The sequence below is a fragment of the Cavia porcellus genome, unplaced genomic scaffold, assembly GCF_034190915.1.
Source record: "Cavia porcellus strain 051 isolate PalLab524CR breed Dunkin Hartley unplaced genomic scaffold, mCavPor4.1 scaffold_17, whole genome shotgun sequence".
Classification (NCBI taxonomy): Eukaryota; Metazoa; Chordata; class Mammalia; order Rodentia; family Caviidae; genus Cavia; species Cavia porcellus.
Window position 1 is genome coordinate 47527864 of NW_026947500.1, and position 243793 is coordinate 47771656.

At 49.4% G+C, this 243793-nt stretch overlaps 13 protein-coding genes, 3 long non-coding RNA genes and 1 pseudogene across 31 annotated transcripts; 8 read left to right on the forward strand and 9 right to left on the reverse strand.

The window, feature by feature from the left end:
- Positions 1–5656: 5656 nt before the first annotated feature.
- Positions 5657–7072, reverse strand: LOC111755316 (cilia- and flagella-associated protein 251-like). Its single transcript, XM_063229263.1, has 3 exons — positions 6438–7072; positions 6226–6361; positions 5657–6144 (listed from the first exon to the last, which is right to left on the reverse strand). Exons 1-3 carry the CDS (start codon positions 6846–6848, stop codon positions 5981–5983), a joined length of 711 nt encoding a protein of 236 aa, XP_063085333.1. The 5' UTR covers positions 6849–7072; the 3' UTR covers positions 5657–5980.
- A 6711-nt stretch (positions 7073–13783) lies between these two features.
- LOC111755315 (golgin subfamily A member 2-like) lies at positions 13784–18588 on the reverse strand. The gene is made up of 9 exons (XM_063229264.1): positions 18472–18588; positions 17249–17302; positions 16858–16936; positions 16162–16478; positions 15789–15902; positions 15080–15304; positions 14926–14998; positions 14660–14739; positions 13784–14146 (listed from the first exon to the last, which is right to left on the reverse strand). Exons 1-9 carry the CDS (start codon positions 18556–18558, stop codon positions 13910–13912), a joined length of 1266 nt encoding a protein of 421 aa, XP_063085334.1. The 5' UTR covers positions 18559–18588; the 3' UTR covers positions 13784–13909.
- An 18427-nt stretch (positions 18589–37015) lies between these two features.
- LOC100733576 (vomeronasal type-2 receptor 116-like) lies at positions 37016–51769 on the reverse strand. The gene is made up of 6 exons (XM_003464255.4): positions 51744–51769; positions 51392–51665; positions 50226–51032; positions 42579–42806; positions 42119–42242; positions 37016–37960 (listed from the first exon to the last, which is right to left on the reverse strand). The coding sequence occupies exons 1-6, from the start codon at positions 51767–51769 to the stop codon at positions 37050–37052; spliced, it is 2370 nt and encodes a 789-aa protein (XP_003464303.3). The 3' UTR covers positions 37016–37049.
- Positions 51770–87162: 35393 nt separating this feature from the next.
- Positions 87163–106161, forward strand: LOC111755311 (vomeronasal type-2 receptor 116-like; annotated as a pseudogene).
- A 4340-nt stretch (positions 106162–110501) lies between these two features.
- Map1s (microtubule associated protein 1S) lies at positions 110502–120102 on the reverse strand. The gene is made up of 7 exons (XM_003464198.5): positions 119955–120102; positions 119225–119326; positions 117962–118044; positions 117204–117344; positions 114477–116676; positions 112333–112565; positions 110502–112012 (listed from the first exon to the last, which is right to left on the reverse strand). The coding sequence occupies exons 1-7, from the start codon at positions 120043–120045 to the stop codon at positions 111857–111859; spliced, it is 3006 nt and encodes a 1001-aa protein (XP_003464246.2). The 5' UTR covers positions 120046–120102; the 3' UTR covers positions 110502–111856.
- Positions 120103–125772: 5670 nt separating this feature from the next.
- Positions 125773–127597, forward strand: LOC106026343 (uncharacterized). Its single transcript, XR_001199959.3, has 2 exons — positions 125773–125851; positions 125968–127597. It is a non-coding gene; the product is annotated as an uncharacterized LOC106026343 (long non-coding RNA).
- Positions 127598–130498: 2901 nt separating this feature from the next.
- Positions 130499–174708, forward strand: Unc13a (unc-13 homolog A). 3 transcript variants are annotated; one of them, XM_063228071.1, is made up of 45 exons: positions 130499–130646; positions 134663–134692; positions 135124–135223; positions 136030–136147; positions 136785–136908; positions 137432–137505; positions 137673–137727; positions 138324–138356; positions 140997–141204; positions 142543–143040; positions 143376–143484; positions 144609–144655; positions 146304–146382; positions 146527–146532; positions 146833–146904; positions 147003–147222; positions 148103–148330; positions 148413–148554; positions 148640–148809; positions 149590–149705; positions 150980–151143; positions 151451–151601; positions 151783–151851; positions 152197–152286; positions 152699–152833; positions 154446–154579; positions 156022–156107; positions 156213–156339; positions 157386–157482; positions 157857–158000; positions 158887–158970; positions 159542–159619; positions 159875–159963; positions 160328–160480; positions 161780–161903; positions 162755–162760; positions 164062–164100; positions 164926–164955; positions 165992–166048; positions 166306–166386; positions 166841–166988; positions 167727–167783; positions 170081–170173; positions 170800–170959; positions 171398–174708. In XM_063228071.1, the coding sequence occupies exons 1-45, from the start codon at positions 130625–130627 to the stop codon at positions 171696–171698; spliced, it is 5148 nt and encodes a 1715-aa protein (XP_063084141.1). In that variant the 5' UTR covers positions 130499–130624; the 3' UTR covers positions 171699–174708. The 3 variants fall into 3 exon arrangements, with proteins under 3 accessions (XP_063084141.1, XP_063084142.1, XP_063084143.1); XM_063228072.1 differs by lacking the exons at positions 146527–146532; positions 162755–162760; positions 167727–167783; XM_063228073.1 differs by lacking the exons at positions 146527–146532; positions 162755–162760; positions 164062–164100; positions 164926–164955; positions 167727–167783.
- Positions 174709–176764: 2056 nt separating this feature from the next.
- Colgalt1 (collagen beta(1-O)galactosyltransferase 1) lies at positions 176765–186474 on the reverse strand. 2 transcript variants are annotated; one of them, XM_003464254.5, is made up of 12 exons: positions 186142–186469; positions 185281–185391; positions 184645–184762; positions 182129–182263; positions 181682–181886; positions 180302–180421; positions 179487–179563; positions 179285–179391; positions 179051–179183; positions 178830–178957; positions 177902–178108; positions 176765–177791 (listed from the first exon to the last, which is right to left on the reverse strand). In XM_003464254.5, exons 1-12 carry the CDS (start codon positions 186414–186416, stop codon positions 177524–177526), a joined length of 1884 nt encoding a protein of 627 aa, XP_003464302.1. In that variant the 5' UTR covers positions 186417–186469; the 3' UTR covers positions 176765–177523. The 2 variants fall into 2 exon arrangements, with proteins under 2 accessions (XP_003464302.1, XP_063084138.1); XM_063228068.1 differs by lacking the exon at positions 176765–177791 and having other exon boundaries at positions 178088–178216; positions 186142–186474.
- Positions 186475–188146: 1672 nt separating this feature from the next.
- Positions 188147–199004, reverse strand: Niban3 (niban apoptosis regulator 3). Of its 2 annotated transcripts, none has more exons than XR_010040257.1 (15): positions 196944–199004; positions 196623–196753; positions 195577–195702; positions 195100–195214; positions 194055–194204; positions 193618–193733; positions 193445–193537; positions 193193–193355; positions 191949–192139; positions 191422–191580; positions 190691–190807; positions 190509–190616; positions 190024–190135; positions 188839–188981; positions 188147–188331 (listed from the first exon to the last, which is right to left on the reverse strand). XR_010040257.1 is itself a non-coding variant. In XM_003464196.5 (15 exons), coding segments are annotated over exons 1-15 (1788 nt in total). In that variant the 5' UTR covers positions 196999–197113; the 3' UTR covers positions 188147–188330. The 2 variants fall into 2 exon arrangements, 1 of the variants encoding a protein (XP_003464244.3); XM_003464196.5 differs by having other exon boundaries at positions 188839–188989; positions 196944–197113.
- On the forward strand, positions 193241–194555 carry LOC111755304 (uncharacterized). The gene is made up of 2 exons (XR_002789875.2): positions 193241–193382; positions 194016–194555. It is a non-coding gene; the product is annotated as an uncharacterized LOC111755304 (long non-coding RNA).
- Positions 199005–199121: 117 nt separating the features above from the next.
- Positions 199122–202895, reverse strand: Pgls (6-phosphogluconolactonase). Its single transcript, XM_003464195.5, has 5 exons — positions 202427–202895; positions 200916–201023; positions 200248–200349; positions 199698–199838; positions 199122–199400 (listed from the first exon to the last, which is right to left on the reverse strand). Exons 1-5 carry the CDS (start codon positions 202712–202714, stop codon positions 199263–199265), a joined length of 777 nt encoding a protein of 258 aa, XP_003464243.3. The 5' UTR covers positions 202715–202895; the 3' UTR covers positions 199122–199262.
- A 2831-nt stretch (positions 202896–205726) lies between these two features.
- Slc27a1 (solute carrier family 27 member 1) lies at positions 205727–224344 on the reverse strand. Of its 12 annotated transcripts, XR_010040256.1 has the most exons (14): positions 223851–224344; positions 222543–222710; positions 214647–215041; positions 214266–214508; positions 214126–214195; positions 213793–213956; positions 213611–213720; positions 210051–210260; positions 209347–209473; positions 209113–209250; positions 208783–208947; positions 208497–208643; positions 206709–206996; positions 205727–206243 (listed from the first exon to the last, which is right to left on the reverse strand). XR_010040256.1 is itself a non-coding variant. In XM_063228060.1 (13 exons), exons 1-13 carry the CDS (start codon positions 224141–224143, stop codon positions 206839–206841), a joined length of 2277 nt encoding a protein of 758 aa, XP_063084130.1. In that variant the 5' UTR covers positions 224144–224344; the 3' UTR covers positions 205727–206838. The 12 variants fall into 12 exon arrangements, 11 of the variants coding, with proteins under 11 accessions (XP_063084130.1, XP_063084128.1, XP_063084127.1 ...); XM_063228060.1 differs by having other exon boundaries at positions 205727–206996; positions 213793–213845; XM_063228058.1 differs by having other exon boundaries at positions 205727–206996; positions 213793–213884.
- LOC134470966 (uncharacterized) lies at positions 208547–211973 on the forward strand. The gene is made up of 2 exons (XR_010040258.1): positions 208547–208677; positions 210729–211973. It is a non-coding gene; the product is annotated as an uncharacterized LOC134470966 (long non-coding RNA).
- Positions 224345–224827: 483 nt separating the features above from the next.
- On the forward strand, positions 224828–225521 carry LOC134470965 (acyl-CoA-binding protein-like). Its single transcript, XM_063228070.1, has one exon. The coding sequence runs from the start codon at positions 225090–225092 to the stop codon at positions 225351–225353; it is 264 nt and encodes an 87-aa protein (XP_063084140.1). The 5' UTR covers positions 224828–225089; the 3' UTR covers positions 225354–225521.
- A 2255-nt stretch (positions 225522–227776) lies between these two features.
- Positions 227777–230813, forward strand: Nxnl1 (nucleoredoxin like 1). The gene is made up of 2 exons (XM_063228069.1): positions 227777–228180; positions 228326–230813. Exons 1-2 carry the CDS (start codon positions 227855–227857, stop codon positions 228660–228662), a joined length of 663 nt encoding a protein of 220 aa, XP_063084139.1. The 5' UTR covers positions 227777–227854; the 3' UTR covers positions 228663–230813.
- Positions 230814–230943: 130 nt separating this feature from the next.
- On the forward strand, positions 230944–237775 carry Tmem221 (transmembrane protein 221). The gene is made up of 3 exons (XM_003464193.4): positions 230944–231789; positions 233035–233120; positions 236773–237775. The coding sequence occupies exons 1-3, from the start codon at positions 231506–231508 to the stop codon at positions 237225–237227; spliced, it is 825 nt and encodes a 274-aa protein (XP_003464241.2). The 5' UTR covers positions 230944–231505; the 3' UTR covers positions 237228–237775.
- A 2757-nt stretch (positions 237776–240532) lies between these two features.
- Mvb12a (multivesicular body subunit 12A) lies at positions 240533–243263 on the reverse strand. Its single transcript, XM_003464253.5, has 9 exons — positions 243082–243263; positions 242915–243013; positions 242730–242826; positions 241710–241836; positions 241452–241571; positions 241277–241383; positions 240966–241027; positions 240786–240842; positions 240533–240698 (listed from the first exon to the last, which is right to left on the reverse strand). Exons 1-9 carry the CDS (start codon positions 243169–243171, stop codon positions 240636–240638), a joined length of 822 nt encoding a protein of 273 aa, XP_003464301.2. The 5' UTR covers positions 243172–243263; the 3' UTR covers positions 240533–240635.
- Between the last annotated feature and the right edge of the window lie 530 nt (positions 243264–243793).

The following is a 243793-nucleotide window of genomic DNA, read 5'->3' on the forward strand; positions in this document are numbered from 1 at the left end:
TGCTCTGCGCTGATGCAGGCCTCAGCCACATGTGGCCATGAGTACCTGGAAATGCAGCTGGTATAACCAAGAGCCCACACCTTGTCTCAGTTCAGCGTCACTGCACATATCAGTAGTTCATGTCTATGGTGAAGCCCCTACTGCGGAGCACAGTGCCATAGTGCTGGCTGCAGATTTTCAGAGAGGACCGCACTGGGCTGCTGCTGCATGAACCTGGGGGAAGCTCAGCACCTCAGGGTGTGGCCTCTCAGAGATCAGGATCACAGGAGATGTTCGCCCCTCAGAGGCACACCCTGTTCCCTATCAGAGCTGGGAAAGACTGGAAGCCACTTCTGAAATCATTTTAATTATTCTTCTCAGTTAGTAAATGTAGAAATGAGACCCAGAGGGGAAATAAAACTCAGGAACAGACTGCCCAAGAACACAGAAAAAATGAATAATCAAGCACCATAACTCAGTTTCCTTACACACTTCATATTTTTTTGTTTCCTTGATGCTTTCTCCCACTCATGACACCTACCTTGGGCCTGCACAGAGGACACAAAGAACTATCATCCGTACATGACCCTTACATGGCCATGCATGTGGCTTCCCGGACAGCAGGCAGGGCTCCACGCTCAGCTCTGCACGGAGTGCTTTGTAGAGAGGGAGTGTGCAGCGCGGGGTGAGCTTCTTCCTGCCTCCTCCCAGTAGCTGAGGCTTCCAGGGAGCTTCCTGAGTGTATCTGTCCATTCCCATTCCTGTGAGGAAATCCTGGGGGAAATCAGCTGGAAGCACAGGTTCCCTTCTGCTCGTGGTTCTGAAGGTTTGGTGCACAACAGGGCAGACCCCTTGCTGGTGACAAGGTGTCATACCATGTTGGAGGGCAGGTGAGGAGTGAACCCTTTCATCTTCTGGCAGCAGGAACACCAAAGAAGGAAGAGGCAAGGCCAGCATCCCATGTCCTCCTCAAGGACACTCCCTTGGCAACGTCAGACCTCAGCTGGGCCGCATGTAAAGGCTCTGCCATGTTGTTGGCACCACGCTTCAGATTCAGCCTCCAGCATGAGGCTGCAGGGGACAGGTGCCAGCTGAGCTCCAGTGCACAGTGTAGAGGGAGGAGGAAGCTGCACCTGGCACCTCCTCTCTGGCCTGTATTGGGGAATCTGTAGGCCAAGTCTCAGGGACCCTAGTTATCCAGGAAAAGGTTTTAGGAGGGGAATGTTCTCTGCATTCCACTGAGAGGCCATTAGGAAAGGGGCAGGTTGCAATATGAGTTTCTCAAGGCAAGAACCCCAGTGCATGGAACAATGAATGAAGAGCTGCAGACATACGAGAAAGAACTGGTGTGGCTGTGGAGAATGTGAGCTGATAGAGACTGAAGGGAAATTGGTTACCGGATGAAGGTAAGCAATGAAGTTTGAGACTCAGAAATGCCATCTGCAGCTGGAATATCACAGAGCGTGTACATGGCCAGCGCTGCACTGGGAAAGAAGCAGAAGACAAGCCAATAAAGAGGCCGCAGGACTTTTACTTTCCTGCAGCTGCAGAAATGGAGAAAGTTTACTATTTTGTATGATTTTTCCTACCTCATAAAGTCATGGGAAAGGCTAGAAAACACATCCAGAGAAGCAAATGCTACCATCTGCGTTTGATAAAAAAGCAAACAGAAGCTGGAGAAATTTGGACCGTTGGCCAGGTTCACACAGAGGAACAAAACTGAGGCCAGAATGGGAGCTATTGACTGTGGGTCCTGGGAGGTTTTGCACCCGCTGCCCCTGACTGAGTGAACAATACGGGCAGTTTCATCCAGGTCTCAAAGGGGAAGGCTCCAGTGTGTAATGTGTGCACAAGTGAGTTGACTCCTCATCCTGTCTTCCTCTCAAGGGAGCTCACAAAGAAAGGGGCAGAACAAGCCAACCACTGGGGCAGGAGGAGCACTCTTCCTCCCCAAGGCCTTGCCCCTTCTCTGATGGTGGAGTCACCTTCACCTAGGTGGGAAGCCATGGCTGATTCCACCACCCTGCATTGCAGGACACCATGCTTTTGATGCTGATCTATATGATGCCGGAGCTCTGCTTGGCTGTGCTCATGTCTGTTCTATGGTGGAAACAGACTCAGTCTGACTTCTGTGGGGTGAGTTTGTGAGTGGAACCACCCTGATCCTCCCTGGTCACCAGGCATGGCAGGTGGAGCCCTTGCCAAAGGTCTCGAGATGGCAGGGGGTGGTGGTTTGGGTGGGGATGGAAGACAGGTGGGCAAGGGAGGCAGATGATGACAGAGGCGCTGACCGGCTGAGCCTCACTGCAGTGGAGAGAGCTCAGCCTGAGCTCAGCTGCCCCCGTCCTCCTGTTCTTCAACCAGAGCAGCGGCTCTGGGAAGTCCCATGTCCTCCCTGGCATCGCTGTGAGTTTGTGCTGGTGCTCAGGGCTCTGGGCCCTGGCTGTCGCCACCCAAGCAGGAGCCCTCACTCCCATAGCACAGTCTCCTTGATAGTGGTGTCTGGGGAGAAGGGACTTGAGAAGCAAGTAGGCTCACTGGGTGTCTTTGGCTCTGCTGCTCTTCCTTTAAAGTTCTTATATTTCTCCAAAAGATACTAACCAAACATTAAATCAAAAAGCATGGAATGTTATCCTACTGCCCTATGAACTCATTGCTTCACTTCTGGAATTAGAAAGCTTTGATTTACCTGAAGGTTTAATCATAGGGTGCAGAATGAATACCAGATCGATGAACAGCAGTTACTAGGTGGATGTGATAATGCCCTGTTCTTGTCTTGGAAGAGCGAAGGATTCTGTATCTAGAGGGTGGAAAAGGGCAGGCATCCAGGCACAGGTTCATGGCAGCCTGAGCTAAGTCAGAAACTCAATGTATTTTCTTTCTTTTTGAGGTTGTTCTCCCTGAATCAGAGAAAAATAATCCCAGCAGGCCCTCCAAAGCACACTCTACCCTTGTAGGTAGGGAGATATTGAGTTTTTAATAATGAAATTGGAAAATATTCAATATAAAGTTAATTTTGGTGATTTTACAGACAACCTACCCTTCAAAAAGTAGCAAACTTTCAGTTCCTTTCTCATCAAGGGTTTTGTTGAATGTGTGCTCAGGGCTGCGGTCTTGGTGTCCCTCTTGCCCTTCAGAGAAGCGGTGTCATGGAAACATGTTAGCTGCACTGAGGGAGGAGCTCAGACCCTCCCAGGAAGCAGCAGAGGGCATTTCAGTGGACCTCAGGGGTGCAAGGATGCAGCTTTGCCCTGACTCCCATCACTGAGCAGGCGTGGACTCAGCTTCCCTGGTGCTCTGACCCCATGGGCGGCTCTAGCTCTCATGCATGCACTGTGTCATTAGTGCAGGGATCCCAGTCCTCACAGCACAGCATCAGGACCTTTCAGAAAAGTAATGAGCTTCATAATAAAGTCTGCAAGTGCTTGCAGATTTCATTGGAGAAGCTAGTTTGATTGTTTTGATAATTTTCCTTCAAGACAGAGCAAATCAATAATGTTAACTGAAATATATATTTGAGGTCTCATCCAAATTTGGTCTCAGCTGCTCAACCAAAATCAGCACACAAAGACTAATCAGGAATATTTACTCTAACACTAACCCTACCATTAAGCTTAGCTACAGCCCCAACACTAACACATTTTCCATTGTGGAGTTGATTTTCCTGTGAACATAGGACTCGCTTGAATCCATTATGTAGGGAAAGCTGGTGCTGTCACATTTTTTGGCTTTTGTATACTAGAAACATGAACTTCATTTTGATTTTGGAAGACATTGCTCAGTACTAATAGTAAGCTGATGAACGAACTTAGTTTTACAAACATTTGTCATTTCATCTGTGTCCTAAATTGTGTTGTTTCTAATAAGAACCCCACTGGAACTTTACTGTGGCACTAAAGATGGATTGCATTAACTTTAGAACTGACAGGCAGCTTAGGAAAGCACACCTCCTGATGTGTCCTTGAAGTGTAACATGGGTGCTATATCAGACACGTGGCCCCATCTTCTCAGGAAAAATCAATCTGCTCTGCCTCCCAGCTGCCATGAAGCAAGCAGCTTTGCCCTTCTGCCATGATGTATCTACTTTAGAGCCAGCCAAACATGGACTGAGTTTCCTGAAACTGTGAGCCACAGAAAACTGTCCTTCAATTGTGGGTGCCAGGTACTGGATCCAGTAAGCAAACCAAAGAACTGGGACTAAAGAAGTAGAGCCCAGTGAGTGACTACATGAGTCCATGCTGTTCAGTTCATCTGGAACAGTTTTGAGGAAGGGATCTGGGGATGTTAACAGCTGTGTGCTAGAGAAGGCCTGCAATGCCATAAGCTAAGTCTAATGGGTGTTTCTGCTGGGAGCTCAGACAGCCAGATTGCTGACAAACTGCAGAGAGTGAAGCCAAGTCTCAGGAGGTTTCAAATAGCAACTTCCTGTGCATGCTACATTCTGGCCAGAAAGAACTTGTCTGCATTTTGCACATGTCCTGAAACCTTCATGTCTTCTTACTTTCCATCTCTGAGACAAAATACTTCACACCTGCAGTTTAGAGGAGGAGGGGTTTCTTTGGGCTCACAGTTCTAGTCTCTGGTGGACTGGCTGCAAGGCAGAAACAGGAGGGAAGAGGGACATGGCCAAGGGAAAGGTGCTCAGGCCACGGTGGCCAGCAACACCCTTCCCAGAAGCCTCACACCCTAAGAGCACATCTACTCCCTGACCTCATCAGTGGACAGGTCCTCTGCAGAGTATGCTTCCTTTCCCATCCAACCAACTTCCACACACAGATTCCGAGGGACATTTCAGGTTAAAAGGTACTACACCCTGCACCTTGTTCCCAGAGTCTCATGTCTATCTCATGAGAATGAACTGAGTTCCTCACTTAGAGTCAAATTGACATGGCATGGGAGTTCCAGGGTTACTGAAGTCCCATAGAGTATTCCTATCAAAAAACAAAAACCACCATTCTTACCACCAAGGAGCAGGGCCACAAATTGAACCTCAAGGAAGAGGGGCAGCAGCCAGCAAGAGGCCAAGCTAAATAGAAGGAACAGGCCCCATGTGCAGACAGAGCCACAACCAGGGCATGAATTGGAAATGCTGCACTGCAGGGCAGGGCAGGCCCCTGAACCTGTCCATCCCCACTGTCAGGTCAGGCTCCGGTCTGAGGCCCATAAGAACAGGCTGCCCTGGGAGCCTCCACGGCAGCCCCCTCACCACAGCCTAGCAGGATGCAGGTGACAAGGCAGGGAGATGTCATCCAGCCCTGTTGGATGAGCTCAAACATGGGCTCTGGCTCAGCCCAATGCGTGCCCTCTGCGGGCAGCATCTGCTCCCTGCCCCTCATCTGATCCTTGCCCTTCCTTGCCAGGAAACTGATAGAATCCATTTATTCCCAGTCAAATGAAAATCAGCATAAATGGGACCAACAGAACCAGGTCACCAGGAACCCATCCTGTCTCCTCCCTCTGTGCTTCAGAACAATAAATAAGTTTTAAAATTCAAACTGTGATAGGGAAAAGAAGAAAGAAGACAAGAAAAATTATAGTGAAGATAATTACGCAGCTAGCTTTTATTTCTTCCTTGAAAACGATGTCTTGTGCTAATATTGTTTAGATGCAATAGCATGCCTACATCCTGTGTTCCAAATAACTACCACGAAGACAACAGCATGCAGGATTTCAAGTATTGTCATGCACCTACTAATGTGTTTTGAAACTCAGTTTCATCTTGTTTTACTCTATAAAAAAGATGTAAAATTTAAAACATTTAAAATTTTTATTGAAATATTTTTCTTGGGGTTTTTTCATTTCTATTGAAATAAATGTACATTGTTTGACATTTTAAAGAATTGTTGGAGTTCAAATATCTTTAGAAAGAAATGAATTGGTGGAGTTTTTCTGACTCCTCTAGACATGGCAGGAAAAGAGTCAGGAGAGGAGGGACAGGGAAGCAGGGACTGAATGGGGGGAAAAGAGGGCACAGAGCATTGGTTCTATGGTTTCCTACTCCTCAGCATTGTTCCAAAACAGAAATCACTGACTCAGGGGTGAAGGCCCAAGCCAGGGCCCTGTGCAGATTCTCATTCTCAAGCAGCTGGGGTTCTGGGGGGCACTCGACCACAGCCTCTTCAATTGGAGGCTGTTCAGTGTGTGCGGGGCTCCCCTCTGCAGGACCTTTGGGAGAGAGCAGCAGGCACTGAGTGTGTGCCCCTTGCCATGCCTGCCCCTGCCCACCCCTCCAAGGCCTGCACTCACCACACTGCTCATCTGAGGCTGCAACATCCTTGGAGTGTGGGGATCCCACAGTGGGCTCCTCACCATGGCTCTGTGCAGTGCCCTGAAACTCGCCCTGACAGGACCTGCAGTCTTCTTGTGGGCAGAGAACCACCTCCTGCAACACAAGCAGCTTTACCCTCAGGGAGAGGGGCTTCTTAGGGACCCAGCCCTAAGGAGACACCCAGACCTACCTGCTCCTCTCCCTTCACTGAGAATAGCTGTGGGATATGTTCATCCTCCTCCTGCTGCTCTTCCTCCTCTACCTCTGGCTCCTCCTCCTCCATTTCTACTTCCTCCTCCCCTTCCAGCTCCTCCTCCTTCTCCTTTTCCTCTCCTTCTTCCTTTTCCTCCACTCCCACTATTTCAACCTCCTCCTCCTCCTCCTGGTTCCAGTACTCCTCATCCTCATCTCCTTTATCGTCCTCCTCTTGTTCATCATCCTCTTCCTTCTCCTGTGTCTTCTGTTCCTCCTCCTCCAGTTGTTCATCCTCCTCCTCCACCTGCTTGTCCTGCTCCTTCTCGTCATCCTCCACTCCTTTGTGCTCCTCCTTCTCCACTTGTTCATTCCCCTCCTCCTCCACGCCGTCCTCCTCCTCCTCCATCTCTTCCTTCTGCTTCTCCTCCTCCTTCACTTGTTCTTTCTCCTCCTCCTGTTGTGTGTCCTCCTCCTCACAATGCCTCACTGTTAGGTTTGTCCCCTGTTTGGGGCAGATCGCAGTGTGCTCTGCTGTGCAAAGGAGAACAATAGTCAGAGGTCACTTGCAAGCCTCCCAAACCCCACACCTTACAACCTCTGCTGCAGGAGCCCTGGCCCAGCTTTGACCGGCGCAGCTCCAATGAAACAGGAGACAGGAGACGCTTTTGTGGACGACAGTTAACTGCTAGTTTATTTACGCGGGCTCTGGTTTATATATTTGGCCGTGACCAATCACAGGCTGCCACAAGGAAGCAGGGCGGGAATGGGACGCAGGCTCCGGCTACTATATCCAGCTGTGGCCAATCAGGAGTTGCCACAGAGTACGGAGTGAGCACGAAGTGCGCACAGGTTGGCTAATTTAAAGAGGGACGTAGCGCATTGCGGAAGCTGGCGTGGTCCTTAGTCCCGGGTGGGGTATGGTATGTTGAGTGCCTGCGCCCAACATCTCCCCCTTTCTTTATAACTGACGCAGGGTCTCCAGAGGTCGGTGCCCCTCGTGAGGTGTCACGCGGCAGTCATGACAGTGCCTCACTACTCGTTGGTGCTCTTTTGGAGGGGGCGGGAGTATTGTTTTATGAGCCCAACCCGCATGCTCACCGACATTGGGACCGGGGTGTCTCCTGGCCAAGGACGACACCCCCTGCGATGCTTTGCTCCACACCTGCATCACAGCATGGCGAGCCATGCTGCCGGGCTTTGACCAGATTCCATGATCAGCAATGCTTGTTTGATACTTTGTCCCTATTCCTTTGTCTGCGAATCCTACAGAGCAGAAGTAGACTGCCGAATGCAGCAAGTGTAGTCATGGTAGCCAGAGCCCCTGTTCCTGCCCATTCCTTTATGAAAGCCAATTGGAGAGTTGGCCCGAGCTGGATCACAGGAAACTCGTCTGAGTCCGCCATAACTGGAACCGGTGCGAACTGGAGTACCTGCATAACAACAGCTGAAAGTGTACTGTTATCCCAACATTATAACATATAACAGGTTGTGGTGGAGCAATTTAGAAAAGTCATTGGCTGCAAGGACCATACGAGATGCAAGAAGGAAGGGAAAAGGAGGCTACTAACCAGGGGAGTTGGCCAAGGTGCCATAGTTAATGGGAGTTGTGGGTATACTTGCTAGGTCTGGCTTGTGAGGCTCCTGTTGATTCCCCTGTTCTGTGGTTGACGTTTCCTCTGGGTCAGGGTCTGGTGGTTTGCAGGGACGTATCAGGCGTTCCGGGACCCAGACAGGTTCGCTGCCTTCTTCCTGCGGGAAGACACAGACCGCCCCTCTCGCCCAACTAAGTACTGGGCTGGGGCCTCTCCACACCCCATGCAGGAGGTCTTTCCAGCGTACCCAACCATGTTTGGGTGCGACAGGGTTGGCATGTAGCTGTGCTGGCGTGGATCCTTGTGGGTTGATGTTTACAAAATTGTAAGTGAAGAGGGCGAGATTTAGTCTGGCCCTAGGTGTCATGCCCTGGGCAATACCCTCCTTTTGTTTAAACAGAATAGACTTGAGGGTTTGATGAGCACGCTCAACTATGCCTTGGCCCTGAGGATTACAGGGGATTCCATGTCTGAGGGACACCTGCATTTTTTGGCAGAAGTCAGAAAATGACTTGCTGGTGTAAGCAGGGCCGTTGTCTGTTTTTAACTGCTTGGGTTGTCCCCAGGCGGCCCATGCCGCCAGGCAATGTTGAATGACATGTCGGGCCTGTTCACCTGTCTCAAGGGAGGCAAACATCACTTGTGAGCAGGTGTCGACAGAGACATGCACATACTTGAGATTTCCAAATTCTGGGATGTGAGTTAACATCCATTTGCCAAATGTGTCCTGGGAGGAGACCACGCGGACAAACGCCACAAGAGGGCGCCACATGACTAGTGACACACGTGGGACATTCTCCCACTATCTGTCTAGCCTGCTCCCGAGTGAGCCGAAACCTATTCTGCAGAGTGCGAGCATTTACATGAAACCGTGTGTGGAACTCTGAGGCCTGCTCTATGGCTGACAGAAGGATGTTAAGGGGGCGAGTAGCTGCGTCGACCATGGCATTCCCGAGAGCTAATGGTCCGGGAAGGGAAGTGTGCGCGCGAATGTGGGCAGCGAAGAATGGTGCAGTCCTGTTTAGAATAAGTGTGCGGAACTCTAGGAAAAGAGCATGGGCTTTAGAGGATTCCCTAATTGGGCCCGAAACTTCCAACACTTGTAAGGCGTTGACAACATAATGTGAGTCAGAGAGCAGATTGAAAAGTTGTGAGTACTGTTTAAACACTTCTATGATGATTTTTAGCTCTGTTAGTTGAGGTTGATCAGGCGCGAATTGGACAGCTACCGGTTGGTGACCTTGCACAAGGTAGGCACCAACGCCTGTTTTTGACCCATCAGTGAATATGGTAAGTGCGTGAGGAATGGGTTTTGATGATGTGAGCTTTGGGAAGATTACTGGGTGTTCTTTCACAAAATGCAAGATGGGGTTATTGGGGTATTGGTTATCTATAGATCCTTCATAGGTGCACCTGAGGATAGTCCAGGAGTTTACACAGGACACCAGTATTTCGATCTGTTGTCGGGTATAGGGAACCTTAATGGAGTGAGGTGGGTGACCGAAGTGTTGCATACATAGTTTAACACCTAGTAGCGCTAGATCTGCCACCATTTCTGGATAATAGCTGATGCTTTTGGCTGGTGACATTCTTGGGTGGATCAACAATAATGGTTGCTGTTGCATAAGTAAAGCAGTGGGTTGAGAAGCAGATTGCAGAATGCACTGCAAAATTTGGACTCCCGGGGCAGCCCTCTGAAGGGTAGCCTTCTGAAGGGCTTGCTCCACTGAGCCAATGGATTCTCGAGCCTCAGGGGTCAGAAGTCTGGGTGACAACAGATTATTATCCCCTTTCAGCAGATCATACAAGGCTTGTAGTTCACTATTGGGTATGTTCAGAAAGGATCTGAGCCAATTGATATCTCCCACGAATTTTTGCAAATCATTAAGTGTTTTTATCTGATCAGTTCTAAGATGTATTTTTTGGGGGGATATATGGTCCGGACGGATAACTGTGCCCAAAAAGGATTGAATTGTACCCTTTTGAATCTTTTCTGGAGCCATGACTAATCCGTGCCACCTTAGGGCTTGTGTCATGGTGATGAATGCTGCATCTAATTCAGCTTGTGACCTATGGGTAAGGAGGATGTCGTCCATATAATGAATACATTTTACATGCGGGTGTTTTTTCTTAATGGGGTCTAAAGCCTTATTCACAAATAACTGACACATGGTGGGACTATTTTTCATTCCTTGGGGTAGAGCTGTCCACTCATATCTCATATCTATGCCCTCTTGGTTTACTGTGGGCAGGGTAAACGCGAATCTGTGGGTGTCCTCTGGATGTAGTGGGATGGAGAAAAAGCAATCTTTAATATCAATGACAATAGTAGGCCAGTCTTGTGGTAGGGCTGTCAATAATGGTAAGCCCCGTTGTACTGGGCCCATTATCTGCATTTGAGCGTTTATGGCTCTTAAATCATGTAGGAGCCGCCATTGGCCTGACCTTTTCTTTATTACAAAAATGGGAGTATTCCAGGGTGACGTTGAGGGTTGGATATGGCCTAACTTTAATTGCTCTTGAATAAGTTTGGATGCGGCTTCTGCTTTGTCTCGTGGTAGGGGCCACTGATTTATCCAAATGGGGTCATTAGAGACCCATGTCAATTTGAGAGGGGCAGAAGCCGAGTCAGTGACCCCCACTAAAAACCCAAACCTTGCCTCTGAGCACGTGGTTGTGCCTGGATGGGGAAAGGCCTTCCTTGCAGGTCTTTGCCTAATCCTTTGCCTGGTTCATACCCTTGATTTTTAAGAATTCTCCTGGCTGTGTGAGAATATTCATTGCACAAGGTCAAGTCTAGGGCAGAGAGCACTTCTCTCCCCCATAGGGTAACTGGAAGCTGGAGAACATAGGGTATGAATTCTCCTGAGTGTCCCTCATTGTCTTCCCATTTAATTATCTGACTACTAATTTTAGGTGCATGAACTGATCCCAAGCCTTGCAGTGTTTGTTGTGCCGTCTGGGTAGGCCAGGTTAGTGGCCAGTCCTTTTCAGCTATAATAGAGCGGTCTGCTCCTGTGTCTAGCAGTCCGGATATTTTTCGCCCATTGAGTGACAACGTTAGCATGGGGCGCTCATCCAATCTAAGAACGAGGGCGGCAAAGGCTGGGTCTGATGATCCAAATCCTCTGTCTCCTCTAATACCAGACAATGATGGATAATCCCCATGACGGCTGGATAACACTAGCATCTGAGCGATGCGGTCTCCTGCCCCTACCACTACTGGGCCTTTAGGAGCCTGCATCATCACCTTTATTTTTCCTGTGTAATCAGAATCTATAACACCCGGTAAGACCTGTATTCCTTTCATGGAGAGGGATGATCAACCAATTATCAACCCTACTGTGCCTTCTGGTAAGGGGCCGGACATATCTGTCTCTATGGCCTGTATCCTCATTTTTGGCGTTAATACGAGTCCAGTGGTGGCACAGAGGTCAAGTCCCCTGAACCCGGAGAGGCTCTCCTCGGTTCTGACCTGCCCATGTTGGCGTCATTGGCAGTGTCTGGTCTACCATATACTCTCTGGCTGGGTAGAATCGGGGGCCCACCCCCCGGGGGGGCCCCCCAATCCCGTTTTTTGGCCTCTCTGTGTTACGGCCCTTACCCGTGAGGGGCAGCCCATTTACATCAAAGGTGGAGCGGCACTCCGCGGCGGAGTGATTTCCCTTTTTACATCTGGGGCACCTTCGGTCTTCAGGAGGGGGGGGTTGTTCTCTTCCGAGTCCCCAAGATGGACAGTCTCTTTTTATGTGTCCCTGTCTGCCGCATTTGAAGCAGCCTTCTTTTGGGCGGGCGCCATTCTGTGGCGCCACTCTGCCTCCCTGACCTTCTTTAGTTAGCTTCATTAGCATGGCCACCAAACCTGAGTTGGTTAATGGCCCCCCGATCTCCCGACAGTGTTTCATCCATTCCTCAAGAGGCCTATTTTTGTATGGACTAATGGCAGAGCGACATTCTTTAGTACATTGCTCAAAAATGAGCTGCTTAATGAGCGGCATGGCTGTCTCAGCATCCCCAAAAATTCTCCCCGCCGCCTCCATCATGCGGGCCACAAAGTCTGAAAAAGGCTCGCTCGGGCCCTGCAAAATTTTTGTCAAGTGGCCCGAGACTTCTCCCCTAGCCGAGACCCGTTTCCATGCTTGTATGGCTATTCTATTTATCTGTGCATACACCTCTTGTGGAAATATCAGCTGGTTATTGAGATACTGCCCTTGTCCTAATAACATATGCGCGTTCCAGGCGGCCTGATTGTTCTGGGCATTAGCTTGGGCCTGTTCTGTGGCAAGTTCAACATTCCAAGCTTTCCAATCAAGATATTGGCCTGGGCTGAGCACTGCCTTGCACAAACTGGCCCAATCAGCAGGTGTCATGGCGTTTCCTGCCATGGCTTCTACTAGGGACAGGGTATACGCCCCGTTAACACCGTACATGGTGCTGGCCTTCTTAAGATGCTTTATCGCCTTCATATCTATAGGCAGGTGGGCTCTGTTTCCCTGAGCATCTACAGCAACCAGAAAAGCCTGGAGAAAATGGCCCAGGCCTCCTGGGTCCTCTCTTTTGACTTGATGCCAAAGGTCTTCCTGGAATGTCCCAGGGGACGTCTGGACCCGTTGCGGACAGCTACATAGCTGATGGCAGGGTCTCCAGTGAGCATGATAATCTGGCGGGTCGGGAGGTAGAGCCGTAGGTCTTATACGGGGCGGCCCTGGGATCCCGTACTCGCTTTCATTGACCCATTTACTCTGAGAAATCCTGCGTTGCAGCTCATTTATGGCCTCAGAGTAAGGCCCTCTCGACTGCGTGTGTGTGACTTCCCCTCTTTTGGTGGTGTCTGCATCCACCATTTTGTATATTTCTTCTTCCTCCCCCTCATTATCTGACGAGTCCTTTGTTTCTCGCCTGTGGCACTGGACTCGAGAGATTGCTTGCGGGAGGATTCTGCCTGATGGTAATCAAGCGCCATGGCGCCAGCCCTTATATGGTCACGACAAGAGGTGTCTGCAAGGCAGCTTCTCACCACTGCCCAAAGGGGTCTGACTCCTGGCTCCAGGAGGCCATTTTCTGCTGCAAAGTCAAGATCTCTCCCTAATTTATCCCAGCTGGGGATGGTAATGGACCCCGTGGGACCAAACCAAGGTGCTACCTTATCGACCTGATCGAGGAAGTTTTGAATTTGTTCTTGTTTCATTCGTAATCCCTTTTCTCTCAGTAAGTCGCTTAAGGCGACTGACAGTGGCTGAGTAGCCGTGTTACCCATGTTAACCAGAATTTCAAGAGTTTCTTTTTATTTTTATTTATTTTTTTCCCTTTTTCCTTTTTTTTTTTTTTTTTTTTTTGTAACAGGGACAGCTTAGTCCCCGCGCCCCTTTATGGCGCCCCCAAAACCTGCCTCTTTACGGCACCGGGAACTCTCTTTACGAGTTCCTCGACCCTTGCGATGCGTCCGCCCAAGGTTGCCCGATAGCCCCCGCTATCCGGCCCTGCAGCCCCCGCTGCCTGTTGCGTAGCCCCCGCTACCAACGTTGAGCAGTTTAACCTGTCAGCCCCCGCCCGCCGAGTAGCCCCCGCTATCGGCGCTTGACGGTTTTACCTGTTGACGCTCTGTTCCATCAGAGAGAGGGTCTCAGCTCTCCTCGTACTGTCGGAGAGAGGGTCTCAGCGCTCGTCTCAGCGCTCCCCGTACGGGCCACCAGTTGACCGGTGCAGCTCCAATGAAACAGGAGACAGGAGACACTTTTGTGGATGACAGTTAACTGCTAGTTTATTTACGTGGGCTCTGGTTTATATATTCGGCCGTGACCAATCACAGGCTGCCACGAGGAAGCAGGGCGGGAATGGGATGCAGGCTCCGGCTACTATATCCAGCTGTGGCCAATCAGGAGTTGCCACAGAGTACGGAGTGAGCACGAAGTGCGCACAGGTTGGCTAATTTAAAGAGGGACGTAGCGCATTGCGGAAGCTGGCGTGGTCCATAGTCCCGGGTGGGGTATGGTATGTTGAGCGCCTGCGCCCAACACAGCTTATCAGTGGTGCTGCAATCACCAGAGAGCAGCATGCGTTGACATTCTAGCTCCTCCACTGGCTCCTTAATCTCTGCCTTTTCCTCTGACACCTGTACAAGAAAGGAAGCAGAGCACCAGAGTCAGGGCTCTGTGGCCACCTGCCCTGCCTGCCCTTCCCAGCCTGGTGGGGCAGCCTCCTCTGAGGCTGCACCATTGTCACATGGTCACCACTGCTCCTAGGAGTTGAAGCCACATCCTCAGCTTTGACCTGGGTCAGGAGTGCCACATAGGCCAAACTCTGGCCTAGCTGCCTCTGAACCTTCAGGTGGCTGAGTGGCTGAGCCCACTGTTTCTGCACAGAAGAGGGACCTTTGTTGACAAATGCCATCTGTGGAGGCAGGGTGTGATTCTGTGGGGGAGCTCTCCACATCACAGGATGCATGGAGCCTCCTTCTGCCACTGGCATCTGATACTCCTAGGGATGGGGCATGACCACTGCTTTCCGGGAAGGTCCAGGGAAATGAGGGCATGGGGAACCCAAAGTATTGGGGTGTCCAAAGGGACCTCAATGGAAGAGGCAGGGAAGGAGACCCAGGGAAGGATCAAAGCAGAGCCCAGCTCACCGCAGCCTTTGAGCCTCTCACTTCTTCAGGACTGGTGCTGTTGGGCTGAGGACTCTCCAGTTTTCTTTCCTCCACCTCCCCTTCATTTCATATTGGGAGCAGTCAGGAGGGAGACAGAGCAGTCCAGGCTCCCCTCCACCGACCTCACCAGGTCCCCCTGGGCCACCACCCTCGGGGAGAGAATGAGCAGCCCTCTGCCATCTCGTCCTCCTCCACTCATTCTCAGAGTGCTCCTCAGCCCATGCAACACTGACACCTCCATTCACCTTCCCCGGGCAGTGCCACAACTCCAGGCGAGGATGTCTGCTGCTTCTGCAGCTTGGAGGCTGACAGGACCTCCTGTAGGTAAGGATGGAAAGTGAGACATCAGAGGCAGCCAGATCCTCCCAGACAGGGGCCCGGCCTCAGCACCTCCATCACCTGGGTGGTCTTCAGGTCTTTGTAAAACCTAACCAGGGCCTTGTGGTCTTCCAGGTCTTTCAGATGTACATTCACCGCTTGTTTAAACGACTGCAGAAGCTGATGTTGCAGAGCGTGTTTTTCAGAGGCCAGGTGTAAACAGTCCTCAGCTCTGTGGCAGAGGATGCCCAGCAGCTGGTGTCTCTGCTGCTGCAGCTCCTGGGCCTCCTGGCTCTTCAGCGCCACCTGCAGGAGACCGAGAAGTGAGGTCAGTCATACCCTGGGGTGTCAGCAGCCTGAGCTTATTAGGGGCTCCTCTGAACCACTGGCCTCCTGTTCACAGTCTCCACTCCTACAACCTCTGTTCTTGAATGTGGACCTCACCACATCTATGGAGAATCAGATGGAGCCATGCCACATGTGTTAAGTGATCTCTAGGCTTCAGTTTGCACCAAGGAGCCTTCCCCTCCTACCCTGTTTCCTCCTAGCAGTAGGATGACTCAGGTTTCTGGCAGGGAAATGACATCAGGACCCGGGAGGACCCCAGAGCCACCTACCTCTACCAGTCAGAGACCAAAGCAAAAGACACACAACTGCTCTGCCAGACACTGCAGGACTCTGGGGTCACTTGTGGTCCAGCTGTGGGAGATCAGTTCTGGCCCCAGCACCTCCCACCCCCATCGGGAGCACCTCTGTCCTAGCCCAGTCCCATGGGGCAGGAGTCACCTACCACTGCCTTGAGCTGCGTGATCTCCTCCTGCAGCTGGCCCAGCTTCCAAGTCACCTCCTTGTTTCTGAGCTGCTCTGAGCTCAGGGAGGTCACTATATTGGTGTTCTCTTCTCTCTACAGAGAATGGTAATCAGTGCCACCAGCACGGGCCGACCTGAGACCCCACCTGGGTGTCTACGGTGCAAGGCAGGACAGATAATCATCCTCTCTCTGCAGGAGAAGCCCCACAGGGTTCTGACTCACAGGACACTTTCACGATTGAGGGGGACAGTGGCCCAATGTGTTGCAGGGGGGAAGGAGCCAGAGGGGTTAGTGTGCTGCTCTGCCTGGAAGGTCCTGGTGGTGAGGAGCCTGGCGAGCAGTGAACACCCACCAGCCCCTGGAAGCTGTCCTGCATCTGGGCCAGCTGCTCCTTTATCAGGCAGTTCTGAAGCCCTAAGGCCTCAATCATCTCCTGCTGCTCCTCCATGTTGTGCACGATGTTCTTGTGCTCTTCTGCCTGCACAGAGCACAGCTCTGCCCTGGTGTCAACCTGCAGAAGGCGCTCCTCCTGCTCCCTCATTTTGTTCCGCAGAGCCAGGTTTTCTTCCTTTAGCTGCCCCAAGGCGCCCTCCAGCTCCTTCTTCACCTTCTGCACCTCCCACAGGAGCTGCTGATGTTCCAGGCATGGCCCTGCTTGGGGCTGCAGGGCTGGGGCACAGGTGACAAAGGAGGTAGGGAAAGGGTCCAGGTCTCTGGGCCCTAACAAGCTCTCAAGGCTCAGCCCCCACTCCAGGCTCCTTGCTTGGGCCTTGGCTTCCTCATGACTGATTCCTCACACCCACATCATGGCCAGGCCTGAAGCCATGTTCCTGTATGGATCCTGGGTGGGGGCTGGCAGGGGCACAATACCCTCTCTGCAAGTGGGGACACTGAGGCTCAGAGATAGGACTAAATTGCCAGCTTCTGGCACAGATGCCCTTCCCTTTACCACTGTGCCCTTGAGTCCACCCTGTCTCCTAGGGCAGTGTAAGCCCCACCCACAGCCTGGGTACCCCGCTCTCCCCAGATCACCCTTGTGCCCACTCACCCACGTGTTTCTCCAGTTCACTCCGCTGGACAGGAGGCTTATCAGCCCTCCTGTCCCGCTCCTCCTTTACCTCATGCACCTGCCCAAGGCACAGGGGACAGTAGATGGAGGGAGGGACTAGTGACCTCAGACCCTTCTATCACCCTAGTCCCCCTTTCCCTTCTCTGGCCCCGAGCTGCAGTGCTCTCTTTGAAACTCTCCCACTGAGCTATAACAGGCCCAGCCCTAAATGCAGAATTCTTAGCACCTGACGTTTTTCTCATCTGCACTCTGACCCTCTACTGCCATTGCAGCCCCATCCTTAGCTGCCTGGCCAGCCATGACACAGCTTCGTGTGGGTGACATTCTCCACCACTGGCTGTCTTAGGTTTTATGCATTTTAAAAACTTACTCTTTTATCCACCAAAAAGCAATCATGCTTCTTCTGTTTTTTGAATTCTCTTAACTGTGGAAAGAAGAGCAATGATACTCACAAAAACAATAAGCCACTTTGTTCACATCCTCCTATAGAACACTCTTATGCACACCACCTGCTTCATGCTGCCAACAGCCCTACAACACACTGTGATGGTCAGTCAGTCAGTAAACACACAAGTTAACATGGCTGAACAGCAGGAAGAAAGAAATGAAAGAAAAGAGAAACTTGTCACTGTGGTGTAGGCCTGTAACCCCAAATACTGGTGATGTTGCAATAGCAGGATAAGAATGAGGGAAACCTGAGGGGATAAAAGTAGTAAAACACTTCCTCAAATAGAAATAATAAAAAATAAAAAGGGCTGAGCATGGAACCCTGTGCTCCCTGGACTTCATCCCTAGACGTAATGGGGGGAAACAGACAGTAACAGGCTGGAGTGCAGCTCAGTAATAGACAGCTTTCTGTACTTTTGAAGGCGGTGGGTCTAATCATCAGTACCACACACAGGAGAGTCAAAGGTAAAGGGGACAATTAGAAAACATTCTGAGTCTCTCTGTAGAGTCAACTCCTGGGGAAAAAGCTCACACAAATCTGATCTACTCTGGTCACCCAGAGAGACTGTCAACCTTTTGAGATCCCTGATGAAAGTTTTATGTTGTCAGTGTCTAAGTTAATGAGCCCAGTGGCCAAAACCTCTATACCCACTCCCATGTTCACATCCCCTTCCAGGGAGAAATCTGTGTCTTCACCAGAGAAACCAGAAGGGGGCTAAAGCTGCTTTAGGGGTCCAAGTGGGAAGATTAAGGGCCAGGTGAGGGTTAGTGATGAGGGCGTCCAATGGAAAGGGTCTTAAGTGCACTCTACTCCTCCCTCTCTGTCCGCAGAATCCTCTGCTCCCCACCCTCCTCTGTGTTCAGACAGCGGAAGGGAAAGAGGACCCCCAATGTAGGGCTCAGGGAGGCAAAGTGTATGAGGGTGGGTAGGAGGCAAGAGCCAAGCCCCAGGTGAGGCCTAAAGGAGTGTCCCCTGGAGGTGGACACATTTGGGCTGGGAGGAGAGGATCTGTAACAGGCCTTGAAGGGGCACCGGAGTGCTGAGGGTCCCTCCACATTTGCTCCCAGGGGGGCACACACTCTGCCAAGAAGTTGTTAGCTGGGGGCTTGCTCTGAGTCCAGGAACTGAGACCCTGTTCGGTTTACCTTTTTTTTGGCCGCAGCCAACTTCTGCCTTCGAATTTCTTCCGGAATAAGAAGACAGGGCGGGGGAAAGGGGTGGGACCACTTCATGACAGTCGCTTCTATCACAGGGAAACTCAAACACACTCCTCTCAGATCCACCAACTACCTACAAAAGGTGTAACCAGGGAAACGCTAAACTCAACCCAGTGGGCGTGGCACCAGACCTCTTGTCCCATTGGCTGAGTAAACTATGACGTCATAAGGGGCCTGGTGAGGCCTCCTCCAGTGGGTGGGGGATGGGTGGAGTGGCACTAAAGCTGCAGACTACTGCTGTTCCAGGCCACCCCAGGGAACTATAACAGCAGGACCTGGGAGGAAGGGAAACTAAGGTAACACAAGTAAAACAGTAAAAGCACACAGAAAGATGTGAGGGTGTCTACTAAGGAAAATCTCACGACACAGCCCCTTTGAAATCACGTAAGTGCCAGGCATGGTGGTGTACAGATGTAATCCCAGTACTCCACAGACTAAGGCAGGAGGATCACCCTGAGTTTGAGGGCACCCTGGAATCCATAGTAGGTTCAAGAGCCTGAACTGCCTATCAAGACCCTATTGCAAAAATTAAAATAGTCACACAAAACAGACTTTGAGGCAAACAGTATTTACTCTCAAAAGGGCCACACACTTGGTAAAAACGTGATCTGCATAAATAAATCTGCATTTGTCTGACCTTTGTCATTTGATGGATTCTTCTCACCTGCCAAATTTAGAGTGTGCTAGGACTTGGATCCTAGAGTTTCCCTGATGATCTCTTAGCTCTTAGTTATCACCTTCAGTTCTGTGACACCAAATGCCAGCTACACAGCAACTCTGAAAGTTGTATCTTCAACCAACAGCCTATTGCAAAATCAAGCTCAGGAAAGCAACAGTCCCTGTGACATTTCCTTTTGCATAGCTAATATTATCTCCAGCCTTCTAGATCCTGAATTAAACCTTTAGTGTCACTCCTAGAACATGTTCTCCTCACAGGCTTTAGCATCTCCTGACTCCACCTTTCCAGTTCTTAGCCCTAAAACCATGGAGGCATCTTGGATGGCCACTTCCTCTCCTATCACATATCCTAGCAGCCAGTCTAGTAACCTTTCTCTTTCTTTATCATGATGTTGAGGATTGAACATGGGGCTTTTGCACTGAGCTGCCAACTGCCTGGATTCTTTCTTTCTGTGGGTTTGTATCTTGCTTCTTGACATTCTATCTTTGACAGAGAGGCAAAATTGGTTTGTATCCACCTCTATTGTCCCCACACTGCTCCATGCTACTGTTACCTGTTCCCTGGGTTGTAGTATTTTCCCTCTCTCCCTGATACCCCTGCTTGTGCCTTGGAGCTCTATGTGTGCTCAGATTCATATCCTCCAAAAAGCTGATGCTAAGATGTGGACAAAAGTACATGGAATTGATTGTGGATACTTTGTGAGAGAAAGTGAGAAGAGAATCAGGAGAGATGGGCATAGCCACCAGACCGACACATGTTTGGATTTCACATGAAGGGGAGAAGGCAGGTTAGGTGAACTTGTTATAGGCTTTTGTGTGCTAACATGTTGAGCAAGGCTCAGGGAGGGAAATTTTTATGGGATTACAAAGAGGGAGCACAGAGTACAGTCCTTGGCTATCTTTGATTGGTTCTTACCATATATATCACAGTGATCAGCCATTTCTAGGAGACAGGAGCAACCAGAAATGCAACAGTCTCCCTTGTCTTTCAGTCATCTGGTGTCTCTAACACAACAAGGCCTGACATTATCGCTATGAGCCTCCCTCATAGCCTAGATGATTTAGCAACATATAACAGTTACAACCATTAATGTAAATGGTCTCAGTGTACCAATTAAAAGAAACAGACTGGAAGAATGGATCAAGAAACAAAATCCAACCATATGCTGTCTATAAGAAACCCAACTAACCAAAAAAGATACTCACAGGCTGAAAGTTAAAGGATGAAAAACAATACTTCATGCAACAGGAACCCAAAAAAAAGCGAGATTAGCAATTCTGTTTGCAGAGAATGTGAACTTTAAATCAATAATGATCAGAAGTGATATAGAAGGTCACTACATACTGGTTAGGGGAAAACTTCAAGAGGAAGAGATAACAATCATAAATATATATGCACCAAATTCCAGAGCACACAGTTATATAAAGCAAGTATTAACAGAAATGAAAAACCAACTTAGCAGTAATGCAATTATAACAGGAGACCTTAACACACCATTGACACCAAGGGACAGATCACCCAGACGGAAATTCAGCAAAAGAAATAACAGAACTGAATCACACTTGTGAACAAATGGACTTGATAGACATATATAGAATGTTCCATTCAACAACATCAGAATACACATTCTTCTCAGCAGTACATGGGTCATTCTCTAAAATAGACCGCATATTAGCTCACAGAACATATTTAAATAAATGAAAAAGTGTTGAAGTTAAATCTTGCATGAAATCAGATCATAGCGCTATGAAATTAGAAATTAATGATAAAAGATACTGCAAAAAATCCCACAAAACATGGAAACTGAATAACATACTCTTGAGTAATCAGTGGGTCACAGGGGAAATTAAAGAAGAAATTAAACCATATCTACAAGCAAATGAAAATACAAATACAATGTACCGGAATCTGTGGGATGCAATGAAAGCTTCCTCAGAGGAAATTTTTTGCACTGAGTTCCCACATCAGGAAAACAGAATGAATACAAGTAAATAACCTAATGCTACACGTCAAATGGCTAGAAAAAGAAGAGCAAGTCAAGCCCAAAGCCAAAAGAAGAGGAAATTATAAAAATCAGAGCAGAAATCAATGCAATCGAAATGAAGAAAACAATCCAAAGAATGAATGAATCAAAGAGTTGGTTCTATGAAAGAATGAATAAAATGGATAAGCCCCTAGCCAACCTTATTTTAAAAGGGAAAAAAAGCTCAAATTCATGCAATAAGAAATGAAAAAGGCAAAATCACTACAGACTGTATAGAAATACAGAAGATCATCAACATTTATTTCAAAAACCTCTATTCCCAAAGGTTTGATAACACAGAAGAAATAGACAGATTCTTAGAAACATATGAAGTACCAAAGGTAGGTCAAGAGGATGTAAAACTGCTGAATAAACCAGTATCAATTAATGAAATTAAAAATGTAATTAAGTCCTTACCTACAAAGAGCCCAGGCCCAGACGGATTCACTGCAGAATTCTACAAGAAATACAAAGAAGACCTAATGCCGACACTCCTCAAACTATTCAATGAAATTGAAAGGGAAGCAATCCTTCCTAAGTCATTCCTGGAAGCAAATATTACTCTAGTACCAAAACCTGAGAAAGACCCAACTAAAAAAGAGAACTACAGGCCAATCTCCCTAATGAACACAGATGCAAAAATCCTCAATAAAATATTGGCAAATAGGATGCAGCAAATCATCAAGAAGATGATACACCATGGTCAAGTGGGATTCATCCCAGGCATGAAGGGATGGTTCAACATACATAAATCAATAAATGTAATACACCGTATCAATAGAGCCAAAAGTAAGAATCACATGATCAGTTCTACAGATGCAGAAAAAAACTTTGATAAGGTCCAACATTCATTTATGCTAAGAACTTTACAGAAAATTGGGATAGATGATCTTGACCTCAATATAATAAAGGCCATCTATGACAAGCCAACAGCCAATATCGTACTAAATGAACAGAATACTAAATGACCAAAAATTGAAGGCCTTTACTCTAAAATCAGGCACAAGATAAAGATGTCGCTTATCACCACTCCTATTTAATATAGTGCTGGAAATACTAGCCAGAGCAATTAGACAAAAGAGAGAAATAAAAAGGGTAAAGATAGGAAAAGAAGATAAATTATCATTGTTTGCAGATGACATGATACACTACATAGAAGAACCCCACAATTCCATTGAAAGACTCTTAGATATAAAAAAATAAATTCAGTAATATAGCTGGATACAAAATGAATGCTCAAAAGTCATTAGCATTCCTATACACTAACAACAAAATTACTGACAGAGAAATAAGAGAAGCCACACCCTTCACACTAGCAACCAAAAAAATGAAGTATTTAGGAATTACTCTCAAGAAAGAAGTGAAAGACCTATACAGGGAAAATTATAATACACAGAAAAAAGAAATTGAAGACAATCTCAGAAAATGGAAAGACATCCCTTGCTCATGGATCTCATGGATAGGAAGAATAAATATTGTGAAAATGGTCATTCTCCCAAAACTATTATACAGATTTGTTGCAATCCCAAATTCCAGAGCACTGAGTTATATAAAACAAGTAATATCAGAAATGAAAAACCAAATTAGCAGTAACACAATTATAACAGGAGATTTTAATACACCATTGACACCAATGGACAGATCAACCAGACAGAAAATCAGCAAAGAAATAAAAGAACTGAATCACACCTGTGAACAAATGGAATTCATAGACATATACAGAGTATTCTGCCCAACAACAACCGAATGCACATTCTTCTCAGCAGTACATGGGTCATTCTCTAAAATGGACCATATATTAACTCACAGAACATATTTAAATAAGTGCAAAAGAGTTAAAAGTATCCCTTGCATGTTATTGGATCATAGCGCTATGAAATTAGAAATTAATGATAAAAGATACTGCAAAAATCCCATAAACACATGGAAACTGAAATAACACACTCTTGAGTAATTAGTGAGTCACAGAGGAAATTAAAGAAGAAATTAAACAATACCTACAAACAAATGAAAACACAAATACAACTTACTGGAATCTGTGGGATGGAAATTTTCCTCAGAGGAAAATTTATTGCACACAAATACAACTTACTGGAATCTGTGGGATGGAAATTTTCCTCAGAGGAAAATTTATTGCACTGAGTTCCCACATCAGGAAAACAGAACAAATACAAATAAATAACCTGATGTTACACCTCAACCATCTACAAAAAGAAGAGCAAGTCAAGCCCAAAGCCAAAAGAAGAGAGGAAATAATAAAAATCAGAGCAGAAATCAATGCAATAGAGACTAAGAAAACAATCCAAAAAATCAATGAATCAAAGAGTTGGTTCTTTGAAAGAATAAATAAAATTGATAAGCCCCCAGCCAACCTTTTTTTAAAAAGGGAAGAAAAAGCTCAAATTCATGCAATAAGGAATGAAAAAGGTGAAATCACTACAGACCCAATAGAAATACAGAAGATCATCAACATCTATTTCAAAAACCTCTGCTCTCAAGGGTTTGATACCACAGAAGAAATAGACAGATTCCTAGAAGCATATGAAGTACCAAAGCTAGATCAAAAAGGTGTAAAACTGCTGAATAACCCAATTTCTATTAATGAAATCAAAAACGTAATTAAGTCCTTACCTACAAAGAAGAGCCCAGGCCCAGACGGATTCACTGCAGAATTCTACAAGAAATACAAAGAAGATCTAATGCCGACACTCCTCAAACTCTTCAATGAAATTGAAAGGGAAGCAATCCTTCCTAAGTCATTCCTGGAAGCAAATATTACTCTAGTACCAAAACCTGAGAAAGACCCAACTAAAAAAGAGAACTACAGGCCAATCTCCCTAATGAACACAGATGCAAAAATCCTTAATAAAATATTGGCAAATAGGATGCAGCAAATCATCAAGAAGATTATACACCATGACCAAGTGGGATTCATCCCAGGTATGCAGCGATGTTCAACACACGTAAATCAATAAATGTAATACACCATATCAATAAAGTCAAAAGTCAGAATCACATGATCATCTCTATAGATGCAGAAAAGCTTTTGACAAGGTACAGCATTCATTTATGATAAGAACCTTGCAGAAAATTGGAATAGCCTCAATATAATAAAGGCCATCTATGACAAACTAACAGCCAGTATCATACTAAATGGCCAAAAATTGAAGGCCTTTACTTTAAAATCAGGCACAAGACAAAGATGTCCTCTGTCACCACTCCTATTTAGTATGGTACTGGAAATTCTAGCCAGAGCAATTAGACAAGAGAGAGAAATAAAAGGCATAAAGATAGGAAAAGAAGAAGTTAAATTATCACTATTTGCAGATGATATGATACTTTACATAGAAGACCCCCAAAACTCCATTGAAAGACTCTTAGATATAATAAATAAAATCAGTAATGTGGCTGGATACAAAATCAATAATTAAAAATCAATAGCATTCCTATACACTAACAACAAAATCACAGAGAGAGAGAGAAATAAGACAAGCCACACCCTTCACACTAGCAACAAAAAAAATGAAATATTTAGGAATTATTCTCACGAAAAAAGTGAAAGGCCTACACAGGGAAAATTATAACATACGGAAAAAAGAAATTGAAGATGATCTCAGAAAATGGAAAGACATCCCTTGCTCATGGATAGGAAGAACAAACATTGTGAAAATGGCCATTCTCCCAAAACTGTTATACAGATTCAATGCAATCCTGATAAAAATACCATCAATATACCTCATAGATCTCAAGAAATCGCTCCTAAAATTCATCTGGAGTGAGAAGAGACCTAGAATAGCAAAGGCAATTCTAAGCAGTAAAGGTAAGGCAGGAGGCATCACAATCCCTGACTTGAAGTTATACTACAAAGCAACCGTAGTAAAATCAACATGGTACTGGAATCAAAACAGAGCCGAAGATCAGTTGAATAGATTATAAGATACAACCATAACTACAAACGCACTCAACCACCTTATCTTTGATAAAGGGGCCAAACATGTTCACTGGAAGAACAACAGTCTCTTTAATAAATGGTGTTGGAAAAACTGGCTCTCCATATGCCGAAAACTAAAACTAGACCCATGCCTATCACCATGTACTAAAATAAAATCTAAATGGATCAAAGACCTAAATATTAAAACAGAAACACTAAATCTATTAGAAGATAAATTGGGTAAAAACCTTGAAGACATAGAGGTAGGTAGAGAATTCATGAACAAGACTCAAACCACACGGGAAATACTTCCCAGAATCAATAACTGGGATCACAGCTTATTAAAAAGTTTCTACACATCAAAAGAAATCTCTAACATAGTGAAAAGAAAACCCACAAACTGGGGAAAAAATCTTAATGCACTGCCCCTAAGACAAAGGACTTCTGTCTAAAACATGTAAAGAATTAAAAAAAAAGTCAGACCCCCAAAATTCAAAGACCCAATCCAAAAATGGGCATCTGAGATGAATACACAATTCTTAGATGAAGAAATACAAATGGCAAATAAATATAAGAAAAAATGTTCATCATTATTAGTCATTAGAGAAATGCAAATTAAAACCGCACTGAGATTCCATCTCACTCCTGAAAGAATGGCCGGGATCAAGAAAACCACCAACAACAAATGCTGGAAAGGCTGTGGGGAAAAAGGAACTCTGCTGCACTGTTGATGGGAGTGTAGACTAGTGCAACCATTGTGGAGGTCAGTCTGGAGATTTCTCAGAAAACTAGGACTGGAAGCCCCATATGACCCAGCTATACCACTTCTAGGCATATTCCCAGAAGAACTGAAAGCATCACACCACAGTGATATATGTGCATCCATGTTTATAGCAGCACAGTTTGTAATAGCCAGATCTTGGAAACAACCTAAGTGTCCATCAACTGAGGAATGGATAAAAAAAAGTTGTGGTATTTTTATACAATGGAGTACTACTCAGCAATAAAGAATGATCACATTGAGACATTTATAAATAAATGGATGCAGCTTGAGATCATACTCATAAATAAAATAAACTCACATGTATAAATACCAAATAGTTTCCCTAGTATAAGAAATGATAAGAATACATAAAAATACATGGTAATCATGAATCCCAGTCACACTGGTTTGAAGCCATGCAATGTTTTCACTCAGTAATTGGAATGCTTCTAATCTGGGTTGTTCTATTTTATTGTCTGTGATACTATGGATAGCTATTTTGAAGAAAATAAGACAGCGTAATAGCTAGTGCTGATTTAATATCATCCTGTTTTGAAGCCTCATCAAGTTGTTGTTCATCTGTTTCCACTGGTTTTAATATGTTGTATCTTATTATATTTTAATATATGTGATACTATAAGCAAAGTTTTTTATAGGCAAGGAGACAATATAGAAACCGATGTTCGGTCTCTGTTAGCTGGTTCTAAATACCCTGCAATACTTTCATTCTCTTGAATGGTTTCACACTGTCTTGATAAGTTTGATGCTATAGTATACAAAGTTAGACTCAAATATTTCAAGGAAAGAGACACTATGGTGACTACTACTAATGTCAGGCTATCTGGTGGTGAAACACAATGATGCTTAAATTGTTCGGTTCTGACCTGTGTTTTTCTATTGATATGTCCTTTTTTATCTCAATCTCCCCCCCCCTTTTTTCCTTTTTTAAAAATTAATTTATTTCTTATTATCTTTTAATTAAGGGAAAACTAAATTAAAAATAGCGGGATATATTATAGTAACTTTTTTGTTTTCGTATTAACCTGATTTGAACCCCTGTATTGTTCTCCACATCTTGTTCTGACTGATTTTATTATATTCTGTTTTGTTTAGTATCAAATTTTAGGGTATAGGCAACCATTTGGAAGGCAACCAGATATTCTATGATGCCCATTATGGTTTGACTATTATCTTCTTTGAAAGTCCTGTAAGGTCTCCAAGTGGGTTTTATTGGTCTTGTTCTGTACTGTTTGTTCAATTCTTTTATACCAGCTGATATAGGCAACTCTTTTTAGGATAACAAGAGGCATAATGGTAACCATTTTTGATCATTTAGTAATCTCTTTTTGCATTATATACTATGTCCATCCTCCTGTTCTGACTCTGTTTTACTTTGTCACATTGGGTTTTGGTTTTTTTGTTTTTTTTTTTTTTTGCTCCATTTTGTTTTGTTTTGTTTTTTCTTTTCCTCTTCAAAGAAAAAGTCATAAGAACTGTGGGAGTAATGGGACCCAAAATGTGTGATTGTTAGCATAAAAAAGAGAGGAAAGAAAGTGATCTAAAGGATATAACTGCAAATTTAAATGTGTAGGATAGAAAACCATATTACTGAGTTTGTGTTGCCATCTTGTTTTGACTGATGTTCCTCTATTCTGTTTTACTTGATAGTACCAGGTTCGAAAGTTTAGGCAACAGCTGTCAAGATAGTGGGATTCATTATGACGCCCGTTCTGGTTTACTATTATCTACTTTTGAAGACCTATAATGTCTCCAATGTTTTGGTTTTGTTGGTTTTGCTCTTTACTGTTTTGTTCAATTTTATTATAACTAATGATATAGGCAATTCTATTAGAGATAGTGGGAGGCATTATGGTAACCATTGTTGATCACCTAGTATTATGCTTTAACATTATCTATTACGTCCACCCTTTTGATTTGACTGACTGTTCTGTTATGTCACATTTGGTTCTACTCTCTTCCAAAAAAAAAGTAATAAGAACTGTAGGAGCAACAAAACCCAAAATGTGTAATTGTCATTGTACAAAAGAGAGGAAAATAAAGTACTCTAAACGATACAACTGCATGTATATTTAAGTGTATAAGATAGATAATGATATTACTGAGTTTTGTTGAATCATGGAACAGAACTGTTTTCAGTCTCACTGTTGGAATGTCCACTTTATAAGCTTTAATTTTGTAACTTGAACAATTATTTCTAAGATGACAAAATGTAATCCATTAACTAGTGATTTCCTACTATTTATTTTTTTCTGTAAATCTGTATAACTTGTACCCTTTCTCTGCTTTTTTTTTCTTTTTCTCCTTAAATAAAATTTTAAAAAAAACTGAGTTTGTGTTGGATCACTGAACAGAACTGTCTGCAATCTCACTGTATTAATGTCCACTTTGTATGCTTTAATTTTGTAACCTGGACAACGGTTTCTGAGATGACAATATGTAATCTATTAACTAGTGAATTCTTACTGTATATTTTTTCTCTTGAAATTCTGTATTATTTGTAGCCTTTTACTGTTTTGTTTTGTTTTGTTTTTCTCTTTAAATAAAAAAATATGTTTGATGCTACAGTATATGGAGTTATACTCAAATGTTTCAAAGAATGAGACAGTATGGTAACTACTGTTATGTTGGGATATCTTGTGAAACACTATGTTGCATAAATTCTTATGTTCTGACCTGTGCTGTTGTGTTATGTCCTCTTTTATCTCAATCTCCTTTTTTTTAATTACTTTTGTGTTTTTATTTTTAATTAAGGGGAAAATAAATAAAAAATAGCAGGATATATTATAGTGACTTTTTTGATTTCCTATTAACTTGATTTGAAACCCTGTATTGCTCTCACCATCTTCTTTTGACTGATTTTACTCTATTTTGTTTTGCTTGATAGTATCAAGTCTGAGGGTATAGGCAACTACTTTGAAAACAGTAAGATTCCCTATGATGCCCAGTCTGGTTTGACTATTATCATCTTTTGAAGTCCTGTAATATCTCCAATGTCTCAGTTTTATTGATTTTGTTCTGTAATGTTTTGTTCCATTTTATTATAACTGATGATATAGGCTATTCTTTTTTAAAATAGCAAGAGGCATTATGGTAGCCATTGTTGATCACCTGGTATTCTGTTTTTACATCATATACTATGTCCATCCTTCTGTTCTAACTAAGTGTTTTGCTTTGTCACATTTGGTATTTTTCTCTTCAAAAAAAGTAATAAGAACTGTGGGAGTAATAAAACCCAAAATGTGTAATTGTTGTTGTAAAACAATCAATTGTTATTGATACACTAAATTTAAAAAAACAGAACCACACATGGAGTAGATCGGGAGGTAGGGCTCACAGAGATGCTATTTATAGGAAATATAATTAACATGAAAAAGTGTACATGGACTGAAAATCAAATATGAGAAAACAATGCTTTATGTGATAGAGAACCAGAGAGAAATAGGGGCAACTAGACCAGTATTTGTGGATAGGTTGGAAAGACAGGCTTTAATAGGTAAAGGAATATAATTAAAGATCAAGTCCCTGAAGTTATACTACAAAGCAACAGTAGTAAAATCAACATGGTATTGGAATCAAAACAGAGCCGAAGATCAGTGGAATAGATTAGAAGATACAACCACAAGTACAAACACACTCAACCACCTTATCTTTGATAAAGGAGCCAAGCAGGTTCACTGGAAGAACGACAGTCTCTTTAATAAATGGTGCTGGAAAAACTGGCTCTCCATTTGCCGAAAACTAAAGCTAGACCCATGTCTATCACCATGTACTAAATTAAAATCTAAATGGATCAAAGATCTGAATATTAAAACAGAAACACTAAATCTATTGGAAGACAAATTAGGTAGAAACCTTGGAGACATAGGAGTAGGTAAAGAATTCATGAACAGGACTCAAACCGCACGGGAAATACTTCCCAGAATCAATAACTGGGACCACTTCTTATTAAAAAGTTTCTGCATGTCAAAAGAAATCTCCAGCATAGTGAAAAGAAAACCCACAAACTGGGAAAAGATTTTAGTGAACTCTCTCTCAGACAAGGGACTCTTGTCTAAAACATATAAAAAATTAAAGAAACTCAGACCTCCAAAATTCAAAGATCCAGTCCAAAAATGGGCATCTGAGATGAATACGCAATTCTCAGATGAAGAAATGCAAATGGCAAATAAATACATGAAAAAATGCTCATCATCATTGGTCATTAGAGAAATGCAAATTAAAACCACACTGAGATACCATCTCACTCCTGAAAGAATGGCCAGGATCAAGAAAACCAACAACAAATGCTGGAGAGGCTGTGGGGAAAAAGGAACTCTCCTGCACTGCTGGTGGGAGTGTAGACTGGTACAGCCTTTGTGGAGATCTGTCTGGAGATTTCTCAAAAAGTTGGGACTGGAAATCCCATTTATTCCAGCTATTCCACTTCTAGGCATATTCCCAGAAGAACTGAAAGCATCATACCACAGTGATATATGTGCACCTATGTTTATAGCAGCACAATTTGTAATCGCCAGATCTTGGAAACAACCCAAGTGTCCATCAACTGAGGAATGGATAAAAAAGTTGTGGTGTTTCTATACAATGGAGTATTATTCAGCTATAAAGAAGGATCACATTGAGATATTTATCAATAAATGGGGGCAGCTTGAGACCATACTCATAAGTGAAATAAATCAATCTCGCATGTGTGAATACCGAATAGTTTCCCTAATGTAAGTAATGATTCAAATATATAAAAATATGTGGTAATCATGATTCCCCATTAGGTGGCCTTGAAGCCTTATAAAGTTTTCACTCATTAATTAGAAAGGCTTTATTCTGGGCTTCTTGATATGGAAATATTTGAAGCTAGAGTATATGAAGTTTTATCCAAATATTTCAAGGAAAGACAGACACTATGGTAACTACTATTAAGTCGGGTTATATGGTGGTGAAGTACTAGGTTGCTGAAACAGTCATGCTTTGACCTGTATTGTTATATTGTTATGTCCTGTTTTATCTCAATCTCCCCCTTATTCTTTTAAAAAAATTATTTAGTCATTTCTTATGTTTGTCTTAATTAAAGAAAAAATTTTAAAAATTAGGATATATAAATAGTAACTCTTTTTGATTTCCTATTAACTTGTTTTGAAGTCCTGTAATACTCCCACAATCTTGTTTTGACTGATTAGACTCTGTTCCATTCTGTATGATAGTATCAAGTTTGAAGATATAGGCAACTACTTTGAAGGCAATAAGATTCACTAAGATGCCCATTCTGGTTTGACTATTGTCTTCTTTGGAAGTCCTGTAATGTTTTCAATGCCTAAGTTTTATTGGTCTTGTTCTCTACTGTTTTGTCCAACTTTATAATATCTAATGAGATAGACAATTCTTTTTAAGGAAACAAGAGACAACGTTGATAACCATTGTTGATAACCTTGTACTCTGTTCTACACCATGTGCTATGTCTATCCTTGGTTTTGACTGACAGCTTTGTTTTGCCATATTTGACTGTATTCTCTCCCCCCCCCAAAAAAAGCAATAAGCACTAAGGAGTAATAAAATCCAAAATGTGTAAATTTTGTTGTAAAAAAGAGAGGGGAAAAAAAGAAAAAAAAAAGAAAAAGAGCTCTAACGGATATAACAGCAAGTGTGTTTAGGGGTGTTAAATAGCTGACTATATCAATGTTTTTGGATCACTGAACACAGCTGTTTGCAGTCTCCCTGTTTGAATGTCCACCTTGTATTCTTTGATACTGTGATTTGAGCAACTATTTTCAAGATGATAATATGTAATCTATTAACAGGTGATTTCTTACTGTTATGTTTTTTTTTGTAGTTCTGTATTACGTGTACCCTTACACCACTTTGTTTTGTTTTTTGTTTTTCTCTTTTTCCTCTTAAATAAAAAAAAATAAAGATCAAGTCCAGGAGAGAGAAGGTTCAGAACCACCTAAGTAAATAACAGATTGCCCTCCCCAATTTAAAGCCAAGGGTCTTGGTCAGACCCAAAAGTGCACGGTGTACCCTGGTGAAGTAAAAGGGGAGCGAGAGTCTTAAAAAAGATGGCAGAAGATATTGTTAATAATGTATCAGGACTTAAAACCCACATTACACGTACCACTCTGCTTAGATAGATTTTATTCTACTCCAGTTTGTCTACTTACATTAGATTTGAGGGCACAGACAGCTATCCCCAAAACATCAGGATAGCATAGTAATCAGCTTAAATTTCCTATTATCTTAATCTGGAACCCTGTATGAATTATACTGTTTTATCATGAATGATCTTAGTTAAATGTGGTTGGTTTGATTGCTATTTGATATTGAAAGATTTTATTCAAAACTGATATGATTGATAGTATCAAGTCTGAGAGTTATAGGCAACTACACTGAAGATGACAAGACTCTATGATACACATTCTGGTTTGATAACTGCCTGTTTTTGAAGTTTTATATTACATACAAAGTGGTGTTTTTATTAATACTGTTATGTACTGATATATTCAACTATACTATGTCTGATATAGCCAATTCTTTTGAAGATAACAAGAGACAATACAGGAACTATGGTAAAACTCCTTGTACAATGGTCTTATATGTCTTTTGTGTTTCATGTGTTTATAGGAATATGTTTTGTGCTGTCTTGCTTTGTTTTGTTTCTCCGTATAATGTAGAAAGGATAGAAATACATGTTAAGACTCATGCATGGGTAGCATGTATAAACAGTTTATGAGAACTGGTCTTATGACACATGATGAAATGAACAGATACTCTGAAGGAAAAGAGACACGAAAGTACCCAGTGCTGATTCTGGAGTGTCATAATGTGAAACCCAACAATAGTATTATTCTTTGTTCAGAGTGATATTAGCCTGCTTGGGTTTGTTCAATCTCAACATAATTGAAGATATGGATAACTGCATGTATGTTTAAGTGTATAGGATTGATAACCATATTTCTAAGTTTTTGTTGGATAGTTGAACAGAACTGGTTGCAGTCTCACTGTTTGAATCCCCACTTTATATGCTCCACTTTAGTATCTTAAATAACTATTTGTAAGAGGACAAGCTGTAATCATCAACTAGTGATTTCTTACTGTTTTTTTTTCTTTGAAAGTATATATTATTTCTACCCGTTTTCTGTTTTGTTTTAGTCTTTCTTTAAATAAAAAAATTTTTTAAATCTTTAAAAAAAAAACAAACAAGACAGACACAGGCAAATCATCTTAATGAATATAGATACAAATGTTTTGTACTTCAACAAAATAGTAGCAAACAGAATGGAGCTAATTATCAAGAATATGACACAACATGAACAAGTGAGATTCATCCCAGGCATGCAAGAATGGTTCAACTTGTGCAAATCAGTAAGTGTAATACACCGTATCAACAGAACTAAAGAAAAAAATCACAATGGATGATCTCAATGGATCCATCTCAATGGATGCCGCAAAAGCTTTTGATAAAGTCCAGCACTCATTTGTGGCAAAAAAAAAAAGAAAGAAAGAAAGAAAGACAAAAAGAAAGAAAGAAAGAAAGAAAGAAAGAAAGAAAGAAAGAAAGAAAGAAAGAAAGAAAGAAAGAAAGAAGAGAAAGAAAAGAAAATAAAAAAGAAAAATCTAGGCTGCAGTCATCACAAGGGGAGAACCACCAGCATCTCCTGAGATCTGCACCATGTTGAAACTTAGGATACTGGGAAACCAAGCAACCAGCCTACCTCCCTACTAAGCAATAGTGAGCCTACTGGTGCACAGGCTGAGAGTCAAACATCCCACTTCACCTGTCCCCCTTTAGCAAATGGGAACCAGAGATCTGAACATCTCTTAGGAGATTGACCATATGCAATATAGCAAATAAAGGGGATTTCCTTCTAACATCTTTCTGAAGGCAAATATTTTTACTACTGTTTTGTTTTATCCTGATTAATGGTACTGTTCTATTCAATATTCTGTTTTGATAAGTTCTATAATGTTTTGTACTTCATTTTATTTTGCTGTACATGGTTGAAAGAACAACTATTGTGAAAATAATGAGATATATTGTGATACCTATTACTGTTATCCCGGTAACCTACTGTGAAGTTCTGTACCAATTTTACTACACTGTCTCAATTGGCTTTGTTCTGTCTTGTTCTGTCATATTTTAAATAAAAAAAAAGAAAAAGAAAAATCTATAGAAACTCATAATGGATGGTCTTTACCTAAATCTGATAAAAGCCATCTATGACAAGCCAACAGCCATCATCATATTAAATGGACAAAAACTGAAGGCTTTCACTTTAAAATCAAGAACAAGACAAAGATGTCCTATGTCACCATTTCTATTCAATATGGTTCTGGAAACATTAGTGAGAGCAATTAGAGAAACAAATAGAAAAACTAAATATAGAAAAGGCAAAAATTAAAGTATCGTTATTCGCAGTTGACATGATACTCTACATAGAAGACCCCTTAAATTCCATGAAAAGACTTCTAGATTTTTTTGGGGTTTTTTGGGTTTTGTTTTTTTTTTTTTGTTTTTTTTTTTTTTTTGTTTTTGTTTTTTTTTTGTACCAGGGATGGAACTCATGACCACACACTTGCAAGGCAGGCGCTTATGCAGCTGAGCTAAATCCTCAGCCCCAAGGCTTCTAGCTTTCATAACCTAATTAGTTCTCACAGCTTGAATACAAAGCGAACACTCAATAATCAATATTGGGCAGGTATTTTGATGAAAATAAGAGACATTATGTGGCCATTATCAATTTCCTATTGTCTGGATTTGAAGGCCCATAAGGTTCTCATTTTTTGTTTTGATTGCTTGTATACTATTTTGTTTTTTATTGACTTATTCTGTGTAAAGATATAGACAACCATTTTAAAAAAACAAGAGACATTATGGTGGCCACATTATGGTTGATTTCCTGTTGTCCTGTTTTGAAATCCAGTGTCATTTGCATTGTTTTGCTCTGATTTGCTTTGTTCTATTTTGTTTTGTTTTGCTTTCGTTTTATTCTCTTTAAAATCAGAAATATAAATTAAATTAAATTAAACAAAAAAAGCATTCAATACTATTCCTGCACACAAACAACAAATTCACTGAGGAGAAATTAGGAAAATAACACCATTAAAAATAGTATCCAAAAAATGGAAATACTTAGGAATCAACTAACAAGGAAAGTAAAAGATCTATATATTGAAAATTATAATATTCTGAAAAAGGAAATTAAAGAGGATAACAGAAAATGCAAAGATATGCTTTGCTCAAGTGTAGAAAGAATTAACAATGTGAAATTGGCTATATCTCCAAAACTGTCATTGAGGTTTAATGCAATTCCAATCAATACGCCACCAGCACACCTCACAGAACTAGAGAAAACATTCCTAAAATTCATTTTGATATGGTAGAAATGTGGTATAGCAAAGGCAGTCTTGGGTACTGAAGAAAATGCAAGAGGCATCACATTTCCCTGATTTGAAATTGTACCGCAAAGTGACTATGATAAAATCAGTATGCTACCAGCAAACAGACTTGGGGATCAGTGTAACAGAATACAAGATGCAGACATAATTACAAACACATTTAGCCTCTGTATCTTTCACAAAGGATTCAGACATGTTCACTGAAACAAACATAGCCTCTTCAATAAATGATGCTGGAAAAACTGGCCCTCTACATGTCAAATACTAAAATTACATCCATATCTATCATGTACTAAACTGAAGTCAAAATGGATCAAAGATCTAAATATTAAAATACAAATACTAAATGTACTGGAAGAGAAGTTAGGAACAAATCTTGAAGATGTGGATATGGGCAGAAAGCTCATGAACAAAACCCAAACTGCACAGGGAGTACTGAAAAAAATCAACAACTTGAATCTCATCTTATTAAAAAGTCTTTGTTCTTCAAAAGAAACCACCAACAGAGTGAAAATACAGCTCACAGAGTGGGGGAAAAGTCTTGATAATTGTACTTGAGATAAAGGACTTCTATCCATAACATACAAATAATTATAAAAACTCACACCCCCAAATTCAAAGGCCCAATCTAAAAATAGGCATCTGACATGAACACACAATTTTCCAATGAAGAAATACAAATGACAAATAAATATATGAAAAAATATTCATCATCATTGGTCATTTGAGGTGTGCAAGTTAAAACAACATTGAAATTCCATTTCACTCCAGAAAAAATTGTTATGACAAAGAGATCAATGAATAACAAATGATGGAGAGGCTTTGGCAAACAGGAACCCCTCTCCACTGTTGGTGGGAGTGTAGACTGGTGCTACTCATGTGGAAATCAGTATGGATATTCCTCAAAAAGCTAGGATTAGAGGTTGTATTTGGCCCAGCTTTTTCTCTCTGGATGTCTTCCCAGAATATTAAAAGCATCATTTCTCAGTGATATATGTGGGCCCATGTTTATAGCACAATTTGTCATAGCTAACTTTTCAAGACAACCCAAATGCCCATCAACTGAAGAAAGTATTTAAAAAGATGTGCTATTTTTATACCACATTATACCAATGGAGAATTACTCAGCCATAAAGAAAGTTCATTTTCAGACTTTCATAGGTAAATTGATACAATTTTGGACCATACTAATAAATGAAATTAATCATACCCCATGTGTAAACATCCTATTGTCTTCCTGCTGTGAGAAACTGACAGTCAATAAGTTCCAAAATGTAAAATAGATATTGTGAAATCTGAAGAAATCATGTAAAAGAAAAAAAGAATTAGGATGGGGAATAGGGGAAAATAATAAAGTAAAAATGGGGAAAAGGGCAACCAAGCTATACCATAGTGTCTCTTATTTCATTGAAAAGGGAGGTTTGTGCTAATACCAGTTGGAGGATTTTTATTCGCATATTTTTACTCTGAGAAACTACTTTGAAAATGATGATATGCAATGTATTAACTATTATTATTCTCCTATTATTTTGTTATGAAATTCTGCCTTACCTTTTTAGTAAAATAACAAAATAGAAATGAAGAAAATGAGAGTTATAGTTATTTATGTAAAACTCATAGTACAATATCTGACTAGAAAAATAAGGTAAAATTTCCTCACACCCTCTATGTATTTTAAGGAAACTATGTTTTAACTTAAAAAATTTTATCTCCTAGAATGTGTTTTATCTCTGAATCCATGTAGCGCATTCTTCTCTGGTCTTAACAAAATGATATAGCACTTAGGGACAAAGATACAACCCAGAAGACCTGCACTGGAGGCCAAGATGGAGAAGACCTCCATGGCCACCATGACTTTCCCCTTGGTGCTGTGATACACAGGAAGGAAGGTGACCCACACACTGCAGAACACCAGCATACTGAACGTCAGGAACTTGGCTTCATTGAAGGTGTCAGGCAGGTTCCTGGCCAGGAAAGCCACAGTGAAGCTGACCAGGGCCAAGGAGCCCAGGTATCCCAGGACACAGTAGAAGGCAGTGATGGAGCCCTTGTTGCACACGATGATGATGTGGCCATGTTCAGTGTGTGCGTCTGTGTCAATGTAGGGTGGATTCGTCCCCATCCAGACTCCACAGAGAGTGAGTTGGATCAGGGAGCAGATGGGGATGACGTAGTTTGGTGCCCCTGATACCAGGAACTGCCTCATCCTTTTGCCTGGAGCAGTGACCTTAAAGGCCAGCACCACAGTAATGGTTTTGGCCAAGACAGTGGAAACAGCCACAGTGAAGACAACTGCGAATGTGGTCTGCTGGAGGATACAGCTGGCTGTGCTGGGACGGCCAATGAAGAGCAAGGTGCAGAGGAAGCAGAAGGTGAGGGAGATGAGCAGGGTGTAGCTGAGAGCCCGGTTGTTGGCCTTGACAATGGGAGTGTCTCGGTGCTTCACAAAGAGCCCAAGAACGACAGCTGTGAGAATGGTGAGACTCAGGGCTGTGCTAACCAGAGCCTTCCCCAGGGTGTCTTTGTAAGCCAGAAAAGTCACAGATTTTTGGAGACACTGGTTTTTCTGATCGTTGGCATACTGATGATCTGGACATTTCACACACTGCTCCATATCTAGTGAGAAAAGAAAATTCACATCAGCCTACATTTAGTATTTCTCTGTTATTCATGACCCTACACCAAGGAGCTCATTGGAGTTGTGAAGCCATATTGTTTTCCTTTATTTGTAAGACACGAGTGAGAAATTTTATATAGGGAATAATTCCCAATTAATTCTCCCCCTCTTCTTTATGATTTAGTGAATGGCAATATTTATTCTCCTCATCTGCCATATTCACAAAAACATTTTTCTGTATTCAAAAGATACTTTTAGAAGGTCTTGTTCTTTCATTTGAACCTCTGTACTTGCCACCTTGCATATGCAGTGATCAATGTGTGACCAATTGTGATAAAGCTACATAACTGAATAAGTTCCAGGAGAATAGTTAAGGCCAGTAGTACTTTATACTGGTAAAATAAGATCTCTTGCCCTACAGAAGACTGTCATTTTTATCACAAGGTGTATTATATTTGGATTTCAATCGGATTGTATCAGTGGGCCAAATTTGGATATTCTAAGATCTTTCCATGATTAAGTCTTTCTATCAATGAACATGCTTATCCAACCATTTATATTTTATCCAACTAGTTTTTTATTATAAAAGCTTTTCTATAGTATATACATAGTTTCTTTCAAAGCCCTTCCAGGAAAATCATTAGATATTTTGTACACTTAAGGTATAATAAATATCAATTTTTAAAATATTACCTGGGAATGGCTTATCAGTAAAGTGTGGATACATGAATATTTGGATTAATTTTATATTCAATTATTACAAATTTATTTTATTGATTTACCTGAATTTTATAATTATACACTACTATCAATGGTAAATAATACTGATTATACCATATCATTTCCTTTCCAGGAAATTTTTGCTTTTATTTCTTTTCCTGACAACATTGCTTCCAATACTGCCAGATTAAAATCATCACAGGGAATATTTTTGTCTCTTTCTTGCTTCAAACACTAAACTAAAAAATTTTTTTGCTTTAGGACCTTTTAAGTCCCATATCCTTAACTAAGACAATTTCTTCTTATTTCTGGTTTACTAGAAAATATTTTCTCATTGTTTATTTATAAATAAGGAAAGGTTTCTGATCTGGTATTTTTCTTCAGTCATTGAGGTCATGCCCACATTCCAAAAAACAATTGTACTGAATTATGTTTCATAATCCAGATTTGATTATTTTGGAGCCTCCTCAAATGTAGATCACAATGTGGGGTAGAATACATACATTTATTTCAAGAATGAATGTGGACTGTGCTCTTTGTTTCTTGTAAGGGCATTGACAGCTCTGGATAGCAAAATTTACCACTTCTAAGAAAATGAATTTTCCCACTTTTTTCTTTTCTCTTCTCTATAGGAATCTGAGTTAGTCAATATTAGTAAGTCCCTGTGTATAAATCAGTAAGACATTAATCATCATAAAGATTGTTAAAATATATATAACCTTAATATTTTTAATAAATATGGTAATAAATATCATGGATAGTTTTTAATTTTTAGATTTATTTTCTGTTAGGACATTTGCAGTACATAATAAATACATATATTGTGGGGAGTTTGAACATATACACAGCACATCTTCATTCTTTTTTCATACCCTCCCACTTTCATCCTTTCTGGTCCCTTCCAATGCTTATCCCTTTTCCCATTTGTAAAAGTTCTATTTCCTACAAAAGGCAAATAAATACATGAAAAAATGTTCATCATCATTGGTCATTAGAGAAATGCAAATTAAAACCACACTGAGATACCATCTCACTCCTGAAAGAATGGCCAGGATCAAGAAAACCAACAACAGCAAATGCTGGAGAGGCTGTGGGGAAAAAGGAACTCTCCTACACTGTTGGTGGGAGTGTAGGCTGGTGCAGCCTTTGTGGAGGTCTGTCTGGAGATTTCTCAAAAAGTTGGGATTGGAAATCCCATTTATTCCAGCTATTCCACTTCTAGGCATATTCCCAGAAGAACTGAAAGCATCATACCACAGTGATGTATGTGCACCTATGTTTATAGCAGCACAATTTGTAATCGCCAGATCTTGGAAACAACCCAAGTGTCCATCAACTGAGGAATGGATAAAAAAAGTTGTGGTGTTTCTATACAATGGAGTATTATTCAGCTATAAAGAAGTATCACATTGAGATATTTATGAATAAATGGGCGCAGCTTGAAACCATACTCATAAGTGAAATAAATCAATCTCGCATGTGTGAATACAGAATAGTTTCCCTAATGTAAGTAATGATTCAAATATATAAAAGTATGTGGTAATCATGATTCCCCATTATGTGGCCTTGAAGCCTTATAAAGTTTTCACTTATTAATTGGAAAGGCTTTATTCTGGGCTTCTTGATATGGAAATATTTGAAGCTATAGTATACGAAGTTATATTCAAATATTTCAAGGAAAAAGACAGACACTATGGTAACTACTATTAAGTCGGGTTATTTGGTGGTGAAGCACTAGGTTGCTGAAACAGTCATGCTTTGACCTGTATTGTTATGTTGTTATGTCCTCTTTTATCTCAATCTCTCCCTTATTCATTAAAAAATTATTTAATTATTTTTTATGGTTTTTTTAATTAAGGGGAAAATTTTAAAAAATTAGCAGGATATATTATAGTAACTTTTTTTGATTTCCTATTAACTTGTTTTGAAGTCCTGTGATACTCCCACTATCTTGTTTTGACTGATTAGACTCTGTTCCATTCTGTATGATAGTATCAAGTTTGAGGGTATAGGCAACTACTTTGAAGGCAATAAGATTCACTAAGATGCCCATTCTGGTTTGACTATTGTCTCCTTTGGAAGTCCTGTAATGTTTACAATGTTTAAGTTTTACTGGTCTTGTTCTCTACTGTTTTGTTCAACTTTATAATACCTAATGAGATAGACAATTCTTTTAAAGGAAACAAGAGACATTATGGTAACCATTGTTGATAACCTTGTACTCTGTTTTTACATCATGTACTATGGCTATCCTTGGTTTTGACTGACAGCTTTGTTTTGCCATATTTGACTTTATTCTCTTCCAAAAAAAAAGTAATAAGAACTATGGAGTAATAAAACCCAAAATGTGTAAATTTTGTTGTAAAAAAGAGAGGGAAAAAAAGTTCTCTAAAAGATACAACTGCAAGTGTGTTTAGGGGTGTTAAATATCTGACCATATTGTTTTTGGTTGGATCACTGAACACAACTGTTTGCAGTCTCTCTGTTTGAATGTCCACTTTGTATGCTTTGATACTGTGACTTGAGCAACTATCTCTAAGATGATAATGTGTAATCTATTAACTGGTGAGTTTGTTACTTTTTTTTTTTTTGGAGTTCTGTATTACTTGTACCCTTACACCACTTTGTTTTGTTTTGTTTTTTCTCTTTTTCCTTTTAAATAAAATTTTTTTAAAAGTTCTATTTCCATTTTTTCTCTTTCTTACCTCTTTTTTCTTCCCTCCTGGCTCCCTTCCTTCATCTTGTGTTCCCTTTTCCACTTGGAAAAAAATTCCCCTACTATTATCAATATTTTATTTTGCTCTCTACTTATATTTTGTATTCCTCACATAAATCATTCAATATTTAAACTTACATGTCTGGATTATTTCAGCTAACATTACAGCCTCCAGGCACACTCATTTAGTTATGAATGCCTGAAGTTTATTTCTTTCAGTAACAGAGTAGAACTCCATTATGTATAAATTCCATATTTTATCCATTTATCTACTAATAAATGGATATCTACACTACAAACTGTAACACTATAAAATAGGTGTGCGTATGTCACTGTAATTTGACAACTTTGTAGCTGAGTCAAATGGAATTTCTAGTTTTGTTTTTTTAAGGAAGCTCTACAGTAGTTGTACTACAATTTTTTTCTTAAGGCTATTTTTGTTTTCCTATAAATTTGTGAATTTCAGTTAAATTTTCACAGATGGATGCAAAGTTATTTATAACATATAAAAGTTTCCTCATGAAATATTTTATTTGTATCAACAGCCATTTTTGGTTGTGGTGTTTTATTGCTTTACAATTTCTCTCTCTTCTGATCAAATGTATTCAAGGTTATCAATAGTTATCAGAATTAACTTTCATGCTTTTGCTTTTCTTTCAAGACTTTCTTTTTCATTGCATGGATAGGAGCAAGGAAATGAGAGGTGGAAAGACACTCTTACCTGTGTTGTTGGTGATCTCATTCTCTGAGCATGTGATACAATCAAAACAGCAGGAAGCCTTTCCCTCCTGAGGGGTTTTCCTAAATCCAGGAGTACAACTCTCAGTGCATACAGAGCGGGGGGTCTGAGGAAAATCAGGTATGCATGAATCACTTCTCATTTCCTTAATGCTTTATAACTAGAGTAATAATCTTAATTTGTATACCTGCATAGCCCAATTACGCGATGAAATACTATGCTTAATGATAAGAAATACATTAATATTTACAAAAACATGGTTCAGTAAATGCTTTTTCTCATTTATAAGAAAAGTGGATAAATAAGAAGGTTTTTTAAATTATAAAGTGAATTCCGTGTCCATAAGTAACCCTTTCCTGACCAGAAATGGAGGCACCAACCCCACAGCAAGGCTTTGGGTGTCCACGTCCCCTGAAGTGCATTAGGACCAACTTCCACATACCTCTGTACTTCCCATCGCCCACTGTATCATCTCGTCAGATAAAGATAGTTTTTGACCATGTGTGACATAAGGGGAAAATTCCCCTACTTTCACCTTAAGTCTAAGACCTTCTGGAAAATTCCAAAAGTTGAGAATGTCAAACTTTGCATTCAGTTTTATTTTCTCTTCCAAATTCATTTGGTCTCCAACAGTGTTGTTAAATTGGATGTTCCTCAGAAAGGAGTGTAGCTGAAAAGACATATCATCCTCTAATGAGGTAGGTTTTAGAAATAAGTCAGAAAACCTAAATGTGGGACAGTTCATAAATGTCTTTAATCTTTCTCTCATAATGGAACCTTAACAGAAGTAAACAATGAAGCAGAAAAGCAAAAGCATATGAAGGATCAAGTATCATAATATTCCTAAAATATCAGCCAGGTTCAAGAAGAAAAATACTCTATCCAATCTAATGCAAACAGACAGTAAATGTGGATTTTTGAAATAAAAGATAAGCTAAACTTTTGAAGTCAAAATTTCCTATTGCCATTTTCTCTATGATTGTTTCCAGATCATTTTCTGCAAGATGAACCTATCAGTACCAAAGCAGGTTGGAGAAATAAATATGAAACTTCATCGATGTATCCACTACATTATTTAGCATGCCTTAGAGAAATACAGAAATTAGTTTTTCCTGTTTTCTTCATTTCTTCCTACTTACTTTAAACACTTCCAAGTAAATTTAATGTTTTTCCTTATTAAAGACATATGGGCAGAGCACTGACATCTTTTAAAACAAAAATTCATGAACACTAAATCAACATTACAGAAAGTACTTCAGGAAATCCTAGATAGAGACAGTGATGTCAACATCAGTAAGAACTGTGAAGAAAGAACACAATGAACTGCAAGGATAGTTAAACAAAAGGGAAAATATAAAGGAATCAGCAGTGGATAAGCAATCTAGTGATAGGATTTGGTAAATACTTTTCAATAACGCTACTCAATATTAATGCTCCTAGCTTCCAATCAGAATACAGTTTGGCAGATTAACTGTTTAAAAATTTAACTATGTGTTGCACACAAGAAACACATCTTGGTCCTTGACCAGGAGCTGTTGCAATTGGCATGAAGGAGTTTGAGCCTGGCTTCTTCTCCCTCCATTGACATGACTAAGGGACCCCAGCTGCACAATAAAACCCTGCCTAGAGCTTCACATGCACAGGCAGGACTAATGTCACAAAAAAGTCCAAAGCAACAGTAAAAACATGAGCCAGCAGATGATAAGATAGGAGAACCAGCTTTGTGCTTTGGTAAAAAGACACCTGAAATAGAAGTGGGCGGGCAGTGACACTATCTTTACATTTGTTTTCACTATTTTTTCTTTCTTTCTCTCCTTACTTTTTTCCTTTTGAAATGGCTGTGGAGAACACCAGGTACAGAATATCCCATAACCCAAACACAGAGGGAAAAATCAGACCCAAATGCAGCACAAATTCACCTGCAATATTGAGTGGAGGACATGTTCTAGGATGACACTTAGATCTCCTATTGTATTGTGGACACTCGAGGAATCTCACTACTTTTATTTTTCTTTACCTGATAGATGTTCCTCTTGATAGTGCACTGTGTTAGTGGTTTTTGTTTGGCTGTTTGTGTTTGGTTTTGGTTTTGTTTTGTTGATATTGTTGTTTGTGTTTTTTCATTTTTCTTTTTCACATTTTCCCTGTTTCGTTTTGCCCTGTTTTTTCTGTATTTTTGTTGTTATTTTGTATGTGTGATTATTCTTGTTTACTTCTGTTTTCCTTTTCTCTTTTTTCTCATCTCTTTTTTCTTCTTTACCTACTCTACTCCACCTTCATTTCCCTTTTGTCCATTATTTATATCTCTAAACATTCCTTTGCATTATGTCACTCACGCTTTTCTTATTTCATCGACTATTTCACATGATTTTCTGAGATTTTCATGGGTTAACCATTGTCTCTTCCCTTTCTGGTTCACTTCAGTACTCCTAAACTTTCTCATCCAATCCATCCCTCTTGTATTCTTCAATAACCCAAAACTTAAATGATCATTCTTTGCCCACCAAACTGGATCCCACTATATTTATAACAAACAGGGGAAACATCTCTGAGGTCTCTTTGGGCTGGAGAAACAAAAAGTCTCCAGAAAGTGATTTCCAGTAATCCTAGAACCCTCACTGAGGCTTATAGGGATTGAAACTCCATGTCCAGTGAATCAAAGTTATGTGGGAAACCCTCATGAGGCCTACAGGAACTGAGAGTCTGCACCTAGTGACCCTCCCACACACCAGAACCACCTAAGAGGTCTGCAGGGACTGGGAATCTGCAACCAGCAGCCTGCAGTCATCTTGGAACTCTTGATGAGGCTTATGGGAACTGGGAGTCCACCCCAATGACTCTCCCACACCCAGGAACCAGAACCAAGGCCACAGACACTGAAAGTGTTCATTCAGACACTCACAGACACCAGCAACATTCAGTGAGATCCACTGCTAGATGAGCCACCAGTGCACAAAACATATCGGCCTTGGCATCCAGCTGATATAGAGGAACACAGGAAAATGCAAAGACACGAGAAGAAAATGCAATCTCAAACTTCCAGCCCATCCAGATCAAGTCCAAGAGATATAGACATGGATTAAATTGGAAATCACATGTCTGAATTTCTGAAATGATAGAAATGGAAGTAAAGAAACAACTCCACAAAGCTTCAAAGGAAATCAGGTCACAAACAATCTTTCAGGTAAAAATAGAAATGATAAACATAATGAAAGTATTGGTGACTATATCCAAAGAAGAAATTGATACAAAAAATATTGGAAGAGCATACAAAACTAATGGAAACATTAAATAAACAATACAGGAAACAATTAGAATACATGAAACATATTTAAAGAGATATTATATTGAAAGCTGGGGAAATGGCATGAATGAAGTTGAAGACAGACTCTCAGATCATGAAGACATTATTGTGGCTAGTGATCATGAACCATCAAGACTCTCCCACAGGTAGCCAGCCAGGGTGGGGAGAAGTAGCATGTAAGGCCCCATCACCATCAGGATTTTCTTGTGTGTAGCCAGTACAAGCCAGGAAAACTAGCCAACAGTGCCAGCCATTCCATTCATGAATGTCTGCAGAAGGCTGCCCCACACCCCACTACCTTCTAGAAAAAAATGGGTTAGTAGAAATTCAGGTGCTTGACTCTTCCCCATATATTGTGGATGGATAGCCAATATGGGAAGTACCTGAGACCCTGCAAGCCACTGATCCAGAGGAACCCAGCAAAAGGTGATTTCTGGCCTCCAGCCCAAACTGAAAAAGTATAGGAAACACAGACATGAAGAAAGTGAATGTCATGCATCTGAAATTTCTGGGATGACGGCAGCTGAAGTAAAGAACTTACATCATGAGACTGCAAAATAAAGTAGATCAGAAATAATAGCGCAGGCAAAAGAAGAAGTGACAAATATAGTAAAAGTGTTACCAAGTATATCTAAAGAAAACACAAATTTAAGAAACAGGATAGGTAAATGAGGGAAACTTCGAATGAATAATATAAAAAAGAATTGTAAGCCGGGAATGGTGGCTCATGCCTATAATCCCAGCACTTGGGAGGCTGAGGCAGGAGGATCGTTGTGAGTTCGAGACCAGCCTAGGCTACAAAGTGAGCTCAAGGTCAGCCTGAACTGCACAGCGAGATACTGTCTCAAAGACAAAAAAAAAAAAAAAAAAAAAAGAATTGTAGTGCATGAAACAGATTCAAAGAGATATCCAGGAAATAAAAATTCCATTGTGAGTTGCCAAAACCATTTGGAAGAAACTGAAGATAGACATTCAGACCTTGTACACAGGATCATAGCCAACAATCAGGAAAGGAAAGGGCTCTTAAAAATAACAAGGAACCAAGCTTGCCTCCATGGTAAGTTACTGCAGTGTGGCCAGCTGTGGCCCCTTCAGGAGGAGAACCACCAGTGACTCCTGAGATCCACACCACGTTGGAACTTAGGACACTGGGAAACCAAGCAACCAGCTCACCTCCATGGTAAGTGGCTGTGGTGTGGCAGGCTGCAGCTACCCCAGGGAAAGAACCACCAGCGTCTCCTGAGATCCACACCATGTTGGAACTTAGGGTGCTGGGAAACCAAGCAACCAGCCTGCCTCCCTACTAAGCAATAGTGAGCCTACTGGTGCAGGGGCTGAGAGTCAAACATCCCACTTCCTCTGCCCTGCTTTAGCAAATAGGAACCAGAGATCTGAACATCTCTTGGGAGGTTGATCATATGCAATATAGCCAATAAGGGGGATTTTCTTCTACTATCTCTTTTTTTTTTTTAGTGAATCCAATACTCTTTATTGAAAACGATTATGAAACCAAAATTCTGATTAGTTGATCATAAATGAATGTCTATAATCTTACTTATCATTTGTATACTTTAATGTCATCCCTTACCCAAAATAGCACTATCAAAAGATAAAAGAAAAAAACATTTAAGACATGTTATAATATGGCTACTTTTCAAATATTTCTCCAAAAATCTGAACTGAATTTGAACTTTAAGTGAATTGCTCTGTAATTCACAGAAGGACATATGGGAAAATGTCTATCTTTATATTTACCATTTGTGTTCTGCTGAGGTTTCATACATTCTATTTAATTGTTTATAAATGAGACCAGAAGTTGACAAAATAATGCCTATTCCAAGTGTTTTCAGGACCTCTTACTGTAACAGTACAAGGTAAAGGAATGCTCATTTTTACTGCTTAAGGAGTCATCTGCATGTGTTCTTATTTTCCCCATTTTACTGCTGGGTTGCTCGTGTTTAAACACACTATGTTCATGAAAACAATGGATGCCTCTTCTGGAACATGATATTTCTATTCACAGTCTCAAATCCTTTTTGCTTTATTAATAGCAATTACCTTGCTTTGAAGTCCTGCATTACATTCACTATTTTGTTTTGATTGCATTTATTCTGTTTTATTTTGTTTGGCTGCATTCTTTTAAAAAGTTTTTAAAAGATTTTTTTCCAAAAGAACAAGGAATCAGGAAATAATAATTCAATAGCAGTACTGTTATGTACTGATATATTCAATTATATTATATCTGATGATATAGAAATTCTATTGAAGATAACAAGAGATAACACAGTAATCACAGTACAACTCCTTGTACAGTGGTTTTATATGTCTTTAGTTTTATGTATCTATAGGAATATGTTTTGTTCTGTCCTGCTTTGTTTTATTTCCACCTCTAATATAGAAAGGATAAAAATACATGTTAAGACACATGCATTCATAGAACCTATAAACAGTTTACAAGAACTGATTTTATGACACATGATAAAATAAACAAATACTTTGAAGGAAAAAAGACAGTACAGTACCCAGGGCTGATCCCAAAGTGTCGTGATGTGAAATTCAGCAATACTATTATTCTTTGTCCAGAGTGATTTTAGTCTGCTTTGGTTTGTATAATCTCAACATAAATGAAGATATGGATAACTGCATATATGTTTAAGTGTATAGGATTGATAATCATAATATAAGTTTTTGTTAGATAATTGAATAGAACTATTTGCAATCTTGCTGTTTGAATTCTTATATGTTCCACTTATATGTTCGACTTTTGTATCTTGAACAATTATTTGTAAGAAGACAATATGTAAACATCAACTAGTGATTTATTACTTTTTTTACTTTTTCTTTGAAAGTATGTATTATATCTACCCATTTACTGTTTTGTTTAGTCTTTCTTTAAATAAAAAAAATATACAAAAATGTTCAACATCACTGGTTATTTGATAAATGCAAATAAAACAATACTGAGGTATCATCTCATTTCATAAATAATAGTTATCATCAAGAAATTAAACAATAACAAATACTGTTGAGGCTGTGGGGAAAAGGGAACCTTCCATTGTTGGTAGAAGTGTAGACAGGTACAACCACTGTAGAAATCAACGTGAAGATTGCTCAATACTAGTGTTAGAGGCTCCATTTGATGCAGCTATTCCCCTTCTGGGTATTTCCCCAGAAGAAGTGAAAACATCATACCACAGCACTACATGTTTGCCCATGTTTACAGCTACAAAATTTGAACAGCGAGATCTTGGAAACAACACAAATGGCTATCAATGAGGAATTTTTATATAATATATAAAATATGTTTACATAATAGAACAGTAGTGAGCCATAGATAAGAATAAACTCTAGGCTTTTTATATGCAGGTGCAATTGGAAACAGTACTCTTAAGTGAAATAAATTAGACTTGCGTATGTAAACACCATATTGTCTTGCTATTGTAAGAAACTGAAAGAGTAAATAAAATCCAAACGTTACAATAGATATAGTAAAAGAAAAGAAACTGCTCATAGGAATATTATATTGTTTGGTCAGTTTTGAAAGCCTATATCTGGTAACCTGAGCAACTATTTTGACGATAACAATATGCAATATAATAACCACTGCTAAATTCCTATTATCTTGGTTTGAAATCCTATATCACTATTTATTATTGTTGTTTTTGTCATCATTTTGCATTTTTTACTGTTTTTTAGCTGTGTTTTGCTTCATGTTTTTTCTGTTTAAAACATATTTAAGCCCACACTTCTCAATCTTATCCCCTACTCCTCTTAAATACAGACAAAACAAGTAAAATCACTAAGTGGAAAAATGTTGCATATAAGTTCCCGGTATAAGCTGGGTTATATTATATAAGTACAGATATTGCTATGACTGTTAAACATATCAGGCAAATGGTTACCACAGTTCGTCAGTTGTTAGGCTGTGCTTGAGCCTATTATATGTACTTAACAGATATCTACAGAGTGTTGCATTTAACAACAAGGTCCATATTTTTCTTAGTAGAACCCAGAACTTTCTCCAAAATAGACCATGTCTCAGACCATAAAACATGCTAAAAATAAATATAAAGGAATTTTTTAAATCCTCATGCATACTATCAGATGATAATACAATGGAACTAAAAATCAACAGCAAAGAAAAATTTAGGAAACTACACAAACACAGGGAAATGAATATATTCTTGAATAGTCAGTGGATCACAGAAGAAACTTAAAAGTTCCTAAAATACAATGGCAAAGGTAGCAACATGTCATAAAGAAAATGTGTTATATACACATTATACAGTGCTACTCAAACATACAGAGGGATAAAGTTGAGTTATCTGTAAGAAAATTGATGAAACTTAAGGCTGTGATATTAGGTGAAATAAACAGCAAAGATTAGACATCACATAGTTTCTCTAATGTTATAGAACCTATATATAAGTAATGGAAAAAAAAGAAAAACAAAAATGAGACAGTAAGAATAAGGGAAGTGTTTTTGAGAAGAGTAAGTGGGTCTGGTGAGATGAGAAGAGGACCAGGGAAGGAGAGGTAGGCAATCTAAGGGAAGAGGGTAAGTAAGAATGATCAAAGTGTTCAAGATGTGCTCCATCTGTGAACCAGTTCTCCAAGATAAATATAACTATTATGTATAACATAGTCAATTAAGAACAATAAAACTAGTAAAGAATCTACTTATTCTAAGATTTCTAAAGTACAGTACTTGCTTAGAGCACATGTAGGTTTTTATAAGAATCTCAAAGAAAGTAGAAACCATCCAGTGGAAGAGAAATTGCATACCTTCCAGGGGGAAATCACTATTTCTTCCACATTTCCCGCTGGTTGTTTTTGTATTTGTTTCAAGAGCATCTCGTGTAGGGCATGGGCCACGGCATACACAGCATTGTATATGTTGTAACTCGCATCACTCATGGCGGGGTCAAAACGATTCACAGGCAGCCACTCCAGAGAGGCGTTGGGTATACAGTTCTCCAGTGCACAGCCAGAGTCAGATAATGAGCACTGGAAATGGGAGTACCAAAACTGCTGTACAAATATGTCTTCTGGGTAAATGGAAGGGTTCACTGTCTGAATAAACTTTTTAAAACCAAAAATCTCCTTGTGGTGATTTGAAAAAATGAAAGTTCCATGGAATGAGTCACGAAGGAAATTTTTCCCAGTCAGGTCAGCCTGCCATTGTGAGTTTGTTACCCAGACTCTCCATGTCCCTAAATGTAACCCTACATTATGGTTTAAGTCATTGACATTCTCAGTATCATGGTAAATGATAATCACATTTACTCCAATGGTGTCCTTGGTCAGGAAGTCATGTAGTTCTGTATTTGCAACATACAACAGAGGATCACTTGTGACTGTTTTTACAAATGCTAAGCAGACTCTGTTCCCATCCATCTCTGCTCTCACATCTGAGAGAAACTGAAGACCCTTTGCACCTGCTGTGACAATCACTCCTACCCAGTTCCAGTTGAAATGAATCACCAGGGAGACCATGCCAAGCGCCAGAGATGTGTCCCTTGAAGCCATTTGATAGAGAGAAGAAAAACGGCCGTATTCACTCAGAACAAGATCGAAAGAGCCAAAAGTCAGCTGCAAAGAAAATTGGAAGCAATGTGAAGAGAGTTTAAGTAATGCACAATGTTAGATCTGAAGGACCTTAACAAGAAGGAGATGCTTTTTCTTCCCATGAATGGGATTATCTCTCTTCCTAAGATCTTTATTTCTTAAATAACTGATCAGAATCAGCTTCAGAATATTTCTCTTTCTCCCTCTCCCTTCTCTCTGATGCAGAAAAAGAAACTTTGAGAAATCTATCAATCTCGATGTGCTCACCCATTACAATTCTATGCTGTGAGTGAATCTTCTTTTACCACTCTCTTTCATCATCTTTAGCAATCTGAGAAGGGCAACAAAGGAAACGTGGTTTTATGTCACGCTTCTCTCCTTACCTGTGGAAACTTGTAGAGCTCCAACAGTGGTCCACTCTGAGCCTCTGTTGCCCATGAGGTTCCTGTGAGCAATGCTACAGACTTGCTGTCTCTGCCACAGGTGTAATTAGGGACTTCATCCTGTCCTGCATGCAACATGAGGACATTCTTCAATATATTCCCATGACTGTGCAGAGAATTATGGGACTCATAGCCCAGAGATATGTTGGGTAAAAGATAAGGATTCCTGTTGATCTCCTCAATGGCAAAAATGAAGGCAAGCATATTTTGGTAGCTGTGGGGCATAAGCCTGAATAGAAAGCATAGAGGTCCTTAGAGAAAAGATTCAATTCTTGATTTTCAGATCTTCTACAATTTCACTATGAACTGAATAACCATATCTCTCCCAGAAATTCTTATGCTGAAAGCCTATTGCTAAATGTTGTGATGGAGAGTTGAATTTTGGAAGATAAGCAGTGCAGGAGAAGTCGTGAAAGTGAGTGTATCATGAATGAGAACAGTGTGCTTTCAAGACACAGTGAGAACTTCATTCTTCCTCCATATGAGGACACACTGAGGTGACAGCCATAAACTAGCAAGCAGTTGTTCGGCTAATCTACTCAGTCTCCACAAGAGCTAACTGTAAATAACTGTTATCTTTGAACATGCAGTTGACAGTACATTTTACACAATAAGCATAGTTAAAACAATATCTGAACTCAAGATAAACACCTGGACAATTTAACCTGTTCCTATAAGTTCTGATTCCTGAAAGATCTTAGATTTTATAACTAAAGGCAGTAACTTAGGTTCTCAGAGGCCCTAACTTTTACTTACATAGAGCAAAACATTTTAATTTACAAAGGAAACTGTTGGAAAGCATATTGTATTTAGATAGGTTTTGTAAATATTCCCTTGTATTAAGAACTTTAAAAATTATACATATTACTATGCCGTTAATGGCTTCATATCACAGCAGTGATATTCACATGAGTGTAAACATCCAGGAGGAGTAAGAAAAATGTTATAGAAAGAGTCTGGTCCACTCAGAAATATGACCTGTGCTGGATGATTCTGTTACAACAGAAGGCATCCACTTAAGTTCCTGAAGGCTCTGTTGCAGGAAATTTACATGCTACCCCTATCAAAATCAGGCCACTCGTACCACTTTAGTGTTTCAGAGCAGAAGGACTGTTGAAAACTGAGGATGTCTGTGTGAAGACGGAAGGACTGGCTGGAATGGAAAGCCTTAAAAAACTAAGAAGCACAGAATTGCACATTTTTAATTTAGTATCTTTTTTTCAGTTCTGGAGTCAAACCCAGGCCATCATACTCAATCTGAAAATCCTCTCACCTCAGCTTCCAAGAGTGTTGTTGTAATGAAAGGTGTATGCCAACACCCTTTAAAAATATTTTTAAATGTCAGTGCACAAATTAATATGTGTGGCAGTGCTTATTGTAAACAGCGCCTGTTCTTTTCCCATGCTTTATATCTTGTTGTCTCCCAGCCAATGGCAAGCACTTGCTTAATAGCTAATTTCAGCAAGAATGTGTCACATAACCTGTTTTTATTTTTAATTAACTTATGTACTAAGTCTTGGTGAACAGCCACATTCAAATTCACATCTTACTATTCCCTTTCGGACTGAGAAGAGGCATTCTTTTGTTATTGAATAACAAATGGAACCCAGCCAGGGTCTCTTGCATTCTAGGCAATTGCTCTAACCCTGCACCATATAACCCCCAGCACAGGATGCAAATTCCTTACTTGTGAGGTATATCTATCTATACCTGGCAGATTAGACTAGATACTTTTACTACTCTATTTTATCAACATGCAATCATTTCTGACAGGACTACTGAAATTCCTCAGTATACTTTCAGATGTATTTCCTATTGGTGTTTGTGCCTCTTAATAATGCTACTTGTCCTCCACATCTTTCTATTCATCTCATCATTGAGTCCTTCATTTTTTAATTTTTTATTTAAATCTATATCTTAAAATATTAAAATATAAAAGCACAGTTAATATTTGTGATAATTTAAGGTTCCATTCATTTATGAAATGAGCAGGCGTTACCCTGTTATCCTTAATCATGCATTTTATATCAAATTTACCTGAAATTAATAAATCTATTATAGATTTATTCTAATTTGTAATTACCCAATAATATCTTTATAGTTACTTTCACATTTTTCCTTTGAATTTTTCCTTCTTTAGTTTGACTTATGTGTCTTTTACAACAAAAGATAGTTAATTTATTGTTTTCGAGGATTTCCAGGAAGATGGCAGAGTAGAGAACAATCTCTTTAAGATTTGGTATCAAAACACTAGTTTTATGTTTGATGTCAAAACAATGTGAGGAAAATAAGAGAAGTGGTCCCAGGACCTAGGAAGAGTCTGATGTGAGACTTGAGGCACTCAGAAAGAGCAAAGAGAGACTTCAATGAATAAGAAGCAGGCAAGTGTCACTTTCCCCCAGATCCTAGATTCATTGCAATGGAAGGAGAGCTTGAAACTATACATAGTGCCTGCTGGAGAGCCCAGAGACCTCCACAGAGAAGGACACCAGTGGAGCAGAGCAGTGGTTGCACTGGACTGCCAGTATTAGAAAGTATTGGCCATATTGGAAAGAAGCCAAAAAGACTTTGGGACTAAGAGTGACTGGTAGCTCCACCTAGTGGCTTCCAGCAGAGTTCAGTTCCTCAGTGGGCACGGGAATGCATCTGGCTTAGTAGATCTGGTTGTAGTCTGGCAAACTGAGGCCACGTGAACTCCACTGGAAATAGGGGTGCTGGTGCATTGGAATTATCCTCTATTCTGCCATAGAGCTACTCTTGGCACAATGAGATTGATCAGTGTGTGATTGGTCTCTGTCTGCCCAGTTTTACCTCTGGCATCAGAGACACACCTTCGAGTAGATATTTTTTATTTTATTTTCTTATTTTATGTTTCATTTTTATTTATTGCTTAATGTTTTGAATATTTTTCTTTTAAAATCAGGAAAAAATAAAACAGAATTTCAAAACGAGAGAGTGGAGAGTAACAGTAATTAACACATTTCATGTTGTTATCTTCAGAGTGGTTATTCAGGGTACAAGTCAAAGGAATGAGATAGTCTCCAAATAATATTAACACAAAATTTTTTAAATGATCTAAGAGAAACTAGCAACATAACTACCTTAACTATCTTGTTTATGTGTTTTTTCCTTTTCCTGTCCCTCCTTTCCCCTTTATCCCATCACAGATTCTCTTCTTTGTTAAACACAGAATACGCATTCTTCTCAACAATACACATTCTTCTCTACAATAGACCATATACTATCCAACAGAACATGCTTACATAAATGCAAAGATTGAAATTAGCCATGCATATTACCTGACAATAGTGCAAAGAAGTCAGAAATTAATGGTAAAAGACAAAGCAAAAGCCTCCATAAACACATGTAAATTAAATTGCACTCCACTGAACAAACCAATGGGTCTCAGAGGAAATTAAAGAAGAAATTAAATACTATCTATAAACATGCAAAAATGCAAATAAAAATTACTGAAATCTATGGGATGCAATGAAAACAGGCCTCAAGGGAAATTTATAGAATGAGCATAAATAAACAACACAATCCTATACCTCAAATATTCAAAAAAGAAGTACAAGTCAAACTCAAAGACTATAGAACAGAGGAGAAATTCACACAATTGAGACTAAGAAAGTAATACAAAGAATTAATGACTCAAAATGTTTGTTCTTTGAAACAATAAATAAAATTTCTAAGCTTCTAGCCAACCTTATCAAAAAGGGAAATAAAAACACCAATTCAAGCAATAAGGAATGAAAATGTTGAAATCACTGCAGACCCTGTGGAAATACAGAAGATCAGCAATACCTATTCCAAAAACCTTTAAGTGCATAGCTTTGATAATGTAAGAGAAATGCACAGATTTCTAGAAACATATGCATTACCAAAGTTGGATCAGGAAGATGTAAAAACTGCTGAATATCACAATTTCAATTAATAAAGTTGAAAATGTAATTAAAACCTTACCAACAAAGAAAAGCCCAGGTCCTGATGGATTCACTGCTGACGTCTACAAGAATTTCAAGGAAGGCTTCATTCCAACACTCCTAAACTCTTCATTGAAATTAAAAGGGAAGCAATTCTCCCTAATTCATTCCTGGTAATAGGTATTACTCTAATACCAAAACCATAAAAAGGTTCAACCCAAAAAGAGAATTACAGGCCAATCTCCCTAATGAACATGGATGCAAAACTCCTCAATAAAGTACTGGCAGAGTGCAGCAAGTCATCAAGACCATGCATTATGACCAAGTAGGGACTCATCCCAGGAGCAGGGATGATTCAACATACACAAGTCAATAAATGTCATACTCCATATCAGTAGAGCCAAAGATAAGAAGCACATAATCATTTCAATAGATGCAGAAAAAACTTTTTGATAAGGTCCAACACTCATTCATGTTAAGAACCCTACAAAAGGGGCTGGGGATTTAGCTCAGCGGCATAAGCGCCTGCCTTGTAAGCAGGCAGTCATGAGTTTGATCCCTGGTACCGATAAAAATGAAAAAAGACCAAAAAAAAAAAAAAAAAAAAAAAAAAAAGAACCCTACAAAATATCAAAAGGGATGGTCTCTACCTTAATTTGATAAAAAGCCATCTATGACAAACCAACAGCCAGTATTATATTAAGTGGTCAAAAACTGAAAGTTTTCACTCTAAAATCAGGAACAAGACAAGGCTGTCCATTATCACCACTCATATTCAATATAATGCTACAAATATTAGCCAGAGCAATTAAACAAGAGAGAAAATAAAAGTAATAAGGACAGGAAAAGAAGTTGTTCAATTATTGCATTATTTGCAGGTGACATGACAGTCTACATAGAAGACTCCCAAAACTCCATTGAAAGACTTCTCAATGTAATATCCAAATTCAGTGATGTAGCTGGGTACAAAGTCAACACTCAAAAATCAATAGCAAGGGGCTGGGGATTTAGCTCAGCGGCATAAGTGCCTGCCTTGCCAGCAGGCAGTCGTGAGTTCGATCTCCGGTACCAATAAAAAGGAAAAAATACTTAAAAAAATCAATATCATTTCTCTACACAAACAACAAAATCACTGAGAAAGAAATAAGAGAAACCACACCCATCACAATAACACCCAAAAAAGTGAAATACTTAGGCATCAGTCTAACAAAGGACATAAAGATCTATTCAGTGAAAATTACAATACTCTGAAATAAGAAATTGAAGATCTCAGAAAATGGAAAACATTCTTTGTTCAAGGATAAGAACAAATATTGTAAAAATGTCCATTCTCAAAAAACTGGTATACACATTTAATACAATTCCAATCAAAATGCAATTAGCATACCTCACAGATCTAGAGAAATCATTCATGAAATTCATCTGGAAGCAGAAGTGACCTAGAATAGCAAAGGTAATTCTGGGCAACAAAGGCAAGGCAGGAAGCACCACAATCTCTGACCTGAAGTTATACTACAAAGCTACTGTGATAAAATCCACATAGTACTGGAGTAAAAACAGACATGAAGATGAATGGATTAGAGTAGAAGATGCAACCACAACTACAAACACACTCAGCCACCTCATCTTTGACAAAAGGGTCAAATATGTTCATTGGAAGAAAGATAGTCTCTTTAATAAGTGGTGCTGGAAAAACTAGCTTTCCATATGCCAAAAACTAAAACTAGACCCATGCCTATCACCATGAACTAAACTAAAGTCAAAATGAATCGAAGTTATAAATATTAAAACAGAAACACTAAATCCACTGGAAGACATAGTAGGTAGAAATCTTGAAGACATAGGGGTAGGCAGAGAGTTCATAAACAAAAATCAAACTGCATACCATATACTTCCCAGAATAAGTAACTAGGGTCTCATTTTACAAAAAACTTTTGCATGTCAAAAGAAATCTCCAACAAAGTGAAAAGTAAAACCTACTAATTGGGAAAAAAAAATCTTAGTCAACTCTCCATTAGACAAAGGACTTTTATCTAGAACATACAAAGAATTTTTCAAAATCAGATCCCCAAAATTCAAAGACCCAATTCAAACATGGACATTTGGGATGAATTCACACTTCTCAGATGAAGGAATACAAATGGAAAGTAAATACATGAAATCATTACTGATCATTAGAGAAACGCAAATTAAAATCACACTGGCCAGGACTAAGAAAGAATAGCCAGGAGTAAGAAAACCATCAATAAAAAATGCTGAAGAAGATATGTGGTAATAGGAACTTTTCTTCACTGTTAGTGGGAGTGTAGATGGTGTAATCATTGTGGAAATCAGTCTGGAGGATCTTCAGAAAGCTGGGATTGGAAATACCATTTGACCCAGGTATTCTGCTTCTGGTCACATTCCTAGAAGAACTGAAAACATCATATCACAGTGATACATGTGCACCTATGTCTATAGAAGCTCAATTTGTAATAGCCAGGTCTTGAAAACAAGCTGGATGCCCATCAACTGAGGAATGAATTTTTAAAATGTGGTATTTTATACAATGGCTAAGATAATTGTATTACTAATTCTACTATTTCAAGGAAATGAACTAGAGTACTCATTATTTGATTAATTTTTCATGCCTATATCCAATAATCTGAGCAAATCTTTTGAAAATAACAGTATGTAATATAACAACCATTGCTAAATTCATGTCATCTTGTCTTAAACTTCTATGTCGTTATTGTTTGGGGGGTTGTGGTTGTTGTTTGTTTTATTTGTTTTGTGTTTTTTATCTTTAAAGTAAAATTTAAAAATAAATTTAATAATACATATACATCATAGTTAAGTTAGTTATACTATTAATTCCTCTTAGTGTTTGAAAAGAAATTTTGTGCTAATATTATTTAGATGATTAAATGCCAATATCTTGTATTCTGAGTAAATAAAGATTAAAATATACAATGTGTTAAACATTTCTACTCTTATCTTGTTCTGAAATTTTGTTTTATTTTTTCTCTTTAAAATAAAAAAAAATCTGCAGCTATTTTGAAGACAGAAAGCATTATGGTAACCATTGTTGATTTTGTATGTGTGGAAGTTCTGTGTCAGTTACACTGGTTTGTTTTGATTGGCTTTATTCTGTTTTGTTTTGCTTGGTTTTACTCTCTTTAAAGTAAAATTTAAAAATTAAGTAACATACAAAATAGAAAAAGAAACCTGCTCATTGATTCCAGCAATCCCACTGTATCACTATGCCCATCCAGATATTCTAACCCATGGTAAAGTTTAAAGAGTTAGCAAAACATTATGATATAAAAAAACTAATGGAAACATAAAAATGTGAAACTGCTGTCAAAAAAACTCTATGCTTCATGATATCTAAAATAATTGTGCGACTTATTGTACTAGTTCATGGAAACGAACAGAGCTAACACTGTCTGATCAATTTTGCATGCCTGTATCTGATAATCTGATCAAAGATAACAATACACAATATAATAATGATTGTTAATTTCCTACCAACTTGCTTTGAAATCTTAAATCATTTTTATTGTTTTGCTTTGATTTTCTCATTTTTTATTCTTTAAAATAACACAAAAAAACACTTGTATGTGACCTTCAAAAATTCCATACATGAATTTTATTTATGTAATGATGATTGACCAAGTATTTATAGATCACCCACAATTGCCAACTTATAAACCTCATGATTTCTATTTTAAGAACACAGAATACCTGTTTATGTAAACTGAGCCATACCTTTAACAACTAAACAAGTTCTCAGTTATAGTAAGTTATTGAATTAGAGTGATCTCTTGAGCAGCCACTGGAATTCAGATTTAGTGACATATTAGATTAAAAAGGCAGCTTTTAAAAATTCAGTTTTTAAAAATCACATGCACACATTTACTACCAAATCATAGTAAACACATATGACAATGTGTGCATCAATAGTCACTCTGGTGAATTGCGCTTAAATCTTAGAGAAAATCAAATCAATGATTAGACAGTACTAGATTGGGACCACATTACCCAAAGGATAATCTGAAATAATCAATAAAAGTGAATTTATATGAATACTCCTACATTATTTCAATGGAGTTATAAAGAATTAAAATTCACAGCACGGAGTGAATCTGAATAGACTTGCTCTACTGGGAAATTCTTAAGTAAAATAAGATAGAATATAAAGAAAAGTTTGTTTTTTTGAGTATAGCTAGCATGACTTTTTTAAGAAAATTTGAGCAAAGAATCATTCTATCATTAAAATTTGATAGTTTAAAAGTACTAGAATTTACTCTGATAAATTTATAAAAATTGACATTGCAATGCATAATTAGCAAGAAAAGACAGGATGATCATTTTTGTCTCTACCTAAAATGTCATGTCTGTTTCCTTAAAAGCATTATATGCAAAAATATTTAATGTAAGCAAAAGTCCAGTAATGCATTTTAAAAATATTTTGCAACTGAATATTTTTCCTAAATATGTAAAATGTTTCTAAAAATTAAAAAGCCTATATGTAATTATATTTTTAAAATGGTGAAAGGAATTCATCAAGTGAAACATACAGATATAATACATACAGATATAATCTGACTTTTAAGAAAAGGCTATAAATATATCTGTCAGATAACCTTTGCACACATTACAAAGAACCATTTTCCATTTAAATGTGAAAAAACAGTTTTCTCCTTCATTTCTGGTAAAATTGTTCACTATTTTATTTCTGGATGATTTTGTGATAATACACACAAAAATATAGATATCTTTGATCCTGGGCATTTTACTTGTCAAACGCCCAGGGAGCATACATCTTGGTATTATAATCCATCTCTGTCAAGGTTCTGTTATCCTCCTACTTATAGAAACATAAAAATTAAATCCAACTAGAAAATTTGGAACATACAAAAACTGATCAAAATAAAGTTATGTTGGTCTGACAAGATATATCATGTAGACAGAAGAATTATGAAGATATTGATGTGTATAGAAACAGATTTTGTTACATGAGAATATCCACTGAGGCAAGACAGAAACATCACAATCCTACTATTGTAGTCTGTTTTCAATTATGTACAGAAATATTTTGGATATTATGAAAGTCACTTTGTAATATTGTGACCTCTGCCTTTATGCAGAGAAAAATATCACAATTATATTTTCAATGTAATGCTCATATAAAGAAAATTATATTGACTCTATATGCAGATTATTTCCTAACATTTTTTTATTCTTCTCATTTGAGGAAAAATTGAGACATTCCCTCTAGCTTCTAAAGGTCTTTTTCCTTACTAGTGATCAGTTATCTGGGAATAAACATCTCTGGATAGCAAGGGTGCCCTTTCAGACACAGTCAGGGTTTGCAGCTCAGCAGTCTGTAGGAGGCTGAGCCCATAGTGATGGTTCCCAGACAAGTGAGGGCACAGCAAAGGACAGGCATAAGAGCAGGCAGCTTCTCTGCTCTCTCATGAAGAAAAACAAACTCTCCTCACCTTCAGAATATCCTTGAGATGTGCCAGCATTCATATCTGATCAGTTCCTCAACCTACCGTCTCTCCAGATGAGGTTTGATGAAGCTCTAATGTCTTTAGCTTGAATCATTACAGGATATAGTAGCCTGAGTCACTCATTAACCTGAAATTTTCCATTAGTAATGTCACACCCAGTAACCTCTGTTACACACTCTCTGACTTTAATATCTCGTTGGCTTGTGCATTACTGACACCAACCGCATTCCCCAAATTCAAAAACCCCATTGTAGCTGTCCCTGCACTGAGGGTTGTGCCCTGATTAAACACAACCTTTCTTACATTTTCAGAAAGTGCCACGTGGGATTGTTTTCCTGTAGTACATATCAGGAGATCCAGAGCACACATCACTGAATCACTCATTGCACAACTGTCAAGTTGTCATGAGCTAAAAACAATAATTAGCGCCAAAATCAGCACCCAAATTTGTACATTAAATGAATGACACTATCAAGCATCATGTTTTTACAAAATTAAGGAAAAATAAGCATATAAGGTGTAGTGACACACATGTTTTTACACAGTTAAATTAATTGCATGAGCCCACACCATTGCAACACCACAAGGCAGAAAACTATCTGAAAACAAAAATGGTAAATGAACACTAAACATGTATGAAGGAATATGAGATAAGTGCAAGAATTTTCTGTACTGTGAAGATGCAGGGGCTGATAAATAGCATTGATGACATAAGTAATTTATGCAACATGAAGGAAAGATTGTTGGACTTTAAGGTCATTTTACTTCTGCTTCATAGTATTAAACTCAATCCAAGTTTCCAATGGCCAGCATTTCACAGTATGCAGTGGAAACTCAAGTGTGAGGGGCTGAGTGAATGATATAGTGAGGTGGAAGGCAGAGTCTCTCAACTTTAAAAAGTAAAAAGGGAGAACTGGAAAGCACAAATAAATTGTGGACATTTTGGTAGAGGTGCAAGTGGAGAGCACATGATAAGAATAAGACCATTGATCTCTGCACACACAGAGAGCTTAGGAATTATCCATCCTGATAGTAAAGCAAGAAATGAAAGAGACACTTACTGCATCACAACAAAGTCCTTGCTAGGCTCCATGTAAGTTGTGCCAGAGAAGTATACACAGAGAAAAAGGGAGAAAAGACCCCCAATCACCACATCTCCATTCTTGTGCACTCTGTTTGTCGTTGCAAAAAGGCAGTCTTCCTTATCTGCGTAACTCACTGAGAGAGGGAGTTGCAAAAGGAGAAAGATAAGAATCAAAGAGAACATCTTACAAACATCTATGCAGGCTTAAGTCTGACTAAAGGTCAAATTGCTGTGTAAGCCAGTAAATATATAAAAATCATATTTATGTGTATGTTATGGTTCATACTGGGACACACATTATGATGATCTTGACCTTTTTCAGTGAAACCTGCTCTATGCCCCAGAAGAATTTTACACAAATTTTCCCCTGAGTCCTACATCTGAGGTCAGGTGAAAAACAAAAGTTTGAAATTATGCTTAAGGATCATCTTCTCCCCTTCAGGCACCATTTCATTGAAGTCCGTGGAGTATGAGTTCCCACTGGCCACCTTCTCTTGCACTGTCTATTTCAAGTCAATAGGTCATTTGGATGGCTGTCACATGGGGTGACAAAAATGGCTCCCAACTGAAAATTAAAAGTTGTGGGTTGAAATCATCTGAAAATCCCACGCTGAGGTACATTTGGGAATTACACTATTCAGATTCAGGAGAGAGAGTTCTACCCTAGCATATGCAGGAATCTACACAGCCACAAAAAAAAATCTGTGGGGTCGGTGCTTATCTGTGTCCTAGTCACAAGATCTAAAACTACAAGTCACATGTCTTCTCCGTTGCATTGAAATTTGTAGTTACACTGAACTTAGAAATTACAAATTAGTGACTCAAGATCCATGCAGAAATAAGTGGCACTTCTGAAGTCTAAATGTCAACTTCCTACTGCTCAGTTCTTTCAAGCATGCTAATTCCATAGTTTAATATAATATGATTCTCCATGTCTACACTGACAGCCTTGAGCTTCTTCGTTATTTATGCTTTTTTAAAAAATAGGACTGTCAGAAATACTTCTCTTTTCTCATCCTAAAGCAAAAGAGCGAAGTTGAGCATTTCTCATCTATTTTGTACCACACAAGTTCTGAGGACGAAGGTCACACAGGACACCTTGGCTACCAAGAGATCATAGGAGCTTTCATTGAAGGGAAACTATTGTACATGATTTTGCAATGGTGGGATACCTGATATTTTGCATTTATCAAAAACTAAATGGCATTCACTAGCAATAGTAAAATCAATTGTAAGTGTGGGCTTTATTTAGCATTGATATATAAATATTCAATTATGAATTGTGACATATAAATGATAGGAAAAATGGTGACATGGAAAAGAAGGTAAAAATATTTTTCCTTGATCATAATAAACTTAAAACTTTAAAATACGAAGTAGCTCAATATAGGAAACATGTTTCTCATGTAACTGACTTTTTGTCACCAACAAGCATCTGAAAGTTAACTAGTGCAAAGAAGAATGTGCTATAAGTGCAAATTACACAGCCAGTTTCAAAAGTCTGTATGAAGAAATGAATGCACAGCATCTCAATAATAATATTAGGTCCACGCCAAAATAATATATGGAGTATATCAGTTGAATATATATGATATATAAAATACATACTATAGCTATATGAAAATTTTGTAATTAAGAGTTCAGAATGGAGAGCTTACTGTGTACTAACATGGACATTACAAAATGTACACACAAAGGTACCACTGAGACATAAGTGAAAGATATGTCTCGCTAATCCCTCTTCTCCAGTTTAGGAGCAGAGTAATATTATGAGATGAACTGTGTCATCTGAAAAGCTAGGTTAAAGCTATGAAAAGCCATGTTAAGGTCCAAAATATTAACTTGTTATGTGACTTATTTGAAAATAGGTTGTCTAGATATGGAGCCACTAGGAGAGGCCCTATTCTGCTCTACCTGTGCAGTTACAGCACAAGGAAAGCACACTGGCCACAGCGATGAAGACCGGAATGGGACCCCTGTGATCCAGGACTGTTTGAGGCTCAACAGGCACCAACAGAAGCCAAGAGCAGACACAACTGAATTACGTGCAGAGCCTCCAAAGAGGCAGGAATCAACTCAAATCTGGATTCCAAACACTTAGGTTTCAGCAGTGTCACAGAGTATCATTCCATTGTTTTAATCCCCCCATTTGCCAGAACTCTGGCAAAGTACCCTAGGAAATTGGGCAGAGCTCATGCAACACAAGCAGCAGAGATCAGAGGCAGAGACCAGGACTAACCCCTTCCCTTCACACAGGGGTAGTTTTGAAAAAAATTAGCCTCTCTCTTCTTCACCTGGGGGCCAGGCTCCAGCTCCCTGTTGGTCCAGTAAGACCAGCAGAGGCAGGGAACCCCGCCCTAGGCCACAGAACTGTTTTTTTCACCTAGGGCCCAGGATCCCCTTCCTGTCAAAATCAGTGAGTAAGGAGGGGGCAGGGAATTCTGTCCCAGCCTGGCTGACCTCTCTACCTCACTTGGAACAAAACATGAAGCTCAAAAATGTAGGAAAATGACAAAAGGAAAGACCAAAATGCAATCTCAAACATCCAGCCCATCCCAAGAAAGCCTAGGAGCCATGTGCATAGAAGAAAATATATGCCACATACCTGAAATACCTGAAATAACAGTTGTTGGGTGCAGGCGCTCAACATACCATACCCCATCCGGGACTAAGGACCACGCCAGCTTCCGCAATGCACTACATCCCTCTCTAAATTAGCCAACCCATGCGCACCTCGTGCTCGCTCCGTATTCGCCCCGTGCCGACTCTGTGGCAATCCCTGATTGGCCACAGCTAGATATAGTAGCCAGAGCCTGCGTCCCATTCCCGCCCTGCTTCCTCGTGGCAGCCTGTGATTGGTCACGGCCAAATATATAAACCAGAGCCCGCGTAAATAAAGCAGCATTTAACTGTCGCCCACAAGAGCGTCTCCTGTCTCATTGGGGGGCTGCGCCGGTCAATAGTAACTGAAATAAAGAAGCAACTCTGGGAAGACTTAAAGGGAATCAAACTAGAAATCATCTCTCAGGTAAAAAAAAGAAATGATAACAGAAATGAAGGAAATGCTAAACACATCTAAAGAAGACACAGTTAAAAAATTTGAGGAGATAAACAAAAAGATAGAATCCCTGGATGAACAATATAAGAAACAAACAGAATATATAAAGCAGATGCAAAGAGATATACAGGAAATCAAAAACTCCATCGAAAGTTGTAAAAACCGCCTCAACCAATGTAAAGATAGAATTTCAGACCTTAAAGACAAGATTGCAGCAGGTGAACAGGAAAGGAAAGATCTTTTTAAAATAACAAGAAATCAGGAAATAATAATTCAACACCTGCAAGATGATGTAAAGAGGAACAACACAAGTTTAATAGGGATAAATTAAAAAGAAGGGAACAACATAAAGGATGTCAAGAGGCTATTTAGAGAAGTACTAGCTGAAAGTTTCCCAAACATGAGATTGGAAACCAATATCAGGCTCAATGAAGCATATAGAATTCCAAATAGCATAACCAAAATAAAACTACACCCAGACATATAGTAATGGCCATCCAGAAATCGAACAAAAGAATAGAATATTAAAATCTGTCAGAGAGAAAAGACAGATCACCTATAAAGGAAAACCTATCAGAATCACAGCAGACTTCTCAGCACAAACAATAAAGTCAAGAAAAACATGGAGCGAAGTACTTCAGATCCCAAAGGAAAATGATTTCCAACCTAGGCTGATGTATACTGCAAAACTGTCCTTCAAAATGGATGGAGAAATAAGATACTTCCATGACAAAGAACAGCTGAAAAACTACATGATCACCAAGACAACCCTGCAAAGAATACTGAAAGACTGCCTAGATGCATCTAGGAAAAAAACACTAACCAAAGCAAACAATTAAACAGAACCAAAAGACAAAGATGCAACAGCAGAAAGATAACATGTCAACAATAAACCAATACATAACAGTTATAACCATTAATGTAAATGGTCTCCATGCACCAATTAAAAGAAACAGACTGGCAGAATGGATCAAGACACAAAATCCAACCATATGTTGTCTACAAGAAACCCATCTAACCCAAAAGGATACCCACAGACTGAAAGTCAAAGGATGGAAAACAATACTTCATGCAACACGAACCCAAAAAAAAGTGGGGGTGGCTATTCTGTTTGCAGACAATGTGAACTTCAAGCCAGTAATGATCAGAAGGGATAAAGAAGGTCACTACATACTGGTTTTCCTTTGGAAAACTCCAAAGGAAGAGATAACTATCTTAAATATATATGCACCAAATCCCAGAGCACCCAGTTATATAAAACAAGTACTAACAGAAATGAAAAACCAAGTTAACAGTGACACATTTCTAACAGGAGATTTTAACACACCATTGACACCAATGGACAGATCAACCAGACAGAAAATCAGCAAAGAAATAAAAGAACTGAATCGCACCTGTGAACAAATGGACTTAATAGACATATACAGAGTATTCCACCCAACAACACCAGAATATACATTGTTCTCAGCAGTGCATGGGTCATTTTCTAAAATAGACCATATATTAATTCACAAAACATATCTAAATAAATGCAAAAGGGTTGAAATCATCCCTTGCATGCTATCGAACCATAGCGCTATGAAATTAGAAATTAATGATAAAAGATACTACAAAATTCCCACAAACACATGCAAACTGAATAACATACACTTGAGTAATCAGTGGGTCACAGAGAAAATCAAAGAAAAAATTAAACACTACCTACAACAAAATGAAACACAAATACAAGTTACTGGAATCTGTGGGATGCAATGAAAGCTGTCCTCAGAGGAAAATTTATTGCACTGACTTCCTACATCAGGAAAACAGAATGAATACAAATAAATAAACTGATGTTACACCTCAAACATCTAGAAAAAGAAGACCAAGTCAAGCCCAAAGCCAAAAGAAGAGAAGAAATTATAAAAATCAGAGCAGAAATCAATACAATAGAGATCAAAAAAATCCAAAAAATCAGTGAATCAAAGAGTTGGTTTTTTGAAACAATAAATAAAATTGATAAGCCCCTAGCCAACCTTACTTTAAAAAAGGGAAGAAAAAGCTTAAATTCATGCAATAAGGAATGAAAGAGATGAAATCACTACAGACCATATAGAAATACAGAAGATCATCAACACCTATTTTGAAAACCTCTACTCTCAAAGGTTTGATAATGCAGAGAAAATAGACAGATTCCTAGAACCATACGAAGTACCAAAGCTAGGTCATGAAGATGTAAAACTGCTAAATAACCCAATTTCTATTAATGAAATCAAAAACATAATTAAATCTTTACCTACAAAGAAGAGCCCAGGCCCAGACGGATTCACTGCAGAATTCTACAAGAAATACAAAGAAGACCTAATACCAACATTCCTCAAACTCTTCAAAGAAATTGAAAGGTAAGCAATCCTTCCTAAATCGTTCCTGGAAGCAAATATTACTCTAGTACCAAAACCTGAGAAGGACCCAACTGAAAAAGAAAACTACAGACCAATCTCCCTAATGAACACAAATGCAAAAATCCTCAATAAATTATTGGCAAATAGGATGCAACAAATCATCAGAAGATCATTCACCATAACCAAGTGGGATTCATGCCAGGCATGCAGGGATGGTTCAATATACATAAATCAATAAATGTAATCCACCATATCAATAGAGCCAAAAGTAAGAATCACATGATCATTTCTATAGATGCAGAAAAAGCTTTTGATAAGGTCCAACATTCATTTATGATAAGAACCTTGCAGAAAATTGGAATAGATGGTCTTTACCTGAATATAATAAAGGCCATCTATGACAAACTAACAGCCAGTATCATACTAAATGGCCAAAAATTGAAGGCCTTTACTTTAAAATCAGGCACAAGACAAGGATGTCCCCTGTCACTGCTCCTATTTAATATAGTACTGGAAATACTGGCCAGAGCAATTAGACAAGAGAGAGAATAAAAGGCGTAAAGATAGGAAAAGAAGAAGTTATCATTATTTGCAGATGACATGATACTCTATATAGAAGATCCCCAAAACTCCATTGAAAGACTCCTAGATATAATAAATAAATTCAGTAATGTAGCTGGATATAAAATCAATATTCAAAAATCAATAGCATTCCTATAACTAACAACAAACTCACAGAGAGAGAGAAATAAGAGAAGCCACACCCTTCACACTAGCAACCAAAAAAATGAAATATTTAGAAATTACTCTCATGAAAGAAGTGAAAGACCTACACAAGGAAAATTACAACAGTACTATATAATACTGAAAAATGAAACTGAAGATGATCTCAGAAAATGGAAAGACATTCCTTGCTCATGGATAGGAAGAATAAATATTGTGAAAATGGCCATTCTCCCAAAACTTTTATACAGATTCAATGCAATCCCGATAAAAATACCATCACCATACCTCAAAGAACTTGAGAAATCACTCCTAAAATTCATCTGCAGTGAGAAGAGACCTAGAATAGCAAGAACAGTTCTAAGCAGCAAAGGCAAGGCAGGAGGTATCACAATTCCTGACTTGAAGTTATACTACAAAGCAACCGTAGTAAAATCAACATGGTACTAGAACCAAAACAGAGCCGAAGGTGAGTGGAATAGATTAGAAGATACAACCACAACTGCAAACACATTCAACCAGCGTATCTTTGATAAAGGGGCCAAACAGGTTCACTGGGAATATGACAGTCTCTTTAATAAATGGTGTTGGAAAAATTGGCTCTCCATATGACGAAAACTAAAGCTAGACCCATGTGTATCACCATGTACTAAAATAAAATCTAAATGGATCAAAGATCTAAATATTAAAACAGAAACACTAAATCTATTGGAAGAAAAATTCGGTAAAAACCTTGAAAACATTGGAGTAGGTAGAGAATTCATGAACACGGCTCAAACTGCACGGGAAATACGTCCTAAAGTCAATAATTGGGATCACCTCTTATTAAAAAGTTTCTGCACATTAAAAGAAATCTCCAGCATTTGAGTTTATCACATAAGAGTGATAAAGAGTATTAAACTCTTTATCACATAACTTTAAGTATGACTTTTAAGTGTATGTGTCTAATTACACATCTTTTTGGTCTGAAGGTAAAGTCAATTTCCTACCAGTGATTCAAGTTTGTCCTTTCTGGCAGAAATGTACTGCACTGTGTTTAAATACTATATTTCTTTTCTTAATATTGTTTTTGAGACAAGCTCTCTGGAATTCAAGTTAGTTGTCAAATCACTGTGTAGCCCAAACTGACCTTGAACTCAGAGCAATCCCTCTGTTTTACCTTCAAAGGTTCTGAATTTTGACCCCTGAGTGGTACGCAGTCGCCTGCACTCTGCCTCAGGAGCCAAAATTGAGGGCAGCGATTTCCATCCCTTGGAGAAGCTTTGGCATGTGGTAGTGCCTTGCTCAGCATCCCACATCACTGAAGGACCCCCAGGAAGGTCTCTCCAGGCCTATTTGGACCCACCCAGTGATACCCGAGTGTCCCACAGCTGCCTGTGGTCTGCCTCATGATTTAAAAGGGGACACAGCAATCACCACACCATGGGGAAGCCTTGGCGTGTCTCTCCAAGACAGGAAGGGCCCCACCCAGAATTCCACATCACCAGAAGATGCACTGGAAGGTTCCTCCTAGCCTCTGGGACACACCCAGAATGGCCAAATGGCCCCAAGCTGCCTGTAGTCCATACCACAAATCAAAAGTGCACACAACAATTTCCACCTGATGGAAACTGTGGCACATCATTCTGTGACTGGTGGCCACACGCAGTACCACACATCTGAGGGCCCATGTGAAGGTCCCAACATGCTTGTTTGGGCCCCTCCCAGTGACCCCCAGTGACCCCTGGGTGGTCCACAGCTGCCTGCCCTCCACCTTAGGAACCCAAAGTATGCACAGTGACTTTCATCTCATGGGAAAGATTTGGAACATCACTGCAAGACTGATAGAGCCCCAAGCAGTGACCCCAAGTGGCTGGGAGCCACTAGATTTGGTCTTTCTAAGGACCTCCACTCAGCTGGGGAAATTCCCTGCAATAAGGATAGATATTCTCAACCCTAGAAATAATGAACACTTTCCCTTTGGCTTCCCTAAGGAAATATAGGAAAATGACAAAATGAAAGAGCAAAATGCAATCTCAATCCTCCAGACCAATCCAAGAATGCTTAGGAAACATGGACATAGAAGAAAATGTAAGCCATAAACCTTAAATTCCTGAAATGATAGCAACTGAAATAAAGAAACAACTCTGGGGGACTATAAAAGAACTCAGTTCAGAAATAATCTCCCAGGTAAAAGAAGAAGTGATAAATGTAGTGAAAGAAATGGTGAACACATCTAAAGAAGACATGGTTAAAGAATTAGAGGAACAATGTAAAAAGATGGAAATCTTGAATGAACAATATAAGAAACAAACAGAACACATGAAACAAATTGAAAGAGATATACAGGAAATCAAAATTTCCATCAAAAGTTGGAAAAATCATGGCAATGATAAATGGAGACAGACTTTCAGACCTTGAAGGCAAGAATGCATCTAGTGTCCAGAAAAGGAAAGATCTTTTAAAAATAACAAAGAACTAGGAAATAAGAATTCAACAGTTGCAAGATGATGCAAAGCAAAGCAACGTAAGATTAGTACGTATAAATGAAAAATAAAGTGACAATGCAAATGATATCAAGAAGCTATTTACAAGAGTAATAGCTAAAAATTTCCCAACCATGAGAATGGAAACTGAGATACAGATAAGTGAAGCATATAGAACTCCAAATATGGGGCTGGGGATTTAGCTCAGCGGCATAAGCACCTGCCTTGCAAGCAGGCAGTCGTGAGTTCAATCCCCGGTACCGATAAAAAGGAAAAAGACAAAAAAAAAAAAAAAAAAGAACTCCAAATATCCATATCAAAAATAAAACTACACCCAAACATACAATAATCAACATCACAGAAATTCAATACAAAAACACAACATAAAAGCTATTCGAGAGTAGAAACAGATCATTTGTAAACAAAAGCCTATCAGAATCCCAAGACTTCTTAGCACAAACAATAAATTCAAGAAGAGCATGGAGTGAAGTATTTCAAATCTAAAAGAAAATTACTTCCAACCCAGAATGATATAACCTGAAAAACTGTCCTTCAAAATGGATGGAGAAACAAGATACTTCCATGACAAGAACAGCTGAAGAACTTCACGAACCACCAAACCTACTCTGCAAAGAATACTGTAAGACATTCTACATAGACATAGGAAAAAAACACTAAGCAAGGCAAATAATTAAGCAGAGTGGGAAAGTAAGGAATCAGAAGCAGCATGACACCATGTCAAAAACAAACCAATATATATCAGCTACAAAGATTATTGTAAATGGCCTCAATTCACACATTAAAGAAACAGGCTGGCAGAATGAACCAAGAAACAACCTCCAATAGTATTTGGTATACAAGAAATACATCTCACCAAAAGGAAATAAATAGACTGAAAGTCAAAGGATGTAAAATAATATTTCATGCAACAGGAATCAAAAAAAGAAAGGGTAGCTGTTCTATTTGAAGCAATGTTAACTTCAAACCAAGAATGATCGAAGGAGATAAAGAAAGTCCCAACATACTAGCTAGTGAAAAACTTCAAGAGGAAGAGATAACAATCTTAAATATATATGCACCAAATTTGGGTGCACCCAACTATACAAAGGAAATATTAAGAGAAATGAAAAATCAAATAAGCAATAGCACAATTATAATGGAATATCTTAACACCCCATTAACACAAAGAGACAGATGGACTAGATCAAAAGCATCAAAGAAATAACAGAACTGAATCACTCTATGAACAAATGGACTTGGTGGGCTTATACAGTGTCCCACACAACAACATGAGAATATCCATTCTTCTCAGCAGCACATGGGACATTTTCTAAAATAGACCATATACCAGACCTCAGAAAATGCCTAAGTAAATGCAAAAGAATTGAAATTTTCCCATGCATCTTATGGGAACACAGTGCCAAAAAACTAGAAATCAATGACAAAAGAAACTGCAAAAACACCACAAACACATTGGAATTGAAAAATACACTCCTGAACAATCAGTCGATCACAGAAGAAATTAAAGAAATAATTATACAATATCCACAGCAAACGAAAATACACATACAACTTACCAGAAACTGTGGGAAGGAATGAAAGCAGTCCTCAGAGGAAAATTTATTGCAGTGAATTCCCATATCAGGAAAATACAACAAACACAAATAAAAAAGATGATGCTACACCTCAAACATCTAGAAAAAGGACAGCCAAGCCAAAAACCTAAAGGAGAGATAAAATTATAAAGATCAGAGCAGAAATCAATGCAAGAGACTAAGAAAACAATACAAAGAATCAATGAATCAAAGAGTTGGTTCTTCAAAAGAATAAATAAAATTAATAACCCCCAGACAACCTTATCTAAAAAAGGAAAGAAAAAACTCAAGTTCATGCAGTATGGAATGAAAAGGGTGAAATCACTACAGACTCTGTGGAAATACAGAAGATCCTCAGTATATATTTCAAAAACCTCTATACTACAAGGCTTGATAACATAGAAGACATAGACAGATTCTTAGAAACATATGAATTGCCAAAGCTGGATCAGGAAGATGTAACATTGCCAAATAACCCAACTTCAGTTATCAAAATTTCAAAGAAATTAAAACCTTACCAACAAAGAAAAGTCCAGATCCAGGTGGATTCATGTAGAATTCTACAAGAAATTCAAAGGAGCATTAATCAGGAAACTCCTCAAACTCTTCAATGAACTTGAAAGGGAAGCAATTCTTCCTAACTCATTCCTGGAAGCAAGTATTATTCTAAAACCAAAACCAGAGAAAAACCCAAACAAAAAAGAGAACTACAAGCCTCTCCCTAATGAACATAGATGCAAAAATTCTCAATAAAATACTAGCAAAAGCAATGCAGCAAATCATCAAGAAGATTACACACAATGCAGTGGGATTCATCCCAGGAAAGCAGGCATGGTTCAATATGCAAATCAATAAATGTAATCCACCATATCAATAGAGTCAAAAATAAGAATCACATGATCATTTCTATAGATGCAGAAAAAGCTTTTGATAAGATCCAACACTCATTCATGATAAGAACCTTACAGAGAATTGTAATAGATTGTCTCAATATGATAAAATTTATGAACAAATATGAAAAAAGCCATCTATGACAAACTAACAGCCAGCATCATATTAAATGGTCAAAAAATGAAAACGTTTACTGTCAACTCAGGAACATAACAAGGATGTCCATAATCATTTCCATATAGTGCTGAAAATACTTGCCACAACACTCAGGTAAGAGAGAAATAGAAGGAGTAAGGACAGGAAAAGTAGAAGTTAAATTATCATTATTTGAAGACAATATGATACTCTACATAGAACATCCACAAAACTCCTTGAAAGATACCTACATATAACTAAATTCAGTAATGCAGCTGGATACAAAGTCAACACTCAAAAGTCAATAGCATCCCTCTACATAAACAACAAACTCACTGAGAGGGAAATAAGAGAGACCACACCCTTTACAATAGCACCCAAAAAATGAAATACTTAGGAATCAATTTAACAAGAGAAGTAAAAGATCTATTCAGAGGAAGTTATACTATCTTTAAAAAAGTAATTGAAGAGGATCTCAGAAAATGGAAAGATATTCCTTATTTATGGATAGAAAGAACAAATTTTGGAAAATGGCCATTCTCCAAAAGTTGGTATACAGATTTAATGCAATTCCAATCAAAGTACCATTAGCATATCCCACAGATCTAGAGAAATCATTCCTAAAATTCATCTGGAACCAGAAAAGACCTAAAATACCAAAGGCAACTCTGGGCAACAAAGGCAAGGCAGGAGGCATCACAATCCCTGACTTCAAGGTATACTACAAAGCTACTATAATAAAATCAGCATGGTACTGAAATAAAAATAGATCTGAAGGTCAATAGAATAGAATAGAAGATACAACGATGAGTACAATCACATTCAGCCATCTTATCTTTGGTAAAGGGGCCAAACACATTCTCTGAAAGTAAGATAGTTTCTTTAATAAGTGGTGCTATAAAAACTGGCTCTCTGTAGACTGAAAACCAAAACTAGACCTATGTTTACCACCATGTACTAAAGTAAAAATGGATGAAATACCTAAACATGAAAGCTGAAACACTAAATCTGTTGGAAGACAAAGTAGGTAGAAAACTTGAAGACATAGGAGAAGGTAGAGAATTCATGAACAAAAATCAAACCACATGGGAAATACTTCCCAGAATCAATAAGTGGGATCTTGTCTTGTTAAAAATTTTTTGCATGTCAAAAGAAATCTCCAACAGAGTAAAAAGGAAACCCATTAATTTTGAAAAAAAATCTTAGGCAACTATCCCTCAGAGAAAATATGTCTGTCTAGAACATATAAAGAATTTTTTAAAAATCAGACTCCCAAATTTCAAAGACCCACTACAAAAATGGGCATCTGAGATGAATACACAGTTTTCAGATGAAGAAATACAAATGACAAATAAATACATGAAAAAAATTCAGCATCATTGGTCATTAGAGAAGTGAAAATTAAAATAGCACTGAATTCCATCTCACTCCAGAAAAAATGGCCAGGATCAAGAAAACTACCAACAACAAATGCTGGAGAGGCTGTGGGGAAAAAGGAACTCTCCTGCACTGTTGGTGGGAGTGCAGACAAGTGTAACCATTGTGGAGGTCAGTCTGGAGTTTCCTCAGAAACCTGGGATTGTAAGTCCCATTTGACCCCAGTATTCTGTTTCTCGTCATTTTCCCAGAACTAAAAACATCATACAACAGTGACATGTGTGTACCCACTTTTATAGCATCACAATTTGTAATAGCTGGATTTTGGATACAAGCTAAATGCCTATCAACTGAGAAATGGATAAAAAAGATGTGGTATTTTTATACAATGGAGTATTACTCAGCTATAAAGGAAGATCATGTTGAGGCTTTTATAGGTAAATTGATGGAACTTGTGATCATACACATAAGTGAAATAAATCAGACTCACATGTGTAAATACTGTATGGTTTCCCTAGTGTAAGAAACTGAAAGAGTAATTACAATCCAAAAGGTACAATAGATATTGTGAAAGGAAAAGAAATTACTCAAAGTGGAAAAATATGGTATCTCAGAGAAAAGGAAGGGAACAGAAAAAAATCTAAATTTGTATAAACACACTTATGATAGTTAACATGATTGTGCTACAAACTCTATAAGTTCTTGGAACAAATCAGTTAACATTCATAGGACTGAAACAATTTTGCATGCTGTGTCTGGTGATCAGAGGAACTCTTGAAGATCACTATGAAGGAAGGAACAAAGATGACAGATAGATAACAGCAGGCTACAGAAGCTCCCTGAGATAGTCAACTTAGATTCCAAAAATAGGGCTGGGATCAAAATGGCGGCTTGCTAGGGGATCGAGCAAAGAGTCTCTCCGGAGAAATCATACTAGAAGCTAGAATATGACAACATGGAGAGGGCCAGACAAATCGATAGCGATTCTTTTTAACCAAGACAGTGCAGCTCGAGGATTTAAAGTCGTGCTGAGACCGTGAATGCTGATAATGGGAGGCTGCAAATTCCACGCCTTTAAATCAACAAACTGACCCGTGGACCCAGCAGGAAAAGCTGTTGCTTTTGGTGACTGTGGGAAACTGACACCCAGGACTCCGGGTAGCAGCCAGGACTGCACCGCTGCACCAGAGCAGATCGTACAAGGCTCTGGAGTTCTAAATCTAAACGGTGCACAGATATCTGACCGTTCCACGCTGTGCCGGGAGTGTACGCTGTGCACCGTTCCGCGCTGTGCCAGGAGTGCGGGAAAGGTGGGCAGCTTGGTGTGCGGTGGACCCGGAATGAGGACCTGCGCCGGACTCTGGTGAGTACTGGGAACCCCGCGGCTGCTGGGGTTGGCCAGAGAACATCTTGGAACTGGACAGGGCCTGCCACCACGGGGAAATCAATAACACAGAGTCTGGCGGCATACATTTTAGTGTTGGGCAGAAACTACAGCTCGGTGACATCACCAGGTCCCCCTGTAGGGAGGGCTGGTGGAAGACATCTTGAAATTTGGCAGAGCCTGATTACGTGCTGGCTTCAGCACCATTCAGAGAACTAGTGGGAGACATCTTGGATTTGGGCAGATCTGCTGTTCTGGTGCTCCTGTCACAGAGAGGTCTGGAAGAGAACAGCTGGGATTTGGACAGAACCCTGTGCCATAGTGACATTAGTCAGCTGCTTCTGGTACAAAGAGAACTGGCAGGAGCTACTGGGGCTAAACCAAGCCTCTGCTTGGGGCCCAAGAAGTGGATACAAAATAGTCACAACTCAGTGACATCCAGAAACTACAGCCTAATTTATGGATTAATGGGCACAGAGGCTAGAGACTAGCCTGTACCACCCCTGCATCCCAGCCTACCCCAGAAAACAGTAAATTGGGGAGGACAGCAAAAACTCAAGTCAGCACGCTTCTGAAAGGCCCTAAGCAATTCGGAGAGGGCCAGAGAACCCCAGGTCAGTCTGAAAGAAACCAGAAACATGACAAGAGATAAAAATAAAAAAAAAAAATCTCCAGCTGCCCAACATGAGAAAAATAAGCCCAGGAGAACTAAACACTGAAGAGAACAAGCACAGTAACCATCCATTGCTCGACACAGCATCAGCCGAAATTAAAAAGTACCTACATAATCTCATAGAGGAATTTAAAGCTGTACTCCTGATCCAAGTGAGGCAAGATATAAAGAGATTAATTAAAGAAATGACAAGCCCCACCCAAGAGAATACAGATGGAAGAACTGAGGAAATCAGAAAAGAAAGAGAAACTTCTGAAGAAGAATTTAAACATAACTTAGAATACATGAAACAGATCCAAAGAGAATATCAGGAAACTAAAAACTCCATTGAACACTGGCAAAATGCCTTGACAGAAACTAAAGACAGCCTTCTGAAACTTGAAGAGAGATTTATGGCATATGATCATGAAATAAAAAGCCTCTTAAAAATAACAAGGAACCAGAAAGAAGCAATTCAAAAACTGGAGGATGACAAAAAGAGTCTCCCTGTTTGAATGTCCACCTTGTATTCTTTGATACTGTGATTTGAGCAACTATTTTCAAGATGATAATATGTAATCTATTAACAGGTGATTTCTTACTGTTATGGTTTTTTTTTTTTGTAGTTCTGTATTACATGTACCCTTACACCGCTTTGTTTTGTTTTGTGCTTTTCTCTTTTTCCTCTTAAAAAAAAAAAAGATACATAACCTAAGAATAAAGAATGTGAGTGAGGAAGCAGGAGCAACCAAAAATGAAATACAAAAAATATTCACAGATATATTAAAGCAAAATTTCCCACGTATAGCAAAAAGAAATGATATCCAGATAAAAGAGGCATACAGAACACGTTACCTACAACCAAAACAGATCTATGCCTAGACATATAATAATCAAGATTCCAGAAATCCACCAAAAGAACAGAATATTAAAAGCAGCCAAAGAAAAGATGTAGATTACCTACAACAGGAAAACTATCAAAATAACAACAGACTTATCAACACAAACTCTTAAGTCAAGAAGGGAGTGGGGAGAAATATTCCAAGTCCTGAAAGAAAAAAATATGCAACCAAAGTTCATATACCCATCAAAACTCTCTCTCAAAATTAATGAAGAAATAAGATACTTTCAAGACAAGGAGGAACTGTGGGAGTTCATGGCCACCAATCCAACCCTACAGAGAGTGCTGAAGGACATTACAGAGAAAGAGAGGAAGAGATACCAGAATTCCAGCAACAGTGGCAGAGAGGCCTCAGTGAATGGGGCACACAATGGAATGAGGGAATAAGGTGGACAAATTATAGCAGAAAAGTGGAGTAGCAGACATGAGGCAGAGATGGTAAGCTATAGTCTTTAGTATAGACAGCTCTGAAACTATATTTTTTTTAAAAAGCAGAGGTCATTGTTAATGGTGTATAACGATTTAAAAGACACAGTAGTCCTAGTGCCATATTTAGTTTGAATTTAATTTGTTCTGGTCTGTCCACTCATGTCAAATTTGAGGGCACAGACCTCTTGAACCAAAAATAGCAGGTTATACCATGGTAACTATCCTTACTTTCCTATTAACTTAAACTGAAATCCTGTATTACTTACATTGTCTTACTATGACTGATCTTAATTGAATCTGAATCATAAGACTATTGGTTGGCCTTGGCTGATTTTATTTGAAATTGGTATGCTTGTTAGCATCAACCCTAAAAGTAGAGGCAACTACTCTGAGCATGACAAGTTGTAAAGGATATCCATACGGGTATTAATTAGTAACAGCTCTCAAATCCTACAATGCTGTCAAAGTTAAGTTTTTATAAAAATAGGTGATAGTATGTTTAACTATAATAAGCCAGTGTTGTGGACAAATCTATTGAAAATAACAAGAGAAAACATAGTAGCTATGGAAGATCATTTATATTGTAGTCTTATATATCTTATCCATTGCATGTTTTTCTAGGAAATTGTTTTGCTGTCTTGCTATGACTTGGTTTTCCCTATAATACAGAGAGGATAGATATATATGTAGAAATTCACACATGGGTTTTTTTTTTTAAATCATTTACGGGAACAGATTATATAATGCAAGATGTAAGGAACAGATACTCTGAGGAAGAGACGCTGAGAAACCCGAGGCTTATTTTGTAGCATTATAATATAAATTCTAACAATCTATTGTTCGCTGATTAGAATGACATCGGACTGGTTTCTTGAGTTCGACTTCAGCATATGTAGAGATGGGGACAGCTATCACAAAGAGAATGAGAGATGCGATGGTAGTTGCTATTGTCTTCCCTAATTTGGAACTTGAGGACCTAAAAAGACTTCATCATCCTGTAATGATTTGATTAGTTCTATAATATGCAATAAGTATATAAAGTGAGTGAAGATAGGGACAACTATTTGTAAGAAACTAGAGACAGTTAGATAATGAAGATCTCCAGTGGACTTGCTTTGAAATCTGTATTTCTTTAAATTGTTTTTTTTAAATGTTCTGTTCTGTTTTGATATGATTAATCTTACCCTCTTTGAGATGTAAAACAAATGTGTAGGACTGATAATCATATTACTGAGCTTTTGTTCGATCATAGAGCAGAATGGTTTGTAGGGTCACTTTTTGAATGTCATTCTAAATACTTTAATTCTATAACCTGAACAGCTATTTCTAAGATGACAATGTGTAACTTATCAACCAGCAATTTCTTACCGTTTGTTTGTCTGTAATTTTGTATTATTTCTACCCTTTTTTTTATCTCCATGTATTTTTTTTTTGTTTCCTTTTCTTTAAATTAAAAAAAAAAAAGATTCCAAAAATAATACAGCATGGGGAGTCCTGAACAGAGGGAGATGGATCCTCCTGACCCAGGAAAAACTAAGCTGAGAGAAATCAATTAAACATGCAGTCCCAGTGTTACTATTGGAACAGCTGAAGGCTCAGTGCTCCCACTGCAGCAGGCGACTTGCCAAGCTGTCCGAAGTCCCACTGCTTCAACTCACTGGAAACCCAGTCACACTGATGTTGGGGGTCAGCGAGCTGAATGGAGAGCTGAGCTAGCAGGGAACCTGCATCAGCATGTGGTAAGTACCAGGAATAAAACCATTCCACAGAAAAAGGGGCAGTGACTTCAGTCAGTTATTCCCTTCCTGAAGGGAATTGGTGGAGTGAGCTTGGCCTGGGTCATGTGAGCTGGCTGAGACCCAATAGGTTATCTGAAATCAATTCCCTACAGTGGTGGTGCATACTAACTCAGTGAAGGCTTCAGCAGGTTGACTAATCCAGAGGGGAGGGGCCAGCATACGCTACCTCTGTTGGCAACTCACTAGCACACTGCAGTGGGAAGGGTCACCTAGCCAGTGTGCTTCAGAAGAATTGTAACCAACAAAGAAACAGGGGCCTCCTGGAAGAAACAAAAAAGATGGGAAGAGGAAGCAACAAGAAAAAGCCTCCAGGTCCCAACCTGGAGAACATGGACCCAGGACAGGTAAATACAAAGGAGAATGAGGACAGCAAACATACAATATCAGCCAATGCACCAGTGGACATAAAGAGGTATCTTTTGGGCCTCATAGATGAGTTCAAAAGGGAAATATTTAGCCAAGTAAAGCAAGATATAAGAAGATTAATAAAAGAGATGCTAAGCACCCTTCAAGCAGACAGAGATGGAAGAAGGGAGGAACTCAAACAAAGGAGAGAACCATTTGATGAAGAATATAAAGAAAATATAGAATACATGAAGCCGATTCAAAGAGATTACCAAGGAATTAAAAACTCTATGGAAAGATGGTGAAACTGCTTGAAAGAAACTAAGGATAGATTATCCAAACTGGAGAACAGATTTGCAATGTGGGAGTATGAAAGGAAAAACTTTTTAAAAAATAATGAGGAAACAAGCAATAACACTACAAAGGCTAGAAGAGGACAAGAGGATCTATAACTTGAGAATAAAGAATGTAAATGAAGAATCAGGGTTACAAACAAAGGAACTACAAAGGGTATTCACAGAAATAATTAAGGAAAACTTCCCAAACATAGGATAAGGAAATGATATTCTGATGTATGAGGCATACAGAACTCCAGCCACCTACAACCAAAACAGAGCTACATCCAGGCATATAATAATCAAGATCCCAGAAATTCAATATAAGAACAGAATGTTAAAGCTGTTAGAGACAAGAAAAAGATAACCCTATAAAGGAAGGCCCATCAGAATAGCAGCAGACTTCTTGACACAAACTATCAAGTCAAGAAGAGCCTGGAGCAAAATATTCCAAGCCCTGAAAGAAAATAACCTCCAGCCCAGATTGATAGACCCTGATAAACTGTCTCTAGAAATTAATGGAGAAACAAGATGCTTCCAAGACAAAGAGGAATTTGGGAAATTCACAACCACCAATCCAAATCTACAGAGAATATTGCAGGGCATTCTAGAGAGAGAGAAAAGTACTAGGATTCCAGGAACAGTGGCAGAGAGGCCTCAATGAATGGAGCAGAAAACAGAATGAAGAAGATAAGCAGACAACTGAGGGCAAAAAAGAGCATAAAAGAAATGAGATGGAAAAGATTGGTTACAACCTCTAATATAGATGGCCTTGATATACTGAATTAAAAAAAGAACCACATGTGGAGTAGATTAGGAGGCAGGGTCCACCGGGATGCTATTCATAGGAAATATAATTAACATGAAAAAGAATACATAGACTGAAAATCAAATATGAGAAAACAATGCTCTATGTGACAGAGAACCAGAGAATAATAGGGACAATTAGACCAGTATTTGTGGATATGTTGGAAATACAGACTTTAATAGGTAAAGGAATACAATTAGACTTGAAGTCCAGGAGACAGAAGTTTTGGAACTACTTAGGTAAATAGCAGGTTTCCCCCCACCCAATTTAAAACCAAGGGTCTTGGTTAGACCCAAAAATGCACAGTGTACTCTGAGGAAGTGAGAGGGGAGGGAGAGTTTTTAAAAAGATGGCAGAATATAGTGTATCAGGATTTAAAACCCACATTACTCACACCACTCTGCTTAGATAGATTTTATTCTTTTGTTTTTGATAGACTTTGTTCCAGTTTGTCTACATGCATTAGATTTGAGGGCACAGACAGCTATTCCCCAAAACATCAGGATATAGCATAGTAATCATCTTAAATTTCCTATTATCTTAATCTGGAACCCTGTATGAATTATACTGTTTTATCACGACTGATCTTAATTAAATCTGATTTATTTGATTGCTGTTTGGTATCCACAGATTTTATTCAAAACTTATATGATTGATAGTATCAAGTCTGAGAGTATAGGCAACTACACAGAAGATGACAAGACTCTACGATACACATTCTGGTTTGATAACTGCCTGTTTTTGAAGATTTATACTATCTACAAAGTTGGGCTTTTACTAATACTGTTATGTACTGATATATTCAATTATACTATGTCTGATGATATAGCCAATTCTATTGAAGATAACAAGAGATAACAGCGACTATGATAGAACTCCTGTACAATGAATGGTATTATATGTCTTTTGTGCTTCATGTGTTTATAGGAATATGTTTTGTTTTGTCTTACTTTGTTTTGTTTCTCCTTCTAATATAGAAATACATGTTAAGACTCATGCATGTGAAGAACCTATAAACAGTTTATGAGAACCTATAAACAGTTTATGAGAACTGATCTTATGACACATGTATTTTCACTTGCTTGAAGATATTGTTTAATTTCTTCTTTAATTTCCTCTGTGACCACTAATGGCTCAGGACTGTATTATTCAATTTCCAGGTGTTTGTGATGATTTTGAAGTTTCTTTTGTCATTAATTTCTAGTTTCATGGCATTATGATCCAATAACATGCATGGGATAATTTCAATTCTTGTGTGCTGTAGTCCAAGGTTCTGGGACAAAGGGTGGGAGCTGAAGATCAACAGCAGTATTAGGTCCAGGAGGTAGGGAGTGTCCCCAAGGGGCCAGCAGATGTCCTGGGTCCAGGCATCCCCTGGGCATGGCCCACAGTCCCAGGGCAGCATCGTGTTCCTCAGTGCCGGTTGGAATCACACCTATTTCCAAGTTTTGAGCAATGATTGAAAGCTTCCTTGGTGCACTGGGAATCACCTGGCCCACTTTTGGCTCCTGGGACAGACTGCTGGCAACTGCTTGCCACTTGGAGCTCACTGGGTGTGTGCCAGTTGGGCCTGCAGGGACTCCATGTGTCTTCTGGTGATTTCAGATGCAGGACATGGTCTTGCTGCCTGGGCACAGAGTTCTAAGGCTTCCCCATGCACTGGAATTCAACCCATGCACAGTCAGGACCTGGGACTGGATTCCAGGCTCTGCTTGCTGCTTGGAGTTCACGGCGTGGCCCAGTTAGGCCTGCCGGTATTTTCCCTGCATCTTAGGGTGATCCCAGGTGGTCTTACCACCTGGGAGCCAAGTTCCTAGGGTTCCCTGTTCACTGGGATTCAACCCAAGTGTGCAGTCAGGGCCCAGGATTGGATTACAGGCCCTGATTGCTGCTTGGAGTTCTCTCTCTCTGACTGCTTTTAAAATTCAAGAGGTTTTCATTGGACATCTGGCAACTGAGCTGCTTTTTTCATCATAATTGTTTTCTGTTCTGGAAGCCTTGCTTACCTGTTGGTTGAGTTCTTTGCTCATGTTTATAAGTTTTTCTATTTTCATTTCTGTAAAAATTTTTAATAATTCTGCCATGTTATCTTCTAGTTTTTCTCTATCTCCAATTAGCTTTATGTTGATCCTCTTAGTGCCTTCTAGTAGCTACTGATTTTTCCTTATTCTCTTATCTTTTGTGTGATTTCTCTGTGTACTTTATGGTAACCTACCACTGTGCACTCAATTTCAAGCACTGTCTTCATATTGCTCATTTCTGCAATTTATGAATTCTAGTTTTTTATTTCTAGTATTTCTGTCTGACACTACTTCATGGATTCTGGGTCTTTGATGAATTTGTCATTTATGTTGTGAACATTTTGGGCAGCTCTTCCAATTTTTTGTTTGCCCCATATCCATATTGATCATATTCAGTTCTAATTTCATGCACTTTTGGAGGAGTGTTTTGTTTTGTTTAGTTTGCTGTTTGTTTTTGTTTTTCTACATTTGTTTCCTCTGTTTGATTTTGTTTGGTTTGGTATTTTGAGACAGGATCTCTATGCAGCTCAGGCTAGCCTTGAACTCACTTTGTAGCCCAGGCTGGTCCTGAACTCATGGCAATTCTCCTGCCTCAGTCTCCTGAATGCTGGCATTGCAGGCATGTGCCACTATGGCCAGCTGTATCATTTCCTTTTTGAACTTGCCGAGCTTCTTCATTTCTTCTCTGAACATTTCATAGAACTCTGCTACCTCATTTGAGCTTGCCTCTCCATCTATGACCCCTAGATCTGCCTTGGAAAACCTGTGAGATGTTGGGGGCATTTTCTTGCCTTGTTTTCACATGTTCCTATATGTATTAAATTTTTTCCTTTGGAGCTGAGGATTGTGGTATAGCACAGGGGAAAGGCTTTAGTTAATAACAAGACTTTTTAGTTAGATTCTTGTCATGATGCATTCACTGTTTTATTTGCCCAAAGATAGTTTTCAATCCTTGAGCTACTTAATAGAAATTATTTGGGTTCTTATACTGTGCTGTAAAGAGGGAATTACTACTTGTTACAATAGCATCTGTAAATTCAACTATACATCACTTGTATGCTTTACCCTGAATTTACACTTAGTCCCTTTGTCTATTCCCTTTATAACCTATACTGTGTTGTTATTAGTAGTCTAATATATAAAGTGAGAAGGAAAGAAAAAAGAGGAGAAGAAGACAAGAGAATGATACACAGAGCACATAATAGTTTAAAACTGGGTAGAAGTTCAGGATATATTAGAGGTCTTTTATATTTCAAATTCAGGGTTAACACTGAGGATTTAGAGAAGATATTTGTGGTGGGGTGGGATATAGGAAGGAGTTGTAATTTGGGATTAGGCATAAATATAAAATTGTCAGAACGTGCTGATATATACCAATCATGTAACTTAAAATTTGCTTAAATAGTTTTGCCCTTTTTTTCAATATCTTGCATGGTGATGTAGGGTTAATAACAAGTAGGCTGTGGTACAATTAATGAGAAAAAAGGAAGAGAGTAGTTGAAAGAAAGGTGAAAAAAGAGGACAGCAAATGAAAGAAGAGACGTAAGATGCTGTGGATATTTTTATCTGCTGTGAAGGGCTGGTGAAGAGGGGCATAAGAGAATATTTGTGGAGGCAGGCAAAAAGAGGGAGGGAAGTATAAGACAGACAAAAGAAAGATGTGGGGTGATAGGAACAAAATAAAATGCTGATAGAAAACCTTGGTTTAAATTCACTAGGTAAAATTACAGTGAGAGTTATCCTAATATGTCCATGAAAGATGCTCCTTCAACTAAAGCACTAAGTATTCTTCCCCATTTCACATAGACAAACACCTACACGTGTCTATAGCAGATAAAAGGAAAACATACACACTGATACCAAAGAAAGCTTTTCAGTCCTATTCAGTAAGAATTCCCTCCTACATTCTCAAATGAAGAAAATGTTACTTGTAGCAGCTGTGGGTGGCTGACACCCAGTACACTCTGGAGGAGGCAGGAGGTCAGATGTGTGCGATGGTGCCTGACCTGGTTCCCCTCCTACAATCTGTACTCTGCCCGTGAGCGAAGGGGATTGGGGGCCCAGAGAGACTCAGACATTCCTCTCACTCCCTAGGCAAGCAGTCCTCTGCTCAGTTCCAGTTGTGCTCCTGGTGGCATGGCTAACTAAATGGTTTTTGCCTCCGTCTCATGAAAACATACCTACATTGGCATGGAGAGAGGTATGCTGTGGATGATCAGAAGCCTAGCCTTCCAATGATTTCCAAAGATTTTTCAAATTATGCTCTTTATAGTCATGATAACCCTTCAGATGATAAAGGCTATTCTTTCGGTACCACTTGGGTTAAGCATCCCATGCAACCGCCCCCCCCCCCGCCGGCTTTAATACTCCTCTAGGGCTGTCCACATATGCCAGTCTCTGTATGAATGTCACAAGGCATCACTATCCATTCTGTGCACTCAGTGCCTTTCAGAACTCAGCAGCTTTGTTGCTGGTGGGAGGTTTCCCATGCAGCCACCAAGTTCTGCTGCATCTGAGTGTCTGGCAGCTGGTAGTACACCCACAGAATTCTTGATGTTTGGGGACACAATGGCGGATTATTTTCACCTCCCCCAGATCACAGCATTCACATCGGTGGCTCACTGAGCCACTGCTCCCCTAGAGTCTGATTCTGGATCCCTAATGGATTCCACACCTTGCTCCTTTCCTAAGGACCCAATGGTCCTGCACAGTCAAAGTTCCTTATAATATGCGGCTTTCAGTTTCTCTGGTGCCCTGTTCTTCACATTTCCATACTTGCCCAGTTCCTCTGCCAGTGACAATGCAGTTGGAACAAGTAGGCCCTGGAGAGAGGCTTCTAGGGCAAGCACCAACCACAGCAGCCCAGCTGCTGCTGCAGAACTCAGCTTCCTGCTCCCGGAGGTTAGATCCTCCCCCAAGATTGCACATTCACCACAGGGCAGCCCAGTTTCCCTTTCTAAATGTGCAAATTCATCTAGTGAGGTTGTCCTTCGGGTTCTCTTCCCACATTTGGATCTTTGCTCATTGCCACCTCGTTTTCCAATACATTGAATTCCAGGTGGACGTCTTGCAAATGTCCCACAAGCATTGCTGCCTCTAGTTGGTCGTGATAGAACTCAATTTAATTTCATTGCTGAGCTAAATATTATCCTCAGCACCAATAGTCATCAAGAGCCTGAGGCTGAGGCAGCAGGATCACCTTGAGTTTGAAGCCATCATGTGCTACATAGTGAGGTCAAGGCCAATCTGAACTATGTAACAAGACTTGTCCCAGAAACCAAAAGATAAATGCCCATCAAGAATAAGAGACACTAGGGGCTGGGGATTTAGCTCAGTGGCATAAGCACCTGCCTTGTAAGCAGGCAGTCGTGAGTTTGATCCCTGGTACCGATAAAAACGAAAAAGACAAAAAAAAAAAAAAAAGAATAAGAGACACTGGTAAACAGTAAATAAAAATAAGTGGAGTTCAGTGCATTGGTTCTAAACCATGTCAATACACGTATTAATTTTAAAAATGTAAAAATTTCCCATAATGTTTTTAAAGGTGGGAAAAGATATATTTCTTTCTCTACCTAAACTATGAAAAGCCCTGTAGTAGATACAATAAATAAATTTTCACATTTAATTCTCCAACCATTCTTGCCAATAAAAGGCTGGATTTGCAGGTTAAGTTTTGTCTACCATCCATCTACATTGTCTATTTCGGTGAGTTTGAATGAAATCTCTTGACACCAACTGACATTTTAGGAACATCATGTTTTAGGTTCCCATGGGCTTCTACTTGGCCAATTTCATTGGATGCCTCTGTAAAGTTCCATTATGAAACAAGGGTTAGAGACATTTATGGTCACTCTCACAGTCACATTTTCTGTCTTTTGTCTTAGAACCACTTCACCAAAGGATGGTGGATCTCTTTCTGCTGCATGCCTTTCTGAAGGATGTCCAGTTTAAAAATCCTGCAGAAGACCAAGTGACTTTGGACAAGAAAGGAAAACTGGAAGCAAAGTATGACACCCTCAACTACTGGAACTTTCCAGAAGGCCTTAGATTTCAGATGAAATAGGAGAGTTCTCCCCCATGTTGCACATGGGCAATTGAGCATCTGAGATGATAAAGTGGGCCACGGCAATTACACAGTATGTGAGAGATGATCACAACGCACCTCAGTAAATGTAAATATAAAAACCTGGCTACGGGTTTAGTACCTTCACCCACAGTAAGGAAATAATTATATATGAACATACAACTCAATGTTTAATGTAAATAATTTTATATACCTATATTTCTGATGAATGGAAAAGACATCTATTAACCACAATTTTTAAATACTCCTTATTAAATCAATATAGCATTTAATCAAATAATTTGGTGTATATAAAGCTCATCACTCTAAATATGAAGGAAGAAGGAAAACTCTCAGAAGTTACTGACACATATCTGATTTTCCGCAGACTCCCAACTCCTTATGCACTGAGAGCTGTCATCCTGGATTCAGGAAATCTGCTCAGAAGGGCAAAGCTTCCTGTTGTTTTGATTGTACCCTTTGCTCAGACAGTGAGATCATCAACAACACAGGTAAGAGTGTTATTTAGGAATAAATTGTCCACCTCTGTTTTATGTACTCATCAACCCATGAAATGAAAAACATAAAAACTTTTAACTTTACACTCGGGAGACAATGCGATATTTATACACATGAGTCTGATTTATTTCACTTATTAGTATGGTCCCAAATTGCATCCACTTGGGCCAGGGATTTAGCTCAGTGATGTAAGTGCCTGCCTGGCAAGCACAAGATGGAGAGTCTGATCCCCAGTAACAAAAAAAAAAAATTGCATCCACAACTACAAATACACTCAACCATCTTATCTTTGATAAAAGGGCCAAACATGTCCACCAGAAGAACGACAGTCTCTCTAATAAATGGTGCTGGAAAAACTGGCTCTCCATATGCCAAAAACTAAAACTAGACCCATGCCTATCAATGTGTACTAAATTAAAATCTAAATGGATCAAAGATCCAAATATTAAAACAGAAATACGAAATCTGTTGGAAGACAAATTAGGTAAAAATCTTGAAGACATAGGGGTAGGTAGAGAATTCATGAACAGGAATAAAACCACATGGGAAATACTTCCTAGAATCAATAACTGGATCACATCTTATTAAAGGGTTTCTACGTGTCAAAAGAAATCTCCAGCATAGCGAAAAGAAAAACCACAAACTGGGAAAAAATCTTAGTGAACTCTCCCTCAGACAAAGGACTTCTGTCTAAAAGAATTTTAAAAAATCAGACCCCAAAATTCAAAGACCCAATCCAAAAATGGGCATCTGAGATGAATACACACTTCCCAGATGAAGAAATACAAATGGAAAATAAATACATGAAAAAATGTTCATCATCATTACTCATTAGAGAAATGCAAATTAAAAACACACTGAGATTCCATCTCACTCCAGAAAGAATGGTCAGGATCAAAAAACCAACAACAACAAATGCTGGAGAGGCTGTGGGGAAAAAGGAACTCTCCTGCACTGTTGGTGGGATTGTAGACTGGTGCAGCCATTGTGGAGGTCAGTCTGGAGATGTCTCAAAAAGCTGGGATTGGAAATCCCATTTGTTCCAGCTGTTCCACTTCTAGGCATATTCCTAGAAGAACTGAAAACATCATACCACAGTGATATATGTGCACCCATGTTTATAGCAGCACAATTTCTAATAGCCAGATCTTGGAAACAACCTAAGTGTCCATCAACTGAGGAATGGATAAAAAGTTGTGGTATTTTGATACAATGGAGTACTATTCAGCTATAAAGAATGATCACATTGAGATATTTATAAATAAATGGGCACAGCTTGAGACTATACTTATAAGCGAAATAAATGAAACTCACATGTATAAATACCGAATAGTTTCCCTAGTGTAAGAAATGATAAAAATACATAAAAGTATGTGGTAATCATGATTCCCCATTATATTGCTTTGAAGCCTTATAATTTTTTCATTCATTAATTGGAATGGCTTTATTCTGGGTTGTTTGATTTTATTGTCTGTGATGGTATGAACAGCTATTTTGAAGAAAACAAGACATCATAATAACTAGTGCTGATTTAATATCATCTTGAAGTCCCATCAAGCTTTTGTTCTTCTGTCTCCATCGGCTTTATCATGTTGTGTCTTATTGGATTTTATTATATGTGATAGTATAAACAAAATTTCTTATAGACAAGGAGATAATATAGAAACCACTGTTCGTTTTCTGTTAGTTGGTGCTAAACACTCTATAATACTTTCATGGTCTTGAATGGTTTTACACTGTCTTGATAAGTCTGATGCTATAGTATACGAAGTTATACTCAAATATTTCAAGGAAAGAAACACTATAGTAACTACTCTTACGTCGGGTTATCTTGTGGTGAAACACTACGTTGCTTAAATTGTTCTGTTCTGTCCTGTGTTGTTATGTTGTTATGTCCTCTTTTATCTTAATCTCCTTTTTCTATTTTTACTTTTTTTTATTTTTACTTTTTTAATAAATAAAAAAAGTTGTGGTATTTTTATACAATGGAGTACTACTCAGCTGTAAAGAATGATCACATTGAGATATTTATAAATAAATGGACGCAACTTGAGACCATACTCATAAGCGAAATAAATCAAACTCACATGTATAAATACCATATAGTCGCCCTAGTGTAAGAAATGTTAAGAATACATAAAAGTTTATGGTAATCATGATCCCCCATTACATTGCTTTGAAGCCTTATAATGTTTCCATTCATTAATTGGAATGGTTTTATCCTGGTTTGTTTGATTTTATTATCTGTTGGTATGAACAGATTTTTATTATCTGGTATGAACAGATATTATATGGTATGAACAGATATTTATTATCTGATGGTATGAACAGCTATTTTGAAGAAAACAAGACATTATAATAGCCAGTACTGATTTAATATCATCTTGTTTTGAAGTCTTACCATACTTTTGTACTTCTGTTTCCATTGGTTCTATCATGTAGTATCTTATTGGATTTTATTATGTGTGGTAGGATAACCAAATTTTTTATGAACAGTGAGATAAAATAATAATTATTATTCATTTTTTATTATTTGGTTCTGAATGCCCTGTAATACTTTCATCCTCTTGAATGGTTATATATGATTTTGTTTTGTTTGATACTATTGTGTATGAAGATATGCTCAACTATTTCAAGGAAAGATACATTATGGTAGCTACTGTTGTATCGGGTTGTCTTGTGGTGAAATACTGTTGTATTGGGTTGTCTTGTGGTGTTGCTTAATTTTGTTCTGTTCTAATCTGCTTTGTTATGTCCTCTTCTATCTTAATCTCTTTAAAATAAAAAATTGCTTTTGTTTAACTATAAAGCTTCAAGTTTATCTTCTTTATACCTGTGTAATACTCCATTATAGAAATACAAAATCTTTTTTATCCATTCCTCAGGTGATGGGCATTGTTTTTGTTTCCAATATTTAGCCATTACAAATTGTGCTGCCATAAACATGGTTTCACATATATCACTGTGACACCATGTTTTCAGTACTTTAGGGAAAATGCTAAGAAGGGAGATAGCTGGAGTGAATGGAGTCTCCAATCCTAGTTTTTTGAGGAATCACTTAAATCCTATAATCCAAACAACTACTTTGAAGATAACATTAGGCAATATATTAACTACTGTTAATTTCCTGTTATATTTTTTGAAGCCTTGGGTGATTTTCATTGTTCTGTTTTGTTTGGGTTTATTCCGTTTTGTCTTGCTTGATTTTATTATATCTGATGGTATAACAAAATCCCTTGTTAGATGTTTTCTCTTCTTTCACTTTCACAATATCTATTGTACATTTTTGGTCCCACAATTCTTTCAGTTTTTTTATACTAGGGAGGCAACACAGTGTCCACACATGTGAATCTGAACCATTTCACCCATGAGCATGATCTCAAGTTGCATCCATTTACCTAGAGGAGCCTCATGATTATCTTTCTTTATAGCTGAATAGCTTTCCATTATATTAAAATGCCATATCTGTCTTATGTATTCTGTGGTTGATGGGCAAGGTGTCCCTGCTTTTTTCTGCTTCCATGTCACATGGAGCATTGTTTTTCTCTCCTTTAACATTCAGTCTATGAATTGACTTTCAAGTTAAATGTTTTTTGTATACTGCATATTGATGGATATTGTTTCTTGATCCATTCTGCCTATGTTTCTTTTTATTGGTGAATCAAGACCATCTACATTAATGGCTACAACTGGCATTCCATGCTTCATCTCTGCCATGCTATCCTCTCGCTATTGGCCCTCCACTTTTCCCCTTACTCAATGGCCTGTCTTTTTGGTCATTCTCCTCTGCTGCTGTTCCTGAAGCCATGGTCATCTTTATCTCTCTCTAGAATATCCTTTAGCACACTCTAGAGTGGTGGTTCCATGATTCCTTCTTTATCTGGAAGCATCCTATTTTTCCATCAACTTTGAAAGATAGTTTTGCAGAGTAGATCAATTTGGGCTGGAAGTTGTTTTCTTTCAGTATGTGAAATATTTTGCTACAAACATGTCTTGACTTGATGGTTTGTGTTGAGAAGTCTGTTATGATTCTGATGGGTTTTCCTTTATAGGTGATCTGTTCCTTTTCTCTAACAGCTTTAATATTCTATTCTTGTGCTGAATTTCTGGGATCTTGATTATTATATATCGGATGTAGATTTACTTTGTTTATGGCTAGTTGGAGTTTATTGCCTCACTTATCTGTGTATCAAGTTCTTTCTCAATGCTTGGGAAGCTTTCTGCTGTTACTTCTGTAAATAATCTTTTTTATGTCATGTGGTGTTTTTTGCTGATATCTATCAGTCTTAAATTATTTTTCCTTGCATTATCCTGCAGCTGTTGTGTTATTTCTTGGTTCCTTATTTTTAAGATATCATTCCTTTCACATCCCTATTTGTGATCCTGTCTTCAAGGCCTGAGAGTCTATTTCAGTTTCTTTTGAGAGGTTTTGCTAGCTTTCAATGCAGTTTTTAATTTCCTGCATAGCTCTTTGAATTGGTTTTATGCATTCCAGTTCTTCCCTGTATTGTTCAAAAGTTCCCTCCTTTTCCAATGCTCCTATTTTTTTTTAAATTTATGTCTTGTTTAGATATGCTCAATACTGCCAGGCATCACCACCAGAAGGTCCTTTCCTATGGGCATGCAGCGCAGGCAGAGAGAGCCAGACAGATCCACCTCTGCCTGCCAGGTGTCACCACCAGAAAGCCTTATCCTGCAGGTGGGCAGTGCCAGCAGAGAGAACTAGCAGATCCACCACCACCTGCAGAGAGCTGCCACCAGAAGGCTCCATCCTGCAGGCAACCACTAGGAGCAGGGACACACAGCCAGATAAGCCCTGTGCATGTAGAGGCCACCTTTGGAAGTCCTTGGTTCCCTCAGACAGCCATCACCCACTAGCAGAATCAAACAAACACACCCCTGTGTATCTGCCACCATTGTGGGAGTCCCTGTGTAGACACACAGGCTGAGAGAAGCAGCCCCACCTCCATGTATCCCTGATCATCAGCAAAGCCACAGTGCAGATGCATAGGTCTGGAAAAGCCTGCTCCATGCCCTGATATCTCCCTGTAAATCTGGAATTAGAGGAACCCAGGTGCCTGTCCTATCTCCCACACTGCATAGGAGCAGCCAACTTTGGAAGTGTCTGGGACTCCACAACCATCTTGTTGTGAGGAACCCAGAAGAATGTCAATATGAAGGAGCAAAAGGCAAACTCAGACCTCCAGCCCACACAGAATAAGTCCCGGAGATACAGTCATGGAAGAAAGTGGAAGTCACATACCTGAAATCTCTGAGAGGAGAGCAACTTAAGTAAGAAAACAACTTCATGAGATTGTAAAAGCAGTCCAATCAGAAATAATGTCTCAGGTAAAAAGAGAAATCATAAACATATTGAAAGAATTTCTCAGCAGGTCTAAAAAAGACATAGAAAAAAAGGAGCATAGGAAAATGGTGGAAATCCTGAATGAATATAAAAAGGAGTTATAATGCATGAAACAGATTTAAAGAGAGATCCAGGAAATTAAAAATTCAACCAAAAGCTGCAAACTGCTTGACAGAGACTAAAGATAAACTTTCAAACCTTGAAGATAGGATTGCAGCTAGTGATTGTGAAAGGAAAGATCTCTTAAAAATGATATGGAATCAGGAAATAACAATTCAACAGCTGCAAGATGATGCAAAGAAGCATAACTTAAGAGTGATAGGTATCTTTGTAGTCCTGTATTACTTGTACCCTTACACCACTTTATTTTGTTTTGTTTTTTCTCTTTTTCCTTTTAAATAAAATTTTAAAAAAAAGAATGATAGGTATCAATGAAGAAGCAGGGGTGAACACAAATGAATTTGAAAGGATATTTACAGAAATAACAGCAGAAATCTTCCCAAGCACCAGGAAAGAACCTGACACACAGATAAGTGAGGCACATGGAACTCCGACTAGCCATAACCAAAATAAATCTACACCCAGACATGTAATAATCAAAAGAACCAAATATTAAAAGCTGCTAGAGAAAAGAAACAGATCCTATAAAGGAAAACCAATCAGAATCACGGCAGACATATCAACATAGACCATCAAGCCAAGAAGAGTTTGGAATGAAGTATTTCAAACCGTAAAAAAAAACAACTTATAACCCAGATTGATCTACCCTGCAAAACTATCTTTCAAAATTGATGGAAAAATAATATATCTTCGTGATAAAGAACAACTGAAAGAATTCATGACAACTAAACCAACTCTACACAGAGTGCTGAAAGATATTCTAGAGAGCGATAAAAATGACCATGTTTCCAGGAACAGCAGCAGAGGGAGATGGCCAACAGGTCAGGCAATTGAATAAAGGAGAAAAATAGAGGGCCAATAACAGGAGGACAGCACGACAAAACAAGCTAACGTATGGTAATTTTAACCATTAATGTAGATGGTCTCAATTCACCAATAAAAGAAACACAGGGAAAGTGGATCAAGGAACAAGGTCAGTTGATAGACTGTATACAAGAAACACATTTAACTGGAAAGGAAATTCATAGACTGAAAATCAAAGGACAGAAAACAATTGTTCCATGTGACAGGAGACCAGAAAATAAAAGCAAGGGTAACTTGCCCATCAACCACAGAATGGAGAAGAAAAGATCTGGTACCTTCATGTAGTGGAAAGCTACCCAACTATAAAGCACAATAAACTTGAGACTCATACCTAAATGGATATACCTGGAGATCATGTTCATGGGCAAAACAGTTTCAACTACTACATATGAACCCTAGCATAAGAAACTGGAGGAGTTAATGGGATCCAAAAAGCAAAATAGTTATTGTAAGAGTGATAAGGGAAAGGTGGTAACTACTGTTAATTTCTTATTGTCTTGTCTTGAACTCTTGCATTGTTTTCAAAATTTTGTTATGCTTGGCTTTGTTCTGTCTTGTTTTGTTAGATTTTACTGTGTCTGATGGTATGGGCAGCTATTTTGGACATAACAGGATGTAGTATGATAATCATGGTTGATTTCTTATTCTCTTGTTTTGAAGTATTATAATGCTTTCATTCATTTGTCCAATTGGTTTTATTCTGTCTTCTTTGATTTTATTATGTGTGATTGTATGTTCAGCTATTTTGAACAAAACAAGACATTATGGCAGCCACTGCTGATTTACTGTCATTAAGAAGTCCTACCATGCTTTTGTTCTTCTGTTTTGATTGGTTCTACCATGCTGTATTTTATTTGATTTTATTATATGTGATGGTATGTCCAGCTTTCTTGAGGAAAATGAGATATTGTAGTAGCCATTTTTCATTTCCTGTTCTCTGGTTTTGAAATCCTTTAATGCTTTCATTCTTTTGAGTGGCTTCATACTATTTTGTTATGTTAGATATTAATGTGTGTGAAGATATAACCAACTATTTCTAAGAAAATAAGACACAGTTTGGAAGCCACTGTTGATGTCCTGTTGTCTTGTTTTAAAGTGCTGTGTTGCATGCATTGTTCTGTTCTGATTTGCTTTGTTCTGTTTTGTTTTGTTTTATTCTCTTTAAAATAAAAAAGGGAAAAAAGATATTCCCAGCAATCCTTTCATTGTTTGTCAGTTCTTCTTTTACATGAGATAGTATTTCTGATCTGATTCCTTTTACAGTCTCGTGAAGTTGTTTCTTTACTTTAGTTAGCATCACTCCAGAAATTCAGGTGTGCAGATTCCAATTTCTTCCATGTCTGTCTCTCTTGGGCTTGCTCTGTTTGGGCTGGAGGCCAGAGATTGCCTTTTGCTTTTTTGTCTGGACATTTTCCTGGTTTCCTCTGGACAGGCCAGTTTTAGGGTCCCAGGCAACTCCTGCATTGGCTACCCATTCATGGTATAGGGGAAGGGGTCTGGCACCTGCTTTTCTCCTAACTTAGGTTCTCAAGGAGGCAGTTGGGCATGAGGTGGACTTCTTCAAACATCCATGGCTTCTTTGAGGTGTAGCTGACTGGTTTTCCTGGCCCACACTGGATATAGGTCCCTGATAGTGGCTATGAAGCTCATGGGAGTGGGGCCTGGCTGCTGCTTCTTCTGGCCTGTGCTGGCTACACGCAGTAGGGTCCCAATGGCTGAACTACACTTTTCATTGATCAGTTTTTTCCCTTTTCTTTTTCTATTCTTTTCTTTTGCCGTGTTGAAGTCAACATAGGGTTATTCCCCCATTGAATGAATCTACTTATCATTTATTTTGTGCTTTTTGGCTAAATTTTTATTTTTATTGGTATATATTTGCAGTTTACATTCCTAGAGAATGAGTCTGTATACCTATCTTAATTTTTCTCCTTCCTCTCCTGCATCTCTTTGTCTCCTTTAGCTTTGGAAAAGATCTCTGTATTTTTTATTATCTGTCTTAAATTTTGGGCTTTGCTTATATTTTGGATTTTTAATATAAGAAACCATGAGCACTTCATCTTGTGTGCCCAGTTTATATCACAGCAATATGGTTTGAAGTTTCATCTACTTTCTTCAAATGACTCAAGTTTATCATTCTTTATGGCAAAGCAACACTCAATTTTATATGAACACTATATTTCTATTATCCATTCATCTACTGATTCATATGTTAGTTAATGGATAATAGGCTAAGATTTAGCCATTATGAATTGGGCTGCTGTAAACTTGAGTATGTATATATCACTGTAATATATTTTCAATTCTTTTGGGACAATATGCAGAAGGGGAATAACTGGGTCGAGTGAAGTTTCTATTTTTAATTTTTGGGGAAATCTCATTAATTGTTCATAGTAGTGTACATTCATACCAATGTAAAAACATTCCTTTTATGTCACACAGCTCCATTTATTTTCTTTGATTTTTTTTAGTCTAATTACTAGGTTGATGCTTTAAGCTGCCTATTGTAAGTTGCTTTGTTACTAGTATTTAGAACCCTAAAGAAATGGCTACTTCTCAGAGGTGTCTTCCAGTTATAGCTGGCTTTGGGATTTTCGGTCTGTTCCAAGATCTTACCTCTTCAATTTGCTGGGGAGGAGAAGTTGCTGCCTGCTTGGCCCAGCCCCTGGTTCTTTGGCGCTGATCCACAGTATGTTCTATGACTTTTAGGCAACATTAGTCTTGGTATACCAGAAAGAACGGCTGGTTGTGTCAGTTTGGCGAGTGTTAAAATCAGCAATAACAATGACATCAAACTCAGTCCCCTCTTGTGCAGTCCTCCATGTCTACTGCTCCCTCCCAAAGCTGCATCTTTCCATGGAGGCATCTGGTGTGGCTAGCAGTCACCATGTGTCCACAGGCTGGAACCACTTCTCTCCTTCAGTGATTCCCAATGAAGAAGGCTCCACCAGCTACATCCTTCTTCTTCACTGAGGTTCCCTTGCTCTCCCTGCGGTGTTCAATTCTTGCTTTAGATTCTTTCTGGGTCCAGGGGTCCCACTTCCCTGCTTCTTCTCTTCCTTTTGTTGCTATATTCCAGTGTCTGGATGGCAAGTCTCAGAGAGGTTCTATCTTTGCGGCTTACCACTCCACCATCTTCCTGGGAGACAATGTACCAACTTCCCGTGATGCATGAACGTTTTCTTAGTTACTTAATCATCACATTGTCTTAGTTACTTTTTGCATTGCTGAGACAAAATATCTGACAACCACTAGTTAAAGGAGAAAAGGTTTTTTCTGGATCATGGTTTGTAGAGATTTCAGTTTCATAGTCAGCTAGACCCCAGGCAGAGTGGCATCACAGAGCAGAAACAGTCCATGGAAGAGCAGGCACAAGGCAGCAAAGTGAAGCTGTAACGTTCCCAACAAGACTACAAGCCTTTTGGATGGTCTTACCCACACCCAGATTAGGCCGTCCCATTATCCACACCCAGAACTATGCTAAACCAATCAGTGGGCTCATTCAGTTACCATATCCTTACTCTGTATTCACACATCTTTAATCCATACTCAAATGCCCTGGATCAAGCCAACTTTTGAAAGCCTATGAGCACATGAGACTTTGGGGCTATATCCAGATATAACCAATAACAAAGTACTGCAAACATCTACAAAAAGGTAAAATCGGAAAATTTTTAAAAGAAGGAGGAGAGCAAGAGAAAGACAGGCATTGTTAATTCAAAATGATTACCTATATAACATTTTTAACTGTGTCTTGAAATATAAAAAGGAAAAATTGGGTTCAAGTAATCCAATGAGGTTCTTGGAGTTGGGCATATAACTAATAGGCTAAGGACAATTTGCATTTCTCACTAGATATGGAGCAAAGTGTGAAGTGTCCAGATCATCAGTATGCCAACATGCAGAGAAACCGCTGCCTGCAAAAGTCTGTGACTTTTCTGGCTTATGAAGATCCCTTGGGGAAGGCTCTGACTAATGCAGTCCTAAACCTCACTATTCTCACAGCTGCTGTTCTGGGGCTCTTTGTGAAGCACCGAGACACTCCCATAGTCGGCTACACCCGGTTCATCTCCCTCACCTTCTGCTTCCTCTGCTCCTTGCTCTCCATTGGCCTTCCCAGCACAGCCAGCTGCATCCTCCAGCACAACACATTCGCAGTTGTCTTCACTGTGGCTGTTTCTACCGTCTTGGCCAAAACCATTACTGTGGATAGGTCTGCAGAGGAGGAGCAGGGCAGATCTGGGGTGCCCTCGCCGGCCTCTCTGCGTGTCTGGAGGACTCTGGATATCTGCGCCCAGACTGCTGGAGTTCCCCCAGGCTTCCAGGTGCAGTGAAGGAGAGAGGTGGGTTTGAGGCTTCCACATCAGCCTCCCCATTCCGGCTTCACTTGGAGACCTGCTGAGCTCCCGATAGGTGGGCTGGCCCACACTACCAGCCTAGCCCAGCCTGTTTAGCTGCCACTCCTGGCCATAGGTCTGCAGAGGAGGAGCTGGGCAGATCTGGGGTGCCCTCACCGGCCTCTCTGCGTATCTGGAGGACTCTGGATATCTGCGCCCAGACTGCTGGAGTTCCCTCAGGCTTCCAGGTGCAGTGAAGGGGAGAGGTGGGTTTGAGGCTTCCACATCAGCCTCCCCATTCCGGCTTCACTTGGAGACCTGCTGAGCTCCTGATAGGTGGGCTGGCCCACACTACCAGCCTAGCCCAGCCTGTTTAGCTGCCGTGCCTGGCCATAGGTCTGCAGAGGAGGAGCTGGGCAGATCTGGGGTGCCCTCACTGGCCTCTCTGCGTGTCTGGAGGACTCTGGATATCTGCGCCCAGACTGCTGGAGTTCCCCCAGGCTTCCAGGTGCAGTGAAGGGGAGAGGTGGGTTTGAGGCTTCCACATCAGCCTCCCCATTCCGGCTTCACTTGGAGACCTGCTGAGCTCCTGATAGGTGGGTTGGCCCACACTACCAGCCTAGCCCAGCCTGTTTAGCTGCTGCGCCTGGCCATAGGTCTGCAGAGGAGGAGCTGGGCAGATCTTGGGTGCCTGCATCGGCCTCTCCATGTGTCTGGAGGACTGTGGATATCTCTGCAACCAGGGAGGGTCCACAGGTTCCTGAAGCACTGCGGCCTGTGGTGAGTACCCTAACCCGGCTGCGATTGAAGAACTGTGGAGCTTCCAAGGGGCAGGTGGGCGCACAGTGTCCCTGAGGCCCAGCTTGTCTGGAACTGCGGAGTTCTGAGCAGGCAGAGGAGGGCCACTGGTTCTGTAGGCCCAATGGCTTGGGGTAGCGTGGCGCCAGAGTCTCAGTAGCTCCAAATATAGAAGGGGATTTTCAACAGATCCTGAGGAAGCTTTCAAATAACACTTGAAACACAGAAATATAGGAAAATGACAAAACGAAAGACCAAATTACAACCTCAAACCTCCAGCCCATCTCAAGAAACCCTAGGAGCAATGTATATAGAAGAAAATATATCCCATCCACCTCATATATCGGACACAATAGCCACTGAAATTGACAAGCAACTCCAGGAAGCTTTAAAGAAATTCAAACTCGAAATAATCTCCCAGATAAAAGAAGAAATGATAAAAGAAATGAAAGAGATTCTAAATATATCTAAAGAAAACACAGATAAAAAATTGGAGGAACTAAACAAAAAGATAGAATCCCTAGACGAGCAATATAAGAAACAAACAGAATACATAATGCAGATGCACAGAGATATACAGGAAATAAAAAACTCCACTGAAAGTTGTAAAAACTGCCTTAATGAAAGTGAAGATAGAATTTCAGACCTTGAAGACAGGATTGCAGCTAGTGAACAGGAAAGGAAAGATCTTTTGAAAATAACAAGGAATCAGGAAACAACAATTCAACAACTGCAAGATGATGCAAAGAAGAATAACATAAGAATGATAGGGATTAATGAAAGAGAGGGAGACAACATGAAGGATGTCAGGAGGATATTTAGAGAAGTAATAGCTGAAAATTTCCCAAGCATGAGATCAGAAACTGACATCAGGATCAGTGAAGCATATAGAACTCCAAACAGTCATAACCAAAATAAAACTACACCCAGACATATAATAATCACCATCCCAGAAATCCAACACAAGAATAGATTATTAAAAGCTGTCAGAGAGAAAAGACAGATCACTTATAAAGGAAAACCTATCAGAATCACAGCAGACTTCTCAGCACAAACGATAAAGTCAAGAAGAGCATGGAGTGAAGTATTCCAGATCCTAAAGCAAAATGATTTCCAACCAAGACTGATATATCCTGCAAAACTATCATTCAAAATAGATGGTGCAATACGATACTTCCATGACAAAGAACAGCTGAAGAACTTCATGAACACCAAACCAACCCTGCAAAAAATATTGAAAGACAGTTTAGATACACAAAGGAAAAAACCACTAAGCAAAGCAAATAATTAAACAGAACAGAAAGATAAAGATGCAACAGCAGAGAGATAACATTCCTACAATTAACCAGCATTTAACAGTAATAACCATTAATGTAAATGGTCTCAATGCACCAATCAAAAGAAACAGACTAGCAGAATGGATCAAGAAACAAAATCCAACCATATGCTGTTTACAGGAAACCCATCTAACCCAGAAAGATACTCACAGACTGAAAGTCAAAGGATGGAAAACAATTCTTCATGCAGCAGGAATCCAAAAAAAGGCAGGAGTAGCCATTCTGTTTGCAGACAACGTGAACTTTAAACCAACAATGACCATAAAGGACAAAGAAGGTCACTACATACTCGTAAGGGGAAAACTCCAAGAGGAAGAGATAACTATCTTAAATATATACGCACCAAACTCCAGAGCACCCAGTTACATAAAACAATTATTAACAGAAATGAAAACTCAAATTATCAGTAACACAATTGTAACAGGAGACCTTAATACACTACTGACACCAAGGGACAGATCAACCAGACAGAAAATGAGCAAAGAAATAACAGAACTGAATCACACCTGTGAACAAATGGGTTTGATAGACATATACAGAATGTTCCACCCAACAACATCAGAATACACATTCTTCTCAGCAGTACATGGATCATTTTCTAAAATAGACCATATATTAGCTCACAGAACATATTTAAGCAAATGCAAAAGAGTTGAAATCATCCCTTGCATATTATCGGATCATAGCGCTCTGAAATTAGAAATTAATGACAAAGGATACTGCAAAAATTCCGCAAACACATGGAAACTAAATAACACACTCTTGAGTAATCAGTGGGTCACAGAAGAAATTAAAGAAGAAATTAAACAATACCTAAAAGAAAATGAAAATGCAGATACAACTTACCGGAATCTGTGGGATGCAATGAAAGCCGTTCTGAGAGGAAAATTTATTGCACTGAGTACCCACATCAGGAAAACAGAACGAATACAAATAAATAACTTGATGCTACACCTCAAACAGCTAGAAAAAGAAGAGCAAGTCAAGCCCAAAGCCAAAAGAAGAGAGGAAATTATAAGAATCAGAGCAGAAATCAATGCAATAGAGACTAAGAAAACAATCCAAAGAATCAACGAATCAAAGAGTTGGTTCTTTGAAAGAATAAATAAAATCGATAAGCCCCTAGCCAACCTTATTTTAAAAAGGAAAGAAAAAGCTCAAATTCATGCAATAAGAAATGAAAAAGGAGAAATCACTACAGACCCAATAGAAATACAGAGGATCATCAACACCTACTTCGAAAACCTCTACTCTCAAAAGTTTGATAACACAGAAGAAATAGACAGATTCTTAGAAGCATATGAAATACCAAAGCTAGATCAAGAGGATATAAAACTGTTGAATAACCCAATCTCTGCTAATGAAATTGAAAATGTAATTGAGTCCTTGCCCACCAAGAAGAGCCCAGGCCCAGATGGATTCACTGCAGAATTCTACAAGAAATATAAAGAAGACCTAATGCTGACACTCCTCAAACTATTCAATGAAATTGAAAGGGAAGCAATCCTTCCTAAGTCATTCCTGGAAGCAAATATTACTCTAGTACCAAAACCTGAGAAAGACCCAACTATAAAAGAGAACTATAGACCGATCTCCCTAATGAACACAGATGCAAAAATCCTCAATAAAATATTGGCAAATAGGATCCAGCAAATCATCAAGAAGATTATACACCATGACCAAGTGGGATTCATCCCAGGAATGCAAGGATGGTTCAACATACGCAAATCAATAAATGTAATCCACCATATCAATAAAGCCAAAAATAAGAATCACATGATCATTTCTATAGATGCAGAAAAAGCCTTCGATAAGGTCCAACACTTATTCATGATAAGAACTTTACAGAAAATTGGAATAAATGGTCTTTACCTCAATATAATAAAGGCCATTTATGACAAACCAACAGCCAGCATCATACTAAATGGCCAAAAATTGAAAGCCTTTACTTTAAAATTGGGCACAAGACAGGGATGTCCTTTATCACCACTCCTATTTAATATAGTACTGGAAGTACTAGCCAGAGCAATTAGGCAAGAAAGAGAAATAAAAGGGGTAAAGATAGGAAAAGAAGAAGTTAAATTATCATTGTTTGCAGATGACATGATACCCTACATAGAAGACCCCCTAAACTCCATTGAAATACTCTTAGATACAATAAATAAATTCAGTAATGTGGCTGGATACAAAATCAATACTCAGAAATCAATAGCATTCCTATACACGAACAACAAAATTACAGAGAGGGAAATAAGAGAAACTGGACTATTTACATTAGCAAGCAAAAAAATGAAATATTTAGGAATTACTCTTACGAAAGAAGTGAAAGACTTATACAGTGAAAATTATAATACACTGAAAAAGGAAATTGAAGATGATCTCAGAAAATGGAAAGACATCCCTTGCTCATGGATAGGAAGAACAAACATTGTGAAAACGGCCATTCTCCCAAAACTGTTATACAGATTCAATGCAATCCCAATAGAAATACCATCAACATACCTTATAGATCTAGAGAAATCACTCCTAAATTTCATCTGGAACCAGAAGAGACCTAGAATCGCAAAGGCAATTCTAAGCAGCAAAGACAAAGCAGGAGGCATCACAATCCCTGACTTGAAGTTATACTACAAAGCAACAGTAGTAAAATCAACATGGTATTGGAATCAAAACAGAGCCGAAGATCAGTGGAATAGATTAGAAGATACAACCACAACTATGAACACACTCAACCACCTTATTTTTGATAAAGGAGCCAAGCAGGTTCACTGGAAGAACGACAGTCTCTTTAATAAATGGTGCTGGAAAAACTGGCTCTCCATTTGCCGAAAACTAAAGCTAGACCCATGTCTATCACCATGTACTAAATTAAAATCTAAATGGGTCAAAGATCTGAATATTAAAACAGAAACACTAAATCTATTGGAAGACAAATTGGGTAGAAACCTTGGAGACATAGGAGTAGGTAGAGAATTCATGAACAGGACTCAAACCGCACGGGAAATACTTCCCAGAATCAATAACTGGGACCACTTCTTATTAAAAAGTTTCTGCATGTCAAAAGAAATCTCCAGCATAGTGAAAAGAAAACCCACAAACTGGGAAAAGATTTTAGTGAACTCTCTCTCAGACAAGGGACTCTTGTCTAAAACATATAAAGAATTAAAGAAACTCAGACCTCCAAAATTCAAAGATCCAATCCAAAAATGGGCATCTGAGATGAATACGCAATTCTCAGATGAAGAAATGCAAATGGCAAATAAATACATGAAAAAATGCTCATCATCATTGGTCATTAGAGAAATGCAAATTAAAACCACACTGAGATACCATCTCACTCCTGAAAGAATGGCCAGGATCAAGAAAACCGACAACAAATGCTGGAGAGGCTGTGGGGAAAAAGGAACTCTCCTGCACTGCTGGTGGGAGTGTAGACTGGTACAGCCTTTGTGGAGATCTGTCTGGAGATTTCTCAAAAGTTGGGACTGGAAATCCCATTTATTCCAGCTATTCCACTTCTAGGCATATTCCCAGAAGAACTGAAAGCATCATACCACAGTGATATATGTGCACCTATGTTTATAGCAGCACAATTTGTAATCGCCAGATCTTGGAAACAACCCAAGTGTCCACCAAATGAGGAATGGATAAAAAAGTGGTGGTATTTCTATACAATGGAGTATTATTCAGCTATAAAGAAGGATCACATTGAGACATTTATCAATAAATGGGCGCAGCTTGAGACCATACTCATTAGTGAAATAAATCAATCTCGCATGTGTGAATACCGAATAGTTTCCCTAATGTAAATAATGATTCAAATATATAAAAATATATGGTAATCATGATTCCCCATTAGGTGGCCTTGAAGCCTTATAAAGTTTTCACTCATTAATTAGAAAGGCTTTATTCTGGGCTTCTTGATATGAAAATATTTGAAGCTAGAGTATATGAAGTTTTATCGAAATATTTCAAGGAAAAAGACACTATGGTAACTACTATTAAGTCAGGTTATATGGTGGTGAAGTACTAGGTTGTTGAAACAGTCATGCTGTGACCTCTATTGTTATATTGTTATGTCCTGTTTTATCTCAATCTCCCTCTTACTGTTTCAAAAAAAATTAGTCATTTCTTATGTTTGTCTTAATTAAAGAAAAAATTCAAAAAAATTAGGATATATAAATAGTAACTCTTTTTGATTTCCTATTAACTTGTTTTGAAGTCCTGTAGTACTCCCACGATCTTGTTTTGACTGATTAGACTCTGTTCCATTCTATATGATAGTATCAAGTTTGAAGACATAGGCAACTACTTTGAAGACAATAAGATTCACTAAGATACCCATTCTGGTTTGACTATTGTCTTCTTTGGAAGTCCTGTAATGTTTACAATGCCTAAGTTTTATTGGTCTTGTTCTCTACTGTTTTGTCCAACTTTATAATATCTAATGAGATAGACAATTCTTTTTAAGGAAACAAGGGACAACGTTGATAACCATTGTTGATAAACTTGTACTCTGTTCTACACCATGTGCTATGTCTATCCTTGGTATTGACTGACAGCTTTGTTTTGCCATATTTGACTGTATTCTTTCCCCCCCCCAAAGAAAGTAATAAGCACTAAGGAGTAATAAAATCCAAGATGTGTAAATTTTGTTGTAAAAAAGAGAGGGAAAAAAAAACAAAAAGAAAAAGAGCTCTAACGGATATAACAGCAAGTATGTTTGGGGGTGTTAAATAGCTGACTTTATCAATGTTTTTGGAACATTGAACACAGCTGTTTGCAGTCTCCCTGTTTGAATGTCCATCTTGTGTTCTTTGATACTGTGATTTGAGGAACTATTTTCAAGAAGATAGTGTGTAATCTACTAGCAGGTGATTTCTTACTGTTATGTTTTTTTTGTTTTGTTTTGTTTTGTTTTGTTTTGTTTGTAGTTCTGTATTGCGTGTACCCTTACGCTGCTTTGGTTTGTTTTGTGTTTTTCTCTTTTTCCTCTTAAATAAAAAAAAAAAACCATTACTGTGGTGCTGGCCTTTAAGGTCACTGCTCCAGGCAGAAGGATGAGGCAGCTGCTGGTATCAGGGGCTCCTAACTACATCATCCCCATCTGCTCCCTGATCCAACTCACCCTCTGTGGAGTCTGGATGGGGACAAATCCACCCATTGACACAGACGCACACACTGAACATGGCCACATCATTGTCGTGTGCAACAAGGGCTCCCTCACTGCCTTCTACTGTGTCCTGGGATACCTGGGTTCCCTGGCCCTGCTCAGCTTCACTGTGGCTTTCCTGGCCAGGAACCGCCTGACACCTTCAATGAAGCCAAGTTCCTGACATTCAGCATGCTGCTGTTCTGCAGTATGTGGGTCACCTTCCTCCCCGAGTGCCACAGCAGCAAGGGGAAGGTGAAGGTGGCCATGGAGGTCTTCTCCATGTTGGCCTCCAGTGCAGGGCTGCTGGGCTGCATCTTTGGCCCCAAGTACTACATTATTCTGTGAAGGCCACATATGAATTCCTTGCATGGTTTCAGAAATAAGACACATTCTGGGAGAAAGAAGCCTTAAGTTTAAAAAACATATATATATATATATATATATATATATATATATATATGTATATATATATATATATATATATGCGTGTGTGGGTGTTCATGTGTGCATGCATTTTAAAATATGGGAAGGTCTGAGGAAATCCTGCAACGTTTTTCCTGTCAGATATTACAGTATGGGATTTATTTCTCTGACAAGTCACCCTTCTTTCTCTACTAATGCTACAATCACTGTCACCTGTACTAATCACCTTTCAAATCGAATTTTATTCTAGATTTATTCCATTAAGTCCATGTCATTTTTGTGTTCAATTTTTGTCTTCCTCTTAAATTTCTAGGTCACCTTTACTAATTTTAATACAATTGTATCTAAAAATTGGTAGCTTTAAATGACAATAGATTTTCTAATGTTTTTATCCTCTTCAGAAGTATCAAGCTTTTAATATGCCTGTAATACTGTCTTTTTATAGCTATTTATTTATTTCTCACATTTACCTGGCGCAAAACTCCTGAGGCTAGTCGTGCAGAATTTCTCTGACATATGACATTCATACTTTTCGAAATGGTTGGTCATACTTTGAATTTAATAAAACTGGGTATTAAATTTACCCATCACCTTTGCAGATAACATTTTAGAGTAACATAGTGAAGTCTTCTCTCCACAAACCAACATACTTTTCCATTTACCATTGTTGAATAATCTCTTGTGAGACATGTGTCTGTATATTCCTTTTTGCACATTATATGAATAAATATTATCCATGCAAAAATTGTCCTTTTCATATTTGTTCCTGAATATTTTTAGGGTCTGTGAATAATGTTTATCTGGATAATGGCCCTCACATCCCTAGTCAAAGTAACACCGGTTTGTAGTGGGTCACTGCCTGTCTCATCTGCTGTGTGACACACTGCAGCATAAGGTCATCCATCCATGTGATGTGACAGTCCTTGCTAGAACTGGCAATCTTCTCATTAATGATGGGATGACACCGTTGCATTTTGTACTTTGAACATGCACATAATATATATCACTCACGGTGAAACAGAACTCAGCAGATTGGAAGTATTTTACTTTTATTTAAACATGATGTGCAATTAACATTTGTTTATACTGACTTATAAAAATGTTTAAACATTGAAATTGGCAAGACCAAATGCTGCATTCTTTCATAATGGAGCAGTGAGGCAAAAGGGTGTGATTTATTAGCATTTATCACCGTCCTTTTTCTGTTCAACACTATAAATTATGAATGCAAAACAGTTCCAGATTTCATCTTTTACAAATTTTTCCAATGTTCATCACTTTTATTTAGATCTTTTTGTCATGTTTAGTTCTTCCACATATAGAAATGTGGTATAAAATAGAAGAAACAAAAAAGAGAAGATGATACTTTAACCTCACCGGCCTCAAAGTTATGCAGCCTTATGAGCTTAGGAGGCACTGGCTTTAAATTGGAAGAGGAGAGGATACATTAGAAGGTACAGTTATTAAGTAGTGTAAGAATCTGAAGACTCAAAATAATTTGGACTTTTTGTTTCTTTGTTTGGATTGGTGTGTTTGTTGAGACACGGTCTCGCCACATAGTCTAGACTGATCTTGAACTCACTATGTAGCCCAGGCTGGCCTAGAACTCAAGGTGACCCTTCTGCCTCAGCCTTCCGAATGCTGGGATGATAGGCTTGCACCACCACGACCAGCAACAAAGTCGCCAGGAGAAAGCTCTGTGCAGCACTACGGAGAACTCCTGTCCTGGACAGCAGTGTCACTAAGTGACATCCAGGCTCTCCCTGGGTGAGAGGACACGGATGGTGACCGAAGACACAGCGTACAGCCCAGGAACACGGGAAACCCCCACTGTCCAGGAGTGGGCAGAGCTGAGGCCGGTGCACAAACAGTACCTTCTCCTCCCTCTACTGCCTCCATTTCCAAATGGGGAAACCAAGGCCGCCAGCGGAAACAAGTCTGCCTCAGGTTGCATGGCGGCCAGGGGATGCCAAAGGCCCTGCTTTCCTGCTGGGTCTCAAAGGGCCCAATACAAAAGCGAAAAAGAACCAGATTTCCAGAGCAGTCGCCCCTCTCCATTCTTCAGACCTCAAGGAGATTCGCCGGCCTCACCTCTTCGCTTACTCAGCCTCAGCCCAGCCCCGCGGTTCCAGGTCACGACTAAGCCAGGCCCGCAGCAATCCACTAGGCTTCCTCCCACAGGCCCCACCCATCTCCAACTCCTCGTGCCCGGATAGGCTGAGCCCGCCCGGCTCCACCCATCTCCAGCTCCTCACGCCCAGATAGGGCCTCCGGGTTCCGTCCATCCCCTTGGTCCAATCCACGCATGTCCGTTGACGTGTCCCTAGAGGTGTAGGGATGCCTGTCACGCCCGGGTCTTGCACGCTCGCCCCGCCACACCAGGTTCCTGGTTCGTGGGTCCCAACTCGTCCCACGTCCTGAAGGGTCCGGCGCAGGTGGCTCCACCAGACGGCCTGGCTCCCTCGATCACCCGCAGGCCCGCCCGGCGCCGGTCCCCTCTCCAGCCGCGTGCTGCAGCGAGGGGCTGGGCGGCTAACTTCTCCTTGCGATGTAGGGCCTGGACGAGAGGAAGGGGATCCGAAACCCAGGATCTTCCTCAGTCCCAGCGGGCCCGCTAGATGACCGGAAATCGCAGGCGCCTCGGGGCTGACTTTCCGCTCGCAAGCCGCTGAGGGGCGGTGCGGATGCGCAGGCGCAAAGGGAGCCGTGCGGCCTGGGAAAACTAGGGCGACTTAGGGCGCGATCCCGAGCATCTGGACTGGCGCGGTTCCCCACACCCGATCGAGCAATCCCGACCACACCAGCCCACCCGGCCTCGGGGCCCTATGCCGTTTTTTCTGTTAAGACCTCTGCACCCAGGTCTGGCCTTCCTCTGCAGAGCACTTCTGCCGGAGGGGTTGCCGAGCGCCCGGGGACGTAAGGGTAGCGGCGGCGTCGCAAGGCTGCTCCACGGTGCACCCAGCGGGTGGAGGGCGGAGAAGCCGGCAGAGTTGCGCACCAGGCAGGACAGGCCGGGACAGAGCCGTCCCGTCCCCGAGGCCACAGCCGCAGGCACCCCCAGCAGGCCCGACCTGTGCTTCTGCTGACTGGGCCTTGAGGAGGGAGCCCTGCCCGTGCAGTACTCCCAGGGGCCCTGGACGCAGTCACGCTGCCAGTCGTGATCAGCTGGGACTTTGTTCACGCTGCAGACTCGTGCTCAACTCAAGATCACTTTTCATGGATGGCTGTGTACAGACCACAGCATATTGTAAGATTATGATAAGCAGGGTTTATGCAGTCACCTGGAATGGGGGAGCTTTGGCTGGCTATCAATGACTGGTTTTCTTGGGAAGCCTCATCTGACACAAAGGATACAGAGTTGTTCCAAGCTGGCAACTGCCAACCTCCCCAGGAATATTTACAGAGCTTTGCCCCACGGCTTCGCACCTAGCAGCTGTCAGCTTTGCACGAGGTCTCCTAGCAGGGTGGGAAGGGAGATGGGGCACCCCCTTTACCTTATGAGTCACACTAACATGAGATGCAGAGGTCAAATGGCTGGCAAACCTGGAGGCCCTGTCCACCGACCTCATCCCTGATGCACCCCAAATCCCTTGCAGCATCCAGCATCAAAAAGGATCTGAGTGTTGTGTTCCTCAGGACCACATCCCAATCTCCAGAGATGGGTTGTTGCCTGAGTCCTGTGCCCTCCCAGGCCCTGGACTGACTTCCCTGCCGCCAGCCAGACACCACCCCAAGCAGCAGTACTCGTGCTGTGTTCTGTGTTCTGTGCTTGGCACTGTGTACAGCTGAGGAACACAGCAAGGCAGGAACCAGTGCCAGATCCCCAAAAGAGCAAAAGCTTCCTTGCAGAGTCTGCCACATGTGTGCAGGGCATAGGCAGGGCCCTCATGTCACTAATCAAGACACAACCCTCTGCACTGCCCAACCCAAGGGCCAACAGACGGGCCACCTCTGTGTCCACTCAGCCCTGCTCAGTGCTGCCCCAGACATACCACCCCCAAGCCACCACAGGCCTGATCCGCCCTGTGCCTGCGGATACCATAGTGGCACAGCTCAGGAGAAGGGATGCAGCACACGGGCAGCAAGTCAGCCGAGCCCATGTGGGAAGCCCTCTTTGGGGAGCTGGGGTACCTCATCCATCGTAGTGCTTTTCACTCATCAGTGGCCAAGATGACTTTCGATTCAGTCTTTGTGATTTGTTTCTATCCTAGCCACATACTTAACGGGAGGCAGGGGGTTACAATAAAGACACTCGAGAGTAGTTTTCAGTTCCAATAAATACTTCATAAGCAATGCTGTCACTTGAAAGCAATATAAATACTTCAAGGAAACCTGAAACTCAACAAGAAACCCCTTGCAGTCTTGTGGCCCGCCACATGTCCGAGCCCTGGAGCCTGCGCCTACCCACACCAGGCACACAGGTCCTATGCACCCTGCAGGTCACCCATGTCACCTGCCCAGCCTGCTGCCTGACAGGCGGAATTTGGACTTGTGACCCCTGACCTCGTGAGAAGAGGGGGTGATACCTGCATCTCAGTAGGGTGATCAGGAAGGGGCACAGCTAAGGTGGCACAGAGAGCTGGTGACAAACAGCAGCCCACAGGCAGATGCTGCCCAGCACTGCCCCTCAAGCACTGCTCACCCAGGAAGGGGTATAAGCTCCAGAATCATGATACAGGGAGCAGCTGCAGGGAGTGAGGACCAGGAGAATGGCACAGAAACTGTGGGGTGTAGAAAGTTACTGAGGCGCCCGTGCAGGGGTGCACAGGACTGCACAAGTGGGAGATATGAGTGTGCAGGGAGTGGTCACAGGAGTGCATGGGTGGGAAAGACCTCACCATGGGGAGGGGCGTGCGTGTGAGCTGGCTCGCCTGACCCCAAGCTGGGGAAGACAGAGGCCAATGCATCCCTGGTGACCCTGGAGCAGGCAAAGGGCAGCAGATCCCGCAGCTGGTACCACACACACTGTCAAGGCCATGGCAATGCGGGCAGGGACCCTGGGCTCAGCGCAGTCCGGAGCCCTTTGCCCTTCAGCCAGAGGGCAGAGACACATGGCCAGGGTAACCGGGGAGGGATGGGGCCACTACTCTGCCCGGGCCTCAGGCATCACTAGGCCCCACGCCCTGGGTTTGGGTCAGTGGTCCCAAGTCCAGGGATTTGGCCCCCAGGGCGTGGACACCACTCAGCAGCACACCTGTTCCCCCAGCTCCCTGCAAATTCATGGACCGAGCCCTGCAAGGCTAGGATCTGAACAGATAGCTTATCCAGGGTCACCAGTCAGCCCAGAGTACGTGGGGAGTTTTCTAACATTAAAGTACATGCACTGCTGGTTGTGGTGGCAAGCACCTATAAGCCCTACTATTCAGAAGGATGAGGCAGAAGAACTGCAGGTAGGGAGGCCAACCTGGGCTGCTCATCAAGACTGTGTCAAGTAAAATAATAGGAGTCCCCTAGGCTGGGCTGCCAGTATCACCTGGAAACGCAACGAAAATACAAACATGTGACAGGCCAGGGCTCCGGGGGCGAGCACTTTCTGTCCTGGCCCTGGAGCCGATGCTGCCCCTCATTGCAGGGCGGGCGCAGAACACTGGCCATGCTGCAGGTTGGTGGGCAGGGGCTAGAAGACCAGCTTGCAGGCCGGGAAGGCGTCGTCCTCCGTGAACACCATGCTGCCGCTGCCCAGCACACGGATGCCCAGAGCCTGGTGCTGCGCATGCGTCTCTTCATACCACCTGCGCATGGCCACCGAGTCGAAGGTGGGAATCAAGGTCACCTGCAGGCAGGTGGGACAGCATGGGTCATGAGCACTTCCCAGTATCCCCCCACCCAGCTGCCCAGTGCTCACCCCTTCTCCAGACGGAGGCAGCCCCACCCTCCCAGCTGTTTCTATATCTAGGACCCTGTGGCCAGTTTACACCTTCGTGGAAGCCACACAGCCCGTTCCATCCTGGCTGGATTTTGCCACGCAGGCACAGCCCTGGGCCACAGTCCAGGTGGGAGTAGCCCCCACATCCCACACTCCAGGTTCCCGAAGGTCCACCCATGAAGCAGCTGGGGCGGAGCCCATGACCCGGTACCCCTCAAGGCAAGCACCTGCAGGTCGCAGTCCCACTGCCGCTTGGCATCCAGCAGTGCATCCAGCACAGTCCGAAGTCCCTGCTCTCGGTGCTGGTCCTGGCCACTGATGACATAGCAGAGTGCACGCACGCGCAGGAAGAACTCGGTGCCCAGCGGGCCTGCACTGCCCCCGGGCAGGTAGGCCAGGTCCAAGTACACCGGGGGCCCTGGTGGACAGGCAGCGGTCGAGGGCCGGCTGCCAACTGGGCCTGCGAGCAGGATGGGAGGGTCACTGGCCGGAACTTGAGACCCTCCTGCCTTGGCCTCCCAGAGTGCTAGGCTTTTGGGTGTTTGCCACCCCACCCACCCACTTCCATCTCTTCTCCCTCTAAAATGCCCCTGGGCACCCCCACCCCACTGTGTGCCAGAAGCCATCGCAGGCCCAAGAGGGGATACCTGGTCCACGGGAGGAGGGCCCATGGAGACCCTGTTGGAGGCGCAGCCATGGCCAACACTTAGGCTGTCACCTGCTGCCCATCATTCTCCTAGCACCATACCCCAACACAGAGTCACCCCTGGGGCGCATGGTGTGGCACCCTATAGTCCCTGCTGGAGATGACCTGGATGGGCCAGTGCACAGGGAGCAGGGTGGCCCTCGGCTGCTGTGGACAGCAGCCCTGGTGAGAAAGGCCCTGCCAGAGGTGGTACAGTATCTGCGAGACCCCGCACAAGCAGTGCCCAGGGACACCTGCGACACAGCTGAGCGCCCCCAAAGGCCACATGCAGAAGCTACTGTGCCAGATGGTGACTCAGCCCCAAATAGGAAGGGTATTCTGCCCACGGTGACCCTGCCTTTCATGGGCACTGGGACTGCACTGCCCCCATCTCCCTGGATTCCTGGCAGAGACAGAAGGCAGGGTGGCAGGCTGGGGACAGGAGTGACGGGCAAGGACCTAACAGTGTACTTTCATTTACACCACTGCGGTTCTGGAGGAGGATGTTGATGCCAGCCTGTGGACACTATCCATCGCACATTTAAACACAGCTGCCAGAGCCAGGCGTGGTCATGCATGTCTGTGATCCCAGAACTGGGAGGCTGAGGCAGAAAGATGGCTGCAGGTTTTAGGTTAGCCTGGGCTACACAGCAAGTTCAAAGCCAGCCTGCACTACATAGCACAGATAGACCTTGTTTCAAAAACCGTAACAAAATAAAACAAGCCCTCATCAGGTGTGCTGAGCACAACTCAGGTCCAGCACTCTGAGAGGCAAAGCAGGAGACTGCAAGTTTAAGCCCGGCCCTGTCTCACAGGAAAAACTAAAAAGGGCTTGGATGCAGCTAGATGTAAAGACCCTGGAGTCCCTGCCTAGCACTACTTCTTAAAAAATGTTCAGACGCTCATCTTCGTGCACTCTATCAGTTTTTTAAAACAGAAAAAATCAACAGCACAGCAAACTGAAGACAGGCACCTCAGCCAGGTGAGCCAGACAGACCCCAGGGGAGCCCACGGTCTCCTCCCAGAGCTGGGGCCCATCGAGTGGCACAGTGGTCAGCGCATGCCTGGCCCTGAGGACCCTGGGCCAGACGAGGGGGCTGAGGTGCCAGGCCCGAGACCCACACACTTCTCCACATCACAAGTTCCACCAGCCTCACAGAGGGAACGGGGATCCCCTTGTTTTTCCTCCTGCCACTGACCCAGGACCCTCAAGCTGAGCTGCACCCCAGCCTCTGTTATCTCCTGCGACGAGGCCTTCCAACCTTGACCTGGTGAGACCTAAATTTGCAGTTCTCCTGTCTTAGCCTTTCCAGTGCTGGACTACAAGTATGCACCACCAGCCTTGGGATTCTGTTTTGGGGTTTTTCTGAATACTTTTGATCTAGGTTGGTTTAATCTACATTCAGGACCAAACAATATGAAAAGCTATTAAAACTGGCTTTGCCAGTGTCTTTTGACCTACTGTAGTAACAGAAAAGCCACCAGGTGCCTGCCAAGGGTCCTACCCAGGCACGCAGAAGTGGCAGGCGTTTCAACACCCAGACTTGAACTTCTCTCGAAGAGACAAACCAAGGCCCAAAGAGGGAGGTGGGGTGGCTGGGGTCCCAGGGGAAGCAGGAAGAAGCCCACACCCTCTGCAGCCCAGGTGGCCTCACCCAGCTCAGCCCCACCCTGCCCCGCACTCACCAGAAGTGCCTCGAACCAGGGTCCTGGAGCTGGCCTTGGGGACAACGTTGGGGGCCGAAGGCTTCCTGGTCAGGGGCATCCGGCCTCCCTTGTCACTGGTCTCCCTGCGTGCACTGAGCACCCGGCTGGCACGGTCCCCCCCCACTGGCCCCTTGGCTTTGACTGCAGCCGCAGGCGTGGCTTTGGGGCCACCGGGGCCAGAAGTGGACCGGGTCAGGGGCTTCCGGGGGCGACTGGAGTTCTCAGTGGGCTTGGTGGACGCAGGTGGCAGCACCTCGGGGTCCACCATGCAGAGGCCAGGTGGGTCCAGCAGTGGTGAGCGATCTTTGAGGGGTGCTGGCAGCGGGTCTCGGGGCACCCCAAAGGCCTCCGGGTCATCATCTGAGTCCCCAGCCCCAGGAGCAGTGGGCAGGGGCTCCGAGTCAGACAGTGTGGGCAGGGATTCGCTGACAGATGCAGGTAGGGTCTCCTCGGGCACTGCCCGCTCCTGTGACCCCGAGCTGCTGTCCTTAGAGCTGCCTGGGGATGCAGGCGCAGCAGGCACAACCCTGCGGTGCTCGAACTCACAGGGCGACACGAGACACAGGTCCACGTCATGTGGTGAGGCAGGGCGCCGTGCACGGGGGCCAAGCAGGGGGAGGCTCAGCCCAGTGTCACTCGAGGGGGCCAGGGGCAGGCCCTGCTCCAGTGATGCTGACAGTGACTCATCCACCTCAGTGGAGTGCGGGGAGCCCACCTCAGCAGGCAGTGAGGGTGTGGTGGCGGTGGGCGTGGTGGCGGCCGGTGAGGCATCCCGAACTGGGCTCAGTGACCGGGGCCACTCAGAGGGCGAGAGTGCAGAGGGCCGAGCTGCAGCAGGGGCGCCCTGCGGCTCCAGGCTTTGCTCTGGAGCATCCAAGCTGGGTCCCGGCTCCAGGCTGATCCCTGGATTCGAGCTAGCCACGATCGAGGGGGCACTGTGGGGCCCATTCTGCACTGGCTGCGCAGCAAGGGCCTTGGGAGCCACCTGGGCACCCACCTTCTTGCTATGCAGGGCAGCAGGGGTGGTCCGGCGCACATCCCGGGGTTGAGTTCGGGACAAGGTGGGCTTGGGGTCCTTCTTCGCCTCCCGGGGAACCTTGGTGTCCCTCTCCGCAGTCCTGCGCGGGGGCTCTTTCCGCACTGCCGTGGGGCGTTCATAACCTGGCCTGGCCTTGCCAGTGGCCCCCGCCTCCCGCTTGGCACTGTCCCTCGAGGCCACACTGTCTCTGCTGCCCGTGCGCCGTGGGGCCTGCAGGTCCTGTGGCGTCACCACAGGGTCCTGCAGGAAGCCCAGGTGCTGCAAGCGGCCCAGGCCCTCCAGCAGGCGCGCAGGTGGTGTACGGCCAGGGAAGAGCACACGCACCACCTTCTCAGCAGGGTCAGCAGGCAGCCATACAAGCAGTGCGCAGGCTGAGGTGGCCTCAGCGTCGGCAGCAGGCGGGTACAGCACATGCAGGTCCAGGCGGCCAACGCCCAGCTTCTCCAGCAGCACGGTGGGCGTGGCAGGCAAGCTGCGGCACAGGGGCAGGGGCGCAATGCCCAGCTGTGCCAGGAGCCCACGTGTCACCTCAGCCTCATCCTCACCGCCCAGCAGGCGAGACAGGGGCTCTGGGGCGTGGAGAAACACCACGCCCAGGCCGGGCGATGCCAGGCGCCGTGGCCCCTCTTCCCAGGAGGCCGAGACCGCAGCCTCCTGCCGCTCGGCCACCTTGCGCCGCAGCAGGCTGTTGATGCCTGGGAGGCTGTCAGCACCTGCATGCGTCACAAGCACAGCATCCACACGGTCCACGTGGCGCACCAACTTCCAAAAGGTGGCCTTGGGATTGGAGCCTCCGTTCACCAGCACTGTGAAGTCACTGACAGCAAAAAAGGCAGCATCCCCTAGGCCACCAGGAAAGATGTAGCAGCAGGGTGGGTCGAGCTTGAGGAAGTCACCGGAAGATGGCGGCTCCAGCAGGTCAAAGGGGCACGGAGGCTCCAGGGACCCAGCCAAGTAGTCTAAGAGCTCCTGCAGCCCAGTAGAGGCCGGCAGCCGCACTGCAGGGTTGAGCCTCAGCCGATGTCCAAGCAGGCCCGGCTTGGGGGTGCCCAGCTGCGTCCAGGCCCCGAAAGGTGGGCAGCCAAGCGTGAGCGTGGGCGGCTCAGCCAGAGCCGGAGTGCGGTCCAGCAGGTCCCGGATCTGTGGTGAGGCATGGGAAAGGGCCACTGCAGAAGGCCAACCCCAAAGGAAGCCAAAGCCATGCCATGCCTCCCCGGGGACAGTGTGGCCTCCTAACGCCCAAGGCCTCTCCTCCCCTGGGCCTTGGCACTGCTGTTCTGCCCAAGCACACACTCCAGAACCCTGACTCAGTCCTGCTATGCTCATCCATGTGCCCCACCCAGGCCAAGTGAAAGGTAGAAGCTACTTCTGGCCTCAGGGACATCTGCAGAGAAGCAGGCCTGCAGCACTGGGGCTGAGCCCAGGCCTTCCCCTCACCTGCTCCCGAGCCCTTGTCCTTTCCCCTGTGAAGAACACTCTCTATCTCACTAAGTGGAGCTTAAATTGATGATCCTCCTGTCTCAGTCTCCCAGAGAGCCAGCAAACCAGCTGCACTGTGCCCTCTCCTGGAAGGTGGCACCAGTCCCTGATACCACCACATTACTGAGGAAAGGTACCTGCCCTGCAGCCTCAGGGCAGGAGCTAGGACTGGGGTGGGGAAAGCTCACCTCCCTGTCCTCCAGGACCTGCAGGAAGTGGTGGGACGAGAAGCCCCCAGTCTGGAGCAGCAGCTCTCCAGTCTCCTCCAGGCAGGGCCCAGCCAGCACCAGCAGCTTTCGAGGGGCAGGAACCAGCAGAAGGTTCCGGAGCTGGGGGACAGTGGGAAACATCTATGCCATGCAGCCAGCACTGGACATTCCTGGGCCCCAGCCACAGCCAGGCCAGAGGGAGCTGAGGCACTGGGCCCCCTGTTCAGTCTGCATCCTGGCCCGAGGTCCTCCTTGCCCCTTCCGGTGCCCTCCAGCCCTCGTCCCTGCTGCCTGGTCCTGACTAAAGGTCTCTGCCTGGCTCTGCTCCTCCTCTGGCCTAAGCACCCCTCCAGACAGTGAAAGAGCTCAGCATACTAGGGGTATCCCGGTGTGCCCCAGGGCTCTGTATTCCTCCTCCTCCTCCTCCCCACAACCATGTAAAACTACCTCAAGCACCAGGAGAGACAGCTCAAGCTCCCCAGGGAAACCCAGGACCCAAGCGGCACTGGGATCCTGCCCTCCCCTTCAGACCTCCCAGTCCCCTCACCTGGGTGCTGAGCTCCCCAAAAACACAGCCCCCCCCCCTCCCACCAACGGCAGGGACAAAGCTACAGTGGGAGCCATGGGGATGGGGTGCTGGTGCTAGGTGTAAGGAGAAGATTCCAAGCAGCAGAGGCCAGGCACAGGAGCAACCAGGGGGACATAGACAGCACAGCCCCTCAGCCCCTCCCACCTACCTCATCACACAGGGACTTGTCCGACGGGTTCAGAAGGACCAATGTCTCCAGGGCATCTCCGCGGTGGTGCAGGCTCCGTTGGCCTGCAGGGCAGTTGGCCAGTCAGGGCCGTTGGCCAGTCAGGACCATGCTGGCCACAGGCCACTCCTGCTTCTCTGCATGACCTCAGGAAGCACAAGGCCTGAGGGACCCTTCCCCAGGGGCCATCTGGGCAGAGCTGACGGTCAGGATGAGCACAGGACAGGAACAAATAGCCTGGCAGCTACCCCTGAAACCAGCAGCACCAGGGTGCACCACGCCCCCCAGCCGGGCTGATTTGCACATGGAACCCTGAGGGACAGAAGCCCAGTCTCAGGGACCAGGGAGACCCAGCCTGGGGAAGGACAAAGCCAGCAAAGTCAGGAACCAGCAGGGATGAGGTGCCTGAGGGGCAAGGAGGGGCTGGAGCTGTTCCTGGGATCAGTTCCTCAGCTCAAACACCAGTGCTCAGACCCAGTACCAGCTCCACACCTGGACACCCTGTCCTTCACAACTGGTCAGCCTCCTCATGCTTGCTATCGAGACACTGCCACAGAACGGGGGAGACCAAGGCCGAGAGAGGGGAAGTGGCCACCAAGGTCCCACGGGGCAGACAGGATTTCCAGCCCCCTCTTTGCCCCACAAGCAGTCAGGAAGCCACCAGGGCCCGCTGGGAGGAGACGCAGATGGACACTTCCTTCCCCTCTAGCAGCATTTGGGAGGTGGCCCAACAGACCAGCCAGGGTGGGATGCAAGTGATCCCCAAGCCTGCCCAGTGCTGTTCCCCTAGGATCACTACCCACCCCTACCCCGTATGCCCTCCTGCTTTGCCCTCAGCTCCCCATCTGCGGATACCCACTGTGTGCAAGCCTTGTGTAACGTCACAGCTGACCTGCCTGCACCCCTGGGACCTGCTCAAGGCCTGTCCCTTCCTCCTGATACCCCACCATCACGGCCAGGCCCCTCTCTCGGCCCGGGTGACCCAGCCCCGCAGCCTCATCCCAAAACCCCTTTCTAGTGGGGTCTCCTGATCCCAGCCGACAACACCCCAGATCCCCTGTCTGTCACGCGGGAGGAAGACACAGGTTCCGGACTGTGAGCTGCCGAGGGCGGCCACTCAAGCTGGGCGGGGCTGCGCTTCAGTTCCTGTTTCCCGCACTCCCGCCCCGCGCCTTCACATAGCCGTCAACCGGTCCCCAAACAAAAGCCCAGAAGCTGCTTGGGCACACGGACGCCCGGCCACACCTTTGACAATGCTGGAGAAGGTGGCCGAGTGCTGGGACACGAAAGTCTTGAGTTCCTGATCCAGGCTGCAGACGCCAGGATCCACATCCCAGGAGCGGATGCCTGGATGGGGAGGACGCAGAGGAGGAGTTTGGAGAGGGCCCCAGCATCCCGGGCCCTGCCCTCCCTTCTCCTCCATGCACCTTGATGCCCAAGCCTGGCCCAGGGGCCCCGGACACTCGACACAATTTACAAACTGACAATCCGGTCAGAAGCCCAGACCCTGGCGACCAGCTCCTCTCCACCCGCCCCTCCTCTGGTGGCCAAGCCTGGACTCCCGTCCCACCCCGTTCCCAGCCCGTGCACCTTTCCCTGACCCGACACCTCTCCAGCCCGCGCGCCTAGGGTTCCAGCGAGGGCGCCGGGCCGGCACGCGGCAAACCCGGGCGGGCGGGGGCGGCGCCGGGGGTCCCGCCCCGGCGCGGCAGGTGCACGCGTGACTCACGCGCCCGGCCCAGGGCCGCCCACGCCCAATTAACCGCGATGGAAAGCGGGCCCCGGGGCACTGGGAGGACAGGAGCGGGGCCGCAGAGCGCCCATTCCGCCCCCACCCCCGTCCGCGCCAGGGTGCCCGCGGTGGGGCGGCCCGGCCCTGATGCCGCTTCTCCGCGGCCTCACATGCCGCCCGACCCCCGTGCCCGCGCCGGCGCCCCGCAGCCCGCGCCCCAAGCCGCGCGCCCCGAACCCTGACCTCGCTCGAGCTCCTCCAGCACCAGGCCCAGCGGCCCCGCGCCGCCGCACTCGCCACCCACCACCAGCAGCAGCGCACCCGCAGCCGCCATCTTCGCGCTGCCGCCGGCCCCGCCCCTCGAAGGCCCGCCCCGGAAGTGCGGGCCCCGCCCGGAAGCGTCCCCTCCCCTATGGTGGGCGGGGTCTGGGAGTGGAGGGGTGGTCCTGTGGGGGGGGCCTTGCGGGTGACGTCGGTTCATGCATCCTTCATTCATCCATTCTTCTGTCCCTTGGCCCACAAGCTCTGACCGCTCCCCTGCCACCCTTGGGATCAGCATTAACGCATTCGAACACCAGTAGGCCCAGGCAGAGCCAGGGGCTGACGGCAACTCCCAAACCCAAGCCCCAGCCGGAAAAAAAGAAATGGACCTCGTAGACAGGGCCCCTAGGGATGTGTAGGAGTTCACCAGGTGTGGGTGACAGGGCGAAAGCAAGGGGAGGTGAAAGTTGCTGCCGTGCAGAGGGTGCGTAGGCACAGGCTGCGCATTACTGTGCAGCTACTGTGCCCGGTGTAGACATTGCAGAGACCCAGAGAGGAACCTGAGGCACTGATCCAGCGGACATGGGGCAGATCTGAACCCAGGTCACTTTCCCCTTCCCTGTTTGGGTGGTCCGTGACCATGGCGACGTGCGTTTGGTTACAGTTCGACCAAGTCAAGAGGGCAGCAGCTGTCCAAGGCCCTCCAGCAGTCTTAAGGTGTGGAGGGGGAGAGACTCACATTCGGATTCAGCAGGACGGCCCAGAGTGGGTGGGAGGTGTGGGAAAGTTTGTCTGCAAAAGATAGGAATCTCAGTTTGGGTTTAGATTTGGCTTGCTTTGCTATTTTTGAGACAGGGTCTCGCTATACAGCCCAGGCTAGCCTCGAACCTACAGCGACCCTCCTGCCTCAGCCTCCTGGGGGCTGGGATTACAGGTGAGCACCACCCACTGAAAGCCCCTAACTGCGCTGACCCATGTAGCCCCCTTGGCCCTCTGGCCTCACTTCCCCTGCACCCCTGCCTGGCAGATCTTCCTACCTTCCCCCGCCCGTGGGTGCTGCCAGTAGGGGCAGGGTAGGGGACTGGATCCGTGCTGGGTCAGTTGACGTGTCACTAGCTCCGCACCCCCTCCTCCCCTCCTCCCCCAGATTCACTCACTCACTGCGTCCTCCTGACCTCAGCAGCTTCTGCCTGACCTCCCTGCCCCGCCACCACGGTGACTTCGCTGGGGCGCGTTCTTTCTTGCCTCTTTTTTTGGAGGGGTGGGGGGTGAAACAGGATCTCATTAGGTGGCAGCCCTCCTGCCTCGGCCTTCAAGTGTTGGAAAATTACTAGCAGATGCCACCAAGCGGGCACCATAGCTTTTAAAGACTGCGGGGAGCCCAGTGTCGGCCGCTCCTGAGGATTGTTGAGCTTGTCTGTGGCTCCAGCTCAGTTCCCAGTCTGTGGGCGGTAGGGCTCAGGACAGCAGCACAGACCGCCACTGGCCAACCCACACACCCCCAGCAGAGCCTTCCGCTTTCTCCCTGTGTGCTCCTCATGGTCCTCTGGGTTTTGCTTTTGTGGCTCAGAATACCCCAGGCCTCCAGGACCAAACCTGGCTCGCCACGTCCATGGCAATGGGTACACACATCTGTGTCAGTGTTTGCACACCTGTGTGTGTGTGTGTGTGTGTGTGTCTCAGCCTTAAAGTGTGGACGGTCCCCCAGGCTGCACCAGGGGGATCAGGTCCTCGTCACCCTCAGGTATTAATTTCATCCTTACAACTATCTAGGGCCTGGACTCCAAGTAAACTCTTCTTTGTTTTTTGGTTTCAGGGGTGGTTGTTTGAGAAATGATCACTCTGTAGCCCAGGCTGGCCTTGAACTCATTATGTAGCCGAGGCTGGCCTTAAACTCACAGAGACCCTCTTGCATCAGCCTCCTGAGCCGGGATTACAATTGTGGATCACTGCACCTGGATGGGGAGGGCGCAGAGGAGGAGCTTGGAGAGGGCCCCAGCACCCCGGGCCCTGCCCTCCCTTCTCCTCCACGCACCTTGATGCCCAAGCCTGGCCCAGGGGCCCCGGACACTCGACACAATTTGGGTGAACTCATTTCACACATGGGAAAGTGAGGTACCCAGAGGTCACAGGCAGTCAGTGACCAGCACACTGCGTGGTGTGGATGTGGGGCAAGTGACTGCAAGGCATGTGACAACGTTTATCCCTTACTTCCTTTGTTCATTCATCAACAAACACTCCTCCAAACTTCCCTGGGCTGGACATGCTGGAGCCCTAATTGGTGTCAGTTCTGGTCCTCAAGGAACTATCAGACTGAAAGAGGACAAACTGGACACACATATCTGGGTTCTGGAACTTTTGAAGCCTTACTTATGTCTGGGAGACAAAGACGGTGTTCTGGTAAAAGGGACATTATAGCTGGGCTTTTGAAGATGCATAGGAGTTCACCTACATTAATTTAATAAACACTCCCTTAGACTCTGTGCTAACCCCATCTCAGCCTGATCTGAAGATTCCTTGGGCTTAGGGCAGTAGGGCCAGATTTAGGTTCCCCTAAGGGCCCCCCAGGGGCTGATAGAAGGGGGACAGATAGACCTGGATCCCAAACAGTGAGGGCTCTGGAGGGCCTTCACTGGGATATATGGATGGGGCCTAAGCATGAGAACATGGCCTGGGAGCCGGCCTTGAGGACTGAGTGGGTGGGGGCATGCCATAATGGGTAGAGCCTGATGCCATATGAGTGGGGCCAGGTGTGGGTGGGGCCCAGTGCATGTAGGTGTGGATATGGAGAGGGGGCTGGGCCCAGTGGACTGTGTGGTGGGGAAGTGGCCCTTGGGTGGGGCAGTTGCCAAATGGGCGGGGCCGTTGGGGGTGGGAGGGGGGGCCATGGTCCGATGCCCCTCGGAGCAGAACTGGGTGGCACCAAATGTTTCTGCTCCGAAAGGCAAAGCTCAGCTGAACTCCCCCCCACACACACACTGGTTCTGCTCAGACACCCAAGCTGCCCTCAGTTCCCACCTTGGAACACTCACCAGGAACAGGTGTAGCGTCTCACCGTGGCCTGCAGCATGAGGGTGCAGAGAACCTGGATCTGAGGTCTGGGATCCTGGGGAGTAGGCTCCAGACCAGAGGTGAAGGAGGCTGGTGCCTGCAGGAGGGATGGACGCATGGGCCACATCCCGCAGCGGCTCTGGGCTGTGGGGGCAACGGCAGGGCCCGGAAAGCGCCTCGCAAGCAGACAGTCAGAGCCCCAGGTGTGACGCCCGCCATCCCCCCTGCTGGGGAGGCCAAGGCAGGAGGATCCCGAGTTCCAGGCCAGCCTGGGCAGCCTTCAAATGTAACAGCAGAATATGATAGTATCAAGTTTGAAGACATAGGCAACTACTTTGAAGACAATAAGATTCACTAAGATGCCCATTCTGGTTTGACTATTGTCTTCTTTGGAAGTCCTGTAATGTTTACAATGCCTAAGTTTTATTGGTCTTGTTCTCTACTGTTTTGTCCAACTTTATAATATCTAATGAGATAGACAATTCTTTTTAAGGAAACAAGGGACAACTTTGATAACCATTGTTGATAACCTTGTACTCTGTTCTACATCATGTGCTATGTCTATCCTTGGTTTTGACTGACAGCTTTGTTTTGCCATATTTGACTGTATTCTCTCTCCCCCCAAAAAAAGTAATAAGCACTAAGGAGTAATAAAATCCAAGATGTGTAAATTTTGTTGTAAAAAAGAGAGGGAAAAAAAAAAAAGAAAAAGAGCTCTAACGGATATAACAGCAAGTGTGTTTAGGGGTGTTAAATAGCTGACTATATCAATGTTTTTGGATCATTGAACACAGCTGTTTGCAGTCTCCCTGTTTGAATGTCCACCTTGTATTCTTTGATACTGTGATTTGAGCAACTATTTTCAAGATGATAATATGTAATCTACTAACAGGTGATTTCTTACTGTTATGTTTTTTTTTTGTTTTGTTTTTTTTTTTTTTTTTTGTAGTTCTGTATTATGTGTACCCTTACACCGCTTTGTTTTGTTTTGTGTTTTTCTCTTTTTCCTCTTAAATTAAAAAAAAAAAAAAATGTAACAGCAGAAAGGGCTGGGGCTACAGTTCCCCGCAGAGCTTTGGCTTCAGCCCCAGTCCCTGAAAGCACAGGCTCGATGTGAGCCCGGGAACCCTCGCGGAGACTCGCAAGAGCTGCCTCACTGCCCATCCCGTGCTACAGGTAGTGAAACCGAGACCCCGCAGGTGACCATGTGCCCAGAACAGCTCTTGGCTCCTGATACAGCCTGGGCGCTACCGCCAGCTTCGATATTAGGGGCTGGGCTCCCGGGCTCAAAAGGGAAAGAGGAGTGTAGGAGAGGCCCGGATCAAAACACAGCAATAGCCGGTGCGGTGGCACACACCTCCGATCCCAGCGCTCAGCCAGGAGGATGGCCGAGAGTGCCAGGCCAGCCTGGGCTACACAGTGTGTTCCCATCTCAAAAAAAACAGAAAACAATAAAACAGGATGCACGGCGGAAGGAACCGCAGTCGGTCCCTCCTCTCTCCTTCCTTTCCTCTCTCTCCTTTCTTTCTTCTTTTCTTCTAGGTCCTGAAGACGGAACCCAGGGCCTTGTGCATGCAAAGCATGCCCCACCCCCGCAGCCCAGAGAATTGCTTTTGTTGTTCCGTTTTTTCCAGCCCTGGGGATGGAACCCAGGGCCTCCTAATGAGCTACATCCCAGTCCTTATATTTTGAGACAGGCTTTCGGTAAATCTCTAAATGTTCCAGTCTGGGCTTCAATTTGTGATCCTCCTGCCTCGGCCTCGCAGAGTGCTGGAACGACAGGCATGTGCCACCAAGCACATTACTCTTGTGATTTACCATCTTGCTACTGGATGGATGCTGTCCCTGGAAATGGCAACAGGAAGCCCCTTGTGAGTGAGCCCAGCATCCTGTCAGCCTCAACGCTGGAGGATCGGGATGGGTTAGGATGGTGTCCCCGGCGGACTAGTGTGGAAGCAGCAGCCACAGAGCCCGGCTCCACTGGAGCCCCAACGTGCAGAGGTCAGTCCTCCTCACCTCAGTTTCCTCATCTGTAAAATGGAATTCAGCTGTCCTCCCGAGATGGCACGTAAATGAGGCGCCTAGGGAAGAACACAGCAGAAGCCCTAGCTTTTTCATTTATTAATTTATTTTATGTAATTAATATTGCAGGGTGGGGGTGGAACCCAGCGTCTTTGCACCAAGCTGCAGCCCCAGCCCCTTTGAGTTTGGATTTTGAGACAGTCTTGTTAAATCACTGTCATCCAGGCTGAGCTCGAATTTGCAACCCTCCTGCCTCAGCCTTCCGGAGTGCTTGGCTGCCAGGCGTGTGTCGTTGCACCCAGTTTACCGTTTATAAACTGCCGTCAAGGGGTTAGGGAAGGAGAGCCAGTGGTGCGTAGGACTTTGGGGCGCTGAGGATCTGCCTGGGTTCAAACCCGCGCTCTGCCACCCACCCGCTGTGTGAATGTACTGGTTTTGCCCTCGGTTTTCCCGTCTGTGGAATCGATTGGTGATGACAAGAGCGGCAGCAGAGCGCGTCCCCGGGGGCTCAGCTCCGCGCCAGGACCGCGCATGCCCCGTTCCGCCCCCTGCAGGTCGCCGTCGACTAGGAGTAGAGTGCGGGCCTGTAGCCCCGCCCCGTCCAGTCTGGACCTATCCCGTTCCTTTGAGGGTCTTACTCCCGCCTCGTGTCATCGTGTTGGCCAATCCGATAGCTCTTCTCTATTACGGGCACCTCCCGGGCCAATCCAATCACTTCCTTCCTCGTGTTAGTTCTGCCTTCTTGCCTGCGGGGTGCCCCGCACTTTAGGGGTTCGCTGCTGCCTCGGGCTCCTTAAGTTCTTCAGGTAACATTTTTCTTTTATTTATTTGTTTATTTTTTTGGTACTGAGGACTGAGCTCAAGGCCTTCGTGATGAGCTGCCTGCCTAAATCGTTTTTAATTTTTTTTAATTTTGATACAGGGCCTCACTCCATCACTAAACTGCTCAATCTAGATAGATTTGCGATCCTCCTGCCTCAGCCTCCCAGAGTGCTGGGCTCACCAGGATGCGGCACCACCCTCGTCTGGCTGCAGGGACTTCTCCCTACGGAGTCACAGGGCGATGGAGACCTCACGCGCCAGGAGGGATAGGAAGACAGGGACCAGCATCGTGAGCGCCTAGAAACTAGCCTGGAAGTTACAAGCTCCATCTGGAAAGACTCATTGCGTACGCGCTGCCCGACTCAGTCATGAAATACGGATTGGAGGCCTTTCCAGCTCCAGTCAAGGTCCCGAGTGGACTTTGGTTGTTTTTTCTTCTCTATCTTCTTCCTTTTTTTTTTTAAATGGGAAATGGAACCCAGGCCTTTGCATGAAACTACATTCCCCGACCGTACTTTTCTATTTTCTTCAGGAACGAGGTCTCCCTAAGTCATTCTATTGCCCAGGCTGGGCTCAAACTCACCGCCCTTCTGCTTGGCCCTGCAGAGTGGGGCTGGCACTGCAGACCCAGGCCTGCACCCAGTCCAGCTTTGCTGGTTTCCTGTGAAACCCGGTCTGAGAGACAGCAAAGCGCGAAGCAGGCGGTGAGGTTGCCGGGGTCACGCAGAGCCAGCAGCTTCACTCCTGGGACAGTAGGGACCCAGACCGGGTGCCCACCGGCTCCATCACCAGTGCACTGGGTGTCAGTCTCCCCAGGGCAGGGGCAGCTGCACACTCCAATCAGGCCCAGGGAACAACGAGGTGCCCAACTAAGGTCGCAGACACACAGTGTCCCGAGCTGAGCCCAAGCAGGAGTCCATCTGTGGGGCCTCGAATTTTCTGGACCTGGACAGAGCCAATGGCTGCAAAGCACTGTGAACATGCTGAGGGCTGCTGAATAACACACCTTCAACTCCATGAAACCAGGGTGGTGGCGCCCATTTGTCACCTAGCACCTGGGAGGCTGAGGCAGGAGGATCATACAAGTCTGAGGCCAGCCTGGTCTCCTCAGCGAGATGGTGTCAAAAGCTCAACAGTAAAAAATAGAAAAATTCAACAGTAAAATAAAAGGGATGAAGGGAAAATAATGTCTCTCCAATTGAGGGACAGTGGAAGGTGGGGAAAGTGTCATTGATGCAAGGAGACAGAGGCCACCACAGGGCCTGGTCCTCAGGGTCCTAGAGGAGAGAGAACACTGCAGGGCATGAGCTACATCTGTGTCCTTTTTATTCTTCTATTTATTTATTTATTTCTGTTTTTGAGACAGGGTCTTCCTATGCAGTTCAGGCTGGACTTGAATTCACTAGGTAGCCCAAGTTGTGAGACCCTCCTGCCTCGGCCTCCTCAGTGCTGTGATTACAGGTGGGCAACTGCACCCAGCTATTGGGAAGTGGGGGACAGGACTCAATAGGTCACTGAGCTGCCCAAGCAAGCTCCAACTTGCCCTCTGCCTGAGAGTCTCAGATCACAGCAAGTGCTCCACTCCTGGCCCTGAATCTCCTCCTCCTCCTCTTCCTTCTCCTCCTCTTCCTTCTCCTTTTTTCTTCTTCCTCTTTTTCTTCATCTCCTTCTCCTCATTTTGTTTGTGTATGAGAGGAGTCTAACGGGCTTTTCAATAAACTAAAACCTCAGATCTTTTTTTATTTCTGATTTCGAGACAAGCTTTCACCATAGGACTTGAACATGTGGTCCTCCTGCCTCAGCCTCCCATGTACCTTCAATTACTGTACAGGCATATGCCACTGCACCCAACAGCCAATACTTTTGTTGGTGAGGTGGGCATGGTGGCGCATGCCTATAATCCTAGCACTGGGGAGGCTGAAGCAGGAAGATTTCCACCATTCTGGGTCAGCCTGAGTGACATAGCAAGACTGTCTCAAAAAAGCAAAACAAAAATAATAACAATTTTTTTTCTTGGTGCTAGGGATGGAAGCCAGGGCCATGCACAAACTTCTTCTCTTTTGTTTGTTTCTTTGTGTTTGTTTGTTTGTTTTGAGTCAAGGTTTCACTTTGTAGCTCAGGCTGGCCTAGAACTCACAGCCATCCTCCTTCCTCAGCCTCCCAAGTATTGGGATCACAGGTGTGGACCACCAGGCATATAAATATATATATGACTTGAGCAGGCCTTTCTCCTGAAGAAAAAACCAGGAATCACATGAAAAGTTCAGTGGCATGAACAATCAGTGTGCAGGACAGCTTGGGCGCTGCCCCTGAAAGGAACCAATTTGCCTGCATCTTGATTCACTTCCCCCTATCCCGCCTACGGATCTGCACTGAGTTGGTGAGGGAGCCACTCCACCCCAGACCGGCTCGGAGCCATGCAGTGGGTCCAGCCCAGATACTGCAAAGCCCTGTGCTGTCAGCTGGGAGAAGCAAAGATGTCCCAGGCAAATAAAGGCCGCCTCAGAGCTAGGCAGCCAGCCTGAGATAGGAGATACTTCCCAAACTGTGTCACACAGATTCCTCAGTCTTAAAGGCTCCCTGTTACCAGGATCCAGAGTCCCACACTCTGCTCCCTCTCCACAACCTTGCCTGGCCCAGCTCCCATACCGCTGCTCCATGCAGCCGCTCCCCTCCTCACGAGATAATAAATCTGGCTCAGCCCTGGGCCCAGGCCCCTGGTCTGGCTAGACTTAGAACCCCTTGGCCCCCACAGTTGCAGACAGGTCTCTGCCTCTCTTTTCCTGGGTTGCACTGGAAGTGGCAGATTGGAATTTACTCTCGAGAATTCCAGTAACTTTTCCCTGGGATCACAGCATACGAACTCCAGACTTCAAGAGTTTTGGGCACTTATGATTCAGAGGGAAAACCAGAAAAAAGCAAGGGATCACTTCTGCCCCTCCATGTGGCACACACTGAAGACCCAGACCGTTGGAAGCACTGGCAGAGACTCAGGCAAGCAGGTGGATGACAATCACAGTGCCCTGTGACACACTGTCCCCCCGTGGAACCTGAACCCACGGGCAGAGCTCTGAGAATGTCTGTAGCAAACCCAAATGAGGCCCAATCCAAAGGCTCCCTAGCTGCACAGAAGGTCATAAGCAACAGGAATACTATGCTGCACTGAAAATGCGCAGCACAGACGGACCTGAGGGCCGTGTGCAGATAGTGGCCTTGGCAGGGAGCATGAGAACTCAACTCCAGTCATGGCACTGGGACACGCAGGATGCGAACCTGGGCCAATGGCTGTGCAAAGTACAGCAGCAGCTTGGAGAATGGAGCTCGCATTCTCCTTCTGGGAGGAACTGAGAGAGGGCACAGACCCACTGAGCTGAGAGAGCCGCACTCCTTGGCCTGGGCCAGGACACAACACCTCATGCTGTGCTGCCTGCCAGGCCTTTCAGGGGTTTTGGGGTACCAGGGATCAAATTCATGACCTCGAGCTTGCCAGGCAGGTTGTGCCACTGGGCTACACCCCCAGCCTGGCCTTGCAGAATTTGTTCTCTGTTTCAAGATAGAATTTTGCTAGGTCACCCAGTCACCCAGGAAAAACTCCAACCTGAGATCCACCTGCCTCAGCCTCCTAGGATTCTGGGACCACAGGTATTAAAATCCAAATCTGTCACCACTGCGACTTATTCCTGACCAATAGCTGATGGTTAGGTAACTAAAACTAGAATTTATGAGAAATGTAGTGGAGCGCACGACGGATGCCAGTGCCTCTGCGATGCTGTGGGGCGAGGTCTGTTAATGTCCCTCTTCCACGGCAGGGGAAACCAAAGCACAGAACGTTCAGGTGATCCACAGGTTCATGCCGGTGACCAGAGAGCGAGGAAAGTGGGGGGAGGTGTAGGGCTTTGGGGGATTTTTGTTTTGTTTTGTTTGTCTTTTTGAGACAGGGTCTTGCTATGTAGCCCAAGGTGGTCTCAAATTTGCAATGATCCTCCTGCCTCAGCCTCACCAGTGCTGGGATTACAGGAGTGCACTAGCACGCCTGGCTGGGTGTAGGATTTTGAACACACGCTGTGCACTCACGACCCTCCTCCGTGTGCGTGGACCAGGGTGGTGATCCCTGGGGCTCAGCCAAGTGTGCTCCAATGCGGAGTATAGAGCCAACAGGTTTTCCGGCTGGCGGCGGCTTTGAAACAATGAACAGAACTGTGCGGGAGTCGGGGTCAAGCAGAAGGATGAGCTTGAGAAGTCCAGAGCAAGAAAACAAGGACTCCGCACTGATCTTGGAGGCTGAGGCAGGAGGATCACAAGGTTAAATCCAGCCTGGGCAATTTAGTAACTTAGTAAGACCCTGTCTTAAAATTTTACTTTGCCTGTATTTTTATTTTTATTTTTTGGTACAGGGAATGGAACTCAGGACCACACTCTTGCCAGGCAGGTGCTGTGCCGCTGAGCTGTGTCCCCTGCACTTGTCTTTAAAAAAAAAAGTTCAAAGGCCCAGGATTGCAATAAAAAGGGTCCCTTCCCCGGGAAGGGGCTGCGGTTGGCCTGGGCACCACAGGGTGAAGAGGAGTTCTCTGGGTACCAGGGCCGGGCAGGCCGGAGAGAGCGGGCGCGGCAGAGCGGGCGGGACCGGGCCTGGGCCCGCCCCGCACGTCACGGCGCCGGCGCTGTCCGCGCCCCGGTGCTGACCAAGATGGCAGGTGGCGCCCGGGCCCCGGCGAGCGCGGAGCTGCCCCGGCCGCGCGGCCACTGAGCCAGGAGCCATGTCGCTGCTCTGCGTGGGAGGTAGGGCTCGGGCCGCGTGGGTGCGGGCGAGGCGGGGCCGCGTGGGCGCCGCGAGGTCGGAGCCTTGCAGACCCGGCGGGCGCGGCGTGGCCCGGACACGGGCCCGAAGACCGAGGCAGGGGGATCTCCGGCAGCCGCACCCTCGGTGGCGAGGCGCAGGGCAGCATCTGGGGGCCACGCCCGGCCCACGCGCTGCGGCAGCGGACGCCGAGCCCCTTCCCTGCGGCCGGGAGACCCCATCCCGGCGGCAGCGGTGGGCGGGTCGGGGCCGCGGGAGCGCGTGGGCCTGCCCCTCCCCCCTCCATTCACAAACCGCTCGCTCCGTGCCCGGCGCGGCGTGGACTCGGGGCTCTTAAAGGGACAGCGTCCCTTTCCCGAGCGAGGTGCGGCCGACGGGGCGGGGGCGGGGCGGCAAAGGCCACCCCGGGCCAGCTGGAGCTCGGAGCGCGTGGGGTAGGCGCCCACGCGCCCCGAAGACCAGGCCGAGGGAGGGAGGGCGGGGTTGGGGCCGGCGATTCGGGGCTCCTGCTGCCTTCTCGGCGCGCTCCCGGCCGGGCTCCCAGGAGGTGGGGGTCGCGCCCCGCCTCTGACGCGAGGTTGGGGTGACGTGGGCTGGGAGAGGTGAGAGCCCGGAGGGGAAGGGGCGCCCGTGGGAGTCCCGGGTAAGGGAAGGTAGAGGCATCCGCCGAGTTGGGGAAGGCGTGTGCCCAGCTCTCGCGCTGCGGAATCCCCGACACGTTCGCACCCGGATCCAGAGCCAACCGGGGAGCCCAGGCTGCGCAGGCTGGGCTACCGCAGTAGAAGAACCCCAGGCACGTGTCCGGGGGCGCCCGCACATAGCTGCACCCCACACGAAGGTCTCATGTCTTCTCTGGGAGGCTGAGGCAGGAGAATCACCAGTGCGAGCCGGTCCTGAGCAACTTAGTGAGTGACTGCAGGACCGGCCCAGCAAAAAAAGGGAGCTAGGGGTGCAGAACAGCAGCTCACTGACGCGGGCAGTTCCGGAGCCACAGCGGTGCGTACAAGAGCACGCGCCGGCCCAGGGAGGCCCTCGGGATCAGTGTTGCACACAGACACGCGTGTCCGCGTGTGCCGACAGTACACACACACACCGCGCACCCGCACCCCAGACACACGTGTGCAGGGCTCACCTGCATGCACCGCTGCACACGGCCCTCTGCGCGCACACATGTATGCCTGCCACTATTATCCAGACTCCTAGTACGCCCAGGAGACAAACAGGATAGATCGCCCAGTAGTGGTCTCGGCACAGAGCCCCCCGCACCCCCCCCCTTTTTTTTTCTGGTCCCGGGGATTGAATCCAAGTCCTCTGGACTGAGGTCCATCCCCAGCCTGGTCTATTTTTTTTATGTAGAAACAGGGGTAACTAAACTGCCCAAGCTGGGCTGGAATTTGTGACCCTCCTGCCTGGGCCTCCCTGAGTGCTGGAATTTCAGATGTGCACTGCCTAGTCTGCCCCGCTCTGGTCGTCGTCAAAAGACCACAAACGCTGATGAGGGGTGTTCCTCACAGGGCCAGCAAGCTCCACACACCCAGCGCTCCCGGCCCTGATCCTCCTCACAGCAGTCCCATTTTACAGACAAGGAATCCGAGGCCCAGGGAGCTTCAGCAGCCCTCCTGGGGTTCTAGGGCCCGGGAGGGCACAGGTTGACGCTGTGGCCCAGCTCCCACCTCTAGCCCTCAGTTGGGCTCCATGGGCTTCCCGCCAGAGCCCCGTGAAGGTTCCAGATTAGAATTGCCAGTGTTGTTATTCCCGGCCAAGCTTGGGTCACAGGGGGAAGAGGTTCCATCGTCACCCCCTGAAACCCGCGGTTTAATGAGCAGCTACTATGACCGCGCCCGGGGGGCAGGGTCGCCGAGTGAACCGCACTGAGCAGGCAGCCCCTGGCCCTGCACCACTACGTGGGTTTCCGTCCAGCCCAGTAGGCTCAGGACCCGGCCCAGTCATGAAAACGGCTGCACGGGACGCCGCTGGGAGGGGGATGGAGACGGAGCCAGCACCGCCCAGCCCGGCTGCAGGGCGCGGTGTCTACACCGCCCGCGTTATAAATAGCTCAAATAGCTCGGCGTGACCCGAGCCGCCCCAATGTCGCCACCGCGCGGGCTGTGACGGGAGGCGCGGGAGGCCTTGGCCAGGGCTGTGCTGCCAGCAGGGACCAGAGCAGGGCCTCCCGGAACCCCGCGAGCCTCCCAGCAAACGAACAGCCAGGACTCAGGTCACAGCTCCCAGACCGCCTCGGAGAACCCAGACAGCTGGGACCCCAGGGGACAGACAGAGAGGGAGTAGGACGGGAGGAAGAGACCCAGAGGGGGATGTGGGGCAGAGCCGGGACAGTGAAATCCTGCCAGGAGGCTGAGGCAGGGGGAGACAGGGGACCCAAGGTGAAGTGGGGATGAGACAGAGACAGAAAGGCAAAGAGAGACACAGACAGCCAGAGGAATAGAGATGGGGACAGAGAGACACAGAGAGACAAAGACAGAGACAGAGAGACCCCAAAGGGCCTCTGGGCTCCCTCTCCTCTAGTCCAGATCCTTCTGGGTGGCACCTCTGGCAGACTGGACCCAACCCCAGGCAGTCCCCAGGGACCCCGGACTCCAGCACCCAGAAGCCCAACCCCACGAGGGCCGGGCTGTGTTCAGGGAGGTTCTGAAGCAGGATGGTTTTAGTGACAGAGGCCACAGGGGACAGAGAGGAACGGGGTCTGGGAGATGTGGGAGCAGATTCGCGGTCACACAGCGGGGGAGATCAACCCAGCCCCACCTCCCGGCACAGCCCCACACAGAGTAGGGCAGATGCCTGGCTCCTGTGCATTTGAAAGTCTGGGTCACGAGGTGGGGACTCAGGCTCAGCCGCACAGTACCTGCCTGGTGAGTGCGAGGTCTTGAGTTTGATCCCAGAAACCAAGAAAAGAAAAAGTCTGGGGTAAGAATGTAGCTCAGTGCAAAGCTCCCAGTGCCACCCAGATGATGATGCTCCACACACAGAAGCAGCTGGCCTGGCACAGCCCAGGTGGCACTGCTCATGATCCCTAGGCACTGGGAGATTGGTTCCAAGGATCCTAGCAGCCACTCAAGTTTCAGTGCTCCCAAGCAAGGCAAGGGACTGCCTTTAACAGCTGCACCCTGGGCCAGCTCTCTGGCCTGTTCTGTCTCATGTTGCCACCCCTGCCTCTGATGTGCACCCTGAACCCTAAGTGCCTCTGGGAGCCAGACCTGGATGATTAAGGAAGAGGTGTACACGGGCAGGGACAGGGCCTGGGAGGTAGCCTCCTCTTAACTCCCTCCTGCCTCCTCCACAGGAGGCCCTCCACCACTTCTCAGCTCCTTTTTGATTTTTTATTTGCAACAAGGTCTTGCTAAGTCACTGAGTTGCCCAGTCTGGGCTCAAACTCGCAGTCGTCCTGCCTCAGCCTCCCAGAGTGCTGTGCTGACAGGTAGGCACTGCTGTGCCAGGCTCAGTTCCTTGTTTGGAATCTTCTTCCACTGGGGGTAAAGGCATTGCTACATAGACAGAGATGGGAATGGAGTGAGAGCTGGCTGCTTCTGGTCAGATTTCCTCCTGGCCTAGGCCAGCCCAGGCTGTCTGTCTGATGCTTTCTTTCTTTCTCTCTCATCCCTACCTCCTCTTCCTCCTCCTCCTCTTCCTCTTCCTCCTGTCACCTCTCCTCCTCTATGTCTCTTTACCTTTTCTGTTTTTCCTGCTGTGTCTCTTGATACACTTGTGCTCGTTGTCTTTGCCCATCTCTGTCTCATTCTGTCTCCCTGTCTGTGTGTCTCTCTCTCCTGTCTCTCCTCTCTGTCTCCATTTGTGCGTCCCTGTCTCTCGTGTGTTTTCATGTCTCTGCCTGTCTCTGTGTGTTTCCTCTCTGTCTCTGGCTGTGCACCTCACTGTCCCTCTCCTGATGTTTCTACCTTGCTCCCTCCCATCTCTCTGTATCTGTCTTTTCTTCTTCTCCTCTCTCCCATCTCCCTTCCCTATCTCTGTCTCTCCACAGTCAAAAAAGCCAAGTTTGATGGGGCCCAAGGTAAGTGCCCACCTGCTGTCCTGTGTCGTCTGTCCTCTGTCCGTCTGTCCTGTCTCTGGAGAGGGAGGAGGGCACTGGCCCAAGACTTGGACTTGGCTCTCTGTCCCAGGAGTGCCAGGCAGGGTGTCAGGAGGGGGGGGGGTGCCTTGGATCGGCTATAGCTAGGGAAACTGAGGCCCAGGAACAAGGGCAACATCTCGGAGCCCCTCCCCGGCTGCATACCGGTCTGGTCTGTGTCCATCTGCACCTATTGCTCAGAGGAAGCATACCGGGCGCCCAGCAACCCTGTGCGACATCGTCCCCCTGTGCCCTGCGGGGACCCTGCAGGAAGAAAGGACAGGCCCCGGAACGGAACGCGGGGACACCCAGAGCTTGGGAAGGGCTGTCAGGGTCCCTGAGTGCCAGGCCGACCTCTGCTCTCGCCGCCACAGAGAAATTCAACACGTATGTGACCCTGAAGGTGCAGAATGTCAAGAGCACAACCATCGCTGTGCGAGGTAGCCAGCCCAGCTGGGAGCAGGACTTCATGTTGTGAGTGCCTCAGGGCCCGCCCTCGCTTCGCGGCCCTACCCATCGAGACCACGCCCTCCAGTCTTGGCCACGCCCCTATCTTCCCTGACCACTCCCCTAACAGGCCACGCCCCCACCACAACTGCTCCGCCTCGCTTACCATGGCCACGCCCCAGCCCAGTACCATTCCTTGGCCACGCCCATGCTGCAGGGCTCCTCCCTGCTAACGACGCCCTCCATGTTGATCACACCCTCCCGGGCCGCCCCTCCCACCTTTGCCCCCATCCGGCTGCCCACACCAGCCTAGGCCACCCCAGACCCCTGGGTGTCCCTGGCCTCCCTCCAGTTCCAGGGCACCTCGGAGTCCTGGCTGCTGCCAGTCTCCACCCCGGCCTCCTGCTGCCGCCCGCCTCGCACAATCTGCTCTCCTCGTGCAGCCAGGGATATTTTTAACACTGCAGATCACATTCTGACACTGTGCGTTCCAAACGCGTTCTGGCTCGGTGGCCTCCCCCAGAACCGCCCACACGCCTGGCGCTGCCCCAGGGCCTTTGCACCTGCACTGTCTCTGGCCCCCTCCTGGAGCTCCAGGCCCTGTGCCCCACTGTGATTCTGCACAGGCGCCTAGAGGCAGGCTGCCCGCCCCTCGCTGCCCAGTCCAGGACCTGTTTGTACCGCTCTGAGCTGGTCACAGCCCCTCTGGCCTCAGTTTTCCCTCTGAAAAATGAGAAGGCTGGGCTCCTTCCCGCAGAGCTTTGGCCTGGTCTGCACAGTGGTGACTTGGGGAGGACCTGATTCCTGAGCCCCTGTCCTGCCCCTCTCCCCAGCGAAATCAACCGCCTGGACCTGGGGCTGACCGTGGAGGTGTGGAACAAGGGTCTTATCTGGGACACCATGGTGGGCACTGTGTGGATCCCGCTGCGGACCATCCGCCAGTCTAATGAGGTGACCGCAGGGCATGGGAGGGCCCAGAGGCACGTGATCTGAAGGAGATGAGCACATCCACCGGGACATCTGGGGTCGCCTTGACAAGCCCAAAATCACCAGCTCCTTTTAAACTCCTTCCATGCCCTTACCCCTGCTTTCCCCGGTGTGGCTTCTGTCCAGTGACCTAAAGTGGCTGCTTAAGGCTAATAACTGCATCTGTATCCTAGCTGGGGAACAGTGGCAAAGGAAAGAGCCACTCCCAGCACTTTATTGAGTCACGTGGCTTTGCCTAGCGGCAAGGGATTCTGGGAAATGCTGCTTTAAACCACGCCCTCTGAACTGAGCTAGAATTTATATTACCATACTGTGGAAGGAAAGAAAGAAGGGGTCATATGCCTGTGGTGGGCAGCAAGAGGGAGGCCATGCCTGCCAGAGGAGGGTGCCCACCAGCACCCTGGTCCTCAGCCCTGGTGCCATCACCAGGGTAGGGGCCCATCTTGCCTCAGCCTCCTGGTAAGGGCCTCCCTGTACACCTCAAGTGTCCCATATCCAGATGGGGACCATGATCCAGGCTATGGTGGGGTGACACAGAGAGGAGCCACCTGCCGAGGTGTGCAGATGCTGCCTGGCTGACCAGGCACTGTCTCTGCCCCAGGAGGGCCCCGGTGAGTGGCTGACACTGGACTCCCAGGTCATCATGGCCGATAGCGAGATCTGTGGCACCAAAGACCCCACCTTCCACCGCATCCTGCTGGACACGCGCTTTGAGCTGCCCCTGGGTGAGTCGCTGGGGCCCTGCACCCCGGGTGCCGCTGTGCCACATGGAGTCCAGGGCGGTGCAGGCAACAGGGCCAGTAGAGCTAGGAGAGGGACAGAGAGGGACAGGACAGAGGGAAGCTGGGTGTGGTGGGCACACCCGTCATCTCAGCATGCTGTGAGGCTGAGGCAGAAAGATCACAAGTTCCAGCCCAGCCTCAAAGGAAAAAGGGGCTGAGGATGTAGGTCAGAGTAAAGGCGGCTCAATGTCCACACCACAGATAAATAATTAAATATGAAACATTGCGAGTCAGGTGTGAGGGACCAGGCCCCATGGCTCCGGCCCTTTGCTGCACGGGGTGGAACCCGGAGTCCCAACGCAGCTGCATCCCTTTCTTTGCTGAGCCACTGACTCAGGTCTTGCTAAGTTGCCCAGGCTGGGCTAGAACTTGAATGACCTTTTCTCCAGTCTCTGGTCTGGCAGCCAGAGAGTTGGGGTCGGGAGGCACTGGGGCCACTGGGCCTGCATGCTGGCTCTCTCTGCAGACATCCCTGAGGAGGAAGCACGCTACTGGGCCAAGAAGCTGGAGCAGCTCAACGCCATGCGCGATCAGGACGAGGTGTGTGGGCCACTCCCACCCTGTCCCCCAGGACGAGTTCAACCCCAGCACCACATCCTCTGCTGCTCCTTTCTTCCCTCTGCTCCCTTCCCTTGCAAACGGGGGGTGGGGGGGTCTGGGCCATGCTGCTGCCAGCTCCAAACCTGAGCCTCTGCCCCCACCCGCAGTACTCGTTCCCAGATGAGCAGGAGAAGCCACTGCCAGTACCCAGCAGCCAGTGCTGTAAGTGTCCCGTTCCATCCCCTGGTGTCCCCTGCAGAGCCTCGGGGCTGCCAACCCTGCCCTTCCTACTTAGACACTGAATGAGATCCAGAAATCATTTGACAAATCTCTGCCAGGGTTGCACAGGCCCCAGCACCCCACCAGCAGTGCCCATGCAGGGACATGTGTCCCGTGGGTGAGGGGCTGCTTCCCGTGCCTGTTTTCTTAAAGTAACGGAAGAAAAGGCGTGTCCAGGGCCACCATCAGCAGGTGGCAGAGCCGGACAAGAGGAGCTGGGGGTCTGTCCCCTTTCCACTACTCCAAGGTGCCCTCCCTTAGAACCACTGTTTGAGCCCAGCTCTCATTGTGTGGCCCAAACTAGCCTTGAACTCTTGGATTCAAGCAGTCCTCCTGCCTCAGCCTCTTGAGTTGAGGAGAGACCTTGTGGGTTAATCTGAGTCCCAGCCCTCCAGGAATCCTGAGGCTCAGGGGCACAGGTTAACTGGAAAGGAAGAGACAGAAGACCCCAGAATCCTCCCTCCCAACATGGGGGGTGGGGGGAGGGGCGGGACAGTAGCAAGCCCCCATCCCCCACCATCTCGGTCCTTCTCTTGTAGGCAACTGGAACTACTTCGGCTGGGGAGAACAGAGTGAGTCCTAGACAGCTTCCTGTCCTGGGGACCGTGAACCCTGCCCCCCACACAGACATGGGGACCTAGGGTTCTGAGGGCAGGGGCCCAGCCTGAACCCCTCCCCTAACAGCTTCTGACCCCGCTGGGACAGTACAGAGCGCTGGGACTCGGCCGTGTGATTGCTCCCCCTTACTGCCCTCCCCCAGGAATAAGCCGGGGCCACCATGCAAGATGCCTACAGCATCCTCTTCACTGCCCCTCATCCCTGACTTTCCTGGACTGGGGGTTGAACCAAGGACCTTCACACTTAGCCCCATCTCTGGTCCTTTTTAATTTTTATTTTGGGACAAGGTCTCCCTAGGTCACTACATTGCCCAAGTTGGGTCCAAACTTGTGATCCTCCTGCCTCAACTTCCCAGAGTGCAGAGATGAGGGGGAGGTGCACTGTCACACCAGGCTGAAATTAATAGTTGACCACAGTGAAAGAATCAAACCTCCTTTTCATGCACTTAGAAATCCAGGCATTTAGCTGGGCATGATGGCAATGGTGACATGCACCTGTGATCCCGGCACTGGAGAGGCTGAGGCAGGAAGGATTGCCATGAGTTCCAGGCCAGCCTAGAACAAACAACAACAAAGAAACAACACAAACATGCATCTAGCTGAAAGACCTAGCTGAAAAAAAATTGAGATAAAGAAAAACAAACAAATGTCTGGCAAATGAGCAAAAATATGTAGATACAAAAGGCACAACCATCCCCCATCCCTCAGGGTAAAATCACCAGAAGTTACTGTGAGGTGCACGGGGCTGCATTTCCTGCAGCCCAGGTGTCACTTTCTAAATGCACAGAGGTGTCTCACATGGGTAGGGTTTAATACTTTCTGATGCTGCTGAGGATGTCACACCTCAAAGCCTCTCTGTGGCCTGAGTGCTGAGGACAGGGGTGCCCTCTGCAAGGACCCCTACACACCCCATACTTCTCAGCCTCACTGTGCTGGCTATGTTCAGCTTCGCTTTCATAATAATAATGTTAGTCTGTCTTTCATTATAAATGTCATGTGCATTATTGAAATGATTTTTTAATCTGGGCAGAGTGGGGCAGGCCTGTAGTCCCAGCTACTCAGGAGGCTGAGGCAGGAAGATTGTACATTGAAGTCTAGCCTGGGCAATTTTTAAAAATTTTTTTATATTTTATTTTAAGAGAACAAAACAAAGCAAAATGAAACCGAACAGAACAAAGTAGAGCAGAGTAAGACAATATAAGTAACAAAGGATTTCAGAAAGACAGCAGGAAATCCACAGTGGCTACCATGTCTCTTGTTTTCTTCAAATTAGTTGTCCATACCTTTACTCACAATAAGTTAATATACATCAAAATAGTATAAAAGCTATCAAAACACAAGAATGAGAGCCTTAAGGGCTTTCAAGACCAGACACTAGGAAATCAATAATGCCTACCATAATGTCTTTTATTTTCTTCAAAATAACTGTCCACATGTTCATATACATTGGAATCAAATAATTGAAAACAGACTAAAACCAATCAAAACCAAGAATAAAAGCATTATTGGCTTCTGAAACAAAATAATAGGAAACTGTCAATGGCTACCATGGTGTCTCGTTTTCTTCAGTGTAGCTGTTCATACTACCACACGTACTAAAATCAATTCTTGTAAACCCTTTAGGTGAAGGCATATATAAGGCTATATATGTACATCTATCCTTTCTGTATTAGAGAGAAAAGCAAAACAACAAATAACTCTAGGAGCCCAAAACAATAACAATGCATAGCCTGTGCAATTTAGAGAGAGATCCTGTCTCAGATTAAAAAGGGCTGAGGATGTAACACAGACTGAAGGTCCTAGGTTCCCTCTCCATTACCATAAAGAAGGTCAGGGGGAGAAGGGTGTGAGGGAAAGAGGTTTTCCCAGAAGTTGCTGAAATGAACAGATATGAAAGTGTTTGAGCCCTACCCAGATACTGCTTTTTGTTTGGGTTCTTTGACATAGGGTCTCACTGTGTTCCCCAGGCTGGTCTTGAACCTGGGATCCTCCTGGCTCAACCTCTGAATAGCTGGGATTATAGGTGTGCACCACCATGCCCAGAACACATTGCTTTTAGAATTAGAATTTTTTGTTTAGAGTTTAGAAAAGGGAGATTAACCCAAAGCAAAATACGCCTCGGCTCTCGTTAAGCACTTGGAGTTCGGCGACTGCCACCAGGTCCCTGCTGGTGTGTAGAGGCCACCCAAGAATCAAGCCCTCTCTGGATGGAGATGGCCCCTGTCCCAACCTCCTCTTCCTTGCTCTGTACCTGCAAGCCTGGGTCTGGGCACTTACCCTGCAAAGTCAGGAACTCTGTCCCTGCTCTGTCCCCAGTGCCCTTCCCACGGGACACCCACTGCCTGGTGGGACACGACCCCACCTTGTTTTCTGGGCAGTCTATGTGTGGCAGAAGGTCCCTGGGCCCTGCAGCCTCTGTCCTACCTGACCCAGACTCCGGATCCCATCTGATCAGATGAGGCCAGGTGGGGTTTTTGCCTCCCTTGTTGGGGCATATCTAGAAACACGACACACAGTCTTCTAAGCACCCCGTAAAAACGCCTCCCCCTGGGCCAGGGTCCCATCGCACAGTCCCTCCCCTCCGCTGTCTCCCAGACGATGACCCCGACAGTGCAGTGGACGACAGGGACAGCGACTACCGCAGCGAGACGAGCAACAGCATCCCACCACCCTATTACACCACCTCGCAGCCCAACGCCTCAGTGCACCAGTACTCGGTGCGCCCGCCGCCCCTGGGCTCCCGAGAGTCCTACAGCGACTCCATGCAGAGCTACGAGGAGTTCTCCGAGCCTCGGGCGCTCAGGTAGCCTGGGCGGCCCTGGGGGTACCAATGGGGGAGCAGAGCAAATGCTTGCCTGTGTGGGTGTGAAGCCCTCGCCTTACTTAAACACCTGCGAGGATAATTGTGGCAGCATGACTGAGGCTGGAGGCTAGAGAATCTCGAGTTCCAGCCCAGCCTGAGCAACCTAGGGATGCAGCTCAGTGCAGAAGGAAGTTCTGGGGCTCTGCTGCTAGGTGAAAGGGGGCTTGAGAGTTGGTGAGTTTCCCAGGGGATGCAGACCCCTGCCCCCTGACCCGTGTCCTGCCCCATTGAGGATGGGCCAGGCAGGGAAGAGGGGAGGCTGAATGGGGAACAGAGTGCTGGTCAGGATCCCAGCGAGTAGCTAGCAGCACCCTGGTGTGGCCCTGGCCCCGTGTTCCCACAGCAACTGTGGCTGGTGGCTGTGGAATGGCCCTACAGAGTCCCCTTAGAGGCTACCCAGGCCTGTGACACAGGGTCTCCACTTCTCCCTGACAGCCTGACCTGCTGGCCCAGGCTTCTGAACAGAAACCAACAATTGGGATGGAATCCAAGGTCTCTGCACTGAGCTACACGCCCAGCCCCCTTTTTTCGTTGCTCCTTGTGAGATAGGCCCTTGATGTGTCATCCAGGCTGACCTAGAATTTGCACTGACCCCCTTGCCCCAGTCTCCTCAGTGCTGAGATTACAGGTATTCATTCCCAGCTCTTTTTAGAAATTTTTAAAATTTTGAGCCAGGGTCTCTTTGTGCCTAAGCAGCATAGGCTGAGTGGACCAATTTGTGATCCTCCTGCCTCAGTCTTCCAGCATGCTGGATAAAGGCAAAGGCCGCCGGGATTAACTAAAGGTCAAGACTGTGGCATTTGGCCAGGTGTGATGATGCACACCTATAATCCCAGCACTCAGGAGGTTGAGGCAGCAAAATCATTGCAAGTCTGGGACCAGCCTGGGCTAGAAAGTGAGCTTAAGACCAGCCTAGACTACCTAGGGAGACCCTGTCTCAAAAAGACACCCCCCCCCCAAAAAAAAAAGACTATGGCACTGGGATCACATATCTAATGCATGCACTTCGAGAGACACAGTCACACCATAACAGTCTTCTAACATATGCTCTCCACTGAATCCTGAGCAGGCGAGCCACATAAGCCAGGTGCCACTGCGCATGACTATAATCCAACCTGTCTGGGAGGCTGAGGCAGGAGGGTTACAGTTTGAACCTCACCTGGGTCACTTATCGAGATCCAGCTGTTTCCTGGTGCCTCAGGCAGGATCTGGCAGTTGCTCCATGAGTGAAAGCCTGGACACTAGGACCCTCTGACCCAGGCCCCTTTGTTCCTGCAGCCCCACGGGCAGCAGCCGCTATGCATCATCGGGGGAGCTGAGCCGAGGCAGCTCACAGCTGAGCGAGGACTTCGACCCTGAGGACCAGAGCCTGCAGGGCTCAGAGCTGGAGGACGAGCGTGACCGCGACTCCTACCACTCGTGCCACAGCTCTGTGAGCTACCAGCAGGACTCGCCACGCTGGGACCAGGACGCCGAGGACCTGGAGGAGGACCTGGAGGAGGATTTAGAGGAGGACCTGGAGGAGGAGGAGATAGAGGATGAGGAGCTGGAGGAGGAGGAGGCCGTGCCTGATGACCTGGCCAGTTACACCCTGCGCGAGGAGCCAGTGGTAGCCGAGTCCAAGGACTTTAAGCGCATGAGCCTCCCTCCAGCCGCCCCTGAGGAGGACAAGGGCCTGGCGCTGCCAACTGAGAGCTCTGACCTGGCCAAAGTGGCCCCCAAACCAACCACACCTGAGGAGACTCCTGAGCCTGAGCCCCCCAAGGTGGAGGAGAGGTAGGGGCTAGGCTGAAGGCAGGGCTGGCACCTGGGTGCCACAGGTACTCCAGACCTGGCAGCCTTGGGGCCCATGCAGAGCGCTGTGCTCCTGCAGGTCGGAGACAGGGCAGGGATCTGGAAGGTCACAAGGCATCACAGGACCCACGAAAGGGATCCTGAAGGCCCTAAGGGGCCGGCACTACAGGAAATGGATTCAGGGCTGTGAGGGCCAGGGGTGATGGCGTGGGTAGAGTTCGGACCCTGGTCGTCATCGAGGACATGGCAGACTTGGGGTGGAGGGAGATTAGGGCTATAGTGAGCTGCAACAGGACTCATGACATCCTCCTCTTCAGTTTCAGGGCCCGAGAGGATGAAGAAGGCCAGGAAGGCCAGGACTCCATGTCCAGGGCCAAGGCCAACTGGCTGCGCGCCTTCAACAAGGTGCGGATGCAGTTGCAGGAGGTGAGTGAGGGGCAGCCCGCCACTAGCACAGCCACACCCATTTCCCTACCCACAACAGTGTAGCCACGCCCACATTAGCACAGCTATGCCCAATGCGCAGTTCACATCAGCACGACCACGCCCGATGCCCCGCCCACACCATGCAGCCACACCCACTTCCCCTCCTACTACAGTGCCGCCATGCCCACATCAGGACAACTATGCCTAATGCTCCACCCATGCCCAGCCTGCCCACGCCAAAACCTTACCCACATTTAATCACATCCAATCCCTCTAACACCTGCTTGGCCGTACCCAGTGCCTCCATGTCCTTGCTGTCGGGCCATGCCCAGTGCTCACCCGAAACCTCAGCCACATCCAACACCCCACCCATCCCATTCACAGTCTGGTCATGCCCAAAGCCATGCCCATCGCCCCTATCCACTTTGTCCACACTCACTTCCCCATCTGCACCCACTTTGGCAACGCCCAATGCCTGCCCACACTCCGCCATGACTGCACTGTCCACCAGATTCTCCCTTGGCCCTGCCCTCGCCGGCCAAGCACCTCCGCCAGTTGAGGTTTCGTGTTAAGCATACAGAGGCAGGCCTGACACTTGGCAGGCTCCTCCTGTACCTGACCCAATCTGGCTCCAGCAGGAGGGAGAGGAGGACTAGAGCCTGGGCAGACTGAGATTGTGGCTACAGCCACATCTGGGTCAAACTCACGGTCAGGGAGTTGCCTCAGTCTGCACTGAGACCTGAGCGCTAAGTGGAGGCTAGCAGGGTACAGAAGGTGGCAGCATGCAGGCTGGTGACCAGCCATGCAAAGACCCTGGAGCATTCAGGTAGTGAAACTGGGAGTTCAAGAAGTGTTGGTTCTTCAGTTTGGATTAGAGAAGTTTGAACCCTGTGCCCCCGTCAACTGCAGGGTTGTGGAAGAGGAGCTCTCATGAGCACCGTGCTGACTCAGCCCAGCCTTGGCACCAAGGCCAAAGGACCAGTGTGAAGGGGAGGAGCCCACTTCACACATGGATGAACAAGGCCCAGAGGGGTCCAGGACCTAAGATCACACAGCCAGGAGCAGAAACGAAGGGGGGGGGTGGGGAATGGCCGCACTGACTCTGTAATCTGTCTACCCCACAGGCCCGGGGAGAAGGAGAGATGTCCAAGTCCTTGTGGTTCAAAGGCGGGTGAGTGACAGACTGCAGGCCACAACAGGAAGCCTTGAATCCTGATCCCAGGCTGCTTTGCAACTGTGGCTCAGCCTAGCAAGAGTTGGACCAGACATGGCCCCATTTAGAAAGGACTCTTTGTCTTTGTTGTTTTGAGATGGGATCTTGCTATATTGCCCAGGCTGATCTTGAGCTCCTGGGTTCAAGCAATCTTCTTGCCTCAACTTCTTCAGTAGCTGGGACTGCAGGCACACACGGCCACACCCAGCAGAAATAGGCATGAGACAGAGCAGAAACTGATGGGCACAACCTCCTCCCTGGGCAGTGCTGCAGCCTCTGGCTTGCTTAGCTTGTGTGTCTGAGCTTCCCGGATTCTTGCTTGGGTCCCAGGCTCTTTAATTAACAAGAGTCAAAGAGCCCGTGCAGAGCTGTCACCAGTGGCCTCTGAGGTGCCTGCCGGTGGGTGGCGGGTAGGGAGGTGGGATGATGCAGGAGATAATCTTAAGTGACACTCGTGTTCAGAAATAGCATCAGGACCGTGGCCTCCTTCCCGTGCGCCTCCCTTGCACACAGAATCAGGAGCCGGAGGAGCTGCAGCTCCAAAAATAAAAGAGTGGGCCCTGGCTGGAGGTGGTGACAGAGCAGGACTGCAGGGGATGCAGCCAGCTCGGATTGGATGGGGAAGGTGCTGCAGGCCACTCTGATCCCTGCTATAGAAAGCACTGCAGCATGGACTCCCCCAGGGCCCAGAAGAGCTTTCTGGGCAGAAGTCACTGCCCCTCGCCAAAGCAGCTTCGATGCACCAGCCCAGGCAGGGCCATTGACAAAGGTCTGAGTCACACAAGTGATTCCAGTTCCTGCTTAGTCAGCTCTATTTTATCACCACTCCCTCCAGGACAGACTTCAAGTGCACACACACACACACACACACACACACACACACACACACGTGTTTCCAATCCTAAGTGCAAAGGAAAGCCTCCTACCAGGCGCAATGGCACACAATTGTCATCTCAGCACTCGGGAAGCTGAGGCAGGAGGATCACAAGTCAAAGCTCAGCCTGGACAACTTAGTGAGATTGTGTCTCAAAATTGGAAAAAGTGGGAGATGGTGCTGGATGTGAAGGCCCTGGATTCCACCCCTAGTGTTGAAAAAAAAATCCTCTCTATTCTAATTTGACATTTACCTTTGCCTTAATTTAGTTTTTCATTAAAGTGGACGGGTGCACCATGGCCCCAGTTCCCATCTTCTAGGGTTGTCACATGGCATCACTACATAGGGCTTACTAGTAGGGCAGATGCCAGAATTGGGAAGTCAGGGTGTCATGGGCTGTGGGGCGCAATCCTTCCTTCCCTCTCCGCAGCTCTGTCTGTCCCAGCCCTTGCCATCCGTGTGCCTCGTCTTCACAGTCACATTGCTGGTCCTGGCTGTGCCGCTCCGTACAAGGCCACCAGCCAAGTGGCGCAGAGCCATCCATACCCTCGCGTGCCCCCGGCCTTGCGTGCACCCCGCTGCAGCTTCCCAGTTCTGGCTTCAGCATGTCCCGCTGAGGACACAGCTTGACCCTGACACCTGGGGAGGCCCAGGACCCTAGCAGCCCAGGCAGTGCCTGTGTGCTGAGGGTTCGGAACCCAGCCCTCATGTCCCAACCCCACGTCCTTGCAGCCCCGGGGGCGGCCTCATCATCATTGACAGCATGCCGGACATCCGCAAGAGGAAGCCCATCCCCCTCGTGAGCGATCTGGTAAGCGCTGCCCTGGAGGGGCAGCGGGGAAGTGATGGCCAGCCCGCGCAACTGCCCACGGGGATTTAGGGCTGAGGGCCGGCCCGGCCTTTCCCCGGACTAACGCAGCCTGCTTTCTGCCCCGGTGCTGCGTGGATGCTTCAGGCCATGGTGAGTGCTGGTGCCCAGGTCCCCAAGGGGCTTCAGTCCCCCGCCCCAGGGAGCTGCCCTTGGGGCTGCCCTTGTGCTAGGTTCGGGGGGACCTGCTGCGCCCAGGTTTGTCTGGTGGCTCTGTTGCGTGGCTGGGGCATCACCTAAGGTGACCCTAGTACGTCTATGGCGGAGAGCAAGCTATGGCCTTCTAACCCGGAGCCCTTGTCTATTCCTCCTGTGCTGTGACCTGTGTGACCCGCTCTGATGCTGCCGTGGCTGCTCCCATCTGCGGTGAATGTCCTTGTGACCCCGTTGCAGTCTCTAGTCCAGTCCAGAAAGGCGGGCATCACCTCGGCCCTGGCCTCCAGCACCTTGAACAACGAGGAACTGGTATGTGAGCTGTGAGGGCCTGGGCTGGGGACAGAGGCACAGAGGCGGGTGCGGAGAGGAGGGACCGAGGAGCAACAGCGCCGCCCACCTCCCTGCAGAAAAACCACGTTTACAAGAAGACGCTGCAAGCCTTAATCTACCCCATCTCATGCACCACGCCGCACAACTTTGAAGTGTGGACCGCGACCACACCCACCTACTGCTACGAGTGCGAGGGGCTGCTTTGGGGCATCGCGCGCCAGGGCATGCGCTGCACCGAGTGTGGAGTCAAGTGCCACGAGAAGTGCCAGGACCTGCTCAATGCCGACTGCCTGCAGCGTGAGTGCGGGACGGGGCAGGAGGGCCGAGAGCGTGGCGTGGAGGGGCCGACCAGGAGCGGGACTGATTGAGGAACGTCACTGGGCTAGGCGGCCGAAGGGTGGGGCGGGGCTAAGGAGGGGCCAACCAAGAATGGGGCTGGCTGAGGAGCTTCGCTGGGCTGTGAGGCCGAGGGGCGAGGGCGGGGAGAGAAGGGCAAGGGGCAAGGAGAGGGTGGGGCCGACCAAGAGCGGGGCTGGCCGAGAAACATCTCTGGGTTAAGAGGCAGAAGGGCGGGGAGATAGATGGGCGAAGGACGGAGGCTGGGGCGGAGAAGAGGGGGTGTCTTGGGGTAGGCTAGTAGAGGGGCGTGGGGGCGAGCGGGGCCGGCTAGGCTCTTTTTCAGAGAAGGCGAAGAGGAGGTTGTGGTGGGAGGAAAATGGTAGAGCTGCTGGAACAGAACAAAAATGGTGCGTTTGGGTACCATTCCTCTAAAGAGCTGCTCTCGAAGCAGTGAGGGTCGGAGAGGGACGTACGACTCCATAGCAAAAGGCATCTTCCCCAGAAAAAAGCAGAGGGGGCGGACTCCTATGGGCCGCTCAGAACCCCCCCAGTAGGCGTGGCTCAGAGAGGAGAGCAGGGCTGCGTTGGGCGGGGCTCGGAGTCAAAACTCGTGGTGGGCGTGGCCTAGAGACAGGCCCTCAAAGAGGCGTGGCTCCGAGAGGATGCCCTCTGGTGGGCGGGCTCAGGTGCGTGATATCTCCGGTGGGCGTGGCTACGAGTGGGTGGGACTTTTCTGTAGGCCAGGCCTTGCTGAGGGTTCCGAGAGGGGGAGGAGGGGAGCGCCTGTAAACCTGTGACCTCGCGGGCTGGCGGGCACAGTGATGGCCACATCCCGCAGGGGCCGCCGAGAAAAGCTCCAAGCACGGCGCCGAAGACCGCACGCAGAACATCATCATGGTGCTCAAGGACCGCATGAAGATTCGGGAGCGCAACAAGCCCGAGATCTTCGAGCTCATCCAGGAGATCTTCGCGGTGACCAAGACGGCGCACACGCAGCAGATGAAGGCGGTGAAGCAGAGCGTGCTGGACGGCACGTCCAAGTGGTCGGCCAAGATCAGCATCACGGGTGAGGGCAGCGGGCTGCGGGCTGGGCCGGACTAGGCATAGCCTGCACAGCCGGGAGTCCTGAGCCGCGAGCTGTCTTCCAGTGGTTTGCGCCCAGGGCCTGCAGGCGAAGGACAAGACGGGATCCAGCGACCCTTACGTCACTGTTCAGGTCGGGAAGACCAAGAAGCGAACGAAGACCATCTATGGGAACCTCAACCCCGTGTGGGAAGAGAATTTCCACTTGTGAGTGCCCGACTGGGTCCCAAGGGGGCTCCGCTTGGTCCACAGCAGCTGCTTGACTCCTGCCCTCGCCCACGCCTCCCTGCAGTGAGTGTCACAACTCCTCCGACCGCATCAAGGTGCGTGTGTGGGATGAAGACGATGACATCAAGTCCCGGGTGAAGCAGAGGTTCAAGCGGGAGTCGGACGACTTCCTGGGACAGACGATCATCGAGGTGCGGACGCTCAGCGGCGAGATGGATGTGTGGTACAATCTGGGTGAGCCGGGATGCCATGGGGGGGCAGGGCCTGCAGAGGGGACAGAGGGGAGCCCTGCTGCAGAGAGACATGGCCTCTGCTGGGGAAGAATAAGAGCGGGAGCCCAGGACCGGGGTGCAGTCCGGGGGGAGGCAGAGTGGGGAGAAGCCAGGCCTAGATGTGCCAGGCTAGGCAAGAGATGCTACCCCAGGTTTTTGGTGGGATTTTTTAAACATTTTTTATATTTATTTATTTATTCTTTTAGGCTCATAACTGACATTTTGTTTTGTTTTGTTTTATTGATTTTTTCCCAAACCCATTTTATTTAAAAATAAATACAAATAAAAAGAAAAAAATTATAGCAACATTTCAAAGCCCACCCCGGGTTTTATCTGAGTAAGGAATCAAGGTCTATATTCCACCTAACAAGAAAGATGGGATGGGAAATTCTAGCCTAAGAGACAGCACCCATGGGAGCCAATATCCAGAGAGGGTCCTTAGTCTAGGAGGCTGCCAAATGGATTACTAAACAGAGGTTCGTGAGCATGGAGGTGTCCCCCTGTCGTCCCAGCACTCTAGGAGGATAAGGCAGGTGGATAACACAAGTGAGTTTGAGTCCAAACTGGGCAATTTAGTGACTTAGCAAGACCTGTCTTAAAATTTAAATAATAATAATAAAGGATTGTGGATGGAGCTCAGTGTGAAGGCCCTGCATTCAATTTCTAGTACCAAAAAAAAAAAAAAAAAGCCAACCAGGGTGACAGTGGGGTTGTGACACAGTTATCCCTCTCTGCCCTGCAGACAAGAGGACTGACAAGTCAGCCGTGTCAGGTGCCATCCGTCTGCACATCAGCGTAGAGATCAAGGGCGAAGAGAAGGTGGCCCCCTACCATGTCCAGTACACCTGCCTGCATGAGGTGCGCTCCCCTGCTCCCCGAACCCCTCCAGCCACTCTGTGTGAGCTCTCTGCCAGCTTTGGGACTGTTCCCCACTACTCCTGCACCCAGAAAACCTCTCTGTCCACCCAGGGCCGGCACCAGGCCCCTGGGCCGACTCTCCCTGAGCAGCTCCGCATCCTGCCTCCTGCCCCAGAACTGCATACTCAGGGCCAGGCCCTGCTGACCCCAGGCCTTAGTTCCTTGGCTGACTGCTTGGGAATGCTGGGAAATGGATGCTCGGCTGAGTGTTGAGTGGATAAGAAGGACGGGGGAGAGGCGGCAAGTGAGTGGATGGGTGGGGGATGAGTTGTGGGCAGATGCATGAATAGACAAACAGTGGGTAGATGTGTGGTTGAATGATTACTGGAAGGATCAGGGAATGGGAGGGTAAACTGGGGTAGGTGATGGCTGGTGGTGCATTAGGTGGGGAAAGAGATGGCCGGTGGGTAGATGGGCAGACTGACAGGCAGATGGATAGCGGGGACTGGATGCTGGGATGGTGAATGGATGAATTATTAGATGGACAGGTTAAATTGTGGGTGGAAGGATAACACGGGTGGATGTGTGGGGTGAGGAGACAGGTGAGTATTGTGATAGATGGATGGGGGGGTGGAAGCCTTGGGGGTGGGCAGACAGGCAGAGGGCCAGACGGGGGAGTGGGCAGTGGAAAAGAGGAAAAAATGGAGGAATGGGTAGTCGGTGGACAGATGGGTGGATGTGTGGTGGAACTGTAAGTATAGGTGAAAGGATGCTTGAATTTTGTAGTTCAGTAGGTGGGTGAGTGAAAATATGGGTAGATGGATGGAGAGACAGGTGAGCAGGTGGGTGGGGGCTGGGGGCTGGCTGAGTGGATGGAGTGTTAACTGTGTGGAAGGATGAATTTTTGTACAGATGGATTGAATTGTGGTTAGTTGTATGGGATGAATGGATGGATGGATGGACTTGAATTATTAAAAGGATATATACGTGAATCTAGGGTGGTTGGATGCATAGGTAGAGGCAGGTAGCTGAATGGAGACATGTTTGGGTGGGCAGACAATGGTCGGACAGGTGGACGAGTGGATAGGACAGACGGACACCTGCACGCATTTGTGGTTGGCTTACTGACTGGGTGGACGAGTGGCGAGGTGACATTTAGAGGAGTTGGATAGATAGTGGGTGCGTGCGCAGATGAAAGAACAAGGGACCGCAAGAATGCAAAACGGTGATGGAAGGCGCGAACCGCCTTCGAGACACCCCTCTCCCCGGCGCAGAACCTCTTCCATTTTGTGACGGACGTGCAAAACAATGGCGTTGTGAAGATTCCGGACGCCAAGGGGGACGACGCCTGGAAGGTGTACTATGACGAGACGGCCCAGGAGATCGTGGACGAGTTTGCCATGCGCTACGGCGTGGAGTCCATCTACCAAGCCATGACGTGAGGCTGCGGGCGGGGTACCCACGTGTGCTCTGTGTGGGCGGGGTCTTTTGCGGAACGCCTGACCAATGATGTGTGGGTTTGTGGGCGTGGCCTTCTGTTGGGGTGCGTCCGAAGTTTGGGGGAGTGATGGGGCCTGGGGGACCGCATAAATTACTGGAGATTGGCTTGGCTGGAGATGCAGAGCTGCTGGCCCAGAATGGGGGAAGAAGGGAAGGAGACTCAGGTCAAAGCGCAGGCCAGTGTTGGGGGTGCAGGGAGCCCCTCCGGGCCGCCATCTAGGCAGGCTGTGCCCTGCTCTTCGCAGCCACTTCGCCTGCCTGTCCTCCAAGTACATGTGCCCCGGGGTACCCGCCGTCATGAGCACCCTGCTCGCCAACATCAACGCCTACTACGCGCACACCACCGCCTCCACCAACGTGTCCGCCTCCGACCGCTTCGCTGCCTCCAACTTCGGGGTGAGTCTCGGCCGGGCTGGCCCAGGTGGGGACCCAGCACGCTGGCTCCGGGCCTAGCGTGGCCCCAAGAGCTCTGGTCCAGGGAGCCATGCAGGGGACGGGGCACTGGGGTACCACTCCCGGCAGGTGGGGCGTGCTCTGCGCTCTGGGTGCCCAACCTCTGCCCTCCCTTCCTCCTCAGAAAGAGCGCTTCGTGAAGCTGCTGGACCAGTTGCACAACTCCCTGCGGATCGACCTCTCCATGTACCGGGTGAGGCCCGCGGGGGCGCCCCCACCCCGGGGGGCGATGTGCTGCTTCTGGGACATAGATGCTCACACTGACCTCAGCCCCTTCCTGCAACTTGGGGAGTTGTCTCTACTGTCCCTTGTACTCCCTTCTACCCTCCCTGCCTTCTTTCATACCCACTTCCAGTACCAAGGGTGGGACCCAGGGTCCTCACATTGAGCTCCACCCCTCCCCACCCCCATCTCACGGGGTCACTGAGTTGCCTGGGTTCTGGCTACACCCTCCTGCCTCAGCCTCCCAGAGTGCTGGGATGACAGGAATGCACCATCTTGCCCGATTTTAACCCATCTCTCATCTTGCTCCCAACAGAACAACTTTCCAGCCAGCAGCCCAGAGAGGCTCCAGGACCTCAAATCCACTGTGGACCTTCTCACCAGCATCACGTTCTTCAGGATGAAGGTAGGAAGGGCCAGGTCTCGAAGCTGACGTCTGCCTTTTCTGGATGTGTTAAAGCCATAAAAATGGTGCATAGTAACAAGTACCAGGTGGTGTTCAGCATACGTCTACACTGTGTAGTGTTTAAATCACTTCAAGGCAACAGCCAGAGCAAAAGCAAAAGAGGGCAGAGCAAGCCTCTTCTCCCTTACATTGTAGACAGGCCCCACACACACCCCAGGGCAGGCGTAGCCCTCACAAAATCTGTGCCCTCCTCTTGCACAGGACAAGAATGTTTAGAGTAGGAACCCTGGCTCCCTGAGTCGCTTAGCTAAATTTCTAAACTGCTCAAGTTGATGCAGTGTATCAACTATCCCAGCTCACTAGGGCTTTCCGCTGTCAACGGGTCTTCCCATCCTCGGTCTCCTTCCTCCAGGTCCAGGAGCTCCAGAGCCCGCCCCGAGCCAGCCAGGTGGTGAAGGACTGTGTGAAAGCCTGCCTCAACTCCACCTACGAGTACATTTTCAACAACTGCCACGAGCTGTACAGCCGGGAGTACCAGACGGACCCTGTGAGCCTGGCCCTGCCCTCTTGACAGACTTCACAGAGTGGGTCGGGAGCCCCACTCAGGTGTGAGGGAAACATTGAAGAAGACGTTAGCTGCTGTAGTGAACCCAGCCCAGACCCAGGCTTGGCGCTGAGCAGCCAGGAGGCACTGGGCAGCCACTTGCTGCTTGAGCTCTCAGTGTAGTCATTGTTCAAATGTTGCGTCCAATTCCTGGAACAGAACTTGGTTCTGATCAAGCCAGCTGAATTTATTTGAGATCAGTCCCCAGAGGCGCAATGAACCCCATCACAGGATTTGGCCATCCCTAGTGGAGAAGGAGGGAAGGGTGTACAGAGGGCCTGTGAGCCCAAGCTGTGCCCCCTCCGCAGCTTCCAGCAGGTGTGTCACCTCATTGGGTGAGGGACCCTGTTCCTTTCACTTCCTTTACATCAGTTGACCTGAGCTGAGATCGGGTAGCTTCCCTGACCTAGGTGGAGGTGAACTGCATGCAATTGGTTAGGTCAGGATCTGTGCAGCTCCTGCACTGCTTTTTGGTTGACTTCAGTTATAATTGTTTATAATGAATCAGCAATCGGAGCTTGACAAGACTGAGTGACATTTGAGTGTGAATCCACTCAGGGTTCCCAAGCATGCATTTCCACCTCCATCCCAGGTTCACCCTGGTTCTGCTCAGTTTTTTTTCCATGAGTGAAGTTTGGGAGGCACAGTTGGAGCTCCCTTGCGTTGGGCCAGGCGGGGCCCATTTGGGTAGAGCCTTAGTTCTGGTCCTTGCCCAGGTCCCTGTTCTCAGCACCACAGCACCCACAGACTGTGAGAGAGAGGTTGGTGTGGCTCAAAGTTCAGAGGACTCGGGTCCCAACCTGTGGCTCTGAGGTAGGAAGGTCACTGTCAGAGTTGCCTGGCCAGCAGTGAGAGGAGCAGAGGGTGGAGGTCACCCTGCCAATCCCACCTCCCCAGGGCTCAGTTCTCAGGTTCCAGGCTCTGCAGGGTGAATCCATCCTCCAGGAGGAAGGAGGGTGCACAGCACCCTGAAATCCAGGCATCTTCCCAAGGCCCCACCCCGAACCCCACGTCTACCTCTGCACTGTAACAAGTGCACAGGCATTCTAGCACGAGACCTTGGCCAGCCTGAGCACTAAGCTGGTTAAAGAGGCTCTCAATGTTCAGGGTTGGCTGCTTGGAGCTGGGTTGAGCCAGGTTAGGTCAGGAGTTGGGATGAAGTCACTACATCTCCACGATGTGAACGCTGATCTTGGACACATAGCTTAGGTTCATACACAGTCCCAAAGTGCTCATCCATGTTGCCCCCAGTCCTTGAAGAATAGCTCCTGTTGGCCTCGGCGGGCTCCCTCTCCTTCAGCACAGCTCCACTTGGCCTCCCAGGGCTGGGTTTTGTTCAGACAAATTCAGTTCCTCAGTTTCAGAAGAGTGTTCCTGAGGTGGGTGTCAGAGTCATTCACCGGATGGAGCTGCAGTGATGGAACCAAGTCTGTCCAGACCTTGGGGTCCACCCATCCCCCATGGCCTCCTCCCTGAGCCAAGTGCACGTCAGCAGCACCCCTCGGTAATGATGCCAGAGCCCTGTCCCTCACCAACGCGTGCATTCTCCTTGCAGGCCAAGAAGGGGGAGGTTCCGCCTGAGGAGCAGGGCCCCAGCATCAAGAACCTCGACTTCTGGTCCAAGCTTATCACCCTCATCGTGTCCATCATCGAGGAGGACAAGAATTCCTACACCCCCTGCCTCAACCAGTGAGTGGGGATCCATGGGGCTTGTGGTCAGGAGGTCACTGTACACACACACAGAAGTGTGCCTCGCATGGGAAGGCAACTGTGTTCCTGTGTACATGGGCCATGTGTGGTATGTTATACCTGTGTGTGAAGTTCAGATGTGGATGTAATTCTCAAAGGTAAACATAAAATCACATATACACATACACGATCTCGGGTGGAGCCAAATGAGCATTTTCTTTGTCTTTTTCGAGATGGGGTCTCACTATGCAGTTCAGGCTGGCCTTGAGCTCACTTTGTAGCCCAGGCTTGTCTCAAAGTCTCAATGATCCTTCTACCTCAGCCTCCCTAGTGCTGGGATTACAGGCATGAGCCACCATGCCCAGATCACCAAATGAGCATTTTGTGCATGTGTGATTGTATATGAATAATGATGTATGTGTGTACAATTGTATGTGTAGGCTCCTAAATAATAGCACTGTTGGCTGGGGATTTAGCTCAGCGGCATAAGCCTTGCAAGCAGGCAGTCGTGAGTTCAATCCCTGGTACCCATAAAACGGAAAAAGACAAAAAAAAAAAAATAATAGCACTGTTCCTCAAGTATATTCCATAGGCTACTCTACCAAATGTTGTATGTTTAAATTATGTTTTATCTGACATGTGGGTGCATGTAATTTTTTGCATGGTTGCAATCCATAGGTTTAATTGTATATAACTGTGGAATGGGTGTCAATGTGCAATATTATACAACACACTGTAATGCAGCACTCAGTACCCTGTGTGTGTGTGTGTGTGTGTGTGTGTGTGTGTGCATGCACACATAGTTTCTATTTGTGGATTTGTATATCTGTATTGTTCATCTGTTACCTGAATGACCTATTGTGTTTTATTTCTGCCTAACACAAGCACTAGAGAGGCCCCTGAAGTTGGAGTACTAACATCTCCCAGTTACTTAGTGATCAGAGATTTAAATAGATGGACTCAAGGGTGGAGTGCATGGGTGGGCGGATGGACTGATAAGTGAATGCAAAGGTGAAAGGATGAATAGGAGGCAGGTGGATGGATGGACAGATGACTAGAAGAGTGAATGGATGGAGGAGTGATTGGATAAATGGATAGATGGATGGATGGATGGATGGATGGATGGATGGATGGATGGATGAATAGATAGGTGGATATTGGACTAGTGGCTGAATGGGTGAGGGAATGGGTAGATGGTTACATGCATGGATGGATGAATGGATGGATGGATGGATGGGTAGATGGGTGGATATTCAGGCTAGCAGCTGCATGGAAGAGGGATGGATGGATGAGTGGTGCCATTGCTCTGCCTGTCAGTGGCTCTGAGAAAACTGAATGCCACCTGCTGCCTGCCCTGTGCTTCCCTCCAGAGCAGGAGGGCACGGGCAGCTGTACCACCCAGCCTCTGTCTACCAGCTCCACATTACTGTGCCCTTTGACAGGTTTCCCCAGGAGCTGAATGTGGGAAAGATCAGCGCCGAAGTGATGTGGAATCTGTTCGCCCAGGACATGAAGTACGCCATGGAGGGTGAGTCCAGGTCCACCCCTGGCTTGGCAGCTGCAGGGCTCCGTGCCCTGGTGTCTCCTCCAGGATGGCCTGGACACAGGCTAAGCCGCCCACTACACCCTCCAGAGCACGACAAACACCGCCTGTGCAAGAGCGCTGACTACATGAACCTGCACTTCAAAGTCAAGTGGCTCTACAACGAGTACGTGGCCGAGCTGCCCGCCTTCAAGGACCGTGTGCCCGAGTACCCCACGTAAGTGCCCACCAGGGCCACCCTGAGAGGAGGGCAGGCCTGCTCCAGGCCTGAGCACGCTCACTAGGCTGCACGGTGAAATCCAGAAGACCGTGGTCCCAGAGGGCCACCCAAGTGGGGACTGGTCCTCTAACTGTTCTGCGAAGTGTGGTAACAATGCTGTCACCATCATTGTGAGGTTGAGGAAATGAAGAACTAAAAAGATACCAAGCAGCCGGCCATGGTCTGATCCCAGCTACTCAGGAAGCTGAGACAGGAGGATCACAGATTCTAACCCAGCCCAGGCAATTTAATAAATTAGCAAGATCCTGTCTCGAAAATATAAAGGGCTAGAATGTAGCTCAGTGTGAAGATTCTGGGTGCTGTGCTCAGTACCCCAAACACACACAGTACCCAGGGACCTGGCTAAAGTCAGGTAAGTGATGGAGCCAAGATTTGAGCCTGGGCTCAGACTGCCAGGCTAGGCTGTGGGACAGGATGGTAGCCACCCCTTGCTGAGCACCTCTCCTGTGGTACGGTCTGCCCTCTGTGTCTATGGAATGGTTACAGGATGCCCTGTGGGTATCAAAGTTCAGGAACATGTAGGTCTCTTCTACAAGATGGCAGTGTCTGTGTAAAACCACACACACCCTCCTGCACCTGACTCATCTCTGGATGACTTAGGACCCTGGGACAGTGTTGGGGCAGTGCGAAGTGTCACAGCACAGTTTAATGAATAGTGACAAGAAGAAAGTCTCTGTCCAAACACATGCAATTTTTACAAATATATCCAATCCCCCAATGGGTTGAACCTGGGGCCGTGGAGCCCACAGACACAGAGGCCAATCACACAGGAAATGAGATCACAGAGGTGAACCCACTGGCCAGCAGGGACTGGGTGGACCAAGGCCAAGTGCAGGTGGGCGAGGGAGGAGCTGCCAGGCCACAGGAGTGCAGAGCAGTATAGGCCCAGCTCCCCAGCACTGCTCAGGACTGGATCAGAACCAGGCTGTGCCAGGGGTGAGGAGAGTGAGGTAGCAGGGTCCCACCCCGGTTGTCCCTTTCAGGTGGTTCGAACCCTTTGTGATCCAGTGGCTGGATGAGAATGAGGAAGTGTCCCGGGATTTCCTGCATGGAGCCCTGGAACGTGACAAGAAGGATGGGGTAAGAAGGTTGACCCTTGACTAAGCTCCCAGTTGGCTCATAGTGCACCTGTTTACTCTGGGGTCCATTGGGATCCAGTTTGAGAGCAAAGATTGCCTTTATGGAGAAGCCAATCTCTGATAAGTGTCCACCATCTTGGTCTTGCTCATGGGTTTTAAAATCTTGTGTTCATACAACAACTGTGGAATGTGAGTTCATCAAGCCTGACCTGTCTACCCACCCAATGGCCTTTGCATCCACCTCTAAGTCACCTTGCATACTCTGCACCTCATCCAAGGGTACTGGGTATCTAGCCATCCCCATGGAGTATAGTGGGGTGGGCCTGAGGCCTGCCCAGCTCTGATGTCTCCTTCCTCCTGACTCCCCGACCCCAGTTCCAGCAGACGTCGGAGCATGCCCTGTTTTCCTGCTCAGTGGTGGACGTCTTCTCTCAGCTCAACCAGAGCTTTGAGATCATCAAGAAGCTCGAGTGCCCTGACCCCCAGATTGTGGGACACTACATGAGGCGCTTTGCTAAGGTGTGGGGTACAGGCAGAGCTGGGAAAAGGTCACAGGGCAGGTGGAGGTGCAGGCAGGGCTGGATATAGGTCATGGGGCAGGGTGGGGTGGAAATCAGGGTTGGCAATGGGATCAGGGGTGGAGCTGAGATTGGTGACATCTGCAAGGTGGAGCTGAGGCTGGGTGTGGGGCTGAGTTGGTGACAATGGGTTTAGGCTGAGTTCAGGGGTGAGGTCAGGATTAAGATTCAGGCTTCAAGGTTTGGGCAGGGTTCAGGTTGGGTTTGGGTTTTGGATTGAGACTGAAACTGAGGTCAAGGCTGACATGAGTGGGAATTAGCACTGCACATCACCATGGTCGGGGTTGCCTTGCAGCTCAGGTTGGCTGGGGTTGAGACACGTGCTGAGTCATTGCAGAAGTTGGAGCCAGGGCCGAGGTTTGGGGCCAAGGTCATTCATGAGGTTGGCAATGGCCTTTGCTTCAAGCTGAGCCTGGTATCCGAGACTGGGTCAGTGCTGGGTTTTGGGGTACCCCAGGATTTGGGGTTGTCCTTGCCTTTGGAGTGAGTGACAGGATGGGGCTGGCTTTGGGATGAGCTTGGCATCAATGGATCAGAGCTGAGGTTGAACTGACCGTTGTCAGGCCAGGTCGGTGACAAGGGTTTCCGGTCACCTCCCACCTTCAGTGGGTTCGGGCCGAGCTTACAACTGGGGCCAGGTTAACAGGGCAGAGAGCTACTTTGAGGAAGAGCTGGACCTGCAAGACGCAGCCATCCCGGGTCCTCCCGGGTGTCCACCTCAGCGCCATAGTGCTCGAGCTCAGCCCTGGCCCCCCGATGGCTCCTGTGGGGACCTAGTGAGGCATGCGCCCGAGCTCTGTCTGCTCTTACACCTGTGTCCTCCTCAGACCATCAGCAACGTCCTCCTGCAGTATGCGGACATCATCTCCAAGGACTTTGCCTCATACTGCTCCAAGGAGAAGGAGAAAGTGGTGACCTGTGGCGCCCATCCCAGGCCCTGCCCCTCTCCCGGCCCCGCCCATCCCTCATCTGGCCCCGCCCCTCTCCCGGCCCCGCCCCACTCCATCCTGGGCTCCCCTCTGCCCCTGTGCGAGGGTCGCTGTGTGGACGCCCTGCCTTGGCAGGACACGTGGATCGAGTGTGTACCTGGGCACTCGGCATGTGTGTGCACAAGTGTGCGTGTCCGGGGCAGCAGGATCTGGTACGCTGTGCTGTGTGTGGTGATGCATGTGTGTGTGCCTGTCTGGGTGTGTGAGTGCAGATCCCGTGGGTGTGTGAATGGTCACCCTGCAGGACCAGGATGCCATTGGCTGCTCCCAGGCCCCCTGTGCGCAATAGGGTCCTGGGAAAACGACCAACTTCTCCTTGCCCCAGTCCCCACGAGCCTCTGCACCCCAGGAACCTGCGCCCAAGCATCCTGTGCATCCTCAGGGGACCCCGAGGGTCCCTGCCTCCAGACCCTTCCACGATTCCCTCCGGGCCCTGGATGTGGCGGGAGAGGCCTTGGGCTCGGCAGAGCCTCATGTCCTCTCTCGCCTGCAGCCCTGCATCCTCATGAACAACACTCAGCAGCTCCGGGTCCAGCTGGAGAAGATGTTCGAGGCCATGGGCGGCAAGGAGGTGAGGCGGGCTCTCCCTGGTCTAGTCCCTGATGCCCCAGTTGCAGGCAGCTCAGGGACCAGCAGCCCCCACGTTCAAGGGGCCAAGGCAGGGGGCTCACATGTTTAAGACCTCAGAGCCACACAGCAGCGAGGCCAAGGGGCAACTTTGCCGTTGTGCCCTGTGTCCTCTGCAGTCCCAGGCCCCCCCTGAGGTCCACAAGGCCCCGTGCAGGCCTTGCTGGGGCACAGTTAATGGGGTGCCATCTCCCCTCAGCTGGACGCTGAGGCCAGCGACATCCTGAAGGAGCTGCAGGTGAAACTGAACAACGTTCTGGATGATCTCAGCCGGGTGTTTGCGACCAGGTGGGCAGCCAGGGGAGGGAGCTGGGGGAGCGAAGGCAGCCAGGTCCCTGAGCCTGGCCCTGGGGAGTCAGGGGTGGTACCAGGGGAGAGGATAAGGCTTGGAGCTGCACAGGGCTGAGTTCAAGTCCCACCCAGCTGCATCCCAGTCATGTGGTCCTAGGGCTGTGTCTGTGTATCCATCGAGTAGGGCGGATGAGCAGACAGCACCCAAGCAGGGCCAAGGGGAAATGGATGTGCAGGGGTCTCAGCCCAGCATCAGTTCCACCTCCCCACTCCCTGCCTGAGAGGCTCTGAGCCTGTGCTCCCTGGGCAGGATGTGAGCCCAGAGCGCTCTGTCACCTCCTGCCCTTTGCCCCATGCCCAGCTTCCAGCCACACATTGAAGAGTGCGTCAAACAGATGGGCGACATCCTCGGCCAGGTGAAGGGCACAGGCAACGTGCCAGCCAGTGCCTGCAGCAGCGTGGCTCAGGATGCAGACAACGTGCTGCAGCCCATCATGGACCTGCTGGACAGCAAGTGAGCCAGCCAGCCCCGGGCCTCAAAGGAAGGAAAGACAGACACCCGGAGGATGGGGAAATGGGTGCACGGATGGAGGGCTAGTGCCTGATAAGATGTGACAGATTGGCAGGGCAGTGACCGGGATTGCCAGGTTATAGGTGAAAGGCTTAGGCATCCAGGCGGGGGATGGATGGACGGGTTGACAGATGACTGGATGGATGGACTGAAAGATGGATGGATAATGGACAGATTGACAGATGGGTGGATGGATGGACAAGTTGACAGATGGATGGACAGGTTGATGGATGGATGTAGGAGTGGATGCATAGTTGGGTATGTGGAAGACAAGTGTTAACTGGATGAATGAATAGAATAAGGGGTGAATGGATGGACTGAAAGATGGACAGAGGGGTGGAGAAATACCTGGGTGGGTGAGGGAATATTTTAGGTATAGGCAAGTTTCTAGGCAAAATTATAAAATAAGAGATAATGGAGAAGGCACTTCTGCCTGAGGAGCTGCAGGGGCACAGCTCTGCTGAACAGGTCAGACACAGAAGACCCAGACCAGCCCCTTTGGGTTGGCTGAGACGACCTAGGAGCTGGCTGATCATAGAGAGTTCTGGTTTTGCAAGATGGCTCCCAAGAAGTTCTTACTCGTCTGAGGGGCAGTTCAGTCTCCACAAGATGATGTTTCTGTTTAGGACAGTCTATTTGTAAATGCTCTGCTGGATGAATGAATGTTTGGATCGATGGATGATGGATGGGTTGATGAGTAGATGAATGGATGATTAATGATGAATGCTGGATGGATGGATAGATGGATGGATGGATGGATGGATGGATGGATGGATGGATGGATGGGCAGGTACCTGAGCCAGTGAATGTATGAGCGAATAGATGGATACAGGGAGGGTGGAAGAAATAGAGAATGAAGCCATTAGAGGAGATGGCTGGGAGGTGGCCATCAGCTGGCGGGTGGATCCTGGTAGTTTGTCCCGCTGCTTCAGCTCCCATAATCCTGCTGCTTCCCCTCCAAAGCCTGCGCTCCTCTGCCATTCCCTCCTCTTCCCCCTCACATGACCTCAGCCCCACATGTCCCCACTCACCAGATCTCCCGCCCCCTCTCTCTCCCCACTGCCACCTCCATTTCAGGGCCTTGGCCTCTCCCAGGGCACCGAAGCCCATTTCATCCTGACCCCTGCTGATCTCCCCAGCCACCACCCAGGGTCCCTGCACCAGCTGGGTGCCCTCCTGCCTGGCACCCCTGCACCCAGGGACTAGGCTACGTGGACTCTCATGCCCCACCCTTGCCCCCAGCCTGACCCTCTTTGCCAAAATCTGCGAGAAGACGGTGCTGAAGCGGGTGCTGAAGGAGCTGTGGAAGCTGGTCATGAACACCATGGAGAAGACCATCGTGCTGCCGCCACTCACCGACCAGACGGTGAGCTCTGCCCCGATGCTCAGCCTGGAGAGCTCGGCCTCCGGCTCAAAGGCACTGGCAACACATGGTGTCCGTCCAGGCGAAGGACTACCCACGGGTGGTGGGAGCCCCCAGAGATCATTTGTGGGCCAAGGATCATCAGAAGGAAGCTGGGTGCAGTGGCACACATCTGTAACCTCTGCAGCAGGGAAGCTGAGGCAGGAAGGTCACTTTGAATCCAAGGCCAACCTGGGTTACATAGTGAGTTTAAGGCCACCTGGACCAGGGGGTGAGACAAACAAAACAAAACAGACAGAAAGGATCATCAGAGGGTAACAGGGTCATTGATGGTTCAGGGTCATTCGGGGACCAAGATCACAGAAGTTAAATAGAGTCAAGGCTGGTAAGAGGCACCAAGATCACAGGTGGGGCCAGGATCACTCAGATCAGAGGTCACATGGAACACAGAGGTCAGCTCAGGGGTCAGGGTCACCCACAGTCCTGGGTCCACAGGCTCCTCAGAGAACTTTAGGGTCACTTGAGACCAGGAAAGATTAGCCACCCACAGAACAGAGGGTTCCTGGAGGTCTGCCAGAGGTCAGAGGAGTGAGCAGAGATCCTTCTGGGGCCGGTGGGGGCCACTGTCCTGGCATGGCAGTGGCAGGGGCTGGGGGTGGCAGGTGCAGAAGGGTCCCCCCCACCGCCTGAGCTGGGCTGATCAGGGCTGGGTGGAGCTGGGCAGGGCTGAGAAGGTCAGGGCTGAGCAGGCGTCTGCCCCTCCATGCCATCCCCACCTCTCTCCTCCCATTCCCCCTCTGCCCCGCTGACACTCATGGTGCCTTATTCCCCCCCACACCGCGCCCGGCTGACAGATGATCGTAAGTAGAGACCGTCTGTCCGTCTGTCTGTCCGTCCGCCCGTGGCTCTGTGTCTGGACCCGCCTGTGTGGCTGCTCCTGTGCTGTGGGGGAGGCGAGGCCGGGAGGGCAGACCAACCTATGCCACAACCCTTCGCATGGGGGAGGGAAGGCTCCCCCCCTTTCTGCCCCTCCACCCCACCCCTCTCTCTGGGCCTCCCCGGCTAGGTCCAGCTCCGTCCAGCTCGCTCTGACTGGGTCCATGCGCCTGGGGACCCAAGAACAGCTGGGCACTGCGCCAGGGGAGACCTGGGCCTCCTGCCCGCCCAGCCTCAGCTCCTTGAAACCACTGTACCTCCCATTCGGGGTTTCTCACGCGAAAAGTAGGGTCCCCCATACCTTGTACCAGGAACAGGCGTGACTGCCCAGAAGCCCCTCAGGGCAAGGTTGTCGGGTGGGGGGCTGGGGCACTGGTGCCCCCGGTGTGAGCGCCTACAGGGCACTGGAAGATAGAGGAATTCGAGCTGGAGCTGACGTGGTGCACAGCTGCATTCCCAGTACTCTGGGAGTCTGAGGCAGGAGAATTGAAAGTTTGGGTACAGGCTAAGCAATTTATCCATATAGCAAAACCATCTCAAGAATTTTTTGGAGGGGCTGGGGATTTAGCTCAGCAGCATAAGCACCTGCCTGCCTTGCAAGCAGGCAGTCGTGAGTTCGATCCGCAGTACCGATAAAAAGGAAAAAGGAAAAAAAAAAAAAGATGAAAAAGAATTTTTTAAGGTCTGTGCACCTACCTCAGGGTGAAGGCCCTGATTTCAAGCCCCAATAGCACAATAAAAAAAACCACCCTTACGAATGGCTGCATGTACACAGGCCTTGTCACGGCAGCCAGGCATTCCAGGTCACCTTGGTGGGAACCCATGAGCAAGAGGATATACTTGTTCCCATTTTGTCGATGACAAAAGCTGAGCCTCAGAGCCATCTGTTTTCAAGGTCTTGTAGTACATAGATGTGAGAGTTGAGTTTCCAACTTGGGCCTGTTTCAATACAGAGCCAGTTCACTTTCCTGTTGGCCCAAGAACTGAGAGGCTTGTGTGTACAATAAATATAAATGGGTTAGGTTTGGGCAGTGGCTTCACTTTTGGGCTCTCCCTCCCTCTCCCTACCTTTCTTCTGTCTCCCTGACTCTCACATCATTAAGACTCAGCCATTCAGTCCCCCACAGTCCCCTAATGGCCACCCCTGAGCAGCACAGAGCCCATCCCCATGAGCAACCATGCACAGGACCCACGGGCTGACCTCCCTGTGACATTGTCTCTGCAGGGCACTCTCTTGAGAAAGCATGGCAAGGGATTAGAAAAGGTAATAAGGCCTTGGGTTGCCGAGGTCCCAACCGTGGCATCAGGTGTGAGTGTGCACATGAGTGTCTGTGGGTGTCCGTGTCTGTGTTCATAGGCACAGGCGGCAAGTCCCCGATGGGCTTGTGGTAGGGGACAGACATCCATGCTGAGCCCCAAGAAGTCGGAAGTCAGAGAGCAGCTAACTTTCAGGGCCGGGACTAGGAGTGAATGCACGTGTGAGCAAAAGTGTGCACTGCCCCTGCCTCTCAGGGCCACAGCCCAGGGTTTCTCCCAGCATGGCCGCAGCGGCCTTGGATCCCCCATGTGGGCAGAGCCCAGGACTCCTGGTTTCCGGGTGGATTTTTTTGTTGTGAGGGGCTAGGAGCTGGGGCAGCACATGTGCAGGTGCCTTGCCAGGCCCTGAGACCCTGCACAGCTCTGTGGGCCTGGGCCGTGAGGCTCCCTCCTCGGCTGCCAGCCCCCAGGAGGGACTCAGTGCCTGGTGCTATGCCCATGCACCTGCACCCTAGAGAGGAGACTGTGTCCATTTGCGTGTGTGATGGTGCACACATGCAAGTGTGTTTGTCATGTGTACTTTTGTCATTGCGTGTATTTAGCATGTGTTCTGCACATGTGATCTGTGTTGCTCTTAGTGTGAAAGTGTGTGTGTGTGTACAGACTGATTGAACTTGCCATGTCCACTGGGCATTTCCGGGGTGGGAGAGGAGTGTGGGCACTCTGCCCAAGGGCTAGGAGCCTGACGCAAGCCCCATGGCCATGGTGCCAGGCAGGGAGGGACCTATGCAGGGCCTCTGGGACTCTGACCTCCGCCTGGTTCTCTCCACAGGGCAGGGTGAAACTGCCAAGCCACTCAGACGTAAGCCCAGCTCTGTGTCTGTCTGGCCCCCCCCACCCCGCCCCACACCTCTGTGGTCCATGCCGTCGGTCCTGTCTGTCACTTCCTCCTGTCTGTCTGGCTTGCTCGTGGTGGGGAGGTGGTGGGAAGGGCAGAGGGTACAACAGGGAAACTGAGGCCCAGCATCCGGGCTCTGGGTAACTGAGCCTCGATGCTACCTTGGGGGTCACAGCATCTTGAGGACAGGGCTCGGGTGTGGCTCCAGCAGCTGCGCCAGGCCCTAGGTTCTGCCGCAGCACAACCAGGATGGGACTGGGGGGCAGTGACAGTGACCAGAGGAGTTCTCGTTATGGGCCAGCGTCTCTCCAAATGTCCCCCCAGTCCACAGCCCCCACAGAGGGCCCCCAGGTCCCAGGTCCAGGTTAACACAGTCCCATCAGCCTGGGAGAAGCTGGGAGACCCCACCGGAAACAGGCCAGGCTGGGTCTCAGGCTCCCTCCAAGCCCCACACCCCTAGCAGCGGTCACAGGGAGTGCTGAGGAAGGACCGGTCCAGAGTGGATTCGAGGGCCCCATCTAGATGGGGAGACTGAGACTCAGAGTGATTAAGTAATTGGCCGAGGGCAACACAGCCAAGCTGGGATTCGAACCCAGGCCCGCTCCACTGGTCAGAGCCGTAACTGTATGGTCAGGTTGAAGGGGTCTGGGGGACAGTGAGGGCAGGGCTGCTAAGAGCCTACCACACTACAGGTGGACTGGGGGGGTCTGCTGACAGCCCAATCCCACCTCCTCAAGCTCCTCGCTGTCACCCCATCTGGGACCCCACACACACAACCCAACTCCCCTGTGTTTCCCTATCCCATAGTCCCAGAGTCACGGTGAGGATGAGGGAGCAGGGAGTGTCCCCACGGGACTGGGGCTCCCACTTCCTGGGGACCCTAGACCTGTGTCACAAGGAAGGACCACAGCCCTGCCCAGAACCTCCAGACAGTGCGGTGGGGGCTGGGGACCAGGTGGGGAGCCCACCTTCATGCAGGCCACACCTTTGTCACCTGCAGGGGACCCAGATGATTTTCAATGCCGCCAAGGAGCTGGGCCAACTCTCCAAACTCAAGGTGAGAGGTGGGGGTCGGTTGGGGGGCAGGAGGACCTGGGGGAGGGAGCCTGCACGGACAGAAATGCCGCTACAGGGCTTAAAGCCCAATTCATTGGCTTCAGAGAGCTGGGGACATGAGCTCGGTTCAGCTTCAGGTGCGGTGTGATCCAGGTGCAAGTCACCTGTGGACCAGCAGGTGCAGGGCGCGGGACCTGAGAGACCCATGGCCTAGCTCTCTAATGGGGTGACGCCTACCTGGCCCCTGGCCCCACCCAGGACCACATGGCACGAGAAGAGGCCAAGAGTCTGACCCCGAAGCAGTGTGCAGTGGTGGAACTAGCCCTGGACACCATCAAGGTGAGAGGCGCTGGGGGCAGGGCTGAGGGCTGGTGTGGACGTACCTGGCTTGCCCTGGACCCACAGTACCTCCCTGTTTATGGCACGCCCTGACCCCCTTCCAAGCCAAGCTAGGTGAGACAGCCAAGGGCCAGCATCCCCAGTCTTGTCAGGTCGAACCTGGGGTAGCAAGAAGGATGGAGGTAGGGTGAGCCCCGGGAAGGGCAGCAGATGGTTTTCTGGAGAGTATGGGGAAGTGGGTTTTGAGGAATGCACAGGAGTTCACCAGGCCAAGCCAGAAAGAGCCTTTCGACCAGCAGGTACAGTAAGGGCAAAGGCAAGGGCAGGGAGCCCCAAGAGAAGGCTAGGAGTAGCCTGAGTGTCTCCAAGATGATGGAAGCCCTGGCAGGCTGGGGTATGCAAGGGAGAGCAGCGGATCCTCTGTGCCTCACCTCCTGCACCCGGTGGCCGACAGCAATACTTCCACGCGGGGGGCGTGGGGCTCAAGAAGACCTTTCTGGAGAAGAGCCCGGACCTGCAGTCTCTGCGCTACGCCCTGTCGCTCTACACACAGGCCACGGACCTGCTCATCAAGACCTTCGTGCAGACGCAGTCCGCACAGGGTGAGTGCAGGCCCCGACTCCCGTCTTGTCTTCTGTGACGCAAGGGCCAGTGGGCGGGGCCTGACGGTTGGGCCGGGATGCGAGGAGCCTTTTGGGGATTTATGACTTCGTAGAACCGGGGCCTGACCCCAAAACCTGGAGTGATTCACAACTCCAGGAGGTGGGGCCCCTGATCCCATAGGCCCACCAGGCGGTGCTTATCTGCTGGGACTGTCCGTGACTTTCGGGGCCCAGGGAGGAAAGAGAGTGATTGACAGCTCCGTGGGCGGGCTCTCTGGGGCGTGGGAACCGCGGGGTGATTGACAGCGCTGGGTGGGCGGGCGTTCTGAGCCCTGGGCCAATGAACGGCTGGGATCTCCGGGGGCGGGGGGCGGGGGGCGGGGGGGAGCCCTGTGGAGCCCGGGGACGGAGTCCGCGAGGACGCCCAGTTTGTCTCGTGCTTTCTCTGTCTGCTTCTGTCTCACTGAGCCCGCTGAGCCCATGCGCAGCAGCAGGGCCCAGTTCCCCTCGCTGGGAACCCGCTGTTCCAAGCTGGCCCCACGGGACACTACAAGGCCTCCATTGGGCCAGGCCTCAGTTTCCCCGGCATCCCGGCGAGGGAGGCGTCCCCGCGCGTCCGCGTCCCGCTGACGTTTCTCTTCTCTCTTGTTTTTCCTCCCTGTCGCTGGTCGCCCCGACCCCACCCCCACGCACGTCCCCCCCACCCCGCTGCCCCTCCGGCCCCGCCTGCCCCGTTAGTGCACGGTGGCAAGGGAACTAGGTTTACCCTTAGCGAAGACACTTATCCTGAGAAGGGTACGTGCCCGCCGCGCCCGGTGCCTGCGCCCTGCCGGCCGCTAGTAGAAGGCCGTCCTTCCCGCCGGCCGCGGGACAAAGGACGGCTTGCTGGCTCCACGTAGGGGTGTGCACGCCCTCCCTCCCAGACCAGTGCAAGCGGGATCCGGGCCAGGCCTGGTGGTGCACGCCTGACGTCCCAGCACTCTGGGAGGCTGAGGCAGGAGGATCCTCAGGGTAGAGCCCAGCCTGGCAACTAAGTAACTGATTGAGACTTTGTGTCCAGAAATAAACGGGATGTAGCTCAGTGCGAAGGCCCTGGGCTCATTCCCTAGAACTGCACTCATACATACAAAGCTGCACACAGATCTGGCCTGGCTGCTCTGCACACTGGGCACTACTGGGCAAGAAAGTACCTCCCTGAGCTTTGCTGTCCACTTCTGTAGAGTGGAGACAGGCAAGGGCCCTGCTTCACAGGATTCTTTTGAGGATTAGCAGAATTAAATTTGGAGCAGCCTACTGTGGTAGTGCACACTTGTGACCCCAACACTTGGAGGCTGAGGCAGGAGGATCGCTGAGAGTTCAATGCCAGCTTGAGTTACATAAGGCTCAGAAAAGCTAAATAAGTTAATGAATGTAGAGCAATCCCTGGCACAAGGTAAACTCGAAGCAGTTATATTCAGTGTCATGTTTTTCAGAGTAAAAAACGACCAACGTTTCAAACTTTTAATTCTAAGACCCAGTGCCAAGAGTTTCCTGAGAGGTCTCCAAGGAATTTCTCACAGCCAGGCATGGTGCCTATTATCCCATCACTCTGGGAGGCTGAGGCAAAAGGATCCCGACTTCGAGGCCAGCCTGACATTGTGTTTCAAAATAAATTTTAAAATGGTTGGGGATGCAGCTCAGGCGTTCAATCCCCAGGACCACAAAATTATAGAAATAAGTAAGTGCTTTCCTGCTTGTCAGGAGGGCGCCCAGCCCGGTACCTAGGAGAGGCTGAGTGGTGGAGGAGGTGGAACCACTTGCCCAGGAGGATTCTTCCGGGAGGGGCACGGGGCTGGGGAAACTACCCCAGAGAAAGCTTTCCCCGTGGAGCCAGCAAACCCTGGGAGAGGGCGTAGTACTGCCCCTCGCCTTCTCACTAGCCTTGGCCTTGGCCTGACCTCTCACCCGACCCCACTCTAACCGGCACCCCACTCTGGCCCGGATTGAGCTTGCTATGAAGCATCGGCCTGGGGGGAGGGCAGGCTGAGCATGTGACGGCGGGGCGGGAGCCTGAAGTCTTGAGGGTGACAAGGAAGATAGCGGGGAGGGCGGCGACCGTGGCCCAGGCCCGGTCTGGGGGACGGGGGCTCCCTCTGCCCCTGACCCTTGGCCACTTCCTGTCTATCGCGGTAACGCAGGTCAGCCTGCGACTGCCCCGTCCCCATCCCCACCTCCAATTCGGCCCTGTTCCTGTCCCCTGCATGGGGTGTTCCAGGAGTGGGTTGCTGCCTGGGGGCTGGGGAGGACTCGCGGGGGTGCTGGTGGCCACGGGTCCGCAGTCCCCAACAGGACACTTAATGATGGCCAGAAAGAAAAGCGCCAATCACCATGACCATCCGACAAGGAAATCTGTGGGCTGTGGAACTGAAAGCTCCAGGATGATTGGCACCAGGAGTACCTAGATCCAGAGTCTCCAGCGCGCCTTGCCTCCACTGGGCACTCCATGGAAACCCCTGTGGGCAAGCTCTCCACTCACTAGACAGAGACAGCACAGAGGGAGATTCACTCCCTTAGACTGGGTCAAAATCCAGGCCTAGTTCCTATTGGCCCAGTTTGGGTCACATGACCACCTCTGAGCCAATCCCTGCAGCCTGGGCAGGATCTACTCTTGATTGGACCCTGAGGTTCCTTTGCCAAAGAGCTCAGCAATAGTCCCCACTGCCTGAGCCACCAGGTCGGGATGAGGTTGGGGGTCTGTATCAGCAGGGGAATCAAGGCAGGGAAATCAAGTTTCCTGAACAGTCTCTTAAGGAGAAATGCGGACTCAGTCTGATGAGCAGCGTGTTAAAGGAGCCACGGGGAGGCCTGTGAGGTTGAGGGGACTGAGAGAAAAAGGAAGGCAGATGCATTAGGCTCAGGGAGGTTAAGACGTCTGCTTGAGGTCACACAGCAAAGCAGTCAAAAGCCAAACCCTCCAGCCCCGCTCAGCACCTCCCTGTCAGGGCTGATGACCTGGTGCCGCTAGCACAGGGTGGGCGGGTGGTGGTCCAGGGCCCTCTTGGTGGGCAGGAAAGAATAGGGCTCACTTAGGCCATCTCTCCCGCTCCACCCAGGCTCGGGTGTAGAAGACCCTGTGGGCGAAGTTTCTGTCCACGTTGAGCTCTTCACTCACCCAGGAACCGGGGAACAAAAGGTCACAGTGAAAGGTGAGTGGCCTGAGGGCATAGGGGAGTGACTGTGACCTAAGACAAAAACCAGACACAAAATCATGGCAGGCAAGAAATTTTGTTGTGGGGATTTCCGACTTTCACTTTTTAATGGTTCGAAAAAAACTGGGAAGGCCAGAGGTGAGCCTACTTCAGCCATGGCCAGGTCCAGGGAAATGGTTTTTGCATCTAGGCCTCTGTAGTTTTTTATTGTGCTTTTGTGTCTGGTGTGTTTTCATTCATCTGAAGAGCCAAAAAGAACACTGCACACCGGAGCAGGGAGAGAAAGTTTGAGGCTTGTTCCCTTTTAAACCAGTTGTATACATCACTTCCTTTGTTATCTCATTAGCTGAGACATAGTCACATGACCACACTTTGGTGGATATGCTGTGAGATGTAGTCTATTTCAGACGAGTTGAGAGAAACCACAGATGGCCTAGTGCAAGTGGCACATGCTTGTCATCACAGCACTCAAGAGGCTGAGGCAGGGGGATTGCTGTAAATTCAAGGGCAGCCTGGCATGTATAGCAAGGCCCTACCTCAAAGTCAAAAGTAAAAAACCCTAGAGGACTACTTCTGTCACTTCGAGCAATCCTGACCAGCCTTCCCTCTATGTCCCACAACAGTGGTGGCTGCCAATGACCTCAAGTGGCAGACTTCTGGCATCTTCCGACCGTTCATCGAGGTCAACATCATCGGGCCCCAGCTCAGCGATAAGAAACGCAAGTTTGCCACCAAATCCAAGAACAACAGTTGGGCGCCCAAGTACAACGAGAGCTTCCAGTTGTGAGTCAGGGATGCATGGGAGGTGCGCCAGGGAAAAGGGGCGCCTGCTTGGTGGATCCCAGGGCCACTCAGACCTGAGAGGTGGCTGATGGTGTGGAGGCAGGAAGGGGAGGACGCACAATGAAGGAGGGACATCCGGAGGAGGCCCCAGGATGAGGTCGCCTGTGGGCCAGGCAGCACCCAGGGGAGAAGAGGAAGGGGCATTGTTGGGTGCTTGTAGAGAAGACAGAACCAGTCCTGAGATGTGGGTGCAGCCCAACCTGAGTGGCAGAGTGAGGTGGCAAAGCCGGAATTGGAGGGCCAGGGGCCAGGGTGGGCCGGAGCCTCGCAGGAGCTTCTGGGGCCAGGTGACTCTAGGTGTTGAGCATCAGGGGCGGGACCTCGTAGGTAAGATACAGGGTAGGCGGGGTCTGCTCATGCCCCGCCCTCCGCCCCCAGCACGCTGAGCGCCGACGCAGGTCCTGAGTGCTACGAGCTGCAGGTGTGCGTCAAAGACTACTGCTTCGCGCGCGAGGACCGCACGGTGGGGCTGGCCGTGCTGCAGCTGCGCGAGCTGGCCCAGCGTGGAAGCGCCGCCTGCTGGCTGCCGCTTGGCCGTCGCATCCACATGGACGACACGGGCCTCACAGTGCTGCGAATCCTCTCACAGCGCAGCAACGACGAGGTGGCCAAGGAGTTCGTGAAGCTCAAGTCGGACACCCGCTCTGCTGAGGAGGGCAGTGCCACGCCTGCGCAGTAGCGCGGGGTGGGGTGTAGTACTGTGCCTGCGCGGGTGGGGCAGAGTCTGCGAGAGGAAGCCTCGCCCCGTGGGAGCGCATCCAGGAACTGAAGGAAGAAGCCACATCCCCTACCGAAGCCACACACCCCAGCGCCCAAGGGCCTTTCGCAGGGCTGGGGCTAGCCGTCTCCCGTCCTCTGGAAAAGCCATAGCCGGGTCCCACCCCACCGAGACCCATCGCCAAGCACGGAGCCGCAGCCCCGCGCGGGCGGGGGGCGAGCAGGACTTCCGGCCAGTGGCGGGACTGACGTCTGCAAAAAGCAATGGGGAGGGGGAAGTTAAAAGCACACACGCCCTTGGGCACGACCCCGGGGCACCCTGGCCTGCGGGGCTTGGCCTTCCTCCTTCCCTGCCTGCCCACATGACGGACGCCGACCCTGAGGCCCGTTTTCCCAGTGCCATGGCCCCAGGACTGAGCCCAGAATGGCCCCCACGGCCCGACTGGCTCCTGGTTGCTGCTAAACCCAGGTCCCTGAGTTCCCTGGCAGGACCGGGCCCTCCTACTCCTCTGGCTGCCAAGAGAGACTCCTAGCCTCTGCCTTTCTCCGGGACCTCCTGCCAAAAAAGTCAGGATTTAGGATTCTCCCCCCCCCCCCAATTCTGCAGGAAAAAAGAGACCGTAAACTGGGGCGCATGTGTGCGCATGCGCGTGTGGGCTGCAGGCTTGGATCCCAAATGCATGCGGAACCCGCACCCCAGGCGCTCCGCGGTGCGCCCTGGCACAGGACTGTGCTTCCAGGTGGCCTGTGATTGGGAGCTGTTACCTGCCGGATAGCTTCCTCTCTCAAGGAACCTGCGGGAAAGCTCAGCGCGACCTCTGCACTTGCGTCTGTGCTGCTCCCCTTGGAGCCGACTGGGAAGGACTGCAACATGGTCGGCGGAGCCGGAGCCTTGGTGATCAGGCCTGGCCGGGAGGCGCGTTCATGGTGCAGTGCGGATGGCTGTGGTTGGAGAGAGGCGGCCTGAGAGAGCTGCGGCTGTCAGGCCAGCCAGGATTCAGGATTCACATGCACTAACAAGGTCTTTTTATTCTAAGATGACCGGGGAGCTCCAATGTCCACATTTTAATGCTGAGAGAGACTGGATTCCAGGTTGCAAAAGTTCCCTTGTGGAGAACAGATCAGTGAGAAGGGAGAGTACTCTGGGGGCACTGAAATTGGTTCCTGGGGAGATTTCAGGGTTGTTCTCACTAGACAAGAAAAATCCTGCCCTTAGCTGTGCCATGGGGTCCCAGGTTTAGCCGGCTCCATTGTGCACTGCTCAGCGTCTCTAAGGAGGCTGCAGGGGAGTTTTGGACTTAAGGGGCGCAAGCTTGCCTCCCCGCCTGGCTTCCCCGCGCTTGTGGCAAACATCTGGAAGAAATGCCCCTGTGTGTGTCCGCCTGAGGGGGCTGTGCTGACCCAAAGGGCAGGGTGCCAGTTCTGTTGCCTGTGGGATCCAGGCCCCATTGGTGATGGTGGTCGGTAGGGGACCTGGAGCCTCCATCACCAGGAGGGAGTGGGAGGTTTGAAATCCAGGCCGCACAGGGCTGGGGGTGTTGGGGGGCAGGAACTCGGGGACTGGAGGATGACTGGGAGCTGAGCTGCTGGGAAAATCGAGAATTATCAGAGATTCTATAGGAGTCTTTTGGCTTAAGTCCTCCGAGAACACACGTTAGCGTGTTTCCCCAGAACCAGTGAGGGCTTCTGTAGCGAAATTCAGGGGTGTTGTATGAATTTTTCTGACACCCAGGTTAGAACTGCTTTTGAAATTTCCTTCCCCTTTTCTTTATCCAGAGAACTCCTATTCATCCTCCAAAACTCATTGCAAAAGTCCCTTTCTGTGCAGGACCATCTCTGTGTCCCTCCCAACCCTGATGCTGAAAGACTGGGAAAGCAGGTGTGGGGTGCTTCTCTTAGCATGCAGCCAAGGCCTCAGGATGCTGGGAGGGTGTACACTGTCCTGCCTGGGCTCCCACAAACTGAGCATCAGGCGGAGGCACTTGAGCCCCAGGGCACAGTGGGGTGCAAAGGCCCAGGGAGGCAATAGATTGCAACTGTGTTCTGGGAAGGGGAAGGGCCTGGCCCAGAACTCCGAGGGATGCTCGCCCGCCCAGGCTGGTGCAGTGGCTCTAGGCCCTGCTTTGTTTGGAGGTTTGACATGCTAGGAGGTGGGCTCGGACCTCCTGGGGTTAGAGAGAGGATGAGAAGGTATGAGGGAGGCAGGGAAGAAGGTTGATGTGGGTGGACACAAGGGACAGAGCCTGCGCCCCACTCCCAAGATGAACAGAGACCAAGGGGAGAGACAGGAAAGCTGTATGGGTGGAGATGTCCAAGGAGAGGCTGATGCAGGAGAGTCCTGGGAGGACACCGAGCTCCTGTTGCCCCAACCTGCCCTTGGCAGAGCCGCACACAATCGGGAGGTGCCAGCTGCACCCCAGTTCCCGGCCCAGACTGAGTCCCCTCCCCATCAGACACGCAAAAAACTCAACCCCCACCCGAAGGCCTCAGGCCCTCTGGGCTGGGCTTGGCCTGCACTTTCCCTGTGTGTCCATCCGCACCCAGGGGGCCGAGGCAAGGGGCACGGCCTTTCCTAAGAATCGTTAAGGACCAAAGTCGTCTTCGCTGACAGCTGTCGCTTTTCTCTTCGCCTTTTCCTTTTTTAAGAGAAATCAAATTGAGTGTCCAGTGAGACCCCGCTCTGCAGTTGCGGCAATGGCCGCCCTCATCCTCACCCGCCCGCATGTGATCGTCCATGCGTGTCTGCAATCCTCTGACTCTGTGTTTTTCTTCTCTTGATACCTTGTGGGTCCAGCGTCCCCAGACACACACTCACTTGCTCCCTATAAATACTCAACTTGGGACCCAAGTTCAGCAAATGACAAGTGCTCATGAATGCATGGTGTTGAGATGTTTTGCACTACTCTGACTTTTTGGTCTCTGTAAAAATATTTTATTAACAGCAGACATTAAAAAAAAAAACAAAAAAAGCACAGTGTCTCAGGTGTCTGGTGACCTTTGAGAGTCCAGGGTTTGATGTAGAGCAGATGCCTTCACCCCAGCACTTGGGAGGCTGAGGCAGGCCAATCACTGTGAGTATGAGGCCAGCCTGGGCTACACAGAGAGACACTAGCTGGAAACAACGAAAGCCCTCAGGCAGGCCAGAGGCAATGCCTGACCTCAGGCGAGGCAGTGGGCAAGCTATGCATGGCATCTCCTTACAGACACTGCATGAGGATTGCCCAGCAATCAACATCACATGTGATGGTTACAGTGATCATATGGCACCTCTCACATGTATGACAATGTGAAAGAATGGGTGCAGATGATGTGGCCCCAGCCCTACCCTGGCCCTTTGCATTGGAGGCTGCACAGCCAGCTGTCCCAGCGGCCCCAAGACTGGGGACAGCCTGCACCCAGACCTCCGAAGGTGTTCAGGTGGCCCAAGGGATGGTGTCCTCCTGGCGCTCTGCCCCTGTGCTGTGCCAGCAGGCAGGGGAGGAGATGGCTAGTGGGTGTTCCAGAGCCTGTGGGAAGCCTGGTATGCTCTGAAAGGCTGGCTCTGCGGATGGGCGCGCTCTCCTGGACAGCTGGCTTGGGGCTGCTCCTGTGCCAGGAACTTGGGAGCTGTGGCTCCTGGGAACGGGAGAAGGACCAGCCAATGAGGCCATGTATGCCGGCAATCCCAGCACTCTGGGAGGCAGAGGCACATCCAAGCCCAGCCTGGGCAACTTGGAGACTGAGCCTCAAAGTGAAGGATTTTTAATAGGGCTGGGAATGTGGCTCAGTGGAAAGGGACAAGGTTCATTTCCCAGCACTGAGATAAAGATGAAGAAGACTGGAGTTGGCCAAGTACAATTCAGCATCAAGGCACCACGCTGCCAGGCACCTTTGGCCTAAACACAGAACTGAGCTGTTTTAGTTCCAGTGCAAGGGATGGCACTGTGCAGGGGAGACGGGGCTTACTACTGAGCTGCACCCCAACATGACACCTTCTTCCTACAATGTGCTCGGCCAGCACTCCTCATCCATGCACTCAGCAACTGGAGTGTTTCAGGAGGAAAACAATTGGAGAAAATCTCCCATGGGGGGGGTTTTGTTCTGTTCATGGCATCGGGCACTCCTGAACCCCGGGCCTCTGCACTAGCAGGGCTTACAGCCCTTTTTATGTTTTGCTTTGAGAGCATCACTGTTGCCTGGGCTGAACTCACACTTGAAGTTTCCCTGCTGTGGGCTCTCAGAGCGCTGGGATCACAGACGTGCATATGTACACATGCGCGCGCGCACACACACACACACACACACACACACACACCTGCTTTTACTTGGTCCCTCAGCCATTTAGAGATGATTTAAAGACGTGAGTGACGGTTCTGAGTAGATCCTCCCCCACTGCAGAGACCTTGTTGGCCACAGGGGAAGCCCTAAAACGGATTCCCAGGACCCTGGCACCCTCCAGCGGGCAATCCTGTCACCAAGCACATGGGGGTCCCTGTAGCAATGTGGGTTTACTTAGTTCATGCTCCCCCTTGTTCACGCCTATCACCCCACATAGCTTTGTCCCCAGACACAAGGGCTTAACTACCCTAGAAGCCAGAGTTGGATGCAGAAAACGCAAAGGTGCCTGTGTGGCACAGTCTCCATCACAGCCCAGGGGGACTGAAGTCAAAGGCACTGTACTTCTGGCTCAGCCTCCTCCCTCCGAGACACTCTGGGGTTCCCCACACAAAGCTGTAGCCTGGGTGCTGCTGGGGACCGAGCCACTTGGCCTCACCTTCCTTCCTTGGCATGATCCTGTCCTGACTGTGAGTTTCTGAAGCCCAAAGCAGCAATGCCTCAGGCTTTTCGCTCCTTCCGGGGTCTCTTCACTGAGCTGGGACCCCAGCCCTTTTGGTTTTCCATTCATCGAGGGAATCTTGTCAGTTGCCCAGGCTGGGCTCTGCTCAGCCGTCTGGGCAGCTGGATGGCAAGCACAGCCCAGGCCCTCACCAGCCTAGACTGTGCACTGAGGATTGGGATGGGGGAGGAATCAAACTACTCAGACTTAAGTGAAAATCAACCAGGACCATTTAATACAAAAATAAGCTAGTCCCCACAGCTTGGGACCATGTTCTACACACCCTGACATACAACCTCCCAGGAGGCACAGCAGCCTCGCCCAGCTCAGGGGGACCCAGCCTGGCTCCACACGCAGCCCCATAAGGGCTGCAATGGGACCCTGCCAAAAGGCAGAGACCACCCCTGAGATGCAGAGCCGGGCATGTGGAACGGGAGGGACGCAGGCCATGGAGACCCATCCTGGCTGCAGCCTGCACTGAGCCCAGAGCCCACAGTGGCCGAGCCAGACCACGTCTCTGCCATGGACAGTTACCCAGTGTGCTCCCTCCAGATGGGGCACTGGGTGCACAAGGACGAGGCTGAGAGCTGGGGCAACGCTGTGAGCCTGGCCTGGCCCGGCCCATGGGGGTGAGCAAAGCACCCAGCCCGCCCCCACCCACAGCGGACACCACATGAAGAGCCGATCTGTCACAGCACCGGCCACACAACAGACACACAGTCGGTCTCAATAAGCAAATGACAGCGTCCGATTTCGCCTTCCCAGAGCCCAGAACGGTGCCCCATGCAGCACTCAATAAATACGCGGTAGATTTTAACCAGAATGGCACGGTCCCAAGGCCTGCTGCTCACCCGATCCGAAAGTGCTTCATGACACGATCGTTCCCCGGGCAAAGGACTCGAAGCTCCAGTCCATGACCATGACCACGACCCCAGAGTAGGGGCTGGTAGGATGCTCGTGGGGAGCAGGCCTCAGAGCTCATCACGCGCGGCGCGGTCCAGCGCGGACTGTAGCACGTCCGAGTTCTTGGCTTCACGGCTCAGCGCCTGCTGCTGCCGCATCTTCTGCGACTTGGCGCGGTCCCAGTCGGTCTTCACGTGCTCATTGTCCCACACGACCGAGGTCTCGGTGTCACTCACGTAGCCGTCATCCCCCGTGTAATGTGTGGGGTAAACAAGCAGTGGCTCCACAGAGAAGGCACGCAGGTTTCGGGGGGAGAAGTAGGCCTTATACTCGGACCTGGGGGAGAGGAGCGGCTGTGGGTGCAGGGCCAGGCCACGTACTCTTGGGTGACTCCCCCTCCAAGCCCCATGCCCACCCCGGAAGGAGCAGGACACCTGGCCGCTTACACAGGGTGCTTGTCAAACATGACCGGCAGGAACTCGTCCACCGGCAGCATCTTAGCCAGCGGCTGGGCAGCCAGCAGCTTGCGCGCGCCCTGCAGCGAGATGACATAGGCCAGCGTCCAGTAGGAGTAGTCCGCCTCCACCAGGTTCCGCACGCGCGGCACAGCCTTCTCGGGGTGCTCCACCTGCATGCGCTTACGGCCCACGTAGCTGGGAGCAGAACCAGGATCCATCACGTTTTCTGCGCCCTCAGAGTCTCCCAGAAAGCGCAGGGCCCGGGGCCCCATCTGCCCTCAGACGGCGTCAGGTTCCGCACGTCTGGGGGCAATGAGGACATGGACTAGGTGAAGTAGGGCCGAGCTCCCGGGACACACGGGGGACAGGGGTCCTTCCCTAGGGTATGGGGGAGCTGTGCAACACGTCAGAGCTGGACAGAGCAGGTCCACGGGTGGGGCTAGAGCTGCTCTACGGCACGCAAGGTGCCTCGAAATAAAAGTGGGCAGTGACTGGGCTGGGGCCCCTCACATGCTGGGAGAGGGGAAGAGGAGGAGGCAGCATGAGCCAGCCACTGCAAAGAGAGGCCTCGGAATCCAGCACCCCCGCGGCTGAGACTTGGGCCTCAGATCAGGCCCCTCTCTGGACTAAGGGACTCGGAAACCACCCCCTAGCTCTGCGCATGCCCCATCCCTGGCCACACCCTCAGGACAACACCTGGCCACGCCCACAGAAGCCCAGGTCCCATCAGCCAAACCCCCTGACCAGGCTATATATACCCAACAGGTTCCTCCCTTCTGGTATTCCCAGCCTACACCTGAGTAGGCCACGCCCACCGACCAACCCCAGACACGCCCCCCCAAGGCCACACCCACAGCGAGTCCCAGCCCCATTGGTTATGCCCATCACAGGCCCCGCCCTGGTCACGCAGACGCACATGAGGTCCCAATCGAGCCCCTCTCGCTCTACATCCTCCATGAGGTTCATCAGGCGACGCTTGAAGAAGATCTCAAAGCGCAGGTCATCCTCAAATACCAGTGACTTCTGCAGCCCCTGCTCTGCAATCTGCATGGATAGGAGCCCCAATTCCTGAGGCCAGGCTCCCACCACCCCAAGGGTGGCAGCCCCGCCCCCCCTCCTTTCCCCTGAGGCGCCCACCTCAGTCCAGATGTGAAAGTGGCTCAGGAAGCAGCCCAGCTCCCCCTTGGTGAGTGGCCGCCCGTGGTAGGGGTCGCGGTAGCCGGGCAGCATGCGGATGCCCAGCGCCTCCACCTGGCTGCTGTTCATGGCTCTGCGGGCGGACAGGGTGGGGGAGGCCAAGAGGGGGTGAGCCGTGTCGGTCCAGCCCCAGCCCAGGTCCAGCTCTAGGCCCTGCCCACCCACACCACTCACTTGCCATCCACGGCCTCCACCAGCCGCGCCTCGATCTCCTGCTCCTGCAGCGCACGCAGCATGCGCTCCCGCCGGTCCTGGCGCCGCCTCAGGTTGATCATGAAGACCTGGGCAGAGCTCGTTGGGCCCTGGCTCCCCACTCCACCCCACTCTACCCCACCCAGGCCCGGCCCGGCCCACTGTATGCCACAGCACCACCCACCTCATCAAAGCCCATCTTGTCGGGTGTCCTGGTGGGCGTTGCAATGAATCTCGAGGTCTCCACAGGCGGATGCTTCACTGCAGGTAGAGAAGCCAGGCTCCTGGCTGGACCCTTCTGGGCACCCCACAACCAGACCTCACCCCAGTGCTGAGCTCCTCCCTGCTTGCCCACCACCTATCTGCTAGCCCCACCCACGTACTGTTACCCCAGGACCTTTACACATGCTGGGCACATACAGGGCTGCTGCTGGCCCTGCTTTTCCCCAGGCCAGAGAGGCAGGAGAGCAGGGAGTGGGCCTGCTGGGAGGCCTAGAGCTGCCCCTTCCTTGCAGGGCCTTCTGGAGTGACATGTGTGCGCCACCACACCCACTCTTAACAGCAACATGAATCATTTTCTTATCAGAAATAACAGCAATAGGCTGGACGTGTGCCAGCACACCTGTCGCTCCAACACTTGGGACGCTGAGGCAGCAGGATTGCCGAGTACACAGCAAGACCCTGTCTCAAAAAAAAAAGGTGCCCTGTGGCAGATGCAGTGATACTCTGGGTCTCCTGTCACCGTTCATAACCGTCCAGCTGGGGGTTCGGCTTGGGTTGGGCTAGGGTTAGGGTTTATGGATTTGGGTCAGGATTAGGGTTAGGTGACAGAGAGGACAGCAGAGACTGCGCCCTCCAGAGCCAGGGCAGGCGCAGTTACACCAGAAGCCACCAGAGGGAGCCGTACGCGGAAGAGCCAGGCAGCCCGGGGTGTCTGCCACATGCCACAGCAGGGCAGCCGCCCCTGGACAGTCCCCCACCGCTGGGCGTCAGACTCACCCATCACCTCCAGCTGGGTGTGTAGGAAGCTCTCGGCTTCGTCCTGCATCGAGCTGTGCTCCCTCAGCGGCACCGGCAGGAAGCCATACACCTCCTTATTGCACACATACATCTGCACCTCTGTGGGGGAGGGAGAAGTTCCAGGCGACAAGAGGGATGGGTCAAGCCACAGTGGGGCACCTGGGAGGCTGAGGCAGGAAGGTCTCCCTAGCAAGCCCAGCCTGAGCGCCTCAAAACTAAGAAGGCCTGGGGCTGCGCCTCAGTGCAGAGGCCTGACTTCGTTCCAAATAAATTTTAAACAAAGAGCAAAACCAACACTCAACCCTGGGGTAACAGATGACTTGACCCCAAAACGAGTGACCCCAGGGGATGGAGGCTGGACACACTGCCACCTCTGCATATGTCCTCCCATGGACTCCTCCCATTTGTATCAGTCAGTGCCTTCTTTGGGTTGGTTTTTGTTTTTGAAAGGAGTGAGAACTGCAGGTATGAGCTGCCCTGCTGGGAGCTGACATTTAAACAGCAGATACACTGTGTACCATCCTTCCTCAGAGGGCCCTGGGCTTTTCCTCTGCTTCTTCACAGCTGTCTGAGAACATACCAGGCCACCCCATTTAGGGGCTCCTTCCCCAGCACCGCCCATCCCACCCTCGGGCTGCTGTCCACAGGACTCCAGAAACAGGACATGGAAAGTTTCAGAAGTCACCAGTTCCTACCTTTGACATATTTCTTATTAATACACACTGTTATACTTGTTCCATCTTAGCACTAGCGTTTGTTAATTTCTTGCCAAACCTAATTTACAAATCTTTATTATAAGCACACATGGAGGGCCAGATGTAATCCCAGGATTTGGGAGGCTGAGGCAGGAAGATTGCCCTGAGTTGAAGGCTAACTTGGGCTACAGACAGAGCTCAAGGCCAACCTGAACTGCATAGTGAAACCCTGTCTCATAAAACAAAAAAAACAAAGAAGTATGCTTGTGGAGGAAAATCAAGAATACACAGAGCCCAGCACCTTCTTTTCAGCACTGGGGTAGAACGCAGGGTGTTTCCACTGAGTCCCACACCTGGCCCTTTCTATTTTTTACTCAGAGACAGAATCTTGTTCAGTTGCTAAATGACCAAACTGGGCTGAACTCTGGATCATCCTGCCTCAGCCTCCCAGGCACAGGGAAGACAGGTTTGGGGCCCATGGGAATCCCTGGGGCCCCCATCATGCACACCTTCTGCGTGTCTGGGCTTCTGCACACAGTTCCCGCAGGCCCAGGCACGGCTTTGGCCAGAGCAGTTCAGGGCTCACCCACTCCCCCCAAGCCCAGCCCACAGAGCCCTCATGAGACTGTGCACCACGGTCCCAGCACCTGCAGCCCATGCTTACCCGCCTGCTTGCACGAGAAGGCAAAGACGATGATGTCGTCGAAGGCCCACGTGTAGTCGGGGTGCGGCGGGTAAAAGGCCAGGCTCCGGGACGCCGCCTTGCGCAGGTCCAGCAGGAAGGTGGAATGTACCATGGGCACCGCAAAGCAGCCTCGGCGCTCTCGCTTGCGGATGGGGATGTAGGCCGGCGTGCGTTTGTAGTAGCCCTTGGGGGACAGGGGCAGTGCTCAGTGAGGAGGCCAAACTGAGGCCATCCAACAGTGGGGACCACCCAGTAGGGTGTCTCACACCTGTCACCCAGCAGTCAGGAGGCTGAGGCAGGAGGATCTCAAGTTGAGGATCTCAATCTTGCCTGGGAAACTTCCTGACTTAGCAAGATGCAGGGGCAAGCACCTGCCTGGCCGGGGAGAGCCCCAGGTGCCACCACCTGCACCCTGAAATGCCCTACCTGGGACGTCATCCCACACCAGAAGTTGGAGTAGGCGGCTCTCGAGTCCAGCATGGGCGCCACCACAGTCTTGTTCTCGGCAATGAGCAAGCGCAGGGTGTCTGGGTTCACCAGGAGGTTGTCAGCATCCACAAACTGTGGGGGCCACGCATCAGTGGGGCAGAGCTCAAAGTCCCCGAGGCCCAGCCCACCCACCCGCGCCCCTAGGCGAGCAGCGCTTCAGATCCCAGACACCATGCAGGCAGTACCAGCATCTGCCTGGCACCACAGTCGCAACTCCGCACCCCGAGCCCCACCTCATGCACAGAACAGAAACACGCAAACTCCCCTCAGGGCTCTGAGGTGTGGAGCTGGATTCCTTCCCTGAACACCTCACTGCTCGACTCGAAGATCCAGAGCCCAGCGGGACGCCTCCAGGTTGCCACCGCACTAGGCTGGCTGTGGACACAGCACAATCTGCCCCTGCTGCCCACAGCTGTTTAGCACAGCTGGATCCACAGCCATGTTCGACTTCTAAAGGTCCAACTCCAGCCTGGCAGCCATGCGGGGACAGGGGCGGCTGGGGACCAGCTGCATGCCAGCACTGCACCCCAACCTGCCACCACACACACGGACTGCTGACCTGACCTCACAGGCAGCGTGGACTGCAGGGTAGCTTAGAGGCCCAGACAGCGAAGCCACCACCACTCAACCCTGCAGCTCTACTCTGGAAACAAACCCAGGAGAGCTCAGGGCTCAGACTTAACACAGGAACTCTCACAGGCAGCACCATTCCCAACAGCCAGACAGTGGAGAAGGTCACCACAGGGTCTGTCCACACCACAGAATATTACTCAGTCATGAAAAGGAATGAGACACAGATACACACTACACTATGCATGAAACTTGGGGATGCAAGTCTACAATCCCAGCACTTAGGAGGCTGAGGTAGGAGGATCATGATGAGCTACACTGCAAAACCCTGTCTCAAAAAAACCAAAAAAGAGAAAAGGAAAGGAAAGGAAAGGGAAAAAAAAGAAAAATATGACACAAGGGACAGCAGCCAGGCACAAGCAGCTCCCATCCAGGTGACACCGGCACGCATTGTGGGCAGACAGGAGACCTTTGTGGGGAACAGGACAGAGTTGACCACTGCACAGTCCTGAATTGAGCACTCCATGTCCTAAATTGCAGCTCTGAAGTGCTTAATTTCATGTTTCAGAAATTGCTCCTCAATTAGATGATGTACCACTACAAATCTGAAGTGAGATTAAGGATGTGCTCTCTTACTGTTACAGTTTTTCAGGCCACTGACATTCATAACTTTTTTAAAAAACAGAGAAAAAGAGATCCTGGTTTTTAATAATTTTCAACAAAGCAGACAAACCATTTCACACTTTACCATGGTCCTGCTAGGCTCCTAGGACACAAATACAATTCTGTATCAAAAGCTGCTTTGACTTTGGGTCAGCATGTTGAGTTCCACCCAGTTTCATGTGAAAGCCAGCCAACTTCCTACCACAAGAACAAAACCCAGAGAAGCAGAACACAGCAGCTCTGTGTCAGAAGGTTCTGGAAAATGCTGGAAAGTTCCAACAGGTTCCAGAAGATACTGGAAGGTTCTAGAAGATGCCAGAAATTCCAGGAGGCATTGGCCCATTCCTATGTCTGGGTCATGTTTGCTTCTGTTTTCTCACCCATAAAACAGTCTGATAAAAGTAACAGGGCTCCGAGAGGACCCATTCAGTCCTCCTCCCAGGAGACAGGTTGGTCCTTCCCACAAGCACCTAACATTTCACCCCTCTGCCCTCTCCATACCATCCTCACTACTAAGAATCACATGTCAGCACCCTGGGAGGCTGAGGCAGGAGAGTTACATGCTCAAGCCCAGCCCAGGCAACTCAGCTACCAAGTGAGATTCTGTCTCAAGAAAGGAAAAATATTGAAATAACACAATTCTACTGCTTTATTCCCTCAGCGGGAACTGCTGGCCAGAGATGAAGAAGTGGAAGTTACCCAGGTCATCCCAGCCCCTGGCCTCCCTCCTGGCTTCTCGGAAGTGGTCTAAAGTATGTTACCACAGGGCACCCGAAGTCACATGGAACTGCAGATGGTGAAGAAAGCAGACACAGCCCGAGTGCCCAGCTGCAGAAACCATGGAGCCACGGGGCCTGCTCGCTCGTCCATTTCCCCAGAACCTCATGCAGCTGCCCACCCTGGCATGGGACATGGAATCCTCCTGCCTCAGCCTGCTGAGCACTAGGACCACAGGCCTGTGCCGCTGTACCCCACTTCCCACTCACCCCTGATGACGAGCTGTGCTTCTGCCAGGCTACTAACACGTGCCTGCTACCTGGCTGCTCAGAAAGAGCTGAGGCAGGAAGGTCACCAATGTGAGCTCAGCCTGGGCAACTTAGTGAGACTTGGTCTCACAGAGAAGGGCTGGGCCAATTCTCAGGGCTAGTGCATGGGTTGGGTCAGGTCAGGTTGGGTCTGGTGGCAATGCCTTCATGGGCAGACAGGCAGGCAGGTCTCACCAGGATGTAGTCAGCCCACATGTCCCGAGCAGCCTTCAGGGCCGCCTGCCGCAGCTTCATAACATGCTCATAGCGGGTGTCAGACCAGTGCTTGGGGCCCTCCTCGTCCGGATAGGACCTGCAGAGACCAGCATGACCCTTGGTGCCAGCCTGGCTCCAGACTCAGCCTGCCCCAAATGTGGCTCAGTGCATGCAGGAGGGGCTGACCGGGCAGGATGCTGCTGAGCCTCAGCACAAAGAAAATGAACTAGTAAATATATCCAAGCTGGGAACAAAGCTCAGTGGCACAGTACCTGCCTGGCAAGCGCAAAGGCATGCGTTCGATTTCCCATATCAATAAAAAGGGTAAACCAATGAATAAACCCTAAATGGAGCCAGATGGCTCACACCTGCCTTCCCAGCCACTGGGGAGGCTGAGATAGGAGTCTGGAGCCCATCAGCCCCAGGCCAGCCTGGGCTGCACAGCAAGACCCCAGGGCGCATAGAAAGCTAAGCAAGGGGAATAGAGATAACACAGAGGCAGCATCTAAGGGGCAGGCAGCTGCCCAGCAGGTCCAGGGCCAGGGCCAATCCAGGGTAGAGTCCCACTCAGCCCCGGCAGAGGGGAGCAGGCAGCAGTCAGGACACTGGTCTCACCTGGGCTCCTCTGCTGGGCGCCACTCTACGGAGTGGTACAGGCCCTTCACTGCCACCAGCCACTCACGAAGCACAGCCGATGTGTTGTCTGCATTGTGGTCCGTGGCCACCCTGCGGGGGAAGGCAGTAGCTGTATCTGAGGGAAACTGAGGCAGGATCTGGCACCAGCAAGGATGCCTGGGCTCCCTGTCCTGGACAAGACCCCCCTCCCCCCCACCCGGCTGTGCCTCGGTTTCTCCACCGGGTCCCTCGCCCGGTAGAAGGTATTAAACAAGGTACTTTAGGGCCGCCTCATGCAGGCTAGGCGTCACCCAGTCCCTGGGGACCCTGCGTGTGGACCCTGGGCCTGGGTTTCTGGCACTCACAGGGCCACAGCCTAACCCTGTAACCTTTAGACCAGGATCCACCTTGCGGCCCTCCTGCCTCAGCCTTCTAAGCGCACCCCCAATCAGCAGCCTAAGGACCCCGTCCCACCGTCTACTCCCGAGACCCCGGCTCTACATTCGCATCCACCCCTCAGGCAATGCCGGCACCAGCCAGTGCTCTGTCCCCAAACGGGGCTCTGGGGAGGGGACCGCGAGCCCGCAGCTCCTCCTACTCCGGGGGAAACTAAGCGGCCGTAGCCGCCACAGCGAGGCTCGCAAAGGAGAGCTCTGCTACCAGCACGGGTTCCTAACCCCACTGCCGCTGGGGAAACTGAGGCAGCAGGCCTCCTGGGCGCCCCGCCAGCCCCTCGGACCCAGCCAGGCACATCCCAGGACCCCCAGGGCCAGCGGGCCGCAGGCAGGGAGCCAGGGCAGCAGGCGGGCCGCGGGACCACAGAGCCGGGCCGAGCGGGGTGGCGCCCGCCGCCCTGCTCACCACAGCGCGGTGCGCTCCCGCGGGTGGTGCAGCCGCTCCAGGGCGCCCAGCGTGGCGGGCAGCGCGTGGGCCGCGTTCCGCGCCAGCAGCGCGATGAGCACTCGCGGCGCCTGTAGCGGGGACTCGGGGCTCCAGCGCTCCTCGGGGAAGTAGGCGGCGGCGCCCGGAGGAGCCCCTGGGGGTAGCGCCAGCAGCAGCAACAGCAGCAGCAGAGGCGGCACCGCACCCGGCAGCGGCCGCCCGCGCCGCCGACTCGCGCGTGGGGCCGCCGCCATCGCGCCACGCGTCGCCTTTAAGCCGCCTCCCGTTGGCGGACGCGAGCCGCGCCTTGAAGGGTCAGCTGTACGTAGGCCCCGCCCCGCGGCGCGCGCCTTAAAGGGGAAGAGCGCGAGCGGCCCATCATCAACCTTGCCTCGTAGGCCCCGCCCCAGGACTGCCTTAAGGTCCCACGGCGCTGCTTCCCTCCGACCGCACTACCCTCTCTGGGCTCAGGCCGCCTCCCGACGTCCCGCCCACCCTACAGCCTTAAAGGCACAGAGATCCGGAGGTCTTGGACCTGGCTCTGAACTCCGCCCCAGACGCCCAGACTTCTGCTATCGGTCTCTTTCCACTTCCTTGTAGTTGAGGCCCAACCTGTGCCACCGGAAGACCCAGCCAGTGAAGACCCAAGAAATCCGTGCCTCAGTTGCTCCGATTTAGGGATTGTTGAGCCTTAAGCCCTAGCACCCCAGCCCGTTTTTGATTTTTGTTTTTTTATTTCAGATTGGGTCTAAATCATAAACTTCCCCATGCTCGGCTTGCACTGGTGACCTATCTGCTTCAGCCTCCCAGAGTTCTGGGAGCATAGCACACACCACCCCTTCCCACGGACGGTGTTTGTGTGGTTCCTACAATTCAACTATTAAGGATGGTGATTTAGCTCAGCAGTATAAGCACCTGCGTGGCATGCCCAAGGCAGAGTTTGATGCCCGGTACCAAAAAAAAGATTAAAATTCAACTATTAATAGCTGGCGAAGTGGTGCACGCCTGTAATCTCAGTACTCGGAAGCTGAGGCAGTAGGATCACTTCAAGTTCAAAGCCAGCGTGGGCTACAAAGTAAATTCAAGGCCAGCCTGAACTGCACAATGAAACCCTCTTTCAAAAAGACAATAAATAAATAAATAAATAAATAAATAAATAAATAAAATTTAACTGTCAGAATGATGTTCAGCTGGGGTCACAGGACAGGAACACCCTGACTTCTTCTTCCTTCTGGCAGCTTCTGGTCTTCTCCCCAGTGACCCTTGCACAAAGGCATGTGACCCAGGCTGCCTCAGGGTCTCTGATGGGGTCTGTGACACTGTACAGACAACGAAGGGAAGGATAGTCCATGCTGTGTATTCCTGAGTCCCACAGTGCCTGTCCCTGCAGGAGGGACTCAGACCCCAGGAACAACATAGCTGACCAGGAAGGTATTGCAGCCAGCAGGCAGGGAGGCAGAGACAGCACAGTCTCCCCTGTAGCTCAGACAGCGCAGTTCACTGCAGGAGCCTGGGGTGTTGGGTGTCAGGACCTGCTCCTTCTGGGGGTGGGGGAGCCCAGGACGACATTGTCATCCTGGGACAGAAGCCAGTCTGGAAGGAGCTGGAGGAGCCATGACAGCAGAGCTGCCACACGGCAGGGGACAGATGGCCAGGGCTTCTCCCAGGGCTCCGGAACTTGATCTCAGGTCAGAACACTCACCTGGCACTGGAGAGGGGTGAGGGGGCCCTGGAATCAAAAATTTTAAAAAGTACCCAGCCCAGCACCCAGAGAAAGAAAAAGGGAAAGGAAAGATTTCCTAGCAAGAGCAAACAAAAAGCTCACTGCAAACAAGAATCTGTATCATGAACCACTTCTGTCCTTAACGTGTGCAGTGTTATCAGTTACCAACAAGAAAGAGACAAACTGTCCTTCCAGGAGAGCAGGTAAGGGCCACGGTGGGCTCACTAAAAAAATCTCCAAGTCACAGAGAAATGGCCAGGGGCGAGTTCAAGTTCAGTTTAATCAACAACTCAAATGGAAGCAATGTGATCAAGGCCCAGGTCGCTGGGTTCAGAGCCTAGCAGTCAAGGGGACGCAGTGCAGACAGCTGTGGATGTCCCTGGATGAGGAGGAGGTGGTGTGGCTGCATCCGGTGCCATCCTAGACCTGAGCCTCAGTTTCCCACTCTGTGAAGTGTAAGGGTTGAGAAAGGTGTGGGGACCTAGCATCGAGGGCTTAAGGGGAATGGGTGAGTGTCCAGGAGAGAAACTGACAGGGCCACAGAACACTTGCTACGCTACACTGCTTGCACACAGCCGGGCCAGGTGGCACCAAGGCAGCAGACAGCTGTGATTTAGGGTTCTGGGGATCGAACCCAACTCCTCCTCTCACTTTTTATAATTGACACAAGGCCCCTGAAGTGATATGCTGCTTAGGCTGCCCTTGAGACTTGCGATCTTCCTGCCTCAGCCTCCCACCTGTGGGGATGCTAGGTATGTGCCAAGTCACCTAGCTTTTCCCAAACACTTCTGATCTGAGATGCCCCCACCTGGAGAGTCAGCTTGTGGGGTGGTGCCATATGGCATAGCCATTAGTGGGACCAGGACCAAAACCCATTGGATTGGCACTGGGGCTCCCACCAGCCTGAAGCTCTAAGATCTGGACATCAAGAAGTCTGCCCAAGACTCTTGTACCATTCACATGGGTCCTGGCGACTCCTCATCGGTGTCTCCAAGCCATCAACCTCAGGTCGGTCCTCCTCTGCTGCCTCGGGATCCCAAGGGAGCTCTGAGTGCCCAGCCAGAGTGCAGGTGATATCACTAGCACCTAGGGCCTCCTGCAGCTCTGAAACAGATGAACTGCTGAACACATCTGGGGGTGGTGGACCTCATAGAGTCCATGCTTTCTCCCAGGTGAGGCAGAAGCGAAGCCATCCCCAGCCCTGCCAGGCTATGCCAGGGCAGACATGGCCAGTCAATCCCATGCTCCATGAGTCCACACTGACCCACAGACAGCACAAATTGATGACCGATCAGGCAACCTCTTAGAAGCTCCCTGTCCCATCTCTGTGTTTATTTTGCCACCAAACAATAGCTCTTTTGCATTTAAGACTTCCGTTGCTCTAAAGGAACTCCTTCTCCTTGTCTAGCTACCCACAGACCAAAGATGCAGCTTTGAATTCATTCCCTGACTCTGGAGACCCTGACATAGCTCAGTTCTCAGGCCTTTGGCATCCCGCCTGTCTCCTCTGTCTTTCAAATCCGGCCCTTTGAGCCTCCTCTCTGATCTGACCCCACTCCTGTGTTCTGTGTTTTTGGTGCTGCCCTGGCTGGTGACCTTTTCTGTCCCCAGGACCTGGTCTGGCTGATCTCACTCTCTTTCCCTCTATGGATCCCTATGATCCATGTAATGAAGTCTAAATTTCTCTGCCTGTGGTGCAAGGACTCACATTCCAGTCACACAGATACTGAGACATCCCTGAACTGCCACTGCCTGCTCTCCCCACCTCCAGGAACACACATGGCTCAGTGGCCACAGCTTCATGAGTGAATTGATGAGGTGAAAAGAAGAAAAATGTCTACAGAGCTGCTTCCCAGCCTGGAGCTCCTGAGGGGTGAACCTCAAGTCCAAGTACTCTTGGGGGCCTCTGGGTCAGCCAGAGAAAAATCACATGCTGTAGTTGAATGAACAAATGGGAAAATATGTACCTAGTTTTTCAATTGTCTCTTTTTCTCACCCTGAGGATTCCTACACAACTCTCAGAGCCTCACTGCAATGCCCTTCCTTCAGGGACTCCATCACTGACCACCCTGACCCTCTGTTTGGGTCGTGATACTGGGTCGAAAGCCAGGCGTGGCAAGAGCTGTCAAGGGGCTCACCTCGGTTGATCCTCTGCAGCAGAACCCCGCGAATGACGTCCTCCAGGACGCCTGCAGTGGTCACAGCCTGGATGCCTGTGACAAGGTCGTCCCCCTTGAGTTCAGGCAGTTCCTGAAACAGGTGGGAAACAGGTGGGCAGGCTGGCAGCAGAGCTACAACCACTCCAGGAGTAGATTCAGCCCTGCAACCCCAGGGAGCTGGGATGAATGCGACTCCCCAGCAGAAACCGGAAGCCAGGGCTGTGTGTGCTTCATGGCGCATGCACTCGAACCAAAACCCCCACCATGTGGACTGCAGCAGAGAGTCCAGTCCACGGGGCCACCTAGCACCCAAGAAGCTGAAGCAGGAAGCTCACTGCAAGTTAAAGGCCAGCCAGGGCCACACAATGAGTTCAAGCCCACCCTGAACTAAGTAGAGGGGACCTATCTCAAAACAAAACAAAATGCTGGCCGCCTGGCCCGCAGTGCCCCTTCCAGGCCCTCACCGCTTGTCCGCTGGGCTCCAGCCACCACAGCACAAATGGTAACAGCACCCGCAGCAGCCAGCCCCGCACGAACTCGCTCCGCGCAGTGGCGCTGTCCGCGGACAGTTTCTGTGGAACACAGGCGATGCTGTCCAGCGTGTCCCCTCCATGCCCCTGCCCCGCGCCCTGGGCCCCCCCTTCACCTTCAGCACGCGCCCACGGACTTTCTCCAGCTGCTGGGCCGCCTGGTCACGGTCCAGGGCGGCGCTCAGGCCCTGGTCAGCCAGCTGCAGGAAGGTGGCCACGGCGTTGGCCACGAGCTGTGGGAGGGCCCCAAGGTGACCATGCTGCATCCGGGCCTGACTGGCTCCCCCACTCCTCCTCGTGCCAGGTATCGAGATTCAGGCACACAGTGCCACCAGGCTTGGCCTACACCCAGGGGCAGGGCTACACAATGCACACACTGAACCACAGTTCAAGGCAGCCTGGGAAATCACATCCCTCCTGGTCTCCATCGTGCACCGAGTACAGCAGGTGTCATGTCTTTGGCTTCAGAACACTTCTCGATTCTCCCCACCGAGGCCCATCCCCCGCTCCCCTCCTCTTCTCTGCTGCCTCTTCTCTGGAGCCCATTGGCCCCTCGCCCACCTCTCAGTTCTCCAATGCATCTGGCCCTGCAAATGCCCAAGAGCTTCCTTGCCCCCTAGGACGAGCTCCGCCCACTCTTCTTTCTGCTGTCCCCATTGGCACTGGGGGTCCCCTCCCCTGGAGCTAAGCAGGCCCCTTCCGTGCCCGTGCGTAGCCCTGGCCGCTCTGTGGGGTCGCCGCCTCATCACTGACCCTGTCCAAGGGAGACCGGGTCCGGTTGTCCCAGGGTCCCCCGCTAGCAGGTGGCGATTCCTACACGGACTATGGCCATAACCTCCATCCTCACCTGCTGGGCAAGGTCCTGCGCCCCGAACACGAGGCTCTGTATCCCCAGGAAGCCGAACGGAGCAGCTAGCTGCCTCAGGCGTCCCCGGCCGCGCTCAGCCTCGCGGTAGCAGACTTGCATGAGCTCGGCGTCCCAGGGCAGCTCCCCCAGCGAGTGCACCTAGCCGCGCCAGCAAGGAGAGACACCGTCAGCGGCAACAGGGCCCTCCAGGGGCAGAGGGAGGAAGAGGAGCGTCAGCGAGGCTGACAGCCAAAACCCCGCTCTTGGAGGAGAATTGGGGTTCATGTGGCCCAGCCCAGAGTGCTACTGCCCCATCCACCGACTCCGCCCCGCCCTCCAGGCTCCGCCCCCAGGTCCCCCCGCCTCCCCCCCCCGTCCTGCCCCGCCCCCCCAACTTCGCCTCGCCCGCTGGCTACACCCTCTCCTTCCCCATTGCTGGAGACCCGCCCAAAATCCCGCCCCCACCAGATCCCGCCCCCACCATCCCCTACTAGCGGCCTCCCTCCGGCCCCTCTCAGCCCACGCACCGCCCCTCGCAGCTTTGCCCCCCTCGGGCTCCCACGCAGGCAATTGCACACTTGGTCCACACCCTGCACCAGTAGCATTTGCACAGCGCCCAGCGTGGCCTCCACAGTGCTCAGCAGAGTCCGCACGAGGTGGGGCAACTGAGGGTCCACGCTACGCTGCAGGCAGATCTCCAGCCGAGCCTGGACGTCCGCTGCGGGTGGAGACGCTGCTGGGTTCCAGAATCAGCGGGGCAGGAAGAGGAGAGTCCCAGCACCAGGCCTGCCTCACTGCCCCGGTGAGAAACAGTTTGTCTCTTGCGATCCGCCCTTGTCTGGTTGCAGAGTGGAGTAGGCACCACTCTGCCCTGTCCATGCCCCCGCCTGGGTTCCGCCTGGCTCAGCAAACTCGCCCTTCCCGCTCTGGGCCACCAGCAGCGATCCAGCTCCGGCCCTGCTAACCTCCAGGCTACGCCTTATGAGGCCTTAAGGTCACGCCCACTCGCCCATTAGGCCACACCCTTCTCTTCATTAACCAACCAGAGTATTGTATTCCACTATAAGGCCCCTCTCTATCCTTACCGCGCGTCTTTCCAAACCGCCTGGCCCCGCCCTTCCTGTCAAACCACGCCTTCTGCCCCCAACTTTCATAGTCCCGATGACCACGCGCCTCCACTCAGGCCACGCCCTCCTCTCTGGCCACGCTCTTCAAATGGCACCACGCCTGTCACAGCCCGACCTTTTCACCTAAGCCACATTCATTCACCATTGAGGTCCGTATGGCCTCACACCGCTGTCTCCAGCGTCTCTTCCAGAATATTGCACTGTAGACTCAAGGCTCCCGGCTCCTACCATCACCTGGCTTCCTAGCAAGTCCTTTGCCTGACAGCTTTCGTCCTTACTACTGGCCCCACCCACCCAGACAAGACCACGCCCCTTCGTTCTGGCCACGCCCCTTCACCCAACCACTCATTCTGCAAACCCTCTGCTCTACGCACTCCTCAGTAACCGAAACAGGTCCCTCCAATCCGGTCCCACCTTTCCCGATCCGACATCCCCCTACCCTGGCCCTAGGGCTTCCCTACCATACCTCACCTCCACTGTACCCCGGTCCGCAATTCAGGTCAGGCCAAGCCCTCTTCATTCTGATTCCGCCCCACAACTAGCAGCACCCTCTGCACCGATCCCACCCCTTCCTAGCCAAGCCACGCCCAGGTCGCGGTCTTGTCCCTCCCCTCGAGGCCGCGCCCTCCTGCCACGCCCCTCACCCTGCTGCCGGCCCGCTGCGCGCATGCGCAGCCGCAGCGTGTGCTCCAGGTCTGGGCGTAGCGCCCGCTCCAGCGCCGCAAGCAGCTCATCTTTTTCTGGCTGGAAGGTGCGGAGCCCCGCGGAGACCGCAGCTAGGACCACGCAGTAGACGGCGTCCAGGAGCTGGCGGCGGGCAAGAGTGGAGGGCGGGTAAGCGAGTGACGGGGAGGCCGAAAGGCGGGACGAGCGGGCGGCTCTGGAGGGTCCCCTACCTCGGTCTGCGTCTCGGGACCGCGCGCCGCCGCGGCGTCCCCGGGCCTCGTCCACGCAGGCAGCAGCTCCTGCAGCAGCACCGCGCTCAGCACCTGCAGACAGCACGGTGGGCGGGGCTGTGCCAGGCTGGACCGGGCTGGGGATGTGTGTGCCCGGGGTGGGGTGCACTGACCTCGGCGTCAGAGCCCAGCGTCGCGTCGTCCTCGCCGAAGTGACCCCGGCGCCGCCGGTACAGCCGCACGGCGTCCAGGAAGGCGCGGGCCGCCGGGTCCCGGCTGCGCTGCAAGACTGAGCAAGGGGAGGCTCAGCCCGGACGCCTGTGGGACCCCTCCACCCTCCGAACGGCTCGGTTCGGGAAGCGTCAGGACGCCTTCCACCAGCGGCGCGGGCACGCTTGGACCCGCGCGTCGGGACTCCGTGCAGTCAGCGACCTGCCTGGCTGTGCGCACCAGTCCCTCCCTCGTCTCAGCTCAGCTGACCACAGCTCCGGCAGCCCTTCTTCCGGGAAACCCTTCCCTGCACCACCACTCCGACGTGACAATCTCCGTGACCACCTCCTTCCCCTCACAGCCCATCCGAGGGTCTGCAAAGCTGAGGTCCGAGCCCCACCTGTGCCTCGCAGACGGATGCCACCCTGAAGAGCGAGGCTCCAGGCGCGCTGCGCTTCGGCGGACGGCGCGGAGAAGCAGAGGAGCCGGCGGAAGGGGTGCTGCAGCAGGAGCGGGGCGCACACTGGCGTCTCCAGTAGTTGCTCGGGGCCTGCGGGGACGGCCGAGCGGGCTCGACATCCGCCGCACATTCGATCGCTAACCACCCCTGAGGGCCACTTAGGTCCTTAGCAGTGGACAGGACCTGGACCCCTGAGCCAGGGTTTCCCTGTCTGTGAAAGAAGCTGCACGGTAACGCTAGAGGGGCCGGGCGCTGAGGGCAAGCTTGCGGGTCAGCACTCGGGAGGCTGAGGCAGAAAAGTCACCCGGAGTTTGAGGCCAGCCGGAGCTATAAATCGAGACCCTAGCTCAAAACACCAAAAATGCAAATAAAACAGCCAAAGGGTGATACTGATGACTTAGGACTGTTAGGAAGACAAAATAAATGAGTTTTTATTGCGGATTCTCCAGAATCGTGGGTGTTTTGTTGTAATTTTCGGAGTAATGCACTCAGTCTGTGATAAAGCCCAAGAATCAAGAAGGTGGGAGTTCCAGACCAGGGACACTTTACAGCACGACTGGATCTGGAACTGGCAGCTGAAAGGGGGGGGTGTGCCTAACCCAGGGTGGCCCTGGCTTCCACCCAGCTCTAAAAATCAGACATAAACCCCGAGTGAAATAAAACCCGTGTAGGGGTGGAGATGGATTTTTTTTTCCTTGTCTTGTTTTTTGAGACAAGGTCTCACTTTGTAGCCCAGGCTGGCCTAGAACTCATGGCAACCTTCCTGCCTCTTGCTCACCGCACTGGGCTCCTCAGGACCTGTGGTTTCTTACTCTTTCCACAGTTGGGTTTTTCCTTGGCAGAGAAGGAGGCCCGCCCACGACAGTGCTAACACACACTCGGAGACCTCCAGAGTCTCCGTGCAGGAGCCCGGGTGTAGAGGGGGAGGCGGGGCCGCAGGATCAAAGGACCTGAGCTCACAGCAGGGCAGTGCTGGGAGCCTCACCCGTGGGGTCTGGGCGGAACACGTCCAGGAAGCGCAGGTACTCTCGCTGTGAGGTCAGGAGCGCGTAGCCCGTGAGGGCCACTGTGCCCAGGGGACGCTGCCCAGCCTCGAAGTTCTGCAAACAGCAAGGGTTGAGGGTGACACAGCCAGCAGAGCTCGGGCTTCCCCATGAGCATCGTCGCCCAGCTGGGCCCCTAGTGCTTTTGCAGATTTTCAAGCAGGCTCTCAGTTCTTAGACTGAACTGAAAGCAGAGATCCTCCCTACCTCAGCCTGCGGAATGCTGGAGTGGTAACTGCGCCTCCTCGCCCTGTGCACCTGCCTCTATGCTCCCATTTCAGAGTCAGGGGAACAGAGTTCCAGGAGGTGGCAGGTGACCTCCAAGCTCCTCAGCAGGGAGTGACCGCCCTACAGCGCGGGTCTGTTTCCCTAAACAATCACAGCAGCGAGAGACCAACAGGGGGGCGAAGCAGCCTCACCTTCTGGCTGCCAAACCACTCCAGGCGGCCATCCCCGCGAAGCACACAGAAGGCCAGCTGCCAGCGTGGGGGGCGACCCCGAAGCTGGAGGAGGGGGCCGCGGTGCTCGCACACCCGGGGCAGCTTCTAAGAGGGAAGGAGAGGGGGCGTGAGAGCTGGCGGATGGCTCAGTGCCCCGGGACCCAGCCGGGGTTCCTAGCCCAGCTTTCCCCTTCCTCCTACTCCTCCTCCACATCTTCGGAGCCAGGTTTGGACTCGGGACCTCCAAGAGCCAAGCAAGTGCTGAACACGAAGTTGCACCCCCAACCCCTTGTATTTTTGTTCAGGCTCGCCTTGAACCTAAAATTCTCCTGCCTAAGCCTCCAGAGTATTGGGATGCCCGGTGTGCTTAGTCACAGCATGCAGGGTCATGGAGTCACCCCCACCTCTTCCTGAGTCTCCCCACCTGTCACTCTCTGGCACCATCACCGGCCACTGGGCTCAGCCCGGTGCACTCCAAGCCCACTCCCGCCGGTGCCAGGTCAGTCTGGGGCACACTGGTGGCATCTGTGGTGCTGGTTACCTGGTTTTCTGTGGCCTTCTCAGGCCGGAGACTTTTCATGGAAATACTGTTAAAATATTCAAAGGATATACTGGTGCCTTCATGGCTCTGACCCCATGGCAACACAGAACTTCTTTGGAGCTGGGCATGGTGGCACACACCTCTCATCCCAGCACTCAGGAGGCTGAGGCAGGATAGTGGTCGTTGGAGGCTAGCACAGGCAACTTAGAGACTGCACTAGAGCCTAACAGTTCTCTTTAGAGGCTGGGCCTGCAGCTCAGAGCTAGTGTGGCTTGGGTGAGAACCTCAGGATCCCCACAAAACATCAGCTCCATCCTGTCCTCCCCCATCAGACTGGGCCCCCAGAGGCCAGGGTGCAAGTCGGGGGACCTGGGAATTTGTAGCTGGCAGGCCCCTGGGAATGAAGAATCAGCCTCACGGCGCTGAGAATGGGGCAGGAAGCACACCTGAGAGGAGTCCCCACTCTGACCCACTCAGCACCCACCTTGCTGCGGCTCAGATGGGGTTCCGAGGGCTCCTGGGGTCGCAGCTCGAGCGAGATCTGCCACAGCACGGATGTTGCCAGCTGCGCGCGGTAGCACGGCAGGAAGCTGCTCAGCAGCGAGGCCACCTGGCCTGGGGGACCCAGATGAAGACAGTGGGCTCCCGGGGCCAGGACACCGCACTGACCCAGCCTCCCCTAGCGCCTCTGACTCTACCGCTCCTGAGTCCGATCCAGCCACAGGCTGCCTGCGGGTTTGTGAACCCAGGACTCCAGACGGCTGAGGCAGGAGGATCACAGAGAACACCCTCCCGCCCCGCTCACCCCGCAACTGCTCACGCTGCCTCTTGTCCAGGGGGCTCGAAGCCTGCGCCCCCATCCTGCTGCACCCACAAGCTCCGGTTCCAGCTCTGCTGGGCACCCGGGTGCCTGGGTAATGGGTGGGGCTAGTGGGAGAGAGAAGGGCTCCGCCAGGTGCAGGGACCAGCCTTCGAGGGGGAGGGAGCCCCCGGATTCGCCCTCTGCCGCCCTAGGCTCCCCCTACTAGCAGCCAACACCTGCTGCGCTATGAAGTGACTGTGGCTGCGCTCCACGCCCCCACAAATCCCTCCCCCCTTTTTTTCCATGCCATCCTGGAGGCTGAATGGAGCCCTTTGCACTGAGCTGCTCCTCAAACGCCTTTCTATTTTCCAAGTTTTGAGACGGTCTTGCTAAGCTGCCAAGTTGCCCAGGCTGGGATGCAACCTGACAGCCTCCTCCTTTGGTTCCGCATAGAATCACAGGCAGGTGCCATCACTCTGGCTCAGATGTAAGGCTCCAGGAGGCTGAGGCAGAAGGATCGAAAGTTCAAGCCCAGCCTAAACACCCTGAATTGAAATAAAAAATAGACCTAGGCATATAGCTCAGGGCCTAAGGCCCAGGATCCCCCACCCCTTCCAGGCTGAGTCGGGGTCTTCTGAAACAGACCTCTGTTGTCCCAGGCTGACCTCCTTCTCCAGGACCCCCAACCCTCAGCTTGGGACCTTTGCACCCCACCTGGAAACTCCAGCCTCGGGGAGCGCCCCCAGCATCCTTCGCCCCTGAGCAGCTGGACTTTTCTCTCTGCCTTGGATGTCCAATGAATGAATGAAAGGGGAAACATTGCCCTGGGGTTACACAGGCTTCCCAGCAAGGGTGCCAGGCAGTGAGACAGGTTTGGCGCTGGCCTAGTAGATGGGAGGGATCTGGCCACCTTCCTTGATTATCTCACTATGTCCCTTGCCGCTCCTAGGGTCTGGCAACACTGTGTGGACAGGAAGGTGTGAGGGGGAAAGGTCTAGGATGAGTCCTAGGATGTTTCCCTCAAGGAAATCTTTTCCTCAGCCTTTTCCAGTGACTGGAATGTAGGCACGATGGATGGAACACAAGCAGCCATTGTGGATTGTGAGCAGATCCTCTCCCCAACACAACACTGAGACAGCAACACTGAGACAGGAACCCCAGTAGAAGCTGGGGTTCCCAAAGGATTTTTGGTTTTGCTTTTTTGAGACAAGCTCTTGCTATGCAGCTCATGTGGCTTTGGACTTGGGGTGACACTCTTACCTCAGCCTAGAGTGCTGGGATTACAGACGTGATCACAACACCCAGCTCTCTAAGATTACAGGCACTGTGTCACTAGCCCATGGCAGTCTCTCTCTGGGCCTTCCCAGGGGACCCTTGCCCATGCCACCTACCCTTTACTTTCTAGCCCCCATCAGCAGCTCCTGGCTCACAGCCACCTGCCTGGCCCAGGCTGTCCCAGTTCCCCTCGCACCCCAGGGACCCTTGTGGAGGGAACGTCCCTTCTGTGGTTCTGTCCCTTCTGTGGTTCTGCCATTGCTGCCATATGGCCGCTGCACCTGGTGGTTTCAATTCCACCTCGGGCTCCTCAGCCTGGAGCTTGGGGACCCAACCTACTCAGCCACGGCCACCAAACTCTAGGGTGAGCTGAGCCCACAGCCCCATGAGACTCCCCTGCTAAGAGCCAGGAATCTAGGACCAGGGGATGGGTGTGAGGGGCCACCTACCAGGACAGTGAGGTGTGCAAGGGTCAGGGTCCAGGCCCCCTACCGTGTCCTTGGGTCTGAGCTTGGATCAAGGTCCTGACAGGACTCCATCAGAAAGTGGTCTCAAAGGGACCCAGCCAGGCTGAGGTGGCCCAGTCCAGTGACTGTGGGTGTGGGGTTTGTGTGAGCATCGGGAGATGGAACCTGGGTTTCCTGTGTGCCTGGCAGGGACTCCCTGCTGAGCTGCACCCTGCCCCTTTAAAACATTACTTTGAAGTAGGGCCTACATAGTCAGGGCTAGGCTCAAACCTGGAGTCATCCTGCCCCAGCCTCCCAAGAGCAGGGATGAGAGTTATGCATCACCTCACCCAGTTCAGTTTATGATCCTTTTTCCCAGCAAATAATTGACTTGCAGTGCCAGCCCCAACACAAGGTGTCACCCTCCACCCCAAGAACAGATACCACCAAGAACAGGGAATCGGGTTCCAGCCACATCCTTTAATCTGTGGTTCCAGGATGGTGATACCCAGCAGCTGCCCAGGACTTTTCCAAAGGCAGGGGCAGCTCGGAGCCCAGCCCTGGGCAGGTACCAGTCCAGCCCACAAGGCGTCCTCCAAGGCTACAGCGTCGAGTGCTTCTCGAAGGGCACAGACAGGAGGCGTGCAGCCGCCTCGTCCAGTAGCCAGCACAGCGTCCCAGTGTGGGGCTGAACCAGGGCGGCTGGCAGCGGCTCAGAGTCCTTGTCCTCCAGGATGCGCTGCAGGAAAGGGGGTGGGGCCAAGCCGTGGGACCCCGGCCCACAGGGTCCTGATTCCTGTCTCATTGAGCTATGTGGCCCCATCTGGCCTTGAACTCACAGGGATCCTCCTGCTTCAGCCCCCCAGGCCAGTACTACCGCATCCGGCCTTTTTAAATAATGTTAAAAACTGCCTGTACGTGCTGTCTTCCCAGACCCCAGAAGGGCCAGGGTAGTGTTGGGGTTCAGGCTACAGCACTAGAGCCCCACATACCCCTGAGACCTCCCCATGGGCACCAGGTTGGACCTGGCCCTTACCTTCAGCACAGCAGCCTTGCCCTCCCCAGTCACCACAAACACCACTGTCCTGGCCGCGTTCAGCACAGGGAGTGTCAGGGTCACCCGCTGCGGGGGGGGCTTCGGGGAGTCGCTGACTGGGGCTACGATCCTGTCTCGCTCCTGGGGAGGAAGGCCAGGCAGGCACAGATGGTCACCACTACATTTTTTTCTGGCACTAAGGACTCAGTGCAGGGCCTCCACATGTGCTGTAGCTCTGCTGGCTTTTTTTCTTTTTATTGGTCCTAGGGATCAAACTCAGGACCACATGCTTGGAAGGCAGGCACTTATGCCACTGAGCTAAATCCCCAGCCCCAGCTCTGCTGGCTCTTATTCTCAAGGCCCTGAGCTCAGGGTCTGGCTCAGGCCTTGCTCAGTCGTGGGCCTCGTTACCTATGGCTCCCCATTGCTTTTTTTCTTGTGGCGCCCACCAGGGCTTGAACCATGCGTCCCTGTGCATCTGAGAGTGCCCCACACAGCTTTGACCCAGCCCAGGCCTACGTTCAGGACAGGCACCAGGTGGGGGCCTCACCTGCAGCAATGGGTGGTCTGGGAAGAGCGAGCAGGTATGGCCATCGGGGCCCACGCCCAGGAGCAGCAGGTCGAACACGGGGATGGAGTCTCCCTGGAAGGCCTGGCAGGGGGCAGCCCAGCTCTGAGAAGCCAGGCCACCTCCTCACAGCAGGGTCCCAGCATCTGGAACTTGGGGGTCAGCATGGGGAGGAGAACCAGGGCTGTCGCACTGAGCTGCATCCCTGCCCTTTTATTTTGTGAGACTGAGGCTCCCCAAGTCCCTAAGTTGCCCAGGCTGGACTTGAACTTGAGAGCCTCCTGTCTCAGCTTCCTGAGTGCCAGGATGACAGATACACCTGGGGATTTTATAAGACAAGGGGTCCAGGCCTGACTGCCATAGAAACCAGGGGCCAGTCAGAGCTGTAACAGAATGTAAACCCTGGCCCCCCAGTGATTACAGCCATTGCAGTCTCAGTTGCCACTTTTATGAGTATGACAGGCTCAGGGCCCTGAGACTAGAGACAAAACTGTCCCCAAGCAGTGGGAGCCAGACTCCCCCCATTCTTCATGAGGTTGGGCAAGGGGACATCTCTGAGCTACCAGGGATGGCTTCTGCTGCTGACATCACTTCACAGCATGATCCCTCTAGGGACCAGGTTTCTCATGCTGCTGCTCCTGGAGACCCACCTGCCTCAGCTTCTTAGCATAGTCCTCCGCTGCCGCCTCCACAGGCAGCTGGGGATTGATGGTGATGACCTGGCTGTCAGGGACTGGCAGTTTGGACAGCAAGTGCGTCTGTAACAAAGTAAGGATGGCATCACTAGTTCGGACAGAATCCACTTACAGAAGGGGCCTGAGGCACAGAAAGGCCATTCATGGGCTGGATGCCAGGGATCCGGCTGCTGTGCTCTGGTGCTGCTGCCCCTTGGCGCAAGAAGTTCAGGGGTGGGCAGATGCCAGGTGTCCCCAGGGCCGGGTGGGGGATCCTGGTGCCTTGTGGTGCTTGTGGAGAAGAATCACGAGGTCCCCCTGGGCCATGAGAGGGGCTGCAGGGCCTGTACAGCACAAGCAGCACCTGCGGGGTCCCCACACCTGACCCTCACATCAGACCCTGGCTCGGGCCCCAGTGCCAGAGTGACCCTTGGGGCATCTCCACGATACTGGGGCAGGGGCCATCCACCTCCAGCTCATGAGCAGGGCCTCAGCCCACCCAGGACGCTCCTGGGGCTCCCTTGCAGGTGGGTAGGGGTGGGGCTGCTGCGTCCTCATTCTCCCCGGCAACTGCTCCTGCGTAGGACAGTGGGGCAGGCAGGAGAAGCCGCTGAGCAGTCAGCAATTATTTCCCCAAGTTTTGTTCTCTAATTTAGAAAAGATGCAGGTTTTTAAAAGTTATGGAAGCAAAGAAACAAAATCCCGCTTTTTTGCCTTTCTTTTCTCCCAGGGCTAGGTATGGTAGCCAACGCGCCCCAACCGCCCCTGGGCACTACCAGGCCCCCATCCCCTTTTCTTTCTTCTTCCTCCCCTGACCCTTGCAGCACTGGGGACTGAACCCAAGGCTAACACACTGAGCTCCATCCCCAGCCTGTTCTGTTTTTATTTCGAGGCAGAATCCTGTTAAGTTGCCCAGGCAGGGCTAGAACTTGTGACCCTCCTGCCTCAGCCTCACAGAGAAGTCAGTGGAACCTCCGGATGCGCTGTATGACAAGTGCTGTCTCGGGAGTTGCCAGGCAGCCTCACAACCCGGCTTCGCATATGGCTGCTCGCAGACTAGGATGATCCCCCCCCCCGTGCCATGCCTCGGCTTCCCTATCTGAGAAATGAGTATCAGGTGACCACGAGCCAGCGCTGCATATTGAACCTTGCGTGCCTCTGCGGGAACAACTGGATCAGGGCGCCAGAGAACCAGAGAAGGGCACACGGACCCCGCCGCTTGAGGCATTGGTGTAACTTCAAGCCCTCAGTCCAGTTGTTCCCTCCGCCCGGCCACTGGCTAAACCATACAAGAGACCAGCGCAATTGGAGGGGCGAGGCCAAGCCATGGGCGTTGCCGTCTAGGCCTGACCCGCAGCACCCCCAAGAGGAAGGCTCAAGTAATGGGCGTGGCCGCCCCACTGACCCCCAGCGGCCCCCGTAGCGGAGGCTCCGGCGGTAGGCGTGACACTCCCGTAGTGACCCCCGGCGGCCCCCGTAGCTCTCACCCGGTAGAGCCCGTACGTGCTCTCGGCGTGCTCGAAGGGAACCAGGCGTTCGTCGCAGAAGCCCAGAGTCCAGCGCGCGAGGCTGGCAGGTCCGGCGGCGGCGGCGGCGGCGGGTAGGTCACGGGCCAGCATGGACACGAGGCTGCCGCCCGACAGCCCGAGCGTGAAGCGGCCGCGGGGCCCATCCAGACAGCACGCGGCTCTCTGCACCACCAGCTGCGCCAGCGACGCGCCCAGCTCCTGCGGACTCGAGAAGACGGAGATAAGGCCCGCGGCGGGCGCGGCCATGGCGGCGGTGGCGGGGAGGCGGAAGCACTCCCGATGGCCGCAAGTGCGCCTGCGCAAAGGTCTACCGCGCCACTTCGGCTGTAGCAGTTCGAGCGGGCTCCGCAGCGCACATGCGCAGTCGTGCACGTGAAGTCTGAAAGGGTGGGTAGTGGGGCGGACCTGCCCATCTCAACCCGCTGTGTTGGAGCCCTTTGGAGGAGTAGGCGAGGCAGCTCAAAGCAGAGTTTGGAATTCGGTGCAAACTGGGGAAGATTTCCTGGGGCGGCACATTTTGATGGGTTTTGAAATTCTGGGTCTGTTGCAATGTGTTGCTTCAATTGTTCTGGGATTTTTTTGTTTCGAGTCGGAGTGTGGCTCACTGTGTAGTCCAGGCTGACCTCAAATTCGTGGAGACCCTTCTCCCTCGGCCTCCTGAGTGCCGGGTTACAGACGTGCACCACCACGCCAAACTGCCCACCTATTTTTTGCACTATGCCTTTTATCAACATATAGTTAATCTATATGGCTATCCTTATACCGACGACACCACGCTGTCCGGGCTTAGTCTGCCTTTGTAGGCACCCAAAGGACAAACAACAAAAGATAAACTAAGCAGGGCTTGGTGGCAGACACCTGTAAGCCCAGCACTAGGGAGGCTGAAACAGGAAGTGAGCTCAAGGGTACTCTAAACTGCATAGTGAGACCCTGTCTCAAAAAGACAAAAAACAAAACAAAACAAAAAAAACACTCCAGACTCATTGAAATTGACTTCTATGTCCTAGGTGACTATCAAGAAAGTGGATAAATCACAATAATTGTAATCAAAATACACATATATGTAATCACAATACACATATATGTTTGTTTATTTAAGACAGGATCTCACCATGCAGTTCAAGAGGCTGCCTTTGAACTCACATCGTCCCTCCTGCCTCAACCTCCCAAGTGCTGGATCACAAGGGTGTACCACCACACCTGGCTATATACAAAATATATTAATAACAATAAAAATGGTCTAAGTTTCAAAGGACAAAGTATCTGAATGGGTATTCCTACAAAGATAGGCAAATGGCTAGTGACACACAAAAAGATGTCCTATCTGCTGGTCAAGGAGAGACACATAAGAATTATCATAAAGCGTGAGATGATGACAGCATCCAGGGTTGTGGTATGCACTGTAGTCTCAGCTCTTCTGAAAGCTGAGGCAAGAGGATCCTGTGTGTGAAACAAGCCTGGAAAGTTTGAGACATTCTCTCAAATTAAAACTTAAAAAGCTGGAATTTAGCTCAGCTGCACAAGCACCTGTTTGGCAAGCTTGAGGTCATGAATCTGATCCCCAGTACAAAAATAAATAAAAAGCAAAAAAAAAAACCTAAAAGATCCTAAAAAACCATAGACCTGGGAGTGTAGCTCTTTCAGAGCATACATGAGACCCTGGCCTCCATTTCTAGTGTTAGAGAAGGCGGGAAAGGGAGATGTCCCATTTCACACTGTGAGGGTAGCTGTGATCACAGTGCTGGCCAGGATGAGGAGGACTGGAACCACACACATAGCTAGTGGCAGATTAAATGGTGCAGCCATGTTGCAAAAGTGGCCATTCCTCAAATGACTTATATGATCCGACATTTGCACATGTGGGTGTATCCCTGAGAGGATATTCATGGCAGTTGTTTATTTATTTATTGTCCTTTTTTGAGACGTCTCGCCATGCAGTTCAGGCTGGCCTTGAGCTCACTTGTAGCTCAGGCTGGTCTCAAACTCGCAAGGATCCTCCCACCTCAGCCTCCTGAGTGCTGGGATTACAGGCGTGAGCCACCATGCCCAGCATGGCAGTTATGTAAAACAGCCCAAGGTAGAAGCAACTGTCTTTCAACTGATGAGTGGATGAACAATATGGCCTGACTGGCTGGTAGAAAATGAATGAGGCACCAACACAGTACAACATGAGTGCAGTGACAGCAGCCTGGTATAAAAGCCACATGGTGTGTAACATAGTGGTATGAAGTGTTCAGTGCCGGGGAATCCACAGAGACAGGATGTTGATGATGTAAGGGGATGTAGGAAAATGACTAGTGATGGGTGTTTTTTGTTGTTTCTTGAGACAGGCTTTCTGTGAAGCCCAGGCTGGACTTGAATACACTACGTAACCCAAGCTGGGCTCAAACTTGCAGTCATCCTGCCTCAGCCTCCCAAGTCCTGGGGCAACAGGCATGATCCACCACACTGGGCTTGAGGGGTTTGTGTGGGATGATGAGTGTTCTACAGTTAAATAGTGGTGACCATCATGCAGACTTTGGGCTTTTTCAATTTTTCATGGTCTAGGGATGGAATCCAGGTCCTTTCACCCTGTGAGCACTGCTTTGTTGCTGGTGTTGTCCCACTAGAGGGGCTCGGGCCAGGGTCCAATGACCCAAGAGCTCAGGCTGAATCTGGGAGCTTTGGGCAGACCACAAAGGGAGGTTTCACAGGCCTGAGTGCGACTGTGCAGTGAGCATTAGCCCAGCACCAACAACCTGGAAACAGTGTGGCCTTGAGCAGAGACAGGAAATGCAGGGGCACATGGCGTCCTGAGAGAAACCAAGCTGGCAGTCACTGCAAGAATGGAGCGTGGAAATGTGAAACCAGTCACAGCTTGGGGTTCAGGGAAGCCAGGTGGCAGGGGATGGGAACTGATAGGTGAGCAATGAGGGTTTCATTTGTATTTTTGAGACTGAGTCCCATGCTGTGGCCCAGGCTGGCCTTGAATTCACAGCAAGGCTTCTGCCTCAGCCTCCTGAGTGCCATGACTACCACCATGCCTAACAGTGGACAGTTTTAGGGAAATTAAGTTTTTTGTGATACACATTGAACATCCTCATCCAAAAACCTGAAACCTAAAATACCCCCAAATGTGACACTTGAGCATTATTTTTAAGGTATCTGTTGTGGGTTGAACCTAGGGCCCCATGCATCCAAGCAAATACTCTCTGAGACTCACCCTGGGCCTCCCAAATCCAGAACTTTAAGCAGTGATATGGAGATACAAGTAGACTATTACACACTTATGGACACATCTATTGAAAACAGTATATAACTATCTTCAGACTACGTGTATGCGGTGTTTCTTTAAACATAAATTTTGTATCTAAATTGAGCATGGTACATGGTACAGGGCTGTAATCTCAGCACTCCAGGAGGCTGAAGCAGAGAGCCCTCAAATTCAAGTGCAGCCTTAGTAAGATCTTAGTAAGTGCAACTTAGTAAGACCTTGTCCCCAAATATGGAGTAAACAAACTTGCATTTAAACGTGAGTCCCAATCCTGAAACACATATAGTGAAGATATTCCAACATTTTTTTAAAAACCAAACCTGAAACGGGGAGGGCAGCTTTCCGGGTCCACAGGCTAACTGTCACCAACCCCTGGGACCACCAAGCTGCAGGACTGCGATGTTATCCCTTGGCCCCTTGGTCCCGAGGTGGCTGTGTCTCATGGTTTCAGCGTTCACTTACTGAGGGTGGAAACTTGGCCCACACTGTGGCTCAGGCCAGTGATCCCAGCTACCTAGGAGGCTGAGGCAAGAGGAGCGTAAACTCACACTCAGCCTGGAAAAATCCAATGACTGTGAAACTGTTTCTAAGTAAAAAATAAGAAAGGACTGGGGCTGCAGCTTGGTGCCGGGGATCTCTAGCTCCTTCCTAGGTCCTGCAGTGTCCAGTGAACATTATGCACTGGCCCTGCCCACTGGCGCAGCCACACACTGTCCCGTCTGACGGTGCAGGCCCATCCAGGCCCCGTCCCGCGTGAGTGAAGTCGTCGTGGTGCCTGCCCTGGGCCCCTGTGGCCCGGCCTGGCGGGTTTCTCAGAACCAAGCAGGACCAAGTCCCCAGTGGGTGGACAGGCAGTCGCATTACTGGGCCACAGCCACGAGTCAGGGGTCACCGCACCATCAGGGGGCGCCCCAGCGTCTGCGGGTCAGGTCCACGCCCGCCCACCCACAAGAAGCAAGCAGGGAGGCAGAAGACAGACAAACGTACCAAAAGAGGCGCGAGCCCCCACCCCAGCGAGGTGTCACGTTCACGTGCGCTCCGGCCACGTTGCGTGGCACACACGTGCGCTGCTCTGCGGGGGGGGGGGGGGCACGTGCGCCCTGATCAGCCGCTCGCGTCAGAGTGCCGAGGCGCCAGAGCAGATCTGCATGTACAACGCCTCGTCCAGCGGCAGGTAGTGGCCCTGCTTCAGGTCCAAGAAGAAGAGCCGGTCGGAGGTCTGCCGCGGGTCGAAGCCCTCGTGCTGTAGCCGGGTTTTCTGGATCTTGAAGGTGCCTGTGGGGAGGGGAGGGCAGGCGGCCATGTGTCAAGCCGGTCAGAGGTTAGCGTCCAACAGGGGCTCACTCCCTAGCCTACCCCATCCCCACCCCCGCCAGCGTGTGTCAATAAAGCTTTATTGGCACATGGCCACGCCCGTGCTTCGCAGCTAATCCTGGACGGGCTTGCACAGGGAGGCAGAAGGGACTATCTGGGCATTCATAAGTCTCCCACCCGGCATTAGGTGCTTCTAAAATGATTTGTGAGAACCCTAAGGACTCCGAGTTCGAGGGATAAAGTGAAGGTGGGCATATGTACTGTAGAGCTGTGTTGGGCGCAGGCGCTCAACATACCATACCCCACCCGGGACTAAGGACCACGCCAGCTTCCACAATGCGCTATGTCCCTCTTTAAATTAGCCAACCCGTGTGCACTTCGTGCTCACTCCATACTCTGTGGCAACTCCTGATTGACCACAGCTGGATATAGTAGCCGGAGCCTGCATCCCATTCCCGCCCTGCTTCCTTGTGGCAGCCTGTGATTGGTCACGGCCAATATATAAACCAGAGCCCGCTTGTAAATAAACGAGCAGTTAACTGTCGTCCACAAAAGCGTCTCCTGTCTTCTGTTTCATTGGAGCTGCGCCGGTCAGAGCTGGAAAGGTTTTGGGTTTTTGTTGTTTTTCTTTTTTCAGTACTGGGGATTATATCCTGGGCTTTCGCACTGAGCTACATTCCTGCCCCTCTTCTGTTTTTATTGTTTAAATTTTGAAGTAGGGTCTCATTAAATTGCTAAGTTGTCTACATGGGTCTCAACTTCAGTATGCTCCTGACTTAGCCTCCCAACATGCTGTGGGAAGGTAATTTTTAAAATCAAAACTTAAAATTACAAAGTATCCAATTTTTAAAAAGATAAATTTGTCTCAAAATTAAGGGTGTCTTCTCAACAGAAGGCATCACGGACAAGATTGATAGATTCAAGAATAAGAACCGTGGGTGTGGGGCTCAGTGGTGCCAGATTGTCTAGTATATGGGAGACCCTGAGTTGTCTCCTACACACAGAGGAAAAAAACAAGACGATGTCTGAAACTGATAAGGAATTAAATATTAGGAAGAACCCCCACAAATCAAAAAGAAAAAGGAATGGGGTGTGGTGTTGCACTCCTGTCATCCCACTGGTCAGGGGGCTAAGGCAGGAGACTCGCTACAAGTTGGAGACCAGCCTGGCTACAAAATGAGCTAGCTCAAGGGCAGCCTGAACTGCATGGCCAGACCGTGGCTCAAAAATAAAATAGGGGCCGGGGGTTTAGCTCAGCGGTGTAAATGCCTGCTTGGCAAATTAGAGGTTGTAAACTCAATCCCCGGCACCAAAAAAAAAAAAAAAAAAAAAAGTGTCTTTCAAAAAACACAAAACAAACTGCATCCTCCCTGAGGTCGCAGGTGGGATGGGAGAGACACAAAACTGAGTGCCACATAACCGTGTCAGAGGGAACCCTGCGTCACCAGGCTGACAGCCTACCAGTGGTGTCCACCTGCGGCAGCAGGCGCAGGAACAAAGGCCGTGCATAAGGCGCCAGCACTTTCTGCAGTTCCTGGTACATGGAGTTGGGGTCCAACTGGCCGCGGGGGTCCGCGATGGCCGCCATGCCCGCTCGCCCCTCCACTCCTAGGAAGACAGGCTCGGCTGAGATCCCGCACAGGTATGTGGGTCGTGCCTTGCCCAGCGGCACCCTTACACCCCGAGCCTCTGGCTGGCTTTCCCAGAACTGCCACCCCCCAGGGTCACTGCTGCACCCTGAGCTTGCCTGGCACAGCTACGCCATACACAGCCACGTCCGCCTGGCCCAACAGGCGGCTCAGCACGCCTTCCACCTCAGTGGTAGACACGTTTTCCCCGCGCCAGCGGAAGGTGTCCCCGCTGCGGTCGAGGAAATACATGTATCCCAGTTCGTCCATGACTAGCACATCACCTGCGGCGGGCAGGGCAAGGAGTGGAGGGGGCGTGGTGAGGCATGGGGCGGGGCGAATGAGACGTAAAGGGTGGGGCTGTACGGTGGGCGTGTTTTTCACGTGGTGGGCGGGGCGGTATGTGGAGAGAGGGACGCGCTGTCCGGGTGCAGCCGCCTCGCTGGCACCTGAGAGGTAGGCGCTGTCCCCCTTGTGGAAGACGCTGTGCACGATCTTCTTGCTCGTGGCGCTCTCGCTCACATAGCCGTCGAAGCGGCGCAGTGGGTCCTGCTGGTTGATCTGACCCACAAGAAGACCGGGCTCCCCTGGGGAGAAGGCCACGCTGGATGAGTGGACGATGGACGTGGAGACCCCCGCCTGAACACGGGAACACGGGAACCCTGGATGGGGCGGCAGCTCACCGGGCTCGCATGGGATGCAGAGGCCGCGCGCGTCGCGCAGCAGCTCCATGGTGTCCTCGTTGACCTTTACCAGCCGGATGGGGTACACGTGCGGCAGGATGCGGCTGTTAAAGCCGCAGGAGCCGACCTGGGGAGGGCCGGGTCGGCTTGTGTGGGTGTGGGGACCTGGGGTAACTACAGACCGCAAGCATCCCTCTCCCACTAAGGGCCTCCTGCCTCCCGGGCAGCCATGCGAGGACCCGCGGCTGGCAGTCTCGTCCTGCTCTACAGCACCCACCCGGACCCACCCACGCACTGACCACACTTTCCACACCATGGGGTCACCCAAGAGCGCTGAGGCACACTTAACCAATTTCGTTTTGGCGGTGGTGGCAGCGATACTGGGTTGAACTCAGGGCCTTCGCCCTGATCTGCACACCAACCCTTTTTATTTTTTATCCTGAGATAAGGTCTCTTTAAGGCACTGAGGCCCCCTGCTGGCTGGACTGAAACTTTATGATCTGTCTGCCTCAGCCTCCTGTGGTGCTGGGCTCACAGGTGTGCGCCCTGGGGGGGTGGGGGGGTCTGGCTACTGACAAGGTGTGTGCGTCGTGCCAGGCTAGCAGCGGCCCTGCCCGTCCTCTGTTGCCTGTTAGCCAGGCGCGGTGAAGCAGGCCTGTCAGCCCCCACCCCGACTCAGTGCCTGTCCTAGCCCTGGCCCACACCTTGCCATCCATGTTGGCGATGCTGCAGTTGCATTCGGTGGCACCGTAGAACTCCCCGATCTGCCGCACCCCGAAGCGCCGCGCAAACTCCTCCCAGATGGCAGGGCGCAGGCCATTGCCCACAGCTAGGCGCACCTGGTGCCGTGCCTCAGCCTCGCGCACTGGCTGCCGCAGCAGGTAGCGACAGATCTCACCGATGTACTGCACCACCTACAGCACAGGCATGCACTCACAGCTGCCCCTCCCGCAGCACACTGCCCACCCTGTGGTGCTTCGCGGGCCCCAACCCCAGGGACCCCTCTGCTAATCTTGTCACGGGCTTGTGGATAGTGCCCCCCAGTTTACAGAGAGACACTGAGGCTCATGGGGTACCAGTGCAAGGTTATTGAGGGCACAGGGGCAAATTGCTGGATTTGAACCCAGCAGGGATTGAGCATCCAGGGCCACTAGACGCCACTCTAGGAGCGAACTCAGCACGCAGCCCCCGGCCACGAAGCCCCTGCAGCTGAGCCTGCGTAGACCAAGGCACATGACACTCTGCGCTGGGAGGCAGGCCCAGCCCAGGAAGCAGTAATTTAGCAAGACTGTATCTCAAAATAACAATGAAGAGGCCTGGGACGCTAAAGCCCCGAGTTCAGTGCCATGCACTGCAAATAAGACAGCGCTTTCCACCCACAGCCACTAGACCGGATGTGCACTCCGGCTCCCTGCGTGTCCAGAGCTCCAGAGCTTCTGCAGCTGCCGAGCCTATGGCGCCCCAAGTTGTGCGTGGTGGAGCATGAGACAGAGCTGCTAGCCACTAGGAAGACGAGCCTGAGGCTGATCCGAGGTCAATCAAGACCAATCTGGCTTCATGTACACAGTAACCCCAGCTACAGAGCGTCTGAGGCAGAGGATGGCTAGTTTGAAACTAGCCTGGGCAACTCAGGGAGACCCTATCGCAAAACTGAAAAATAAAAAAAGTACCGGGGATGCAGCTTAGTATTAGGCACCTGCTGGGTTGGGGGGGTTCCATCCTAGTGCTGGGGGTGGTACAGTTCCCAAGCATGGTGACCCCACGGCCAGGCACAGCTGTAGCTGCCACAGCTGTGGGCAACCAGCGACTCTGAGGCCAGGGTCACATTAGGCCACCACACCACATGCACAGGGTAGCCCCTGTATGAACACCAGCACCAACTGCAAGGCTGGGGACTTGCACTGAGGTGACGAGGCATTTCCAGCATCTCCAGGGCTTGCAGCTGTCCAATCCTAACTCCAAGACTGTCAAGGCTTTGGCCTGGTCTTCCCAGGGGCCAAGGCACAGCCTGGAAAGGCTAATTATTGTTGCTGACCCCTGCACACCACCTCCCCACTTCCTGGTGACCTGGGACACTCTGTACCCGCCCTGCCACCTCAGCCTGGGGCCAGCATGGGCTTGACCCCAGGAACCTGCGAGCCCTTAACTCTCCTCCCACGATTGTGGGTATCGGGAGGATGACCAATGCCATGGTGGCCATCCTGGCCCTGAAGTCCTCTACGTCCAGGGAAAGCTGCACCTCGAAGGCCACCTTATGGAACCCAGGGCCAGGACTCCACCGCTCAAAACCAGCCAAGATAATGAGATCCAAACCAGGGCTGGACTCGGTTTGCCAGCTTCATAAGTGTTGGGCGCAGGCGCTCAACATACCATACCCCACCCGGGACTAAGGACCACGCCAGCTTCCGCAATGCGCTACGTCCCTCCTTAAATTAGCCAACCCGTGTGCACTTCGTGCTCACTCCATACTCTGTGGCAACTCCTGATTGGCCACAGCTGGATATAGTAGCCGGAGCCTACATCCCATTCCCGCCCTGCTTCCTTGTGGCAGCCTGTGATTGGTCACGGCCGAATATATAAACCAGAGCCCGCCTAAATAAACTAGCAGTTAACTGTCGTCCACAAAAGCATCTCCTGTCTCCTGTTTCATTGGAGCTGCGCCGGTCACATAAGCTCCAGCTGAGTGAACCTCACCTCCTGCCCTGTCCCTGTTTTCTATACCACCCAGAACTTGCGTCATCTCCTTAAAGCCTTTTTTGTTTTCTTTTATGGCACAGGAGACTTGACTCCAGGCCTTCACACATTCTGGCCTTCTTTTTTATTTTGAGACAGGCTCTTGCCAAGTCCTTAAGCAAGCCTCAAGGGAGGTCAAATGTCAGCTGTCCAGCCTCACCTTCCTGTCTGTGCTTCCTGTGTGCCCCTGATCACTGAGGTCCCTTTCCTGCCTGGAACATGCCTCTCTGCATGGCAAGGTGGCACCAGTGCCCAGGCCTGGCCTGCTGGGAGCCCAAGAGCAGAGGCTGTGCAGCACAGCCTCAATACCAAAGAGTCATGGCATAGGAAGAGAACAGACACGTCCAGTGCAGCCATGCAGGGAGCTGGGCCACCCCCTCCCATGAGAACCCATGGCCACTGTGCCTAGCGGCGGAGCGAGGCTTCCAGCCCTCACCCCAGAGTAGAGCCAAGATTAGCATCATGTGTGATCCCTGGCTGTGGAGCTCCCAGGCAGGAGCCTACAGACTTGGGAAGCTGATCATTGGCTGCCAAGAGCTGGGAGGGGTGGCTATCACACTAGTGTCCCTTTAGGGGACATGATTTTCTAGGACCGGACCAAAGTGATGACCTCGTGGACACACCAGCTGTTCACTTCCACTCTGCCTCGAATGCCAGGTTGGAACCTAGGCCCCCGCACACCAGGCAGGCAGCTCCGAGCCCAGGGGTCCTGCAGAAGGCCCCTACACAGTCGCTGGCACCTCATGCGTGGCCAGGGCCGGCCTCTGCCCCCCTCCAAGGTGAGTCACCTCCCGGCCTGCCATTGCTGGCACCTCGCACCCCTTTCCTGCTGCAGCCTGTTGGTGTCCAGACTCCCCAAGATTTCCCTGCGTCCCTCTCTCCCTTTAGTTCTGGTGCCGGAGCCCAGGACCTCCTGGAGACAGGGCCAGAGCGTCCCAATGCACAGCCTCTACAGTCCTGTGTACCACTGGGACACAACGGTCGGGTACACCCCATCCTCACTCTTGGGGACCCCCCAGCTCCCCAACATGTTAGTCTGCAAGGTGCACAGGCCAGCACACGGCACCCTGAACCCAGTGTCAGCTGCATTACGAGCATCAGTTTCCTCTCTGCAAAATGGACACGATCCCTTTGGCTGCCATGGAGATTTCGATGTGTTTACATGCAGACTTCTCAGCCTATGACAGATCCAGCGCCCAGGCGCTGTTACTCCTGTCCACACTTGAACCGCCTGCCCAAGACCCCCGGGCACAGAAAGAGCAGGGACACGGAAGGGACAGGGCCCCGGCGCCAGGAGGGCGGTCTGAGGCTGGGGGAGGGGCTGGTCTGGTCTGTGGAGGCGTGTCGGTGGGCGGAGCACTATCGGATCGGTGTAGGGAAAGCTATAGGTGGGGCCTGACCGGCAGGGATGGGTAAGGTGTTCTGTTGGTGGGCCAGGTCTGAGGTGGGAAGGCGAGGATGTGTCTAGGGACAGGCCCCAGTCTGTGGGTGGGGCTGGCTGGTTTTGGGCGGGACCAGGGATGGGGCTGACCGTGCAGTTGTACTTGACGCAGTCGTCCCAGAAGCAGCTGGCCGAGAACTTCTTGCGCAGGACCACGGTGAGTCCATAGATAACGCACTGCCCCACGCCCAGAATGTTGCCTATGAGGGATGGGGCAGGAGTTAGCCCAGCCCTGCCGCACCCGTACCCCGCACCCCACAGTCCCCATGTACCTGCGGAGTGGTACAGGGGCAGGCTGTCGTACAGCACGTCCGCTTGGCACATGCTGTAGGAGTGGTGACCGAAGGCTGCGATGCGGTAGTACCTGGAGCAGGGAGCGGCCGCCTGACGGTCCAGGCGTCCTACCCAGGGCACCGCGCATGCGAAGGTCCTGGGGCTGGGGCAGGACCAGGACCCCAACTTTGTGGGGGCAGCGGGGCTGCACTGGAGCAGGCAGTTTCGGAGGTGTGGAGACAGTTGGGGAACAGAGCCTAGCAAGGGGAAGGGACCCACTGCGATATTGCAGAGCCACCCACAGGCCTGAGCCCTGTTCATGCAGACCTCACCTGCTATGCACCACGATGGCAGCCTTGGGCAGCCCCGTGGTCCCCGATGTGTAGATGTAGAAGAGGCGATCTGCGGAGAGGGAGCATTGGGGGCTCGGGCACGGGGCGCGGGCGGGGGGCAAGCGCAGAACCCCACTCACCATCCATGCCTTTGCCTGCAGGTGGTGCCAGGGGCTCGGGCTGCACCTCCTCCAGTAGGGTGTCCAGCAGGCGGCTGTCGGGCAGCAGGCTCTCGGGTCCCAGCGCGCCAGTGCACAGCATCAACAGGCTCCTCCCCAGCTGCGCGCTCACCTCGGCCACAGCTGCGCCACATGGCGTCACTCCCGCCCACGCCCTGCGGCCTCCCGACCCTCCAGCTCCTTTCCTCCGGCTGGGGACTGAACCTGGACCTCGCACAGGGTCACACTCTTAGCCCGTTTCATTTTGCACACAGCAGCTGTTAAGTTGCTCGGACTGGCCTTGAACCTGGGATCCTCCTACCTCGGCCTCCCGAGGCCCTCCCGCTGTTGCTGCCCGCTCACCGGCTGCCATCTCCCCGCCGTAGATCAACGCTTTGGCGCCTGAGGTGCTCAAACAGAAGGCCAGCGGCTCGCGCCTCAGGTTCACGTTGAGCAGTGAGGCCACCACGCCCGCCTTGGCCAGGCCCAGCCACAGCCCCACGAACTCCGGCCGGCCCTCCAGGAAGACAGCCACCACGTCACCCGGTGCAAAGCCCAGCCGGAGGAAGAGCTGAGCCACAGCGTTGGAGTAGGCGTCCAGCTGGGCGAAGGTCCAGCTCGCGCCGCTGCCGGCATCCACCAGCGCCAGGCGCTCGGGCTGCCGCCGCACCACCTCCTGGAAGATGGACGGGATGGTGTGGCCCGAGCGCCTGTGCCACCGCAGCTCCAGGCGCACACGGATCAGAACCGAGAGGCCACTGTGGGGAGGAGACAAGGCCACTGTCATAGCACTGCCCCAGCCTCAGCATCTGCACCGGGGTCATACCACCGCGCTTGGCGCTGTGGTTGCTGACCAACCGGGGAAGAAGGGGAGGAGACAGTCACCAACCAGCTGCACAGTATGGACCCTGTCCTGCCCCAGCCGGGTCAGCCGGTCCAAGCCACCGATGTTTCTCCAGGGACCCCATGATGAGGTCTCAAGTGGCCATCAAGCCCCAGGGCCAGCACAGGTGACCAAATCAACACCAGGTGCTCCTGGCTGGGGGGAGGGGCCACTTCTGCCCCAGGTGGGCAGAGGGGACATCACTATGGTGGATGATGGTGGGGGTGAGCGCTATAGCAGGTGGCCAACAGGTGGGAACAGGTGTGTCCAAGAAAAAAAAAAACAAACCAGCAAGACTGCTTCTGGTCCCAGCCCAGGAACCTCACCATCTCAGTGGAGCGGCCGTTGCTCCCAGTTCCTGGCCGCCACCACCCAGCCTTGCCCATCCTCACTAGTTCTCTTCAGCCTCTGCTAGCTACCAGCCTGCCACCCCTTTAGCATCAAAATCCTGGTTAAATCCAGCCTGGGAGCCAGATGAGGGCCATACGCCTGTAATCCCAGCACTCTGGGAGGCTGAGGCAAGAGGATGACAAGTTCACCTGGGCAACTTAGTGCCTTAGCAAGACCCTGCCTCAGAATAAAAGATGAAAGGGCTGCCTGGTGAGACACAGAAGTCCTGGGTTCCTTCTCCAGTACTGAAGATAATCCATGCTGTGTCTGCTCCCCTCTCCTTCCCTGTGCCAGGCAGTTCTGAGGACAGAGCCATCGACAGAGCCACCAGCCCCACCTCAGGGGCTCACAGTTCTCTGGGAGAGAGATGAACAAACTAGTGACCTTCCTGCCTCAGCCTCCTGAGTAGGGGACCCCACAGGTAATGGAGATGGGTAGGGGTGCGCTCTCCTGGGGTCCTGGCTCTCAGGATGGGACTGGGGAGACCAAGACTCTTGGTCACACCACAGTGTGCACACAGGAGCAGCCACGTTGGCAGCCTGTGATCCACGTGCCTGTGCAGCACCAGGCTCCTCCTGCATCCGCAAGCCAAATGGGGCAGGGATAGTGGAGAGGACACAGGGACAGCAGAGACTCAGCTGCTGCTCTTCTGCACTTCCTGGGGGGTGTCACACAGGCGGGGGACAGTGTCTGCACCATGGGGTCCAAGGGGTGGACACTTCCCAGAGTAAAGCTTTTTTAGTAAAAGAGGGCTGAACCAAGGGTTTTCACACTGAGCTGCATCCCCAGCCTGTTTTACCTTTATTTTATTTTGAAATGGATTGTCTTGATAAACTACCCAAGCTGGTCTTGAACTTGCCATCTGCCTGCCTCAGCCTCCCAAGTAGTAAACTTTTAAAATGTTCTTAAAAGCTTGCTATGGTAGTATGCTGCCATGCCCCCAGCACTGTGAGAAGCTGGGGAAGGAGCATGAAAAGTTTGAGCCCAGCCTGGGCACCTTAGGGACTTAGTGAGATCCTGTGTCAAAAAATAAAAAGAGGCCCTGGGTCTGAGTCCCAGGACTATCAAGGGCAGGAGGGAGGAAGAAAGGGGAACAGAAAGAGGGCCCAGTGTTCATTGTAATTGACATGCATGTGACCACTCGATTACCCAAGTGGCCTGGGGGAGGGCAGCTGTGTGACACGGTGCCGTGTGGCCAACCTAGTCCTGTCCCCAGCACAGCAACAAAGTGGGATAGCAGGAGCCCTGGAGGAGCAGGTCCTGAAGACACCTGACTTAAGGGCCTCTCAGCTGTGACAGAAGCGCCAGCTGTCTGGGGCCACCAGGCTTGTGTTCCCTGGTTGAGACCAGGCCCTAAGTGGGGACAATGAGACCCTTTTATGGGGATAGGAGATGGATGTGGATATTTGGAGGACAGGGCCTGGGGTGTCCCACGTTGCCCAAAACTCTACAGGCCTCTCTGTGAGAGTACAAAGGGAAGTTGGGTGCAGTGCTACACACCTGTAATCAAGAGAGGTTGAAGCAGAAGGGTGGCAAGTTCAAGCCTTGTCTAAGCTACTTAGTAGCTTAGCGAGATCCTGTCTCAAAAGACAAAAAAGAAAAGAAAAACAGAAAGTGAAAAATAGCTTTCACTTGTGGCTTAGAACTCCATTCCCACGCAAGCACAAGGCAGGGCATAAAGACATCTGCAGACAGTGAGCTCCCCACAGAATCCTCTAGCAGCAGGAGGGGAAGCCATAGAGCTGATCAGGAGGGATTCAAGGAGCAGCGTCCCCAAGAGACAGACAGACTGAAGTCAGCCTGCCAGAAAGTGTGCTCCAGCGATGGCTTGAATGGCAGGCCCAAGGTAGTGGCTGTTGAGCCCGGTCTTTAGGTAAAATAAACATAGAACAATAACAAAGAAGAAGTCAGAAAGGCTCCGCCCACAGGAGCCTCACAGTGTGCGCACAGTGCCCAGCCTACCCAATTGGGCCAAGCGCTGAGTTCCTGTAGCCCCTGTCCTGTTGACAGTTCAGAAGTGCTGGGTTTTTCTTTCTTTTCTTTTCCTCCCCCCCCCCCAAATTTATGTTTTTCACTTTTGCCATGCTGGGATGGAACCCTGAGCCACAAAACAAGAGGATCCTAAGTTTGAGCCCATTCTGGGCAACATAGTGAGACCCTGTCTCAAAATTTAAAAACAAAAAAAAACCCAAAGGCTAGCAATGTAGCTCTTAGAAACAGCCTTCCATTCTATCCATGATAGCATAAATTTAAAACTTGTTTAAAATTTTAAAACCAATTTCCCAGCACTCAGGAGACCCAGGTAGTGGGATTGCCAAGAACCAGCCTGGACTACAGAGTTCAAGGCCACCCTGAACTGTACAGCCCTACCTCAAAAAGGGAAACAAAATAAAAGCACCAGTAAATAAAAAACATGAAAAGTTAACAGTTTTCGCATCCATCTATGGGCAAGGCAGGGCAGCTACAGGACAAGGGCAGAGCCTGGGCCACACAGCCTTCCCTAGGAATGAGCTGCAGAGTGAGACCCGGGGCGCACTAGCAACTCAACTAACAACGTGGGCTCTGTGGCACGGCTCTGGCTTCAACCCCAGCACTGCACTGCAGTTCTCCACATTTGAGTAGCGCCTGCTGTGCACCTCCACCAGCGTGCAGTGGGCTCGGTGAGAGGTCACACAGCAGCCTGGGACAGAACTGCCAGGGCCCTAAGGCCCCCACATGCTTTTGGGTGGTGATAGGATTATTTCCAGAGGATAAAAAATATTTCCAAAAGATGAGGAGTATAAAACAAAAGAGGCCTTTATTCTGGGAACACGGGGAGAGAGGACTGGCACTGGCCGCTGGAATCTGGCGATCTCTCTCTCGGACACGTGGCGTGGGGGAATATAAGTAGCCTAAGCTTAGGGCAGTGCCCTAAGGCCATTAGAGATGCACAGGTATTTCATTGGCACACGTTTGGCTCAGGGGCAGGTTCCGAAGGGTGGGGGGATATAGGGTTACAGGTAAATCTCTAGGGGCGGGGTAGACAGGAGCTCCCTAATTCCGGCTGAGGCTTTTTCTGGCTACAGTGTCCGGTCTGGGTCAACAAGCCTTTCAGATGGCAGCACGCGCCTGCTTCCCCAAGTAGGAGAGATGGAAAGCCTAGCTCAGAGGAGGGGAAGGAGCAGCTCTGGGCCGCAGGGTACGGCCACAGCACACCCGAGCCCGGCCACACACCTGCCCGGCTCCGGACTTCCTGAGACACGCGACTGCTCTGCTGCTGGGACTCAAGGGGACACAGAGCCACAGCCCTGGTAAGCAGCCCCCGCTGCAAGGCCCCTTCATCCGGACCACGGCGGAGCAGGCAGCCAGCCCTGCTTCCCCTCCTACCGGCCGCTTGGGGGAGGTGGATTCCGGAGCTGGGTCCCAGCCACAGGCCCAGGCGCCACAACAGGCAGCAACCCAAGCCACCCCTTCTCCGGGCACAAAGGGCCCACTGTCGGAACCTCCGGGTCTCTCTTTCCTCTGTGCTGTGTCCCAGGACTCGGGCAGGAGGAAGTCAACAAGGGTAAATGGGGTCAGGTTTCACGCAGCACAGGGAGGGGGGTAGACTTGCTGAACCCACACCAGCCAGCCAGAATCCCAGGACAGGGAGAGGCTGAGGCAGGAAGATTACAAGTTCTAGTGACTTAGCAGAAGCCAGCCTCAAAGAGTCTGGGGGTGTAGCTGTGCGTGGGTTCCATCCTTAGTAGTGTGCAGGAATACACACACAAACCCAGCAAATTCAACGTCCCACAATGGCAAGAGGACAGACCCGGGAGCCCAGCACCTCCCCAGGCATGTCTTCCTGGACAAAAGACCTCTGTGCCTCAGCTTATCCACCTGCAAAATGGGATTATAGACCTCTCTTCTGTTTTCCCTTTTGCAGTGCTGGGTAAGGGGCCCAGGGCCCCATGCTGGGTAAAAGCTCCCCTGAGGGCTGGGGATTTAGCTTAGCAGCACAAGCACCTGCCTTGCAAGTGTGAGGTCATGAGTATGATTCCCAGTACAAAAATACGCTCCCCTGGGCTATGTCCACAGCTGGGTTTTCGTTTTTCTTTTTTTGGTGGGTTTTTTTTTTTTTTTTTTTTTTTCAGACAAGCTCTCACCCAGTTGCTCAGGCTGACTTCACATTTGCAATCCTCCTGCCTCAGCCTCCCCAGCAGCTGGGATGGGAGGTGTGCACCACCACACAGAGATAGTGACCCCTCTTTACAAGGCTGTGAGCAAGTTCTGATCCAGGGAGGCCTGTGCAAGCTCCATTAGTTACCAGAGCAAGTGTAGCTGAGATGGGGGTCACAGTCTTTTTATTACTGCATCTCAGAAGAACTACCCATAGCTCACTGCCTTCCCTTCTTTTTCTTCATCTGTTTCTTTCTCCTGTCTCTGAATGTCTGTCTGTCTGACTCCCTCTCTCTGCTCTCTCCCCATGCTGGAGATTAAGCTCAAGGCCCTGTGCATGGCACACAAGCAATCTCCAATCTCCACTGAGCTACATCCCTAGCCCTTTGGTTTTATTTTTCTAATTCTGAGATCCACTCTCGCTAAGTTGCCCAGGCTGGGCCCAAACTTGCAATCTTTCTGCTTCAGCCTCCTGAGCAGCTGGGAGGCCAGGTGTGCACCCCAATCACCCGCTTCCTTTCTTTTATTCTATTCACTGGAACCATGGGAAGGAATCACCCAGGACACCAAGCACAGGAGACAAGGACCAGGCCACTCCATAGGCAAGAGCAGGATTATGTTGGGGATGCTAAGGGGACCCAGTCACACTGGGGACGCAGAGGCAGGCATGTTCCCAGGGGCCACAGGGTCAGGGAGAGGGGTCAGGGTGGGCATAGGGGGTATGCAAGGTCCAAACATGTCCCCCACATCTGCTGCAACCCACAGTGGCCCCAAGGAAGATGTAGCCTCTATCTGTGCTCCAGGCACAATGTAGGGAGATGTTAAAAAGCATCTGAGTGTGGTGGTGCCTACTCATTTCAGCACTCATGAGGCTGAAACAGGAGGACTGCTGGGAGTTCCAGGCCAGCCTAGACCACACAAGGAGTTCAAGATCAGCCTGAACTGCATAGTGAAAGCCCAACTCAAAAATAAACAAACAAAAAACCCCACAAAAAGTAAAAGAATAAAAAAGCAAGAGACCAGACCACTGGTAACACAGACACACTGGTAACAGCTGATCTCAGGCTCGTGCCATGCCATCAGTGGAGAGAACACAGGCTCCAGGTCCCACCCTGCCCCATGACCTGGACAAATCACACAGTGTGATGCACATGGGCCTGCTGTCTCAGGATGAGGACAGAGGGCCAAGGATGCAGCTCAGTGGCATAAGTGCCTGCAGACAAGCACAAGGTCCTCAGTTCATTCCCAATACATAAATAAATAAATAAGATAAGATAAGATAAGATAAGGAGAGGGCTGGGGATTTAGCTCAGCGGCATAAGCACCTGCCTTGCAAGTGCCTGGTCGTGAGTTCAATCCCCAGTACCAAAAAAAAAAAAAAAAAAGATAAGAACAGAGGTGCTGCAAATTGGGGGGCTGTTGGGTGCTCCTCGGGACCAAGCCTGCAAGAGCTCAGCACAGCAGGAAGATGTGTGGGCTGCCCACCGTGGTGGCCACTGTGTCACAGGGTGACAAGCATGCAGGGTGTATGTGTGATAGAGACAGTGTTTGGGGAGGACTCTCAGGGGAGGTGACATTTCACAGACAGTGAAGGGCAGAGGAACCCAGAGCACAGATCATCACCTGCAAAGGGAGCTGGGACAGCAGGCCAACCTGGGGACAAGTGGCCCTAGCGGCACAGGTGTAGCAGGTGGGCACAAACCGGCCAGTACAGCCTTGGGCGGCAGGTGGAAACTGTTTCCTGCAGAGGAGCAGTTGGACAAAATGGGCTTTTCTGCTGCTAGGACACTGCCACCCAGGGCAACCTAAAAACGAGCCTGAGATCGGCTGGCTCCAAGACAGACACCTCCAAGGGAAGGGCAGGGAGAGCAGTGGGGGACAGTGCAGCCCCCAAAGCTGTGCCTCAAGAACTTGAGCACACCCAGGAGCCAGCTGCATTACTCCACCTAGCCTTCCTGAACTCGGAGAAGCTGACCCATCTGGGTGACCACTACAGGCCTAGAATAGGCAGAAAGTTCTACACACTAGAAAGACCCAGGGGCATCGAGGGACTGTGGCACCCAGAAGAAAGGTTTTACAAAGCTCAGGAGTAGGCGGTCCACAGGCAATGCCACTAGTTCCACTCTTCCCCACCTCTGCAAACTTTGGTTTCTTCATCCTTAAAATGGGTGCAGTGCCTGCACTTCTCTGGGAAGCCCATCCCTACACACACAAGTACCAGTGCCCCCACCTGGGGCTGCTCCTTACACTCACCCTGGGAACCCCAGAAGGGCCTGCTCCAGCCCAGAAGGGTCCCCATGTTCCAGAGACACCCCAGAGGCCTCCAGGACCCCTTGCACACGGGCCACACAGATCCTACAGAGAAGCCAGGCTCTAGAACCTCCAAGTCACACAGGAGCACAGGAGACCGCCCACACTCCTGGGCACCCCCAAAGCTCCACAGATTCCACTCTCAACGCTTCCTAGTCGGGCAGGAATCTGTAAGGCTCCCCTAGAAGCACCCAGGCTTTAGACACCTGAAGAGCTCTTCAAGGCGCCCAGCAGCTACCGCAGCACCCCAATCCTAAGGTGACACCAAGACACTGGCGTTCACCGGAGACCCCAGGGAGCTTCCTGGGACATCAACAGCTGCCTGAAGGCCCCGAGGTACCACCTGGGTACCCCAAAGTCTCCAAAGCAGCCCCCAAAGGCCGGATCACTTGCAACCTACAGGAACTCCCATCTATCACCTGCAGCCCCCCAGCCCGTCCCCCTTCTGGTCCTGGCCTCGCTTGCCCCGGGTCCCTCATCCCCGCCCTTCGGGAGTCCCCAGGGAGAGTTGCCCCCCAGTGATCCCGCGCCACACTCACAAGAGGTCCCGCTTCGCCGTCAGGCAGACGATGCGCAGGAAGCGCCAGCCGCCGCTGCCCACGTAGACGCCGAACGCGGCCGCCGCGCTCCAGGTCCACCGCAGGCCCAGCAACCAAAGCAGCGCCAGCGAAGCCACCGAGGCCGAGCCCGCAACCGGGAGCCGCATCCTGTGGGGACGCGAGCGCTGGGACAGACTGCCGTCACCTGCTTGGCCCGCCTGCCCCGCCCTACCTTATTCGGCCCCACAACTCTGCGCAGGCTCCCCCCAGGCCCCGCCCCTCCCTGGTTTATTCTGGATAGTCTCCGCCCTCAGCATGGAGTCCCGCCCACATGCTAATAATGCTAGCCGGACCCGCCCCCAAACCTATTTGCATACGTCAGTCATTACTAGACCGACCCTAAGCCTTGACCTTGGGCTCAAAGCTCCACCCCACCGTTTAGCTCAGAAAGCACGGATTCTACCCGGTCCTGAGCCAGGCCCTAGTTCAACCCCTGTCTCAACCCCTGTCCGCTGTCCCTCAATCCACCTCCACGCCCACACAGCCTGTGGTCTGCCCCTGTCTTCTCGCCGCTCCCTGAGCCACGCCCCCAGGCCGAGCCTCCCGTTCCGCCCACAAATGTGAATCCCAAAGTGGAGCCCCACCCCTAAGCAGGACCTCCCATTCGGAGCTGTCCCCGCCCCTATTCACTGGAGCCCCGCCCCAAACCCTGCGGACGCAGGCGCCACCCCAGGAGAAGCGCTGCGCTTCGTCCCTTGCAGCCTAAATCACGCCCAAGCGCTGCGCTCTGGCCCTGCAGCCTAAGCCCCGCCCACGCTGCCCCTCCTACCTGTCTCGCGGCTAGCACATCTTCCCGCAGAGCAAAGTCCCCCCTCTTTCCGAGGCCGCGACCACAAATTGCTCCTGCTCCGGCCCAGAGAGTCCACGGGCAACGAGACTCGGGGCTAGAACGGCCACGAGGATGGCCGCGGTCTCGGGGCAACCACGCCTCCGCCGCTGGGGGGGCCCGAGGAGGGAACACAAGGATTCCGAGGGGGCGTGGCCCCAGGCGCTGGCCCTCGGGAGCGCGCGAGGCCCGGGCGCACACTCTGCACCCGCCTGGGCTGGATTCCTTTCCCCAGCCTGTGCGGAAGCCTAGCCGCAGACCCTGTCGGTCTTCAATACTCACCCGGGGCCGGGAGCCTGAGCTCGCACCTTCAGAGCCCCCACGGGTGCTGATCCGAGCCCGGCCAACCAGCGTCACCCCGAAAGCAGGGCCTCGTCCTTTTCGAGGCCTCGGAATCCTCCCGGCCAGGACTCGGCACTGACCTGGGTGCTCGCAGTCCCTGGGCTTGGACGCGTGGGCTGGATGCTAGGTGGGCGAGAGGCCGAGGAGACAGCGACCTCCGACTCAGCCAAGCTGTGGCAACTCTCGGCCGCTGTGTCCCCGGCTGTCCCCGCCTGCCTCGGGCCTCCCAGCCCCTCCGCCCTGCCTGCTGAGCCTGGAATGCCCCTTGCTTGGCCGACCTTTCCTCGCCCTCCTTGGGAGGCAGCCAGAGGCAGCTTCCAGTGGCACCGGAGGACAGGGCCGGGCGGGCCCCCCCCCTTCCCTCAGCTGCCATTGGTCCCCACGCAGCGAGGCGCGATGGGGGTGGGGAGCGAGGAGGGACAGGCCCAGGGCCATCCTGGCCCGCTGCCTCCTCAGGCCTGGGACAGCGGTGATAGGACAGCTGAGGTCTTGCCTGTGGGGCCCACCTTTCAGTGAAGAAACTGAAGGCAGAGCTGGGTGTGGTGGCCAGCCAGACCTGTGAACCAGGCACTCCAGGAGGCTGAGGCAGGAGAATAACAGTTATTGACTTGGAGGTCCTTTGTTTTTTGGTTTTTGACACAGGGTCTTGCTGTGTAGCCCAGGTTGTCCTCCTCTTGCCACAGCCTCCTGAATGCTGGGATTACAACCGTGCACCAACACACACAGCTTGATCCTTTCTTAAAATGACAAAAATAAACAAAAAGGGGTTGGGGTGAAAGTCCTGAGTTCAGTGCATTCAGAGAAAAAGACAGGCTGAAGGATAGGTCTGGCAGCCACTAGCTGGTCACTGAGGTCCATGCACTTACGCAGTTTGCACTCCTGCCTCCCTTCCTCTCTATCCAGCCTCCTCCCATCCCCTCCCCTCCCCTTTCCTGCTCACCTTCACACACCCCTTCCCCCCTAGTCCTTCCCTTGGCCTTATTCCATCTTTCATCCTGCTTCCACCTACAGGGTTTACTAAGACCCAGCCAGTACCTAGTCCAGTTCTCCCCCACCTGTCCTCCACCCTACAATGCAAAGGCTTTAAAGTCCAGATTTTTTTTTCCTTTTATCTGACGAGAGGTTATTTCTTTAAACAGGGTTTTACTATGTAGCCCAGGCTGGTCTCAAATTTGTGGTGATCCTCCTGCCTCAGCTTCTCCAGTGCTGGGATGGCAGGCACTTGTGTATTTTTTTAAAAAATACAAAATTCCAATGCCAGAGCTTTCCATACTTCGTCTCCCACACACTGTCTGCCGAAGTCCTGTAACCCCGCCGGCATGTCTCAGGCTGAGTTTGAGAAAGCTGCTGAGGAGGTTAAGCACCTCAAGGACCAGCCAACAGACCAAGAGATGTTGTTCATTTACAGCCACTACAAACAAGCCACTGTGGGCAACATAAATATAGAGCGGCCTGGGATGTTGGACCTCAAAGGCAAAGCCAAGTGGGATGCCTGGAATCAGCTGAAAGGGACTGCTAAAGAAAGTGCCATGAAAGCTTACTTCGACAAAGTAGAAGAGCTAAAGAACAATAATGGAATGTAACAGACTGGATTTGGTCGCCAACTACATTTAACCTAAAATGATATAAGGCCTTGTGTTTTCTAATACTGTGGATGTTGTGAAAATAGCTGGTTACTATAGCTTCTTGGTGGGTTTCCAGCATGTGGCTCTTAACAGATTAGAGGTGGAAATGGTCATTAACCTCTCCCTTCACCCAGTAGTTTTTATCTGAAATCAACTGAAATATATTATTTGAATTTAAAAAAAAATACAAAATTTCCTGTTCCAGGGGCCTGGCTGTACCTCAGGGGTAGCATAGTTGCCTAGTGAGTCTCAGGCTATGAGCTCAAGCCCCAGGCCGTGCCGTGTGTACACATGCACGAACACACACACCCCCCCCCAGGTGCAGCTGAACATAACAATGCACATCTATAGTCCCAGCTACTTAGGAGGCTGAGGCAGGAGAAGCACAATTACACACCAGACCAGGAAACCCAGTGAGATCCCATCTCAGAGCTGAAAATAATTCCTCCTCACAGCCATTAGCGTCCCTACAGAGCCTGGACAAGGGACCAAACCCTGCTCCTTGACAAGACAGAAGCTCTTAGGCTCCAGGGTCCTGTCAGCCCTCTGACTGTTGCACCAGGCTCTCTGGTAGCCCCAGCAGAGTGGTCCCCAGCCCGAGTGGAAACGAATCCAAGGCTGCCTGTGGGGTTTGCACTGATGAATCCGAGTGCTGCAGGCCGGTGCACGTACCTTCCTGCTAGTGCCCGGCGACAGGAGTATCCCAGACACTGGGAGCAGGGACAGCTTCCCTGCACACCGACACTGGGCACCACCACAAAGGCCCCTCGGAGCCTGTGGCCAGGCCCATCGTGCCCCGCTGGTTCTGGCGACTCCTGGCCACCTTAGTGGGTTCTTCACCCTCCTGCCTCCACCTCAGCTCACCAAGCTATCTCCTTTTCTGTCTCAGGCTCCCTCTCCTTTCCTCCTTTGACTCTCCCTGTCTCTGTGTCTCTGTCCTTGTGATTGAACTCAGGGCCTCTGCAGTGAGCTACATCAGCAAACCTTTTTTTTTTTTTTTTTCCTTTTTATCGGTACCGGGGATCGAACTCACGACTGCCTGCTCGCAAGGCAGGCGCTTATGCCGCTGAGCTAAATCCCCAGCCCCTACATTACCAAACCTTTATTCAGTCATTTTATTTGTTTTGAGACAGGATCTCGCTAAATGTACCCTGGCCAAACTTGTATTTGCAATCCTCCTGTCTCAGCCTCCCGAGTGCTAAGAATACAGGAGTGCATCACCATTCTCTGCTGTCTGTCTCTTCCTAAAGACACTTGTCAGCAGTTTATGACCCATCTCTATAATTCAGGGAGGCCTGATCTGGAGATCCTTCACTAAAGAACACCAGCAAAGACCCTTTTTCCCAAACCAGATCCACGGTCAGGTTCTGTGGATCAGGTCACAGCCTCTTCCTTTGAGCAACCCACCATTCACCCCGCCAGGGCAGGAGAAAGGAGCTGTCATCTCCCGGCCAGGGATCAATTCTGTCCCCTGGGCCCTGGCAGTATCCCCAATCTGCATCCCTCGGATCACACACGTCAGGTGCTGCTGCCACCTCGTGGACGGATAGGGGCGCTGCGACGGCGGTGCCTGCGGAGAAGAGCCCGGCTCAAGCAAGGGGAAACAGGAGGACGCATAACTGATGTTCCTCACTGCCAGGCATGGTCGCCGCAGTCAATGACCCCAAGCTCGGGGCTTTCGGACCCGCGCCCCGTGGGCACTGAAGAAGGGGACCCGCGGGCTCCGGCCGTTCCCCATAGAAGTTCTGTGTGCGAGATTACAGTTGGCCCCGGGTCCTGCAGCCCGAGGATTGCAGGGATGTAAGAAAAAAAAAATTGGCCAACAGTAGTGTAGGTTGAGGCAGGAGGATCACAAATCTGAGCCCAGACTGGGCAACTTAGCGAGACCCTATCTCAGAATCAAAACAAAAGGGCTGGGATGATGCTTAGCATGAAGGACCTGGGTGCATCCCCTGGGGAGGGGGGGCTCAGCGCCGCTTGCGTTCATGGGCATGGCCCATGGACCACAGCAGACCCACTCCGCAGGCCGCGTTCACAGCGCGCGCGCCAGCTACAAATCACCTACAGAGGACTTAAAGACTAGGGAGCACACGTTTGGCTTGCATGCAAATCTTTCCCTGTTCATCGAAGGAGTGTAAGTTTCTGTGACTTGGGGACCTGGAGTCGTGGAACTCACGCCCCTGGATACAAAGGGAGGTCTGTATCTTGCCCAGTAACTTTTTTTTCTTTTGAGAGGGTGGGGGGACAAGGTTCTGGCTCTGTAGCCTGACTAGCCTGGAACTCGCGGCGATCCTCCTGCCTCAGCCTCCCGAGTGCTGGACTCACCACGCGAGGGCACTCCTGTGGCCTCGGTGACCCACCAGCAGCCTCCCCCCCTTCACCGCCCCGGGCCGCCTTAGGGCCAGGATCCAGGTCAGGGCAGGGATTAACCCCGGATCTGGCTTCGCGACTGCCGGGCCATGGCGTCGCTGTTCTCAGGCCGCGTCCTGGTCCGCAACAACAGTGAGCAGGACCTGCTGGAGACCGAGGCCGAGCTCGACCGCCGGCTGGAGAACCGGCTGGTGCTGCTGTTCTTCGGAGCGTGGGGCTGCGAGCGGTGCCAGGCCTTCGCGCCCGCGCTGCGCGAATTCTTTGTGCGTCTCACGGACGAGTTCTACGTGGTGCGCGCCGCGCAGCTGGCGCTGGTGTACGTGTCACAGGACCCCTCGGCCGAGCAGCAGGCCCTGTTCCTCAGGGACATGCCTGAGCGCTGGCTGTTCCTGCCCTTCGAAGATGACCTGCGGAGGTGAGCCCTCGGGGAGGCCGAGGCCGGCGGGGACCAGGCTGGAGTCCAGTGGGGGCCGGTTAGCAAGACCCTGGGTGCAGACAGAGGGGCTGGTGCAGCCGCCAGGCCGCCACTGTCCCCCATCCCGCCCCGCCCCGCCCCGCAGGGACCTGGGCCACCGCTTCTCCGTGCGGCGCCTGCCGGCCGTGGTGGTTCTCAAACCCGACGGAGACGTGCTCACGCACGACGCAGCCGAGGAGATCCAGCGCCTGGGCCCTGCCTGCTTCGCCAACTGGCAGGAGGCTGCCGAGATCCTGGACCGCAGCTTCTTGCCGCCCGAGGACCTGGACGAGCCACCGCCGCGCAGCTTGACAGAGCCGCTGCGCCGCTGCAAGTACAGAGTAAACCCGGAGCCTGGGAACGGGTGGGGCCCGCAGGGCGGGGCCGGAACCAGAGAGGAAGGCGGGGCCGGGGAGGAAGACCAGGCCCGGGGGCTATTCTGACTGTCACTGGAGGGCGGTCGGGGCGGGGCCCCGGGGCAGGGCAGGAGGGCGGGACCTGGAGCTGTGGAGACCCCTCTAAGAATGTCAGACAGGGGGCTGGCCCGCAGAGCGGGGGCGGGGCCAGGGAGAAGGGCGGGGCCTCGGCGCGGTTGTGAACTGTCACTGAATGGCGGGTTGGGCAGGGCCCCTGGGGAAGGGGCGAGGCTATGAGGAGGGCGGGGCCTGGAGCTATTGGGACCCCTTCATAGGATAACAGACAGGGAGGGGCCCAACAGGTAGGGGCGGGGCCATGGAACTGTTGGGATCCCTCACTGGATGACCTGGAGGACTGGGGTCTGTGGGTGGGGCAGAGGCGGGACCTGGGTGCTGCTCTGACCTCCTACTGGTGGGTGTTGGGCAGGGGGCGGGGACAAAAGGGCGTGGCCGTGCTCCGTTCTGGCCTGTCACTTGAGGCGCAGCTTGGGGCGGGACAAAGTCCCTGGCAGAGAAAGAGGGCACGCAGGCTTCAGGTGGGCGTGGGGGCGGGGCCTGGACTAGCACCTCATTTCCTGATCACCTCCATGCCCAAACTCCTGGACCCTGATGCTCCGGACGGTACTTCAGCTTAGAAAAGGACCTCAGGTAGCGCCTCTGTGACGTAAAGTGTGGGTCCCTGTGTAACAAAAGCACTGCGTGCTCCGCACCTAATGCGAGATTGCCTTCAAACGCAGTCCTGAGGGATCACGTTTTTCTGCGTCCTTCAGAAACCAATCAGCTCAAGTGGGTGTCAGCGCTTTACTGAGGTTGCCCTCCTGCACACGCAGATCTGTGCCCTCTCCTGGGCCTAGCCCTCTCCAAACCGCACCCCCATCCGTGACTGATCTCGTCCACCTCCCCTTTCCGCATACTTCCCACCGTTGGGCTGTAATGAGAATAACGCGAAAGGTCACAGCGAAGTGGTGTTTGGTGGCGAACGTCTGTCATCCCAGCCCTCTGGCAGGCTGAGGTACTCAGGGTCACTTCATCGCAAAGCAGAAAACGAAAAGGAAAAACAGAGCTGGTGGTGTTGCTCAGTGCAAATCTGCAGATCAATCCCTAAGACAAACAAAATAAGACAAGAATAACCTACTTGCTATAGCTCAATAACAAAAGAGATAATCCACTACTAAGGTAGACCAAGGACTTGAATGGACCTTTCTCTGATGATGCAAACAGCCAACAAGCACAGAAAAAGATGTACAATGTCATCAGTTACTAGGAAAATACAAATCAAAACCGCAAGGAGGCACCACAACTGCTAGGATGGCTGGGGTCAACAATCATACATACGGTGGGATATTACTCACCTGTGAAAAGGAGTGGAACATTGTCCTAGACAACAACGTGGAAGAATTTTGAAAAAAGGCTGAACGTCGAGAGCCAGGCAAAAGGCCAGTGGTGTGTGACCCTAATCCTATGAGATGTCCAGGACACAAGGCCAATCTATGGGCCAAAAGGGCGTGGCTGTGCTCTGTTCTGGCCTGTCACTTGATGCGCAATTAAAAATATATGGTTTTTAGTTAGCAGCTGCAGGAGCTCAGGCTGGGTAAGGATGAATATTACAGGTGATAAGGTCTCCTTTCAGGGTGATGAAAATATTCTGGGGCTACACAGAAGTGTTGGTGTCACACTATCCATGTACTGAATCGACGGTATTTTTTGCAAATGTCACCTCAATTATGTTGTTGATTTTTTTTTTTGAGACAGGATCTCAATATATAGCCCAGGCTGGCCTCAAACTCATAGCAATCCTCCTGCCTCAGCCGCCTAAGTGGCAGGATTGTAGGCATTGCCCACACCTAGCTTCACCTCAACTTTTTAAGATTAAAAGTAACATTTTGTAAAGCTCAGTGGGAAGAAAGGGTGCATAGTTTGTGAAGGGCCTAGAGGGGCAGTGCAGGGGAGCATCGATTCCTCAAAGCATTGAAAGAGGTAGACAGAGGAGACATTCTCTGTTTTGTTTTGTTTTTCCGTTTTCGTTTTTATTGGTACCAGGGATCAAACTCACGACCACACACTTGCAAGGCAGGCACTTATGCTGCTGAGCTAAATCCCCAGCCCCGACAGAAGAGACATTGATAGTTCAGTGTCCACGGGTTGACTGAAATAATAAAAAAGCAAAGTATTTACAAATTTGTCAAATATCTTTTTTACCCCCACACTGGGATTTAAGCTCTGTCTCCAGCCGTTTTGTATTTTTGAGATAGGGTCTCTCAAATGGCTACACTGTGCAGGCTAGACTGGAAATTGCAGCCCTCCCTCCTGCCTCAACCTCTCAGAGTTCTGAAATGATGGGCCTGAGCTACCACGCCTGGCTTCAAATGGCTTTTTTTCAAATATATTTATTAAGAATAAAATCGGTGATTAAAACAGCTGGAAGGGAGCTGGGTGTGGTGGTTCACACCTGTAATCCCAGCGTGGGGAGGCTGAGGCAGGAGGATCCTTTCGAGTTCGAGACCAGCCTGGGCTACAAAGTGAGCTCAAGGCCAGCCTGAAGTGCATTAGACAGACCCTGTCTCAAAAAAAAAAAAAAAAAAAAAAAAAGCTCGAAGCCCCCCACCTTTATATTTATTTATTTATTTATTTATTTGCCTAGAGGTTCCGCCCACGCACCTCTTCTCCAGGCTTTGGTACTTACCCCTGTCCTGCCCCACCCGCCATTCATAACCCGCCCTGTCCAAGCCTTGCCCAGTGGAAGGTACACTCCGCTGCAGGCCCGCCCACCAGCTCGCCCCTCCCAGGCCTCGCCCTACGGTAGCCACCTCCCTCCTCGGACCCATCCACCAGAGCCCCGCCCCGGCCCGCGGAGGTACAGGGGCCCGGCTATGGTGCGTTCGGTCGGCGGTCGCGCGCTGGCGGCGCTGGCGCTGCTCGCGGTCCCCGCGGCTGTGCTGGCGGCGCTGGGCGCGCAGCTGCTGTTCCAGCTACAGGCGGGACGCGCGGAGCTGCGGGGCGCGGAGCCCGGGCTGCCGGCCGACGCCGCGGGGGCTCTGCTGCCGCTGGCCGCCGCCCTGGCCGCGCTGGCCCTGCTACTCGGCCTAGCGGGGGCGCTGCTCGCCGCGCTGCTTGCCCACATGGTCTCCGAGCTGGCCGCGCCCGGCCCCGGCAGGTGGGTGCTCCAGAGAAGTAACCTGAGACCCTCCGCCCCCCGAGGTCACTCTCAAAGCCCACCGCTGAGGTGCCCGGCTAGGCTCCACTTCGCGACCTTCCTGCCTCGGCCTCCTAGGGTGCGGGCACCCCCTTTTACTGCTCTCAAGGCGGCTACTTCTATGTGCTCCCCCGCCGGGACGCGAAGGCGCCAGTTGGAAATCGATCCTGGGGAACTGGGCAGTGTCCTCGCCTGGGGCAAGGCCTTCGGTGGGGCTGGAGCGTAGGATGCGGCCCCAAGGGAGCCTCTTCGGGGCGTCTTGAGCAGGGCAGACCCCCCCCCCAGACCCTTTGGGGTCTTCCGGCCTGGACAGGGAGAAGTCGCCAGCCTGTTCCGGGGTGCTGGGGGGGCCACTGGGCTTCTCTGAGCACCAGCGACACCGCGGGGACCACAGGGACCCACGGGAGCCCCACGGGGGCACCACCTGGCAACAGACGAGCAATGAGCTCCTGAAGTCTGACCGGACAGACGGGGTAAACGCTGGGAGGAGAGAAAAAGGGAGACTGGGGTGAACGGGGTTGCGAGGAGGCCGGAGCTGGGACCTGAAGGAGGGAAAGGTTGACCTGAGCTGAGGGCACCACGCCTGCAAGCCCTGGGGATAAAGGGAGGGTCGACGTGGAGAGGGGCAGAGGTCAGGGGGACTGCACCCCGGGCCCCTGCTCTGTGGCAAGGCTTGGGGACCCCCTTCCTCAGAGGAGCAGGGCAGGGGTAAGAGAAGGGTGGCTACAGGATGAGTGGAGATGGTTTGATGAACAGAAGGATGGAGGGACAGAGTGGAAATGAATGGGGGGCAGATTCCTAAAGAGCAGGAGAGGAGGGATGGCTGCATGGTGGGGATAAGTGGGAACAGATGGTGGAGTGGGCACAGGGAAGAATGAAGCGTGGATAGCAGGTGAGCATCAGGCAGCTTTACGAATGGGTGGGTGGATGCATTGGTGAGTGGATAGATGGATGAACGGATAGATAGATGGGTGGGTAGATGGATAGGCGGATGGGTGGATGGATAAGCAGCAGATAAATGCATGGATGAACTTGGTAGGTGGGTAGATGGTTAGGGATTGGGTGCTGACGTGGATGTCTCTTCCCTGTCCCTGTAAGCTGGGCTCTCAGGTCATGTGGGTGACTTTCTCTCCCTCCCTTCATTGCTTCCCCAGCAAGCTCTACCCCCTGAACCCCTTTTCTTCCCTCCTTTTGCCCCCATTTCAGGTCTGACTGGTTTTTCCACAAGGGCCGCCGCCTCCAGCAAGCAGCCCTCTGGCTGGTCTGCTTCGGGGTCTCCATCTACTTAGCAGGTGCGTGGGGGACAGCTGGGGCATAGGATCTGAGCTGGGGCAGAAGGTGCACCAGGGTCCACTCTGGGTTCTCACACTTCTCCCTCTGGGGCCCTGGCCGTTGCCCCTGCCTCAGTTTCCCCTCAGTGCAGAGGGCATGGTGACCGTCCCTGCCTCATGGAATGGCAGCAGGGATTCTGGTGACAGTCAGCAGCCTCTGGCCCCAGCCAGGGGCCCAGGCTACTTGTTCAGCTGCAGCTTGGACCCCAGTGTCCACTGCCAGAGGGCTCTGTAAGGAAATGGGTTTAAGATGGCATCTCAGTTGGACTAAAAACTATGCTTTATGAACTAGAAGTGTAAATGTTATATACTGAACTCTTAAGTCAGAAGAAAAACCTGACTATTCCCATAAAGATGTATAGTTATTAGGTATCAGTTAACATTGCTTAGAATAAGGGCCTGGTGGTGTAACTCAGTGGTGAGCGCTGGACAGTCCTCAGCACTGCAAAGTAACAACAGTAGTAATAATGCCCCAGATGCCAGAAGACCCCAGCTCACAGACCTTCCTGATTTGTAATCTTTTTTCTTAGATCACCATTTTTCTACCCATGTTTGTAAAGGGGCCAAACTCATCAAGTATCATGAGAGGTCCCTTCTGTGACTAACACATATTTATTTATTTATTTATTTATTTATTTATTTATTTATTTATTGTCTTTTTCCTTTTTATCCGTACCTCATCAAGTATCATGAGAGGTCCCTTCTGTGACTAACACATATTTATTTATTTATTTATTTATTTATTTATTTATTTATTTATTGTCTTTTTCCTTTTTATCCGTACCGGGGATCAAACTCACGACTGCCTGCTTGCAAGGCAGGCGCTTATGCCGCTGAGCTAAATCCCCAGCCCCTTATTTTCAAGCTTGAGAAAAGTGTGTTGCCAGTGCCTGTTTATCCTGTAAGCAACCTTTAAAAACAAAAAAGCAAATGAAAGACAAGGGAGGCAGGGTGTTGTAGCACATGCCTGTGATGCCAGCACTTAGGAGGCTGAGGCAGGAAGACCACACAACTCCAAGGCCGGTCTGAACTAAATAGTGAGACCCTGTCTCACAACAAACATGCACAAAAACAACAACAAACAGATCTGCTATTACTGTTTTTGATTGATTTGCATTTATTTTGTGTGGCACTACGGATGGAATCCAAGGCCTCCTATGCGCTAGGCAAGGGCTTTATCATTGAACCACACTCCAGCCCCAATATGTAAATATTTTATAGGTCAATTAAAAACAAAAATCTGGAGACACACCTGCTATCCCTGCAGCTGGGGAGGCTGAGGCAGGAGGATTGCACGTTTGAGTCCAGCACAGGCAACTGACAGAAACCCTGTCCTGAAATAAAATACAAAAAGCTGGGGTGTGGCTCACTACTCCCTGGGTTCAATCCCCAGAGCTACACAACAAACAAATAAAGGCGAGGAAAAACAAAACAAAAACCAAAACAACCCCCCCACACACACACAGAAAATTTATGGGAGCTGTAACTATGTTTTCTTGTTTTTACAAGAGAAATAGTTACAAATTATTTTCATGATATTCTAGGCTAGGGCTCAACTGTATAATTTAAAGCACCAGAAACTGTGTAACTTTTGTTGTTTAAGTTCATAAAAGGCTCCAAAGGGCTGGGGATATTTAGGTCAGTGGCTACAGCACTTGCCTGGTAAGCGTGAGGTCGTGAGTTTGATCGCCAGTACCAAAAACAAAACAAAACAAAACAAAAAAACTCCAAAAGGTGAAGTTTTCAAAGGGAAGACAATGGGTTGACTGGCATCTCAGCACCTATCGGGGTACCTGGCTTCAGGTGGGGCTGGATCCAGGCGCTTGCTTGAAATACTTTTTGTCCAGCTTTCCTCCACCATCCTCCGAATGGACACCTCTGAGGAAGATACTGTATGTGACAGCATTACCTACACAACACCTGCAACCTTGAGCCTTACCACAGGCTGAAAAAAAAAAAAAGCATTCGTAACCAGAAAGTGAGATTTCCTTTTCACACACAGAAATTTCACCTACCATTTAATACTTTTAGAGGACTGCTGACCTCATTTAGCAAGAATTCCCAAGTGTCTGCTCAACGAAGTGTAGTTTCATTGCTAGTCAGAGCCAAAAGAATAATGATTTTAAAAAAAATGCCAGTGTGATGGGGCACACCTGTCATTTCAGCACGGGAGGCTGAGGCAACACAGAGTAAGACCCTGTCTCAAAACCAAAAAAAAATATGAAAAAAAAAAACAACATCCCAAAACATTTTTGGGAAAGAAAAGAGTTTAGAGTAGAAATATCTTGTCCTCACTGTGCTGGACGCTACCCAGTGCACCATCCTCCAAAGCAAGAGTACAGAACCAGAAAGCGGAACAGCACCCCAGAGGCCCAGTCCACTCAACCCAGGAAGTACCTAGGCAAGGTTCTGAGGGTGCTGTGACAGGCCGGACACCGGTCATGTGATCCCTCTCCAATTACTGACCAGGGAAGGCACTGCTGTCACAGCCTAGCCAATCATATTACTGTTGCCAAGATGACAGGGATGCAATCTGAACCAGTAGGCAGCACAGTGCATGGGGACCCGCTCTTGGTGACTCCAGGGTCTGGAGATGGTAACACAAATATCTATGAAGCACACCCGTGGGATTCCAGAGCCACGCTCCTGTTCCCCAGTACTGGGGAGTGGACCAGGACTCTCAGGTTGAACTGCGGACCCAACCCCTTTGTGAACTTATTTTAGTGTCTCTCAAAGCTGCTAAGCTGTGCGGGCAGGGCTCCAATTTATGATCCTCCTGCCTCAGCCTAACAGCAAGCTCTGGGACTGTGGGCATGCTCCCTTATGCCTAGTAGAGCTTTATTCCTTTTTATGGCCAAGTAATATTCCATGGTGTGGATATTCAATCAGAGAAGGCTTCCTTTGATTTGGGTTCATCTGTGGTACAGGGGATGGATCTCAGGCCTGGAGCATTCTATAGCCTAGCTAGGGCTCTTGCATGGGGCTTCTCCTCACACAAGGGAGCTCCTTAAAACACATAGGAGACTGAGCCAGGCACTGTGGCACATGGCTGTGGCCCCAGCTACTCAGGAGGGTGACGCAGGAGGGTCCTGCAATATAGTATAGGCTATATAGTAAGACCCTTCCCCAAACAAACAGGAAAAGGACAGAGCGGGTTGGCTTTTCTCAGCTGAACTCCCCTGGCTTCCCCTGTGGCCTGGCCCTCAGTGCCCTCTGTCCACCCCCCACCCCGCCCCAGCCCCGCTGTTTTCTGAATCTCTAGCGCTCAGGCACTGCTGCTCCAGGACCTTTGCATTTGCTGCCCTGTCTGCTGTAGCCCTTCTCCACTCTCCCTGGTGCTGACTGCTTCCCCTCCAGCCCTCACACAGTTGCTGAGCAGTCCTCAGCCCAGAAAAAGCCCTCCTCTGTCATTTCCTGGCTCCCTGTGGGGTGTACTTTCCTTATTTGTAGATGGAGGTGATGATGATATGTTTGTGGGGCACAAGAGGGCACAAGTTTGTCTGTGTCCTGTCCCTGGTGCAGGCTTTCCTGTCCCCATCCATTTGGGGATCTTCCTAAGTGCCTGGAGAAAATGTTTGTTGACTGACTAAACAAGAACCATTTCCTTCCCCAGCACTGTCTATCTACACCCTGCTGCTTTTCGAGATTGAGGCAGGGGCGGCCACCGCCTCCATCCTGGGCTCCGGTGCCCTGCTGCTGGTGGCCGTACTGACCCACACCCTGCTCCGGGCTGCCCGCAGTGGCCTCCACAACCTGCCTCTGCCCAGCTCCGAGGACGAGCCTGGCTGCCCTGCGGGAATCTCCAAGGCTGGCCCCAGTGCACAACCCCAACAGGGTACCCACCTCGGGGTCCGTTACTCATCCTTCCTGGTGCCAGGGGACCCAACTGGGCACAGAGCCACCACCCCTGCAGCCCCTGAGATCGATCCAGACAGCAGCTTGCCTGCACCCCACGAGCCCCACACCCTGTCAGCTGACATGGGGCACTGGCATGGGGTCACACATGAGATGTGCTCCATGCTGGGTCGTGGGCTGGGGGGTGTGGGAAAGGACTCCACACTGGTATGAGCCCAGGACACAGCGAGCAGAGGGCTATAGAGACTTGTCCTGACTCTGCTGCAGTAGCAATATGACCTGATATAGCTCACAGCATCCTGGCGCCTCGTGGTGCAAAATGGCTGCCAGGGCTCAGCCTTTACCTCCTCATTAGACCTCAGTGCAATGGAGGCCAGGAAATATGGCCATCCTGAATGAATAAGGTTCTGTTAGTAGGCACAAGGGGAGCATAGGTCCTAGATAGTGACTCTCTTAAGTATCTCCATCCATTTTACAGATGAAGAAGCTGAGGCCCCCAGAGAGGCAGTGACTTCCCACGGGTCTCGGCTCTAATTCCTGGGCCCTGAGAGCCCCACGACGCTGATGGCCGGTGCGAATCTGACCTGAGGCTCAAAGCTGCCTGCTGAGGTCATTGTGCCTGTTTCCTTGTTTGTAAAGTGGCCCTGGGGAGGTACCTCTTCCCTGGACCCCCTAGCCTAGCTGCTGTGCGAGGCTACCTCAGATCCCCCCACCGCCACCCCCACTGCACAAGCAACAAATAAACCCTGGCTCGGTTCTGACTCCAGACTCGCTGGGCAGCTGCAAGGGGCTTCAGTGCCAGCCAGGGGAGGGAGGGCATCCAACTTGTGTCCGTGGTTCCAGACAGGAGCCTGCTCTGCAGTGCAGGCTGGGGTGGGGGCTGAAGAGGGGCCGGTGCGGACTGAGCAGCACGCAGGTGCAATGAGCGGGTCCAGGAGGGCCGTGGACAGCACTCGGTGCTCCGACCGAGGAGCAAATGCAAAGGCTGGCCCCTTGGGGACACAGTCCGGCTCTGGGCCCACAAATAATGCGTCTCCTCGGCACAAGCCCTCTGCAGAAGGAGCCTGGTGGCCTTGGGTGTTCCCAGAACAACTGGCTTCATGGAGAAGGAAGCGAAGCGGAGGCCACTTGGACCAGAACAGGGCCAGGGGCCTGGGCCCCACCGCGCTGTGGGCAGCTAGGATATGCGGAGAGGTGCTGGGGACACGGAGAAGGAGGAGGGAGGCCAGATGGCAGCTGCGCCTGCGATGCCGGCAGGCACTCGGGAGGCTGAGGCAGGAGGGTCCACAAACTCATCCCAGCACGGGCAACTCCATGCCTTAGGGAAGTGCCATCTGGACAGAAACCTTGAAATGGCTGGGCCTGTAGTGGAGTTCAGTCCGCAGCTATGGAGGGGGCAGGTTGGTCCTCGGCCAGGCCTGGGGAGGATCAGAGTCAGGGTCGGGGTTCAGACCTGCAGCAGCCGTGTAGTGGTGTGGAGATGTCCCCACACTGGGGGCGGCTGCACCACCTCGGGGTGGCACTGACAAATGCTGAGTCCTGGCCTCCAGTCCCCAGAATGTTCCAGAGAGACACTGAGGGAACCAGAGCAGCTCCCAGAGGGCCTGGATGGAACTTGAGCGGGCCACCGCAGGTCCCTGCGTGGGCGGAGGCCGGGGCAGCAGGCATCTCAGAGCTGTGCCAAGTGCTCAGGTGGCGGCCACACCTGATCAGGCAGGCAGGTGTGGGGAGGAGAGCACTCCTCGGGCTCAGGAAATGCAGGGTTTTCCCCCTGCATGCATGCGGGGCCTGGGGATCTGGGGAGGGGTGGGGGCTGGCTCGGTTAGATCCCAAGACAATGCGTGGGGTAGTGCAGAACCCCTCAGGGAAGATGGGGGCCTGCTGGGCACGCCTGTCATTCCAGCACTGGGGAGGCTGAGGCAGGAAGGTTGCCATGACCCTGTTTCAAAACGACAAAAAAATGGGAAAACTGAGGCATGAGTGTCCCTTAGGGTGGCACCTGCCCAGCACAGAGGTGTCCAGCCAGGCTGCAGGGTGAGTGCCCCATGGGATAGCTAGGGCCGTGGGACCTGGATCAGAGGGGGACCAGCAGCCCTGGCCACACAGATGCCCTGAAAAGTGATCCCAAACTGGTTTCAGGCGGCCAGGACAGGATGTGTGAAAACAAACCTTTCGCTTCATAGCCAGGTCCAATTGTGTGGCCGGAGCCAGCAGAGCCCGCAGCCCATCTGAGATACTGCAGATAAGGACACAGGCCCAGCTAGGTCAGCCGGTGCCCTGGTGCCAGTGCGGCGCTCATGGGACCCACCCTGGGCCACCACCTGGCCAGGCGCCTTAGGAAGAAGCTGCCTAAGGCAGCTCGAGGGCCTACACCTGCAATCCAGGACCCAAGAGGCTAAGGCAGGAGGACTGCAAGTTCAAGCCCAGCCTGAGGACTTAATGCGACTGCCTGAAAATAAAAATAAAAAGCTCTGAGGGCACCGTTCTGGGCAAAGGCCCTGGTTCTGTCCCCCACATAGGAGGCAATGTCCAGGTCCTTACTAAGGCAACCTCGTGGGGAGGACAGGTCTGTGGGCTGGTGACTGTGTGGTGGGCAGAGGTTGGAGGAACTCACTAGCCCCTTGTGCCACTAGGTGTACCGTGCAGTGGTTTATAAATCAGTTTCCGTGGCAACTCTGCTGCTCTCCCAGCCCATGTGAGGACTTGAACTCAGGGGCCCTGCACTGAATTACAACCCCAGCCTTTTGGATGTTTCATTTTTTAAAACTTTTTTTTATTCTTCTGTCTTTTTTGAGACAGGTCTTGCTATGCAGTTCAGGCTGGCCTTGAGCTCACTTTGTAGCCCAGGCTGGTCTCGAACTTGCAACGATCCTCCCACCTGAGCCTCCCAGAGTGCTGGGATTACAGGTGTGAGCCACTGGGCTCCACTTTTGGGTGTTTTAATCTGGAGACAAAGCAACTATAAATCACTGGGTTCCCAGATTGGGCCTGAACTCACAACCCTGCCTCAGCCTCCCAAGTGCTGGCCCCCCACCCACTTTCCCCACTGTCTAACCCAGGGACAGCACAAGTCTGCCACCATGCCCTAGTCCTGCCTCAGTTTCCCTGTCTGAATGGATTTCCCATTGGGCTGAGGGAAGACTAAATGACAGTGTGCCCTGACCTTGGGGACACATGCAGTCAACACAGTGCCACCAGGAGCTGTTTTCTGAGTCACTGGCCTTGACCTTGGATCCTGCTGTCTCAGCAGCCTGCATGTTATGTGATGAGACAGCTAAGTCACCTGGGCTGGTTTTCAGCTCTGGACCCTCCTACCTCAGCCTCCCAAATAGCAGGGGCTGCAGCCCTCAGCCTCAGTGACTGTTTCTAGGCCCCATGACCAAGGGCCCCATCAGGTTTCTGCAGTTCCCTCCCTCCCCGGGCCTCAGTTTCACCTCTGCAGAGGGTAAGTCCACCCACATTTGTAGGGTCCCCCATGTGCCGGGTTAGGGTTAGAGGATGGGGACCAGGACGCCACGCCCAGATGGCAGAGTTCTTTATTCCTGGGATGTGCAAAGCACACAGCTTCGCCCTGGCTGTGAGGCTTTGATGCCCGACTGGGTGGCTGTACTCTGCTCCAGCCTATGAGACGCTGGGCGGCAGGCGGGCAGCCGCAGTCTTCTCCACCACGAAGCCATAGCTATACTGTGGAAGGGGGAGGAGGAGCAGCACAGTGACCCAGGGCACTCAGGGCAGCAGGATGAGGGGTGGCACCTCCCCGCCTACACTCACCTCCTCCTCGATGTCTGCCAGTGACTTGATAGTCAGCTCACCAAAGGCAGAGAAGGCCTGCAGGCAGGGGTGGTGGCTCAGGGGGCTCAGGGTGTGGTACCCCCTGCCCTGCCCAGTTGGTGAGGCCAATCCTCACCTGCTCCCCATCACCCCAACCCAAAGTGCCTCAGGTCCACTCACCAAGGGGCCACAGCTCTTGCCCTCGAATCGTGGGTGCAGTGTGAAGGGAACCCCATCCATGGCTGCAAACACAGGCCGGAGCAGAGTTGAGTCCAGGCCACCTGCCCCTCTGGCTCCCTACTCCTTCCAGCACCCAGACGCAGGAGGCAGGGGCTGGCTCAGGGTGAGTACTGGGCTGGGGTGCATAAGGCCTCAGGTTTCACCCTCAGCACCATGAGAAAGGAGAATCTTTGTTGGGGGAAAGAGAGACGGGAGACAGGCCTGGACGCAGCCCTGGTTGAATGCCATGCCTCAGTTTCCCCCATACTCACCAGAGATGCCGTAGAGACTGGAGGCCTCATAGATGGAGTCACTCCGCCGCAGGGTGGATGCCCTGGAGCCCAGGCGTGACAGGGTCCGCTCCAGGCCACTGCTCTTGCTGGTAGACAGGGTCAGTGACCTCCCAGTGACCACAAGCCAGCCTCATCCCACCAGATCCCAGCTCACCTGGGCTGGCTGGTGGCATCCAGGGAGAGGCCACGTACTTCCTTGCTCAGGCTGCGGGGCTTGGGCACCGGCCTTGGGGCTTTGGCCTTCTTGCACCAGATGGCGAAGCCGCCCATGTCCCTGGGTAGGAAGGGAGGGGACCCTAGGCCTTGTGCTAAGGAACTAGGGACCTCTACTGTCTGCAGCAGGAACAGGAGGCCCAGAGGGGAGGGGAGGAGCCAGAGGCCAAGAGAAGAGATGGAGGCCATGTGTCCTTACCCTATGCGTAGGTACCCGGGTACCGTCTTGGTCTTCCCACTGAGCCGGATGTCAAACACGACCATGTCTGCAGCACCCAGGGGCACCAGCTTCACACACATGCGCTTTTTCTTGGACACGGAGGCCTCTGGAAGGAGCAGGGAGTGAGACAGGCAGTGGAGCCCGATGATGGACCCAGGCCAGCGGTGGGCAGCAGCTGCAGACAGCCCAGGGAGGCGGGCCCAGCACAGACGTCATGCCTAGGAGGTCTGCACCGGGGTAGGCCATCTTGGAAACGTGAAGGAACCCAGCGTTCGGGGCAGCTGTGGACAGCCAGTCTGGCCCCTCACACCCCTTTCTCTATTCTCTAACCCAGGGACAGCATGCCACTGCTCCTGAGACACATCCAGCCTGTTTTTATACAGCTCAGGAGAGAACAGTGGCTTGCAGCATTTTTACAGAGCTTTAAAAACTGACACTGAAGTGCACACCTGTAACCCCAGCAGGCTGGGAGGCTGAGGCAGGAGGATCGAAAGTTGGAGCCCAACTTAAGGAGACTTGAAACCAAAAACACTAAAAAGGGCGGGCGGTACAGTTCAGTGTGAAGACCCTGGCTTCCATTCCCAGTACCGCAAACAATATAAGCAAGGACAGTACTGTGCTGGCCAGGCGTGGTGGCGCACACTTGTCATTCCAGCACGCAGGAGGCTAAGGCAGAGGGCCAGCCTGAGCTCCATGGTGAGATCCTGTCTCAAAAACAAACCAACAAACAAACCCCACGATACTATGCTACCAATACCACCTGCCATGCGAAATCTAAAGCACGGTTTATGTAAAGTCAGCCAACTCCAACATCAGTGACAAAACCCCGAGAACCAAACACGAGTGACAAGAAGCGGTAGGAGGGGAGCCTCGGCCAGGACGGGGAAGCCGCAGGAGCTAAGGGGTCTGCAAAGGCGAGCCCCGGGGAACCCAGCCGGCCCCGCGCCGCGGTGGTACCCCCTCCTGAACCCACCCGCCCCACCGCCTGCGCAGGCGTACTGGCGTCTAAGGGGTCGCAGACCGCGGAGAAGCCGGGCGGCAGGGCGTTCTTGTCAGCTACGATCGCGACGTCCGCCACCACGTTGTCTTGTGGGTTCTGCGGAGGGCGGGGGTCAGCGGCGCGGGGCTGGGATACAGGGCGCGGGGCGCGAGGCTGGGGTACGGGGCGTGGGGCGGGCTCCCACCTCCAGGCTGCCCAGGGCGCTCAGGCACAGGAAGTAGCCCGACTTCTGCGCGAAGCTCTTGCCGAAGCTGGCGGGCGCGCCCTCCACGGTGCAGGAGATCTGCAGGGGAACGCGGTCAGCCCCTCCCGCCCGCACCGGCCCGCCCGCCCCGCGACCCGCCGGCTCACCGCACTGAATCCCCGCGGCGGCGGCGCCGAGGCCGACGACCAAGCCAGGCTGGCCAGCGGCGCTGCGTCGGGTCCGGGCGCGGGCTGCATGCTTCCCGCTGGCCAAGCGTGAAGGACGGCGACCAGCCTCGGACCTCCAGAGCTTCCCGGAGCCGAGTCTGGCAGGTCTCTGACTACAACTCCCAGAAGCCCCTGCGGGGGCGGGGCGCGGAAAGCAGCATGTGCGCATGCCCTGTGAGTTGCTGACCAATTGTATGGAAGTGTGAAGCCCCGCCCCTGCGTCGTCTTGGTGCGCCGGTGAGCGACGTTTGCGGAAAAGGTCTCTAAAAGTTTTCTCGCGCCCCAGTAACTTCCGCCGGAAAATTACAGCCGGACAATAAGGAACTCAACCTCCCTGTACCAGAGCTGCACCCCCAGAGCATCTTGCGGCGCGAGCCCTGGAAAACTGAAGCATATGAAAAACTCAACTTTAGTCGTAGGGAGTCACCCTAAAGGAAATGATCATAACCTTTGCAGCTGTAGCTTAAATGGTGAAAAATGTGGGCCATCATGAGCCATGCACCCTTGGGCATAATCTTAAGACTTGTTCACAAACGCAGTAAGTTTGCAAGATGTGGCCGCCTACGATGGTGACTGTAAGAAGTCGCTTGAGCCAGCTATCAGTGACCACCAAGAAACACACATTGAGCTGTCCTAAAAAAAGTGCTCAGAA

What these genes read in the sequence shown, in the direction of transcription:
- LOC111755316 (XM_063229263.1), bottom strand. Translation starts at nt 6,848, where the DNA reads ATGGAGGAGGAGGAGGACGGCGTGGAGGAGGAGGGGAATGAACAAGTG. An exon ending in CAGTGAAGGGAGAGGAGCAG is followed by an intron (nt 6,362 to 6,437) that starts GTAGGTCTGGGT and finishes CTTGTGTTGCAG; the next exon opens with GAGGTGGTTCTCTGCCCACA. An exon ending in AGCCTCAGATGAGCAGTGTG is followed by an intron (nt 6,145 to 6,225) that starts GTGAGTGCAGGC and finishes TCTCTCCCAAAG; the next exon opens with GTCCTGCAGAGGGGAGCCCC.
- Pgls (XM_003464195.5), bottom strand. Translation starts at nt 202,714, where the DNA reads ATGGCCGCGCCCGCCGCGGGCCTTATCTCCGTCTTCTCGAGTCCGCAG. An exon ending in GCACGTACGGGCTCTACCGG is followed by an intron (nt 201,024 to 202,426) that starts GTGAGAGCTACG and finishes ACTTTGTTACAG; the next exon opens with ACGCACTTGCTGTCCAAACT. An exon ending in ATGCTAAGAAGCTGAGGCAG is followed by an intron (nt 200,350 to 200,915) that starts GTGGGTCTCCAG and finishes GCCCCCTGCCAG; the next exon opens with GCCTTCCAGGGAGACTCCAT.
- Tmem221 (XM_003464193.4), top strand. Translation starts at nt 231,506, where the DNA reads ATGGTGCGTTCGGTCGGCGGTCGCGCGCTGGCGGCGCTGGCGCTGCTC. An exon ending in GCCGCGCCCGGCCCCGGCAG is followed by an intron (nt 231,790 to 233,034) that starts GTGGGTGCTCCA and finishes CCCCCATTTCAG; the next exon opens with GTCTGACTGGTTTTTCCACA. An exon ending in GGTCTCCATCTACTTAGCAG is followed by an intron (nt 233,121 to 236,772) that starts GTGCGTGGGGGA and finishes TTCCTTCCCCAG; the next exon opens with CACTGTCTATCTACACCCTG.
- Unc13a (XM_063228071.1), top strand. Translation starts at nt 130,625, where the DNA reads ATGTCGCTGCTCTGCGTGGGAG. An exon ending in CTTCGGCTGGGGAGAACAGA is followed by an intron (nt 138,357 to 140,996) that starts GTGAGTCCTAGA and finishes GCTGTCTCCCAG; the next exon opens with ACGATGACCCCGACAGTGCA. An exon ending in GGATGTGTGGTACAATCTGG is followed by an intron (nt 148,810 to 149,589) that starts GTGAGCCGGGAT and finishes TCTGCCCTGCAG; the next exon opens with ACAAGAGGACTGACAAGTCA.
- LOC100733576 (XM_003464255.4), bottom strand. Translation starts at nt 51,769, where the DNA reads ATGGTTATTCAGTTCATAGTGAAATT. An exon ending in AGCTCTACAAGTTTCCACAG is followed by an intron (nt 51,033 to 51,391) that starts GTAAGGAGAGAA and finishes TTTTCTTTGCAG; the next exon opens with CTGACTTTTGGCTCTTTCGA. An exon ending in TGAGATCACCAACAACACAG is followed by an intron (nt 37,961 to 42,118) that starts GTAAGAGTGTCT and finishes TTTTCTCACTAG; the next exon opens with ATATGGAGCAGTGTGTGAAA.
- Slc27a1 (XM_063228057.1), bottom strand. Translation starts at nt 224,143, where the DNA reads ATGGCAGCTGAGGGAAGGGGGGGGGCCCGCCCGGCCCTGTCCTCCGGT. An exon ending in CGGCGGGGAGATGGCAGCCG is followed by an intron (nt 214,509 to 214,646) that starts GTGAGCGGGCAG and finishes TGCGAGGTCCAG; the next exon opens with GTTCAGTCCCCAGCCGGAGG. An exon ending in TCGCCAACATGGATGGCAAG is followed by an intron (nt 209,474 to 210,050) that starts GTGTGGGCCAGG and finishes GGCCCTCCCCAG; the next exon opens with GTCGGCTCCTGCGGCTTTAA.
- Niban3 (XM_003464196.5), bottom strand. Translation starts at nt 196,998, where the DNA reads ATGGGGGCGCAGGCTTCGAGCCCCCTGGACAAGAGGCAGCGTGAGCAG. An exon ending in CGCTGGGCTCTGACGCCGAG is followed by an intron (nt 193,538 to 193,617) that starts GTCAGTGCACCC and finishes TGCTGTCTGCAG; the next exon opens with GTGCTGAGCGCGGTGCTGCT. An exon ending in CGCAGGACCTTGCCCAGCAG is followed by an intron (nt 190,808 to 191,421) that starts GTGAGGATGGAG and finishes GCCCTCCCACAG; the next exon opens with CTCGTGGCCAACGCCGTGGC.
- Map1s (XM_003464198.5), bottom strand. Translation starts at nt 120,045, where the DNA reads ATGGCGGCTGCGGGTGCGCTGCTGCTGGTGGTGGGTGGCGAGTGCGGC. An exon ending in GCTGGAGGAGCTCGAGCGAG is followed by an intron (nt 119,327 to 119,954) that starts GTCAGGGTTCGG and finishes CTCCCCATCCAG; the next exon opens with GCATCCGCTCCTGGGATGTG. An exon ending in CCTGGTTCGAGGCACTTCTG is followed by an intron (nt 112,566 to 114,476) that starts GTGAGTGCGGGG and finishes TCCTGCTCGCAG; the next exon opens with GCCCAGTTGGCAGCCGGCCC.
- LOC134470965 (XM_063228070.1), top strand. Translation starts at nt 225,090, where the DNA reads ATGTCTCAGGCTGAGTTTGAGAAAGCTGCTGAGGAGGTTAAGCACCTC.
- Nxnl1 (XM_063228069.1), top strand. Translation starts at nt 227,855, where the DNA reads ATGGCGTCGCTGTTCTCAGGCCGCGTCCTGGTCCGCAACAACAGTGAG. An exon ending in TTCGAAGATGACCTGCGGAG is followed by an intron (nt 228,181 to 228,325) that starts GTGAGCCCTCGG and finishes CCCGCCCCGCAG; the next exon opens with GGACCTGGGCCACCGCTTCT.
- Mvb12a (XM_003464253.5), bottom strand. Translation starts at nt 243,171, where the DNA reads ATGCAGCCCGCGCCCGGACCCGACGCAGCGCCGCTGGCCAGCCTGGCT. An exon ending in CTGCGACCCCTTAGACGCCA is followed by an intron (nt 241,837 to 242,729) that starts GTACGCCTGCGC and finishes TGCTCCTTCCAG; the next exon opens with AGGCCTCCGTGTCCAAGAAA. An exon ending in TGGCAGACATCGAGGAGGAG is followed by an intron (nt 240,699 to 240,785) that starts GTGAGTGTAGGC and finishes CCCCTTCCACAG; the next exon opens with TATAGCTATGGCTTCGTGGT.
- Colgalt1 (XM_003464254.5), bottom strand. Translation starts at nt 186,416, where the DNA reads ATGGCGGCGGCCCCACGCGCGAGTCGGCGGCGCGGGCGGCCGCTGCCG. An exon ending in TGTGGGCTGACTACATCCTG is followed by an intron (nt 182,264 to 184,644) that starts GTGAGACCTGCC and finishes TGGCCCCCACAG; the next exon opens with TTTGTGGATGCTGACAACCT. An exon ending in GTGGAGGCCGTGGATGGCAA is followed by an intron (nt 179,184 to 179,284) that starts GTGAGTGGTGTG and finishes GTCCGCCCGCAG; the next exon opens with AGCCATGAACAGCAGCCAGG.
- LOC111755315 (XM_063229264.1), bottom strand. Translation starts at nt 18,558, where the DNA reads ATGAAGTGGTCCCACCCCTTTCCCCCGCCCTGTCTTCTTATTCCGGAA. An exon ending in TGAACTGGAGAAACACGTGG is followed by an intron (nt 16,479 to 16,857) that starts GTGAGTGGGCAC and finishes CCTGTGCCCCAG; the next exon opens with CCCTGCAGCCCCAAGCAGGG. An exon ending in TCACGCAGCTCAAGGCAGTG is followed by an intron (nt 15,305 to 15,788) that starts GTAGGTGACTCC and finishes GGTCTCCTGCAG; the next exon opens with GTGGCGCTGAAGAGCCAGGA.